Source organism: Mustela nivalis, assembly GCF_964662115.1.
Source record: "Mustela nivalis genome assembly, chromosome: 19".
In the NCBI taxonomy this organism is placed as follows: Eukaryota; Metazoa; Chordata; class Mammalia; order Carnivora; family Mustelidae; genus Mustela; species Mustela nivalis.
Window position 1 is genome coordinate 7,061,474 of NC_139038.1, and position 207,965 is coordinate 7,269,438.

The following is a 207,965-nucleotide window of genomic DNA, read 5'->3' on the forward strand; positions in this document are numbered from 1 at the left end:
GCATAGACTTCTAGGTGGGCTAGAATTTTCTCTGTGACCTGGAAGACCTAGAGACTTGTCTCTAGTATCACTGTTGAGAAGATTAGTGCCCTTCTGATTTCTGATTCCTTGTATGTGAACTGTATCTAGATCCCCTCACTCTCTCTGCAAGCATTTGAATTCTTCTTTTTGTCCCTGGTGTTCTGAAAGTTCATGGCAGTTTGCCTTCACAGATCTGCTTTCCTCCATCATTCTGAGCAGAGCCATCCAAGAGACCTTTCCACAGTGAAGCAAATGTTCTCTATCTGTTGTCCAGTGTGGTTGCCTCCAGCCACATGAGGCTATTGCACACTTGAAATGTGGCCAGTGTGGCTGAGGAACTGCATTTCTGATTTTACCTATTTTAATAAATTTACATTTAGCATAACTGGTCGCATGTGTCCAGGGGCTGTGTATTGGATGGTGCACTCTAAGGCCTTTCACTCTGAAGCCTGTTGGGGAAATTTTTATTATTTCTTCAGTGTTTCCAGTTATTTAGAAACCCCTATGGTCAGATGACTGAACTCTTGCAATTATTCTCTAGTTTTCTTATTTTTCCGTTTTCGGTTTTTTGTTTTAGGTTTTGTTTTTTTTTTTTTTTTTTTTGTAGTGAATGACTTACATTAAGTTAATCTAGGGAACATATCTTTATTTAAAAGTTTTATCTGTTATTTTATCTAAGTATTATTATTAGTTATTTTATCTAAGTATTTTATCTGTTCTTGCACCTTGTCTACCTTTCCATTCCTTTCTAGGTATTTGTCTAGTATTTCTTTCATTCTAGGACCTTCTCGTAGGCTTGGTCTTCCTGTTTTTCTCTCCTTAATTTTTCAAAATGTTGTTCGTTCCTACTTTGTAGACCTTTCAACTTTCATACTTATTTTACAATTGACAACAAATTGCTCTCACCTTTTCATTATTTTTTTCCACACCATCAATCTAGTTACCAATTCCATTGTCCTCGTAGTTTCTCATGCTTCTCAAATGCCTAATATTTCACATAAGCACGAGAATCACCTTCGATCCTTTTACCATCACACTTTGTCACTGATGGAATGTTTAACAGTTGGATCTCCAACTTGTGCCAGATATCATCTATGTTCACCACTAATGATGCGGTCTTCTTTGCCACCTGAAAGTAGAGAATGATCCCACCTTGAAATGGCTGTGTTCATTTTTTTTGTTTGTCTTTGTTTGGGGGTTTTGTTTGTTTTTCGATTACCCCCTAATGCCAAACATTACATATTCAGTTTCCTGGAAAGCAAACTCCCAAGACAGGGTTTATCATGCAGATGGTTACTTAAAGAAGTACATTAGAAGTGAAGAGGAAAAACCAAGGGTGGACTGAGGAGTAAGTTGAGCTGTGATGCACAACTAATGACAGTTTGGACCAACACCACAGGGAGCTCTAAAACTAGAATGTCCCTTCAGAATTGTCTTGAGTTGAGCTTATATGGCCAGGCTTTTATAGTCTTATTTCAATCTTTTCATGAACATGGTCCACCCCAGGAAAAGGTACAACCTTGAATAAGGAGGGCACATGATGCAATCAATGAGCACTGGGTATTATATAAGACTGAGGAATCAATGACTTCCACCTCTGAAACTAATAATACATTATATGTTAATGTATTGAATTTAAATTTAAAAAAGGAAGAATGTTACAGCTTAAAGTGTACCCCTGGAGAACTTACCAACAAGTCCTCTGACCTCTCTGTTCATTGGAATAGAAACTCCTGACCACACTTAGTAACAGATCATCAGAGTGTGGTTCTCCCACCCAAAACCCTCACTCTGGGTTTGGTTCTGACCTGCTAATTAGCTGTCCTCACTCATTAGGATGTGGCAGCTCCTCATTTTTAATTAGAAGTAGCAGAGTCAGGTTGGCTTTACGTGGCCCATTTTCTCCTAAGACTCTTCAGAAACATCCTGTCCTCCAGAAACTCCAGAGTGGAGATGTTCAAACCTAAGAATTTGACTTAAAAGTCTGGATTAAAGAAATTCCAATGGTGAAAAAATAATGAATACTGTTTTTCTGAAAATAAATAAATAGAAAAAAAAATTTTTTTAATTCCAATGGGATAAAAAATTAAATTAAAAAAAATAAAACTTGCTGATTTTCCCTGAAGTGCCCTGGTCACACAGTACTAGGACATATTTGCATATTTTAATAAGACTTTCCTCTGATTTCTTCAGACTTCTCACTCTGTGCGCAGCAAGCCCGAGCTGTTGCCATGGACCCAGGCAAGTTCCACAATGGGGAAAGGTTGCCTACTGCTTTGACTGAGAAGGAGATTGCCAATGACACAGGTACAGACCTGGAGGGATTTCCCTTCTTGTCCTTTCATTTATATCCCCACTTGTCCCCCAAAACTGGAAGGATCTAGAATAGGAGTGGAATCTCAGAGTTGTTCTTTTCATTTATTCAATAATTTCATTATTGAAGTTAGTAATCCTCCTGAGGAAAAGATACTTTTCTCTTTGGCCCAATTTATTACCACTCATCTTTTCGACCATTAGCATTACCTCCCCCAGGAGATATTTTTATGGACCATCCCAAAATGTTCTGTTTGTTTCTTCCATGGAACTTGATACATGGTATTGTGAGTATGCTGGTTTAATCATATGTGTTTCTTTCAACCAAACCCTGACCACAGTGAAGGTTTGCATAAGTTTGATTTCCCAAGTGCCTAGCACCATTCATGACACAGAGTACGTGTTCAGAGATAAATTTCATGATTAAAGTATCCTTTATCACTGCTATAAACCAGCCACTGTACATTGTGCATGTTTGCCATGTCTGTGCTCTACGGGTTCAGACGCAGGGACAGGAGATGAGCATGATGAATGAGCAGTAAGTACAAAGATGTGGGGAGTAGGGGGTAATCTAACCTTACTTTGGAATGTCAGGGAATTTTCCACAAAGGATGCAGTTTTGTTTTGTTTGAGTTCTGAAAGATGAATAGGATTATATCAGCTGAATAAGTGGAGAAAAAAATTCTTTGTCAGAAATAATTAAAATGGCACATTCCCGCCCCCACCCCCTAATATTCAAGGACCTGAAAAAAAAAAAATCTAGAAAAAATGGCTAGAAAACAGCAAGTCTAGGATGGGATGGTGAACAGTGACAATAGACTGGCTGGTAATGAAGACTTTTCACACCATTGCTAACATTTGGAATTGCCAACAGACGATGGAAAACTAGAAACACCCTCCAGCAATTAAGTTTGTAGACAAAACAAGATGTCCACTTTCATTCCTGTTATTTAACGTTGCTGTGAAGTCTTGAGCAGTACAGGATTTCACAAAGCAAAAAGGATCATCTTAATGGAAGAGGAAGACCCAAGAGATTAAAATATACCATTTTATACCAAAACTGCTCCAAAAAATCAACTGAAACAGTATAAATTACACAGTAAAACACAGGGGAAGGGAAGGAAAAAATAAGACAAAAACAGAAAGGGAGACAAACCATTAAAGACTGTTAATCATAGGAAACAAACTGAGGGTTGCTGGAGGGGCGGGGAGTGGAAAGGATAGGCTAACTGGGTGATGGGCATTAAGGAAGTCATCTAATGTAATGAGCCCTCAGTGTTATATGCAACTGATGAATCACTAAATTTTACCCCTGAAACAAATAATCTACTATATGTTAATTAAATTTAAATAAAATTTTTTAAAATAGAGTAAAATCTCCTAGATATGAGATATGTATATAAAAATCCAAATTTTCTTTTTATAATAATAACCAAGTAGATAAAATAATAAAATATTCCATTCAGATAGTAACAATTGTTATATAATTCTGGGTAACTTTTAGGACAAGTGCATGGTGATTACATAATCAAAATACAAACTTAAAAATAGATATAATATATACCAAGATTAGATGAAAGAACATATTGTTCTTGACTTCTTTACTCTGCTGAGCACTCACATTTGGACCCATGGTGAAAGGTTGGAGACTAATTAATTAAATCTTCTGAGACCAAATTTCAACAACACCATCAGCCACATTTTTATGTTTTTTTTCTTCCATAGTCAAATTTTAATTTTTTTTCCAGGGCTCAGTTGGTTTAGCATCCGACTCTTGGTCTCAGATCAGGTCATAATCTCACGTTCGTGAAGCTGGCCCCCATGTGGGGCTCCCACAGGGTGTGGAGTCTGCTTGGGGTTCTCTTTCTGCCCCTCCCTTCCTGCTCTCTCTCTCTCAAAAAGAAAAAATATATATATCTTAAGGAACAGGATTACTTAAGAGGTTAGTGGAAACAAAAAATGAAACACAGTGGATTTTCCTGAGGTTTGTCATGCTCAAAATGGATATAAACCTTCGTTAGCAGATTTCCACCTCTGGGAAGATGGAATGAACATACTTTTCCCTCTAAGTACGACTAAACAACAAGAAATATGTATACAACCAACCAAAGAGGACTCGGGAATGTGGGGAGAAGAAGGCAGACTTGCAGAACCACATAATGTGGTGGGTTCCCTGCATTTTCTTTTGCTTCGTATGTCCTAGACTTGAACCCAAAGGAACCAACAACCGGAGAGGCCAATGGGCATTTACAACATTAAAACGCCCCAACAAAAAGCCTGCTCTGTCTAGCCAAAGGAGCAGGAAAAGGACACCCTGGCCAGACAGAAATTTATAAGAGAGTAACTACTCTACTCTAGCCAAACACCATGAAAAAAAATTCTATGGCCCATTCCCACCAGGAAGAGCCAAGTGGGAAATCAACACTCGCACCTTCTTCAGGTTACAAGGCACCCCACTCTCCACCCCTCATCTCTAGCCAGGGTGGTATCAAAGAAGGTCAAGTGGAAAGGCAGGATATTCATCACCACTGAGCAGTAACCAGGCCCTTCCTACAAAGTGCAATGCCTAGATTTTCACCCCCACGTGACCATGATGAGGTGGCCCTCCTTCTCCCTACTGGTGTAGTCTTAAAGGAGGCCAGGTGGAGAATCAGGGCTTTCATCATGGCCAATAGGATGACACCCCTTCCCCCACAGCATGGTGGTGGCCACATGGGAAGAAGTAGGGAGACATCATACTCCTTCCAACAAAGAGGAATCAGTGAGGCCTTTGGGGGAATCAGAACACCTACCCCTACCCAGAAGTGAGGAGATCTCTCTTTATCATGTGTCAACAGAGGGTAAATGGAAAACTTGGACTTCTGCCCACCGTGGCGGTAACAAGACAGTCTCCCCCAGCCTTTCCCAGCCACAGCAATGTCAGAGGAAGCCAGATATAACAGAAAGTTGAAACAAAATCCAGAGCGTCATATCACAATACTCAGAATGTTCTAGTTTCCATCAAAAAGTATTCATCACAACAAGTGCCAGGAAGATCTCAAAATGAATGAAAAAAAGAGAGTTAACTTGTGAAATCACAGAGATCTCAGAATTATCGTAAAAATGCCCCAGTGGGGAAAAAAAAGTGCTCCAATGAGCAATTATGAACACATTTGAGACATACAAAAAAAAAAAAAAAAGAAAAGAAAAGAAAGCCTTAGCAAAGAAATAGAAAGCTTCAACAGTGGATGAATATCAGTACCAATATTCCAATTGTGATACTGTACTAGGGTTTTGCTCAATGTTACCATTGGAGGAAACTAGGCAAAGGGCCAAGTGACCAAAAGATCACACGGAATTATTTCTCACAGCTGCTTGTGACTCTACAGTTATCTCAAAAATTGAAAATTAATTAAAAACTACACAGCTCAGATTTAAGAAGGCAGACAGAAATAGTGTCAGTTAACACCTAAAATTTGTGCTTATTAAAGATGAATGTGTCACTATTTTGGCTCATCCCATTGTCGTCCATCCAGCAAATAATTGTATTTGTGCTCAACAATGTATGGCTCCAACAGATATATATTGAGTGCCTGTTAGGTATGATATACTTATATAATATACCTATGTAATATAAAATATACCTATATAAGAGGAAGTAGTGTTAACTACAAAAATCAGTTATTGAGAGACTGTTACAGGTACATACACACATACTTTTTTTTTTTTTTTTTTTTTTTTTTTTTTTTTTTTCATAAAAAACCTATGAGGTTGGGGCACCTGGGTGGCTCAGTGGATTAAAGCCTCTGCCTTCAGCTTGGGTCATGATCCCAGGGTCCTGGGATCCAGCCCCACATCTCTGCTTAGCAGAGAGCCTGCTTCCTCCTCTCTCTCTGCCTGCCTCTCTGCCTACTTGTGATCTCTGTCAAATGAATAAATAAAATCTTAAAAAAAAAAAAAACCTATGAGTTTTGGTGTTATCAGCATTGCCATTTTATCCTGAGTTGTTTACTGTGAGTATAGGTTTTTAAAAGTTAAGCCCATGACTTTCAAACATACCATGTATCAGAGATTTTATTCAGCTGTTAAGAAATATGGAGATCAATAAAAGAAAATTGCTTCCAAGGGGTTTTGTAAAACCAAGGTTTATAGAGTTCAGCAGTAAAGGCATTTTTGATAACACATCCACAAAGAACATGAGAATAAGATTTCTAGGTCAAATAGAAAAATGGATAATGTCCTACAGGGCAATAAAACCATAATCTTTGGGTTTGTGTTTCTCCCAGACAGAAATCAAGCTAACAAGTGACTGTATGATGGGGTCTAGTCAAATAATCAATCACAAAGTCAAATGGATACTTTCTGCTAGATAAATAAATAAATAAACCATAGGTTGACTTGTTAAACAAAGCTGCAGTATGACATTTAAAGGGTATTAAGCCATCCTATTAGGTTATTTCCAAGTTTTGAATATTTTTTTTTAAGTGAGAGAGATCACAGAGGGAGAGGGAGAGAGACACTCTGGGCCGAGCAGAGAGCCGGATGCGGGGCTCGATCCCAGGACCCCAGGACCATGACCTGAGCCGAAGGCAGATGCTTGACTGACTGAGCCACCCAGGCGCCCCTTGAATAATTTTTAACAAACGAAATCGATTAGTAAAATCAGACTCCTAGTAAACAGACAAGCCCAAGTTGGAGTACTGTTTTAACTCCAAATCTTGTTCTCTTCCACATAAGCCATACTGGCAGTGAACGTCTCCAGTTTAGTGATATAAGCAGGCAAGTAAAGAAAAAGTGCAACAGAATGTAAAAAGGAATTCTAGAAATATAAACAGGAAGGGTGCCTGACTGGCTCAGCTGGAGGAGCATGAGACCCTCGATCCCGTGAGTTCAAGCCCTGTGGTGGGTATAGATATTATCAAAATAAAAAAAATGGGCAGAAGATATGAACAGACACTTCTCCAACGAAGACATACAAATGGCTATCAGACACATGAAAAAATGTTCATCATCACTAGCCATCAGGGAGATTCAAATTAAAACCACACTGAGACACCACCTGACACCAGTTAGAATGGCCAAAATTAGCAAGACAGGAAACAACATGTGTTGGAGAGGATGTGGAGAAAGGGGAACCCTCTTACACTGTTGGTGGGAATGCAAGTTGGTGCAGCCACTTTGGAAAACAGTGTGGAAACTCCTTAAGAAATTAAAAATAGAGCTTCCCTATGACCCTGCAATTGCACTCCTGGGTATTTACCCCAAAGATACAGATGTAGTGAAAAGAAGGGCCATCTGTACCCCAATGTTTATAGCAGCAATGGCCACGGTCACCAAACTGTGGAAAGAACCAAGATGCCCTTCAACGGACGAATGGATAAGGAAGGTGTGGTCAATATACACTATGGAGTATGATGCCTCCATCAGAAAGGATGAATACCCAACCTTTGTAGCAACACGGACGGGACTGGAAGAGATTATGCTGAGTGAAATAAGTCAAGCAGAGAGAATCAATTATCATATGGTTTCACTTATTTGTGGAGCATAACAAATAACACAGAGGACATGGGGAGATGGAGAGGAGAAGGGAGCAGGAAATTGGAAGGGGAGGTGAACCATGAGAGACTATGGACTCTGAAAAACAACCTGAGGGTTTTGAAGGGGTTGGGGGTGGGAGGTTGGGGGAGCCAGGTGGTAGGTATTAAGGAGAGCACGGATTGCATGGAGCACTTGGGTATGGTGCAAAAACAATGAATACTGTTATGCTGAAAAGAAATAAAAATAAATAAATAAATAAATAAATAAACTTTTTTTTTTTTAAAGAAAAAGATATAAACAGGGGGTGTTAGAGAAATAAGGAGTCAATAACCCTTAACTGGGCAAGGCATGTTTCCCAGGTGAAATAATTCAAGCTCAGTTAGAGACAGGTGTTCATAGTTAGGTATGCAAGGGAAGAAATGGTGTCCCAGGAAGAAGAGAAAGCATGTGTTATATGCACAGGTATGAGGATATTGGAGCAATCTGACATTTAAAGACAGTTTTCTCTTAAGAATTTGATATAGCTTTGAAAGAAACAGACTCTTAACTATGGAGAACAAACTGATGGCTCTCAGAAGGGAGGAGATGAGGAGATGAGGGAAATGGGTGATGCGGGTTAAGGCGTGCACTCGCGATGAGCACTGGGTGATGAATGGAAGTGTTGAGTCACTACGTCGTACACTTTAATCTAACACTGAAGTTAACACTGCGTGTTAACTATACTGGAATCAAAATTAAAAACTCAAGAGAGATATTGAGGGGCTACCCACCCCAAAATGCATTAGGTCTGGACATGTTCACATGGGAATTCCATCAAACCTGCAGGAAACATAATTTTCACTCAATTTGAACGGTATTATAAAATTGAAAAGAAAGAAAGCTTTAAGAATTTTATTGTTTTTATGTATTATAATTCAATACAAAATTGATGCTGGGCTACCTGGCTGGCTCAGTTGATAGAGCATGTGACTCTTGATCTTGGGGTCATGAGTTCAAGCCCCAGTTGTGTGTAGAGATTAGTAAAAAAATTAATAAATAAACTTTTAAAACCCCTCTATTTTAAAAATAACAAATGAAATTGATGCCAATATTTGAACTACATTGAACTCTCTTCTTCCTGACTCTAAGTTAAACGTCCTTTCAAGTTCTCATATTTGAAAACATTAAAAAAAAAAAACAAAAAAAACCAGTTGGCTGTGGTGTGCTATTTCTTTAATATACTTTATGAGATTTTTCTAGTATTTTATTTAATAATTAATTTATAGCATTTTAGCGTTTTCCTTTTAAATGACAAATCTATGAAATTAAATCTTGAGAAACCTCTTGAGGACAAAAAAATACAGAAACTTCTCTAAGCCCTCTAAGAGGGCTTTTATTTTTTTATAAATTAATTTATTTATTTTCAGAAATACAGTATTCATTATAAGAGGGCTTTTTAAGAGAAAGTAAGCTTTCTCTTTCTAAAAGAGAAAAGGATTTTCTACAAAGCTTCCTAAACTTTTTAAGAGAAAGTACTGCTGTGAATATTAAAGTTAACAAAAGGTGTGCAATGGAAAAATGACAAACTTTGGAGTCAGATAGTCCTGAATAGGGCCAGGACTAGGGTAAGGTGAGCTTCTGGAGATGCAGAATTTAAGGAGGCACTCACTCTCTGGGTCCTGCAAGACCACAGGTGAAGGTGAGTCCTTCCTTATATTCCCCCCTTCCCCCGCGTCTCATTTGCTTCACCCAATCCTGCAGCCTCGCCTTGAGTCAGCCCAGATCTTAGCCCTGCCTTCCAGAACTCCAAGATCTTAGGTGAGTTACTTGACCTCTTCAAACCTCAATTATGTCCTTTTGCAAAATGGGTTTGTACTACCTGCCTCACAAGATTGTGTGAGAAGTGAGATATAAGCTGTATCAAGAAGAGTCAGCCTGGGGGCGCCTGGGTGGCTCCGTGGGTTAAAGCCCATGTCTGCGGCTTGGGTCATGATCTCAGGGTTCTGGGATCCAGCCCCACATCGGGTTCCTTGCTCAGCAGGGAGCCTGCTTCTCTCTATCCCTCTTCCCTCCCCCTACTCATGCTCTTTCTCATATAAATAAACACAATCTTTAATAAGAAAAAGAAATGTAAATTGCAAGTTTCTGAATCAGAAACTCTAGTGGTAAGTTCTAGCCAACTGCTTTAATGAGCCCTCCAGATGATTCCAATGCTCACTTAATGCCTGAGAGTCCCTGCTCTAGCCGAGGAGGAATGATTGTGGAATTTTAAGCAAAAAAGTATTATGAAAAAAACATTAATGGGTGTGATTGAATGGATGGGGGATGAGAAATATTCAAAACAGAAAACAGGGTGGCTCGTTAGGGAGTTATTTTGTTAAAATAGAAGTTACTCAAATCTTAACAAGTTAGTGGAAGTGATGATCAATAGGAGGTAGGTTTGCAATTACTTAGATAACAGAAGTAATGTAAATTTGAAACTTAAGTGAAAGTTTTTTTTTAAGATTTTATTTATTTATTTGACAGAGATCACAAGTAGGCAGAGAGGCAGGCAGAGAGAGAGGGAGAAGCAGGCTCCCTGCGGAGCAGAGAGACCGATGCAGGGCTCGATCCCAGGACCCCGAGATCATGACCCGAGCCAAAGGCAGAGGCTTTAACCACTGAACCACCCAGGCTCCCCCCACCATTTTTTTTAAAGATTTTTATTTATTTACTTGATAGAGATCACAAGTAGGCAGAGAAGCTGGCAGAGAGAGAGGGAGAAGCAGGCTCCCCGCTGAGCAGAGAGCCTGACACGGGGCTCGATCCCAGGACCCCGAGACCATGACCCGAGCCAAAGGCAGAGGCTTAAACCACTGAGCCACCCAAGCGCCCCCATTTTTTTTTTTTAAGAGAAACTTAAGAGAGTGTTTGTCTTGTCATCTCTATCTGCAGAACTTGGGATATTATCTGTGTCACTGCAGGTTATTGATAAATGCTTGCTTTTTTTTTTAAATTTTTTATTTTTTATAAACATATATTTTTATCCCCAGGGGTACAGGTCTGTGAATCACCATGTTTACACACTTCACAGCACTCACCAAAGCACATACCCTCCCCAATGTCCATAATCCTACCCCCTTCTCCCAAACCCCCTCCCCCCAGCAACCCTCAGTTTGTTTTGTGAGATTAAGAGTCACTTATGCTTTGTCTCCCTCCCAATCCCATCTTCTTTCATTTATTCTTCTCCTACCCACTTAAGCCTCCATGTTGCATCAACCCTTCTTCATATCAGGGAGATCATATGATAGTTGTCTTTCTCTGCTTGACTTATTTCGCTAAGCATGATACACTCTAGTTCCATCCATGTTGTCGCAAATGGCAAGATTTCATTTCTTTTGATGGCTGCATAGTATTCCATTGTGTATATATACCACATCTTCTTGATCCATTCATCTGTTGATGGACATCTAGGTTCTTTCCATAGTTTGGCTATTGTGGACATTGCTGCTATAAACATTCGGGTGCATGTGCCCCTTTGGATCACTACGTTTGTATCTTTAGGGTAAATACCCAATAGTGCAATTGCTGGGTCATAGGGCAGTTCTATTTTCAACATTTTGAGGAACCTCCATGCTGTTTTCCAGAGAGGTTGCACCAGCTTGCATTCCCACCAACAGTGTAGGAGGGTTCCCCTTTCTCCGCATCCTCGCCAGCATCTGTCATTTCCTGACTTGTTGATTTTAGCCATTCTGACTGGTGTGAGGTGATATCTCATTGTGGTTTTGATTTGTATTTCCCTGATGCCGAGTGATATGGAGCACTTTTTCATGTGTCTGTTGGCCATCTGGATGTCTTCTTTGCAGAAATGTCTGTTCATGTCCTCTGCCCATTTCTTGATTGGATTATTTGTTCTTTGGGTGTTGAGTTTGCTAAGTTCTTTATAGATTCTGGACACTAGTCCTTTATCTGATATGTCGTTTGCAAATATCTTCTCCCATTCTGTCAGTTGTCTTTTGATTTTGTTAACTGTTTCCTTTGCTGTGCAAAAGCTTTTGATCTTGATGAAATCCCCATAGTTCATTTTTTCCCTTGCTTCCCTTGCCTTTTGCGTTGTTCCTAGGAAGATGTTGCTGCGGCAGAGGTCGAAGAGGTTGCTACCCGTGTTCTCCTCAAGGATTTTGATGGATTCCTTTCGCACATAGAGGTCCTTCAACCATTTTGAGTCTATTTTTGTGTGTGGTGTAAGGAAATGGTCCAATTTCATTTTTCTGCATGTGGCTGACCAATTTTCCCAGCACCATTTATTGAAGAGGCTGTCTTTTTTCCATTGGACATTCTTCCCTGCTTTGTCAAAGATTAGTTGACCATAGAGTTGAGAGTCTATTTCTGGGCTCTCTATTCTGTTTCATTGATCTATGGGTCTGTTTTTGTGCCAGTACCATGCTGTCTTGATGATGACAGCTTTGTAATAGAGCTTGAAGTCCAGAATTGTGATGCCACCAACGTTGGCTTTCTTTTTCAATATCCCTTTGGCTATTCGGGGTCTTTTCTGGTTCCATATAAATTTTAGCATTATTTGTTCCATTTCTTTGAAAAAGATGGATGGTACTTTGATAGGAATTGCATTAAATGTGTAGATTGCTTTAGGTAGCATAGACATTTTCACAATATTTATTCTTCCAATCCAGGAGCATGGAACATTTTTCCATTTCTTTGTGTCTTCCTCAATTTCTTTCATGAGTACTTTATAGTTTTCTGAGTATAGATTCTGTGTCTCTTTGGTTAGGTTTATTCCTAGGTATCTTATGGTTTTGGATGCAATTGTAAATGGGATTGACTCCTTAATATCTCTTTCTTCTGTCTTGCTGTTGGTGTAGAGAAATGCAACTGATTTCTGTGCATTGATTTTATATCCTGACACTTTACTGAATTCCTGTATAAGTTCTAGCAGTTTTGGAGTGGAGTCTTTGGGGTTTTCCACATATAGTATCATATCATCTGCGAAGAGTGATAATTTGACTTCTTCTTTGCCGATTTGGATGCCTTTAATTTCCTTTTGTTGTCTGATTGCTGAGGCTAGGACCTCTAGTACTATGTTGAATAGCAGTGGTGATAATGGACATCCCTGCCGTGTTCCTGACCTTAGCGGAAAAGCTTTCAGTTTTTCTCCATTGAGAATGATATTTGCGGTGGGTTTTTCATAGATGGCTTTGATGATATTGAGGTATGTGCCCTCTATCCCTACACTTTGAAGAGTTTTGATCAGGAAGGGATGCTGTACTTTGTCAAATGCTTTTTCAGCATCTATTGAGAGTATCATATGGTTCTTGGTCTTTCTTTTATTGATGTGTTGTATCACATTGACTGATTTGTGGATGTTGAACCAACCTTGCAGCCCTGGAATAAATCCCACTTGGTCGTGGTGAATAATCTTTTTAATGTACTGTTGAATCCTATTGGCTAGTATTTTGTTGAGTATTTTCGCATCTGTGTTCATCAAGGATATCGGTCTATAGCTCTCTTTTTTGGTGGGATCCTTGTCTGGTTTTGGGATCAAGGTGATGCCGGCCTCATAAAATGAGTTTGGAAGTTTTCCTTCCATTTCTATTTTTGGAACAGTTTCAGGAGAATAGGAATTAGTTCTTCTTTAAATGTTTGGTAGAATTCCCCCGGGAAGCCGTCTGGCCCTGGGCTTTTGTTTGTTTGGAGATTTTTAATGACTGTTTCAATCTCCTTACTGGTTATGGGTCTGTTCAGGCTTTCTATTTCTTCCTGGTTCAGTTGTGGTAGTTTATATGTTTCTAGGAATGCATCCATTTCTTCCAGATTGTCAAATTTATTGCCGTAGAGTTGCTCATAGTATGTTCTTATAATTGTTTGTATTTCTTTGGTGTTAGTTGTGATCTCTCCTCTTTCATTCATGATTTTATTTATTTGGGTCCTTTCTCTTTTCTTTTTGATAAGTCGGGCCAGGGGTTTATCAATTTTATTAATTCTTTCAAAGAACCAGCTCCTAGTTTCGTTGATTTGTTCTATATCCAGCTAGGCTATCATTGAAAATAGAAGGAGAGATTAAAAGCTTCCAGGACAAACAAAAACTGAAAGAATTTGCAAATACCAAACCAGCTCTACAGGAAATATTGAAAGGGGTCCTCTAAGCAAAGAGAGAGCCTACAAGTGGTAGATCAGAAAGGAACAGAGACCATATACAGTAACAGTCACCTTACAGGCAATACAATGGCACTAAATTCATATCTCTCAATAGTTACCCTGAATGTTAATGGGCTAAATGCCCCTGTCAAAAGACACAGGGTATCAGAATGGATAAAAAAACAAAACCCATCTATATGTTGCCTCCAAGAAACTCATTTTAAGCCCGAAGACACTTCCAGATTTAAAGTGAGGGGGTGGAAAAGAATTTACCATGCTAATGGACATCAGAAGAAAGCAGGAGTGGCAATCCTTATATCAGATCAATTAGATTTTAAGCCAAAGACTATAATAAGAGATGAGGAAGGACACTATATCATACTCAAAGGATCTGTCCAACAAGAAGATTTAATAATTTTAAATATCTATGCCCCCAACGTGGGAGCAGCCAACTATATAAACCAATTAATAACAAAATCAAAGAAACACATCAACAATAATACAATAATAGTAGGGGACTTTAACACTCCCCTCACTGAAATGGACAGGTCATCCAAGCAAAAGATCAGCAAGGAAATAAAGGCCTTAAACGACACACTGGACCAGATGGACATCACAGATATATTCAGAATATTTCATCCCAAAGCAACAGAATACACATTCTTCTCTAGTGCACATGGAACATTCTCCAGAATAGATCACATCCTCGGTCCTAAATCAGGACTCAACCGGTATCAAAAGATTGGGATCATTCCCTGCATATTTTCAGACCACAATGCTCTAAAGCTAGAACTCAACCACAAAAGGAAGTTTGAAAAGAACCCAAATACATGGAGACTAAACAGTATCCTTCTAAAGAATGAATGGGTCAACAGGGAAATTAAAGAAGAATTGAAAAAAATCATGGAAACAAATGATAATAAAAATACAACGGTTCAAAATCTGTGGGACACAACAAAGGCAGTCCTGAGAGGAAAATATATAGTGGTACAAGCCTTTCTCAAGAAACAAGAAAGGTCTCAGGTACACAACCTAACCCTACACCTAAAGGAGCTGGAGAAAGAACAAGAAAGAAACCCTAAGCCCAGCAGGAGAAGAGAAATCATAAAGATCAGAGCAGAAATCAATGAAATAGAAACCAAAAAAACAATAGAACAAATCAACGAAACTAGGAGCTGGTTCTTTGATAAATGCTTGCTTTTAAGTGACTAAATCCAGGATATGTCCTCCTCCACCTATATTTTTTTTAATTTATTTTTTATTTTCAGCATAACAGTATTCATTATTTTTGCACCACACCCAGTGCTCCATGCAATCTGTGCCCTCTATAATACCCACCATCTGGTTCCCCCAACCTCCCACCCCCCCACCACTTCAAACCCCTCAGATTGTTTTTCAGAGTCCATAGTCTCTCATGGCTCACCTCCCCTTCCAATTTACCCCAACTCCCTTCTTCTATCTCCCCATGTCCTCCATGCTATTTGTTATGCTCCACAAATAAGTGAAACCATGTGATAATTGACTCTCTCTGCTTGACTTATTTCACTCAGCATAATCTCTTCCAGTCCCATCCATGTTGCTACAAAAGTTGGATATTTGTCCTTTCTGGTGGAGGCATAATACTCCATAGTATATATGGACCATATCTTCCTTATCCATTCGTCCATTGAAAGGCATTTTGGTTCTTTCCACAGTTTGGTGACTGTGGCCATTGCTGCTATAAACATTGGGGTACAGATGGCCCTTCTTTTCACTACATCTGTATCTTTGGGGTAAATACCCAGGAGTGCAATGGCAGGGTCATAGGGAAGATCTATTTTTGATTTCTTAAGGAATCTCCACACTGTTCTCCAAAGAGGCTGTACCAACTTGCATTCCCACCAACAGTGTAAGAAGGTTCCCCTTTCTCCAATCCCCTCCAACACATGTTGTTTCCTGTCTTGCTAATTTTGGCCATTCTAACTGGTGTAAAGTGGTATCTCAGTGTAATTTTAATTTGAATATCCCTGATGGCTAGTGATGATGAACATTTTTTCATGTGTCTGATAGCCATTTGTATGTCTTTATTGGAGAAGTGTCTGTCCATATCTTCTGCCCATTTTTTGATATGATTGTCTGTTTTGTGTGTGTTGAGTTTGAGAAGTTCTTTATAGATCTGAATATCAACCTTTTGTTTGTATGGTCATTTGCAAATACAAGCCTTCTCCCATTCCGTGGGTTGCCTCTTTGTTTTCTTGACTGTTTCCTTCCACCTATATTTAAGTGATAGGGTTGGGTATAATTTTTGTTTCTAGAAAAAAGAACTTGTTTCCTTGCATATGGAGGATCAACAAAAGAGGTGATCCTGGCTGCTTGGCCCTTGATATGCTAAGAAAAAAAATAGACATCATTAGCCTGAAATTTTACTCTCTATAACATTCCTTTATTTGGTATCTATAGTGATTTGGCCAAAGATGAGTATTTGGGGAGCTCATGAGATCAACTGAATTCAAGATAATGGCCCTTTGTTTTTATTGCCAGATATGAAGCAATGTATGAAGTATCCAAAATACACAAATAGTGGTGGAGATCATTGCCTCTCAAAGGTTGTGACTTTCTTGGGCGATGAGGATCTTGGGTGACAGTGCATGCCTGTGTAGCCCTTAATCTGTCTGTCCTTACAGCTGTGGTTCTTGAGATTTTTGTGAAATATAGGGAAACTCCCATGTCAAAGCTAATAACCAAGTTCTCAGCTACATCCTGTTCATCTCCCCCACCCCCGCCCTGTGCTTTCTTTGTTCCTGACTCTTCGTTGGCCATCCCAATACTTCCAGCTTCATCCTCCAACAAATGACATTAGGAATCCTATTCACTGTGGCTGTTTCCACCATTTTGGCCAAATACCATCACTGAAGCTCTGGCTTCCAAGATCACAACACCAGGGAGAAAGCTGAGACAGTGGTTATCAGGGGCACCTAATTCTGTCATCCCCATCTGCTCACTGATACAAGTGACTTTCTGTGTCATCTGGTTGGGAACCTCTCCAGCATTAGTGGACATAGATGCACTTTCGGAGCCTATCTTCCTTTACACTGTGTGCAGTGAGAGCTCACTCATTATGGTCTCCCTTTCCTTAGGATATTTGGGTTCCTTGGCCCTTGAAAGCTTCACCTTGGATTTCTTGGCTGGGTGCCTGCCTGACACTTTCACTGTAGCCAAGTTCCTGACTGTTTAGTGTACTCTAGTGCCTGGATCAATTCCTCCCTGTGTATAATAGCACCTAAGGGATGGTAATGGCAGCTGTCGAGATCTTTTCTATCTTGGCTTCCAGTGCTGGGTTACTAGAATCCATCTTTGCCTCAAAGTTCTGGAATATTCTCCCAAAGCCAGATAAGAATACCTTGCCAGGATTAAGCGGTAAAACCAACTCTAGAGGAGGTGCCCCTGGGTAGCTCAGTCAGTTAAGCAGCTGACCCTTGATTTTGGCTCACATCATGATCTTGGGGTAGTGAGATTGAGCCCCACATGGGGGCTCTGCACTCAGCATGAGGTCCACTTGAGATTCTCCCTCTCCTTCTGCCCCTCCCCCCAGCTGTACTCACACTTTCTCTAAAATAAGTGAATAAATAAAATCTTTAAAAAAAAACTCTAGGGGGAACATAAATATTCTAAGGCTCTACATAATAGACTTCATAAAATATTTATTTTTTTAATATAATTTTTTATTTTTTATAAACATATATTTTTATCCCCAGGGGTACAGGTCTGTGAATCACCAGGTTTACACACTTCACAGCACTCACCAAAACACATACCCTCCCCAATGTCCATAATCCCACCCCCTTCTCCCAAACCCCCTCCCCCCAGCAACCCTCAGTTTGTTTTGTGAGATTAAGAGTCACTTATGCTTTGTCTCCCTCCCAATCCCATCTTGTTTCATTTATTCTTCTCGTACCCACTTAAGCCCCCATGTTGCATCACCACTTCCTCATATCAGGGAGATCATATGATAGTTGTCTTTCTCTGCTTGACTTATTTCGCTAAGCATGATACGCTCTAGTTCCATCCATGTTGTCGCAAATGGCAAGATTTCATTTCTTTTGATGGCTGCATAGTATTCCATTGTGTATATATACCACATCTTCTTGATCCATTCATCTGTTGATGGACATCTAGGTTCTTTCCATAGTTTGGCTATTGTGGACATTGCTGCTATAAACATTCGGGTGCATGTGCCCCTTTGGATCACTACGTTTGTATCTTTAGGGTAAATACCCAATAGTGCAATTGCTGGGTCATAGGGCAGTTCTATTTTCAACATTTTGAGGAACCTCCATGCTGTTTTCCAGAGAGGTTGCACCAGCTTGCATTCCCACCAACAGTGTAGGAGGGTTCCCCTTTCTCCGCATCCTCGCCAGCATCTGTCATTTCCTGACTTGTTGATTTTAGCCATTCTGACTGGTGTGAGGTGATATCTCATTGTGGTTTTGATTTGTATTTCCCTGATGCCGAGTGATATGGAGCACTTTTTCATGTGTCTGTTGGCCATCTGGATGTCTTCTTTGCAGAAATGTCTGTTCATGTCCTCTGCCCATTTCTTGATTGGATTATTTGTTCTTTGGGTGTTGAGTTTGCTAAGTTCTTTATAGATTCTGGACACTAGTCCTTTATCTGATATGTCATTTGCAAATATCTTCTCCCATTCTGTCAGTTGTCTTTTGATTTTGTTAACTGTTTCCTTTGCTGTGCAAAAGCTTTTGATCTTGATGAAATCCCAATAGTTCATTTTTGCCCTTGCTTCCCTTGCCTTTTGCGTTGTTCCTAGGAAGATGTTGCTGCGGCTGAGGTCGAAGAGGTTGCTGCCTGTGTTCTCCTCAAGGATTTTGATGGATTCCTTTCGCACATTGAGGTCCTTCATCCATTTGGAGTCTATTTTCATGTGTGGTGTAAGGAAATGGTCCAATTTCATTTTTCTGCATGTGGCTGTCTAATTTTCCCAGCACCATTTATTGAAGAGGCTGTCTTTTTTCCATTGGACATTCTTCCCTGCTTTGTCAAAGATTAGTTGACCATAGAGTTGAGAGTCTATTTCTGGGCTCTCTATTCTGTTTCATTGATCTATGGATCTGTTTTTGTGCCAGTACCATGCTGTCTTGATGATGACAGCTTTGTAATAGAGCTTGAAGTCTGGGATTGTGATGCCACCAACGTTGGCGACTTCATAAAATATTTAGAAAGGCTGAAAATTAAACAGTACTTGAACATTCTCTCCCCATACCTTGCCATGGATACGTAAATGTTCTAACATCATTGTCCCCCTGATTTGAAATGTCATGGTTATTATAAACTAAATTCCTGTATATAAATCTGTGTTCTGGACTCATTGTTCATTCATTGATTCTTTCCTTGAATGAATACCACACTACGTTAATTTTCTGAATTTCATAGCATGTTCTGACAGCTGATACCACCTGCTTGTCATTGTTGTTCTTTTTCAGTTATTTTGTACTTATTCTTACAGATTTTCTCTTTGATTTGACTTTTTGAATTGTCTTGGCAAACTCCTTGATACATACTAAGATTTGGATTACAATCATTTTGAATTTAAAGATTAAGTTGTGGAAGAACTGACCCCTTTGCAATAAAGTTTCCCATGTGGGTATACACTTTATCTCCATTTTCATTTTCATCTTATTTATTAATGCTTCGTTATATTTTCTGACTGGGTTATTTGGATTGTTAAGTAATATATTGCTTCTATACATTTCTTGAGCTTACTTGTTCCAGTTAATTGTAAGTTGATTCTCTTGGATATGTAAGGTACAAAAATTAATATAATATATGCAAACAATGAATCATGGAACACTACATAAAAACTAATGATGCACCATATGTGACTAACATAATTTTAAAAATCAAAAAAATTTTCAATATAAGTAAAATGTTTCTGCTTAAGTTTTATCCTTCTAATTGTATTGACAAGATTATATAATGCTTAATAGTAGTAGTATAGTAGTAGTAATTGTGGGCTGTGTATTGTTCTTGGCTTTAGTGGGAATGTTTCTGGTATTTTTTCCATTAAAATTTATGTCATGGTAGGTTTGGGGATAATACCTTTTTAAAATCCAAATGAGTATTTCATTAATGATGAAAGTGTTCTCTATTCAATCCAACTTAATTTCTTTTTTTTTTCAGCATAACAGTATTCATTATTTTTTCACCACACCCAGTGCTCCATGCAATCCGTGCCCTCCTTAATACCCACCACCTGGTTCCCCCAACCTCCCACCCCCCGCCCCTTCAAAACCCTCAGATTGTTTTTCAGAGTCCATAGTCTCTCATGGTTCACCTCCCCTTCCAATTTACCCCAACTCCCTTCTCCTCTCCCTCACCCCTTGTCCTCCATGTTATTTGTTATGCTCCACAAATAAGTGAAACCATATGATAATTGACTCTCTCTGCTTGACTTATTTCACTCAGCATAATCTCTTCCAGTCCCATCAGTGTTGCTACAAAAGTTGGGTATTCATCCTTTCTGATGGAGGTATAATACTCCACAGTGTATATGGACCATATCTTCCTTATCCATTCGTCCGTTGAAGGGCATCTTGGTTCTTTCCACAGTTTGGCGACCATGGCCATTGCTGCTATAAACATTGGGGTACAGATGGCCCTTCTTTTCACTACATCTGTATCTTTGGGGTAAATACCCAGGAGTGCAATGGCAGGGTCATAGGGAAGCTCTATTGTAATTTCTTGAGGAATCTCCACACTGTTCTCCAAAGAGGCTGCACCAACATGCATTCCCACCAACAGTGTAAGAGGGTTCCCCTTTCTCCACATCCTCTCCAACACATGTTGTTTCCAACTTAATTTCTTACATAATTTTTCAAAAATTACAATGAAATACACATAACAAAATTTACTATCTTAATTATTTTTAAGTGTCATTTCAGTAGTGTTAAATATCTTCACACCAATCTCCATAATGAATAGACCTCCAGGTCCATCCGTGTTGCTGCAAATGGCAGGATTTCCTTCTTTTTATGGCTGAATAATATTCCATTGTGTGTGTGTGTATGGGTAGGTACATTTTCTTTATCCATTAATCAATCCATAGGTGAACATTTAGGTCATTTCCATGTCTTGGCAATTATAAATAATGCTGAAATGAACATGGGGGACATCTATCTCTTTGTGATAGTGATTTCACTTCCTTTGGATATATACCCACAACTGGAATTGCTTGGCCATATTGTAGTTCTATTTTTAATTTTTTTAGAAACCGCCATACTGTTTTCAGTAGCAGCCATACCACTTTACACTCCCACCAACAGCACATAGCTATTCCCTGTGCTCCTTTTCTCCACATCCTTGCAAGCACTTATCTCTTGTCTTTTTGGCAGTTGCCATTCAAACAGGTGTGATGGAGTATCCCATTGTAATTTTGATTTGCATTTCCCTGATGCTTAAGGATGGTGAGCACCTTTTCATTTACCCGTTGGCCATTTGCATGTCTTCTTTGGAAGCTGTTTGGTTCCTCTGCCCATTTTTAAATCAAAAAAAAATTTTTGTTTTTTTGGCTATTGAGTTGGAGGAGTTTCTTATACATTTTGGATACTAACCACTTATCAGATATATGATTTCCAAATATTTTCTCCCATTCCGTAGGTTACCTTTTCATTTAGTTAATAATTTTCTCTGTCAGAAGTTTTATGGTTCGATATAGTCTCATTTGTTGTTTGTCTTTGTTTTTATTGTCTTGGCTTTGGTATCAAATCCAAAAACTCATTGACAAGACTGGTGTCAAAGAGACCACCCCTACATTTTGTTCTAATAATTTTATGGTTTCAGGTCTTACTTTCAAGTCTTTAATCCAGTTTGAGTTGATTTTTTTCCTAATCATATCCCTAATGATTAGTGATGGTGAGCATCTTTTCATGTGCTTGTTGGTCACTTGTATAACTTGTTTGGAGAAATTTCTATTCAAATCCTTTGCTTATTTTTAAATATGCTTATTTTATTGTTGTTGTGTTGTTGTCATTCTCTATATGCCCTGGATATTAACCCCTTATCAGATATATGGCTTATAAATACCTTCTCTCTTTCCATAGGTTGTCTTTTCAGCATACAAATCTTTCACTTTCTTGTTTCATTCCTAGGCATTCTTAGGCATGCAACTGGTGGCTCATTTTATAGAATGCCCCCCCCCCAAAAAAGCTATTCCTCAAAAAAAAAAAAAAATACTTTCTTGGCTTTTAGACTTAAGCTCTTATTCTTCTGAAGATGGTCCTAGGGATTTATGACTTTTTTTTTAACTAATAGGGAAGCAAGATATAGAAATTTGTCCTCACTTTGGAATTTCTCAGAACATTAGATCCCAGAAAAGTTCACTGAGATGTCAGGCCTCTCTGTATTTATGTGAAATTAACATCTGGCTGTCTGGGGCCAAGGATGTCAGCCAAAGCCATCTACCATATCTCATTTTTATAATTTCTTCCTCTTTCTGAGTTAAATATCATTAATGTCACGGGATAGTTAACAGTCTAGGTTCCTTTTGTTTATGATCTGTGCAAGAAATAGCTACTGAATACCTATTTCTTATCAGGCTCTTGTCTTGGGTCTGGCAAGACAAAAGTAAGCAAAGTCAAGTCCTTGACCTTGGAAGCTCACATTCTAGTAAGACCATCAATATGGGGCACCTGGGTGGCTCAGTCATTAAGCATCTGCCTTTGGCTCAAGTCATGATCCCATGGTCCTGGAATCAAGAGTCCTGGGATGGAGCCTCTCGTTGGGCTCCTTGCTCAGCAGGGAGCCTGCTTTTCCCTCTCCCTCTGCTTTTCCCCCTGCTTCTGCTCTCTCTCTCTCTCTCTCTCTCTCTGTCTCAGATAAATAAATAAAATCTTAAAAAAATAAATTAATACACAACATCATGCAAAGTAGTAGTAAAAAATAGAAGCAGGGGACAGAAGATGCAGAGTGCTGTTTTATTTTTTTTTCCTTTTTCCCAATTTTTTAATTTAAATTCTAGTTAACATACAGTGCAATATTGGTTTCAGGAGTAGAATTCAGTGATACATTACTTACATACAGCATCCAGGGCTCATCACAAGTGGCCCCTTAATCCCCATCACCCATCTAGCCCATCCCCCACCCACCTCCATCAACCCTGAGTTTGTTCTCTATCGTTAAGAGTGGGTTATGATTTGTTTCCTTCTCTTTATTTCCCCCATCCCATATGTCCATCTGTTTTATTTCTTAAATTCCACATATGACAGAAATCATTTGGTATTAGTCTTTCTCTATCTTACTTATTTCCCTTAGGGAAACATGTTTTGGCAAGGTTACACTTTTAAAGAAATCAAAAGGAAATGAGAGAGTGTCTAGCAATTTTAAAAGTTGATCTTGGACTTCTCAGCCTCCAGAACTGTGAGAAAATAAAATGTTTTGTTGTTGAAGCCACCTAGTCTATAGTATTTTTGTGATAGTAGCCCAAATGGACAAAGACAATATTCTACAGTACTTAGATGCCTGAGAGCAAGTTAGAATACTGGAATTATGTGTTCACCATTTTATTTTTGCAGTAGTCATCAGGGATCTGAACTCTTGAAGAGCTTAGAGGTTTATGCAGATCAACTTAGGGAGCTTATCCCATTCCACTCTTACATTCAGGGCAACGTCAATTACTGTCTCTGAGTGAGAATATCTCTCCCCAGCACTCTTCTCAGAGCCTTAGCTACATCCTTATTCCGGAGAGTATAAATCAAAGGATTCAGCGTGGGAGTAATGATGCTATAGAACACAGAACCAACTTTGTCTTGCAATGGAGTGTGCTGGGACCTGGGCCTCATGTATGAGAAGATGCAGGCACCAAACCAGAAGGAAACCACAATGAAGTGAGAACTACAAGTAGCAAAGGCATTTCTCTTACTCCCAGATGAACGCATCTGAATGACACTGTGGAGGATAAAGGCATAGGATGTAGAAACCAGGAAAATGGGGAAGAGGAGAAGTATGATGCTGCTGATGTACACTGTGGTCTCATAAACAGTGATGTCTCCACACACCAACTTCACAACAGCTGGAAACTCACAGTAGAAGTGGTGGATTTTTCGAGACCCACAGAAAGGGAAGTGCATCAAGATCGTTGTGTGAATTAGAGAGTTTATAGACGCTCCCAACCACGACATGACAGCCATCATCACTTCCACCCTTCTGTTCATGAGAACGGTATAACGAAGTGGATGACAAATGGCCACATAGCGGTCATAGGACATGAGAGCCAAGAGAATACACTCGGCACCACCCAGAGACAAATAGAAGAAGTGCTGGGTAGCGCAGCCCACAAAGGAGATGGTCTTTTTGCCAGAGAGGTAGTTGGTAGCCATCTTCGGGATGGTTGTGGAGACATGCATCAGGTCCATGAGAGAGAGCTGGCTGAGCAGGAAGTACATGGGTGTATGAAGCTGGGCATCAGCACAGATGAGGAGAATGGTGAGCATATTGCCACTCACTGCAATAAGGAAGACCACTATGGTTAAGGAGAAAAGGAAACGGTGGGTAAGAGAGTCATCAAAGAGGCCTTCAAGGATGAAGTCTGCCAGAGAGGTCTGATTCCTCTGCCACATCTCCCCTCTCTCAGTCTCTGGGGAAAGAGGAAGCAGAGATGAAGTGTGATATCAGAAATACTGGGGTTTGGCAGACCTGACAGTAAGCACCTTTTGATCTACCAAAGCATTTGTGCAGAGAATTTTTTTCTATTTCTGATTCTTCAACAGCTCTAATTATTAAAATAACTTTTCAACATTCTGAAAAGTTATTTTAATAATTAGAGCTGTTGTAAAAAATAACTTTAAATAGGGGCGCCTGGGTGGCTCAGTGGGTTAAAGCCTCTGCCTTCGGCTCGGGTCATGATCTCAGGGTCCTGGGATCGAGCCCCGTAGGGGGCCCTCTACTCAGAATCTCTCCTATGGCCTGCTTTCTCCAGAAATGCACAAAAATGGGAATTCTGAGGAATGTAGATCCCCCTAGCCACACTGACACATTACAAAACCACCAGACCCCATCCCCTGTTGGTTTGACATTCATCCATATCTCCTTAAGCCAATGAACACAACAAAGTCATCCTTCTGCCTAACATAACTATCCTGCATACAAACAAAAATGTGCAAAATATCCATATACTATTCATATACAATATAATATTCATATAAGTATTTGTATAAAATATAATATTCATATAAAACAATACCCATTACACAAAAGTCATTTATCTAAGTGCCATCCCATTCTGTGGACATCAGTTAGCACTCTTTCAGTCACTCCTGTTCCTGCCAATGGACTCATAAGAAGAGCAGGGATGGAGGCTACACCTGAGCTCAGCAACATGGACTTCCGCTCACCGAGACCAGTCTAGCTACAGCCACTGCTGGGTGCCCAGTCGGCCACTAACAGACCAACATGGAGTCCCTGATATGGCAGCATTCGCCAGGGGAATCAGCCAACTCCTTGGTGGCAGACTGATTATGTTAGACTGCTTCAGTTGTGGGAGGGACAGTACTTTGTCTTACTGGAATAGACACTTCAGATATGGTTTTGCCTTCCTTGCCTACAGTGCTACTATCACAGCTACCATCTGCGGACAGAGAGGTCCTTTGTTCAGCATAATGGTATTCCAAGAAGCATTGCTTCTGACTAAGGAACTGATTTCATCACAAATGAAGTGTGGGATTGGGCCCATGCTCTGTCATCCTGAAACAACTGACTTGATTAAATAGTAGAGCAGTAGAACAGCCTTTTGAAGACTCAAAATTTATAGCAACAGCTAATTGGCAACACTTCTCATGGCTGGCATCTTCCAGGATGTGCTATATGCTTTAAATCTGCATCCAGCTTATGGTGCTGTTTCTCCCAACACAAGGGTTCGCAGGACCAGGAATCAAGCAGTGGGAATGGGAGTGAGTCTTCTCACTATAACGCCTATGACTATGACCCACCAGCAAAATTTTTGCTTCCTGGCCCTGCACTTTTAGCCTTTGCTGGTTTAGAGGTCTTATTTCCAAAGGGAGAGATTCTTCCACCAGGTAACACAAAAATGATTCCCCTTCCTGAGTGTTAAGATTGCCACCCTGTCACTTTGGGCTCCTCATATCCCTGAATCAACAAGCAAAGGGGGTTATTCTACTGGTTGGGTGTGAATGCTCCTGACTAGTAAGGAGAATCTGAGTTGTTCCTACACCATGGGGATAAGAAGGAGCATGTCAGGAATGTGGGATATTTTCTTTCTTTTTTTTTTTTTAAGATTTTATTTACTTATTTAACAGACAGAGATCACAAGCAGGCAGAGAGGCAGGCAGAGAGAGAGAGGGAAGCAGGCTCCCAGCTGAGCAGAGAGCCCAATGCGGGGCTTGATCCCAGGACCCTGGGATTGTGACCCGAGCCGAAGGTAGAGGCTTAACCCACTGAGCCACCCAGGCGCCCCAGGAATGTAGGATATTTTCTAGGGTGCCTCTCTGGCTCGAATGTCCTGTGATAAAAGTCAATGGAAAACTATAACAACCCAATTCTGCTAATGGCCCAAATCCTTCAGGAATGAAGATTTGGGTCACTCCACATACAAAGAAGCATGACCAACTGTGGACAAAGGGAATCTAGAGTGGGAAGTAAAAGAAGATAGTTATAAACACCTACCATGACCAGGAAAGCAGCTACAGAAACAAGACGTATCATAGGCATTTCTTCCTTATTTTGATATGAACATTTTGCATACGTATGTTACCCATATGTTTTGTTTTTCTTCCCCTTGGTTCTCCCTTTTCCTAACATCAGATATATTTATAGTTAACTTCATATCTCAGGTTTTTTATATTTTATAATTTTTTATTTTTATTAACATATAGTGTATTATTAGCCCCAGGGGTACAGGTCTGTGAATTGTCAGGCTTACACACTTCACAGCACTCACCATAGCACATACCCTCCCCAATGTCCATAACCCAGCCACCCTCTCCCAACCCTCCTCCCCCCAGCAACCCTCAGTTTCAGTATTTAAATTATAGGCTACAAGAGGGAGTATAAATGAGATAGTAGAGTGAATTTCATAAAAAGATAAAAAGGAGATTTTGTATCATCTTATGGGTAAATACTTGGTGTGTTTTATATCCTCTTCCTAGGAGAACTTTAACATGTTTTGGGTTGTACATGGGATAGATGTATCATGTTAGGTGGAAGAGTAACTTGGTATTGTCTTTATCTGGAGATCAAGTATGGTTTAAAGAGTTGTATATACAAGTGCCAATTAGACACATAGCAAAGCCACCATATGTATGCACCTGAATACAAATAAGAGATATGTCCTAGGTATACCTGAGAGCCTTCAAATCAGGCTGATAAAACTATGAAGTGAACTAAAAAGATAATAAAAAGAAGTTGAAGTTAAAAAAAAAAAAAAACTAGGATTCTAACATTAAATCCACCACATTTTCCAGTTAACCCTTTATCTAATTCTTACGTGAATACTGATCATAATGATAGCTTGGTCTCCATGATGAAGCCCAACTCAAATAAATAGTTGTCCAAATTGACCCCCAAAATATCCACACACATCTCTCTTTGTGTTTTTCCTCCTGAACATTTCCCTAGATTTTCATGTACTCCAGATTATCTACTTAAATTTTAAAGAAGATTAACTCAGAACTCAATGTATTCTTCAGAGTATAATTTGACCAGTAAGAAAGAGGTCCAATTTATTATTCTTTCTCTCCATATTAATGCAGCCTAGGATTATCTTTTTGGCCACCACCTCATATTGTTATTTCAGAGTTAGCCTCTTGGGGACTAAGAGCCCAACTTTCTCCATGCTTCCTCCAATCACTCCAACCCAGTCAAAAGATCACATATTTCACTTTTACTTCAGTATCCATACTCTCCCCTATCTCCTTCCTCCTCTGTTTCCATCTTTTTCTGTAAGGCTCCATAGTGTAAGCTTTTCTATCACCTGTTCCATGCTGTCTTAGACAAATTTCCTGATCATTTCCCATTCTGTTTTGCTGCCTTGCATGACTTTTTCTTCTGCCTTCTCTGACAACCTTCTTCATGGATTGACTGAATATCACCCAGTGACTAAAGAGATGAGGAAATAAGCTGACAATGCCAGAGGATGCCCTAGCATCTAATAAAAGCTTCCTAGACACCTCAAGGCCCAGAATTACCTTACCTGGAATCCCTCTGCAGAGACTTGTGGGCACAACAAGTTGCAGAAGTGGGATGGAGAGGGCTGAATAGGTCCACAGTGACTCACACACTGGCCACTGATCACTCAAACAGGTTTTTCCTGAGGGGCTCATCAGATTTCCTTGTCTACTTCTGAAAATCTCCATTTACTGGTGGAATGACATGGAAGACATTTTTCTACACAGTCACCATTGTTGTCACTAATTACCCTAGTGATGGAGTATCACCAGGAACAAGAGTAACTGTAATTCTGAAATGCTCTTGCAATCTGTGCTCAGATTTTGAACTCCAGTAGTACACATCAGGACAGATTGAGTAACTAAACTTCTTTAACCTCTACCACTTGGGGCTTTGAATCATGCATATGTTTCCTCTGCCTCTAAACATATATCTGAACCACTGGTCATCCCAAAATGACAATGCAAGCTTGGGCAATAAGAATTTGCATCAATGTGACCTGATTAAGAAGCTACCTTGAATACTAGTTTAAACATCAGGGAGTCCAGAGACAAAAGAAAATCTGTTTTGGGTTTTCTCCTATTTTTAATCACTCAAGGCTTTAATCACTCAAGGCACTCAATCATTTTTTAGCTTTATACCTTGTTTCTTGATTAATAAAATAAGAATGTTTCTAGCACAGGCATTTTTAGAATAAGCCCCTTCTTAACTGCATGAATGATTTCTCAGCAAGAATCATAGGGGTTAGAATAGGGATAAACTGGACCCAACATGAACCAGTCTTGAGGACAGAGGAGCACCCTCTGTGAGAAATAGAACATCCCCCTAACCCAGAGGACCTATGATGTAGGCTGAGGCAAACTGAGGACACTAAACATATGGCGTCAGGGATCCCAACCCACAGGACCCATCTTGAATCTCTTGTGGAAACCATTACTCGGGATGCCAATTAGACTTTCCCTATGCATCGAGATAAGCATTCCCAGAGGGCTTTGCTTGAAGTTTACTTGTAGGGGCCAGGGGAATGACCTTTGCTTTGCTTGAAGTTTACTTGTAGGGATCAGGGGAATAAGTTATTTTGAGGAGTGTAAGTGTGAAGATAACATGGGAATATCTTCTCCAAGGACCAATTAACCCTGGAGTCAAATAATCCTTAGAGTCCTGGCTTGTTTTTTATCTTAGAACTCAGATCCCTCTAGCCCCTTTCCATCCAACCCTTTTGAGAGCCCAGTCAGAATATAGAAGTTAAAAAAGAAAATGACACATCTGTATATCTTCTTTTTATTTACTACCATCTCATTCTCACACCGGGCTCTTCCTCTTCGTTAAGGGATATATTGAGCTATTCTTTGTTTCTCTATCTCAACTCAGACATTTTGTCTGAGCTTAGCTTGTTTTTTATTCTTTGAGTAGATTCAGTGTATAATTACTTTCTTCAAAACCTACCATTGGAGCGCCTGGCTGGCTCAGTCAGTAGAACACGCAACTCTTGATCTCAGGGTTCTAAGTTTGAGCCCCACATTGGGTGGAGAGATTACTTAAAAATAAAGTTTTTTAAAAAACCTATTGTCTAATACTTTTACCTGGTGCTTTCACTCACCAGAATGTAATCTTTCATTAATTAAGGCAGTCATGCTATTTATCTAATTCATCAATTTATTTGAAAAACATTTGATGAACATCTATTATGCCCCAAACACTGTATTGGGTAGATTAACATACAAGCATAGTCCGTTCCCCCATGGGACTTACAGATAAAGCAAATAAATAAACAAATATTTCATGTTGGACTAAGAGTTTGTGCTAAGTGATATCATTGTGACCATACTCAAGTGACATAAAACAAAACTTATACTATAGTAAAGAAAGGGCACGGTATCATAGCAATGAATGGGCTAGAACTGACTTCAGAATCAGTTAGATTCAGTAACATGAATAATGTGTCTACTTTTCCCATTGTTCATCTTGGCTTGAGTCTCTGTGTTGATACTCACTCAGGCATTTTTATTTAGAGGGTATACATAGAGCTGGAAGTATATATACATACTTTACGCTTCCCATCCAATGTTCTACCACCTCCAATTCAGAAAAATTCAAGGGAAAATCTGTTCAACAGTTCAGCCTGGTGGCCACTCCCTGAAGTAATCACTGTGTGCCAGAGCCCAGAGTAAAATAATGCACTTGCCTAGGACAGGTGCCCATCTCTTGCAGGGGCTAGAGAAGTAGGGTGGTAATGGAACCCAGAATCAAATGGATCTGGAGCAAAGTGATATCACAAAGAAACTATAGTTGTGAAGGTGTGACTTCAACAGAAGTAGGAAAAGAGTCTATAAAAGATAAAACAGTGCATGCCCCCTACTAAAGTGTGGTAGGGAAGAATTCACTATGCTAGAGTAAACCAGGGAGGCCATTATATTAGAATGGGTCATATGGGAAAGCATCTTTAAAGTGGCATCGGATCACCTAGGTAGCTCAGTTGGTTAAGTGTCTAACTTGTGATTTTGACTACAGGTCATGAGATCCAGCCCCATGTGGGGCTCACACTCAGCAGCGAGTCTGCTTGGGATTCCTTCTCTCCCTCTGCCCTTCCCTTCACACATGTGCACTCACTCTCTCTCTTTCTCAAATACATAAATCAAGAAAGAAAGAAAGAAAGAAAGAAAGAAAGAAAGAAAGAAAGAAAGAAAGAAAGAAAGAAAGAAAGAAAGAAAGAAAGAAAGAAAGAAAGAGAGAAAGAAAGGGAGAAAGAGAGAAAGAAAGAAAGAGAGAGAAAGAAAGAAGCGAGCCCCTAAGCTAAGATCTCTGAATCAGGGTAAGGCTTAACCAGGTAATCAAAAGCAAAAAGAGGTCCAGATAAAAGCCAAGACTTGTAAAAATCCCTGAGCTGAGACCATTCATGGCGTGCTTGAGGAGCCGAAAGGAAGCCAAAGTGATAGGAGCTACAGTGAGGAGACAGAGGTAAGAAATGACATCAGGGAAGTATGCATGAGTCCAAAAAGAGAAAAAGCAAGACCTTGAGGATTTTATTCAGAGTTTTTAAAAATCTTCTAAACAAAGGAGTAGCAAGATAAAACTTAACACGTTTTAAAGTTCACACTAGATGATGCGTAAGGGATACGGACAGAAGCAGGGAGGCCATATATGAGGCTGTTGTTCTATCTCAAGGAGAAACAATAGTGTTTCAGACTAAGTTTGTAGTGGGAAATAATTTCATGGTATTTTAGGAGGGTGCCATTAACATAACCTGATGATTTATTTAATGTGGGAGTTGAGCATAAGGAACTTTCACAATAGAAGACTGAAAAAACCATATCTTTTTTAAAAACCATATTTAGGGGCACCTGGGTGGCTCAGTGGGTTAAGGCCTCTGTCTTCGGCTCAGGTCATGATCCCAGGGTCCTGGGATCGAGCCCCGCATGGGGCTCTCTGCTCAGCAGGGAGCCTGCTTCCTCCTCTCTCTCTGTCTGCCTCTCTGCCTACTTGTGATCTCTGTCTGTCAAATAAATAAATAAAATCTTTAAAAATAAAAAGAAAATAACAGCAGTTACAGAATGTAAGCAACAACACTTAATAAAGAAAATTATAGGAAATACAAGGAGATATAGAGAGTTGCTGGAGGAGGAAAACTTTAATCCACCGCTCAGTCTAAGAAAGATTAGGGGGACAAAGACATAAATCAAGACTAAAGAAAAGAGAAATACTTAACCAACACAAGAAGATCTCCCTCATCAGTCTCCTGAGAGAACCTGTGTGGTGCAATGATTCAGCAGAGGATTATAGGGCCAGAGACCCTGAGTTCAAATCCCAGTTCTACTACTTACTGGCTATTTCTCAGGCAAGTTTCTTCAGCAGCTGTTCTTATTCCCTCTTGAAAAATGATGGTGAAAATAATCTATACTTCACAGAGTTTTATGAGAATTCAGTAAGTTAAATGTCTAAAACCCATCGAATAGTTTCATGGTGCCTGTTGCATGATGAGTGCTATGTAACTGTAAGCTCTTATTATCCATGAAAATATGTCCTCTATGAGGACAGCGATTTGTCTGTTTCCTTCACTGATGTATTCTCAGCACCTAAAATGGGATTTGAGTTTTATGACCACAAAGAATTTCATAGAACCACATTACCAAGAGTGGTTAGGGAAAAAGCCAGAAATTTAACTTATCTGTTTGAATTTCTCTGCTCCTACAGCTGCTTTACTTTGTGATAATGTATATTACACATTCAAGTTACACAATTTAATTAGAATGTGACAAGTATTAAGGTCCTCAAGAAATCCAGTTATGTAAAACCTGTTGTCTAGTGAAAACAGAATCAGAACAAGAGGAAATGAGATGGTTCAAGCATAAGAAAAATCCTTTTCTAGTTGAGTAAAATATCCTTGTAGGGACTTCTGCTTCTGAAGATGGATTGACATGCGTGAGATTTTCCCTTCTGCCTAAAATAACTAAAAAAAAAAAAAAAAACTGCTCAAAATGTATGAAACCACAATTTAAGACAATGGACATCAGGTGTTTTTTAAAAAAGGACAGTGAGGGCACCTGGGTGGCTCAGTCAGTTGAGCATCTGTCTTTGGCTCGAGTCATGATCCCAGGATTCTGGGATCAAGTCCCACATTGGGTTCGTTGCTCAATGGAGAATCTACTTCTCCCTCTGTCCCTCCCTCCCCCACTCGTGCTCACTCTCTCAAAAACAAATAAAATCTTTTTTAAAAAATTAAAAAGGACACAGATCCCTGCCTTGAGAGTTTCAGGCTTCAGTGCTGGAAGAAACCAGTGGAAACCAGCCAACCCCCTGAGTTGAGAAGATAAGAGTCGGTAATCTGAAAATTCCAAATTTATTGGAATTTTAGAGCAGAGTATGTGAAAGAGAAAAACTGCACAGAGAGTGAAACCCAGGGATGTGCAGGAGCTTTCCCTTGGATATTTAGCAGAATACTGATGAGCATTTGTGTTTGATGCAACTTCCTAAAGTTTGGAACAGTACTTGGACCTGGGCCAGGCCAGGAGTAGTGCCTGTTCTCACCACCAAACCGGAAAACCAGTTTCAAAGTATTGGTGTGATATGCTGAAGGCTCTTGAGGAATAATCAGGCATAGACTACACCCTGCTGTGGTTCTGCCTAGAAAATCCTAAAAAATAAGACCCCAAAGGATTCAATTCCCAATACCCTAACTGCGTTCCAGAATAAAGCTCAAAAGTATTTATAGTAATACAAAAATATCCAGGACACAACAAGGTAAAATTCACAAGGTCTAGCACCCAATGAAAAATTAGAAAGCATGCAAAGAAACAGGAAAATATTACCCATAATAAATAGAAAAATCTGTGGCTTGAAACCAACCCAGAACTGATATTCAATATACCAATTTGAAGTATCTTATTGACTATGTTGTTTAGATCAGACAGAACTAGCAAAGACCTTGCACTTACTACAACTGTATTCTGTTCAAAATGCTAAAGGAAAGATTAGGCATGTTAGTAGAGACAAGAAAGATAAAACACAAACACAAACACATACACACACACACTACATTTCTAGCAATGAAAGCTACAATGTCTATAATGAAAAATAATTCAGAATAACTAGCAGCAAATTGGACATTGCAAAAGAAAATATTGGTGTATGAAGACATAGCAATAAAAGCTATCCAAAATGAAATGAGACAGAAAAAAGTCTAAACTAAAAAATCAATGAGCAGAGCATCTCTGAGCTTAACAACCTTAAACAGCCTAATATACATATAACTGGAGTCCTGAAAGAGCAGAGAGAGAAGGGACAGAAAACAGAGTCAATTATCATATGGTTTCACTTATTTGTGGAGCATAACAAATAGCATGGAGGACAAGGGGAGATGGAGAGGAGAAGGGAGTTGAGGGAAACTGGAAGGGGAGGTGAACCATGAGAGACTATGGACTCTGAAAAACTATCTGAGGGCTTTGAAGGGGTGGGGGTGGGAGGTTGGGGGAACCAGGTGGTGGGTATTAGAGAGGGCATGGATTGCATGGAGCACTGGGTGTGGTGCAAAAACAATGAACACTGTTACGCTGAAAAGAAATAAAAATTTTTTTAAAAAAAGAACAAAGACTTATTTTGCTAAGCATGATATGCTCTAGTTCCATCCACGTTGTCGCAAATGGCAAGATTTCATTTCTTTTGATGGCTGCATAGTATTCCATTGTGTATATAGACCACATCTTTATCCATTCATCTGTTGATGGACATCTAGGTTCTTTCCATAGTTTAGCTATTATGGACATTGCTGCTATAAACATTCGGGTGCGCATGCCCCTTTGGATCACTACGTTTGTATCTTTAGGGTAAATACCCAGTAGTGCAATTGCTGGGTCATAGGGCAGTTCTATTTTCAACATTTTGAGGAACCTCCATTCTGTTTCCTATAATCTTTTGCTTTCTTGATAATAGCCATCCAAATAAATGTGAGGCAATATCTCATTGCAGTTTCAATTTGATTTTCCTGATGATTAGTCATTGGAGCACTTTTCCCATGTACCTGTTGGCCATTTGTATGTCTTCTTTGGGAAAATGTCTACACCCAGACCCTTTGCCCTTTTTTAATAGGGTTATTTGATTTTTGGTATTGAGTGGTACAAAAGCAAAAATAAACTTTTGGGACTTCATCAAAATAGAAATTCCTTATATATTTTTGTTACTAACCATTTATCAGATCATGGTTTGCAAGTGTTTTTTCCCATTCCATAGGTTGCCTTTTCATTTTTTGATTATTTGCTTTGCTGTGCAACATTTTAGTTCTACGTAATCCCATTTGTTGTTTGGGGGGGGGGGGTATTTTGTTTTTGTTTTTGTTTTTGTTTTGCTTTTGCTACCTGTACTTTTGGTGTCATAACTAAGAAATCATTGCGAAGGCCAAGATTTTTCCTCTATGTTTTCTTCTAGGTGTTTTACAGCTTCAGATCTTACATCTAATTCTTTAAACCATTTTAAGTTTTTTTGTGTAAGAGTCTAATTTCCCAAAAACCACTTATTGAAGAGCCTATAATTTTCTTATTCTGTATTCTTGCCACCCTTGTTGAAGAAAAATTGACCAAAACATCAAATTTAAAGACTTTTATTTTTTTAATAGAAGTATAGCTCTAAGGAGACCCAAAAGATAAAACAAAAATTCTAAATATTTTATCAGCTCAAAAGAAAGCACAAGAAGAGTAATAGAGAAAAACCAAAAGGGTTTTAAAACAAGCAAGCTGATAGATTTAAACTCAACTATATTAATAACTTCATTAAATGTGTGGCATGTATTGCATGGAGCACTGGGTGTGGTGCATAAACAATGAATCTTGGAACACTGAAAAAAATACAATTACCAAAAAAATAAAGAAACACCAATTTTATACAGTGCAAGTGCAGTTTGAAAGATGGCCAAGATCATCTGGAGAAAGTGTAGGATAGTCATTGCCAAATTGTCTTCTGGGAAGTCTCAGTTGCTGCTCCCTGGGCTAGTTTCCATGGTGAGTAAGCTTGAGAAATCCTGTGTAAGTCATAACGTATTAACATGGTAAAGACTCAAAGAAATCCTTAGGTAACGTTGAAAACTACTACGAGTTCATTCTCAATCCTGTTTGTACATCAGAAGCATCATAAGAGTTTAGTCCACTTTTAGTAAATATGATACCCGTCTCCCATCCCATACCTGAGAGGGGCAATATCAAGACACCTAAGAGGAGAAAAAAAAAATTATTAAATAGGTAGAGAAAGAGTATTTTTCTCAGGAAAAGATGCAAGTTCTTTAATAATAATGAAGGAAGCCAGAATGCGTCAGCCCAAAATAGGTCTCTCTGGCATAACAATCATTTTGAGCTAAAGGCAATTAAGAGCAGCAAACCCAGGAAAAGCTCCTCCTTTCCTGCCAAACGGCAGGATATCAATTCCTTTCCTGGAGACCAGGCCAACAAGGAATCTGCAAACATTTAGTCCATCTGTTTTCTCACCTGCATTTACTTTGCCGAACTCTGCCATCCTTTGCAGGCTAAGACTGTTTTTCCATTGTCCTGTCATTTCTCCACAAGTGTACTGTTCTTTGTTAAAAAGTATTACGTCAGCCAGAATTCTAAGCCTCCACTTTGAGTAACTCTTCATTTGGGGTTTTTTTCCTGCATGGTGTGTGCTGTGTGTGTTCATAAGCTGTTTTTCCCTTATTAATCTGACTTTTTGTTAGAGCCCCAGCTGCAAACCTAAGACTGGTAGAAGTCAAGTTTGCCTCCCCACCATAATATGAAGGTGGGCTCGTGAAGCCTTGAGAAAGGAGGAAATGGTTTGGAATCACTGCCACCAGAGATGTGAAAGGAAGTCCAGGGATGAAAAAATGAAGAAGTTGGTTCACCAAGCAGCTCAAAAGCCCACCTGAAGTCAGAGGGCAAGACTTTGTAATAGAACCAGTCAACCTGGCTCAACATCCCCAGAGGAGAAAGGTAGTGATGGGTTTCCCAAGGACTGGAAATGAGTCTGCTAGATACTGTAAGAAGTCCTGAAGGGCGAGGGTACTGGTTTCCTAAGGCTCTGTAACAAACCACAAACCAGGTGGCTTGACATGACACAAGGTTATTGTCTCACGGTTCTAGAGGCTAGAAGTCTAAAAATCAAGGTGTTGGTGGGGCCATGCTCCTTTGGAAGCTTCTAGGGAAGGGTTCTTCCTTGCTTTCTCCAACTTCAAGCAGCCTCAGGTGGCTTGTGGCAACCTCGCCCCGGTCTCTCCCTCTCCCTTGTGAGAAGCCCAGTTCAATCACTACCAGGAAAATTTACTGAAAATCTGGGAGGGAACCCATTACAGTGCTAGAAGTGGTGAGATCATCAATCATTTTCAGCTTCTTCACACTTTTTGTATGTTCCAAATTTTCTGTTATAAGTGCCTTTTACAACCAGAGAGAAACAATCTTTACTTTTATTTTTTTTTAAGACTTTATTTATTTCAGAGACAGAGATACAGCCAGAGGGAATACAAGCAGGGGGAGTGGGAGAGGGAGAAGCAGGCTTCCCGCCAAGCAGGGAGCCCGATGCAGGACTCAATGCCAGGACCCCGAGATCATGACCTGAGCCAAAGGCAGATCCTTAAAAACTGAGCCACCTAGACGCCCACCATTATTTTTAAAATAATTACCCAGCACCTGTTACAATCTGCTGAGGGCTTATAATCTAAAGAAGGTAAAATGGGGGAAAGTGCATAGATTAAAAATGTATAACAAAGACAATGCTGACCTATAATCAGTATTCAATAAATGCTTACAAATAAACACGGAAAAGAGCACACAGTTTTAGCTCAGATCTGGATTTAAGCCCAACACCCCCAACCGCCAGCTAACCTTGACAAAGTTACTCCAAAGTTCTGTTTTCCTACTTACAAGAGGATTTTAATTTCCCTGTCCCACCAAGCTTCTGCAGGAAAGCGTTACCGAAGAGGCCAGCGGCACAGTCTGAGTCTGAGCCCTTAGCAAGTGCCTCCCCCTATTTTAGGTGTGACATTAATTCGTTGCACAAACAATGTAAGAATCTGACAGACGGGTGACAAAATGAACATAGTGAGGGCACAGACACGGCCAGGTGAAGAGGAGTAACCGTGCAGGCAGAGTAAGGGAAGATGTCCTCAACTTTCTGATCCAGAAAAGTAAGCGGTATCAGTACTTCCAGGACAGAAGAAGAATTATATGACTGAACAGAAATGGAGTCTACAAAGTTGTCCAGTTTCAGGGAAAGTGAGACAATCCTATACCAAAAGACAACCTTAATTCCCTTATATGATAAGAGAGCAATCATCTCCCATAGTAAGTTTCCGATTAAGGAAATTCCAACAGCCCCAAAATGCCAACAGAGACCCTATTTCTTCCTCCTCTGCACTGTCACTGTGCTCTCCTCAGTTCCTAGACGGCTGCTAACATCAGAAGAGGGGCTGTGCCTCCTCAAACACCTTTTTTAAAGCTACAGAATCTTTCCCCAGAATCACCTGGAATGTCTCATTCCAGCTCACTGGCCAGCACTGCCGCACAGGGGCCGCCCAGGGACGGTGCTCAGCCAACAGTTCCCTCAGGAAGAACCAGAAGAGAAGGTGAGGAATGGAGCCAGTGGCTGTTGGGAAAGCAGCCGATGGGGTCGGCCATCCCGGTGTGTGCAGAGCTCACGCAAAGAGCGGAACAGAACATGAAACTGAAATCCGAGCGGACAGGACGGCTGTGCCCCTGGGCCAGTGTACAGGAAATGAGAGAAGAGGGCCAGGGGATGCCTGTCCCCAGGCTGGGGTACAGGGGGAGATTCCTGGGGCACGGGAAGAAGAGGCTCATTTCCCACCCGTCACTGCCGGGATGACTAAAGACGCTAATGGACTCAACCAAAAAAATGGCCGGAGGCGGGAGACCGGACAGGAGAAGGTGTGCAGATGTGCGCCATCTACAGCACTATAGAAAGAGATGTCCCTGGCCCCAAAGTCCAGGAAAACGCCCACCCGGTGAAGAGCGGGCTCCTGCTTGGTAGGGCTTCCAGGAGAGCCTGTCAGGGGCTGGCAGCCAGCAGAACCCCAGGAGAGAGCCCAGATGCCCCGATGGGGGCACATTTCTGAAGCATCGCCGAGCCCCATGGCGTCCTCCCGGCACACCCCCACAGCAATCTCCAGGCCATCTCGGCTCTCAACTTCCCAGTAATGTTTCCCCGAAGTGAAAATGTTTTTTCCCAAAACACAGGGTAAGTGCTGAAATCTGCCCACGAACGGTGCGTTCTTCTGAGAATTCCTCCATCCGCTAACGTAGCTCCAGGCTGAGGAAATCAAGGGCCAAGAACTGGCTGATGCTCCATTTTTCACGAATCGCCCGTCCTGGGAGAAGACGAGCTTGGGATGAGCCGTGCCTTCAGCGACACTTACAGCCACTGCAGAGAAAATGACAGTGGCCATTTAGAACGTGACAGCTTCCCAGCAGCCCTCCTCCAGAAGCATCCCTTTCCCAGCCTCAGTGGTGTGCATCTCCAGACAAGAACTGTTAGCGATGAGACACCCACCCCCCCCCCCACCCCGCAGCGCCTCTCAACTCATCCTTGGCCGGGCCTGGCAGGCCCCAGTGTGGCCTTAGCATGGTGAAATCTTCATTCCCTTCTTCTCCAAAGGACTAAGACCTAAAAACAGGGAGCTCGTTAGTTCGTGGCCCCGAGTCTTCACAATCAGCATCAAACTGGGAGAAACATGACCAGATCCTGACTTGCTCAATCAGGACCAGACCAAGATGGCGGACTGGCTGGTGCTTTGCACTAGGACACAGAGGTGACACTATTAACAAGTTTTCTCTTCATTCGTTCCAGTTGTTCACTGGGCATCTCCAAGGGGCCCCTGACCATTCAAAGTCCCCTTCCATCCTCTTGGGACTCCTACCCCTTCCCATGCAGACATCTTCTTGTCCTCTGTGTTCTCTGAGCAGCAAGGGCGCTACCTCTACCCGAACACTCACACCCTTGAAATCTTAAGGTTATCTGACTCCTATTTCTCTCTGACCCTGAACAGGTTATTCGTCACAAGTCCTATTAACGCCACCTCGGAAACAGCACTCAGATTCTCTGCCTCTTCTCCATCTCACTGCCACCATCTTCACTCAGACCTCTAGCACCCCCCGCTTTAACGGTCTCTCTGACCTCCCTCCGGGCCTCCCAAACCTCTTCCTCCCAGACTCTCCATGTCTCTCTAGTTTACCAAGCCGTATTTTTTTCATTATGTTCAGTTAGCCAACATATAGTACATCATTAGTTTCTGATGGAGTGTCCAACAATTCACTATTTGCGTATAACACTCAGAATTTTTTTTTTTTATAAAAATATAATGTATTATTAGCCCCGGGGTATAGGTCTGTGAATCGCCAGATTTACGCACTTCACAGCACTCACCATAGCAGATACCCTCCCCAATGTCCATAACCCCACCACCCTCTCCCAACCTCCTTTCCCTCAGCAACCCTGTTTGTTTTGTGAGATTAAGAGTCTCTTGTGGTTTGTCTCCCTCCCGATCCCATCTTGTTTCATTTATTCTTTTCCTACCCCCCAAACCTCCCACGTGGCATCTCCACTTCCTCATATCAGGGAGGTCATATGACAGTTGTCTTTCTCCGACTGACCTATTTCGCTAACATAATACCCTCTAGTTCCATCCACGTCGTCACAAATGGCAAGATTTCATTTCTTTTGATGGCTGCGTAGTATTCCATTGTGTATATAGGCCACATATTCTTTATCCATTCATCTGTTGATAGACATTTAGGTTCTTTCCATAGTTTGGCTATTGTGGACATTGCTGCTATAAACATTCGGGGGCACGTGCCCTTTCGGATCACTATGTTTGTATCTTTGGGGTAAATACCCAGTAGTAACACCCAGAATTTTTTAAATCAGGAATGGATATTAGGTTTTAACAAATGCTTTTTCGGCATCTACTGAAGTGATCATATAGGTTTCCTTTTTTTAGTTTGCTAATATAAATTACACTGGTTTTTCAAATGTTAAATCAACCTGCTTTTCTAAAGTAAAACCCATTCAGTTATGATGCTTTATCTATAAATATGTTGTTAGGTTCAATTTGCTAAAATTACCTTCAGAATTCTTCTGTGTCCATGAAGGACACTGATCTATAGCCCTTTTCTCTTGTAATGTCTGTCTGATTTGGGTATCATGATAATGCAGACCATGCAGACTGAATTAGGCATTGTTCCCTCTTTAGTGTTTTGTTAAGAGTTCATGTAGAATGGATATTTATTTCTTATACGATTGGTAAATTCAGAGAAAAGAGACATCATCTTTTTTTTTTCCATTTAACATGTTCCTTTCCTCTTCTTGCATCAAAAATGTTCTCTTTACCCTGGTTTTGGTGTAGTTCCCCTCATATTTCTTGTGCTGAGGGCTTATCAACCTTATTTAATCTGTGGACTTATGGTCTTCACCAAATTTGGAAAATTTGGAGACTTTTTTTTTTTTAAGATTTTATTTATTTGAGAGAAAGAGAGAAAAAAAAAAAGGAGTGGGACCAGGAGGAGCAGAGAGAAAAGCAGACTCCCCGCTGAGGAGGGAGCCCGACATAGGGCTTGATCCCAGGACCCTGAGATCATGACCTGAGCTGAAGGCGGCCATATAACTGAATGAGCCACCCTGGGGCCCTGGGGCCATTATTCCTTCAGATATTTTCCCCGTCTCATCCCCATCCTACCCATCTCCTCAAGGATCCCACTTACCACCCATAAGCCTGCATGAGACTGTCCTCCAGCTCACCCAGGCTCTTTTCACGTTTTAGGGGTTTTTCTCTGCATTCGTTTTGAACCTTCCACTGGTGCACCTTCAAATTCAATCATCTTTTTTTCTATTAATCCCAACCAATGGGTTCTTCTCCATCACTGTAGTTTTACCTCCAGAGGTTTGATCTGAGACTTTTTTTTAGATCTTCCACGTCTCCAAATACCTCTTATAGGATAGCTGATTAAAGTCCTTCTGTGCTTATTCTAACGTCTGGGTCAATCCTGGGTCAATTTCAATCTATTATTCTCATCATGTGTCATACTTTCCGACCTTTTTGCATGCCTGGTCATCTTTGACTGGATTTCAGACATTGTGACTGGATCTCAGACATCAGGTACTCATTTTTTAAAATCTTCTTGAGGGGCACCTGGGTGGCTTACTGGGTTAAGCCTTTGCCTTAGGCTCAGGTCATGATCTCAGGGTCCTGGGATCGAGCCCCGCATCAGGCTCTCTGCTCAGCAGGGAGCCTGCTTTCCCCTCTTTCTCTGCCTGCCTCTCTGCCTACTTGTGATCTCTCTCTCTCTGTCAAATAAATAAATAAAATCTTTAAAAAATAAAAAATAAAAATAATAAAATCTTCTTGAGCTTTGTCCTGGGATGCAGTTACCTGGAAATAATTTGATCCTTTCAGAGCTGGTGTTATGATTTATAAGGTGGGTCCACTAATGAGGCAATATTTTCCCAGGAATTAGGAGTTTTCTAGTCAGGCTGCTAGGACCGGGCATTGTTTGGGCTCTGTGGGAGCACTAGGAACTGTTCCTTCTAATCATTTTGGAAACGTCCTTCCTCAGCCTAAGGTGGTTTTTCACAAGCATCTGCTGGTCAGTATTCTGCTAAATACTCAGGGGCCACCTCTGTAGATCACCGCCCCCGGGATGGCTCTCTCCTCGCCAGGACTCTGGCCAGTGCTCTCCAAGCTCTCCCAGCTCTGTCCTCCCTGGGCTCAACCCACTCCTCCACCTGGCTGCGCCTCCACGACCCTGCCCGCCCCCTGCGATGGCCCGGAAGCCCGTCAGGCTGGAGGCTGGAGCCATCCCAGAGCTCACCTCATCTGTTTTGCCTTTCCTTGTCCTGTACTGCCTGCCTGACATCCAGGGTTGGGAAACAGTTACTTCAGGTGCTGTGTCTGTCTTGCTTTAGTTTGTGCAGCTAGCTAAGTTTCAGGCCGAAGCGGAAATCCGGGCCCCATTACTTCATCTTAGTAGACAGCTACCACCACAGGGTTCCTCATCAGTGATGTGCACGAGAGAACTGCCTGTGTCGTGTTTACAACACCGACAAGCCTCAGCATGTCCCCGGAGATCCAGTCACCTTATCTTCAGACTTTCCTACACTCACCGTCTCCACCTCAGCTCCTGCCTTTCCCCACAACGTACCTTACAGTTTAGTCACTTCAGATACCCTTCCTCCGTTCTCTCCACAGCTTAGCTCTTGCTGCTCCCTCTGCTTACACGAGTATACCTCCATTTTCCACTTGGCAAACTCCTATTCGTCCCTCAAATCCCAGAACGATGTCACCTTTGTGTGAAAACTTCCCTACTTCATCCCCAACAGAGCTCTTTCTCTGACCTCCCATGGTATCTTACTCGTACCATGAAAAACAGGAGATCCCACTATGTTACGGCAAATGATAGGAGTCTCTCTCTCCAGTTTACTTACATTCTTAGGTCTTTTTCTTTCTGTATCGCTAGCAGCTAATAATGCATGGTTTACCTTAAGTGAATGTTTCCTGAATGAAGCATATAGCCAGGTATTCTAGTTATCATCGTTTTTCCTGACCCTCCTGCTGGCCCTATGTTCTATTTCTTCTTTCTTTTCTAGACTCTTCTCAGTGCTTATTCTCTTAAAGATTTCTGGGAGATGCAACCTTGCTTACCTTGCAATCGCTTCAGCATTTCCTTCATCATTGGAATCTGGCACACATTCTTCACCATTAAAACTTCAGGGGAATAGTCCACATCCTGGTTCTCACTCCTAAGGAAAGCAGAGAAGGCTACGCTTTTTCGGAGACAACTCAGGCAGCCAAGGCCCCCAACTCCCACTGAGAGCTCCAAGCCCAAAGCTTAGACCACCACGTGCCCATTCCCCCTTGCGAAAGCGAGCGGTGGAAATTCCTCCTCCACCGACTCTCAGGTGTGCCCAGACTGCTCTCTGGAGCCCAGGCCTGTCTCCCCTCCACTCAGGGGCCCGTGAAAAAGCAGCAGCTCATACCTGGTCAACAGATCTTTTGGATTCTGTGAAGAGAAGAAAAACATAAGCAAGTTACGTCTACTCCTCCCAAGATCTGATACTCAACTTTGTGAGCAGGTGTTTTACATCAGTCGCGTTTGCTAATGTCACGGGTGATCTCATGCTGCCAAACCCAATGGACTGAACACACAGTGTCTTTCTCCTCGCAGGACCCCTCTGCGCTGTTCGACAATGGTAACCAATCCCTTTCTTGAAACCCTACTCTTCTTCCTTTGGCACTTCGACACGAATTCTCTCCTGGCTTTTTGCCTACTTCTCCATCCATTCTCTCTCACCCACAGACAGTAACAAGTGTTGGTGAGAATGTGGTGAGGATACAAAATGGTCAGCCTCTTTGGAAAATAGTTTGGTAGTTTCTAACAAATTAAATATACGATACAGCCCGGCAATTCCGCTCCTACCGTCCACCCAAGAGAAACGAAAGTGTATGTCCAGACAAAGAGGGGCGGGCGACTTCACATCAGCATCATCCATTATAGCCAAAAGGTGGAAAAACCCAAATGTGCATCAGTTCATGAGCCAATCCACAAAATGTGACATATTTTATAGTGAAATACTATTCGGGAATAAAAAGAGGAATATAAATACAATACTAACAAATGCTACAACATGAATGAGCCTCAGAAACAGTATAAATGAAAGATTCCATACACAAAAGATCACAGACTGTATGACTCTATCTACAGAAATACTTAGAAAAGGAAATCTAGAGTCAGAAACCAGACTGTCTGAGGCTGGAAGCTGCAACAGAGATCAGCTATAAACAAGCACCATGTGGTCTTATTGGGGAGATGGAAATGTTTTAGAACTGGACTTTGGTAAGCCCAGTTCCACAGCCAAGACTTCCACAACTTGGTAAAATCACTTACTTAGCTACAAAAAAGTACACCTCAAATGGGTGAATTATAAGATATGTACATGATACCTTAAGAAAGCCTTAGAAAGGAGGAGTCAAGATGGCGGAGAAGTAGCAAGCTGAGACTGCTTCAGCTAGCCGGAGATCAGCTAGATAGCTTATCTAAAGATTGCAAACACCTGAAAATCCATCGGCAGACCGAAGAGAAGAAGAACAGCAATTCTGGAAACAGAAAAACAACCACTTTCTGAAAGGTAGGACCGGCGGAGAAGTGAATCCAAAGCGACGGGAAGATAGACCCCGGGGGGAGGGGCCGGCTCCCGGCAAGCGGCGGAGCAACCGCGCACAAAATCAGGATTTTTAAAAGTCTGTTCCGCTGAGGGACATCAGTCCAGAGGCTAAACCGGGGCGAAGCCCACGCGGGGTCAGCGTGGCCTCAGGTCCCGCAGGGTCACAGAAGGATCGGGGGTGTCTGAGTGTCGCAGAGCTTGCGGGTATTGGAACGGGAAAGCCGGCTACAGAGACAGAGCCGACAGTAAGCTCACAGCTCGGTGTTACCTTGAACCGATCGCAGGCTCGGTGAGCTCAGAGCGCGGCCGGAGGTCAGGCAGACGGGAGTAACTGGGCGCTGTTCTCTGAGGGCGCCCTGAGGAGTGGGGCCCTGGGCTCTCGGCTCCTCCGGGCCGGAGACCAGGAGGCCGCCATTTGTGTTCCCGTCCTCCGGAACTCTACGGAAAGCGCTCAGGGAACAAAAGCTCCTGAAAGCAAACCCGAGCGGATTACTCACCCCGGCCCCGGGTAAGGGCGGTGTAATTCCGCCTGGGGCAAAGACACTTGAGAATCACTACAACAGGCCCCTCCCCCAGAAGATCAACAAGAAATCCAGCCGAGACCAAGTTCACCTACCAAGGAGTGTGGTTTCAATACCAAGGAGAGCAGCAGAATTCCAGAGGAGGAGAAAGCCAAGCACGGAACTCATGGCTTTTTTCCTGTGATTTTTTTTTAGTCTTGCAGTTAATTTAATTTTTTCTTTTTCATTTTTTTTTTTCTTCTTTTTTTTTCTTTTTTTCTTTTTCTTCTCGCCTTCGGGTAAAATTTTTTTTTTTTAACTGTTACCTTTTTCTTTTTTAACGATTTTTTACTAGTTTATCTAATATATATATTTTTTCTTTTTTACATTTTTCTCAGGTGTTTTCTTTTTTTAAAAAAAATTTTTTTTTCTTTACTTTTTTTTTCTTTCTTCCTTTTTGAACCTCTTTTTATCCCCTTTCTCCCCACTCACGATTTTGGATCTCTTCTAATTTAGTTAAAGCATATTTTCCTGGGGTTGTTGCCACCCTTTTAGTATTTTACTTGCCCCTTCATTTACTCTTATCTGGCCAAAATGACAAGACGTAAAAATTCAACGCAAAAAAAAGAACAAGAGGCAGTACCAAAGGCTAGGGACCTAATCAATACAGACATCGGTAATATGTCCGATCTAGAGTTCAGAATGACAATTCTCAAGGTTCTAGCCGGGCTCGAAAAAGGCATAGAAGATATTAGAGAAACCCTCTCGAGAGATATAAAAGCCCTTTCTGGAGAAATAAAAGAACTAAAATCTAACCAAGTTGAAATCAAAAAAGCTATTAATGAGGTGCAATCAAAAATGGAGGCTCTCACTGCTAGGATAAATGAGGCAGAAGAAAGAATTAGTGATATAGAAGACCAAATGACAGAGAATAAAGAAGCTGAGCAAAAGAGGGACAAACAACTACTGGACCACGAGGGGAGAATTCGAGAATTAAGTGACACCATAAGACGAAACAACATTAGAATAATTGGGATTCCAGAAGAAGAAGAAAGAGAGAGGGGAGCAGAAGGTATACTGGAGAGAATTATTGGGGAGAATTTCCCCAATATGGCAAAGGGAACGAGCATCAAAATTCAGGAGGTTCAGAGAACGCCCCTCAAAATCAATAAGAATAGGGCCACACCCCGTCACCTAATAGTAAAATTTACAAGTCTCAGTGACAAAGAGAAAATCCTGAAAGCAGCCCGGGAAAAGAAGTCTGTAACATACAATGGTAAAAATATTAGATTGGCAGCTGACTTATCCACAGAGACCTGGCAGGCCAGAAAGAGCTGGCATGATATTTTTAGAGCACTAAACGAGAAAAACATGCAGCCCAGAATACTATATCCAGCTAGGCTATCATTGAAAATAGAAGGAGAGATTAAAAGCTTCCAGGACAAACAACAACTGAAAGAATTTGCAAACACCAAACCAGCTCTACAGGAAATATTGAAAGGGGTCCTCTAAGCAAAGAGAGAGCCTACAAGTGGTAGATCAGAAAGGAACAGAGACCATATACAATAACAGTCACCTTACAGGCAATACAATGGCACTAAATTCATATCTCTCAATAGTTACCCTGAATGTGAATGGGCTAAATGCCCCTGTCAAAAGACACAGGGTATCAGAATGGATAAAAAAACAAAACCCATCTATATGTTGCCTCCAAGAAACTCATTTTAAGCCCGAAGACACCTCCAGATTTAAAGTGAGGGGGTGGAAAAGAATTTACCATGCTAATGGACATCAGAAGAAAGCAGGAGTGGCAATCCTTATATCAGATCAATTAGATTTTAAGCCAAAGACTATAATAAGAGATGAGGAAGGACACTATATCATACTCAAAGGGTCTGTCCAACAAGAAGATTTAACAATTTTAAATATCTATGCCCCCAACGTGGGAGCAGCCAACTATATAAACCAATTAATAACAAAATCAAAGAAACACATCAACAACAATACAATAATAGTAGGGGACTTTAACACTCCCCTCACTGAAATGGACAAGTCATCCAAGCAAAAGATCAGCAAGGAAATAAAGGCCTTAAACGACACACTGGACCAGATGGACATCACAGATATATTCAGAACATTTCATCCCAAAGCAACAGAATACACATTCTTCTCTAGTGCACATGGAACATTCTCCAGAATAGATCACATCCTTGGTCCTAAATCAGGACTCAACCGGTATCAAAAGATTGGGATCATTCCCTGCATATTTTCAGACCACAATGCTCTAAAGCTAGAACTCAACCACAAAAGGAAGTTTGGAAAGAACCCAAATACATGGAGACTAAACAGTATCCTTCTAAAGAATGAATGGGTCAACCGGGAAATTAAAGAAGAATTGAAAAAAATCATGGAAACAAATGATAATGAAAATACAACGGTTCAAAATCTGTGGGACACAATAAAGGCAGTCCTGAGAGGAAAATATATAGCGGTACAAGCCTTTCTCAAGAAACAAGAAAGGTCTCAGGTACACAACCTAACCCTACACCTAAAGGAGCTGGAGAAAGAACAAGAAAGAAACCCTAAGCCCAGCAGGAGAAGAGAAATCATAAAGATCAGAGCAGAAATCAATGAAATAGAAACCAAAAAAACAATAGGAAAAATCAACGAAAGTAGGAGCTGGTTCTTTGAAAGAATTAATAAAATTGATAAACCCCTGGCCCGACTTATCAAAAAGAAAAGAGAAAGGACCCAAATAAATAAAATCATGAATGAAAGAGGAGAGATCACAACTAACACCAAAGAAATACAAACTATTATAAGAACATACTATGAGCAACTCTACGGCAATAAATTTGACAATCTGGAAGAAATGGATGCATTCCTAGAAACATATAAACTACCACAACTGAACCAGGAAGAAATAGAAAGCCTGAACAGACCCATAACCAGTAAGGAGATTGAAACAGTCATTAAAAATCTCCAAACAAACAAAAGCCCAGGGCCAGATGGCTTCCCGGGGGAATTCTACCAAACATTTAAAGAAGAACTAATTCCTATTCTCCTGAAACTGTTCCAAAAAATAGAAATGGAAGGAAAACTTCCAAACTCATTTTATGAGGCCAGCATCACCTTGATCCCAAAACCAGACAAGGATCCCACCAAAAAAGAGAGCTATAGACCGATATCCTTGATGAACACAGATGCGAAAATACTCAACAAAATACTAGCCAATAGGATTCAACAGTACATTAAAAAGATTATTCACCACGACCAAGTGGGATTTATTCCAGGGCTGCAAGGTTGGTTCAACATCCGCAAATCAGTCAATGTGATACAACACATCAATAAAAGAAAGAACAAGAACCATATGATACTTTCAATAGATGCTGAAAAAGCATTTGACAAAGTACAGCATCCCTTCCTGATCAAAACTCTTCAAAGTGTAGGGATAGAGGGCACATACCTCAATATCATCAAAGCCATCTATGAAAAACCCACCGCAAATATCATTCTCAATGGAGAAAAACTGAAAGCTTTTCCACTAAGGTCAGGAACACGGCAGGGATGTCCATTATCACCACTGCTATTCAACATAGTACTAGAGGTCCTAGCCTCAGCAATCAGACAACAAAAGGAAATTAAAGGCATCCAAATCGGCAAAGAAGAAGTCAAATTATCACTCTTCGCAGATGATATGATACTATATGTGGAAAACCCAAAAGACTCCACTCCAAAACTGCTAGAACTTATACAGGAATTCAGTAAAGTGTCAGGATATAAAATCAATGCACAGAAATCAGTTGCATTTCTCTACACCAACAGCAAGACAGAAGAAAGAGATATTAAGGAGTCAATCCCATTTACAATTGCATCCAAAACCATAAGATACCTAGGAATAAACCTAACCAAAGAGACACAGAATCTATACTCAGAAAACTATAAAGTACTCATGAAAGAAATTGAGGAAGACACAAAGAAATGGAAAAATGTTCCATGCTCCTGGATTGGAAGAATAAATATTGTGAAAATGTCTATGCTACCTAAAGCAATCTACACATTTAATGCAATTCCTATCAAAGTACCATCCATCTTTTTCAAAGAAATGGAACAAATAATGCTAAAATTTATATGGAACCAGAAAAGACCTCGAATAGCCAAAGGGATATTGAAAAAGAAAGCCAACGTTGGTGGCATCACAATTCCGGACTTCAAGCTCTATTACAAAGCTGTCATCATCAAGACAGCATGGTACTGGCACAAAAACAGACACATAGATCAATGGAACAGAATAGAGAGCCCAGAAATAGACCCTCAAATCTATGGTCAACTCATCTTTGACAAAGCAGGAAAGAATGTCCAATGGAAAAAAGACAGCCTCTTCAATAAATGGTGCTGGGAAAATTGGACAGCCACATGCAGAAAAATGAAATTGGACCATTTCCTTACACCACACACAAAAATAGACTCAAAATGGATGAAGGACCTCAATGTGCGAAAGGAATCCATCAAAATCCTTGAGGAGAACACGGGCAGCAACCTCTTCGACCTCTGCCGCAGCAACATCTTCCTAGGAACAACGCAAAAGGCAAGGGAAGCAAGGGAAAAAATGAACTATTGGGATTTCATCAAGATCAAAAGCTTTTGCACAGCAAAGGAAACAGTTAACAAAATCAAAAGACAACTGACAGAATGGGAGAAGATATTTGCAAACGACATATCAGATAAAGGACTAGTGTCCAGAATCTATAAAGAACTTAGCAAACTCAACACCCAAAGAACAAATAATCCAATCAAGAAATGGGCAGAGGACATGAACAGACATTTCTGCAAAGAAGACATCCAGATGGCCAACAGACACATGAAAAAGTGCTCCATATCACTCGGCATCAGGGAAATACAAATCAAAACCACAATGAGATATCACCTCACACCAGTCAGAATGGCTAAAATCAACAAGTCAGGAAATGACAGATGCTGGCGAGGATGCGGAGAAAGGGGAACCCTCCTACACTGTTGGTGGGAATGCAAGCTGGTGCAGCCACTCTGGAAAACAGCATGGAGGTTCCTCAGAATGTTGAAAATAGAACTGCCCTATGACCCAGCAATTGCACTATTGGGTATTTACCCTAAAGATACAAATGTAGTGATCCAAAGGGGCACATGCACCCGAATGTTTATAGCAGCAATGTCCACAATAGCCAAACTATGGAAAGAACCTAGATGTCCATCCACAGATGAATGGATCAAGAAGATGTGGTATATATACACAATGGAATACTATGCAGCCATCAAAAGAAATGAAATCTTGCCATTTGCGACAACATGGATGGAACTAGAGCGTATCATGCTTAGCGAAATAAGTCAAGCAGAGAAAGACAACTATCATATGATCTCCCTGATATGAGGAAGTGGTGATGCAACATGGAGGCTTAAGTGGGTAGGAGAAGAATAAATGAAACAAGATGGGATTGGGAGGGAGACAAACCATAAGTGACTCTTAATCTCACAAAACAAACTGAGGGTTGCTGGGGGGAGGGGGTTTGGGAGAAGGGGGTGGGATTATGGACATTGGGGAGGGTATGTGCTTTGGTGAGTGCTGTGAAGTGTGTAAACCTGGTGATTCACAGACCTGTACCCCTGGGGATAAAAATATATGTTTATAAAAAAAAAAAAAAAAAAAAAAAAAAAAAAGAAAGCCTTAGAAAAAAAGAAGTATCAAAATGGTTAATCGCCACATGAAAAAGTACTCAAACTCATTGGTCAGTAGGGGAACGCAGCTACCGTTGGAGCGGGGCGCAGGGGTGCTGACCGAGGGCCTGAGCTAACATGCTGCTGCATCTGGGACGGCTGACATAGAAGACCTGACAATACGAAGTAGGGCCGAGCAGACAGGGCCGCGGGCTCTCTCTCTCTCTCACTGCCACGAACCATGGCAACTGGTGCAAGCACTTTGGGAAATGGTTTGGAACATGAACCAACATCCGCCCTATGACCAGGAACTGCTTTCACAGACACACAACAGACAGAAAGGTGGACCACGTTCCTAACTGCTTTTCTGTGACAGTAAAAGCCGCCCCCGAGCTGTGACAACCAAAAATGTCTCCAACGCTGCCCGTGGGGAGCACAAGATCTCTCCAGGCTGCAAAGTGCTCCGCAGTGATGGACAAACAACCAACTACAGTGACATGGGTTAGTCACACAACATGATGTCAGGAAAAAGCAGCACGTACTGAAGACTCTTGTTCAAAAACAGACAAGACAAAACTGCATGAGGAGTCCAGAGGAAGAGCAGCCTCACAGAAAAGGGAAGGGGTGTTGACGGGGCCATGCGGGGGGTGTCTAGCACCCCGGCCCAAGCTACTCGTCCTATCACTTCATTTGGCTGGTGTTTCCATAGATGGGTCCCTTGGTGATAATCTGTCAAGTTTATGATTTATTGTATTGCACTGTATTAAAAATGATGCCGTCTGAATCCGTGGACACAGTAATACTTACAGGGGAAAGTAGAGCTTAAAAACATTTACCAGCAAAAGAAAGGGTCAGTGTAGATGGGCTAAGCATACCAGTTCTGGAGGCTGAGAAAGAACCAGAGCTAAAGAGCAACCCCAAGAACTAATTAAGAAAATAACAATTATAGGGGCGCCTGGATGGTTCAGTGGGTTAAGCTTCTGTGTTCAGCTCAAGTCATGATCCCAGGGTCCTGGGATCGAGCCCTGCATCAGGCTCTCTGCTCAGCAGGGAGCCTGCTTCCCCCTCTCTCTCTGTCTGCCTCTCTGCCTACTTTTGATCTCTAATAAATAAATAAAATCTTTTTTAAAAAAAGAAAATAAGAATTATAAAAATTGGAAGAGCAGATGTTAATGATGTCATTGAAGCATTAATGGTAGTGGTAATGGTGTTAGAAGAACCTGGATTTCCATCATTGGAGGAAGGAATGGCAAAATGTGGTGGATGGACACATGGGTCCAAGGTACATACGGCAATGGAAATGGATCTTAAAGACACAGTGAGTGCCTAAGGAAAAAAGCAAGGGGAAGAATGCAGTAAGATTAAATCAATGAATAAATTAAAAACACATAAACCAAAGCAATACTGTAGTATTGTGCAAGAACACATTCAAGTAAGAGGTAAAATTTAGGAACAACGGTATTTTTTTGATGTTCCTATAGTTCTTTTTTTTTTTTAATGTGTCTATAGTTACAAGAATGGAAGTGACTTAAAGGCTAAAAATGAAGGAATAAAGGAAAAAATGGATGGGTGAACACATCAGTAAAATAAGTTCTCTTAGGCCCTGAGATACTTTGATCCAGCTCTATGTTCGTGAAACATTTCCCTACCCTTGCCCTTATTTTGGCTGATAGACGTTTTTTGTAAGCCTTCTGGTTCATGTGCACCTTTGAGGTTTCAGATTCTGAGCAGATATTAAATCTATATTGAAAAAAACTATTTAAATGTGTTATTTCAAAGATTCTGCTAAAGTACACATTTGGATATGTAACCAGAACTTCATGGTTCAAGCACGTTGAGAAAGTCCCAGACAATTCTTATAAATTATTACACTTAGATGGCATATAACATCCCGCTAGCAACCTCCTGCTGTGAAAGTAACTGGTGAGTGGGTTAATATGTCTCTCTTCCTTAAAGGTAGAAGAGAATGTTGTCTCTTGATAAGCAAAAAAGGTAGAAAGTGGAGTACCTGGGTGGCTCAATGGGTTAAGATTGAAGCAGTGATCATAAACCTCCCAAAAAACAAGAGCCCAGGACCTGACGGATTCCTTGGGGAATTCTACCAAACTTTCTAAAGAAGAAATAACACCTATTCTCCTGACGCTGTTTCAAAAAATGGAAGCAGAAGGAAAACTTCCAGACTCTTTTTATGAAGCCAGCCTTACCCTGATCCCCAAACCAGGCAAAGACCCCACCAAAAAGGAGGATTTCAGACCAATATCACTGATGAATATGGATGCCAAGATTCTCAACAAGATCCTAGCAAACAGGATCCAACAGCACATTAAAAAGATTATCCACCATGATCACGTGGGATTCATCCCTGGGCTACAAGGATGGTTCAACCTTCGCAAATCAATCAATGCGATAGAACAAATCGATAAGGGAAGAGAGAAGAACCACATACATGGTCCTCTCAATTGATGCAGAAAAAGCCTCTGCCTTCAGCTCGGGTCCTGATACCAGAGTCCTGAGATCGAGCCCCTTGGGCCCTTTCTCTCTCTCTCTCTGATAAATAAATAAAATCTTTTTTTTTTTTAAATGTAATCACAGATTGAAGGACCCCTTCAATAGTTCTTTCCTCTTCGGTCACATATGGAAGAAAGAGAGGTTCTGAGGGCTCTAAGACCAAAGGCGAATCAACCCAGCAGAAAAAAAGAGACCGTTACAAATGTTAGATCCTACCCGAAAACGGAAAGAGCTAGAAGGACATTTACCTGATGAGGATACAAAGGTAAAAGACTTACTGCTAATAAAGTGGCCTAGAAGTCCCAAATCTAAGGACTAATGAATTACTTTTTTTTTTAACTTTTTTTTCTTTAGGAGGCTCCATGCCCAATGTGGGGCTTGAACTCTCAACCCTAGGATCAAGACACATGCTCTGTTAACTGACCCGGCCAGACACTCCTAAGTTGCTAGATATTAGAAATTATTTAAATGAATGTTATCAATCAAAATCTGGGGCTAAGAGCAAAGTTCTTATCAAGTTATGATCATAATGATTAAAAATTAGTTAGAGGGTGCCTGGGTGGCACAGGCAGTTAAGCGTCTGCCTTCAGCTCAGGTCATGATCCCGGGGTCCTGAGATCCAGCCCCTTGCTGGGCTCCCTGCTCAGTGGGGAGCCTGCTTCTTCTCTCCCTCTGCCTGCCACTCTGCCTGCTTATACTCTCTAATAAATAAATAAAATCTTCAAAAAATAATAATAAATTAGTAAAAAAAGATAAATCTATCTTAAAAACTGTCCAGACAGTTATCTACTTAGTGATTTTTAGGTGTGCTTTGTTTTGCTACTCTAACCAAGAATTACAAATGGACAAATACAATGAATGGAAAAGTCTCAGATGCGCTTCAGATCCTAGACAAACCGTGGGCCCCAGTGAACCCTGGTGTCTCATAATACCTGAGCTCAGCACACCTGACTTTCACAGTCATTACCCTTGAAAGGTGAATCTTTGGTTCTTTGATGATAGTAGCAACATAATCACCAAAGGAGAGAAAACATTTCTTCTCCGACACCCACTCCCGAGGAAAGGCCCATAGCTCTGAAGACCACCCCCACCCCCCCAACCCCCGGCCAGCCTCACCTGGAGCAGCTCCAGGGTCGAGCTCTCGCTCTTCTCCCTGACCTCCGAGATGAGCTGCTTCAGGGACGTGATTTTCTGATGGAGCTTTAACGTGTTCTCATTCTGCTTCTTCGTCGTCTCTTCTTCTTCTTCGCTCAGTCTCTGAAGAAACAGCTGCTCTTCTTCCTCCAGAAAGAGGTGCAGCTTTGCGAAATCGGCGCTCAGTCTCACCCGCTGGTTCTTCATCTTCTCCTACAGCCACAGGAGATGCGCTCAGCCCTGGCCCGGACTGGCCGAGCGCACGACACAGCCCATGGGGCTCCCATCCTGATCTCCGCCCCCAGAGAGCCCCAGCCCGGCCCACACCCCCCAGACTTCTGTTCATCTAGTTCTAGGACGTGGCATCTCTGCACTAGCCTGTAGAGTATGAGTTCGTGTTTCCTAACAGGGGAGGCTCTCCCACTGATGGCAACGCCTCGTGCGTATGCCCTTTGAGCTAGAATACACTTTCACATTCAGTATTTAGTTCAGCCTCCAGGACACCGACAGTTTAGTGTTGTTAAACCTTTCAATGTGCAGCAGAGCGCATCGCGCCTCCCAACTAAATGAGTCTCTCTCAAAGCAAAGCGCGTTTACTTTCCATGATGCCGTGGGCCCAAACCAGCAACGACCTAGGCATATAGTTAGGAGAAAGTGGGAAGCAGAGGGGCACTGGCTTAGAGACGTGGGGATAAAGCATATGAAAGTCCCATCCCCTGAAACCACAGGTCAGTAGAGAGCCTGTCACCTGTTCTGTCACCTCATCGGCAAGGAGCCTGACAACTCTTCCCAACACCACCAAGGGGCCTCCGGGGCAAGCACTGCCCCCTCGGCTTCTGCTGTTACCTTCCACGCGGTGGCATTCTTCACCTCGATGTCCTGAAAGTACAAGGCTTTCTTCATCTTGTCCTTCAGACTGCACTGAGCCTTAAGCAGCTTTTCCTGTGGCAGAAACGCGTATCAGAGAATTCCCCCTCTCCGCCAGCACCCTGCCTGTTCAAAAGCTAAAAGCCACTACCTAATCCAAACAGGGAACAAGATGGAGAAAATGTTCAGGACAGCTACAGACCGAGGCATAAAAAGTATTCCGGGCTGAAACCTCCACAACACTATAAGAGTCACTATACAGAGTCTGCCTATTGGGTTGGCAAAAAATGAAAACTATTAAATAAAGGATTAATAAATACCTAATATCGGCAAGGGAAGCCTCTGATACTGCAGTGGTGACAGATTTTTGTAAAAAGGTGCCATCGTCCGTTCAGTTGGCCAACATCTAGTACACCATTAGTAATTTTTAAAAAATTAATTAATTAATCAATTCTCATGCAAGAAAAAGACCAAAAACAAACAAAAGAAAGGTGCCATCTTTGTGAAGGGTAACCGAAAGGACTGAGAATCATTTAAAATGCATAAGCCTACTTCCAATAACCTGCGCGATGAAGCACTGGCAAAAATAATACGTATTAATAGGTATAGTACTGTTCTCTGCAGCATGGTTCATTATCCATCAACGGGGAATTATTAAATAAATTATGGTGTTTTGCTACTCTAATGCCAATCTCAGGTAGCTCTCGATATACTGACATCGTTAAAAAAAACTAAGCTGTTAGACAACAGTATTGTATAATTTTGTTTTGAAAAGAAAAAATATGAATGTATTTATGTGTGTTTTATTTACTTTAGAGAGAGAGAGTGGTAATGCCTGAGCAGGGCAGGGAGCAGCGAGCGACCACAGCAGGCGGACGCCCCGCTGAGCGTGGAGCCCTCCACCAGGCCCAATCCCATCACCCCGAGGCCAGGACTTGAAATGAAATCAAGAGCCAATGCTCAATCAACTGAGCCACCCAGGTACCCCTGGGTGTATATGTTAGTATTTAAATAGGAGGAAAGGCTAGAAGAATACATACCTAAGTATTATTAACACTGGTTATTTCTGTGGAAGAGAAATGTCTTGGAAATTGGGGCAAGGGGACTAAAAATTTCATAAATTTCTGTTTTGCTTGATTTTCTACATGAGGCATGTACCATTTTGTAACTTAAAAACCTGAATGATGGGGTGCCTGGGTGGCTCAGTTGGTTAAGCCGCTACTTTTGGCTCAGGTCATGATCCCAGGTTCTAGGGATCAAGTCCCATAACAGGCTCCTTGCTCACTGGGGAGCCTGCTTCTCCCTCTGCCTGCTGCTCCCCCTGCTTGTGCTGTCTCTGTCAAATAAATAAATAAATAAAATCTTTATAAATACATACATTTATACCTGAATGACCTGTTAAAAAAATAAAAGGAGTCAATCGGCATTAACAGGGTGGTCTGTGGAGGGGAAGCACCTGGTAGCAGGTCAAACGTGACCTCAGACAGCAGCAGGCAAGTTAGAGGTGTACACACAAGAGGAAAACGGGCAGGTAGGGGGCCCGGGTGGCTCAGTGGGTTCGGCATCTGCCTTCAGTTCAGGTCATGATCCCGGAATCCTGAAACAGGGATCAAGCCCTGCCTTGGGCTCCCTGCTCAGCGGGCAGTCGGCTGGCTTCTCCCTCTGCTGCCCATCCTCCAACCCCATCATGCTCTCACTCTCTCTCTCAAATAAATAAGTAAAATCTTTTAAAAAGGGGGGCAGGGGGCACCTGGGTGGCTCAGTGGGTTAAGCCTCTGCCTTCAGCTCCGATCGTGGTCTCAGGGTCCTGGGATCCAGCCCCACATCGGGGCTCTCTGCTCAGCAGGGAAACTGCTTCTCCTCTCCTTCTGCCTGCCTCTCTGCCTACTTGTGATCTCTCTCTCTCTTTCTGTCAAATAAATAAATAAAATCTTAAAAAAAAAAAAGGAAAACCAACAGGAACTGGTAACCAGATGTCTACAGGAGGAAGGAGTCCAGATTTAGCCTGTGGTTTCTGGCTTGACAACTAGAAGGAAGGACTGTAAGCTATTTACCAAATTAGGAAATACAGGGAAGTGAGCGGTATGTAAATGAAATTAAAGGTGGGAAATCATATTTGACTTGAAAATTTGAGTTTGAGCTGTGTGGGGGATATGCCAATGGGTACAGTTAGTTAGCAGCTAAGGGTCAAGAAAGAGATCCACAGGGCACCGGGGTGGCTTAGCTGGTTAAGCGTCTGCCTTGGGCTCAGGTCATGATCCCAAGGTCCTAGAATTAAGCCCACGTCAGGCTCCCTGCTCAGAGGAGGAGTCTGCTTCTCCCTCTCCCTCTGCCTCTCCCCCTACCCTCATATGCTCTCTCTCTCAAATAAATAAAATCTTTTTTAAAAAGGGGGGGGTGCCTGGGTGGCTCAGTGGGTTAAAGCCTCTGCCTTCGGTTCAAGTCATGATCCCAAGGTCCTGGGATCGAGCCCCACATTGGGCTCTCTGCTTAGCAGGGAGCCTGCTTCCTTCTCTCTCTCTGCTGCCTCTCTGCCTACTTGTGATCTCTGTCTGTCAAATGAATAAATAAAATCTTAAGAGAGAGAGATCTGAGCTGCAGAAGCAGATTGTGGGGCTAGAGCACCGGCAGCAGCTGAAGCCAGGGTGTAAGTAAAATCCCCCAGTAAGAGTCTATCAAGAAGGGGGTCCAGGCTGGAACTGGGAACAACTGCATTTAAGGGAGGTGTAGAGGATGAAAATCCTGCCAAGAAGCTGAGTGGTGGCCAGTGAAAAACCAAAAAAGGATGGCTTCTTCGACACCAAAGCAATAGAAAATGTAAATAAAATCTGGCAAAGACTGCCAAAGGCCGCAGAGTGGCCTAGGGCAGCTTCCTAGAGTGAATGCGTGTCAAAATAAAAAGCTAAAAGAAAAAGAAATGAACAGAACTCAGAAATAAGCATGACAAGGTTTTTTTTAATTCTTCCCTAGGAAAAGCATGAAAACTAGTATGTATCACTTGTCTTCTGATCATTTTCAAATAACAATGGCTAAAACAAAGTGAGGTCACTGGAAAGAGCGACGGCTCCAAAGCTGACGAGGCTGTGGTGCACCCAGGGCTCTCACAGGACTCGGCTGGCCATGTCAAGGGCAACAGCAGCTCTAGGCATAGGTCTGGCATCAGACTAAAGACACATCAATCCCAGGCCCAGCAGTTCTACTACTAGGTGTGCGTCCACAAAAAGACCTGTATGAGATACATCAGTTCTATTCCTAAGAGCCAAAAACTAGACACAGCTTAGGTACGCAGGGAGAGAAAGATGCGTAAACTGCACTACGGTCACAGAAAAGAATACGATGCAGCAGTAAAAAGAAACGGGCTACTGATGCGCACAAAATGGGTGAATCCCAAGATACACTGAGCAAAAGGAGCCTGTAGAGAGAAGTACAGACTATAAGATTCCATTTATGTGAAGTTCCAGAACAGGCAAAAGTCATGTTCGGTAGAAAAAAAATTAGAACAGTGGTAGGGTTGAGGGAGGGGGGAGAGATTAACTGAGAAGTGGGTGGCAGAGCTTCTGGGGTGATGATACTGTTACCTTTTTTTTTTTTAAGATTTTACTTTTAAGTAATCTCCACACCCAGTCTGGGGCTTGAACTTGCAAATCCGAGATCAAGAAACACGGGCTCCACCGACTGAACCCATCAGGAGCCCTGGGAATGTTGCTTATCTTGAGAAGGATTTGGGGTGCCCAGGGATATGCATTTGTCCAAGCTCAGCAAATGTGCACTAAAGATGTGCGTATTTAATTGTATTAAATGTAACTTCAAAAAATACCACAAACACATGTTAAGTGTGATTAATGTATGCAAGTGAAAATGTAGGAGGAAGTCTGCAATTAACTTTAAATGCCTCTGGGGTGCCTGGGTGGCTCAGGTCATGATCCCAGCGTCCTAGGATCGAGCTCCACATCGGGCTCTCTGCTCAGCGGGGAGCCTGCTTCCTCCTCTCCCTCTCTCTGCCTGCCTCTCCACCTCCTTGTGATCTGTCAAATAAAAAATTAAATCTTAAAAAAAAAAAACAAACTTTAAATGTCTCAAAAGGAAGTAAGAATTGATGGACACAGAGAAAAGATGGATAGGTAGGCAATACCCAGTGTAAAATGCTAATGGCAGAATCTAGATGGGGGTCTACTGGTGTTATAAAATTTATGATTGCTTGGAAACTGCGTATTAAAATGAGGGGGGGAGGGATGAAATTAGGTTGTGCATCACCAAATCACCTGTGCAGATTTCTTTCTAATACAGTGTAGTCTAACATGTAATCCATTTATTACCCTTAATTGTTAACTTAAATAGGTATATAATCCTGCTACTTCAGAAGCTATTTCCAGTAATTTTATTCCTTTATCAATGATATAACTGTTACTTTGTGATCACTGTCAAATCTGATGTATTGATCAGAGAGCTGTTTTGAATGGCACCAAGATTTCTTTTCAAGTTTTCACTTTTACTTAATAATGAAAAAACAATCATCTTTTAAATAGAATTTCTCAATTTTTTAAAAGCCCTTAACAATTCCAGTATGCATGAAATATCCCATATCGTTGGTTCTAGTCCAAGACTCTACCTAAGTCTTTTGGAATCCTGCCACAGTTGGAATCTGACTAGGACCCATGAATAAAACCGGGCATTCTAGGGACATTAGAAAACTCGTTCCCTGCAATAACAGAAACTGCCACAAGGTGGCAGGAGGGCAACACCAAGCAGTTCTTCAACACTAATTCCCAGCGCTCTTCCTCCCCCTACATTCCAGAAGAACTGAGCAACTTCCAGTCTTCGCACAATTATCACATGCCATTTTAAGCCACCATACCGAGGAATATACTGTTCCCTTGGCCTGAATATCCCCTCCCTACCTACTGTACTCACCCTTCAAGAGTGAGTTCACATTCAGCTCCGTGAAACCATTTCTGACTCCCCACTGACTCCTCACTGAGGAAGCCATGTCCTTCATACAAACTTGGATAATCCACTCACATACTGAAATTCTTGGTCTGCGTGCTGTGTCCCCTTCAAGACAAGGGCCCTAACTTTCTTATCCGTTTATGTCCAGATCCTAGAACAATGCCTAGTACCTAGTACCTAGACAGTACAAAGGTACTGAGTGGACGTACACTTTGTACTGCCACTTTGCATATTGTGCCACTTTGCACAATTGATAAAACTGTGCAGCATGGGGCGCCTGGGTGGCTCAGCCTCGGGCTCTCTGCTCAGCAGGGGGCCTGCTTCCTCCTCTCTCTCTGCCTGCCTCTCCGCCTACTTGTGATCTATATCTGTCAAAAAAAATAAAATAAAATAAAATCTTTTTTAAAAATCCTTTAAAAAAAATAACTGTGCAGCATTTTATAGTTTATAAAACACTTTAACTTGTATCATTAAACCCGTGTATTCAGCCAGTACTTACTAGAAACCAATTCTGTTGGAGACCACTGGCGTTACACCATAGAAGGGGGTAGGACTACTCTGGAAAGGATGATCAAGGAAGGTCTTCAAGCTAAAAGCTAAAAAGATGTAAAGGATGGAAGGTCGGGATAGAGAAAGAACAGGCTTGAAACAAAAGCAAGAAGACAGTGGGGCTGGAGCAGAATACATAAACTGATTTATGCAACAGAAACTCCTTAACCCATAAAATAGGTAGCACAGATAATCTCCAAATTCAAACATTACGTGATTTTCCCCAACTGATGGAGGAAGCTGGGAACAAATCCCAGCTTCATCACTCCATGCCTGACATTTCCCAAATCATCAGCTGTCTGTTACACCTGTAGGTATACACCTGCACGGTGCAATACAGCCCCCCTTAGCCAGGTGAGCACCCCAAATGTGGATGGTCCCAACTGACACGTGCCATGCATGTAAACACAGATTTCAATGGCCTATTATGAAAAACCAAAGTAAAATATCTCACTGATAACTTTTCATAGCTATTAGCAACACCTGTTTCTTTGTACCACTAGGAAAGTTTTATTACATACGTGGCTTGCATCCTGTTTCTATCGGACAGCACGGGCATACACCCTGTCGGTGTGGCTGTCTTATTAAACTAGGAGCTGCCGGGAGCCCGTATCTTGAAAATTCTATGCAGACCCTCCCCATCCCAGTTTTAAGCCCCGCTCTGAGGATCTATGCGATGAGGATCTTAGCTTCTTTGCACCTGGTAGGCAGGGTGGGGGCTGTACTTTCAAGGGGAACAGCAGCCACCTCGCGGGTGCTTGGATGAGCATGAGGTCAACGGTAAGCCTCCCCGGGAAGAGCTGCAGCCCCGCTACCGCCCGCTCACCCGGTAGCTGCAGGAGGCCTCGTCGATGGGCGCCATGGTGTGCCCCTGGTGCTCCTGGGACTCCCTGCACACCAAGCACACGGGCCGCTGGTCGTCCTCGCAGAAGAGCCGCAGCGCTTCCCAGTGGCGGCTGCACTGGCCAGGGGGCACGGAGCCCTGGCGCCGGCGCCGCGTCCTCTCGATCAGCCGGGCCAGGGCCCAGTTGGGCCGCAGCGAGGAGAACGGCGACGGCTGGCGGCACTCGGGGCAGGGGAACGAGCCGCCGCCCGGCCCCCAGCTGCGGAGCAGGCAGCCGCGACAGAAGTTGTGGCCGCACTCGATGGACACCGGGTCCTCGAAATAGTCCAGGCAGATGGAGCAGGTCAGGTCTTCCTGCAGGTCCTCGGCTTCCATGCCGCTTCTCTGCGTCTGGGTCGTGGTCGGGGTCGGGGTCGGAGTCGCGGCGAAGCGCGGGCGCGGGCGCGGGCGCGGGCGCGGGCGCGGGCGATTCTCCGCGGGCGGCTGGTTGGGGAAAGCGCGGCGGCTCCCCTGGGGGCTCGAGACCCCGGTCGGGCGCGCGCCGGTGGGGCGGCGGCTCTGCCTCATGCGCGCGCTGCAGGTTCTGAGCGCGAGCACGGCCGCCGCAGGATTTCCGCGACGCGAGGGCGCGCCGAGGCGGTCCGGGCCTGGCCGCGGGGCACGACGGGACGCGCGCCGCGCCTCGGGCGGACGATAGAGCTGCGGAGCTCGCTCCCGAACGCCTAGAGAGGACGCGAGGAGCCCTCGCCAGCCGTCGCTGGAGGAGCCAAGCCGGGAGGCGCCCGTGAGGCTGCGCGGCCCTTCACGCCGGAGAGGTGAGGTCCGCGTTCGCTTGCGGCGCGGGGAGACTTGAGTTCTGACTTCCTCGGCGAGCTGCAGCCCGGCGGTCGGGCATTCTGGGCGTGCGGCAGCCCCAGGGCTCGGAGGGCCAGGAGGACCAGAGGGGTTTGTGCAGCTGGGCCTGGAGTGGGGGACGAGGAAGGCGCTGGGCCTGTTAAGCTTGCTCTCCCCCAAGTCCGTTCTTTTCATTCGTTCTTCGGTCTGCAAGACCTCCGGACTTCGTTCTCGGTCTGCAAGACCTCCGGACTTCGTTCGCGGTCTCCAACCGCAAGGGCTAGTTGAGTTCTTGGAAAGGCAGGATTCTCGACTTGCCCCCGTGAAGCCCACATATTCTGGTGTTGGAGGAGCTGGATACATTGAAGAGCCAGTGTTCGGAGAGGCGAGCCGGAGAGGGAGTGTTTAGCCCGCACGAGCTAGTGGGGAGGGGGGGCTGTTCACCCTGTCACCTTGATTTCTCTCTTTCTTTCCAAGCCCAGGAGACCAACACCACGTCAAAGCAGCTCATTCTAGAGCGTGGGACACACCCAGCGCAGATAAGGCTACTGACAGTTAAGTCAGGGTAAAGAATCTAGGGTTAGATGATCCTACCCGGACAGGAGACTTCCCACCAGTGTCTTAGGTTGTTCAGCTCTCGACAGGTCTGTGGGTATGGGATGCTTTAAGCCACCTCGGGGTGATCTGCGAGAGTGGCTCTTACCGAAGATGCTAGAAGGGAGCAGATCCTGTAGCTGCAGCCCTAGCTGCTGGAGCAATTCCCGACCCTCCTACCTGAGGAGGTTGCGCCCAGAACAAAGCCTGGGGAGTGGAGCTGTAAATGTCCTAAGGAGGACATCAAGAATAATCTGATGGGACCAGAACGTGGGTGGAAGGGAAATCCGTTTTTTCTTTAAGTGGGAGTGGTTAAGATTGGGAGGCGTGCATAGATCCGTTTTGGTACCCAACTTGAACAACCACCACTTTGCTATCTCAAGAAACATGCATTGAGACTTTCAGCAAACAGTATACTTGCCTATTTCAGGGAACTATACGTTTCCCGTCCTTGGATTTTTTAATTTTATTCTTGTCACTTTATTCCTTTTCTTATGAATGAAATTTTTAAATTCCTCCTCTGTCCCAATATCAGATACTGCCCTTCCCATAATATGCTCAATAAGTAGTTCTCAAATGTCTAATTAAGTGACTTGGAATGGGGTTCCTGTGATCTCTGCGTTGAGGGTTTTGACGAAAAACAGAATATCTACTTTTTTTAGATGTTCATACAACAAATAAATGCATTTTCTTTGAAAATTGAAAGCTGTATTGAGAAGGAATCTGAGTCTTATTATGGACCAAGCAGGAAGAAGTGCTCTCTTCAGTTGCTGATTTTTGCCGTGAATGTGATATTAGCATGAATGTGTCTGTATGTCTGCCTGTTACCGAGTGGCAAACATAAGGTCCTATGACACCTTAAGGTCCTTATGGCGTCCATCCCGCTATACTCCAGAGATGAACTTCTGTCTTTACTGAAAATATTGAGGACTGCTAAGTGACAATTTTATTCATATGGGGTCAAGACACCCCAAATAGCTGAACAATCTTGAGAAAGAAGGACGACGTAAGAGGATTCACCCTTCCCAGTTTCAGACCTTATTCCAAAGCTACAGCAATCACAACATGCGGTGCTGGGATAGGGATAAACATACAAATCAATGGAAGAGAATTGAGAGTCCAGAGACAACTGCTAAACATTGGCAAGCAATGGATTTGCAACAAGCATGCCGAAAATCATGGAAGAAAGATGGGCTTTTCAGCAAATGGTGTTGGGACAACTGGATATCCACATGCAAAAGAATGAAGTTGAAGCCTTATACCATATGTAAGAATTAACTGAAAATCAATCAGATCTAAATGTAAAGCTGAAACTGTAAAACTCTTAGAAGGAAACATAGGTGTCCATCCACACCGCCTAGGATTAGGCATCAGTTTCTTTAAAACAACACCAAAATCACAAACAGCAAAAGAAAAACTGGTAAGTTGAATTTCTTCAAAATTAAAAACTTGTGCCTCGAAGGACACAATCAGCGAAGTAAAAGACAGCCCACTGAATGTGTGAAGGGAAATCCTATATCCTATATAATCCTAAATACCCAGAATATATATCTGGAGCTAGTACCCAGAATATGTAAAGAACTCAACAACAGAGGTACAAACAACCCGATTAAAAAATGGCCAAAGGATCTGAGTAGACATTTCTCCAAAGAAAATATACCAATAGTCAATAAGCACATGAAAAGACCCTCAATATCATTAGGGAAATGCAAATCGTAGCACAATGGGACACCTCTTCACCCCCCTAGGATGGCTGTAATTTAAAAAGAGAAAGGAAAAATGAGAGAGAAAAAGAAAGAAAGACAAGACAAGAAAAGAGAAAAGAAAAGGAAAGTAGGAAGGATATAACCAAGTGTTGGCGAGGATGTGGATAAATTGGAACTGATTTATACATTGCTCCTGGGAATGAAAATCCTGCTCCTGCTGTGGAAAATAGCTAAAAAGAGTCACTGTATTCACCAGCAATTCTGCTCTTAGGTATTTACTCAAGAGAATGGAAAAACATACATCCACACAAGAACTAGTATATGAATGTTAGTAGCACCATTATTCCTAATAGCCAACAAGTAGAAACAGTTCAAATGTCCATGAACTAAAAAGTGGACCAAAATGTGTAGTAAGCCATACAACGAAATCATTAAACCATAAAAAGGAGTGAAGTAGTGATACGTACTACAACACAAATTTCCAAAATATTATGCTAAATGAAAGAAACCAGTCACAAAGACCAAGTATTGAATGACTGATTCCGTATATATGAAAGGTCCAGAATAGGAAAATTTATATAGAGAGAAATATACGGAGAGAAAGTTTATCAGTGGTTGCTTGAGTTTTGGGGAGCATGGAGGTTTGGGGGTAAAAAGGGTAGTAGCGTTTCTTTTTGAGTTGATGAAAATGTCCTAAAATTGTACTCATAAATGTACAACTCTGTGATTATACTAAAAGCCATTGAATTGTATGCTTCAAGTGGATGAATTATGTGTTATGTGAACTAGATTCCAATAAAGCCATTTAAAAAGGATTATCAAGAGTGAATTCCGAATGATGACATTTGCTACCTGCCCCCCATCCTTGGTCACTTGGCTGGACTCTGGTTAGAGTAGAGGAGGGATTCTTTATAAAAAACAGTTGAGTAGCAGAAAGAAAAATTATTAATTTCCTAGTTGCTGGTCCCTTGAGGGACCAAATATCTTTCTTTAGGAATGAGCCTTCCTGATTTACTCTGGGATAATTTGGTACTCAGAAGGAGAAAACAAAACAGGTAACTGCTCTTTGTTGAGAATTTGAGGGCAGGAAGAACTGAGGGGAAAGCTGCTTCTTCTGTAGAAAGGTGGGGGGCTACAATCCCCTCGGGCAGATGGGACAGAGAGACTCAAGAAAAGAGAAGCTTGGGACACCTGGGTGGTTCAGTGGGTTAAGCCTCTGCCTTCGGCTCAGGTCGTGATCTCAGGGTCCTGGGATCAAGCCCCGCATCGGGCTCTCTGCTCAATAGGGAGCTTGCTTCCCCACATGTCTCTCTCTGCCTGCCTTTCTGCCTGCTTGTGATCTCTCTCTCTGTGTCAAATAAATAAATAAAATCTTTTTAAAAAGAGTAAGAAAAGAGAAGCTTGATATTTAGCTTTAAATTGTCTGTCGAATCATACTGTGATGCAATCATACTCCCTTCCTGTTACCTCTGAACCAGCAGGAAAACTCTCCTGTCTTTTCTGGATGGAAATGAGGGGTCTGCATTTAAAAAGTAGGCATTTGGCCCTTCGTGTGAGTTGCTGCTGGGCTGGAGACAAAGCCAGCTGCTGTGCGCCAAGTGGAAGACAAGAATTGAGCAGAGGTCAAGCTGGCAGTGGCCCCAAGTCCTTTTAAGCCTCCGAATTCACAGTGATCCTGCCTACAGGATGCGGCTGGGTGTTCAAATAAATCAGATCTGAATGTTAAAGGATGCTAGATTAGAGATGCAAAGAAGGCTAGTCTGAATATGACAAACACTGTGGGGCTGGGGACATCCAGAGGTGACAGGACTTGGAAGCTGGGGGGGAGCTGAGAGCGTGGAACCAAGGGGAGGGGTAAGTAGAGTCACCTCGACAGGAAGGTGGTGTTTAGCAACAGGGATGCCAACAGCAACAGGTGTTTATTACAGGGGAGAAGCACAGTTTTATGGAGGCCTCTGCCAGCTGACTCTGGAACCAAGCCCGTGATAACTGCCTCCGACACCAGAAGATTCTGCAGGGAAGGCAGGAGCGGGAGTTCTCCCAGGAAGCGCTTCAGGCAGCATGGCCCGCCGTGGCCCTTGGAGATGCTTCAACAGCCTCTGCTTTGTCACAGAAGTAAATCCCCACTCACTGGATGTGCAGAAGAAGATCCAGTCGTAGGTTCCCTTCCGAGGTGAGGCAGGTGGCTTCATAACTCTGCAAAGTAGAGAAGCAAGCAGGAGCTGAGACTTTTTCTAAGTATAAAGAGGCTTAAGTGGAAAGGCGGGAGGTAGACTGACTGAGCGCCCTGGTCCTGGCTGGTTGGAAGGAATGGTCAAACCGATGGGGGTGGGGTGGGGGATGGGCTGGAAACGGGTCAGAAGACATCTGCCTAGAACCTGGTTTTCTGTTTTGTAACACGCGGGAGGGGTGCCTCCCAGGGGGGTAGAGGGACCTGCCGTGGGAGATCTTGAGGACAGAAGCAGGAAGAAGGGGGGACATCAGTGCTTTCTCACCTGCTTCTCGGAACGGTTCTTTGGCTTCCACTGGCTGGAAGCCATCAGTCGGTTCCTTGTGCTTTTTGGTGCTCTCTGCAGTTGGGCAGTAGTTAGAAGGAGGAGACCGGTGCTTCCAGGTCCTCCAGCATCTCCCCAGACCCAGGATCACAAGCTCCAGAAGAGTAAACAAGAGACAGAGCCCGCTGACCCCAAACATGGTCCTGAGGAAGATGGTCTTCTCAAAGGGGCGGGACAGGTAACAGGTTGTACTACCCAGGCAAGGCTCCTGACGGCAGACAAAGGAGCTGGGCACCTTGAGCCCATACAGATGGTACTGCACCCCCAAGGCTGCCCCCTCCAGGACCAGCCGCACCCCCAGCTGTGCCACATAGGCCCAGAGCAGCCTGGGGCTTCCCGCCCTGGAGGCATCTCTGCTCTTCTCCCCTTGGTGAATCAACATCTCCTCCTTCACCTTCCCTGATTCTTCCCAATGCCAGATCAGATGATACAGAGTAAAACCCACGTAGAGGGCGCTGGGCACAGCCACCAAGATGACCTGGAAGGCCCAGAAGCGCAGCGGGGAGAAGGGGCGGGAGGCATCGTAGCAGACGACCTTGCAGCCCGCCTGCTGAGTGTGGCACAGGAATTCGCTCTGCTCGTCGCCGTAGATCCCGGGCCCGCCGGCAGCCAGCAGCACGAGGCGGGATCCCAGGAGCACAGGAAGCAGGAGGCGCCCCACAGCGGTGGCATGCCGGCTCTCTTCAGCCAGCAGCTGCCTCAGGAACCTGCCGCACATCCTGTTAGAGAGACAGGATGATAACAAGGGCGGGCGTGTTGCTCCCGGTCCTTGGGAGCAGGGCAAGGCCACCTCTTCACTGTGAATCCAAGGAGAGGTAAAGCAAGCCCTCCTGCTCCTTCCAAGGACCTGGCTGATTTATTACCGAGACTGACCGCTCCTCGTTCCAGGTAACGGAGTCATCTCTGTAAATGAGTGGATGTGGGGACGGCTCTCTCTTCTGCCCCTTCCGTACCGTGTGGGAGACCAGGCTCGGTGTGCATCACCCTCTTTGCCTCCATCCCTCGGTCCCTTAACCAAAGGCTAGTCAGAGTCCAGAGAATTGCTTCCCCAGTTGACGGCCACCAGGCCTGGGCCAACTGCGGTCAGTGGCACCTGACAGTCAGGGCTGACCCCAGGGGACCAAGCATTGTCGTGCCCCCTGCTTTTCTCTGGCACCAAGCCCCAGCTGCTCGCAGGGGTGGGGGTCTGGCCTCTGCTCCCAGATGGAGATATAATCAGGGCAGGGGGCTCGCTGTGGATCTACTGAACAGAATGTCAAGGCCCTCCTGAGTCTGGTGTTCTTGAGACCCAACCCGCTTTGGAAAAGGAGAACGTTTTTAAGGAAAACCCAGCAGAATCCACTCAGTGAATGTAATTAGGTGTGAGGCCAGAGCCAGAGCTGGCTGGATAAAAACTTGAAATTCCACCTGCTTTGTGCATTGTTCCTTGGGCTCATCGCTCCCACGTGGCGAAAGGGGGCCCTGGTCAGGAACAGACTTCAGGAATCCCTCAGTCCTCGGGACAGAAGAGCATCCGGGCTGCAAGCCCGCGCTTGTCACCCCACGGAGCCCTCCTCCATGTCTAGCCGCTGTTTCCCTCCGTCCCTGTTCCGCCCAAACTCTTACACACTGATCCCCTCAGTCGCAGAAGACCCTGTGAACCTTTTACTCCCCACGGAAAATAGAGATTGACGGGGAACCAAGGAGCCCCCGCTCTTGGGCCTCTGCCTTCCGTAGCATCATCGTTGAGAGAGAAGCTGCCCTGCACTTGCCCAAGGCCATGCTCCCTCCCAGACCTGCGTCCTTAGGCCCTTCTGGCTGCAACAAGGACTTACCCACCCTTGTTTCCGCTCTGCACTTGCTTAGGCACCTGTCTCCCCTTTGATGGAATTTCTAACTTTTGGACACAGGAGCAAATGAGACACACCTAATTTTGCGTCGTATCAGCTTCCCGATTAAAACACCTGGAAAGACGTGCAAGGCCATTGAAATGGGCTTCGTGTTATAAATGGCAGTTGACCCTTGAACAGCGTGGGGGTTGGGACACTGACCCCTCTACAGTCAAAAATCCGCCTATAACCTTTGGCTCCTCCCCCAAACTTAGCTACTTAAGCCTTCTGATGAGCAAAAGCCTTACCAACAACATAAATAGTCAATTCACGCACATTTTGTATGTTATGGGTACCATATGCTGCATTCTTACGGGAGAAGTTGGCTACAGAGAAGAAAATGTTACTGAGAAAATCCTAAGGAAGAGAAAATACATTCACAGTAGAGTATGTATATTGGGAAAAAACCATGAGGAGATGTGAGGTAGGGACAGGGGCAGCTGCAGCGACCGGCCTCGCCCCAGGACAATGATGTGCCACAGCATGGGGGCCTCCGCCCAACAGTGGCAGCTGCCAGGTGACTCCTCAGGCAGGGATGGCCACCTCCAGGAGCTGCCTTGAGGAGGGGTCCGTGCCCGGCGGGTAGGAACCCAGGGCCCACGCCTGCCCGGGCAAGTCTGAGCCCCACATTGGGCTGGAGATTACTTTTTTAAAAATCCACATACAAGTGGCCCAGCAGGGTTCACATCCGTGTTGTTCAAGGGTCGCCTATATAGATAAGGACAAGCTGTTATGCTGATGCTTAGGCAGAATGGTCACCTCTGTGCTGTAGAAAGGGTTGGATTGAGATGCTTCCAAGGGGACCATTAAAAAGGGCTTAATTGGCCAGAGAACCATGCCACCATCCACTAACCATGAGAAACCATATTTGGAGCCACTACCAGTCGGAGTTCAAGCCTCTTCTACCTGCTTCTCAGTCCTAGGTTTCTACCTCCATCATAGACTATGAAAAATCAGAAGTATATCAAACCACTGAAGATTCTTCCCCATAAAATTGGGTTAAAATCTTTTAGAAGAAATCTATTTTCAGTTCTTACAAAGAGGCAAAATTGGCCTCTCATGATTAAAGATGGCAGGTTGAAGATAGAGATTTATCCCCTCTCATCCCTGAGACCCCTTGAAAACAAGAATGGGTGGATCTTTAAGTGTTTAAACTCACTACATACAAGAGATATCACCAGTAGCACAACGACAATCCACTTTGAAAGCAAATCAGACTGTGGTTTTGGCCAGCACAGCAGGTTATTCTTCTGGAATTCAGAGAAAGAAAAGGAATCATTGAAAATAAGAAAAGACAAATAGATACGGGAAATCTGTGTCCTAATTTGGAAATCAAGACCACAATAAAGCACAGTCCGTAGCTTGTTTATTGGATGAGAAAACACTTGGTGACGTGCCTGGGAAAGAGAGCAGTTGCTCCATAAATGTTTGTGTTTGGAGAGAATCAGACACAACAAAAGGTTGTGTTTGGAGAGATCCTGAGTTCCACGGAGGACCAGAAGGAAGACCGGCTTCCAATGCTGGCCATGGGTCTCAGCCTCAGCACCAGTGATATTTGGGGCCTAAGCATTTTGTTTGGATGCATAGTGAGACATTTGGCAGCATTCCTGGCCTGGGTCCACTAGATGCCAGCAGCACGCCTCTCCCCTCCAACCTCCAGATGTCTCCGGACACTGCTGAATGTCCCCTGGGGGCCGATTCACCCCTGGCTGAGAACCACAGCCTCAGGAGGACACTGGCCCATCACTGCTGCAGTTCTGAAAGGCAAGACCTCCATACTGGCACATCTCAGAGGGCTGGCATTTTGATGGGACATGATGATCAGCCTGTTTCCGGGCTGCTTGCACATCCTCCCTCCACAAGCCCTGTCTGTGAGGAAGCCTGCAGCCCCTCCCTGCCTCATTCTTCCACAAGGTCCTTGCACTTAGGGGAGGCAGCCCCGGCTGCTGGGGGGTCCTGCCCTGGTTCTCCTGAAGCATTGCCAGACTAAAGACTAGTATGGCAAATTCTCAAATCTGGCTCTCAGCCTCACTTCATTTCAAAGGGCAGACCTAGCACGCTCTAAATGCATTTCCAGTATTCCCAGGAAACCTGGGATCTAACACAGAGCAGGCTTGGCATAGTCCGATGCTGGGAGATAGAGTAATTCTTTTTTTTTTTTTTTTTAAGATTCTGTTTATTTGAGAGAGAGAGAGAGAGCACAAGCAGGGGGAGGCAGAGGGACAGAGGGAGAGGGAAAAGCAGATGAGCAGGGAGCCCATGTGGAGCTTGATCCCAGGACCCCGGGATCATGACCTGAGCCAAATGCAGACACTCGACTGACTGAGCCACCCAGGCGACCCGGATTTTGAGGCATTCTTAGAGGCCCTATCTCTGGCTCTTCTCTCTCTCCTGTGCCCACCACAGATCCATAACCAGACACCTAACATCTTCTGAGAGGCTCTGGGACCTGAACTGGGGTCTCCAGAGCTCACCAGAGAACTTGGAGATTTGGGAGGGAGAGAGGAAAAAGCAGGACTAAAGGACTTGATTTGAAGCTGCCATTTCTAATTCTGAGCCCCCTTCTGATCCTCTTCCCTGTGACACCACAAATTCTGGGACCTCGTGGAAGGTTCACACAAAATCGTGCTCCATCTCCTAAAGTCTTCAGACCGAAGGGTTTTTCCTTAAAAATCCAGGACCTAAACACAGGCCTGTGTCCTCCCTCATCCCCTGCTTTCTTGGGAGCCCATGGTCCCCCCGTCTGTTAGCCCTCTGGCTTCATTCTCTGAGACCCACACTGGCCTCCCACAAACACATCTGCAGCTTTGCCCAGGGATCCTGAGCCCCTGAGCTAGAGCTGGACCAGGCAAGCTGAGGGCTCATTCTTCTTTTCAAGACTCACTCAAGGACACCACTCTGTTTCCAGGAGTGGACAAATAGTTTGAAAATAAATCTTTACGGAAGGAGTTGGAAGGATCTGAACACTGTCCAGATTTTAGTTGATAAAGCAATACCCATGAGCTCAAGATTTGGAGGAGGGTGGAAAGCCCAGAGTATGACGGGATTTTCAAACGTGTAAATAGTTTGGTTTTTTTTTTTAATTCCGTCATGATTTTGCTAAGAATTTTTCTAAGCATCTCTATTCTTTGGGAGAAGAATTTCAGGATTCCGGTGGTATCAGAAGCTCTCTCAGCCAAGTAAGGCATGAGGAAGAGATGTGCCCCTGAGGACAGCGCTGGACCCGGCTCATTGCTCCCATAGTTCCCCATCTGGCCTGGAAAACATTCCAGACTTTTTACCCAAAATGTGATCCCCTGATGCACTGGCATTTCCAGGAATGCAAGTTGTCAGGCTGCATTCCAGGCTTAGCAAATCAAATCTGAATTGTAGTAATACCCCACCACCACCACCCTGCCGGTCCCTGGCAGTTGCATTTGAGTTAGAGACACCCAGTGTAGCACCCAGGCAACCCCCACTCCTGCTCCCCCCAGAGCCCTGGGCCAGCCCAGCTGCCCTCTGCCCAGCACTCACCTGGCAGCACCAGCAAGAGCACCAACAGCAGGGGAACAGGCAGGCAGAGTCCTCAGGCTGGAGCCGGCAGGGTCCCGACTCTCCCCCAGGCCCTGCCTCCGGCCACCACCCACGTCTTCCCCCTCCCCTCTTCATTCCTGGCAGCCTGAGCGGAGGGTATGAGAGTGGCAGCTGGAGGAGCAGGCAGCCCTGCTGTTGAAAAAGGGGCTCTGGAAAATAACCCTCTTGTTGGGGGTGAGGCTACCTCTTCCAGGTACACTGAAGTAGGGGTTTTGGAAATCATCTGGAAGGAGAGCAATGGCCTCAGCAGGGGGGGGGGGCAGGGCTCACAGGCAACAACAGATAGAATTTCTAGAAGTTTAAATCTCTACAAAGCCCCCCACTCTCCTGGGCAAAGTATCCAAAGCATACGTTTACCCACAAAAGAATGTGCGTGTGCGTGTGTGTGTGTGTGTGTGTGTGTGTGTGACTTGGCTGGAAGAAATAGCCCAGGCTTCCCCTCAGCGTGGTGGGCGTCTGCTCCACGTCCCTCAGCAGTTCAGGGAGCCCGGCCCTCTCCCCCAGTCCCAGAGAGAACTGCGACACCTGCCTGCACCCATTCCTGTCCCCATTGCTGGAGCCAGGAGCCCCTTCAGAGGAAGGAAGGGGCAAGGCTGGGTCCGCAGGCAGTGGGTAAGAGAACAACCCTTGACCAGAGCCAACCCTGCTCTCTTCAAGGAGAGCTGGAGGGCCCCTCGGTTCCAGATGCTGCCCCTGTGGGCCTTTGGGGCATCGTTCCCTATCTCCTTGACAGTTTGCCGAATGACTTTTTTTTTTTTTAACCCTTGGAGCCTTTTCACTCCTCCAGGGGATTCCATTAAGCAAGATATAAGTTGGCATCTTTATGTTCACATCTGGTCCACAGGGATATTTGCATGCATCCTTAGAGCCAAAAAACTCTAAGCATACAGTTCCAATGCAGCCCCATCTTCTCCCCTTCATCTGCCGGAGAGCCTCTCTCTTGCCTTTTTCACTTTTCAGACAGGAGTCGATGAACATGTCCTAGTCCCCCTCACTAGGCTTAGGATGAAGGAAGTGACAGAGCTTGAGAATGACATAATCATTATGTATTCATTTATTTAGGGCTTTTTTTTCCCCTTGAAATATTTCATCTCAGGGGCACCTGGGTGGCTCAGTTGGTTGGGCGTCTGCCTTCGGTTCAGGTCATGATCCCAGAGTCCTGGGATCGAGCCCCACATCGGGCTCCCTACTCAGCGGGGAGCCTGCTTCTCCCTCTCCCTCCGCCTGCTGCTCTGCCTACTTGTGCTCTCTCTGTGTCAAATAAATAATAAAAATCTTTAAAAAAAAAAAAAAAAGAAATATTTCATCTCAGATTAGCAAATCACATCAGAATATCATACATGTTGTATTTTTTAAAACATTATATCTCGAAACCCAAAGTTTCCAAATTAAGCCCTGTTACACTAACATTTATTCAGTACTTAGTAAGTAAATGGCGAATTTTCTAAGTGCTAGATGGCTACTAATTCACTTATCCCCCATGACAACCTCATGATGTAAGTCTGTTATCCTCTTTTACAGAGGAGAGAGGTGATGTATCTTATTCAAGGTTGACCAGCTAGTGAGTTGGAGAAGTTGGAATTTGAATAGACAGTGTGGTTACAGATGGCAAACCCTTAAACACTACAGTATGACTAGCTTCCCCATTATTCAAATCAGCACCTTTGAAAGGGCTTCTGACTGTAAACCCATTGTAATTTCGTACTCTCAAGAAAATTAAAATCTTCTCCTTATATGTTCTACACTTCACTGACTAACTTGACCATTCGTCCTGGATCCCAACCAAAAACTTGGGCATCATCACCGACAACCTCTCCTTCATAGACCAGCATCTTCTCAACTAATATTCATTGGGTGTATGTGTGTATATATCAAATTCTGTTCATTCATTCATCCACCAATGGAATCTGGATTGCTTTCAAACCTTCTTGGTGATTGTGAATAGGGCTGCTGTGAACACAGGTGTGCCAAATTTCCTTCTTCTAGAAACACAACCTTCTGTAGTTATTCTACCGGGGAACTGTCGGGGGTAAACTCTTTTCATCCTCTTTGGTCTTAAAGTGCTTTCATTTTATCCTCAATCTTGAATTATTATTTAGTTGGCTAGAGAATTCTTGACTGATGGTTATTTTCTTTCAGAACTTTAAAGGTATTATTTAATTGCCTTCTCCTATCTAGAGGGTTTTTGTCTTTTCCGTAAAATGCCTATAATAGACCACATGATGCCCCCCAAGATACCCACATCATAATCCCCAGAGCCTGTGAATGTTGCCTTATATCGGAAATGGGATATGTGATTAAGTTAAGGATCCTCAGATGTGGGCACTCATGGATTGTCTGAGTGGGCCTGATGACACCACAGGATTCCTTATAAAAAGGAGGCAAAAGGGGGCGCCTGGGTGGCTCAGAGGGTTAAAGCCTCTGCCTTCGGCTCAGGTCTTGATCCCAGGGTCCTGGGTTAGAGCCCCACATCAGGCTCTCTGCTCAGCTGAGTCTGCTTCCCCCACTCTCTCTCTGCCTACCTCTCTGCCTACTTGTGATCTCTGTCTGTCAAATAAATAAATCAAATCTTTAAAAAAAAAAAAAGCTGTCTGTTCTAATAGAAATTACGGTAATAGAGTTGATTATATTAAGAGACACTTTCAGCCAATAGTGAATTTGGTAAGAAATTTTCTCATGCTCACATCTTCCTAGGAACAACGCAAAAGGCAAGGGAAGCAAGGGAAAAAATGAACTATTGGGATTTCATCAAGATCAAAAGCTTTTGCACAGCAAAGGAAACAGTTAACAAAATCAAAAGACAACTGACAGAATGGGAGAAGATATTTGCAAACGACATATCAGATAAAGGACTAGTGTCCAGAATCTATAAAGAACTTAGCAAACTCAACACCCAAAGAACAAATAATCCAATCAAGAAATGGGCAGAGGACATGAACAGACATTTCTGCAAAGAAGACATCCAGATGGCCAACAGACACATGAAAAAGTGCTCCATATCACTCGGCATCAGGGAAATACAAATCAAAACCACAATGAGATATCACCTCACACCAGTCAGAATGGCTAAAATCAACAAGTCAGGAAATGACAGATGCTGGCGAGGATGTGGAGAAAGGGGAACCCTCCTACACTGTTGGTGGGAATGCAAGCTGGTGCAGCCACTCTGGAAAACAGCATGGAGGTTCCTCAGAATGTTGAAAATAGAACTGCCCTATGACCCAGCAATTGCACTATTGGGTATTTACCCTAAAGATACAAATGTAGTGATCCAAAGGGGCACATGCACCCGAATGTTTATAGCAGCAATGTCCACAATAGCCAAACTATGGAAAGAACCTAGATGTCCATCCACAGATGAATGGATCAAGAAGATGTGGTATATATACACAATGGAATACTATGCAGCCATCAAAAGAAATGAAATCTTGCCATTTGCGACAACATGGATGGAACTAGAGCGTATCATGCTTAGCGAAATAAGTCAAGCAGAGAAAGACAACTATCATATGATCTCCCTGATATGAGGAAGTGGTGATGCAACATGGAGGCTTAAGTGGGTAGGAGAAGAATAAATGAAACAAGATGGGATTGGGAGGGAGACAAACCATAAGTGACTCTTAATCTCACAAAACAAACTGAGGGTTGCTGGGGGGAGGGGGTTTGGGAGAAGGGGGTGGGATTATGGACATTGCGGAGGGTATGTGCTTTGGTGAGTGCTGTGAAGTGTGTAAACCTGGTGATTCACAGACCTGTACCCCTGGGGATAAAAATATATGTTTATAAAAAAAAAAAAAAAAAAAAAAAAGGACCAATACCCAACTTTTGTAGCAACATGGACGGGACTGGAAGAGATTATTATGCTGAGTGAAATAAGTCAAGCAGAGAGAGTCAATTATCATATGGTTTCACTTATTTGTGGAGCATAACAAATAGCATGGAGGACATGGGGAGTTAGAGAGGAGAAGGGAGTTGGGGGAAATTGGAAGGGGAGGTGAACCATGAGAGACTATGGACTCTGAAAAACAATCTGAGGGTTTTGAAGGGGTGGGGGGTGGGAGGTTGGGGTACTAGGTGGTGGGTATTATAAAGGGCACGAATTGCATGGAGCACTGGGTGTGGTGAAAAATAATGAATACTGTTATGCTGAAAATAAAAAATAAATTAAAAAAAAAAAAAAAAAAAAAAAAAGAAATTTTCTCATGCTCTTCCTCTCAGTAGCCTGGGGTGACCTCTGAAAATCATTCACTATCCGCTTGACCCGGAAAACCCTACGAAATCATGCAAGTCAAGAGGTTCAAATCTCCGTGTTCACTTTAAGAACACACATGAAACTGCTCAGGCCATCAAGGGTATGCATATCCGAAAAGCCACCAAGTATCTGAAAGACGTCACTTTGCAGAAGCAGCGTGTGCCATTCTGTCACTACAGTGGTGGAGTTAGTAGGTGTGCCCAGGCCAAACAGTGGGGCTGGACACGAGGTCGGTGGCCCAAGAAGAGTGCTGAATTTTTACTGCACATGCTTAAAAATGCAGAGAGTAATGCTGAACTTGAGGGTTTAGATGTCGATTCCCTAGTCATTGAGCACATTCAGGTGAACAAAGCCCCCAAGATGTGGCGTAGGACTTACAGGGCTCATGGTCGCATTAACCCATACATGAGCTCTCCCTGCCACACTGAGATGATCCTTACTGAAAAAGAGCAGATTGTTCCTAAACCAGAAGAGGAGGTTGCACAGAAGAAAAAGATATCCCAGAGGAAACAGAAGAAACAAAAACTTATGGCCCAAGAGTAAATTTGCACAGAATAAATGCAAATAAAAATTTAAAAAATAATAAAATTTCTTCATGAGGAGCCTGAGTGGCACAGTCGGCTAAGCATCTGACTCTTGGTTTCAGCTGTGGTCATCATCTCAGGGTTGTGAGATCAAACCCCATGCTGGGTGTGAAGCCCACCTTAAAAAAAAAAAATAAAAGTAAAATAGCCAGAGATGAATTTATGTTGAAATTTTGACTTTTTGGGAGTGGCTAGGTGGCTCAGTTGGTTAAACATCTGTCTTCAGCTCAGGTTGTGATCCCAGGGTCCTGGGATTGGTATTGAGCCCCGTGTCTGGGCTCCTTGCTCAATGGGAAGCCTGCTTCTCCCTCTCCCTCTGTCTATTGCTCACCCTGCTTGTGCGCTCTCTCTCTCTGTCAAATGAATAAATAAAATCATAAAAAAAGAAAAAGAAATTAGAACATTTTGAAATACAAGTCAAAAATAATTATTTTAATCATTATATATTTATATATGCTAGATACATATATAGAGAGATAGATTTATAGATGTAAAATTTTAATTCCAGGAGAGTTAACATACAGTGTTAATATTAGTTTCAAATGTATGATATAGTGATTTGACAATTCTATACATTATTCACTGCTAGTTATGATAAGGATTTTACACATATTTCTAACGTTGAATCAGTTTGTATACTAATCAGATCAATAGCTTCTTACCACATAACAAAATCTATGTTATTTTGCTCTGCTAACTATACTACATCTGATGCAATGGTTAAAAATTGGGGCTCCTATGGGCACCTGGGTGGCTCAGGTCGTGATTTCAGAGTCCTGGGATCGAGCCCCACATCGGGCTCTCTGCTCCGCGGGGAACCTGCTTCCTCCTCTTTTTCTGTCTGCCTCTCTGCCTACTTGTGATCTCCATCTATCAAATAAATAAAATAAAATCTTTTTTAAAAAATTGGGGCTCCTACTGGGTTAATTTTTCAGTGGTCCACCGCCGTCTGTTATTATCCATTCTATTATCCATTATTGAGGGCCCAGACTAATGAATTCAGTGGGAATACAATGGAGACCACTCCCATGCATTTCGTAATTATTTGTAGATGCCCCTGATTTCTGCTATTTCTCCTACGATGTAATATTGTTTTCCATTTACTATCTTGGCCGAGTGTGAGTTTGTGGGGAGAAGGGTTCATTTAGCCTTTGCGACCCACATTTGACCCTTGAACGGTGCATGGGTTAGGGACACTGACCCCTGTGCCTTTGAAAATCCATGTATAACTTTTGACTCTCCAAAAACTCAACCAGTAATAGAACTGCAAGAGATCATTTTTTTTAATTTTTTATTTTTTATAAACATATATTTTTATCCCCAGGGGTACAGGTCTGTGAATCACCAGGTTTACACACTTCACAGCACTCACCAAATTACATACCCTCCCCAATGTCCATAATCCCACCCCCTTCCCCCAAACCCCCTCCCCCCAGCAATCCTCAGTTTGTTTTGTGAGATTAAGAGTCACTTATGGTTTGTCTCCCTCCCAATCCCATCTTGTTTCATTTATTCTTCTTCAACCCACTTAAGCCTCCATGTTGCATCACCACTTCCTCATATCAGGGAGATCATATGATAGTTGTCTTTCTCTGCTTGACTTATTTCGCTAAGCATGATACGCTCTAGTTCCATCCATGTTGTTGCAAATGGCAAGATTTCATTTCTTTTGATGGCTGCATAGTATTCCATTGTGTATATATACCACATCTTCTTGATCCATTCATCTGTTGATGGACATCTAGGTTCTTTCCATAGTTTGGCTATTGTGGACATTGCTGCTATAAACATTCGGGTGCACGTGCCCCTTTGGATCACTACATTTGTATCTTTAGGGTAAATACCCAATAGTGCAATTGCTGGGTCATAGGGCAGTTCTATTTTCAACATTTTGAGGAACCTCCATGCTGTTTTCCAGAGTGGCTGCACCAGCTTGCATTCCCACCAACAGTGTAGGAGGGTTCCCCTTTCTCCACATCCTCGCCAGCATCTGTCATTTCCTGACTAGTTGATTTTAGCCATTCTGACTGGTGTGAGGTGATATCTCATTGTGGTTTTGATTTGTATTTCCCTGATGCCGAGTGATATGGAGCACTTTTTCATGTGTCTGTTGGCCATCTGGATGTCTTCTTTGCAGAAATGTCTGTTCATGTCCTCTGCCCATTTCTTGATTGGATTATTTGTTCTTTGGGTGTTGAGTTTGCTAAGTTCTTTATAGATTCTGGACACTAGTCCTTTATCTGATATGTCGTTTGCAAATATCTTCTCCCATTCTGTCAGTTGTCTTTTGATTTTGTTAACTGTTTCCTTTGCTGTGCAAAAGCTTTTGATCTTGATGAAATCCCAATAGTTCATTTTTGCCCTTGCTTCCCTTGCCTTTTGCGTTGTTCCTAGGAAGTGCAAGAGATCATTTTTATTGCAATACGCCATTTCCTGGAGGGAGGAACTGCTCTCTGGGAGATGATTAGCATCTGATGTTTTATTTTTTTTAAGATTTTATTTATTTATTTGACAGAGAGAAAGATCACAGGTAGGCAGAGAGGCAGGCAGAGAGAGGAAGAAGCAGGCTCCCTGCTGAGCAGAGCCCAACGTGGGGCTCCATCCCAGGACCCTGGAATCATGACCCGAGCCAAAGGCAGAGGCTTTAACCCACTGAGCCACCCAGGCGCCCCAGCATCTGATGTTTTAAATGGGTACTCACACTTGAGTTCACCTCAGTAGCAACAGGAAGTGGTTATGAAATCATGACGGTAAAATATGTACTGCAGCTAATTTTGTGCAGTTAGGATTTAAGACCACATCTTTACATGTGTTTACATTTCTCTTGATTGCAAATAGCACCGTGTATAGTCTGCAAGTGTGTGTGTAAGTTTTGATAAATTTTAGCTTTTTAAAATAAGATTTGTGGGGGCACCTAACTGGCTCACTCAGTGGAGCATATGACTCTTAATCTTCGGGTTGTGAGTTCAAGCCCCATATTGGGTGTAGAGATTACTTTTTTAAAAATCTTAAAAAATAAAATAAAATAGACCCATGATTTTTCATGGTAGTAAATGATAAAACAGATTGTATCTACATATATGATATACCTTTTACTTAATATTTTCAATATTTCTAGGCTATATGGTTCATCTGTGACTCAAAAGTTTTCAAATTGTTTCAAATCTCCCCCCAAATGTTTCCAATATGTTTATTGAAATTATCTTCAAATAAGGCTAAAGACATCCTACTGAAGAGTGAATGGGTCCATCAGGAAATTAAATAATAATTTTAAAAATTCATGGAAACAAATGAAAATGAAAACTCAACTGTTCAGAGCACTTGGGATTCAACAAAGGCAGACCTAAGAGGGAAGTATATAGCAATACAAGCCTTTCTCAAGAAATAGGAAAAGTCTGGGGCACCTGGATGGCTCAGTGGGTTAAAGCCTCTGCCTTCAGCTCAGGTCATGATCCCAGGGTCCTGGGATCAAGCCCCGCATCGGGCTCTCTGCTCAGCAGGGAGCCTGCTTCCTCCTCTCTCTCTCTGCCTGCTTCTCTGTGATCTCCCATTTGTCAAATAAATAAATAAAATTTAAAAAAAAAGAAATAGGAAAGGTCTCAAATATACAACCTAACCCTACACCTAAAGGAGCTGGAGAGAGAAAAGCAAATAAAGCCTAAACTCAGCAGGGGAAGAGAAAAAATAAAGATTAGAGCAGAAGTCAATGAAATAGAAACTGAAACAACAGTAGAATGGAACAACGAAACTAGGAACTGGTTTGTTAAAAGAATTAGTAAGATTGCTAACCTTACCCTAGCCAGACTTATCAAAAAGAAAAGAGAAAGGACCCAATTTAATAAAATCATCAGTGAAAGAGGAGAGATCACAACCAATACTGAAGAAATACAATTATAAGAACATATTATGAGCAACTATATGCCAACAAATCAGGCAATCTGGAAGAAATGGATGCATTCCTAGAAAAGTATAAACTACCAAAACTGAAACAGGAAGAAATGGAAAACCTGAACAGACCCATAACCAGTAAGGAAATTGAAGCAGTCATCAAACACTCCCAACAAACCAGAGTCCAGGACTGGATGGCTTCCCAGGGAAATTCTACCAAACATTTACAGAAGAATTAATATTTATTCTTCTGAAGCTTTTTGAGAAAGTAGAAATGGAAGGGAAACTTCTAAGCTCTTTCTATGAGGCCAGCATTACTTTGATCCCAAAACCAGACAAACACCTCACCAGAAAGGAGAACTACAGACCAATATCCCCAATGAATACAGATGCAAAAATCCTCACCAAAATGCTAACCAGTAGGATCCAACAGTACATTAACAGGATTATTCACCACAACCAAGTGAGATTTATTTCTGGGCTGGAAGGGTGGTTCAACATCTGCAAATCAATCAAGGTAGTATACTACATTAATGAAAGGGACAAGAACCATATGATCCTCTCAATAGTTGCAGAAAAAGCATTTGATAAAGTATAGCGTCCTTTTTTGATTAAAACTCTCCACAGTGTAGGGATAGAAGGCACGTACCTCAATATCATAAAAGCCATCTATGAAAAAACCATAGCAAATATCATTCTCACTGGAAAAAAGACTGAGAGCTTTCCCCCTAAGGTCAGGAACACAGCAGGGATGCCCACTCTCACCACTGTTGTTCAACATAGTACTAGAAGTCCTAGCCCTAGCAATCAGACAACAAAAAGAAAAAAAAAGGCATCCGAATTGGCAAAGAAGATGTCAAACTCCCACTCTTCACAGATGACATGATACTCTATGTGGAAAACCCAAAAGACTCCACCCTCAAATTGGTAGAACTCATACAGGAGTTCAGGAACGTGGCAGGATATAAAAATCAATGTACAGAAATCAGTTGCATTTCTATACACTAACAATGAAACAGAAGAAAGGGAAATTAAGGACTTGATCCCATTTACGATTGCACCAAAACCCATAAGATACTTAGTAATAAACCCAACCAAAGAGGCAAAGGATCTGTACTCAGAAAACTATGGTACACTCATGAAATAAATTGAGGAAGACCCAAAGAAATGAAAAAACGTTCCATGGTAATGGATTGGAAGAACAAATATTGTAAAAATGTCTATGCTACCTAGAACAGTCTACACATTTAATGCAATCCCTATCAAAATACCATCAACTTCTTTCAAAGAAATGGAACAAGTACTCCTAAAATTTGTATGGAACCAGAAAAGATGGCAAAAAGCCAAAAGGATGTTGGAAAAGAAAACCAAAGCTGGTGGCATCACAATGCCAGACTTCAAACTCTATTACAAAGCTGTAATCATCAATACAGTATGCTGCTGGTACAAAAACAGACACATAGATCCATAGAACAGAATAGACAGACCCTCAACTCTGTGGTCAGCTAATTGTCGACAAAGCAGGAAAGAATATCCAATGGAAAAATGACAGTCTCTTCAACAATTGGTGTTGGGAAAATTGAACAGCCACAAGCAGAAGAATGAAACTGGACCATTTTCTTACACCATGCACAAAGATAAATGGATGAAAGACCTAAATGTGAGACAAGAATCCATCAAAATTGTAGAGGAGAACACAGGGAGAAACTGCTTTGACCTCGGCCAGAGCATCTACTTGTTAGACACATCTCCAAAGGCAAGGGAAACAAAGGCCAAAATAAACTATTGGGACTTCATCAAGAAAAAAAGCTTTGGCACAGCAAAGGAAACAGTCGACAAGACCAAAAGAAAAACAACCGAATGGAAGTAGATATTTGCAAATGTCTTATCAGATAAAGGGCTAATACCCAAAATCTATAAAGAACTTATCAAACTCAACACCCAAAGAACAAATAATCCAATCAAAAAATGGGCAGAAGACATGAGCAGACATTTCTCCAAAGAAGACATCCCAATAGCCAACAGACACATGATAAAATGCTCAACATCCCTCAACATCAGGGAAATACAAATCAAAACCACAATGAGATACCACCTCACACCAGCCTGATGGCTAAAATTAGTAAGTCAGGCAATGGCAGATGTTGGCAAGGATGCAGATAAAGGGGAACACCCTTACACTATTGGTGGGAATGCAAGCTGGTGCTGTCACTCTGGAAAACAGTATGGAGGTTCCTCAAAAAGTTGAAAAGTGCTACCTTATGACCCAGCAACACACTACTGGGTATTTATCCTAAACATACAAATGTAGTGGTCCAAAGAGGTACCTGTACCCCAATGTTTATAGCAGCAGTGTCCACAATAGCCAGACTGTGGAAAGAGCCCAATGTCCATTGACAGATGAATGAATAAAGAATATGTGGTATATATACACAATGGAATACTACTCAGCCACCAAAAAAATGAAATCTTGCCATTTGCAGCAACATGGATGGTACTAGAGAATATTACGCTAAGCAAAATAAGTCCATCAGAGAAAGACAATTATCATATGCTTTCACTCATGTGGAATTTAAGCAACAAAACAGAGGTTAATGAGGAGAACAGAGAAAAAAAATAAAACAAGATGAAATCAGAGAGGGAGACAAACCATAAAATTTATGCCTAATCATAGAGGAAAAAAAAAAAAAAAGGAAAATGTTCCAGTTCTGTGGGAGGATAGGGTAACTGGGTGATGACACTAAGGAGGGCATGTGAAGTAATGAGCCCTGTGTATTATATAAGACTGATGAATCACCGACTTCTACCTCTGAAACTAATAATACATTTTTGTTAATTAATTGAATTTAAATTTAAAAAAAATAAAAAATATATTGCAATTTAAAAAAAAAAAAGAAAAGAAAAAAATCTTCATATAAGTGGACCCACACAGTTCAAACCCAAACAACGTAGGTTTGAAGGGTCAATTGTAATAGTATTACTCCATTGGTCAAGGAACCTATGTTGGATTTAGCCACACACTAAGCTTATCCATCCTAATTTTACATTCTGGAGCATGGAAAGTGGCTACCATATGGGACTACCATATGGGTAGAGCCAGTGACTATAAGATGTACTGGGAGAGAGAACTGGACCAGGTCTCCATTTATTGCCAGACCTCCATATGCATTATGGTGGAGTGTCCTCAGGCTTGTCAGTGTCAAGTCGAATCATGTATCCAACTGTCCTCAGAAGATTTCAGGATTCCCCTTCCCTGTTGCATGGCTTCTTTGAATAAATGGCCGTAGGTTACCATGGGGAAACACTCAGGGAATCACTACTACATACACCTGACATGACTCTGTCCACATGGAGCTCCAACTGCATCTTCAATCAATAGGCTCTCCGTCTAACTTACTTAAAATTAACAGTGCTCAGAACTAACTTGGCTCGGAAACCTGTCAAGAGCTTAGGATTTGCATGAAGGTGGCTTTTCTTGATCTCTCTTTTTTTTTAAGATTTTATTTATTTATTTGACAGAGAGAGATCACAAGAAGGCAGAGGAGCAGGCAGAGAGGGGAGGGAAACAGGCTCCCCGCCGAGCAGAGAGCCCAATGCGGGGCTCGATCCCAGGACCCTGGGATCATGACCTGAGGCAGAGGCAGAGGCTTTATCCCACTGAGCCACCCAGGTGCCCCTCTTGATCTCTTCTTATTGTCTTTATTACTCCATACCCAAATTTGGCTGTCCGTCTACCTTTTTAATAAGAGCTTTATTGAGATATATTCCTATGCCATAAAATCCACTTTTTAACTCTACAATTCAGTGGGGTGTATTCAAAATGTTGTGCATCACCACTCTGTAATCTTAGAAAATTTCATCACACCAAAAGGAAACCCTGTAGTCATGGATAGTAACTCCCCATCTCCACTCCCTTATCCCCATCCCAGGGCAACCATTAACATACTTACCATCCCTATAGATTTTTCCTATTCTAGGCTTCACAGCATAAATGGAATTCTGTGTGGCCTTTTGTGACTAGCCCTTTTCATTTAGCATAATGTCTTCAAGGTTCAGCCAGGGAACAGTGTGTATCAGGACTTCACTCCTTTTTTTTTTTTTAAGATTTTACTTATTTATTTGACAGAGAGAGATCACAAGTAGGCCGAGAGACAGGCAGAGAGAGAGAGAGAGGAAAGTAGGCTCCCCGCTGAGCAGAGAACCTGATGCAGGACTCGATCCCAGGACTCTGAGATCATGACCTGAGTGGCATGACCTGAAGGCAGTGGCTTAACCCACTGAGCCACCCAGGCGCCCAAGACTTCACTCCTTTTTATTGCTAAATAATATTCTATTGCATGGATATACCATTTTTATTTATTCATTCATCAGTTAATGGGCATTTTGGTTGTGCCCCTTTTCAGATAATGCCACTGTGAATATTTGTGTACAAGCTTTTGTGTGGACCTGGGTTTTCATTTATAGAAAATTGATATTTAACTTTTTGAAGAACTGACAGATTGTTTTCCAAAGTGGCAGCAACATTTTACATTCCCAGTGGCAATGTAGATTTTTCTTTTTCTCCATATACTTTCCAGCACTTTTTTCCCAACTATTAGGCTATAATTGACATATAATAGCATGCGATGTAAAGTATACTACGCGATGATTTAATATACATATACATTACAGAATGTTTACCCCAATAAGGTTAGTTAACTCATCCTTTACCTCACAATTGATAATTACCATTTTTTGTTATTGTTGTTGATGTTATGGCAGGAACGTTATAGTTCTCCTCACAGCAACTTCCAAGTAGACAATACAGTATTTAACTATAGTCACTTACTCCTGTTATAACGGACAGTACCCTTTGACCAACATCTCCCCATGTCCCTCACCCCTCAGGCCCTGGCAGCCGCCATTCTACTCTCTGTTTCTATGAGTTCAGTGTTTTTAAATTCTGCATATATGTGAGAGCATGCAGTAGTTCTCTTTTCTTATCTGGTTCCTTTCACTTAGCATAATGCCCTCCAAGCCCATCCATGTCATCACAAACAGCAGGCTGTCCTTCATTTTCATGGCTGAATAATATTTCAGTGTGTCCACATGCGTGCACACACACGGAGTGTGTGTGTGTGTGTGTGCCATTTCGCTTATTCATTCATCCATAGATGGACATTTAAGTTGTCTCCACACTGTGGCTATTGTAAATAATGCTGCAGTGAACATGGGAGTTCAGAGATCTCTTTGAGGTCCTGATTTCATTTTCTTTGGATATATTCCCAGATGTGGAATTGCTAAAGAACAATGCACTTTGTTTTTCTTTGTCTTGTTTTGTTGTTTAGTTTTGAGAAACCATCATACTCTTTTCCATAGTGTTTAAATTCCCACCAGTGGTGCCCCAGGGTTCTCTTTCTCCACATCCAAACCAAGATTTATTGCCTCTTGTCTTTTTCATAACAGCCATTCCAACAGGTGTGAGATGATACCCCACTGTGGTTTTTACCAGCATTTCCCTGATGATTGGTAATGTTGAGCACCTTTTGATATATTTGTTGGCCATTTGTGTATCTTCTCTGTGGGGGAAAAAAAAAAAAAGGCTATTCAAGTCCTCACACATTGTAGTTTATTTATTTATTTATTTTAGTAATCTCTACACTCAGCATGGGACTTGAACTCATAACTCTGAGATCAAGAGTCACACGCTCTTCTGATGGAGCCATCCAGGCGCCTCCCTCTGCACATTTTTAATTTGGATTGTTTGGGAGGTGTTTTTGCTAGCAAGTTATACGAGTTGCTTATATATATTGGATATTAACCCACTATTAGAGTTTGCAAGTATTTTCTCCCATTCCAAAGGTTATGTTTCCATTTTCCTAATTGTTTCTTTTGCTCTACAGAAACATTTTACTTTGATGTTGAATGATGCTTGTCCTTTTAGTGTCATATCCAAAAAATCATTGCCAAGATAAATCTCAAGGAGATTTTTCCCTATATTTTCTCCTGGGAGTTCTACAGTTTCAGGTCTTATGTTTAGGTCATCAATTCATTTTCAGCTAATTTTTGTGAGCAGTGTAGTAAGACAGAGGTCCAGTTTTGTTCTTTTACAAGTGAATATTCAATTTTTGCAACACCATTTATTAAAGAGACTATCCTTCCCTCATTGAGTATGCTTGGTTTTCTTGTCAAATATTAGTTGGCTATATATGCATGGGTTTATTTCTGGGCTCTTGATTCTGTTCCATTGGTCGCTGTGTCTGTTTTTAATGCCAGTTCTATACCCTCTGATTACTATAAGCTTTATAATGCGGCTTGAAATCAGGAAGTGTGAGGCCGCAAGCTTTGTTCTTCTCAAGATTGCTTTGGCTGTTTGGGGTCTTTTGTGGTTCCATACAAATCAAAGCTTTGCTTTTTCTATTTCTATGAAAAATGCTGTTAGAATTTTGATAGAGATTGCATTGAATCTATAGACGGATTTGGGTAGTATGGGCATTTTAACAAAATTAACTTTCCCAATCCATGAACATGGAGTATATTTCCAATTATTCATCTCTTCAGTTTCATTTATCAAGACTTATTATAGTATTTTGTATAAAGATCCTTCAGGGGCACCTGGGTGGCTCAGTCGTTAAGCGTCTGCCTTCAGCTCGGGTCATGATCCCAGGGTCCTGGGATCGAGCCCCACATCGGGCTCCCTGCTTGGAGGGAAGCTTGCTTCTCCCTCTCCCTCTCCCACTCTCCCAGCTTGTGTTCCCTCTCTCACTGCATCTCCCTGTCAAATAAATAAAATCTTTAAAAATAATAATAAGTTAAAAAATAAAGAACCTTCAGTCCCTTGGTTAAATTTATTTACAAGTATCTTATTGTTTCTTATGCTATTATAAGTGGAACTGTTTATTTCTTTTTCATCCAGTTCATTGTTGGTATATAGAAACACAGCTCATTTTTGTATGTTGATTTTGTATTCTGCAACTTTACTGAACTGGTTGATCAGTTCTAACATGTTTTGGGTAGGGTCTCTAGGCTTTTCTATACACTAGATCATGTCATCAGCAAATAGAAACAGTTTGACTTCTACCTTTCCACTTGGATACATTTTATTTCTTTTTCTTGCCTAATTGCTCTGGCTCCCACTACTATTTCCACTACTATGCTGAATAGGAGTGGTGATAAGAGCATTTTTTCTTGTTTCCAATCTTAGAGGGAAAGCATTCAACCCTATCACTGTTGAGTATGATGTTAGCCAAGGGTTTATCATACATCGCTTTTATTATGTTGAGATGTGTACCTTCTGTACCCAACGTTTTGAGAGTTTTTGTCATGAAAGGGCACTGAATTTTGTCAAACGCTTTTTCTGTATCAATTAGGTGATCATATGATGTTTGTCTTTCATTCTATTAATATAATTTCATCACACTTATTGCTTTGTATATATTGCAGCAACCTTGCATCCGAGGGATAAATTCCACTTTGTCATGGTGTCTGATGCTTTTAATTTGCTGTTGAATTTAGTTTGCTAGTATTTTGTTGAGAATTTTTGCATTTATATGCATTAGGGTTATTGGTCTATAGTTTCTTTTCTTGTAATATCCTTGTCTGGTTTTGCTATCAAAGTAATGCTAACCTTGTAAAATTATTTTGGAGGTATTTCCTCCTTTTCTATATTTTGGAAGAGTTTGAGAAGGACTGGCATTAATTTTTTTCATTTTTGGTAAAATTCACCTGCAAAGCCATCTGGTCTTAGACTTTAATATTGGGGGATTTTTTGGTCATGCATTCAATTTCCTTACTTACCATTGATCTGCTGTTCAGATTTTCTATTCATGATTCAGATTTGGTAGCTCATATGTTTCTAGGAATTTATCCATTTCTCCTAGGTTGTCCAATTTGTTGTTACATAATTGTTCATAATAGTGTCCTATGCTCCTTTGTATTTTTGTGGTATCCATTGTAATATGTCCTTTCTTGTTTGTAATTTTGTGGAGTCCTCTCTTTTTTTCTTGGAAGCCTAGCTAAAGTTTTGTTCTTTTGATTTATCTTTTCAAAAAAAGCAGCTCTTAGTTTCACTGCCCTTTTCTCTTGTGTTTCTGATCTCTATTTCATTTCCTTCTGCTCTGGAAGAGGCAGGATGGGAGCTAAAGGTGACTCTAGGGTCAGACTCTTCCCTCTCTGCCAAATAGCTTCTCAAGGAAGAGCACTGACTTAGGTGGCTTTAGCACCTAACTTAGCACTGAGCTAGGTGCCTTTAGCACATCTTTGCTTACAGCATGTGATTGTCTCCTTGGAAACCAAGAGCTATGACCCTGCATTCAGGGCTATGCAGATGGTCCAGCCAGAGTGACCAAAGTCCTTGTCTAAATGTCTGAAGTGGGGGTGGGAAGTGGGGAGGTGCACAGAGCCCAAGGAATAGGGGCACTTTTCAAAGTTGGATGAATTTCTCCAGATTCCTCAAAGGCTCCATTTATAAATGTCCTCAGTGCCCGGGTCAGTGTGGGTATCAGGGGAGGAGGCTAAGTTTGGTGCCAGGGGGGTTGGGGAGAGAGGGTTTTTGCCTAGTTGTTTCTAAGCCTCTGATAAGACGCTAAAGCACCCAGACAAACTTCTCTTTCACAATAAGTTTCTGAGGATTGGTGCCAGGAAAGAAGCCCCTGAGGGTAAAGAGAACTCGCATCCCACTCCTTTATTCCGCCAAACAGTGCGCTCTTTGAGACCAGCCTCCTCCCCCAGCCATATGTTGATGGCCTGTGCCCTGACCTGGAGCAGCAGCGTGCAGGGATCGCTCAAGGGTGAGGGGTAGAAAGAAGTGTGGAGGCCTGGTGTCTCTTTATCCACTAGGACCGGCAAAATCTTTCCTCCCTCCTTCCTTCCTTTTCCACAGCTGGATGTCTCTATCTGGTTTTGAGTGAGAAATAACTACGGTCAAGGGCTGAGGAGGGGTCAGCAGATGGAAAGCGGCAGAACAAGAAGGAAAACACCTGCTCAGAGAACTGAATACAGCAGCACTGCACCTGGGATACTACCCGACCTGGAGAGCTCAGCCAGTCCTACACCCATCATCACATGAACATCTGGAAGAAACAAAAATATAAACTAATAATTTCTTAAGATTAAAAATCTGTAATATTATCAAATAGTCAACAAATGCATTTCTCACCAGTATGGCAAGAATTCAACTTAGCAGCAAGTTTACTCAAAGAACTGGTGATACAGAGGCAGCACCCTGGTCTTTTTTTTCCATGCTGAATCCCATTTGGCTCATTACCAGCATTTCTAGAAAATTCTCCTTCCTGAATTTTGTACCATATAAAGCTTTGCAAGCTCTTGCCCCATTCAAACATGCAATGCTAGGAGGCTCACAGGAAGAAAAGCCTGGAGACCAGAGGCCATGAATAGCTGTTGATCCCAAAGACCAAGATTTTCCTCCTTGACCTTCTGCTGCCCCACAGTGGGACTCACACTTGACCCATACCTCGAAGTGTTCTCCACTTCGGCAGGTCCTTAACCTGTGACTTCCTTTATACAAGATTTTCCAGATCTAGTGAAGTCTTCCCCAGGTCTTAGGTCCTGCCGGACTCCCAACAATCAGACCTTCTTTCTCCATGATTATAACGGCAGGAAGCACTGGGGTCCTAGCACCAAGTGGTGGGGATGGAGGACAAGAAGAAAGCCAAGTTCATAAGACCAGGTTCATAAGACCATGATGTCTTTAGATATCATGGACTATTCCAAGGAGAGACGATGGCAGCAGACTGAGTGCTATGCTATTTCCACAAGCTCAAGGAGCAATCCCTAGTACGCATAAAAACAGGAGTTAGCAGGAAAGAAATATCAGAACCCCAATGATCAACAAAAAACACAGGTAAAAATATGCAGAGACTCTGCACCCCACCCCACCCCACAATGCATCTCCGCCTTCCCTGTCATATTCCCTTCCTCACTTCCAGACTCTCAGCTCTCACATGGGAAGCGGTGTCAGAATCAGCACTCATCCAGGTAGATCTGACCACACCCCCGACCCATCGGAGGCTGACCCCACTTTAGAAAGCATCAGACTCACCCCTGCGCAGGGTTGGTGGGTAGAAAATGAGCGACTTTGGGGTCATTCTGACCCCATTCTGGGGTCATTCATGTGGTGGCTCTGCTAGTCACTAGATACTTCACAGTGGCTTAATCAAGCGACTTAATCATCTGGACTACTTTGCATTAACAACTCCTCTTAACAGTTATTGTGAGAATTCCAATTTTTAAAAACTGGCCTGTGTAAGGTCCATGTGAACAAGGGATGGCATTTCTCTCGACCCATCCTGTTTCCCCCATTGCCAAGGACATTGCTCAGCATTTACAGTCTTCTCATTAAACACGGTCCAGAGTTCACAGTCCATTCAGAGTTTTCCCTGAATGAATTCCTTTCCATCGACTGTTACCGCCACATGGAACCCGAAGGATCCTCCAGGCTATTTTACATAAGAGGAAGTGGACTCAGAATGCATCATGTCTGTGGGTCATACAAACTGTAAGATGCCAAGCAAGACAAGGGGCCAGTTCCTCAGACCCCATAAGTTGTTGATACCAAGGCACAAAATTAGGAGCAAAGAGTGGGATTCAAGAACAAAACATCCCCATAGCTGCAAAGAATCTCCAGGAGGGTCAATCAGGGAAAGAGCCTGGACTATGTCTCCTACGCAGGCATGATTAAGGCACAAAGGACTTTGCCTGGGACAGAAAAGTTGAGTTCAGAAGTCATTAGTGACAGAGGTGACAGATAAAGAGAGAAAGAGGAAAACACTAGGTGATTATAATAGATGGCATTTATCAAGGAAGGACTATGTCCCAGGGTACCTGTGATCATATTTAATTCACACCCCGAAACACCTCTGTGACAAAGCTATTACTATAATTAGCAATGAGGAAACTGAAACACAGAGGAATTACCTAATTTGCTGAAGGTCGCAAATTTAGTAGGTGGTGGTGAGCTGGGATCAAACGCAGACAGGCTGTCCATGAAACCAGGATCACTAAGCAAAACTTCCACCGTGTTAAACGTTACTGTTTTGAATAATCAGAAAGAGTGAAGAGGGGCGCCTGGGTGGCTCAGTGGGTTAAGCCGCTGCCTTCGGCTCAGGTCATGATCTCGGAGTCCTGGGATCGAGTCCCGCATCGGGCTCTCTGCTCAGCAGAGAGCCTGCTTCCCTCTCTCTCTCTCTTCCTGCCTCTCCATCTACTTGTGATTTCTCTCTGTCAAATAAATAAATAAAATCTTTAAAAAAAAAAAAAAAAAGAAAGAGTGAAGAGGCAGCCCTAGGTAGGGATCATATTGATCCCAGAGAGCGTCTGTTCAGAGAGGATAAAATAACGGAGTGTTATTGAAAATGGGTGGGGTTGATGAGGAGGTCTGGAAATTGGGAATGGGGGAGAATAGTAAAAGAATAAAGGAGCTCACATAATCACTCTACCACCCCACAACTGGACAGTTGAACTCCTCAGTCGAATGCAAAGAAAAATTGCAAGTAATATAAAGATTAAGAATAGGTTTTTATTTGGTTTTGGAACACCTACGAATATTGTTGTGTCGGGTTCCATCAATATTCACAAGATATCCAAGGAAATAAATTCTGTTCAACTGACAGAGGAGCGTCCGCAGGTCTGATGTCTCTCTCCCAGCCACGCGTAAGCGCCCTCTTGTGGCAAATGGGATATCACCTCTAAGGCTCAAGAAACACCCATCTGAGTGGCAATGTCTGGCTTGGACCAGAAGTAAGGACACTAGGTGTGCAGGTCGGCCACAGCTCCAGGGGGCCAGCAGTGAGGGCTTGATCACCCTGTTCGCCCTGCGGTGGTAGACCAGCTTTCCCAAAATTGCACCAGCATATCAGTGCTGCTCACTTCCTTCCCTGCTCAACCCCCCTCTACCAAGACTGGAGCACACAGGCGGGTTGGTCACCTCGGCACACAGAAGCCCCCCTGCCAGCAGGGATCCAAATGCAGATGGGAGGGACATGGGACCATCCCCTCTGGCAAGGGCTTGTCAGAGCTTGGGATTTAACCCTACTGGAGCCCATATATTAACCTGTTATTGTTTCATGGATGCTGGCAGAAGACAGGAGAACTCTGGGACATAGACAAAGGACTGTGGGTCATGGCAAGGCAAGCAGTATGAGCATCATGTTGACCAGGGTTGCCCTGCACCCCTAAATCCCAGACAGTAACTCTAAAGGAATGCAAGCGGGTGCTCCACAGGAAGTAGGCTTGGGGTACAGTCAAGGAACACTGACCTTGAGGAATGCATGCTTTTCCAGTGAGTTATCATGAATCCCATCTTTCTCCAAAAGTCATCTCTTAAGGTCGCTCACTGCAAACACTGCCCTGAGATATGGCCCAGATAAAGATCACACAAGGCTTGGCGTTGTAAGAGCATGCAGGAAACTCAAGGCCCATGGCAGATTGCCCTGCCCCAATGCACCCTTGACCGTGCCACCCCCACCTCTGTGCTGGGTTAACCAGTTGTCGGTGCGAGCTCTGCCGCTCACAAAATGATTGCTCCTACTGGTGAGGCAGGGTCACATCCAAAAGGCGCTCCCACATTTCTCTTTGGTGACTCTCTGCATGTGTTGAGACAAGATTAATATGATTGGTGAGGAGGTTGCTGTTGAATAGAACATAGAAAGGTGGGGCGCCTGAGCCTGGGTGACTCAGTGGGTTAAGCCTCAGCCTTTGGCTCAGGTCATTATCCCAGGGTCTTGGGATCAAGTCCTGCATCAGGCTCTCTGCTCAGCAGGGAGCCTGCTTCCTCCATTCTCTCTGCCTCTCTGTGATCTCCATCTGTCAAATAAATAAATAAAATCTTAAAAAAAAATTAGAGCCCTGAGATCAAGAGTCACGTGCTCCACTGACTGAGCCACCCAGGCACCCACTGAACATTTATTTTATTATTTTCTAAAAGATTTTATTTGTTTATTTATTTATTTAAGAGAGAGAGAGAGAGTTAGGAAGAGGGAGAGAGAATCTGAAGCAGACTCCACACTGAGCGCAGAGCCTGACTTGGGACTAAATCTCACAACCCTGAGATCATGACCCTCCACGAGTTGGATGTTCAACTGACTAAAGCATCCAGGCACCCCCGGAAATTTATTTTAAACAAAAAACTAACTCAACCGTCAACTGCTTTTATAGCTTTATAAGCTAAAATCACTAATAAAAAAATGTTAAGAAACACAACAGAGATGGAAATGAGGCCAGACTAGCTGGCGGCGGAGCAGGGGCTACATTCAGGGTCTTGCTCCTTCTGCAGAATTTGAACTGAGAGCTCTAGAGTAAAAAATTTAAAAAGCAGGGTAGTGTTCTGGAGATACACCTACCCCAATGAATGGATTCATCAAATTCAACAAAGAAATCCTAGCCTGCATGACCTTGGACCCTGTAGACCTGGACGCCAATCAGAAGTGGGAATCTGAGAACATCCCAGTCAAGTGGCTAAGGCCTGCCTGGAGGAGGAAAACCCTGATATGCTCGGAGAGATCACCTGCTCCCGCGACTAAGTGTTCAGTGCTCCCTGTGTTCTACTCACCAGCAATGAGCAAGAGGAGGGTCAAGAAACCTTGACAAGAGGGGACATAGCATGTCAAAGACCCAGTGGAAGAGAAAGAGGGCTTCAAAGTATAGAATGATGTTCCTCAGAATCCTACTTAACCCACTAAAAATAATTCCTTTTTTTTTTTTAAGATTTTATTTATTTATTTGACAGAGAGAGAGAGAGATCACAAGTAGGCAGAGGGTGGGGCGGGGGGGAAGCAGGCTCCCTGACGAGCAGAGAGCCCTATGTGGGGCTCGATCCCAAGACCCTGAAATCATGACCTGAGCCAAAGGCAGAGGCTTAATCCACTGAGCCACCCAGGCGCCCCTAACCCACTAAAACTAATTCTTAAAAGCTCTGCATTCAGGACAAGAATGAGAACAGGGAAGGACATTGCCGGCTCACTCCTGACCCTCAAGGAAGGTACCTAAGTTCAGATTCTGTCCTTATCTTGAGCTCCCCAGGGAGAAACTTGCCTGGTTAAGCCCCATGGAACTTTTGCTTCTCTCTCTCATTCGTAGTTTTTCTCATGCCTAATTGGGTGCACAACATGTGAAAATACTGTCTTTGATACTTGGTCATGGAAGAGAAACCAAATAACTCAGAAGGAAACAATTCAGCCAGTGGTATTTCAAAGCAACTTCTGGCCCCTTGAACAAATTTGAAAAAACCACATGACAGGAGAAAAATTTCAGATCAATAACGAAACCCAAAGTCCAAAGAAACAGGCCAAGCTAAGGCAGACTGGAATGCGAGATCCCACCCCCCCCCACAGCAGGAGAGATGGGTTGGGGTGGGCAGGGGGAGGGAACCTCTGGAGACCCCAGTCCTGGCCAGCTCTGGGGGAAGGGGAGAGGGACCCAGAGCCACTCAGACACCCAGAGAAGTTTCCTGGAGGGATTCAGATTTCAGAGAAGGAAGTGAAGGCTAAGACAGCTGCCAAGAAGAGAGAAAAGATTGTTCTTCACCAGTGGGGCGTGAGTGGCAGAGGGGAGGGCCACAGGGGCCTGACAAGGGACATGAGTGATGGTGGGGATGGGCGGTGGGCATCACCAACCACACCAGGGAGGATGAGGGGCCAAGAGGAGCAAATGCGGATCCTTCCACGAGCACCTCCTACCCGCCCAACAGAGAACCAGCGACAGATTCTCCTGCCAAGTTCAAGTGGGCTCTGAGAACACCCCACCCCAAGAGGACCTCATTGCCACAAACTGTCTTCTTCTTGGCAATTCCTCAGCCACTTTGGAATTGCAAATCGCTCTATATTGGCGGACCACTCTGCAAACAGCCCGTCAGCCCCAAGTGTACGTGGGAAGACCTGTGTTTCCATGTAATTGACTCCCTTCATATCCTCCGTATTTTATTTTATGCATTTAAAATTATCTTGGGGGTCGCCTGGATGGCTTGGTCAGTTAAGCATCTGACTCTTGATTTCCGCTCAGGTCTTAATCCCAGGGTCTTGAGTTCAAGCCCTGCGCTGGGCTCCATGCTGGGTGTAATGGAGACTACTTTAAAAAAGAGAAAACTGGGGCGCCTGGGTGGCTCAGTGGGTTAAGCCGCTGCCTTCGGCTCAGGTCATGATCTCAGGGTCCTGGGATTGAGCCCCGCATCGGGTTCTCTGCTCAGCAGGGAGCCTGCTTCCCCCTCTCTCTCTGCCTGCCTCTCTGCCTACTTGTGATCTGTCTATCGAATAAATAAAATCTTTAAAAAAAAAAAAAGAGAAAACTATCTTGAAAGAAAATAAAGTTTTGAATTAAAAAAAATTTTTTTTAATTATCTTGAGGTTAACTGGCAAGGGAGGAGATGACAGAAAAGGCCAAGAACCACTGAGTAGAGGGTGGGGTACGCAGAGCCCACAGGATGTTAGGGGCAAGACGCAGGAGTGGGATATGGCTCATTCATTGGATGGTATTGGATATTCGTTGGATTGGGGCCCTCCAGAACCTGATTCCAACCTCCCTTTTGAATTTGTCACCCCACCTGTCCAACCCCTCAATCTTCATGAGCCCAGTTTGCACCAAATTGGCCTTAGTGACCCTCACATAGGTCTGGCACCATCTCTTTTTGCCTTTGCTCATGTATCCATTGGTCTATTTTTGTAAGTGTTATTTGATTGTCTTTCTCTCTGTCAAGCAATGGGCCAAGCACTAGGGACAGAAAAACGAACACGACAGACACCATCCCTGTCCTTACACAATTTGTCCTTTATCTGCCAACAGAATTTGGCATTTCTGAGGCACCTCGCTGACTCAGTCGATGGAGCATGCAACTCGGGATTCTGGGGCTGTGAGTTCGAGCCCTGGACTGGGTGTAGAGGCTACTTTAAAATAAGATTTTTTAAGTAGTCTCCATGCCTAGCGTGGAGCCCAACCTGGACCTTGAACTCAAAACCCTGAGATCAAGACCTGAGCTGAGACCGAGAATTGGACATTTAATTGAACACAACTGACTGAGCCACCCAGGTGCCCCTAAAAATGAAATTTAAATAATATTTAAAATATTTAAATAAATAATTTAAATAAAAATTTAAAAATATATGTGTGTGTGTGTGTGTGTATATATATATATATATATCCTGTTCCATGCCCTGTTCAACCACAACATCTCCCATGCTGCCTTTTTCCTGACTTCCAGATTTGAGTTCCTTCTCTAATAATGTCTTATTGGCATGATCATAGGAGAGTGGCAGGAAAGTCCTGACCCCTCTTGGTTATTAGATTTATTAGGTTTTCGGGGTGCCTCCGTGGCTCAGTCAGTTAAGCGTCTACCTTCAGCTCAGGTCATGATCCCAGGGTCTGGGGATCGAGTCCCCCATCTGACTCCCTGCTCAGCGGGGGGCCCGCTTCTCCCTCTCTCTCTGCCTGCTGCTCTGCCTACTTGTGCGCTCTCTCTTTCTCTCTCTCTCTCTCTGATAAATAAATAAATAAATCTTTTTAAAAAGATTTATTAGGTTTTTGTAATTAGGTTATGCAACCTGATTTTCTGTTGTTCAGTTCTAATCATTAATCAGTGTTGGGTTTTCGTGTTTCATCGTTGCAATGGCAAAAGACAAAAGATTCTTTCCACGCTGTCATAGAAAACTGCCTGATTTTCAGGCTGTGCTTGAAGTCAGTAATTCTTGCTTCTGAATCTCCACTCTTTTTCTTCAGGCTCTCCAACGCTTCTGGACTCTACCTTCCCAGGCTTTGGTCCCTGATTTCCTTAAGCCCTTCACACTGTCCTATGGTAGCAGCTGCTTAGGACCTAAAATCTTGCCTTCACTGAGCACTTCCCTCTGGCTGACCACAAGAGATAACTCAGGTTTTACTCCGCAGAGTAAAACCACAGCCTGCAAGAAAGTTCCCGAAACATCTGGATCGTGTCTTCATTCAGCCACAATCCGGCCCCATGGTCAAGTCCAGTTACCCTTCCTCCATCTCCCCGTCCCAGTTTCATTATCAGTCAGGATCCTCAGTTGCTGAAACGGAATCTATTTCTGACTTGTAGCAGAAAATAAACAGATTTCTCGGTTAGCCCTCAGAATCAACGGAGAGACGGGAAACCCCCAGCTCAGAGTTAGGCGGGAGAAGCACAGGGGAAAATCACGCCACAGAGCAAGTCCTGTGAACACACACACACCGCTGCCAGCTGTATAGACAAATGACACCCCCTCACCGGACGTGGGAACCCCTACAGCTTGTGGCCCCGCGGCTTCCAGGACACGGCAGTGACAGCCGCTGCTGAGCTCCCCAGAAAGGGGAGCTTTGCCTTCTTCTTTGCTTCATTAATACCAGCCTCAGCATCCGGGGCCCCAGCGTCTGCTGGACCGAGCCCAAAGGGGAATCAGGCTTCTTCTGCCTCCATGATGGAAAGCCCTGGATTCCCCAAGCATAGAAAAGGGTTGGGGGGGGGGGGGGCGGGCAGGGGTGCCTGGCTGGCTCTGTCGGTTGAGGATCCCACTCTTGCTTTCGTGATCTCAGGGTTGTACGATCAAGCCCCATGTCCGGCTCTTGGTGCTCAGCTAGGGGTCTGCTAGGGGTTCTCTTCCTCTTCCTCTCCCTGCGCCCCTCCCCCGCACGTGGAAATATACACACTCTCTCTCTCAAATAAATAAATAAATCTTTTTTTTTTTTTTTTAAAGAAAACAGAAGGAAAAGGAAGGAAGAGAGGGAGCCAGAGATGTGGATGTGGTCTGTGCAGAACGCCAGTGTGCAGGGTGGGACCCCCTCTCTGGCCATGTGCAGAGCTTTTCCAGAGAGCATCTGACAACACCCCAGTCCCCCCCACGGAAAGGAACACACACCCCAGGCATCTGCCACTTAACAGCCCCCCTCCCCTCCTCCCTCACCCACTTGCATTCTGTCACCCGGGGGACGCACAAAGTCCCAGCCTGCAGCCAGCTGTTGTGGCTCTCAGTCTACACACTGTCCATGAACTGGCTGAGGGCCACCTCTGCCCCGGGTGGCTTGTGCACCCTTCTCTGTCACTGTCAGAGGAGGAGCCTGTCCTGCAGGCTCATTGGCTGTGAAGTCACCTTTCCCAGGCTGGGCTCACAGCCCAACCATTCCCATAACTACACCTGGCTTTATTTCCAAGGAGTCTGCTCCGAGCTCTACCACCACGGCAGTCCAGAACCTTCCGGTCAGGCAGCATGGACACAATAATGTCCGTCCTGCTGTCCCTGCTACTCCTTCTGGGGCCTGCAGTCCCTCAGGAAACCCAAGCTGGTGAGTAAGGAAGCCAGGGTGGCTCTGAGGGACAGATGGGCTGGAGAAGGACCTCTAGTGCAGCGGAGATTCCCAAGGATACTGTGGGAAGAGGTGTCCCAGGCTGTCACCTAACTCAGCTCCCAAACTTCAAAAAGAATTGAGGGAGCCTCTGGAGTCATGCTAAATGAGGCTTTAGAGAATCAAAAGCTAAAACCCTTAGCTTACAAAGGAGCAAAACCAAGACCAGAGAGGTGAAGTAACCTGGCCAGGGTCACACAGCCAGGACAGTGCAGGAGCCACACGAGTAGAACATCCTGTTCCTTCCTTTCTTCCAGTGGCTGGATGAGTCTGTCTGGCTCACAGAGAAAAAGGGAACAACCCTAAACAGCAGATGTGAAGGCAGGTTAACTGCAGGGTTGTAGAAGGAAGTCTGTCCCCTCCCCCTTGCCATCAGACCACAGTGCTGCCCATTAGCCCTGAAGGCAAGTTAAGGGGAAAGAAGCCAGCTGGAATCTGGGAAGCACCAGAGTCCACACTAGAATAGGAAAACGGGCTGTTTCATGGCCACCAATTTCAGGATGAAGAAATGGAAAGTAAACTGTACATGTTTGAAATTTGTGACGCTTAAAAACTATGAGAATATATGTTTTATTTTAAAATGCTAATCAGTGGGGCGCCTGGGTAGCTCAGTGGGTTAAAGCCTCTGCCTTTGGCTCAGGTCACGATCCCAGGTCCTGGAATTGAATCCCGTATCGGGCTCTCTGCTCAGCAGGGAGCCTGCTTCCCCCACTCTCTCTCTGCCTGCCGCTCTGCCTACTTGTGATCTCTCTGTGAGTCTAATAAATAAATAAAATCTTTTTTAAAAATTAAAAATAAAATAAAATGTTAATCGCATCCTACACCAAAATCTGTATTAGTCAGGGTTCTCCAGAGAAACAGAACAAAGATATATAGATATATAGAGAGAGAAAGAGATTGATTTTAAGGAACTGGCTAGCACAATTGAAATCTGCAGGCTGGAGATGTGGGGAAGAGTCAGTGTTGTTGCCTTGAGTCCAAAGGCAATCTGAAGGCAGAAAGGCAGAATTCTTCTTTGGGGAACTGGGCTTCTTTCTTGTGGCCTTCAACTGATTAGATGAGGTCCACCCACTGCTAAGGGTAATTTGCTTTACACAAGGTCTAAAGTTAATCACATTTAGAAACTAGTCACCAAGAATAATTTCAGCACTTGATCTAGGAATCTGCCATATGACCTCCAATGTTATTAACATCAATATGAATTGTATCATAAATTAATTATTGGAAATGCTCCCTGCTCTCCAAGCCCCTGCCAAAATGCAAGGTGCAACCCTGGGAATTCTGAGATCCAGATCCTGCTCTTACCTGTGCCAATCCATTCTAAGTCATCTCCTGAGTTTTCTGGTAAATTCTTCCTATGCATTCGAATTCTATGTCTTAGACTAGGTTATGCTTCAGTAACAAAGTTTTTAGTGGCTTACCCTAACAAATGTTTAATTCTTGCTCGTGTAAAGTGAAAACAGACAAGGCAACTTTCCTGTCTTCCCTGAGGTGACTCAGGAATCTGGCCTATTTGCATCTTGGGACTCCTGTTTTCATCCTGAAGTCTCCACAGTCATCACATTAAAAAAAAAAGAAAGAGGTACCTGGGTGGTTCAGTCAGTTAAGCATCTGCCTTCAGTTCAGATCATAATCTCAGGGTCCTGGGATCGAGCCCCATGCCAGGCTCTCTGCTCAGTGGGGAGTCTGCTTCTCCTTCTCCACCTGCCTGCCTCTCTGCCTACTTGTGCGCTCTATAAATAAAATCCTTAAAAATAAATAAATGAATGAGCAAATGAGTTCATAGGGCCTCAGACCAGAAAAAAGACATCATTCCCTCTCACATCCCCAGAACTCAATGGCATGATCCCAACATACGTACAAGGAGGCTGAGAAATATGATCTTGTGTGTCAAGAAGAAACAGTGCAGTGAAAACACAGAATGGTGTCTAAAGTACCATTCCCAGGATAGACATAGGGCCCTTTTCACTTGAATGAGCTTCCAGAGGGGCCCAGAGGCCACGGCCCCCTCCCTGGCCTTCCGCTGCCCCACGTTGGGCCTCCCCTGCAGGGACCCCACACCTCCAAGTGCTCTCCTCTTTTTCAGGGCCTTACTCTCTGAGCTTCTTCTACACCGGGCTCTCCAGGCCCAGGGACGGCTTCCCCAGCTTCCAGGCCACAGCCTACCTCAATGACCAGCATTTCTTTCACTATGACAGTGAAGACAGGAAGGCCATCCCTCAGTACCCCTGGAGCCAGATGGAAGGACTAGAGGACTGGGAGAAGGAGAGTGAACTCCAGAAGGCCAGGGAGAAGATCTTCATGGCGACCCTGACGGACATCATGGACTACTACAAGGACAAAGAAGGTCAGTGAACAGTGGACTGTGGGGGGGGGGGGGCGGGCGGGGGTGTCTTAGCTCAACGGGCAGCCCTGCAGGGGTAAGTGGAAAGGGGTCAGCAGGATGGAAATAACAGAGATGAGAGTAGAAATTCGCAGGCACTCTGCATCCCCCCCACCCCACAGCGCACCTGCATCCCCCCCACCCCACAGCGCACCTGCATCACCCCCACGCCACAGCGCACCTGCATCCCCCCCACCCCACAGCGCACCTGCATCCCCCCCACCCCACAGCGCACCTGCATCCCCCCCACCCCACAGCGCACCTGCATCCCCCCACCCCCACAGCGCACCTGCATCCCCCCCACCCCCACAGCGCACCTGCATCCCCCCCACCCCCACAGCGCACCTGCATCACCCCCACGCCACAGCGCACCTGCATCCCCCCACCCCCACAGCGCACCTGCATCCCCCCACCCCACAGCGCACCTGCATCCCCCCCACCCCCACAGCGCACCTGCATCCCCCCCACCCCCACAGCGCACCTGCATCCCCCCCACCCCCACAGCGCACCTGCATCCCCCCCACCCCACAGCGCACCTGCATCCCCCCCACCCCCACAGCGCACCTGCATCCCCCCCACCCCACAGCGCACCTGCATCCCCCCCACCCCACAGCGCACCTGCATCCCCCCCACCCCCACAGCGCACCTGCATCACCCCCACGCCACAGCGCACCTGCATCCCCCCACCCCCACAGCGCACCTGCATCCCCCCACCCCCACAGCGCACCTGCATCCCCCCCACCCCCACAGCGCACCTGCATCACCCCCACGCCACAGCGCACCTGCATCCCCCCCACCCCCACAGCGCACCTGCATCCCCCCCCACCCCACAGCGCACCTGCATCCCCCCCACCCCACAGCGCACCTGCATCCCCCCCACCCCCACAGCGCACCTGCTCTCCTCCTGCCTCATCTTATCCCCATCCTCACTCCCAGGCCTCGGGTCTCCCAGGAAGTGACGTCAGAGTCAGCGCCCATCCAGGCACCCATCACCTCCCCACCCCACACTCCGACCTGCCTGAGGCTGATCCTACTGTAGAAGGCATCAGGCTCCCCTGCCGAGGGATGTCAGGGAGGGAGGGAGCTAACCCCAGAGTCAATCAGATCTGGTTCGCATCGTGTCGCGGCCAGTCATTAGCTGTTTGACAGTGAGCATGTTCTTAATAACCTGGGCTGAACCCACGAACCAGAACCTCCAAGAGATTCCATAAAACTTACCTCTGCCAATTGCATGAAGGCTAGAACCTCGTCGGTCTTGGTCTCCCTGATCGTCCCATCACCTGGGACAGCCACGAATAACCTGCTCCGGTGAAATATATTGAATGATTGAGAGAAAATGCCTCACACAAACCGTGGCCCATACTGGGAGCTCAGCAGGGACTGACTTCAAAGCCACACACTGATAGAGTTACATGAAGTCCTGAAGACCTTCCTGACTGTAAGGAACAGACTCGGGAGGCCTCATGGACTTATGGTAGGAGGAAGATGGGGAGCCGGGACACCCCCACCCCCATCAGCACCTACTGTGTGCCGGGCACGGGTGCTGACGCCGACTGGTAGCGCTCCCAGCAGCCCTCTGAACCCGTACATGGCCGCTGCTGTTGGCAAGCGGAGAAGACCAAAGCAGGGGGAGGTTAAATGCTCACGTTCAAGCCAGGTCGGCGCTCAGAGAGATCTGCAGTTTGAGCCCAGGGAGCTGGAGATCAGAGCCTGGGCCCACAGCGCTAATCGGTATCAGGTCCCCACCGGTCGTGTCCCCCCTCCCAGAGGAGGCCAGGTTCCAAGACTTGTGGCTCCCTGGGCAGAGAGGGGGCTCGGAGATTCCTGATGAGAATAGCAAACCCCAGGAAAGAGTTTACCCAATTGGTGACATCCGCTCCACTTAGAACAGAGGAAAAAAAGGAGAGATTAGGGAATCTGTGTTAAACTCCAAATAATTTGTTTAACTTGGAGATGGCACTTCAGTGTGGTTCTGTGGGGTTCCTAAGAACCCCCAGGGTATTCGCAGTTCACTAACCGCGGGAACAGGGGAGCTGGGAACAGGGTATGGGGTCTGGTCTCCCTGACCCTCCCCGCCAGGAAGGATGCATTTTAGCCCAGAGGGGCCTGAAACACCAAACCAAAGCACCTTTCCATCTTCTACTCTAAGACTGGCTCATAACCCATTCGCCAAAACATAGGGACCACGTGCTTAGATCTCCAAAACCTTGCTTCCTGTTGTTTCTGCAAACTGGGTAGCAGTGAAAGTTATTAAAACACAGTGCAGTGCGTGCCAAGCTGACTAACTTCCCCGGGGGTGGCCGGGGAGGGTGCAGGGTCTCACACCTTTCAGGGAATGTTTGGCTGTGAGCTGCGGAATGACAAAAACAGCGGAGCATTCTGGAGGTACGCCTATGACGGAAGGAACTTCATCGAGTTCAACAAAGAAATCCCCGCCTGGGTCCCCCAGGACCCCGCCGCTCTGATCACCAAGCAGAAGTGGGAGGCGGAAGAAGTGTACGTGCTGCGGGCCAAGGCCTACCTGGAAGAGGAGTGCCCCGCGATGCTGCGGAGGTTCCTGCAACACGGCAAGACCTACCTGGACCGACAAGGTACCCCGCTTCCTCTGTCCTGCTCCCCCGAGCTGAGCTGAGAAAGACCAAGGTGATCTCAGGCTGGGAGTGGGGTTGGGGGGTTTGGGGGGGTCATCTCCGCCCAATCCCACGGTGGCGTCTCTAGGACGATGCCTCCAGGCAGAGCCGAGCATGAAGGCAGGTGTGGGAAATGCCTGCCTGTCACAGCCTGGTTGTCGCAAGCCTTGGGTTTGGGAAGCAGTGAGAACGAGGGCCCTGCAGAGCAGGAAGGGGTCTGATGGATAGAGCCACGGGAGGAGGCAGCCCCAAAACTCACCCAGAAGTCTGGGAACGGGACGGGGAGCCCAAGGCCAGCGGCGGTCATTCCACGATCCAACAATCCAACGAGAGGCTCCTGGGAACCCTCGGCCTTCCCTGATCTTCACCAAGTTTCCCTGGGGAGACAGACACAGAGCTTGGAGTTCTGCTCATCACTGACGCCCAGAAAGGGGAGGGAGCAGGGAGCCATGGAGAGCAGGCTCTCGCTATCCACGCTCTGTCCCTCCACAGATCCCCCCTCCGTGTCCATCACCAGCCACGGGACCCCAGGAGAAACTCAGACACTCACGTGCCGGGCTGATGGCTTCTACCCACGAGAAATTGAGCTGCACTGGATTCATGGGGGCGATACACAGGAGACTGAGTTGGGGGGAGACGTGCTTCCCAGCGGAAACAGCACTTACCAGTCCTGGGTGGTGATGTCAGCTTCCCCGCAGGACGGAGCCCTGGACTCCTACTCCTGCCGCGTGAAGCACAGCAGCCTGGCCCAGCCCCTCACTGTGCTGTGGCCTGGAGCGAGGGCTGATGGCTCCGAGGGCCCCCAGGGACAGGAGCCACCCCACCTCCTGGCAGGAAAGACGAGCTAGGGGTCCGAGCTAGGGGTCCGGTGGTGAGTTCAGACACTCAGAGGAGGGAAGACTCAAGTACTGGCCCCTGAGCTGACTCTGGGCTGAACTGACTTGCAAAGCCCCATGATCTGATCTGTCTGATCTAATCGGATCAAATCAACAGTAATCCCCTTGCCTAGCACCCAGTGTAGAAAAGCATTTTTAAAAGGACATGATATAAAAATGGGAGTAGATATGACCCTTCATCCTGTTTTCCTAAGCCTTCATTCATCTGAAATTCTTGCTATCAACTCAAAGCATCCTGCCTTGAGGGACGAGGGGGGGGTGTCCCTCTGTGCGTGGCGTGGACCCTCGGACCTTGTTCAAGAGCCCACTGGGGACATCTCCTCTGTTGTGAAGTTATAGACCCTCTTTAACACAAACCCATGTCTCTTCTGTGCCTCAGTGGTCCAGACATACCTCCTCCCTGAGACGGAGCCCTCCTCCATTCCAGGGGCTTGACCTTCCGCACACCTTTGGGTCTTGGAAACTCCCCAGACCATAGCTAATTGGTTTCCTTCCAAATTCACTTGAATGTGTTTTTGTTTTGTTTTGTTTTTTAACCCAGTTACCCACCACCCTCCACGGGTTTAAAAACCCCAAAAGACACAGCAGGGCTCCCACACCTGACCTTTCTATGGAGCCCATTTGTGGGCTTTCCCTCCCCAGCCTGGCCTCCAAGCTGAGCTCCTTAAGGAAATCACCCCGAACATCCAGAACTCTGAGCCAACCCTTAATCTTTCTTGAGAGCCTGAATGTGAAGGTTCGACTTGTTATTTTTGATACGTTGACCCGGTACAGAAATCAAAGCCGAGGAAATACGTCCTCAGTCTGTGCGAAATCCACATTCCTCTCCTCTGGAACCGGATGAGAAGAAACAAAAAAACAGAAAACAAAACTCCTGTTTGAACAGTCGAGGCTGCAGAGGGGAAACAATCCACATGGTCAAGAAGGGAAAATATAGCCATGAACAGATCAAGAAAACCACATGACGGGAGAAGAATTTCAGATCAATAACGAAACCCAAAGTCCACAGGAACAGGCCAAGCTAAGGCAGACTGGAATGCGAGATCCCACCCCCCCACAGCAGGAGAGATGGGTTGGGGTGGGCAGGGGGAGGGAACCTCTGGAGACCCCAGTCCTGGCCAGCTCTGGGGGAAGGGGAGAGGGACCCAGAGCCACTCAGACACCCAGAGAAGCTTCCTGGAGGGATTCAGATTTCAGAGAAGGAAGTGAAGGCCAAGACAGCTGCCAAGAAGAGAGAAAAGATTGTTCCTGATCAGTGGGGCGTGAGTGGCGGAGGGGAGGGCCACAGGGGCCTGACAAGGGACATGAGTGATGGTGGGGATGGGCGGTGGGCATCACTGGGCACACCAGGGAGGACGAGGGGCCTAGAGGAGCAAATGCAGATCCTTCCACGAGCATCTCCTGCTCACCCAACAGAGAACCACCAGTGAGGGCATCTGGGTGGCTCAGTGGGTTAAGCCTCTGCCTTCGGCTCAGGTCATGATCTCAGGGTCTTGAGATCAAGCCCTACGTGGGGCTCTCTGCTCAGTGGGGAGCCTGCTTCACCCTCCCCCTCTGCCTTCCTCTCTGCCTACTTGTGATCTCTCTCGGTCTGTCAAATAAATAAATAAAATCTTAAAAAAAAAAAAAAAAGAGAGAGAGAGAGAGAGAACCAGCAACAGATTCTCCTGCAGGCAGGACCAAGTTCAAGTGCTCTTTGAGGATGTCCCACCCCAGGAGGACCTCATTGCCACAAACTCTCTCCTTGGCCATTCCTCAGTCACTTAGTACTACCTTGTCTCTCTCGAAGATTCCTCTGGAGACAATTCACCAGCTAGACATTAAGGATGGAGGGCTTGGGTTTACGCAGGAGATGTCACCAGGATACAGGACTTAACTGTAGGCGCTGTTGGGGTCCTCTCCAATTTGGCTGAACGCTGCCTTTCAACCCGGCTTGTCACTAGAACTTGACAAACAGATACATTTAGAGTTCTCCATTTCCTTTGCTCATGTATTGGTGCATTCACTCAAGAATTCTATGTTGAGTATTTATTTTCTGCTTTGGTACTCTAATAAAGACCAAGCAGAACAAGTGGGTGCCTCCCCTCCCTGCATGGAGTTTACCCCACTTCTGCTTATTAAAACAATACCCTCCGTCAAGGCTCAACCCACATCTTACCTCCTCCTGGGACCACCACCATGATCACTAGTTCCAACATAGACTCGTCCATGCTGTGATGTCTCTCAGAAATCTCAGGGAAGATTTCCAGAAAGACAGTGAGTAAAGCCAATGACCACACCATCTCAGCATCCCAGACCATTCTCCTTTTTGTTCCTTTTCCAAGCGAAAGGAAAAGAATCAAAGATGGGTGTATCTGGGGAAAGAGCATTTGGGGCAGAGGGCACAGCAAATGCCCAGTCCCTAGGGCAGGAACAATCATGGTGTTTGAAAGGCAGAATAAGGACCAGTGGGTGGGACCATCATGAACACGAGGAGAGTCAGAAGATGTTGAAAAGGCTGGTAATGGTCAGATCCTGCAAGGAAGGCATGGTTAGCCTTGGGAAGGAGTTTCTACTGCCAATGGCCTCACCGGGTAGGTTCTAACCAAGATGGCAATAGGATTTACTTTAGTTTTTTGGTTTTTTGTTTTGTTTTCTTTTTTTAAGATCTTATTTATTTGAGAGCGAGAGAGAGGAGGAGCAGGGAGAGGGCCAGAGGGACAGGGAGAAGTATCCTCCCCGCTGAGCAGGGACTCAATTCTTGGATGCTGAGATCATGACCTGAGCCGAGGTTAGAGGCTTAACCCACTGAGCCACCCAGGCGCCCCTGCTTTAGGGTGTTAAAACATCGCTTTGGCTGCTGTGTGAGGAAGAGACAATGGTGACACAGGATGGAAACAGGGAGACCAGAAACAAATCCGGGGGAAGGACTAGCACTGGAATGGACTGGGATGGGCGCAGCTGTGCCGGTAGCAAGCAGCCAGAGTTCAGGATACATTCTGGACATCAAGCCTGAAGGATTCGCAGATGGACCCAACGAGCCCTGAGTTTGCCGAGGGGTTAGCCATGAGCTGCGCGGAGAAGACCGGAGCGGTGACTCAAATTCGAGTCCCAGGTCTTGGATCTGAGTCATTTCCGGAGGTCCCCTGCTGGCAGGCTGTGTCTCACGCAGCCTCCAGCCTGAGCCCCCACCCCCACCCCCACCCCGGGAAGGCTCTCACGCCACCTGATCCCTACTGCCCCTGGAAGCTTCCTGCTTCTCACCTGAGGACACATTTTCAAGATGACCCACCCGGAATAGAATACTCCCAGTCCCTGCCCGGGGTTCCCAGTGTAACTTCCCCCCAGAGCCAGCCTCCAAACCAGCCGTGCTAGTCCTTTCTGCTGCGTCCTTCCTCGCTCTTACAGCTGAGATCTCTGTCTTCTCTCCCACCAGCCCTAGCTGCAAGCTAAGGTCCCAGTTTCGCCCCCACGTTGGCATCCTCCCCCTACCGGACCCCACCCTCCCTGCACACTCTCGGACGAGCAGCTCGTTCCAGACGCTTCTCCTCCCCGGCCCTCCGGACGCGGCTTCGGCGTGGTCCACGCGCCCCCTCGTGGTGGAAAGACAAAGGTGCAGGCTGGTCGCGCTCCCCTGGGCGGGGTCTCCCCCACGCCTGAGGGCGAGGAAACGTACACGCACGCCTGGAACCCAGGAAGCCAAGGTGGCTGGGTTTATATTCCTGACAACAGCAGAGCTCCGAGAAGCAGAAATGCTTTCAACATGGTTGGTGAATTACTGCTTCCGATCAGAGAGAGGAAAAGATCTACTGAACGCTTCCGTGAAGCCCCCTTGGCCCTGCTCCTGCCGGTAGCTGCCCCAGAGTTTGTTTCTTTCTGCAGACCTGATCCGTTGCTCTCTGGCCTGCTCTGGTTCAAGGGCTTGCGTTTGGCTTTGAACTTCAAATCCCAGTGCCAACTTCAGGGAGTTACCTTACTTAATGAAACATTAGCACATTCCCATTAATGTCAAGAATAATACAGAATCCCTATTTCCACAACTATTCAGGATTTTTCTGGAACTTCTAAGTTAATTCCTTAACACAAAAGGAAATGAGACACCATGAAATGAACTGACGCTTATTAGCAGACGCTCTGCCTTCCTACCCACAACACTCAAGAAAATCAATGGCAGGGGCGCCTGGGTGGCTCAGTGGGTTAAGCCTCTGCCTTCGGCTCAGGTCATGATCTCAGGGTCCTGGGATGGAGCCCTGCATCAGGCTCTATGCTCAGCAGGGAGCCTGCTTCCCTCTCTCTCTGCCTGCCTCTCTGCCTACATGTAATCTGTCTGTCAAATAAATAAACGAAATCTTTTTTAAAAAGTAAAAAAAAATAAAGAAAATCAATGGCCAATTCCCTGAAGTAAGTCAAAGACTTCAAAAATGTGGGTGACAAGCAAATACACAAGATCAATAGATTGCATATATACCAACAACACATCGTTGGGAAATATTAAAGAAAAAAGGGAACCCAACCACAATCTCTTGAAAAGGAGTACAAATAAAGTGCCCAGGAATGACTAGATGTTTTCCTCCAGGTTGATGGGTCAGTGGAGCATGGCAGCTCTTGATGTCAGGGTTTTGAGTTCGAGCCATGCGATGGGTGTGGAGCCTACTTTAATGAAATAAATAGGGTTTTTTTTTTTTAAAGATTTTATTTATTTATTTGACAGACAGAGATGAGAAGCAGGCAGAGAGAGGGTGGGGGAAGCAGGCTTCCTGCTGAGCAGAGAGCCCGATGAGATGCGGGGCTGGATCCCAGGACCCTGAGATCATGACCTGAGCTGAAGGCAGAGGCTTTAACCCACTGAGCCACCCAGGTGCCCCTAAATAGGTTTTTGGTTTTTGGTTTTTTTTTTGTTTTTTTTTTTTTAAGAAGAAGAAAGAAGCCCAAAGCAAAAGCAAAATGTTTCCCAGGTAGTAATGTTGCTTAGGGACCATCCAGGTAGACAATTTCCTTAAACTAAAGCTGCCTGGCTGGAAAATTAAATATTAATAGTTGTACGTTAATAGTTGAAAGGAAATGTGGGAGCCTGAGGGTGACCCAAAAATAGTTTCCGTATACATGGTGTTCTCACTTCTGTATGGACCATTGATTGCCTTGCCTTATCTCAGTCATGCTGTCCCACAGGTGCCTCCTAGGCTCACAACACCTGCCGAGGGAGCAGTCCGCTTCCCTGGACCCTTGAGCACCCAGGCCTCACTTGGGCGAGTCAGTTTCAGTGTCAGATTTCCTTCTCAGGCTAAGCGGCAGAACTGTCCCCTATCAAGATTCAGAAAGATATTTTCTATCTAGGCGGCAGGCTCCGCTGCAGCTGCACCGTATTGCCACGAGAGGGCACTATGTGCCATGCTAACGGATTGGGAGAGGTTCTCCCAGGAGCTTTAAGGACGCGTAGGGCTCATGAGAAGCCTGGTTGGCGCGGCTCCTCAACTATGTTTCCAGATCCCTTTTATAATTAGGAGGTCATCTCACTTCGTTTTCACAGCTTCCCCCCAAACATTTCCACCTGAATATCCTGAAGACCCCTCAGAATCGCGAATTCAAATACCAGCGTGATCTTCCCCCTCCAACCCATCCCTAGAGGAAACCAGAACAATTTCCCCTCTTCCCCTACCCCCTCCCTACCCCCTCCCTCCTTCCGTCTCCCCGCTTCTCCTCTTCCCTCTTCTCCCGCTCCTCCCTTTCCCCCTCCTCTTGATTTCTCCACCTCCATTGAGGGCATCCTTACCCTCCTAACCATCCAAACTAAGACCTTTCGTTCCTGTCCCCTCCCTTTCGTCCCAGACAGCCTAGATGTCACCAAAACCAAAATACGCTCTCACTCTCGTCCTTTTCTCCACCCAGATTGCTCCTGTCTGACTGTGCCTCCCTGGGGTAGTGTGCAGTCCTCCCCACTCTCTGGCCTTTCCTATCATCCTTGCTGCCCTGACAAAACAGGTGAGATCATGTCATTTCCTTCTTTAAAGGTCAAGAAAGGTGGAAAAACCCAACTGTCCATAGAAGAGTGACTAGGTAAACAAAATGTGGTCTAGCTGTACAGTGGAGTATTACTCAACCTTTAAGAAGTAGGAAATTTCAGAGGCACCTGGGTGGCTCAGTCAGTTAAGTGGCTGCCTTCTGTGGAAGTTGTGATCTCAGGGTCCTGGGATGGAGCCCCACATCGGGCTCCCTGCTCAGAAGGGCATCTAATTTACCCTTTCCCTCTGCCTCCGCTGCTGTTTCTGCTCTCTCGAATTCTCTCTCTCTCTCTAATAAAATCTTTTTTTTAGATTTTATTTATTTATTTATTTGACAGAGAGACAGAGATCACAAGTAGGCAGAGAGGCAGAGAGAGAGGAGGAGGCAGGCTCCCCGCTGAGCAGAGAGCCCGATGCGGGGCTCGATTCCAAGACCCTGAGATCATGACCTGAGCTGAAGGCAGAGGCTTAACCCACTGAGCCACCTAGGTGCCCCAAATAAATAAAATCTTAAATTTAAAAAAAAAAAGGTAGGAAATTCTAACACATGCTACAACGTGGATGAACCTTGAGGACATCATGCTAAGGGACAGCAGGATTGTCCCTTGGATTCTTCCAGAATGAACTGTTGGACCCAGATAGTTTTATCTATAGGCCAGGCTTTTGAGACAACTGTCCCAGCACGTGGCCAAGGATGTGACAGAGGGATCTACTTCTAACATATGCTGGTTTGAACTAAACCTTTAAGTCACACTTCCTTGGTCTCTCATGTCCACTTTTTTTTTTTTATTTTATTTATTTATTTGACAGACAGAGATCACAAGTAGGCAGAGAGGCAGTCAGAGAGAGGGGGTAGCAGACTCCCCGCTGAGCAGAGAGCTGGATGCGGGGCTCAATCCCAGGACTCTGTGATCATGATCCAAGCTGAAGGCAGAGGCTTTAACCCACTGAGCCACCCAGGCGCCCCTCTAATGTCCATTTTTAATGAAGGGAAATTTCTGGGTTGAGTTTACTTTTCTGAGTAGATCTTTCTCCTGAAAGCAAGGAAAGTTTTCCATCTTCGTTCTCTACTTGGGAATAGCTTTGCCTAAAAAGTAAAAGGCTGGCATTCAGGTTTCGAAACAAGGCTTTTTGGCTTGGGTTACTGCAAATTTGTGGAAGTTGCTTCGTGCCGCTAAGGGGACACACCAGCGGGGAGTTAGTCAGCTCCGGCGCCGCTGCTGGATCTTACAGATCCTATGTGAGCACTCTAGGCAAATTATTTATGCTCTTGGGTTTTGTTTTTGTTTTTTAAAGACTTTATTTATTTATTTATTTGAGAGAGCACGAGCAGGGTTTTGATCAGCTCAAGGCATGATCTCAGGATCCTAGGAATCAAGCCCTTCTGGGCGGGGGGTTTGGGGAGCGTTGCTTGCGATTCTCTCTGTCTCTCTCTCTCTCTGCCCCTCTCCTGCTTGCATGCATTCAAGCTCTCTCTCTCAAATAGATAAATCTTTAAAATAAAATAAAATGTCAGCCATCAACAAGCTTGCGGTTCTGCTGCTGCTGTCGTCAGTCTGATTAGCCCATCAGGTCCCAAAGAACTAAAATAGTGCTTCCTGATGTAAATATAATGCAAGCACGTACGAAACATTAAAGTTTCTGGTAGCCACATTTTGACAAGCAGGAAGACACAGATGGAATGAACCTTAATGCTATATTTTATTTAACGTGGTATGTCCAAAATATCACTTCCACATACACATTTTTAAATTATTTTAAAGCTATTCAGTGATATACTTTGCACTTTAAAATTTAAATTTTTCATTTTAAGTGTTATTGATGTATCTTAGGTTTACCTTTCTTTTTTACATATGAAGTCTTTGAAATCCAGTGTGTGTTTTACGTCAGAGGACACCTTGATTGCAATTAGACTCATGTCATGCATTCAGTAGTCACATGTGGGGACCAATGCCTATGCTGTTGGTAAAAGTCGGATTAGAATCTTAAGCCAAAGAAGATATTAATGAAGAACATTGCCAAATCCAAACCCCCACTGATCAAACAGAATGCAATGACTTTTCACAAAGCTGCATTTCTAGAGATCACAAGTAGGCAGAGAGGCAGGCAGAGAGAGAGGAGGAAGCAGGCTCCCCGCTGAGCAGACAGTCCCACTCGGGGCTCGATCCCAGGGCTCTATCCCAGGACCCTGGGATCATGACCTGAGCTGAAGGCAGAGGCTTTAACCCACTGAGCCACCCAGGCGCCCCAGTCCTTTTTTTTTTTTTTAAGGTTTATTTATTTGGGGGGTGGGGGAGAGAGAGAAAGCACACGTGGATGAGCCTGAGTGGGAGAGGCAGATGGAGAAGGAGAGAGAATCCCAAGACCGCTCCACACTGAGTACAGAGCCCAACAAGGGGCTCCATCCCAGCACCCTGAGACAGCTGAAACCAACAGTCCGACGCTTAGCCAACTGAGCCACCCAGGTGCTTCCCATTGCTCCAATGAAGTCTTGAACCTTCTTTAAATATATTTTTCCCCAGGGTAGCTTTGGTAATGTTTCTTTAGGCTTGAGTTACAACTGGAAGCATCCCCCCCCCCCCATGCTAGGATTTCTGACCAATGTAAAATTTTCAGATGTGTAAGAGGTCCTGATAACTGCCTGTGTGCCTTTAGCCACATTTACTCTTTTCAGGTGGGTCCTGAAAATAGTAAATGAATTTTACTATGTAAAATGGCTCATTGGGTTTTCCTCCAATGTAATTTTTTTTTCTAAGTAGGCTCTACACGGGACATGGGGCTTGAACTCACAACTCTGAGATCAAGAGCTGCTTGCTCTACTGAGTGAGCCAGTCAGACACCCCATTTGTTTAATTTTTTCTTTTAAGAGAATACATAGAACCCCTACCTCCGTTGAAGTATAATTGACATATAACATCGTGTAAGTTCAGGATGTACAGTGTGATGGTTTGATACACTTATATATCGCAAAATGATGACCACCATAGGATCAGTGTCAGACTTTCCTTCCTTTTTAGGGCCAAGTAATACTCCATTGTATTCATAGGCCACATTTTGTTTATATCCATTGGTCAGTAGACACTGGGTTGCTTCTGCTTTGCGGCTGCTGTAAATCATGTTGCTATGAACATGGATATACAATATCTCTTCACGCCCTTGGTTTAAATTCTCTGGGGCATACACCCAGCAGCAGAATTGCAGGATCCCATGTTTTGGATCTTTTGAGGAGCTGTCCACTGTTTTCCACAGCGGCTGTGCAGTTCTTTACCTCCCCACCAGCCGTGCACAAGGGTTCCAATTTCTCCACTTGCTATTTGGAGTTTTTTGGTTTTTGGTTTTTGGCTAGTAGCCATCCTCATGGGTAGGAGATGGACTTCTCTGAATTCTTACACACTCCATTTGGTCGATCTTGGTGTTTTGTTTTGTTTTAATATTTATTTATTTGACAGACAGAGATTACAAGTAGGCAGAGAAGCAGTCAGAGAGGAGGAAGCAGGCTCCCTGCAGAGCAGAGGGCCCGATGCGGGGCTCGATCCCAGGACCCTGGGATCATGACCTGAGCTGAAGGCAGAGGCTTTAACCCACTGAGCCACCCAGGAGCCCCTGTTTTGTTTTGTTTTTAATCTTTTTTAAATTTTTGTGGGTTTTTTCCCCCCCATTTGGTCGATTTTTGAAACTGTTCGATATTTCCTGCCATTTTGAACACGTCGGTTTTACATTTCCAGGGCGTTCATTTCGGATGAGAGGCAGCCCCAGGCAGGGGCAAGGGCCCCAGGCCGCGGTGGCACAGGTCCTGGGTTCTGACTCAGCTGTCGCCGGGAGACCCTGCGCAGCGGAGAAGTTTCTCCAGGGCTCGTTTGCTCCTCCTCTGCGGGAAGCCGGCAAGATCAGTAACTACATCGCGCTCCAGCCCCGCAGCGGAAACGCAGGCCCGGATACAGGTGAAGTGGACACTCTCCCCCACAGGTGAGTTCCTGGATTCCTGCTCCATTTTTTTTTTCCTTTTGACTCATTTTGCTGCCCCAGGCTGGGGTACACGCCCCCACCCCGGGAGTACTGTCCGGGGTCTGGCGTGGTCCGGTCCCGGACGCCCAGCGAGCCTGGGGAACCACCGAGAGACGAGACCTCCCGGGTCCTAGAGAGGGCGCCGCTACAGGCCGACGGGGCCGCACTTCCGGCCTTTGTGTGTTTGCGGGTGACGGCGGCCCGGAGGGGTCAGTTCTCTGAGCTTCGGCCGCCGGGTCCTGCTGTCACGTGGCTCGGCGCTCCCCACCCCCCCGCCCCCCCGGGGCCGAGGCAGACGCGCAGCGCGGGGCTCGGCGTCACCTGGGGGACCCCTGAGGAGGCCCGACTGTCCTCCGCGGGGGCCGCGTCTCTACCTGTCCCCGCGTACCGGCCTCGCCATTCAGTTGTGCCCTCGGCGGGCGAGGAACCTTCCAAGACTAGGGGTGCGGTGGGGGCGGGGCCCGCGGTTTGACCCCTCGTTCCGCCGCAGAATGCGGGCCAAACCCGCTCTCTGCCTGATCCGCGTTGCTGCGCAGGGCGGGTCGTTTTTTTTTAAAAGAAACGGTTGTTGAACTGCGGGACGGGCTCTGGATCCCTGGACTCTGCGTTTTCATGGTTCCAGGCACACTTAGCACCCCGCGCTCTGGGCGAGGACGGGGAGGAGGAGTGAGGACTCACTAGGCTCTCGTCTGTGCCAGCCGGGGGGACCCTAGCAAGGGAACGGACGGGTATATACGGACGGGTGTGTTCCGGGTATCTACGGACACGGCGTGAGATGCACCCGAGAGCGGGCGCGGAGCTCTCCGGGCATCCGGGCGGGGCGACTCGGTGAGGCGGCTGCTAGCGCGAAGGGGGGCTGGGGGCGCAGCTGTGGAACCGCCTACCGGCCTGGAACATTCCAGGTGGGGCTGGAGCAAAAGCCCAAAGGTGGAAAAGTGGGGGCGGGGGGGGGGCGCTGCCGGGAGAGGGGTGAGTATTTCTACACCATCCGGATCAATGTTAATTCTGTGCTGGGTTGTGGAGATTGCAGAATGTGTACGACCACAAGGCTCCACCCCGGAGATTGTTAAAACGCGTCTGCTGGCAATAGCCGAGACTCTTAAAAAATAAATAAATAAAAGTAAATTAAAACACCTGGTTTTGTTTTCTAGAGGTAGTGTGGATTCCGCTTAACAGGCTGTGGGACCTCGGGCAATTTTCTTAATCTTTCTGATCCTCAGGTCCTTGTTTCTAAAGGGGGATAATAATAGTATTTAATAGGGACCAGTGAATGCGGTAATAACTATAAGCACCTGCCTGAAATGTGTGGCAGGTACTCAAGGTTCTCCTAGGATAGGATGAAATAGGATAGCATAGGATCGTCCTATATCTTTCCGCATTTGAGTTGAAGTGATGGCCCTCTTTATTTTTTTCTTGTATAGCCCAGACATCTGGCACTTTTCTTGGTGTCTTTCTTTTTTTATTATTATCACTAATGTATAATGTATTATTTGTTTCAAGGGTACAGGTCTGTGTCTTGGTGTCTTTGTTTCTGTTCTGCTTTTTCAAGACTTTTGTTTCTTTGACTAGACTTTCTCCTTTCATTTCTTTTTCGGGTTTGAACTCAAGTGTATTCTTCTTCTTTTTTGGGCTTATATACAGACCTTTCTGCTGAATTGTGATCTATGCGTTCCTAAGAACTTGATATTCTGCAAATCTTCATCTCCCCCTCCAAATCACTCAAAATAGGTCCAAGGCTCATAGAGTTGGGGAGACTCCTCAAAACTATATATTTTGGGGAGTGCCTTAGGTTACACAGTTATCTGACTCTTTGCTTTGGCTCAGGTGGTGATCTCAGGGTCCTGAGATTGAGTCCCATGTTGGACTCTACGCTCAGCAAGGATTCTGCTTGAGATTCTCCCTCTCCTTCTGCCCCCTCCCACTCACATTCTCTCCATCTATCTATCTATCTATAGATAAGTTTTTGTTTTTGTTTTTTGTAACCAGAACTTAAGGGAAAACAGTAACAAGCCTAATTTAGAGTGTTGGCACAGAGGCACTTGGCTGGCTCAGTCAGTAGAGTATGGGACTCTTGATCTCAGGGTGGTGAGTTCAAGCCCCATGTTGGGTGTGGAGCCTACTTCAAAATAAAATAAAATGTTGGCACACTTTAAAAAGTCATTGAATTCCTCATAAGTAAAGGGATACTGTAAGGTACAGGAATATATGTTTTAAAGATTTTTATTTATGTATTTGATAGAGATCACAAGTAGGGAGAGAGGCAGGCAGAGAGAGGGGGAAGCAGGCCCCTGGCTGAGCAGAGAGCCCAACACGCGGCTTGATCCCAGGACTCTGGGATCACAACCTGAGCCGAAGGCAGAGGCTTAACCCACTGAGCCACCCAGGTGCCCCAGGAATATATATTTTAAAAATAAAGGGAGAGGTACCTGGATTGCTCATTTGCTTAACTGTCCAAGTCCTGGTTTGGGCTAAGTCATGATCTCATGAGTTGTGGGATCAACCCACACATCCAGCTCCTCACTGTGGGGCCGGGGCAGGGGAATCCACTTGAAAGTTTCTCTCACTCTGTCCTTCCCTGGGGCTCGAGCTCACTCCCTCTCTCAAAATCTTTTTTTTTTCCCAAGATTTTATTTACTTGACAGAGACACAGTGAGAGATGGAACACAAGCAGGGGGAGTGGAAGAGGGAGAAGCAGGCTTCCTGCCAAGCAGGGAGCCCAACGCGGTCCGATCCCAGGACCCTGGGATCATGACCTGAGCCAAAGGAAGACGCTTAATGACTGAGCCATCCAGGCACCCTCAAAATCTTTTAAAAAAATTATAAATAGGGGGCACCTGGGTGGCTCCATGGGTTAAGCCTCTGCCTTCAGCTCAGGTCATGATCTCAGGGTCTTGGGATCAAGCCCGACATCAGGCTCAGCAGGGGAGCCTGCTTCTTCCTTTTTCTCTCTCTGCCTGCCTCTCTGCCTCTCTCTCTCTCTCTGTCAGATAAATAAACAAAATCTTTTCTTAAAAAATGATAAATAAATAAAGGACAGGCCTGGCTGGCTCCATCGGTAGAGCATGTGACTGTTGATCTGAGGGTCAAGTGTTCAAACCCCATATGGGGTGTAAAGATTACTTTTAAAAAATACATAAGTAAATAAAAGAGTAAACCCCCTACAAATGACCAACAGGCACATGAAAAGATGCTCAACAGCCCTAATCATTAGGAAATGCAAATCAAAACCACAATGAGGCATCACACCACACCTGTTAGAATGGCTGTCCACAAGAAGATAAGACCTAACAAGCTGGTGAGGATGTGGAGAAGAGAAGCCTCATGCACTGTTGGTGGAGCATAAATCGGTGCAGTCACTATGAAGAATAGAGAAGTATGGCAGTTTCTCAAAAAATTTAAAATAGCTACCTATTTTTTAATTTTTTTCATTTAAATACAATTAGCCAATATATAGAACATCATTAGTTTCAGATGTAGAGTTCAATAATTCATAAGTAACATGTAACACCCACTGCTCATGGTCTCTTTAATGCCCATCACCCAGTTACCCCATTCCCGCCAACAACCTCATGTCTAGCAACCCTGTTTCTTTCCTGTAGTTAAGAGTCTCTCACGGTGTGTCTCCCTCTGGTTTCCTCCCATTCCGTTTTTCCCTCCCTTCCCCATGATGCTCTGCACTGTTTCTTATATTCCTCATATGAGTGAAACCATATGATAATTGTCTTCCTCTGATTGACTTATTTTTTTTAAGATTTTTTATTTATTTATTTGACAGACAGAGATCACAAGTAGGCAGAGAGGCAGGCAGAGAGAGAGAGAGAGAAGCAGACTCTCCAACAAGAAGAGAGCCCAATGCGGGGCTTGATCCCAGGACCCTGAGATCACAACCTGAGCTGAAGGCAGAGGCTTTAACCCACTGAGACACTCAGGCGCCCCTGACTTATTTCTTTTAAATATTTTTATTTATTTATTTGACAGAGAGATAAAGAGCACAAGTAGGCAGAAGAGCAAACAGAGAGAGAGGGGGAGGCAGGGTCCCCACTGAGCAGAGAGCCTGATGTGGGGCTGGATCCCAGGACCCTGGGATCATGACCTGAGCTGAAGGCAATCACCTAACCCACTGAGCCACCCAGTCACTCCTGAATGATTTATTTTGCCCAGGTTCATACCCTCCAGTTCCATCCATCTTGATGTAAATGATGAGTGTCCATCCTTCTGATGTCTGAATAATATTCCCTTGTGTGTGTGTGTGTGTGTGTGTGTGTGTACATACATATATGTATGTGTGTTGTACATACACACACACACACACACACACACACACACCACAACTTCCTTCTCCATTCATTCATCAGTGGACATCTCGGATCTTTCTGTAGTTTGGCTATTGTGGAAATTGCTGAACAGCTACCTATTTTTACTATATGATCTAGCAATTCCATTTCTGGGTGTTTATCTAAAGGAAATGAAATCACTGTCTCCAAAAGCTATCTATACCCATGTGTTGTTCATCATGGCATTATTTACAATAACCAACACATGGAAGCAAACTAGTGTCCTTCTGTAGATAAATGGATGAAGAAAATGTCAGATACACACACACACACACACACACACACACACACACGTATATATGATGGAGTATTATTCAGCCATAGAAAAGAAGTAAATCCTGTTTGCAACAATACAACTGGACATTGAGTCATTATGTTAAGTGAAACAAGTCACACGCAGAAAGACATATTTATGATCTTACTTACATGTAAAATCTAAAAAAAAAGAACAGAAACAAATCTAGAAACAAATCTAAAAGAGATCTAGAAACAGAACAGATTGGTGATCGCCAGAGGCTTAGAGATTGAGGAAAATGAGTAAAGGTGGTCAAAAGGTGCAAACTTCCAATTATAAGGCAATTTCTGACAGTGTAATGTTCAGTATGGTGCCTCTAGTTAGCAATACTGTATTGTATATTTGAAAGTTGGTGAGAGAGTCAATCTTAAAAGTTCTTATCATAAGAAAAAAATTTTTGTAACTATGTATGGTGGTGAATGTTAACTTATTGCAGTGACTATTTTGCAATGTATACATATATCAAATCATTACATCCTACACCTTAAACTAATACAATGTGTCAGTTATATACCAGTAGAACTGGGAAGATCGTTTAAAATATAAGGAGCTGGGGGGCCTGGGTGGTTCAGTCGGTGAAGCATCCGACTCTTGATTTCGGCTCAGGTCGTGATCTCAGTAGCAGGGTAGAGCCTCGAGCTGGGCTTCATGTGCTCAGTGAGGAGTTGGCTTCGGATTCTTTCTCCCTCTCCCTCTGCCCCTCCCCCAACTAAAATAAATAAATAAAATCTTAAAAAAAAATAAAAAGGCAGGTGTGGAGTGCCTGCTTGGCTTAGTCAGTGGCAACTCTCGATCTTGGGGTGATGAGATCAAGCCTCACGTTGGGCACGGAGCCTACCTAAAATTAACAAGAAAAAAGGGGTATAATTGAAAAGGAGCAGATAGCTTGACTCATAGGCTGAGAGGTGAGCTTGAGGCCTTTGAGTTAGGGAGACACGAGCACATACATGGAGATCGGAGCCAACCGTGCAATAAGTCTTTCCAAAATAAAGCAGGTAGCTACCTGAGCTGCCAGGAGGGAAGAAGGGTGTGTGCTGTCCTCAAGTGGCCCACCTCGTGCCGAATTCAGCTTTCCTCCTGTGCTTTGCTTCCGGGTCCTGTTGCCTAGCAGCACAAGACGTTCACACGCTGAGAAAACTTGCCCAGAAACAACAGGACTTGCCCTTTCGCTCACACCTTTCTCCCCGTTTACCAAGCGTCTGTGTGTTAATCACACCCCCCAGGAACATATTCTAGCGAAGCAGACTATCCCGCTTTCTTCTGCTCCTTTCGTAACCTCTCAAACTACTTTTTTTCTTAAGTGCTTTTTTTTTTTTCTTAAATGCTCAGGAGGGGGTATGATGGATAATCAATTTTGCTTCTAGAGCGGAGATGCGCAGTGATCAGAAACTGGGAAAACGCGTGGGAGACAAGGGTGGGCGGATGAGATTGAAGTATACACTGTACGAGTTACCAGCGCCTCAATGACATGTTCAGAGGACAGCAGCCCGACCCACCTGCCTCCTCCTCTCTCACCCTCCCCCTCCCGAGCCCCACCCCCACCTCCCCATCCCCTACCCCTGAAGGCTTTGGCCCAAAAGCAGGAGCTAAGCAGGATACAGCTAATCTGGCACCTCTTTGTCACCACCTCAGGGAAACACCCCCACACCCCCGACAGCTACCCCTCCCCCCACCCCTGTCCTCAGCGCCACCCTTTCCTGCCCGTCGCTGCTCACCGTTCCCTTGTGTCACATCAGGCAGCCACAAGCACAGGCACACAAGTCCCTTCCTTATGTCCCTGCCACAGGGACATTTTCCATCACCCGCCTTTACCTTAGGAAAGGTGCTGCCCTCTACCATCTCACGTTCTTTCCCTGTTTGTGAATTTCAATATAACACTAATCATGCACGACTTGACCAAGAATTATCCAGAGATACAAAGGTATTGGGAAGAGAGAAGGCCACAAACAGCCACGTGAAATGACAGGGCGGGGGGGGGGGGCGGCTACGAACACCTTAATCATTTATTTTATTTTTTTTTAAGATTTTATTTATTTATTTGACAGGCAGAGATCACAAGTAGACAGAGAGGCAGGCAGAGAGAGAGAGAGGGAAGCAGGCTCCCTGCTGAGCAGAGAGCCCGATGCGGGGCTGGATCCCAGGACCCTGAGATCATGACCTGAGCTGAAGGCAGCGGCTTAACCCACTGAGCCACCCAGGTGCCCTCAATCATTTATTTTAAATAACCATTTATATGTTAGTATTTTACTCTTGTGATACTTTGTTGTGGATGTAATTTTTTTCTGCACGCAACCCACATTTATTGGCTTCTTGCTAATGTTTTGAGAAATAACACTTTTAATCACTCTGCATGGAAATCTGGCTAAAATTTATGACGCTTTCCTGTGGGGACGTGATTTAACTCATTTTTCCTGCCTCAGTCAACATGACACACAACCTTTACACAGTGACGTCCTCAGGGACATTGTGGGTTCTTTGCCCAACATGAAGTGATCCTACCTACATAACTTTCTTAGATTCTCTGTACATTTCTTTTCAAAGAAAATGTCAGCTGAAACCTCATATACTCAGAAAATTTGCTCAATTAAACATGAATCCTGCTTTCATGTCACTTACTACAATAGTCTCTCAGGTTTTTTTAAAAGTTATTTCTAGTGACTCAAGAAGTCTGAATTTGTTTAAAATTCAACCCTTGGCACAACCCTTTCCATACGCCCACCATTTTAAAAACATGGTTCGACACAAATATTTACCTTGTAATGTTCAAAGAGGAACCCCGAGCCTCTCTAAAAATAAAACAAATAAACTCTGTCCTTTGCTTGGAACTTAGTGCTTATTTCTCAAACCTTATTGCAAACTTCCTTGGTATTTCTGACTCTATTTATGTAGTCAGTGTATTTACAAGACTGAAGTGACACATGCACACTTGTTTTCCAATTTCCTTTTGGGCAGTGGTTTATAAAAACATTATTCGGTGAATCCACTCTGTCCCCTGTCATGGCTTATCCCACTGGTCCCACCTGGAACATTAAAACGCCCTCTTTGTGGGAGCAGGTCTGTAATCGCAGTCTGATCTCCACCACGGGGTTCTGCTGCTGTAAAGGGACTGGAGGTAAAAAAAAAAAAAAAACCACTGGCGGATGACTGCTCTTTGAAGGAAGTTCCTTTCCCAAGGGCTCTGTCTGTGTTATAACATTGCCCAGTCATACTATGCCCCAAAGGAGCAGTCCTATACTACTAGCCTATTGCGGAGCCTGGGTTTGTCTGTTTTTAATTAGGACATAATACTTGAGGGATCAGGGGCACCTGGGTGGCTCAGTGGGTTAAAGCCTCTGCCTTCGGCTCAGGTCATGATTCTAGGGTCCTGGGATTGAGCCCCACGTCGGGCTCTCTGCTCGGCTGGGAGCCTGCTTCCCCCTCTCTCTCTCTGCCTGCCTCTCTGCCTACTTGTGATCTCTCTCCCTCTGTCAAATGAATAAATAAAATCTTTAAAAACAATACTTGAGGGATCAGTGAGATAGGACAGAGGAAACCCCTGTGGACACTGTGTAGCAGTAACACACATTAACAAACACAAAGTGTTAAGCACCTGCTGAGAACGAGGAAAGCTACTCCATACTTTGTATCCATGACACGATCACTTTTAAAACCCAGAACAACCCTGGGAGGTTGGCATCATCATGCCCAGAACCTTAATGAGGAAACAGAGGGGCAAACAGCTCGGCCAGTGAGTCAAGCCAGCTCAGGTTCAAGGCTCGGGCTCTTTTTGCTAAAAGCCTTCTCCAGATAGAGGCTCTTCTTTTCCTCTCTACCCAGAATGAAGACAAGAGCTGTCTTTCAGATGCTTAACCACCAGCGGAGGGCACGGCAGGAATTCATCAGGGCTCCGGAGGCTGGCTGAGAGGCAGGGCATGTCTCCCAGACCTGCGCGTGCATTTTAGAACAAGCTCCAGCCTGTCCGGAAAGCCCCTGAGCTGTGTGCATTTGGGGAAGTTTTGCTACGTAATGTACTAGAGGAAAATTAAGGTGTTGGAGATAAAGGGTAGTATGACCTCGCATTCGGAAACAGCCAGAGATGACAGAATATTCCTTCCAAGAAGCTCTGTCTTCTTCCTCTTCCAAATGATAGATGACGTGGAAAACCTGAAGGACTTAATTGCTTTTTGAAAATTGCCGAATGATGTCGCCTCCTAAAATGAGTTTAACTAAACTGACCTGTCGTCGGGACTAAGACTGGCTCAGTGAGACCAGCTATCTACCTGCTCAACTTGTAACATGTGGGACTTCCAGGGCAGTAGGGGTGCAGGGGGAGATGCCCAAAATGTGCCACTTGGGCATAAAGATTATTTCAAGTTAAGGGGCACCTGGGTGGCTCAGTCAGTTAAGCGTCTGCTTCGGCTTGGGTCATGATCCCAGGGTCTTGGGATTGAGCCCCACATCAGGCTCCCTGCTCAGCAAGGAGCCTGCTTCTCCCTCTCCCTCTGCCTACCACTCCCCCTGCTTGTGCTCCCGCTCTCTCTCTGTCAAATAAATAAATAAAATATTTTTTTTAAGGTTTTATTTATTTATTTGACACAGAGAGAGAGATCACAAGTAGGCAGAGAGGCAGGCAGAGAGAGAGGGGAATCAGGCTCCCTACTGAGCAGAGAGCCCGATGCGGGCCTCGATCCTAGGACCCTGAGATCATGACCTGAGCTGAAGACAGACGTTTAACCTACTGAGCCACCCAGGTGCCCCAAATAAAATCTTTTTTATTTTTTAATTGCCAAACAACAGCGACAAAACAAAAAAATGGGGGAGGGAGGCTTAAAAAAATGGGGAGAAAAAAAGTCATTTTCCATAGGGGTACAATGTCTTTTTTAGTTTTGTTTTTAAGATTTTTTTTTTTAATGTATTTGACAGAGAGAGAGGCAATACAAGGCAGGGAGAGTGGGAGAGGGAGAAGCTCAATCCCAGGACCCTGGGATCATGACCTGAGCCAAAGGCAGACACTTAACAGCTGAGCCACCCAGGCGCCCCTCTTTTTTAGGTTTTGAGAACAATTTGATCTATATCCCGAGCACAGCTATGTATTTTACTCTTTAGAAAAATCCTGGCATTCTTTTGGAGTGCCCGGCTGGCTTGGTGGGTAGAGCATGTGACTTTTGATCTCAGGGTTGTAAGTTCGAGCTTCATGTTAGGTGTAGAGATTACTCGAAAATAAAATCTTTTCAGGGCACCTGGGTGGCTCAGTCAGTTGAGTGTCCAACTCTTGATGTTGGCTCAGGTCGTGATCTCAGAGTCACGAGATCAAGTCCTATGTTGGGCTCATGCTGGCCTTGGAGTCTGCTTAAGATTCTCTCTCTTCCTCTCCCCCTGCCCCCTCCCTGCCTCAAATAAATAAATAAATCGTTTAAGAAATGAAATCTTTAAAGAAAAAAAAAAGGGGGGGGAATGAAGAGGGGGTGGCAGGGAGGAGAAGGAGGAGGGAGAAAGGGAAAAAGAAAAATCCTAGAGCTCTTTCTTCCTGCTCCAAAATGTCCAGGCTGCTATCCCAGCTCCGTCACACCTGTCACCTCAGGACATCTGTCTCCCATCAGCAGCACTCAGGGAGCCCTAGACCCAACGTCAGCCCCAGCTCCACCCCATGTCCTGTCTCCTGCTGCTGGAGCCCATCTCTCTCCCAAGTACACTTTCTTTGGGTGTCCCATATCCTTCCATAAGCCTCCCAAGACAGAGTGCCCACCGAGTAAAGAAATATTTTGAGATCTTGCATATCTGAAAATGTCCTTCTGCTCTCATCACCCTTTTTCCGGTGTGGGTATAAAATTCGAGTTTGGACACTATTTTTCCTTGGGATTTTGTCTTCTAACTTTCAGTGTTGCCATTAAGAAATCCGGGAGCATTCTGATTCTTAGTTCTCCAAAGGAGACTGCTTTTTTTTTTTTTTTTAAGATTTTATTTATTTATTTGACAGAGAGAGATCACAAGCAGACGGAGAGGCAGGCAGAGAGGGAGATAGAGGGAAGCAGGCTCCACGCTGAGCAGAGAGCCCGATGCAGGGCTCCATCCCAGGACTCTGGGATCATGACCTGAGCTGAAGGCAGTGGCTTTAACCCACTGAGCCACCCAGGAGCCCCAAGTCCTTTTCATTCTAATTGCTGGCATATTTCCTTCACCTCTCCTAAGCGTTCATCTTTGCCTCATATTATTTCCCAAGATACTCCTTCTGTTTCCTGAATGTTCCTTTTATAGAGCATCCTGCAATTTCTTCTCCTATCTCTGCAGACAGAAGTGCAGAGGTTTGGTTAAATGTTCCCTTCTGCTCCCGCGTCTGTCACAGTTTCCTGGTCTTTCTCTTCTGTGGCCTGCTGATACAGAAACGGGCTAAAGATGGCCCCTGGGTTGTTTACCTCGAGGCAGGCTCAAAGCCCACCAGCGCTAAACTCAAATTCTTACACATCCTGCTGGTTTGAACACAGACACCCAAACGTATTTTTAGTCATGGAGAGCCTGCCTGCTTTGCAAAATTGCACCCAACATCCATTAGCTCTAGATAAGACCAACCCCAGGGCAATAAAAGCCCCCAAGCCAATCCTGCTTTTAGGATTTCCTGACCCAGAAGACCCCCCCACTGTGCTGGTGGGTGACCTCTCCTAGACAGGAAAGTCCTCTGTCCTAGTCCTCTCTCTCCTGAGTGCTCTTTTGCCCTACTCCCCACTCCCCACCCCGTGCTGCCGCAGAGTCTGCAAGGTCCCTTTCATGCAATCCTGTGCACGGTCCACCCAGTAAAACACGTTGGAAGGCACTGTCACGTGGTGTCCTGTCTTCTGGATCAGCCCCAATCGGGGGCTCTCACCGCACCCAGCCTTAAAATAAGGGCTTTCCTCAAACGTCTTGGCTGTCCATTCACACATGTTGGCGTGGGACTCGGGGAAGCTCCCTTGCAAAGCTCTGCGTGTGGGCAGGCTTTGTCCCCTGTGAGCTTCCCTTAGATGATCTGGTGGGACCTTGACTCCCAACTGTCAGTGTCTTCATCCTGTCTCTTGGTCTGTCTGGGGGGGTGGGGGGGGGAGCGGGTACCATCCAGTCTCCCTCCCCAGGAGCCCAAGGCTGGCTGGATGCCTTCACTCTAGATTGGGGGATGGGGGCTTGACCTTTGAAGGGTGGGACCAGGGAAAGCAGGACCAATGGAGGGATGGTGGGTCTGAGAGGCCACGCCCATCAGGCTACCCACCAGACCCTGCTGGCCCTGGGGACACCAGGCCCAGAAGAGGGGTGGGTGCTACATCAAACACTAGGGAGTCAATGAATATCTACCTCCAGGACGGTGGCACCCTCCCCCTAAGCACATGCCTCTTCCTAGAACAGGAGACGGCAAACTTTTTTTTTTGGAAAGGGCCAGATGGTGAATATTTTAGGCTTTTCAGTCCACATGGTTGATGTCACAACTACCCAACTCAGCCACCGCAGGACGGAAGCAACCGCAGCCGCTCTGTGAATGACCGATCGTGGCTGCATTCCAGAATCACTTTATTTATGGACACTGAAATTTGAATTTAATCTAATTTTCACATGTCGCAAGAGTGCCTGACGACACAGGGCTCCCAGGACCCCCGAATCATGACCTGTGCCGATGGCAGACCCTTCCTCGACTGAGCCCCCAGGTGCCCCTTTTTTCAACAATTAAAACATGGAATTCTTAGCTCTCTGACTACAGAAACAAGTGGTGAGCTGATTTTGGCCCAGGGGCAGAAGTTTAAGGACCCCTCCCCCTTCCTAGAATATCATCATTAAGAGATTATCGTCAAAATCCTCTGACCCCAGGGGCGCCAGGGGGATTCAGTCAGTTAGGCATCTGACTCTTGGTTTTGGCTCAGGTCATCATCCCCTGGTCATGAGATCGAGACCCCATCGGACTCCGTATTAGGCACGAGTATGCTTGATAATTCTCTCTCCCTCCCACTCATTCTCTCTCTCTCTCTCAAATACATGAATCAGTCTTTTTTTAAAAAAGATTTTACTTATTTATTTATTTATATGACAGACAGAGATCACACGTAGACAGAGAGGCAGGCAAAGCTGGGGGAGGAAGCAGACTCCCCGCTGAGCAGAGAGCTGGATGCAATCCTAGGACCCTGAGATCGTAACCGGAGGGGAAGGCCGAGGCTTTAACCCACTGAGCCACCCATGGGCCCTCAAATACATAAATAAGTCTTTTAAAAAATCCTCTTTCCCTGTCTTACTCTTCCCCTTAGCGAAGCCTCCCAGTGCTCATTTTTGTCTGTAGGTATAAGGGTTACAGGTTTCCTCCCTCCCCCACGCATGGAAATTTAGACATTTATGAAATGCCTCGGAGTGGAAGCCGTGGTAACAGGAACTCCAAGACCCGCTGCCAAGTTCTCCCCGGGGTGGAACAAGTTGTTGATTGTTCTCTTTCCCTGGCTTTTAACCAAGGTGATAAATGAGGATCCGGGGGAGGAGAGCTCTGGGAAAGGTGGGAGGCTCGGAGCGAGAGCCCTGACTCCCAGGCCACGGGCTCATCTGAGTCAGAGCCTCTGTTTCCAGCAATAAAGCCTGTTCTAGGTAAGCCAGTACCTGTCTAGTCTCGACTTCCACATCAAGGAAAGATGTTCTACCTTTCTGAGTCGCAGGGGCAGGATGGAGTTCGGCACAGAGAAGAGGTCCTTCTGCCACTTGATGTGTTTTTCTGTGCAAGTCCCTTCTGCTTGCCGAGTCTCACTTTCTTTATCTGGAAAGTGGGAGTAACCACTCCGACCTTGCTGGGTCGCAGTGTGCATTAATAGACTAACATACCTGAAGTCCCTGTCCCATGGAGGGAGCTCAACGAATGGCAGAGAGTATGATGCTCATTTATCCAGACAAGGAATCTCAGAGAGGTTAAGGCACCATCCAAAGGGCACACAGCTCATTGCAGGGTGGAGGCAGGAATATAATCTGTTTTCTCAACCTCCCAAGTAATATTCTTTCTTCTATCCTGAGCTGGAGGGTTTAGTCCCACCCAGGGACCCCAGGCTTAGTCCTTTTTTTGAAAAAAGTGTCGGAACTGCAGGATATCAGCCTTCATTCCCTCCCTGGTTTCTGCTGCAGGGGACAGACCCTTTCCTCTGGTGGTTAGACACAGCAACGCTGATGCCCCGGCATCATACAGTATGGGGAGTTGCTGGGTACCGTCCCTCGGCCACCTCCGCTTGCCACCCTCCAGCACGTCTCTCTCCCCTCACCCCCTCCCGGATGCAGGCTCCCTGCCTCTGGGCTGGGCCACCCTGCTGGACAGTTACAAAGATTCTTTGTAATGTGTTTGCGTGGGGAGGAGGGAGAGCAGGGCCTGGCCGTCCTCAAACCACTTGGGCTGCCAGCCCTGTTTACACAGAGAAGGAGCCAAAACAGATGACCCTGTTGCTTGGGGGCCCAGATTGAAGACAGAGCCCCCGTGCAGAGCCCCTGGCTGAGGCTCCTTGTTTCTGGGCTACACCACACAGAAGCAGCATGGGGGCTCCTCTTACCCAGGGAGGCCTGTTTACTCTGCTGGGTGACAGATGTTTGCACAGGGAGGGAGGTGGCCTTGGCCATCTGGCTCCTCTCTAGCAGAGCCTTTTGGCAGGGGGAGCATTTGCAGGTCAGGCACTGGCTGTGTTCTAGGGCCTCTAGGGAGGCAACCCCCCTGACAACAGGCTTTCTGAAGAGATGGGTGTCTCTTCTTTGAGCCTGAACGTGGACAATTTGGGGGAAAAATGTAAAAAACAGTACTGGGTTTGGTTTTTTTGTTTTTTGGGGTTTTTTTTTTTTTTCCTTTTAATTGAGACGTACACCAGACAAATTCTTCAGGATCTTTCCCTCAGTTGCATTTTGCAAGTTTGGGAGAAAGGCAGTTTTCAGCACGTAAAGAATGGTGATGTTTGCCACCTGTAAGGTGACTTGTGGTTTAAAAAGCATGGTCACGGGTGCCTGGCTGAGCTCAGTCAGTAGAGTCTTAATCACGAGTTTGAGCCCCACGTTGGGTGTAGAGATTACTTTAAAAAATGGATTTAAAAAACAATTTATAAAGCATTGTCATATCCACCATGATCCTCAGGACAGCAGAGTGGGTAGCTGTGGGCAAAATCACCCTGATTCTACAGAGAAGGAATGCACACTTTGAGAGGTCAAGTTGCTTGGACAAAACCACACACCGAGCAAGAGGTGGAGGCCAAGTGACTACAGTTTGCATGCTCTTTTTTCATGGAGCGCACCCCCCCTACCTCCCCACTTGGCTCTAAATCGAGATGTACAGAGATCTTGTTCCAACCTGTAACCACGTCATGGCAAGTGACTCCCGGGAGAGAGCATTGCATTTTGGGGACACGGTGGAAGTCTTAGCAATGAGCCTCAAGGGCACTGTGCAAGGACCATGGGTCTGTCCCGGGGTGTCCTGATGGGGCGTTCCGTGGGTGTCAGATGGATGGAGAGCCTGGGGACCAACCGCGTGAAACTGTGTGTAACATACACACCGTACTCGTCCACCAGCAGAGTCATGGAGGCGAGCATGCGAAGTACAGTATCCCTGAAATTTGCCTCCACGTTCCCCCCCAACCCCCCCACCCCCGTCTCCTCTTGGGCTGTGGTTCCCTCTGTTCAAACCCCAGTGTGTCTCCCTGAAGCCACTAGCTGGGCTCCACCTACCATCCTGGCTACTTCTTCCCGGCCCTTTATCCTCCCTTTGACAAGCCCAGACACCAAACTAGGGTTAGGTTAGCCCAGCCTCCTCCCTTTCTCTCTTCATCTCTGTCCCTTACGTCCAGCTCAAGCCAAATTGCTGTGACGTGGGTGACTGATTGATACTCCTCAGCTCTGTCCCCGCCACCCTCAGCCCAGCCCCTGCACCTGACTCAGCCACCAGCCCCGCCTCCTGGGCTCCCCTTTCCCACTGTCCCACCCTGGCCCTCCTCTCTTCTTGCCAGTTTATCCTTCAGTGACCACTTTTCTAGAACGACTAGTGCGTTCCTGAGTTTTGCAGCTTGTAGAGCACATCTGCATGCGTACCCGCGGACATCCACTCGCACGGAGGAGTCCTGTTCGGAAGTTAGCTCCTCCTCCCCACCAGATCTCCACTCATCTCTGCCCAAGCCACCGAACCTGTGGGTTTTCTTTTTGTCTTTGCGTTCAGTGCCTCTCCCTCGGCCTGCCATCCTCCCGCCAACCAACCTGCCTGTCATTACTTTCCCGATAAAATGCTATTTATAAGCGTTCAAGTATTCTTCCTAATGCAAATTCCTAATGCTTCGCTTCCTCCAAAAATTCCAACCCGCCCTCTCCTGGGTGCTTCCTTATTCTTTGCTGACATTCAGTGCCTGTCGTCGGTTGTTAAAATCGGGCTGTGACTCCCTGGAACCGGAAGCTTTAGGGATCACCTGGCTGGGAATGGCAGGTCCCCGAAGTCTGTTCCTCCAGTGGGCCTCCTCACCCTGCAAGGTCCCTGCAAGGGTGAGGATCCCCTCCCTTGACAGACTGCTCTGAAGTTTAGAGGAAGCTCTGGGCTCTGGGGTTGGTTCAGCGGCTCTCCAGGCTCTGGCCTGACTCCGAGATGCCTGACTCTGTGTGTGTATCTTTCTCCTCTGCCATTTGCCCTATACCAAAGGCAATTTGGGGGAGACCCTGTAAAGATTTTTTATTTCTTTTTTTTCTTTTTCGAGAAAGAGAGCAGAGAGAGATACAGGAGTGGGGGTGGGCAGAGGGAGAGGGAGAAGCAGACTCCCCACATTGCTTGGAGGCCAATGCGGGGCTTGATCCCAGAACCCTGGGATCATGACCTGAGCCAAAGGCAGATGCTTAACCCACTGAGCCACCCAGAGGCCCCCTGGGAGGAGGCACTGTTATAAATGACTCTCAGTCTCCCTGTGATTGATGCTCCGATGATGATCGGAGAAGCCTTAGTATTATGAGGACATAATTTCAGAGAGGGTCGTGCAAAATTTGCATACGCCTTGGGGAAATGAAAGGCCAGATCTGGGAACACGGCCCAGTGGTATCAGTGTCTTCTTTACTTTGGCTCTTAAAGGGTGAGGAAGGCCACCCTGTTGCGGCTGGCTGCTGGCCAGAGCCACTGGAGTTGTAGTGAGCTCTCCTACAACCCTGCCCCCTCTGTGTGCGGTAGACAGGGGCTGCCTGTCGCTGACATACAGGCAGGAAGGGCTGGCGGTTGGGCCTACACGTGCAGCCTAAACCCATGGGTCATTCAACAGTTCAGAGCCCTCAACCCATCTTGTGTTCCGTGTGAGTCCGAAAATATAATCATGATAGCAGAGGCGCTGCTAGCCACCTGGTTCACAGTGTGGCACGGACTCTGCCTATGGTTTGACGTGGATCAGTTCAGCTAGAGCCTCACTGCAGCCTGATGCTGGTATAATCCCAGTTCTGCAGAAAAACTGAGGCTCCAAGAGGTCACATAACTAGCCTGAGAGAACACAGTACAGATAAGATTAGAACCAGCGCCATCTGAACCCTACAGTGACCTTCTAGAGTGACCTTCTGCTGGGACCCACTGGTCAGCTGGGTTCCCTTACATCCTTCCCTGATATGAATGGGCCTTTCAAGACGGGGAGCTCCCCTGCAGGAGAATCACCAGTGGTCCCAATTGAGCAAAACCGAGCTGGCTTGGACTTCCTCCTCCCTCTGGGTCACCTTGTTGCAGTCCAACCACTGTTCTAAGCATAAGGATCAGAATCCCTACATTTAAAATGGAAACACAGACTTGTACCCCCTGGGGCTAATAATACATTATATGTTAATAAAAAATTAATTAATTAATTAATTAATTAAAAATTTTTACACTAACTCCAAAACATATCTGCTCTCCCATGCTCATTGCAGCATTATTTACAATAACCAAGACATGGAAATAACCCAATTTATTGATGTATACATATCATGTGCATTTATGTGTATATATTACATTTATATATGTATAATGTATATGTATATGTATTATTTATGTATACATAAATGTAACATATATAGTGTACATATATGTATATATATTTATATACACAGATAGATAAATATGCTCCTACAATGGAATACTATTCAGCCATAAAAAATGAAATCTTTCCATTTGGTACAACAAGGGTGAACCTCAAGGACATTATGCTCAGTGAAATAAGTCTGACAGAGAAAGACAAATGACATATGTATGAGCCCACTTGCGTGTGGAATCGAGGGGTAAAAAAAGTTCATAAATACAGAGAACAGATTGGTGGTTGCCAGAGGGGGCTAAGGTAGGGGATTAAGCAAAATGGGTAAAAGAGGTCAAAGGTACAAACTTCAAGTTATAAAATAAATAAGGGGCACCTGGATGGTTCAGTTGGTTGAGTGACTGACCAACTCTTGATGTTAGCTCAGGTCATGATCTCAGAGTCGTGGGAATGAGCCCATGTCAGGATCTACACTCAGCATAGATCTTTCTCTGCCCCTCCCCCCCAATTGTACATGCACACTCTCTCTCTCTCAAATAGATAAATTAATAAAAAAATAAATAAGTTATGAGGACATGATGTGCAGCATGGCAACTAATGTTAATTGCATGTATTACATATCTGAAATTTGCCAAGAGAGTAGATCCTAAAAGATCTCATAAAAAAAAAAAAAAACATGTAACTATGGTGGGGTGCCTGGATGGCTCAGTGGGTTAAAGCCTCTGCCTTCAGCTCAGGTCATGATCCCAGAGTCCTAGGATCAAGCCCCACATCGGGCTCTCTGCTCAACAGGGAGCCTGCTTCCTTCTCTCTCTCTGCCTGCCTCTCTGCCTACTTGTGATCTCTGTCTGTCAAATGAATAAATAAAATCTTAAAATAAAAAAAAAAAAAAAAAGGATACAGACACACAGCAGGAAGGCCACGTGAAGGTACATGGACGGGACAGAGAAGACAGCCATCTACAAACCAAGGAAAGAGGCCTCAGAACGAACCAGGCCTGCTGATACCCTCTCTCCCGGGCTCCTACTTCAATCTAAGCCAACCTCGCTCTTGCAGAACCTAGAGGACAAGCTTCCAAGGTTCCTTCCCTGTGTTGTTAATCTCCTCCTCCCTGCACTCTGGCTTGTCCAGGTGCCTGGAAGGCAAAGCCCTGTGCCCAGGTGTCCTAGTCTTTGCAGAGGAAGCCATGCCTCTTGCTTCATGTTTGGACTGTGTGCTGCTGTCCATGGCCAAGACTTGCTCAACTGCTATTGAACTACACTCTTGGATCACTCGGAGTTCACAGCCCATGAGGAGCCCTGGGCCTTGCTCACCACTATTGCTGTCAAAAGCTCCATCTTCCACATCCAGTCCTTTCCTACTTATTTTTTCCAGATGTTCCATCATGGATGGTGGCTACAGAATGTGTTGTAGACTTTTCCATCTGCATGCAGAACATTTGGCCCTATTACATTTTAACTCACCCATTCCTTGTTTGGAGCATGGGTGTTGGGACAAGGGTTGCTTTTCCTCCTTCAACGTCCAAGTTAACGCTGTTGGCTTAGGGTCATGTACAAATCCAACTTTCTGTTCCCAACATTCCCATATATAACGTTGATAAAACAGGAAACAGTTTGCATAAAGTACCTATAAAAGGATCCTGTTGAACAGGAAATGGGAGAGAACTCAGTAACAGCTGGCTCTGGAGAGTACATTCAAAGTTGCTGGGAGTTTGTTAATATGATTTGGGTCTGTTAATTTAACCAACTAAAAATTCCGTCCAACTCTGCCCTTCCCTGGCTTCCATCCAATCAGCAAGCACTCATGGAGGGCTTGTCCCACCAGAATAAGATCCATAAACACATTATCTTCTCTATAAAGTAGTATCTCTAGGTATTTGTCCTTTGTTTTTTGTTTTGTTTTGTTTTTAATTTAAGTCAGTGAATTAATATATAATGTATTACTGGTTTCAGAGGTAGAGGTCAGTGATTCATCAATCTTATAAAACACCCAGTGATCATGGCCTCACGTGCTCTTCTTAATGTCCATCACCCACTTACCCCGTCCCTCCACCCTTCTCCCCTCCAGCAACTCTCAGTTTGTTTCCCGTGTTTAAGAGTCTATTATGGTTGGTCTCCTGGTATTTGTCCTTTGTACTCTGCTTGAGCTTTTTCATTCTAGTGTTCTAAGATAATGATCAAGCCTCTTTTAATCCAGCCACGCCATCTGTAATTTTTCAGACTCGCAAGTCTTAAATATATATCCTCCTAGACTTCCACTTCTGGCCATATGGCAGCCAAGATGAGCAGAGAAACCCTCCCCATATAGCACACTGAGAAATTATGGGTTTCATGCAAAAACCATCTTCTACTTACTCATGAATGAGCTGATGGGAAAGTAAGGGAATTCCTTGGAGACCAGAAATGACAAGAAAGCCGTCATCCAGTGGGATAAGCACATCCTCAGAGAGACTTTTCCCTGGACTGTCTGCTCTTCTCTGGCACCCAGAATATGGGTTTTAATAGGCCACATGTAAGGGGGAATGGGAGACAAAGCCAGGGATTGAGTCTTCTGCCTAAAGCTAGGAATCTCCAAGGACACCACCACAAAAGGTGAATAAAAGTAAAACCCACACCAGAGAAGACCATGGGAATATGTTGCTATTTTGGGTCTTGGAAAATTCCTAAGCACACCCTGACAAAGGTTTGGTACCTGAAATCACACTGAGTGGCCAAAAGGATCTCCAAGTACATTTTTAAAAAGATTTTATTTTTAAGGGCATCTAAAATCTGTTAAGCATCTGACTTCAGCTCTGGTCATGATCTCAGGGTTCTGGGATCGAGCCCCATGTTGGGCTTCACGCTCATCGGGAAATCAAGTCATACCTCTCCCTCTGCCTCTCTCCAGCTTGTACTCTCTCTCAAATAAATAAAATACATTTTTAAAAGATTTTATTTATTCATTTTGACAGAGACACAGTGAGAGAGGAAAGAGAAGCAGGAGGAGTGGGAGAGGGAGAAGCAGACTGCCTGCCGAGCAGGGAGCCCAATGTGGGGCTTGATCCCAGGACCCTGAGATCATGACCTGAGCCGAAGGCAGAGACTTTAACCCACTGAACCACTCAGGCACCCCCCAATAAAATATTTTTTTTAAAGAGTTTCTTTTTAAGTAATCTACACACCCAGCATGGGACCCGAACTCACAACCCTGAGATCAAGAGCTTCGTGCTCCACCAGTGAGCCAGCCCTCTAGCTACATTTAGCTAATAGTGACCCCAATGTATTCATGTTTCTGGGTACAAGAGTGAATCAAACAGATTCTCACTCTAGACCCAGCACCCACCTGGCTCCCACAGGGAGAACCCTGAGTAGCTCACAACAGGAAATCACTAGATACTTGAGAAAACACCCCAAGAGCCCTAGTGCCTGATGTCAGCAGCGCACTTGGAGATGTGTCCCCTTCAGAATTAACCCCACCAGTTTTCCCAAGCAAGAGCCCACAGTTTCTGGAGTGCCCTTCCGAAACTTTTACTTGTTCTGGGCAACCTGCCAGGCCTAAAGTACATTGTTTCTTTGTAATAGTAAATCATTACATTTAATGGTACTTCGAGTTCTTTCGAAACTCTTATGCGGATGTCACCTGATCTCACTACCAGGGCTATTCCCCAGTAGGTGTAGAACCTTGGGGTCACCAGCACGATTTCATGTAGACCCTCTGACTACGTGTGGGACCAACAATCTTATTTCTTGGATTCTGTCCTTAGGAAATAATCCGAGATGTCTTTAATGATCATGGGCACAGATGTTTTCCTTTTCCCGTAATGCCACCACCACAGTGTCTTCTTTGGTTCTTGTCTCTTTCCCCCCATCCTGATGTCATTGCTGTGATTTCCTCTTCTGGTCTAGATTATGATATAAATAACAATAATCGTGGTAAGTAACATTGAGTGTTCACCATGTGCCAAGTGCTTTGCTGTGAACTTTATACACATTCAGCCATTTAACTCACACAGAGACATTGTGAGGTTGGCGTCACCATGATCAGCTACCAGCTATTATCAATAATTATCAAATATTGTAATTATTAGTAATTAACTATCATCATTTTACAGATTAAAAAACTGAAAGCTTAGAGAGAGGTTATTAAAAAGCCCCAAACATGGGGCAGCTGCGTGGCTCAATCAGTTATGTGTCTGCCTTCAGCTCCGGTCCTGATCCGAGGGTTCTAGGATCCAAGCTGGCATTAGGCACCTCGGTTGGCAGGAAGCCTGCCTGTCTCTCTCCCTCTGCTTTCCCCCCTGCTTGTTCTCTCTCTCATGTCAAATAAATAAATAAAATCTTTAAAAAATAATAATATAAATAAAAAAGATATGACATATATCTGAAAGTGAAGGGAAAAGGGGTAAGTGGTGATAGGGAAGGGATAAGGAGTGAGTTCGTTTCTCCACTTTGCGATTTTCATTTAATGATACTGTAATTGCTTTTTTTTAAAATAAAGATTTTATTTATTTATTTGACAGACAGATCGCAAGTAGGCAGAGAGGCGGGGGGCGGGGGGGGGGGTAGCGGGAAGCAGGCTTCCTGCTGAGCAGAGAGCCTGATGTGGGCTCCATCCTAGGACCCTGAGACCACGACCAACCCGACAGGAGCTGAAGGCAGAGGCTTTAACCCACTGAGCCACCCAGGCGCCCCCTGTAATTGCTTTTTAATTTTCAAGTTTTTTGGGTTTTTTTCCCCCCAAGTGATCCCTCCCAAGGGATAGGAGTCATGGATCCACTGCTAAGTTCAGTCCTTCTCCTGAACTTGACTTGGAACACAGAGCAAATCTGCAGCCGTTAAAGCCCAGCCAGCCTTGCAGCACAGAAAGTGGAGCAAGGTTGAATTTCTCAGGTAAAAGTGAAAGCCAGGGTTGTTGTAGGTTGTGAAAGCACCCGGAGGGCGAAAGTTTTCAGAGTAAGCTCCTTTCAAACTGCTGTAGTAGCATATGCCACATGGACAAAACACGTGCTATATATATAGATATAATCAATCAATCTATCTATCTATCTATCATCTATCTATCTATATCTACGTTGATTGTGGAAATACATCCTATGTCCACAGGCCAAAATATTTGAAAACACCACACACTCCATTGGACGACGTCTCCGGGGCCAGAGAGAAGCTGGCAGCGCAGGTTTGTGAAACCAGACACCCCGGCTTCATTTTGCTCGCCTTCTGTTGACACACCCTTGCTTCAGCGGCTCTGCCACAGGCATGCAATTACCAAGAATTATTATTGCTTGATAATAGCTATAATTACTGGATGGAAAGCACAGGAGAAATCGAATTATCATATGGACTGCTGTGGGAGCCGGGCAGCCTGGTTGTCTGTGGGACTTCGGAACCCCGCCTCGCGTCGGTCCCCCGCGTTAACTCCCGGCGCACAAGCCGGGCGGGGGGAGCCTCGCGGCTGGGAGCTTGAGCCGAGCACCGAGGCCGGGAGCCGGGTCCAGCGATTCGGCAACCGAGATGCAAAATCCTCCCGGGCTCCTAGAGAGAACCCGGAAGTGCAGCGCAGTCCCGGAAGGCGAGGTGCTGACACACTTCCGGCCTTTGTGACTCATTGTGTCTGTGTCGAGGCGTCGGGAGGGCCTAGGTCCGTGTGCAGCGCCCTTCGGCCGGCCTGAGCCCCAGAGTCAGCTCCCCTTTCTCGCCCAGCGCCCCCAGGCCGCTCCCGGGGCTCACGGTGAGACTTGGGGCCGGCCTCTGGGGAGGGCGGGCGGCGCCGCAGGGTGTGTGCGTGAGGGTGGGCTCTGCAGCTGCGGCCCCGGGGTCCCCTCCAGGAGGTTCGGACGGAATGTGGAGAGAGCCCAAGCCCCTGTCCGTCCCCAGACCCGGCGGTTGGAAGCGCCGTCCCCCGGGAGACGTCCCAATGCGCCCCAACCCGCTCCCCGGGCCCAGGCGGGGAGGGGGCGAGGGTCTAGTGGCCGGGGGTGCACGGAGACCTGGGGAGAAGCGGTCTGCGGACCCCTTCCGGGCCCCTCGCCCGCAGTGTCATCATTGTCACTTGACGTCTCTGAGAACCGGGTTCGCGATCGAGCCGACCCCTGTCTGATATTACTGCCATCCCTTCGTCGCCATTTGCTTTGATTCCAGTGAAAGGGTTTGGGGAGTTTTTTGTTGTTGTTTCTTTTTTCGGGGTCCTTCAGGACCTCAAGGTGAAAAATGCGGAAGGCTGAGCAATGGACACGTTCCGAGGTGCCGCTTACGTGTTTCCAAATCACCTGCTTCTCACCCCACCCCCACCCCCAAGCGGTTATTAAAAGAGTATTTGAAGCTTAGAGTGGATAAAGACGTGATTTGGATTTTATACATCCCACGCGCTTTATGTCCTGCGGAATATTTTGAAGACCTTTAAAAATGATCTGTCCGGAAGATTAGGTGGATTTTTCTTTTCCCCGGTTCTGGATTACTCACTGCTTATCTTGGAACGGGTGAAGAGTGAAGGGAGTTTGTGGAAATTGCACCAGGCCACTAGGAGACTGATGGCCGGAGTGACCTTGGATAGTACTCTTCTCCAGCTCTCAGTTTTGTCATCTTTGAATAAAATGAACTTGATTTTCTCAAAGGCCCTTCCAACTTTGAAAGTATTTGGTCCGTGTAACTGAAAAATTCAGCCACAGTTTAGCCTGACACGGCGCCCCTCCCCTCCCTTTCCTGCAGTGCCTCTGGCACACAATAAGATACTTTCATTATAGAGAGTGGCTGTTACATGGCCTGGGACCAAAGAAAGCATTTATTGTACAGGCCAGTGCAGGGCGGATTGGAGGTGGTCAGTAAATACTTGTTGAATGGAATTGTGGAGCATTCATTGTAACCAGATCAACGAAGTACTGTTGGTATATATGCTGGCCAAATGTGGAGAAATGGCTTACATTACATAGGGAACCAGAATGATAATTTGTCCCAGAATATATCTCCGAGTTTGTGTTGTCTCTGAATTATCGTGCAAGATGCCCGTTAGTTATTTCAGGCCGTTTTCACCAGTGTTAATGTATAAACAAGGAAACTAGCTACTTAATATACATAGTCTTTTACTGATTCTCTGCTTGATCTAAACATTTAATTTTTTTCTGACTTTATATTGCACCTAAATACAATTAGGTGAGTGGTTATGTTAAATTTTACCTTGTCATTCTGAGGTACTCGGTATTCTTTGGGTAGGTGGCTGTCTTTTAAAGGGAGCCTTTTCATATTAAAAAAAAAAAATTGGGGGACACCTAGGTGGCTCAGTCCGTTAAGTGTCTGCCTTCGGCCCTTCAGCTCAGGTCATGATCCCAGGGTCCTGGCATCGAGACCCGGGTTGGGCTCCCTCCCTGCTCTGTGGGGAGCCTGCTGCTCCCTCTGCTGCTCCCCCTGCTTGTGTTCTCTTGCATTCTCTCTCTCTCAAATACATAAAATCTTAGATTTTTTTTTTTTTAAAAAGCTCTGTTCAGAAATCGGGATGGGGTGCGATGCAGTTTGTTTAAACTTTCAAGACTGTGCCCTAGAAAAGACTGGCCTGTTTAGAAGTCAGCCTTTGAAATAAACTGAGCTTGTAACTCCAAGCCCTTTTTGTAAGAAAATTGTTGATATTCATCCCGGTGAAAACCAGTTGCTGGGGGTAATCTTATCTAAATCGGATAGGGTGTCAGAATGTTTTTCAGCTCGGAGGGATCCCAGAGGTAGTTTTCTGCTCCCCTCCCCCATGTGACAGATAAGGATACTAAGTGCCAGAGAGGTTAAATAACTCACTTGGGGTGTGTAACTTATTTTGGGAGACTAGAATGTAGGTAGGACAACCTTCGCTGCTTTCAGTATTATAGGACTTCTCCTGTTGCTTAGTCTTTTAAGCGGGCTGATAATTGTAAAGCACAGTTATCTCTCTTACTATTTATTGAAAAAATTAAAGCACCTCTCTCTTGCCTACCAAATGCTGGACCCTGTTTTAAGTGCTTTATATCAGAGCGCATGGAAGCCTCTGCCTTCAGCTCAGATCATGATCTCAGAGTCCTGGAATCGAGCCCCGCATAGGGCTCTCTGCTCGGCAAGGTGTCTGCTTCCCCCTCTCTCTCTGCCTGCCTCTCTGCCTACTTAGGATCTCTCTGTCAAATAAATAAAATCTTTAAAAAAAAAAAAAGTGCTTTATATCTGTTAACTCATGTAATCCGCACAACCCTGTGAGGAGAGGAACGTTTTATCCGCATTGCACAAATGCAGAGAGAGGTTAACCTGCCTAAAATTATCGGCTGGTAAGTGGTGGTTCAGCTTATTGAAACTCTTCCAGGTAGCCCCTGGGGCTAGAATTTGAGGGAAGTATCGAGTGCTGCAGGTGTGGGCACAAAAATAGTAACACCACAAATTCAGTCAATTAATTCTTAAAAACTAATGTTCGCAGGGAATGGTACTAAGTGGTCCAAGAGGTACAAAGAAGCCTGGCCTAGGGAGTCTGGCTGGCTCAGTTGGTGGAGCGGGTGACTCTTCTCAGGTTGGTGGGTTCGAGCCCCACTTTGGGCGTAGAGTAGAGCTTACTTTAGTAAGGAAACAAAGAAGCATACCCCTAGCACTAGTCCAGTTGAGGAAGGAGCATGAAATTTTTAAATTACAGAGAAAGATAAGAACTTTCCATGGCAGATGCTTGGCAGAGAGCATTTGGGCCAGAAGTTTAGAGAGAGGAGAAAAGATTGTTTGCTGAGATTGTCTGAGAAACCTAAAGTAAAACCCAGCCCTTCAACTGCCATTGGGACTTTTTCTTCCCCAGCGCAGGAGCAGAAATGTCCAGAGTTAGGGAAGAGGACCTGCCAACAGGGGGAAGAGGGAATGTGCCCGCGCCCTCATCTCTGTCCCTTTGGGTCTCTCTTCCTCTTCAGTCTCTTCCTTTTGAGTCCCACTGACTCCAGAAGTATCCCACTCTTTTTTTTTTATACCCCCCCAACAAGCAAGCTCTTGGGGGTTGAACTCACAACCCCGATATCAAGAGTTGCACGCTCCACCGACTGAACCAGCCAACTGCCCCCCAAAATATCGCACTCTTTAAAACTCTGGTCTACGTGCAACACAGATCAAGATTCCTTTCCTTTTTCCTCCTTAGTATAGCTGAGACGGGTAAAATTTTCATAAAAAGAGAGTTTTGTGATGCTAGGCTAGTTTCCGCATCTGTCCTGCTCAATTTTCCTGTTGGATGGTCCCCCCCACCCCCCGACCCCATTAGATTTGACATGATTCCTACTCGCATCTCCTGCTGTGTCTCCTTAGCCACACTGCTCTCTGGTAAAAACAGCGGGTGACAGATGAGGCCCATTCTGGGTCATCATCCTTCCTCGGTCCCCCTCTTGAAAAGAATGGGTGTGTACCCAGTAGCTCTTGCTTACCGCACGTGTTGGGACAGAATGAGCTCTGTATGGTGGTTAGAGCTTGAACTGAGGGGTCCCACAGACGGAACTTCAAATCCTGGCTCTACCCTTTAATTGCTGTATGACCTTGGGTGTGTTCTTTAACGTCAGTAAACTTGAGTTTTGGCAGTGTAAAGGGAGGTGATAATAGTAGCTGCTCTCTGCTGAGACTGTTCGGTGCAAAACTTCATATCTGGTCCACAGACAGCACTCAGTGAACACCCGCCCCTACTGTTAGGCCTCTGAGTGAATGTTCTTGAATGGAACAACGATGAGGGCGGAGTGGCATTTCAGCTAAGCTCTGAAGAATGAGGAGGATTTCAAAAGGCAGAGGAGACTGGGAGAGGAAATACCAGACACTGCTGCGCCGGGAGACATGGATGGCGATCAGAATCCAAGGCCTCATTAGAAGATGCTCGTTTTGTGGTTAGAAAAGGCTCACACGGGAGAGGGGAAGAAATCAGTGATGGGCCGTGAACTGTGAGGGGAAGCTAGGACCAGGTACTGGGGGGGTGGTGCCTGGAAGGCATCGAGTTTTGGTAAAAATAATCTGAGAGTAAGGTAGGGCATGTAGTAGAGGGAAGGGGCACCTGATGGATCTCGATCATTCTCCCCGGTGCTTGGAGACCAAGCAAGGAATTCAGTTCTCCTTGAATCCATGTAAGGAGAGGAATCCAGGCAGGTGAGATCCTGGGTTTTAGTGACTAAGGTATTAGTAGAATATCTGATCACTAATTGCCACTAATGGGAAATAAGTGGCAGGGGGAGAGGTGCTATTTTGAGTACTTCTTGTTTTTGGAATTAAACTGCCAGGTCCTCTAACGGGTAAGTACAAAGACGACTTTTCCGTCTTCGAGGGGCTTAGAATTTAGTTGGGAAGTGATAGAAACTGCAGCCCAGATAATATGAGGAGAATATACGTGACATAAATAAGAAGAAAGATCGAGGGTGTTCAGAAGAGGAAGGTATCTTATTTAATTTGGAATATCAAGAGAGATTCTGTATTTTGAAGAGTAAGTACAAATTGGACCAACAAAGTTGTTATGGTGGGAAATTGTGCACAGCAGAGGCTTGAAGAGGGAACATCACACCTTGTGCGAACGGAACATAAATGGCCAGATGGGCTGAAATGTGTGTGTCTGTGTCTGTGTCTGTGTGTGTCTGTGTGTGTCTGTGTGTGCGTGCATGTGCATGCAGAGTGGGGGAGTCACTACTAACAAAAGTAGTGGGAGATCAGACTGAAAAAGTAGACTAAGGTGTATTCTTTGAACATGAACTTGGTAGATTCACTGACTCTAATTGAGGGGAAGGAGGGAATGACCAGAAGCATTCTTTGACAATACTGCACCAACCTCGGTTAACAAATCGTGTTGGACTGGGGAGAAATTGCAGCTGGGAAACCAGGGGACCCTGTCACCAGTCTAGACGGGAGATGGGGAGCCTGAATTAGGGTGGTAGAAAGTAATCGTGGGAGGCATAGCAGGAAAAGGTAGTCTTTCTTTTGACTTTGCAGAATGAAATTAGAGAAACTAAGGCTCATAGGAATTATTTAGCCTCTAGTTGAGAAGAAGCTAGGAGTGATCTCTCGGTCTGCCCACTCACTGCCTCTTCCGGTGGAGGAAGCGTTCCCAGGGAGGTCTTGGCCATTCTGATGCCCCAGCTCCAGGGTGCCTCTTGCTAGAAGCTGCCTTGTTGACACATGAGTTATTTCGCTAGCTCCTCTAGCGCTGGTGTTGAAACCTCCTTAGAACGGTTGGCACGTTCTGCTTTGTACTATAATTATTTATGTAAAAATGGGAGTCATCTCTGTGTTCCCTGCAGTCTAGGAGGACACTGCCTACTGTAGATCTGGAGATGTTTAGGAATTTGAATGATTGTAGCTGGAAGGACTTTACAAAAGCCGCTCTGAAGTTGAGAAACATCTGTTTTACTGCAGCAAGGACGGTGGGTGCAGAACTGGTCTGAAGGAAATCAGTGGGCAGGGCTGGAGGATGGTTTGCCCTGGGCTTCACCAGCTTAAAAATCATGGGGAAAAAAAGGACTGAATCCTCACATTCTCTCAGTTTATATAGAAAGCCTTTTTGGAGGTAGTTTTTTTTTTTTTTTTTTTTTTTTAATCATCCTCATAGTCTGCTACTTTAATAAGGACTTTAATTTTTTTTCTTTTTATTATTTATTTATTTATTTAAAAGATTTTATTTATTTATTTGATAGAGATCACAAGTAGATGGAGAGGCAGGCAGAGAGAGAGAAAGAGAGATGGAAGCAGGCTCCCTGTTGAGCAGAGAGCCCGATGCGGGACTCGATCCCAGGACCCTGAGATCATGACCTGAGCCGAAGGCAGCGGCCTAACCCACTGAGCCACCCACGCGCCTGAGGACTTTAATTTTTTTTTAAGGGCAAAAAAGTTAAGATAGAAAAACTAATCTGTGTGGTAAATCTCAGATTAAATCATAGTTTTTGCCACTGAAACAGTCCTCACTTTGGCGTCAAGTATGCTCGAGCTAGAATGATACGGAGAAGATGAACGTGGCCTCCGCACAGGGATGCCCTGCAAATTCATGAAGCGTACTGCTAAAGACAAAACGAAACAAAAAACAGCCCTCTCCCAACCTGTTTTTGGACACACACTCCTATCTGTAAAAATTACTTTAAAAATTGTATACATGCACTCTTATCCCAGCATTTTGTATAATAAAACCAAAAAAATACATTAAATTGTGCTATTGAAAAATAATTTTTGTGCTTTAAATGCACGAGATTCCTTTTCCATCAAAATTATTTATAATCTTTTTCATGAGAGCCATGTAATTAAAATTTCCTTGCTAGTTTAAAATTCCTGACTTGAGGGGCGCCTGGGTGGCTCCCTTGGTTAAGTGTCTGCCTTTGGCTCAGGTCATGATCTCAGGGTCCTGGGATGGAGCCCTGTGTCTGGCTCCCTGCTCAGCGGGGAGTCTGCTTCTCCCTCTGCCCCTCCTCACCACTTATGTTGTCTCTCTCGAATAAATAAAATCTCAAAAATATAAATAAATAAAATTTCTGGCTTTGGATGGTACAGCAGTTGGATGCTCTGTTTCTAAACCTTGAATTCGGTGCTGTTGAATTGAAAAAGAAAACCTCACAAAGATTTGTCAATTCAAGTGGAAGAAAACACATTGTCAGCTCCGCTTAGTAACTCATGACTGGTCCTGTCCACCGTGCTAAATTTTGGTGGTTGAAATTCAGCTAGTGCATCTCCATTTCCCATACCTTTAAATCACCTGTTCTTAAAAACTCATCAAAAGGTGGGATGCCTGGCTGGCTCAGTCAGTAGGGCATGATCAATGGTTCAAGCCCCACATTGGGCATAGAGCCTACTTTAAAAAAAAAAAAAATCAAAAGGTGTTTCATGTTTTAAAAACCAGATTTTTAAGATTCATAAAATTCTTCATTTGGAGGATTTTAAACAGTAGAAATTATTTACTTGTTTTTCAAATGTATAGATGATGAAGTTTTTCTGGGATACTGAGTATCATTTTTGGCAATAAAAATTACATAACAGTGGAACTGTTTCCCAGCATAGGACTGTTACCATAATAGTCTTTTTATTTATTTATTTATTTATTTATTTATTTATTTATTTGACAGAGAGAACACAAGCAGGCAGAGTAGTAGGTAGAGAGAGAGAGGAAGAAGCAGGGTTCCCACTGAGCAAGGAGCCGGATGTGGGACTCGATTCCAGGACCCTTGGGATCATGACCTGACCCAAAGGCAGTTGCTTAACCAACTGAGCCACTCAAGTGCCCCATAATAGTCTTTTGTAACATTTTTTCCAGCTACTTTGTTACTTATTGGTTGACATCTTGTTTGATTTTAGATTGACATTGGTTTTTACTTCCTAATCTGGGTGAGTAAGACCTTTCTGTAGATAGAAGCTTCATCTGTACTATTTGTTTCTTCACAGGTATCTGCACCATTAGCATCTCCTCAAATTGTAGTTTCTCTGCCAAAGTCTTTAGGCTGCTTGTCTTTTTTCTTTTCTTTTGAGCTGTAATCGACATATAACGATATGGGAGTTGCAGGTATACAAAGTAATGATTTGATATTTGGGCAGAATGATCATAGTTAATCTAGTTAACATCTAGAAAAAAATATCAGATTTTTTTTTTTGCTTTTTTTTAACATAAAGATTTTTTTTTTTTTTTAAGATTTTCCTTATTTAATTGAGAGAGAGAGCACAAGCAGAGGGTCAGCAGAGGGAGAGGGAAAAGCAGACTCCCTGCAGAGCAGGCAGCTCGATGTGGGACTCGATCCTGGAACTCTACGATCATGACCTGAGCCAAAGGCAAACACTAAACCAGCTGAGCCACCCAGGCACCCAGAATGTTTTTTCTTGTGATGAGAATTTTTAAGATCACTTGGCAACTTTCAGATAACACGACACAGTATTACTAACTCCGGTCACCACTGTGTGTATTATATCCTGTGGCTCATTTATTTGAGACCCGGAAGTCTCTCATTTGACCCCCTTCGCCCAGCCCCCATTCTTCTCTCTTATGAAAGCAGGATTCATTCAATGTAGATAAAATAATCTGTTATTCCACATAACTGGTCTCAGATAAACTGGGAAATGCCACAGTACCTAAGAGTGAGCATGCGAAACAAGAGCACTTTGGCAGCTCTCTGTGGGGGAGGGAGGCTCCCACTTTTTCCTTGGGATGCACTCAGTGACATGGGACCGGTCAGCATTGAACCAAGGGAGGGTGTTGGTGGCAGTCGCAACGTGCCATCTGTAAAATGGCACTAGTGGTTGTGGCTCCTTGCTGGGGCTGCTGGGGGAGGAAAGAAGATGATGCGAGGACTGCTTGAAGCCTGATGCCTGGCTCCCGCTAAGGCTCTTCTCTCACCAGGCTGAGTGCTTAAGTGTCTGGTGTCCTAACCTGCCGTCCCCCGGAAGCTTAGGTGTTCAGACTCACGCAGAGTCCCGAGGCTCGAATTGGCCTAGTGGAGGTTTCTCTCTGCAAACCATTTTTTTTTTCTTTTTTTAAGAATTTCTTTACCCGAGGGGCACCTGGGTGGCTCATTGGGGTAAGCCTCTGCCTTCAGCTTTGGGTCATAATCTCAGGGTCCTGGGATCAAGCCCCACATTGGGCTCTCTGCTTAGCAGGAAGCCTGCTTCCCCCTGTCTCTCTGCCTGCTGCTCTGCCTATTTGCGATCTCTCTCTCTGTGTATCAAATAAATAAATTCAATCTTTTAAAACCATTTTCTTTACCTGAGAGAGATGGAGACAGCACAGGCAGGGGGAGGGGTAGAGGGAGAGGGCCTAGCAGACTCCCTGCTGAGCTGGGAGCCCAACACGGGGCTCAATCCCAAGACCCTGAGATCATGACCTAAGCCTAATCAGGCGCTTAACTGACTGAGCCTCCCGGGCACCCCTTTTAAGATTTTATTTTTAAGTAATCCCTACACCCAGTGTGGAGCTCAAACTCAGCACCCCAAGATCAAGAGAGTCACTTGCTCTCCCGACCGAGACAGCTCTGGAAACCTTAAGATATAAAGTGACCGTGAAAACAGTGCACCTCTGGAGGCTTTTTCTTTTGCCTTTCAGAGGTGTTTTCAGTGCCTCGATGTCCAGCTCTGTGTGAAGTGCTAATAACACAGGTCACTTCTCATAAAAGTACTAATAATTTTGTTTCCTGTGTCAGGAACGGCACTGAAACATACCAGCGAACATCTCCTAGGCCAGGAAGGAGAGCACAGACCCTGTTTGGATCAAGTCCACCCCCTGAGCCTGAATGATGACTGCAGAGTCCAGGGAAGCCACAGGTCTGTCCCCCCAGGCTGCCCAGGAGAAGGATGGGATCGTGATAGTGAAGGTAGAAGAGGAAGATGAAGAAGACCACATGTGGGGGCAGGATTCCGGCCTGCAGGAGACGCCGCCTCCCGACCCGGAGATTTTCCGCCAGCGGTTCAGGCACTTCTGTTACCAGAACACTTTTGGGCCTCGGGAGGCTCTGAGTCGACTGAAGGAACTTTGTCATCAGTGGCTCCGGCCGGAGATCAACACCAAGGAGCAGATCCTGGAGCTGCTGGTGCTGGAGCAGTTCCTTTCCATCCTGCCCAAGGAGCTCCAAGTCTGGCTGCAGGAATACCGTCCCGATAGTGGGGAGGAGGCCGTGACCCTCCTGGAAGATTTGGAGCTTGATTTATCAGGACAGCAGGTAAGACGAGGTGAAACCGATTCTCTGTAAGTAGCGCCTGGGCTTTAAGCTTGGGGCAAAGAGCAGGTTACAGTGGAAAGCTGGCACTCGTCGTCCTTGTGGTGGTGACTTTCTGCTCTGCTTGGATGCTGAAAGGTGTGCCGGCCTCCTGCTCCTGCGTCCAGGGGTCCGCTTACCAGCTTTTGGTTTGTTTAAATTCCTGTTTTAAAAGTGATTTACCCACAAGCCCACCCTGTTTATCCTCAGGTGCCAGGTCAAGTTCATGGACCTGAGATGCTCGCAAGGGGGATGGTGCCTCTGGATCCAGTGCAGGAGTCCTCGAGCTTTGACCTTCATCATGAGGCCACCCAGTCCCATTTCAAGCATTCACCTCGGAAACCTCGCCTCTTACAGTCACGCGGTAAGAAGCAAGGTTTCATGTGGGGAAAAAACCCAGCTGGGTGGGGGTGCCCTTACTGTGTTGCTGAGGGCCTGTAGTTTAAAAAAAAAAAAATGATGGGTTTTTTTTTTAAATCATTATACAGTATAGTCAGTATTACTAAATATGGGGAGAATCTAATTTACAGACCAACCTCAGAAGATAATGTTACTGAGAAGGTAAATGAAATGTATGTCATGAACTTTGGTGGACATTACATGATTCTTGAAGTTGTTAGCATTTTGAATGTCCAGCAGTTTTGTTTTTTTTTTTTTAACACAAAATTGCTGGGAAGAGGTAATATATTTCCAGCCTGGGTTTTGAAACACTGGCTAATATCATAAGTTACCTTGAAAAGGATCATTTTTAATTTTATTTTATTTTATTTTTAATTTTATTTATTTGTTAGACAGAGATCACAAGTAGGCAGAGAGGCAGGCAGAGAGAGAGAGATGAGGAAACAGGCTCCCTGCCAAGCAGAGAGATTGATGGAGGACTTGGTCCCAGGACCCCGGGATCATGACCTGAGCTGAAAGCAGAGGCTTAACCCACTGAGCCACCCAGGCGCCCTGAAAAGGATCGTTTTTAAAAATACATTTTATTAATGTATAAAAATGTAGTATAGCCTCTTTTTCTCTCTTTCAGAAATTTTAAACAGAAAAGGATGGAAAAAACATTTTGTTTTTGTTTGAGGAACATGAAAAAAATCATTTCAAGGTCATACGTAAAAATCAGTTTAAATTTTTTTTTCCTTTCAGGGAAATACTAACAATATCCTTAACTAATTTAGAAATCAAAGTAGGTATGTAGACTATCAGTAAAAATAAGAACATATTAAAAATCCCGTTGTTCAAGAAGCGTGGATAGAGGCACATTTCTCAACCAGGGTTCATTTGTGATGACATTTAAGGCTGGAATATTAGAACTTCAGAAAATATTCTCCTCTTGTGCATTCTGGAGAAATCTGTAAATCACTGCGTTGTGATGATTGATCCACCACTGTCCATCCAGTCCCGCTCGTGTCCTGTACAGGGTTTGGGAGGTTTTTCCATGCTCTGCACGGAGGGAATCAGAAAATTGAAGAGGATATTGGTAGCTTTCAGTGCCAGATTAGAGCTTCCTGTCCCCAGCGTAGCAGTTTTAGAAACCTGGGCACGGACCGTTAATGCTTAGTAAATAGTTTTGCAGGGAATTCAGCCATACGACTTTACCCCCAAATCCCTCTCAGGGCTGTTCTTCCAGAGTCTTTTTCCTAATTCTCAGAAGGTAAAAATGCTAACTACTTGGTCTTTCTGCACATTTTGCTTTAGCTTGCTTTATAACTGTATGCTTGAAATAGTTACAAGGTTTAGTAATCAGTTTCAAATTCATTTCTCTTACGTCTTTGCAGCTCAGTAACATCATCTGTTTATCCAGTAACATTTCCAAATCTAATACAGCTTGGCAAGGGAAGATTTTAATTTTTGCAGTTTAAAAATCTGTATAGTTGTTCTTACACATGGCCTAGTGGATCGTGTGTGACCATCAGCAGTGATCGTCTGCTAGACATCTTGTCTTAGGTCAGTGTCAACCCACATTTCTGCGAACTAGCAAATGTCTCATCGACATTTGAACCTTATAGAACGTTTAGTCAGAAAACTGTGGCTAAGTGAGGGAGAAAAGTAGGAGGACCAAAAATGGCCAGAAAGGACCCACTCTTTGTGCCCTGTGTTTCAAGATATTACCACTAAAGATTGTTAACGCTCGTGTTATATTTTCCACAATTCAAGGAGATTGTGATGCTCTGGTGCTGTTCCTTGGACTGGAGAAAATTAAATGGTGAGCCAGACTTGAATCATGGACCGGAAGTTACCCACTTCCATAGATAAGGAAGACTAGGAAGCCGGGTTGTAATTCTGGCTCTGCTACTCTTAGCTGTGTGATATTAGGCAAGTCATTGACTTTCTAGGTGTTTGGTTTCCCCCTCTTTAAATGAAAGGGATTGGACCAGGTGATTTTAAGGACCCTTTTATGACTCCTTGTGACTTGGAATAGCAGAGGTCATACTTTCTCTTCGTTAGCTTCTCTGCAGTTACCTACTCTGTAGTTGAACACTGAACATCACACGTGCTGGGGCAGGAAAGAGAGGCCCCGGGCCCTTCTTGGAGGGGAGGCCCAGAGCAGAGCTGGTTTTACTCACAGCTCCTTTCTCCTCCCTCAGCTCTCCCTGCCACCCACGTTCCTGCCCCTCATCACGAGGGGAGTCCCAGAGACCAGGCGATGGCATCTGCACTATTCACAGCAGATTCCCAGGTGAGCGGTGGGCCCCTCTGCCTTCCTGAGACCCTCGTGTCTGCCTCTCTTCCTGGAGCTCTTTTAGCTCCCTCCACCCCGGACACCATCTTGATGCCCCTTCCCACAGAGTGGCCCCAGTCCCGCCCTCCCCATCCACCAGAACCTGGCATGATCACCTTTTCTTTCCCAGCATCCTGTAGGTCTGCAGTCAGCTCTGTCCCTGACTCCCAAGTTTGGGTGACGGGATTGTCCCTGAGCTTTGGGAGAACTGAGTGTGGGGATCTCGTATTATTTCAGGCAATGGTGAAGATCGAGGACATGGCCGTGTCCCTCATCCTGGAGGAATGGGGATGTCAGAACCTGGCCCGGAGGAATCTCAATAGGGACAACAGGCAGGAGAATTATGGGAACGTGTTTTCCCAGGGTAAGACTGATGCAGGATTATTGTCTAAGATTGTTTTGCATCTTCTTTTTTTCGTTAGTTGTGGGATTTCTGATGTGTTCACTTCAGAGTTGACAAGGATTGAGAGGCTACTGAGCCCCTTTTCTTCAGGCTAGATAGAGCGGGAGCACATTTGTGTTCGCTTAACCCTCAGAGCCTGAAACCGTGAGTCCCTGATTCCAAGTGGATTTTTTTACTTTTAGGTAGTTTTTGCTGTTCGAAATCAGAAATACTCTTTTAAGTTCTGAGTTCTCACCTCTTCAGCCATTCTTCTCCAGTCCCCATCAGTTGTAGCGTAGGCGCCTCTGTCAAGGGGATGGATTCTGTATTTCCTATTCTAGAGGTCCGAGTGAGACCTAATCATCATCAGTCTAATCCTAACCTAGGACCGCATTCTTGGACTTAACAGTCATCCTTCCGTGGGCTTTCTGTCTTCTTCCATCCCATGAGCACTGCTCCCAGGCAGCTTTGTGTTAACTCATGACTTGTCCCTTACAATTAGGATTCCCCATTTCCAAACCTAATGGTGATCTTCTGCGGAGAAGTCTGCTCCCGGACGTGTAGTAAGAACAAAAACAAGCTCTCAGAGGCATCAACCATATAAGACAAGGTGACACAACTGACACACATTCCCATTTGTCCCCTTCCCTCTATCCCCGGAAGATCATACTGCAAAGCAGCTCTCAAATGAGTTGTGTCATGGGATAGCCACAGTGAGACTTCTGCCTCGGGAGGACAGAGGGAGGGTGAGTGAAGGGAGCTGAAGAAAGTAAGTTTCTAAAGAAGCCTCAGGTTTTATTTTGAACCATAGACCTAATCGAGTGGTGGTTTCTTGGTACTTGCTCTTTGAACCAGATTCTGAAAATTAAGCCAAAGAACTGATCTGTGTTTCTGAGCTGGGTATTACCTACCCCATGATAACTTCAAAAAGCAAACACTAGTTGCAGACGGTCTGGGAATTATCCCAGTAACCAAGGACTTTGGCTTGGAATTCAAAAGAAGTGGACAGATTTCCTTCTCTTATGACTGGTTCGGTATTTCTAGTGATTTCATCACTAAAGTCAGGGCGTAGGTACTACTCAGCTTTCCGTGGTTGCATTCAGGGGCCTCTGTGGGGTAGTGCAGGCCCACCTAGAAAGGGCTCTTAAAGCCTGCTAAACAAAGAATAGAATTGTAGTAACTTGGGTTTTTTCCTAGATAAATGTGAACGGCTATAAAGTAGTGCATGTGCATTGGACAATTTTCATTCTCAATTTAAAAATAACAACAGACAGAATTTTACTGCAATAAAGATGTACTTCAGTGTTTTAATGTGCTGGCTTAATGACGGGAGCAGCTTTGCATTTGTAAAATTTGGGTTTTTACATCATCTCCTTTGTGGGCCATATCCAGAATTGTTTCCAGTTTCTTTTCTGTTCTCGGGTGTTCTCCCTGGTCTGTCAGTAAAGGTTTTAGTTATGTTTACTAATGCCCCAATCAGCTGCTTCCTCACCCTCATCTGTGACAATGGAGCGCTGGCAGCTCTGTGCTACTCTCGCTGGAAGAGAGAAATTCCTGTGTCTGAAGACCGCTGTAACTTGCCAAGGCCAGAGCTCCTGTGCTGTCCACTCACTGTGGACTTGTTAAAAATCTCACAGAACCAGAGTATTCACTTTTCCTTTATTAACTATGTATATGTCTTCCTTTGTGGGCTAGTACCACTTACCGTTTCTACGAGGGACCTCTCTATTCCCTTTGTTCAAACTCATACTTAATATTAGAAACAGAACATGATGTTTTGTTTTGTTTTTTAAGATTTTATTTATTTGACAGACAGAGATCACAAATAGGCAGAGAGGCAGATAGAGAGAGAGGGAAGCAGGCTCCCCACTGAGCAGAGAGCCCGATGCAGGGCTCGATCCCAGGACCCTGGGACCATGACCTGAGCCGAAAGCAGAGGCTTTAACCCACTGAGCCACCCAGGTGCCCCACATGATGTTTTTTTTTTTTAATGTATATTCCTTATATTAATTACTGGATGATCAAATCCTACAACTGTGAATTGTGACCCCTTATGTTACTTTGTTCCTTCCTTCCCTAACTTGTTCTGCTCCCTCTGGTCTCCCCCCGCCCCCCTCCCATGTGTGCATTCCCACCCTCTCCCAGTGCTCCCTCTGTTGTCCTCCCATTCAGCCCGCCCTCTCCTTCCCTAACTCTGCTCCCTTTTGTCCCGATTCATTCCCCTGTTTTTCTCCGATTTCATCTCCGATTAATACTGCAAGGTCATTTTGCAGGCAAGTAGAAGCTTCCGGGAAAACAGTGTCAGTTGATTAACCCACATATTCAAAAGAAAATGGTGCCATTTGTATTTTCTATTGTGTCAGGTTGTGAAAACAGGAGTGAGAATGAGGAATCAACCTCAAAGGCTGAAGTCGCAGAAGACTCAGCGCCACGTGGGGAGACAACAGGAAGATTCCAGAAAGATTTTGGAGAAAAACGTGAACAGCAGGGCAGAACAGTAGAAAGGCAACAGAGAAACCCTGAGGAAAAAACTGGAAGAGAAAAAAAAGATTCGGGCCCAGCTACGGTCAAGGAAAAAAAACCCACCGCGGGCGAGAGAGGTCCAAGGGAGAAGGGTAAAGGTTTGGGAAGAAGTTTCAGCCTGAGTTCAAACTTTAACACCCCTGAAGAAGCTCCAACAGGAGCGAAGTCCCACAGATGTGATGAATGTGGTAAATGCTTCACGAGGAGTTCAAGCCTTATTCGCCATAAAATAATCCATACCGGGGAAAAGCCCTATGAATGTAGTGAGTGTGGGAAAGCCTTCAGCCTCAACTCCAACCTGGTCCTGCATCAGAGAATCCACACCGGAGAGAAACCTCATGAATGTAACGAGTGCGGCAAAGCCTTCAGTCACAGTTCGAATCTCATTCTCCATCAGCGGATCCACTCTGGGGAGAAGCCCTATGAATGTAACGAGTGTGGGAAGGCCTTCAGCCAGAGCTCAGACCTGACTAAGCATCAGAGGATCCACACGGGGGAGAAACCCTATGAATGTAGTGAATGTGGGAAAGCTTTCAACCGAAACTCGTACCTTATTTTGCATCGGAGAATTCACACCCGAGAAAAGCCCTATAAGTGCACTAAGTGCGGCAAGGCCTTCACGCGGAGCTCGACCCTCACTCTGCATCACAGGATCCACACCAGAGAGCGGGCCTCCGAGTACAGCCCCGCCTCCCTCGATGCATTTGGCGCCTTCCTGAAAAGCTGTGTGTAGAGCGAGAGTTCCAGAATTTGTCAACAAGCCATTTCCCCCTTTTGTTTCCAAAAACTGCTTCAGAGATGTGTGCCCACGGAGGGGAAAAAAAAGAAGGCCTCAACAGATTAAAAGGAAAAAACTCACACTTCAGGATCCTTGTAGTTCCATCAGCAGTGTTCCGCCTTTGCATCGTCTGGTGGGCGTGTAATCCTCTCACACGATCCCTGCAGGGAAAAGCTAGTCCTATGGAGAATCCACACACACTTTCCACACAAGATAAAAGCACACATACAGTCAGACGTCCAGCTTTTCAGTAATGAGGATACCTTTAAGGCGCTCTCGGACTCAGCAATCACAACATAGAATCGAAAGATTAAGATTGGCTCCAGGAAAGCCATACTGGGGTTTTTTAAGCTGCTTTCCGCAAACAAGCCCTACTTGGCCAACATCTTGGTATACCTTATTTCTCAAAAAAAAAAAAAAAAAAAGAGGAATCGCTAAAATAAACTGCATTGGGACGTGCTGCTCAACCTAGTTATATATACACGTTAAGTTATATATATGATCACTGGTAGCCTGCCAAAGCTATAGAAATCTAGGACTGTGCTGATCGGTGTCAAACCAAAGATTTCTAGCTCTTCCTGAAAGAGGGTATGTGCACCAGTCTACAGTTCCAAAGGACCGCAACAAATGTAGATGGTTCTATCCTCATCGCTGAGATAAATCCTCCTGAAACGGCAACAATGATTCGAAACCCTTCTCCCCCTGCTTGAAATCCCGAAAGCACTGTCGCACTCCAAAATGCATTTCTCCACAAGTTAGCGCTTGATTGATCATAGACTGTCTTATACTTCTCTGTTGTCTCGTGTATGCGGGTTTTCATCACGCCCCCTCCCCAGAGAGATGCTTCGATTGTCAGGGGATCCGTCTGTATCCTGACAGCACTGGACACGGTGCTGAACACGTAAGAGGCACTCGTTCCACCTGACTTCCAGCAGGACTTCTACGCTTCCGGTGAAGTCCTTTGTCAATCGTGAGTACCTGAAGTAGGGTAGCCTGGCCCAGCTTGTGAAGCCGACCTTCGGAGTGCAAGCATGCTACAGCTCTAAGGTCTGACTCTCCTTTTGTCCTGACTAGAAGAAAGCCGCTGGCTAGCTGCCTGCATAGACTCTTCTACACACAGATCTGTGAGTAAATACCATGGAATATCAGAAACGACTCTCTTGTCATCATCTTCAGAAAAATAGCAACTGTTCCTAAGGCCGTGTCCTGATACCTTTCTGGGGCAAAAATATCTTAGCCAGAATTCTCTTCAGTCAGCTGATGGACAACGTGATCATTTAGGCACTTTCTGAATCCTTTGTAACTAAATAATACAGTGCAAACGATGTGATTTTTTTTTTTTTTTTATTGCTTTTCAGAACAAGGAAAGGTGTGGAGTGCGTTTTTCCACCCCCATACTTTCCAGAAGCTTTGCAAAGGTATTTGATGCCGTTAGCTGGCAATGACTGTGTTCATTGCTCCGAGTTCACCGACAAGCGACAAGCTGAGATGTGGTTGGTCGTCTCACACCTGGACTGCACAGGGTCTTCTCTGTTTCTCATCCCTGAAGGCAGAAGGTGGGGGGAAAGCAGGAAGAAGCAACACGCCCCCTAGAAACTAATGACAGACGGTTTTCGGGTACACACCCGGGGGAGCCAGGAATCATGGGCGACGTAGGCAGCCCTCAGGGCCTTGGGTGGAGAGGTCTCTGCTCTTGAGAGCGTGTAGATGGTGGTGGACAGCCCCGCGGGAACTTAGAAGCAGACCAAGAGCAGACCTGAAGACTCTGCGCCTAACCGGAGAGCACCAGGTAGAGTTTGAGTTTATCCCTCAAGAAACAACGAAAACCCACCCTCCACCAGCTGTTCGCTGACCGACCACTCGAGCCCAGCGGCCGGCTGGGCTTTAGGGGGAGCCAGCGAGTGGGGGCAGCTGGGGCCTCAGCTCCAGACCAGACTTCCATTCTGCGCAGCAGCGAGTCTCTGGCCTCTCTCTGTGACTGGGACCATCCACGACCTCCCTGGAGCTCCGGAGCGGGTCCGCGCGCGTTGCCTGCGGAGGCGTCCAGGAGGTCCGGCGGCGGCGGCGGCGGCGGAGGAAGAGCTCTGAAGGTGTGCTGCGGCCAGTGAGCCGCCGCGGAGGGTTCGCTCGCCCCCGCCGGTTCTGCCGCCGACGCTCGCCCCCGGGAAGCCCTGAGAGCTCTGAGGCGCCTCGGCCCGGGGGACCGCGCACAGCGCCGACTGTTCTGGAGAGGCAGCGAGCCCGCCTGTGGCTGCTTCCACGTGGGCCTCTCCAGAGCCGCAGCCGCGCGCTGGCCTCACGCAGCCCTCGGCTGTGTTTTAGAAAGTCCAGCGCCACCTGCGCCTCGCGTTTCTGTCCCGCGCGCCAGCCACGAGGTGGTCCCCAGGGTTGCCCGGGGTCTGTGGCCGGCGCCCTCCCTTCAAGCAGCCACCCGAAAACGCGCTCTTTGAAGAAGCCAGGCTCCGGCTGCTCGTGAAAACCCGTTCACGTCGCGTCCATTCCTCGGCTGCCCAGTGCGAAGCGTAACTGGGTCATGGTCAGACGGGCTCGCCTCGGCTCCTCAGCGCCGGGACGTTCAGAAGCGCGTGACCGGCTGCAGTGTGTTCACAGCTGAAGAACTCCGTAGTTAACCATTAGCATGCTCGTTGACCTAATGGAAGTTTTTGAAGGTTCTTCAGAATATGCCTTATGAAAGAAGCCTTGCCAGGACAAGAAGTGCAGTTCTTCAGATTGCGGGGAATTTGTTTCTGCTCCGCCCTGGCAGGCAAAGCGACAGCCTGAGACTACAGACCTCTGAGGCATCCTGATTAGTAAGAACCTTAGTATTCAATCAAAGGCATAAAAGTGAGACTGTGCAAAATTTGTACAGAGAGTTCGCCGTGTTTGACATGTGTGACAGTTGACATCTCACATACATCAGAGAATTCATTCCAGAAAGGAACCTCATGAATGCGATTCGTGTGGCAAAGCCTTCCATGCGGTCTCAGCCCTTAGCATCAGAAAGCTTACGCTGTAAATAAACTTTATTAATATTGTATGTGAGGGAAACTTTCACGTATACCACTCATTGCTTCGGACAGAAAATGAATTCCGTCAGTCTGTTCCAATCATGTGATGACTTTCAGAAACACTGCAGAGGAAGCTCGATCTTAACCCCAGAGGATCCACAGAAGAAGAAAAAGAAGAAGAAAAAAAAGTGGGGAAATGCTAAAAAGAAGGCAAAAATTGTTCATGCTGAGTACTTCTGTATATTTTGTATGACCACAATGTCTGTGTCTGTGTTTTGTACCTCTGGCCCCGGTTGTTACTCTGTATATTCCCTGTAGACAGATAATGTATTTTATTTTAATTGACAGAACACATCACTCCAAAAGAGCAAAGTTTTGGAGTGAGTAGTGAAGGGGGTGGTGGTGGGCATAGACAGAAAGTCCATTTATAGACCTGAAGTGGGGGGAATATGAGAGAAAACCTTCATAGTTTGGTGCTTACCAAATCTGGAGAGGAAATTAGGAAGTTTCCTTAGGAGAGACAGGTTAATAGGGCCCTGAAGTAGAATGGTTCCTAGAAACATACAGCTTCTTGGGTGTTTTCTCTTCAAAGCCAGAAAGCAGACCCCTTAGCTGCCAGCTCACCATTCCAGGCAAAGAAAATGGGTTCTCTGAGCTTCCGGGGGGGAGAGGGGCTTCTCCATGAATTGAGAATGGAGAGTGCCCTGGAAAGGCCAGTGGGACCACTTAACCTGACCAGTCAGTGGAAACCATAGTCCTGCTTCCCCTACTAACTCATCTTCATGCTTAGGAAATTTGGGATAGCAAAGCAGCAAGATGGGCCCTTTCCTGGAAAATGGGCATGGATACATCCACTTCCTGGCATGGCAGGAAGTTCTTCTGACAAGGCTGGAGAAGCATTTTTATATTCCCTTTGGCTGCGCTCCTGTGTACCTTCCCTGCCCCCAACTTTCTTCCCTGGGTTGTTCCTTCCCCACGACTGTTGAAAGGCTTTTGAAGATTTGTAGCTGTGAAGGAATTTTTTCCTCCTTTTTATCCTAGAGTTGATCGCCTTTTCTTCCAGGGTCTGGTCACCCTGAAGTCCTCATCAGAAGCTAGCTAGCCAGGTTCATCCTACCATACTCATGAAACATTCGTTACGCGAATTGGAGTAACAGTATTAAAACGTAGTCAGACAGTGACAGCAATACTTTACCAGAGGGGCCATGGTTTTGTGTGTCCCACTCTGAGCAACTTCTCAGAAATATTTATGAGGGGGCTGGGTTCCCCATCTGGGAAACCAAATGAAGGTCTGCAGATTGCAAAGTGAAATGTAGAATCAGAGAAGAGGAAATTAAGTGGTATAAATAGATCTTTTTATAGAAGTTAGAGTAGATTTTTATTTCAACTACTACTGGAGAATTCAATAAACATTATTTGAAAAGCTTTCCTAACATAGGTTTAGGTTTTGTTTTTAGAATGGACACACTACTGTACATTTAAAAGCAGTTACTTATTTTGCTACTCAAATTAATTTTTTATTCTATCTGAAGATGAAATTATCTGTTTTACTTTTCAAAGCTTTGTAAAACAAACTTGAAGTTCTAGGGAGGCTAAGCCATCTCCAATTCTGCAGGTCACATAAAAGTTGGAGAAACACTTCGAACGTCTCATCCGACAGAATGTCTTAACGTGAGAACATAGTTTTCATATTGTCTGGTCCTGTTTTCACAGCGGATACCACAAACCTCATGTTTTTATCCTGAAACAGTGGAAGGTAAGGAGAGTCATTAGGTTGACTTCTAAGCAATGTTATTTCAACAGCTTTAAAAGAAATTCTTTAAGATTTCTCCCCTCCATTAAAGAATCATGCCTCATCTAAGAGTTACACAGTGGTCAGCAGAGCTAATTGGTCCTAAAGTGAAACTTTCTCCCTTCCACAAGCACTCATTAAACAGTGAGGCTGAGTGTTTTAAGGTACTGGGGGGGGAAAAAATGAGACCTTGTGAGTGAAAGGTGGCATTAAAACTCGGATTTCATTCCGGTTTCAGATTTGGGTTTTAAGTTCCTTGGGTCCAGGGAAGGGATTAGACAGTTGCAGGCGCCCCCACTCAGGTGGGTCTGTGCTCGCTTGCCTTCCCCCTCACCTTAACCTCAACAGTTTAGGTAAGGTTTCTTTCTGCCCTAGCAAGGACAAAGCATGTTAGGCTTAGAGCTGCTTCTGCTAGTAGCCGGGGTTCTTCCGTGAGATCAAATAGATGGGGGGAGGGGGGACAGTGGACGGTGATTGTGCAGGAAAATCTTGGTCTAAAAATAATATGAGTTTAAGGGGGGGGTATGTTGCAAGGAAAATCAGCGATTATTTTAAAATGAACATATGTATTTTTATTAACTTGTAGTTAAATATAGATTATTACAACCAGGTCGACATGATAAGCCTAAATCTATATAGAGAGCTAACTCAGGCATTGTCTTGTTTATCTGTAGACTGGGTAAGACAAACCTTTCCTGTGTTGTCAGTCCCTAGTTTCTTAGTTTAGAATAAATTAGACCAAAAGAAGAAACTCGTCTTTGTATACCTGCGAATTAAGTTATTACTGTTGAAACCTGGCCTTTCATTTCACTAGTTGTAGAAGAGTCCAGATGCTTGGTAGATGTTCAGTAGGTGATTTTTAAATTGAATCTGTTCATTTAAAATCCTCATTAACCTTTCTAGGAAGGCTGCTTTGAGTAAATAATGGAATCTTAGAGGAAAAGTGGTTTGTTTTTTAAAAAGCTAGGGGACTCCTCTATTGGAAATAATTTGAAAACTTGATGGAGGACTAAAGTTTCCATCACGAGAAATGGCAGCAAATTACCATTTACATGCATTTATAGTCAATGGTCCATTTTAGGAGGCTGGTGGTGTCTGACAAATGTTAGAGCAGATGGGGAAGGAAATTGTGGGGAATTGTAATATCTCTTTATGTCGTTTCTCTTCTGGGTCATGGTAAAACAATAAATTATCACCTCTAGGTGGCAATGTTGGTGGCTTTTGTTTTTTCTCACTCTTGGTTGCATAAATGCTCACATTTTGGATGAGGCAAAAAAAAAAAAAACCCACATAATTTCAAAGGTAAAAACTGGAACTGTGACCCACAGGCCCTCCTCACGCAATGAACATGTTCTCCTTCATGTGAGCTTCCAAGTTCTAGGTAGCTTCTTGGAAGGGGGCAGCCAGATCAAAAAACCGTGGAGTAAAGTAGCTTTCAGTGATTCCCCCCCAAATACAATCTTCTCAGAAGATGGAACCGTTGAAGTAAAACCTTTGACCGATTTATGAAACTCAGAAAAAAACAGAACACCCTAGTAGTCAGCCTTTGATCTGATAGTTCAAACTTGGACACTGACCTCTCACCCAATAACCTGGTTTTGTTATTGCATAATTTAGTGAAACAAACTCCGATTGTTTTTGTTACTTTGTCTCATTTAAATAAATGATTTATTCGCCCTATTTAGAGACCAGAATCAAGGCACAAAGTGTTCTATCTGCTTTGGTTTCAGGGTCCTGAAGGAATACTAACTCTTCCCTGCTTGCTTTCCAGGGCATTAGTGGAATAAACAATTATTTTTAACTTGAAGTAAGTAAAAGATGGCACGTTGGGGGAGGTTATTTTTCTGCGTTGATCTTCACAGTTCAGGGGAAGTTCACCTTTTCCTGGGCCACTGGCCTGGCCTGGGCCCCCCAGAAAGCAGAAACTAAAGTGAGGGCTTGTGTGCCTTAGGAAGTGATTCCAGAGAACCAAATTGAGGGACAGGGCAGGCAGAAATGGGGAGAAATCTAACACGTTCTTGAACTTGGTCACTGCTGTGGAGGATGGGGTCGGTGGCAGATTCTGGCCCTGAGCTGATAAAATCAGTTTGGGGTCCCAGCTTTCCCGCATGCCGAGGCAGGGCAGAGCGGCTGGACTCCTCCAGGAACCAGTTTAAAAAAAAAAAAAAAAAAATCAGCCTTGGGCACAGAAAGGACAGTGCCTTAACTGCAGCCCTCAGGACACACAAAAGTCAAGGACTAGGGTTCCTTCCAGGAGCTTCAACTTTCCACTCTGTGCAGACCCACAGTCTCTGTGCAGTCAAACCTGGTGGCTGCCACCCCTGCCTCTATGCCTGGACCTTCCTCACAGCTGCCCAAGGGAAACATGCAGACGCGGGTTCCCGGTGCGGGGTGTCTCCCGATCGCCAAAGCCCCATCTCGATCATGGTCACTCTCCGCAGATGCCTCTCTGTGTTCCTTCCCAAGGGCCCAAGGGCCCTGGGACACGCTTTACCCGCTGGTCCTTCCTGCTCCCTGGAGCCCCTGGCCTTGCTCTCTGGTGCCTCCATGCCCCTCCTCACCCTGAAACACCTGTAACCTTAAGGAGCAAGACAGTCTTTTGTTTGACTGTCCTTTCCTCTTGATGACCAAATTCCTTTCCCGAATGGACCATGACCACATCTCTCCACTGCCTAGCTCCCTTTTTTTTTTTTTTAAGACTTCATTTATTTATTTGACAGAGATCACAAGTAGGCAGAGAGGCAGGCAGAGAGAGGGGGAAGCAGGCTCCCTGCTGAGCAGAGAGCCTGACTCAGGACTTGATCCCAGAACCCTGAGATCATGACCTGAGCTGAAGGCAGAAGCTTAACCCACTGAGCCACCCAGGCGCCCCTGCCTAGCTCCCTCTTAAAGCTCCGGGAATTCAGCTCTTCCCCAACCACTTAAACCACGTCACAATAGATCACGGGTGTTCTTCTGAGATTAGACGAGATCGGGCGCGTTCAGGGTGGTATGGCCGGAGACGATCACGGGTGTTCTTGACAGCATTTTCTCTCATCTCCATTCTCCCTTTTCTAGAACGTTTGGCCATTTCCTTGAAACTCTTGTCAGTGGCTTTGTCCTTCAGCCCCTCTCTCTCCTTCACTCACAAATGATAACCATGAATTTTCTCTAACCCACACAGTTTTGCAAAGATGGTTGCCTCGTTTTACAAGTGCAGAAACGAGCCCAGGACATGAAGCAGCTTACCAGATAAATGGCAGAGCTGGATTTTATTGTATTTTCTGTAAGTTTACTTACTTATTTTTAAGTAATCTCTACACCCAACGCGGGGCTTGAATTGACAACCTAAGGTCAAGAGTCGCAGGCTCCACTGAGGCGGGCAGGCACGCCCAGAGCCGGATCTTCGAGCGTGTGACTCTAGCAACAACCGGATTCTTTCCACTGCTTCATTGTCCCCTGTTCTCCTTTATGAGCTCAATTCTCCCTCCTTCATAAGTCACTTGCGTGATCCCACAGCTACGTTTATGGAGCAGCCTAGCAGAGTGGTTAACTGTTCACAGGCATCAAGTGGACGATCGAATCCTTTACCCACCACGTACTCACTGTATCTTAGTTACCTCACTGCAAAATGGGCGCAGCGTTACTATAAGCATTAAATGAGCCATTATGTAAAGCATGGACAACCGTGCCTGACCTAAGTGTGCCAAAAATATTACCTGTTCGTACTTCCTCTGGGGCCTCTCAATCTTCTCGATGTTTATTTACCCCTCACTAAAGTCTCATTTTTTAAAAATGAAACATGCTGGCATGTCCTCCATCCCACGAGTCCCTGAAACACATGTAACCTTGAAATCAGGTCTTTGTGAAGTTGGGGACCCTAGCTCTGGGCCCATTTCAGTCCCAAATGTTAGGTACAAAATTTCACATGGCCTCTGGGCTTCTCTCAAGTTCCCCCCCACCCCCTCAGCTGATGTGTGTCCCTTTGCAATCCCAGATCCTCCAAGGAGCCGGATTTCCCCCAGAATAATGGAAATTGCTGCCCAGGCTTAAGCAGCCTTACTTGTCCTAAGCCACCCGAGTCCCTCTGCTAGTAGTCACCGCAGCCCCCAAGTCTAAAGCATGGCCTCCACTCCAGATTCTTGAGTCTCCCCTACCTGCATTATCTTAATATTGTGTGCCCGAAACTTGCTTCTGGATTCCACATTTTATTTTATTTTTTTATTTTTTTTTTTTTAAAGATTTTATTTATTTATTTGACAGAGAGAGAAATCACAAGTAGGCAGAGAGTCAGGCAGAGAGAGAGAGAGAAGCAGGCTCCCGCTGAGCAAAGAGCCCGATGCGGGGCTCGATCCCAGGACACCGAGATCATGACCTGAGCCGAAGGCAGCGGCTTAATCCACTGAGCCACCCAGGCGCCCCTGGATTCCACATTTTAAAAGAGAAACTATCCAAGTGCAGGATGAAAGCAAACCACCTCGTCTGTCCAACAAAGGATTTCCCTAATGAGGAGAAAGCTCACTGGGAACTTGGTCTCTGCCCTCAAATATCTGAAGAGGGATGCGAGAGGGACTCGGTTTGCTCTGCATGAGTCCAAGACATAGGAACAAAAGTCCTTTTCAACAAACATTATTGTCAGGCCATGCACAAGGAATAAGAAAAGGAAAGAGGTACGTCAACAAGCAGGGCAGATAATGGAGGCAGCTCTCGTGACTCCCAGGACTCGGACAAATTAGAAAAAGGGACCCCTTGCTCAGGACACTTACTTGACTGCCTTGTGTTGGCAAGTTGTGATAACCATAAAGTTCACTGATCACTCCCTGATAAGGTGAATGGTGGCCCCGGGATGGTGCAGGGAGTTGCACAAGTGGGAGCAGCCTTTGTGGAAGCCACAGGCAGAAGAAAGAACCTGGTGCAGAACCAGCCAGAGCTGCATCAATCCAGGCTTTGGGCTGGGGGACATCAGGGGACCCGCACAGGAAGGGATTTTGCATGAAGGAGGGCTGGGCCAGATGTCCTTCGTGATCTCCTTCTATTCTAAGAGAATGCAAATTTTTCCGGGTTCTTCCAAAAATGAGGGGAACAGCTTGCAACCTACTCTTGTAAAAGTCTTGGCAGGAAGCTTTACCCTCTCTTATTTTTTTTTTTTAATCTTTTTATTTTTAAGATTTTTTTTTTTTTTTTTTTTTTTTGGAGAGAGCGAGCACAGGGACAAGTGGAGAGAGGGGCGGAGGGAGTGGGAGAGAGACTGTCAAGCAGACTCCCCTCTGAGCACGACCAGGTCTAGGGGCTCAGAGGTGGGACTCCATCTCATGACCCTGAGATCAGGATGTGAGCGGAAGTCGAGTTAGAAAGGCTTGGGGCACCTGGGTGGCTCAGTTGTTAAGGGTCTGCCTTCAGATCGGGTCATGATCCCAAGGTCCTGGGATTGAACCCCACATTCGGGCTCCCTCCTCACCAGAAGCCTGCTTCTCCCCCTCCCACTCCCCCTGCCTGTGTTCCCTCTTTCGCTCTTTCTGTCAAATAAATAAATAAAATCTTTAAAAAGAGAGAGAGAGGCTTAACCAACCAAGCCACCCAGGCATCCCTAACCTCTCTTAATAAGGAAAAGGCAGGGGCTCTCACCAGAGAGGGCAGAACTAAAAACAAGGGTCTGTGACAGGTGGAGCCACATCTCTATCCCTGGGGAAGGGGGGGAGGGGGTAACATTAAACTAGAGAGAAGATCAGAAACAATATAAGAATGTTGAAGATTACAAATCTCTTACTGTCGGGGTAGTCAGTTACACAGCTGGTTCACTTTCATGTGATCCAAATGCTTTAAAGTTGTCAGAGAATGTGCAGCACCTGGCTGGCTCAGTTGGTAGAGCTTACAACTCTTGACCTCAAGGTTGTGACTTTGAACCCCACACTGCTGGTAGGGATTTCTTAAAGTTGTCAGAGGAGGTAGTGTTTTTTCTGTCTTCCAGGTAATCAAGTTGCAGATCTAAATTTCCCAAGGCTCACTAGCCACAGGGCTCTAGCTATAAGCTACGGGTTGTCTAACTACATCACTCTGCTTGTATTCTCTTTTCCTTTAATTTTCTTTTTTTTTTCTTTCTTAATATTTAAATTTTTTAAAGTAATCTCTGCACCCAACATGGAGCTCAAACTCACAACCCTGAGATCGAGCATTGCATGCTCTTCCAACCGAGACAGCCAGGCATCCCTCCTTTCATTTCTTTAGCTGAATGAATGTCTTTGCAGCTCCCCAACATGTAGTACATGCGGACTCCTTCTGGGAAATAAAAAAGCAAGTTTTCACAGCTGTCCTTGGTGAGAAGTTTGCCCGGCCCTGTTCTAGGAGAGGTCAAGGTATGATTACCCTCTACTGACCAAGCATAGTGACAGCAGCAAAAATAAGCAGGGCCAGAATGTGCAAGCAAGATCTAGAAAGCCACCATATGAGGGAGAAACATGACACCACGCTGCTGGAAGGGGAAGGAGGAAGCTAGAGCCTACAGTAACCACTGGTAGATTTTTCCTTTCCAGACTTCAGCCACAAGAGATGCTTTTCTCTTTCTTTTTTCTTTTTTTTAAAAATATTTTATTTATTTGTTTGACAGAGAGAGAGAGAGAGAGTAGGCAGAGAGGCAGGCAGAGAGAGAGGGGGAAGCAGGCTCCCTACTGAGCAGAGAGGTTGATGTGGGGCTCGATCCCAGAACCCTGAGACCATGATCTGAGCTGAAGGCAGAGGCTTAGCCCACTGAGCCACCCACATGCCCCTCTTTTTCTCTTTCAAGACAAAAGACAGTTTGGTAGCGTAGAGAAAGATGGGAATGTGGAGGTCATTTAGAAACTGTGGACCCCCCAAGGGCCTTAGGTCAGTTCGAATATTTTACAGTCCAAGATGAGTGTATGTGCCACCAAAGCAAGCGTGTATGGTCCAAGATTCAGAAGCAACCTTCAGATAAGATCATGGAACCGTGTAGGAGATCGCTGGGACATCATACTGTTCAAATATTTTGAAGGACTGACAAGAAGAATGACTGCATTTTGTGAGAGAACAAGGCCGATCAAGACCAGGTTCAAAACTGCTCTGAAGAGGAAATGCAGTTAAGACACCACAGTGAGCCACTAGGTGAGGTAGCTAACGACTCATTTGCTTTCTTATGGTTGTACCATATGGTCATCGTTATATATATATATATTTTAAAGATTTTATTTATTTATTTGACAGAGAGAAATCACAAGTAGATGGAGAGGCAGGCAGAGAGAGAGAGAGGGAAGCAGGCTCCCTGCCAAGCAGAGAGCCCGATGCGGGACTCAATCCCAGGACCCTGAGATCATGACCTGAGCCGAAGGCAGCGGCTTAACCCACTGAGCCACCCAGGCGCCCTGGTCATCGTTATATTAATGGAAGAAAAGAATAACTCATCCTGAGTTAACTTGCTATGATATAGGATGATTTGGATAGCATATTGATCTTCCTGATGCTATTTTTAAAAATCTATTGAGATATAGTAAGGACATAAGATTGAATCAGAAAATCTTGACCTACTCTCAGGTCCACTACTAACTAGCTCACTCATGTGCCTTGGATCTGACCTCCCCAGGCACTGGTTTCTTCACCTGAAAACCAGAGCTTAACCAGATCATCCTTAAGGTCTATTTTGGCATTAATATTTTCCAACTCTGGGCCTCTTTTCTTTTTTTTTTTTAAGATTTTCTAAAATTAACTTTTTTATTTGAGAGAGAGAGAGTGAGCGAGCGCACAAGCAGGGGGAGGGGCAGAGGGAAAAGGAGAGAATCTCAAGCTGACCCCCAGCTGAATGCAGAGCCCAATGCGGGGCTCGATCTCATGACCCTGAGATCATGACCTGGGTCAAAATCAAGAGTCGGACACTCAACAGTGTGAGCCACCCAGGCACCCCTCCTTTGCTTTAGAAAGAGCAACAAGGCTAGAAATGGAAAGATTTCTTTCAAGCCTCAACATCACAGCTCACTAGTTTCATGGCTAGGCAGAGACCTTTTTGACTAAGAGGCTGGATAGAGCACTATCAAGGCATCAACACACATGCAACTCACTCAAGTGATTGTTCCCTTCAACCATCTCTTCCTCCAGTCTAATTCTGAGACAGCAGAGTGCCTAAAAGCATAGGCTTTGGAGAAAGAGCCAGGTTTGAATCTTGCTTTCCCACAGATCACTTTGTATGACCCTGGTCAAGGTACTTACTTTTCTGTGCTGGTGCTTATAGTTTCCTGGCATGTATTTTACAGGGGAAGTATTCTCAGGACTGTAATATTTCATAGGATTGATATCATGAGGATACATGTGTATAGATTGTTTCCAAAGTTGGTCACTACATTATCTCCCATCCCCCATCCCCTTTCGCAATGTGATCAAGAAATAGAGTCTGTCTTTTCTTCCCCTTGAATCTGGCCCAGTGGCCCAACAATCTAACATGGTGGAAATGATGTTGTGTGATTTCCAAGACCGAGCCCTAATCATCGGCAAGTTCTACCCTGACCTCCTCAGGAAACCAGTCACATCATGAGGAAGCCCAGGGAGCCATGGGGAGATACTCACACAGGAACGCTGAACCCCCAAGCCGACATCCCCGGCTGAGCTTCCAATCTGTGGGTCACCATCAACTTCCAGCCCTCCCAGCTGCTTAGTTGACACCCCAGGAAGCAGGAGAACCCAGCCAATCCACAGATTTGTCAGCTTGTATGAGAAATGATGATTGTTGTGTTAAGTAACTAAGTTTTGAGTTTTTTTTTTTAAGATTTTATTTATTTATTTGACCGAGAGAGATCACAAGTAGGCAGAGAGGCAGGCAGAGAGAGAGAGAGAGAGAGGGAAGCAGGCTCCCCGCTGAGCAGAGAGCCCGATGCGGGACTCGATCCCAGGACCTTGAGATCATGACCTGAGCTGGAGGCAGTGGCTCAACCCACTGAGCCACCCAGGCGCCCAGTTTTGAGTTTTTTAATGTAGCAATAAGGAAGCGAAACCAAGTCTTAGCAGTACCTTGCCCATAATAAGTGTTCTAAGGACATATATGGAGGGAACACGACCAGCGAAGGAGTGCTGTGAAAGGACTGAAAGTCAAGGAGAAACCAATAGGAGTATGGGGCAAGCTGTAGAAAGATGTTAAAGGTCATCTAGCGCAAAAATGCCCTCTGCAGTATTCCTGTCCTCCTATCCTCCGGGCTCTCCCACCTCTCCAAGACAGGGCCAGATGATACAGGAGGTGGCCACTTTGAGTAACTCCATTAGGAGCTTCTTCCTTATACTGAACTTTTCTAGTATTTCCATTCACTGGTCTTAGTTCTGAATTCCGGGGTCCTATAAAACACATTTCTTTTGGAAATGACAACTCTTTACATATTTGGAAACTATGACTACTTTGTTCCTCATTTTCCCCTCCTCTTCTACCTAAAGAAAGGAAAAATTCTCCAGATTCTCTCCAGTGGAATGGTATGGTGTTCAGACCTCACACCCTCCAATTTGCCCATTTCTGGGCCACCATTAGTTTTTGGGTGCCTCTTAACAGGTGGCAGCCAGAATCCACCCATCTTAGATGTCTGACCATGCATGGGGCAATGAATGAATGAAACAAGACTGACCATGTGATGACGGTTGAAACTGGCCAGTTGGTACATGCAGGCTAGCTGTCATCCTCTCTACGTCTTTGAAAAAAAAAAAGGGGGGGGGGCGCCGGGGTGGCTCAGTGGGTTAAAGCCTCTGCCTTTGGCTCAGGTCATGATCTCAGGGTCCCGGGATCCAGCCCCGCACTGGGCTCTCTGCTCCGGCGGGGAGCCGGCTTCCTCCTCTATCTCTGCCTGCCTCTCTGCCTACTTGTGATCTGTCTGATAAATAAATAAAATCTTAAAAAGAAAAAAGAAGTAACGACCCCCCCAAAAAGAGGGGGAAATAATACCATGTTTCTATAAAGTTAGGGTGCATTTAGGAAGGGAATTTCACGTGTAGGCATGTATGCTGTCCTTCCGCATGTGCGCCTTTTGAGTGGATCAGGTCAAACTCAAACTCAGTGGGGGCTGGCGGGGGTGGTGCAGAAATAAACAGGGAATCTACTCTGGACCCTGCGACCGAGCGGAAGCAGCGGGAGAAAGCGGTAGGCAGAGACTTCTTTCACAACACCCCCCCACACCCCCCACCCCACCCCACCCCTCCCCCGGCATCAGGAGCACCTTAGAAGGCAGCAGCCTCTGAGATTTCTGCCCAGAATTCTGTTCCGATTGATGCCACCGGGACTCAAGTCTGACAGTGATCACTCAGTCTCTGGCTTCGTGAGCCAAACGTGGGGCTCCGTGTCCATAAACGTGGATCAAGTGACGGGCCCGGGTCACGGGTGAACCCGGCTCTTAAGTCCAGGAGGGAACGCTCTCCCTGGACTGGGACGTCGGGGATCGCGTGGGAGAACTGCCAAAGCCTTGACCTGGTTGGCATTTCCTTGGTTAAAAGGGGGTAGGTGGGTGGAACTAGGTCCTTGTTTCCGTAGTGGAGCGACTCCTCCAGTCCCCAAGGCGCCTCGACCCCCGACGAACCCGAGACACCGAGACGAAAAGAGGACTTTCCCATTTCCTAGAGGGACCGCTATGGCCCCGTTAGGCTCCCGCGGGGGCGGGGCTCTGACGCACTTCCGGCTGCGCCGGCCGCGGGGTGCGTCGAGGTGTCCGAGCGCTTCGAGCGGTTTCAAATCCGGTGAGTCTGTCGGTTCCTGGTTCGCGTGGCGGGCGAGAGAGGGAGCCTTGGCCGAAAGGGTTCGGGGAGGGAGGAGTAGGTTGAGCAGCTGTGGCCTCTGGAGAACCCCCGCGGACCGGTCCCGGGAGGTCTTCAGGGAGGAGCCCCGTGCTCCTGCCCAGCCCCAGGAAGTGGAGGCGCCAGCTCCCGGGAAAGCCTTTTTCTCCCCGCCCCGAGGGTTTCACAAAGAAACTGCCTCATTCTCGTTCCAGAGCTGTTTTTCTGTGCTCTGCCTGAGCCGAACCGTCTGTCAGTCGGACCCGAGTTGCCTTCTCTTTTTTTTTCCCCTGGCTCTCCGTAGGAAATCCGAGCTCAGGACTAATCGATGAGAACATGCCTGAGGGGCTTGGGGACCTGCTGTGGGAAACCGAGCCTCATTAGAAGTCCCGGGTCGTGACTCCTCCAAGACGGGGAATAGTACCGTTGGGCTTTGTTCAGATTAGAAAGCACACACACAACAGGCATCTGCTCGAATTTGGAAATGCATGTTTACTTTACCGTTTATAAATAGTTGGGCGAGACCAAGGTGATCTGGTGGGTGAGGTTCTTGGAAACTTATGTTATGTAAGGAGCAGTTGAAAGAACTGTGAAGAAGGGAGTTGAGAGCCAAAAAGCAGTTATTTTCAGGGGTTGGAAGGCTGCTGTGAAGAAAGTAGGTGCTGCCACAGTAGAATTCTGTGCCTCAGTTACCAAATGTGCCTGCCTACAGGTTTTCAGGTACACAAAGGATGTGTTAAAGGCATTCTAGAATTAGTTGGTAAGTACCACTCAGTTGTTAGAATCTGTGATAATTTGTTTTATTTGTGCCTCATCTTGTTTCATAATGGATTTGGGACACTATTTTATTAGAGTATACATTTTGGGAAATTGTCATAAACCGAGGGGAAGAAACCCACAAGACCGTGGAAACGGAAACGATTCTCTTCTGGTTATGGTAGACTGTGAACTTACGAGTTCCTTGTGCTAAACGTTCTCGGTAGCCTAAAGAAAGTAGTTCGCTGTGGGACACCTGGTTAAGCATCTGCCTTCGGCTTGGGTCATGATCCTGGGGTCTTGGGATCCAGCCCCACATTGGACTTCCTGCTCACTGGGAGCCTGCTTCTCCCTCTCCTACCCGCTTGTGCTCTCTCACAATTTCTATCACTCTCCATCTCTCTCTCTCAAATAAATGAATGAAATCTTAAAAAAAAAAAAAGTTCACTGTGGTTGAAGACAGTGTGATTTAGTAATGAAGCTTTTTTTTTTTAAGATTTTATTTATTTATTTCACAGAGAGAGAAAGATCACAAGTAGGCAGAGAGGCAGGCAGAGAGAGGAGGAAGCAGGCTCCCTGCTGAGCAGAAAGCCTGATGCGGGGCTCGATCCCACGACCCTGAGATCATGACCTGAGCCGAAGGCAGAGGCTTAACCCACTGAGCCACCCAGGCACCCCAGTAATGAAGCTTCTTGTTTTCTATCCACATGCTTTTGATTTTATAAGTCTTGTTAAGAAGACTTCAGAAGCCCGGGAGCCTGGCTGACTGTTGGTAGAACATGTGACTCTTGATCTCAAGGTCGTGAGTTCAAGCCCCACACTGGGCTTGGAGCTTACAGCCAATCAATCAATAAATCTCAAAAAAAAAAAAAGGGAAAAATTCAGAAGCCACGGCCTGGAGGGCATCCCTGAGTGAACCTTTAGGCACACCCAACATGACCAAATGTGAAATAACTGGCTTGCTGCGGGGCGGGGGGAGGGAATCAAGACTGAGCGTTATTGCATTTTTTTAAAAAATTCATTGCCAGTCTGATAAATAGATGGAAGCATTTTGTTGAAGCTTTAATTTTCATGTCTTTTATTATAACTAAGGTTAAATAATCTTTTTGTGTATTTAATATTAAGCTGAGATTTGAAAAACAAATAGAAATCTGCCCTGAAAATTGAGCACTGATGAGACGGTGTGAGGAGGCAGAGGCCGGGCTGTGACTTTAGTGGGCCAAACAGAGAAATTAATAAAATGGTTGTAAACAGCTGGCTGTTCTATGCAGATTTGTATGCTGAACCTCTGCTGGTACTAGACTTAACAAGTGTGAAACTTCGATTTTTCCGAGGAGGGAACTTAGTTGCTAAGGGCAGGCTGCTGCATAATGGGGCACTTTAGCATGAATGGTATTTTGAGTTAAAAGCAATTGAAACCCAGCAGATTCAGGGAAGGCTCTTCACCTTTCTCCTCAAGAGCCCGGCTATACCAGAAAGAGAGCTATTAAAAGAGATTGTTCTTTATATAAAAACCTGTATAATAGGGCACCCTTTGTTTTCCAAACATCTCTCACCTTCCCGCTGATGATTTTCCTCATCTTAGTATCCTCAGACCCCCTCCTTAGCTCAGGTTGTTATTTAAGCCTCCATGTTGCCTGACTGCCTTCGGAGTTTCATGTCTATGTGGGTCCCTGTACATACAAAGCTGAATTTGATTTTCTCCTGTTGAATTTTTTTTTTTTTTTAAGGTAAGCGCTATGCCGAATGTGGGGCTCAAACAACCCCGAGATCAAGAGTCACATGCTTTTCTGACTGAGCCAGCCAGGTGTCCCCACCTCCCCAATCTTTTTTTCTTAATTTTTAATAAAAAATAAATCAGTAAACCTCTGCTGGTAGCCTTTGAGCTTTGGAGTTGGAGTTGCCAAACTGGAAAATGACTTGTGTGATTTCAAAGGAGGATAAGATTGTCATAACGTTGTCAACTAGTTAAAAGTGTTTGATAAAAGTAAAAGTAAACATTGTGTAATGTTAGAAACTTGATTTTCAAGGGTGTCTGGGTGGCTCAGTGGGTTAAGCCTTTGTCTTCGGCTCAGGTCGTGATCTCAGGGTCCTGGGATTGAGTCCCGCATCAGGCTCTCTGCTGGGTGGGGCCCTGGTTCCCCCCTATCTCTGCCTGCCTCTCTGCCTACTTGTGATCTCTGTCAAATAAATAAATAAAGTCATTTAAAAAATCACAAGTAGGCAGAGGGGGTGGAAGCAGGCTCCCTTCTGAGCAGAGAGCCCAAGGTGGGGCTTGATCCCAGGACCCTGAGATCATGACCTGAGCCAAAGGCAGAGGCTCAACCCACTGAGACACCCAGGTACCCTAAGCAGGCACCTTTTTAAAAAAATAATTGTAAAAGAAAAACGCTTCATAACTTTTTAAAAACTATCTCATGAACTCTAACAATGGTCTGCTTCAACATCATAAGTATTGAAGTTAACAGCTAACATATTTTTCTTTACTATCACTCCGTAATAGAATAGCATTTATGAAAGCTGCTTTACCCCCACTTCCCCATATTTTAAAAATTTAAGTATTTTATTCTATTGTTTTTTAAGATTTTATTTTATTTTTAAAGATTGACTTACTTATTTGAGAGAGAGAGCGCACGCGCACACACAGGGAGAGGTGTGGAGTGAGAAGGAAGGATCTCAAGCAGACGCACCGCTGAGTGCAGAGCCCAATGTGGGGCTCGATGACACAACCCTGAGATCGTGACCTGAGCCAAGATCAAGAATTGGCCGCTTAACTGACCGAGTCACCCAGGTGCCCCCAAAGATTTTTTTTTAAGTGATACCTGTACCCAGTGTAGGGCTCAAACTCACAACCCTGAAATCAAGAGTCACATGCACTGCTGACTAAGCCAGTCAGGCACCCTGTAAATGTTTTATCTTAGAATAGTAGATATTTCTAGGAAAGCTCAAAGATCGTACAGAACTCGCATTCATCTCTTCTCCAGTTACTGTTAACTGCTTACATCACTGTCTACATTTGTCACAACCAGGGAACCAACGCTGGTACATTACATGAACTAAGCTGCACAATTTCTTGGAATTTCACTAGTTTTTCCCTAATACCCTTTTTCCGTTCCAGGATCCCATCTAGGGCACCACATTATATTTGTCTTCAAGTCCGCTTAGTGCCCCCTGATCAGTGACAGTTTCTCAGGCTTTCCTTGTTTTTGATGACCTTGATAGTTTGGAGACGTACAGGTCAGATAACCTATAGCATGGCCCTCAGGGCGGGTGTGGAGGAGGAAGGCCATAGAGGTAATGTGCCTTTGTGGCTGTTCTCATCAACAAAGCCACCGGTGATGTTGACCTTGGTGAGCCGGTTCCCCTTCCCGGTGAGTGCTTGCCTTCAGCCCCTTCCATACTCTCCTTGTGGAAGCAAGTTCCTAAGTGCAGTCCACCTTCTTGACAAAGGAGTATTCACGTAAATAAGTTCTGGATATGGTATTTGTCTCTTTTCCTGTTTTCATTCCCACCCCCCGCCCCTTACGGAGCGTGGACAGAAAATGACTTCCGCTTCCAGATTATAACCCAGTACTGTATTTTGTTGCTCAGATTGTTTCAGCTGGGATCATGGAACTTTTTTTCACCACAGGACACTCCAGGCTCATTTTATATGCTCCCCAGCCTAGAATTACCCATTTCTTCATTTTCTAGTAGTTTTTTATTGGAGAATGATACTTAGAAACCAAGACCAGGGCTCTGGGGGTGCTGATTGTGGGATGTCATTGCTTCTAAACCTTCACAGCAGACAGAGCTAGGAAATAAATGTCTGTATACTAACTCCTGTGCACACCCTTACCCAATCCTGTATCCACCTACATCGGTAGTAAACTAAGCATGACTTTATGCTGCTTCTGTATTTTTTTAGCTTAAATTTGTACTGAAATTTTTTTTTTTAAGATTTTTATTATTTGAGAGAGAGGGAGCATGAGTTGGGGACAGGGGGAGACTCCCCGCTGAGCAAGGAGCCCGATGCGGGGCTCAGTCCCAGGACCCTGGGATCATGACCTGAGCTGAAGGCAGAGGCTTAACCAATTGAGCCGTCCAGGTGCCCTGTCCTTATATCTTTTTAAAGCCCAATTTTATAGTTTTTACCCCGTGAGTAGCCCCAAAGATCCATATATGACATTCATTCTTTCCACAGATAACTCAGTACCTGCAAATACTGGGCATATTGTAGGTATTTGGAAATAGCAGAAAAAGAAAACAGTTGAAAGTCCCCGCCCTCAGGAGTTGATATTCAAGAGGGAAACATGGTTTCCGTTTTTCGTTTTTGTTTTTTTAAAGGGTTGGAGCACCAAGCTCGCTCAGTCGGAAGAGCACAGGACTCCCGATCTTGGGGTTGTGGGTTTAAGCTCTGTGTTAGGTCTAGAGATAAGTGATATAGAGGGAAAGTGTCAATTAGGAGAATAAGGAGTTCTGGGGTGAGGGAGGGTTGTGTGTGTTTCGAAAGAGGGTGTCCAGGGCTGGCTCAGCGAGAACATAGGAATATAGACCAGCCATTTGTAATCTGGAGGAAGCATTAGGCAGAGGAACAATAAATGCCTTGAGGTGCCTCACACGTTCGGGTAACAGTGTGGTTGGGGTGGAATGAACGAGAGAGAGGTAGATGAAATTAGAGACAACAGTGCTGAGACCTTTGATGCCTTGTCGGCCTCTGTGATGACCTTGCCTTTTCCTCTTGAGACACCGCCTTGGAAGGCGTGAGCAGAGGAATGCTGTGATCTGACTTGAGTTTTAACAGATCCCTCTGGCTGCTCGTTGGCAATACACTGAGGGCCCGGGAAGAGCTTCAGAGGCTCTTACAGGGCACGGGCCACAGCTGATGGAATGGGATGGCAGTGCTGGAGGCAGTGAGAATTGGTTGAACCTTGGGTCTTTTGGATATAAAGCTCACAGGATTTGCTTACAAATTACATGTAGAATGTGAAGGAGGAGTCTGTGGAATTAACCAGGTTTTTTGGTCCACGAAAACAGAATGGTAGAGTTGCCATTAACTGAGATGAACAGTTTTGGGGGCGATGGTGGGGACTGCAGTTTGGGACACGTTAAACTTGAGGTACCATTGCACATGCTGGTGGCGACAGCAAGTAGTGGTTGGTCTTAAGAGTCTAGAGTTCAGAGGAGAGGTCCAGGCTGGAGATGCCCTGGCCGTGGGGATGGCAGTTTCTAGCCTTGTGACCGGATGAAATCTCCAAGCAGGATGAATGCAGTGAGGACAGAGACACCTGGCCCTTCGCTCATTTGTGGTCTTGCAAAGACATGAATTTAAATTGTGGGCAGCATCTATGGGAAACTTTCTTAAGATTTTTTTGTTTTCGAGTAATCTCTGTACCCAATGTGGGGCTCAGACTTACAACTCCGAGATCAAGAGTCACACACTCGACCAACTGAGCTGGACAAGCGCCCCAACTTTTTCTTTATTTGTCTCTGTGTACATGTTTTTCAGAGGTCATTATGTGATCTGTGGGTTTGGATATGCCCCTCTGGGAACAGAGGCCCAGGAATGATAGGTCACTCCCTCTTTAATGCCACCTGTGTTCTGGAACTCCTCGTGTCTTGCTGAGTTTCCCAGGCGTGATCCCAGAAGCTGAGCAGCCCGAATGGATTCCAGGGTCTGTTGGAACAGTGTCCTGTTGTAGGTTTGCCCTGCTCTGGGTGGAGTGTGAAATTTTGTAACCGGTTACGAAAAAGCGTTTCAGCACTTCTGAGCATTTCAGATGAATGCTTCTGGCACTGTACCTCTGTTATTTTGAGGATATTTTAGCCTTGAGTGCTAGTGCCTTTATTTTAGGAAACGAGCTGGTGTGCTCCTATCCCGGCTGTTGTCAAGTTATCCTGAACTTGGGCACCCCAGCAGTGTGTTGGGTGTGTGGGGCAGCAGGAGGGAGTGGGCGGTGCTGATTCTGGTTCACCCTATCAGGATCTCGATTGACATATCATAGGATGCTTCAGAATGGGTTATGGTGGAGGGGAGTCCCAAGTACTGGCATCCCTAGAATTCTGAACTAATTATAATTAGCAGCCGATAATTACTGCATTTCTCCTAAGAGGTTACATACTGAGGTTCTAGTGCTAGGATCCCATTTCTTTTTTAATTACCAGAATTGGCAATTCGTATAAAATATATGTTTTTCATGTGTGTTTTCTAAAGGTTTGAAACTAAATAACTTAATACAAAACTCAATACAAAAGCTATAACGTACATTTGTGGTGGGGGTTTAATGTGGTGTGGCATTGCTTTTTTGTATTCTAGGGGTCGTTTTATTTTTGGAGGGCATGAAGTTTGGGCTTTGGTAGGAAAACCTGTTTTGTTTGTCTTTAATGATACTCTGATTTTCTGATAAGGAAGTAATAATACCCATTATAGAAAATTTGGGAAATAAAAAAAGAATCTGAAAAACTGAGGTCAGGGACTCCTGGGTGCCTCAGTCAGTTAAGCATCTGCCTTCCCCTCAGGTCATAATCCCAGGATTCGAGGGATCGAGCCCCACATCAGGCTCCTTGCTCAGTGGGGAGTCTGCTTCTTCCTCTCCTTCTGCTCTCACCCCCTTCCCGCACATTCTCTCTCTGTGTGTCTCAAATAAAATCTTAAAAATAAGTACATATAAAAAATAAAACCTGAAGTCAGCTATAACCCAGCAATATCACTATTCGCATATTACCCTTTATCCTTTGCTGTGATTATGGGGCCATATGTGAGACTTGATATCCGAGTGATACAAGCCAGATCTGTAGAAAACGATGTGCATATGAGCCATGAGCATACTCGGGTTTTTATTTGCATTTTTATTTTTTTCATACTCAAGTTTTTAAATGCTTTAGATTTAGATTATCTGTGATTCCTGTTTCCTCATCTTATTTCCTCATCTGTGAGCCATTTATGCCTCCTTGTTATTAGGGGCATTACCCTTGTTATCAACTTGGTTTGCATAACAAAAACCCACATAGGTTTTGTTTTTTTTTTAAGATTTTATTTATTTGACAGAGATCACAAGGAGGCAGAGAGAGAGAGGAGGAAGCAGGTTCCCCGCTGAGCAGAGAGCCCAATGTGGGACTCAATCCCAGGACCCTGAGACCATGACCTGAGCTGAAGGCAGAGGCTTAACCCACTGAGCCACCCAGGCTCCCAAACCCACATAGGTTTTTATGTTTGGTTCTTTGTTGAGACTTCGGCTGGAGTTTTCCTGCTGTCGGTTATCCATACCCAGAATGGGACATCTATGAGACATGACGAGTGCTGCTTACGGTTTGGAAACGTGCTCAGGAAAGCCAATCACAGCATGGAGGGCTAATTTATGCACGTTTCTTTCAGACTATGTGTAACGAATACTGATGTTTATAGTCTGATTCTGATATCTCTTTACTCATGTATTTTCCGTCTCCCGCACAAACTTGCAAGCTCCGTGGGGGTGGGAGCGCGTCTAGTTTTCCCATCACCGCACCCCCAGCACCAAGCCCACGGCAGGCCTTCGAGTAGATGTTGAATGAATGGACTTCACTTGTTTGCCAAATGAGGAAAATTGAAGTAATTGTATTTACTGCACATATTTTTGATGTTCCAATGTATCAACTGACTGACATTTAAAATATTTAAAATTTTTTAAATATTATTTATTTATTTGACAGACAGAGATCACAAGTAGGCAGAGAGGCAGGCGGAGAGAGAGGAGGAAGCAGGCTCCCTGCTGAGCAGAGAGCCCGATGTGGGGCTCGATCCCAGGACCCTGAGATCATGATCTAAGCCGAAGGCAGATGCTTTAGCCCACTGAGCCACCCAGGCGCCCCTAAAATATTTAATATTTAAAAAAAAAATACTTTTAAGCATTTTGTATTTGTATAATTTGCTGAGTTTAATTTTTTTTTCCAGTTTCTTCTCAGCAATATATATCTCATTAAAATGAATACCTCTGTAAGAGTATAGGTTACTGTTAGTCTAATCTCTGTCATTCCAATTGTCCTTCTGTGAAACCTAAAGGTAAAGGACATTTAAAAACTTGCATGTGCCCTACTTAAAAGTGGGTCAGGTGAGGCTCAAAATTACATCATTGGGGCACCTGGGTGGCTCAGTCAGTCACTTAAGCACCGGACTCTTGGTTTCAGCTCAGTTTATGATCTCAGGGTCGTGGGGTCAGCCTTTGTAGGGCTCCAAGCTTAGTGCAGAGTCTGCTTGTCTCCCCCTGCCTCCTACATGCTCGCAGTCTCTCTCTCAAATAAATAAATGGGATCTTTGAAACAGACAGATTTTTAAAAATTACATCATTAGTTATAATCAATTATTATTTTTTAAAAGGTTTTATTTATTTATTTGACAGAGATCACAAGTAGGCAGACAGGCAGGCAGAGAGAGAGGGGGAAGCAGGCTCCCTGCTGAGCAGAGAGCCTGATGTGGGCTTGATCCCAGGACCCTGGGATTATGACCTGAGCTGAAGGCAGAGGGTTTAACCCACTGAGCCACCCAGGCGCCCTTATTCAATTATTTTAAAATACTCTAGTTAATTCCAGCCTTCTAGCACAATTCCTGGTTATGCTGACTCACCCCATCATTTGACTAGCTTTTTTTTTGTTTTTTGGGGTTTTTTTTTTGGTAAAGTAGGGGGTTTGATGTGGGGCTTGAACTCACAACCCTGAGATCAAGAGTCTCATGCTCTACTGACTGAGCCAGCCATGAACCCTTGGCTAGCAAATTAAATTTTTAGTATTGAAGCTCAAAGTTTTGGATTTAGAAAGGCTGCATTTGGCCTCTCGATGTTCTTTTGAAATCTCAGGAATTATAAGATTTTTTTTTTTTTAAGATTTTATTTATTTATTTGACAGACACAGCGAGAGTGGGAACACAAGCAGGGGGAGTGGGAGAGGAGGAAGCAGGCTTCCTACTGAGCAGGGAGCTTGATGTGGGGCTTGATCCCAGGAGCCTGAGATCATGACCTGAGCAGAAGGCAGAGGCTTAACCCACTGAGCCACCCAGGTGCCCCGGGGTTGTAAGATTCTGAAAGTTTTTGGAGCAAAGTTAATTTAAAATCATTTTAAAATTATAACATTGTGCACTTTTTATTAGAGTAGAGACAAAGTAAGATTAAGTAGGATATCCCGAGCTGCCTCCTGAATGAGTTTGAACCGTAATTTTTTTTTTTTTAAGATTTCATTTATTTATTTGACAGAGAGAGACGCAGAGGGGGGAACACAAGCAGGGGGAGTGGGAGAGGGAGAAGGAGGCTTCCCGCTGAGCAGGGAGCCTGATGCAGGGCTTGATTCCAGGGCCCCGGAATCATGACCCGAGCTGAAGGCAGCTGCTTAAGAGCTGAGCCACCTGGGCGCCCTTGAAAAATAATTTTTGTGATAGTTTTATAGTGGCCATAATTTCCACAATTTTGTCTGCTAAAGGTGTGGCTGTCAAGACCTAAAAAGCATCTTTTTTTTTTTTTCTTTTTTCTGTTATTTATGGTAAATATTTTTTCAGGTTTAACGTGTAGCCCTGAAGACCCAGAAACCCGAAGGAACCGATACTGCTGCTCCACAGAGTCCCACCTGTAGTGAGGCTGTTTCTGGAATCGGTGCGATGACCAAGGTTTTGGGCACGGCTGCAGTTCGGGGCCCTCGGCCTCCACGGGAGAGGGGGCCTCTGGTGGTTAAAGATGAGGACGAAGAGGAAAGGCAGAGCCTTCCTAGTCTGGAGGTGTTCCGCCAGCGCTTCCGGCAGTTTGGCTACCATGACACACCTGGCCCCCGGGAGGCCCTGAGCCAGCTCCGGGTGCTGTGCTGCGAGTGGCTGAGGCCCGAGATCCACACCAAGGAGCAGATCCTGGAGCTGCTGGTGCTGGAGCAGTTCCTGACCATCCTGCCCCAGGAGCTCCAGGCCTGGGTGCAGGAGCACTGCCCGGAGAGCGCCGAAGAGGCCGTCACTCTCCTAGAGGATCTGGAGCAGGAACTGGACGAGCCAGCACAGCAGGTAGACGGGGGAGACCTCACGTGCTGTGAGGCTGGGAATGGAGCACGCTGGGCAGGACTGGGCTTATGTGTCCAGTGGGAGGAGCTGAGTAGAAGTTTCTGCTGACTTAGATCACGTTGCCTCCTGTTTCCCTTCTCCTGTCCGCTCTTGATCCTTAGCTGTGGACGTGTTTGCTTTCTTTTTCCAAGCGGTTGTGCTTTAGCTCTCCTGGGGCTTGCTTTCCTTCTGCAGTGGACCCTTGAACAACACAGGGGTTAGGGTTGTTAACCTCCCCCCACCTTCCAGCACACGTTCGTTTGAAAATCCCAATGTAACTTTTTTGATTCCCCCAAAGCTTAACTTCTAAATGGCCTCCTGTTGACTGGAAGCTTTACCGATAACATACATAGCCAATTAACACTTATTTTGTACGTTATGTGTGTTATATGCCTTGTTCTTATAATAAAGTAAGCTAGAGAAAGGAAAACATTTAAGAAAACCGTAAGAAGAGTAAGTACATTTACTGTACTGTTTGTATCCAAAAAAAAAAAAAAAATACACGTATAAGTGGGCCTGTGTAGTTCAGCCTCGTGTTCAGGGATCACCTGTAGTTCTGAGATGAGCTGTGCACAAACCCCACCGTTCCTGGTTGTCTCGAGGTCTCACCTCCTCCAAAGGAACAGCAACAGGTGTGGGAGAAGAGGTCCTCAGGAACAGCAACGCTTCCAAGCAGCGCACAGCCCCAGTCTGCGGAGACCAGTCACAAAAGCGAGGGTTGGGAGCCCTTGTACATCCAGGAGACTGGGGAAGAGGAGGATCTCACTCCAGAGCTGAGAAAGAGTCAAGGTAGGGACTGTCTGTCATGCTGTGTGCTTGGTGCCCCCACGCCTTTGTGGTGGAAGAAACAGAATAATTCTAATTACTGGTTGTGAGGCACTGCCCCTAGACTGACTTGCCTGGTCTGGGTGCCTAGGCAGGACGAGTGCCTCCCCTTCCTCCCAAGTGCGTCTCACGCAGAGAGTCAGCGTAGGGACAGGACGTAAAAGGGTTGGTCAGAGTGAGTTTAAAAGCAGGACTGTTTGGGGCACCTGGATGGCTCAGTCAGTTGAAGCGTCTGCCTTCCCATCGGGTCATGATCCCAGGGTCCTGGGATCAGGTCCCACATCAGGCTCCTTGCTCCGTGGGGAATCTGCTTCTCCCTCTGTCTGCCGCTCCCCTTGCTTGTGCTCTGTATGTGCCAAAGAAAAGCTGTAAAAAAAAGTTGGGGGGCACTGTTCACAGAGGTGTAACAGGTTGAAGGAACAGTGATAGGTGATGCTTGTTCATTTGTCAATGACTGAACGAAGGAGCTGTTAAAATCAGCATGGGATTGTGCAGAAATGGTCCCAGGTAAATTCTTTTCAGCTTCTGCCTCATAAGGTTATTTAAAATATTTTGCTTATTTATTGAGCTACTTATTTCCCACACGTAGTACACAGCAACTTGAAGGAAAGTCTGTGCATGTAGCCAGGCGACTGCTCATCACCCAGAGTGAAAGGGACACGGATCTGTCGCTGCCGGTGTTCAGGACAAAGAGATGGTAGAGTGGAGAGGGAGCTCCAGGGACCAGGGAAGGGGCTAAGAGGAAAGAACTGTGTTGACAGAGACTTCTGTGCTCCTGGGGGGGCCAGCAGGTCTCAGGGGGGCCCCTGGTTCAGTGTGGATTTCTCTTACTCCCCTTTTTCGTGTGTGTGCGCCTGAAAGTGTGGCGGCCTCGTGTAGTGCTCTGAAAAAGATGGTTGGCTTCAGTCTGGTTTTAGCAGTATTAACTTGAGAACCGAAAGAGGCATGAGACACAGCCGCTGTCGGGTACATGCTGGGGATCAGACGCTTCTGGGAGGTGAGCACTTTGATGTAAAGACGATCTGGGACTAGCCTGGTCTACACGGACTGAAGGTCCTCTTTTGTTGCTTTTATAGTCCACTTCCGTGAGCACGTGGATCTCATGAGTCTGCCACTGGCCTCATCTCCCTTAATTACCCTGTTATTTTTCCTTAATCAACTTGGACCGTTCGGCACCGTTTCTTACCTGTTGTTTGTGCCTGACCATCACCCCGCTCCTTTGCTCCTGTCCCAGGAGGCTTGGTGTGGCCCTCCTGCCCTCTTTATGTGAAGCTTTTCTCCCGGCAGAGAAAGCTGTGTGCTCGTCATACTGTCGTAGCTGCTGCTGGCCTCGGACTGCAAGCTAGGTCTGGTGGTGACTTGTGTCCGTGTCGTGTTGTGATGTGCCACCGAGCAGTACTTGCTCCCAACGTCAGCTGACGTTTCTGTTTCTCCTTCAGGTTCCTTCTCAGAAAATAAAACAACTGACCTGCCCTTACTCTGCTTCTTGTTTCAGATCGTAACTCGAACACCCAGAATGAGGACTCCATAGATGAACAGAAAAGTTCTGAAGAGTCTCAGGAACTCAAAAGGGAGGTTACTCCCATGGTCGTTGCCAGTAAATGTGAGGCCAGGTTAGAAAGGCAGTGGGCAAACCTTGAAAAGGAAAGAGGAACAAAAACTCCTCTTCTAGACAAAGGTTCCAAGAAAGGCAGAGAATTGATTCCCACTAAACCTGCCCCAGGAGAGAGGCGTTATATCTGTGCCGAGTGCGGAAAAGCCTTTAGTAATAGCTCAAATCTTACCAAGCACCGGAGAACGCACACTGGGGAGAAGCCCTATGTGTGCACCAAATGTGGGAAAGCTTTCAGCCACAGCTCAAACCTGACCCTCCATTACAGAACACACTTGGTGGACCGGCCCTATGACTGTAAGTGTGGGAAAGCCTTTGGTCAGAGCTCAGACCTCCTTAAACATCAGCGAATGCACACGGAAGAGGCGCCCTATCAGTGTAAAGATTGCGGAAAAGCTTTCAGTGGGAAAGGCAGCCTCATCCGACACTATCGGATCCACACTGGGGAGAAACCTTACCAGTGTAACGAGTGTGGAAAGAGCTTTAGCCAGCACGCAGGTCTCAGTTCTCACCAGAGGCTCCACACCGGAGAGAAGCCGTACAAATGTAAGGAGTGTGGGAAAGCCTTCAACCACAGCTCAAATTTTAATAAACACCATAGAATCCATACCGGGGAGAAGCCCTACTGGTGTAATCACTGTGGAAAAACCTTCTGTAGTAAGTCCAATCTTTCCAAACATCAGCGAGTCCACACCGGAGAGGGAGAAGGGCTTTAACTGTCAAGTAATGCTCTCTCGGTGGCGTTTGTTTTTATTAAACTTTAGCCCTTGGATGCTAGGGAGAAGCCCAGTAATTGCGATATAAACTCTAGTCGTAGATTTTGTTTCACTCGACATCAAGGGGTGCCGGAGGAGAGGGTGTTCAGTGGTGGCACCATGGGAAGGAGGCGCTGGTGGGCCGCTGAGCGCGGTCTCCTCACAACGCTTTGGGTCCCATCAGCCAGGCCGGCACTGCTTCTTGTATAGTTAAAACTGAGTATATCCCATATAATTAAGGAAGAAGCACTGAAACTGTTTAACCATTTTAACATATATTAAAGAAATAGGATTTGTAAAGAATCGAACCACATGGAACGCAATTTAATCTGATTCGGAATAAACTTATAACATCTTGTAAACTTGCCTCCGGACTGTTTCATGGTGTGTTGGTTACTGAACACTGTTCTCAAGAGAGGAAACTATTCCTACTGGTTTTAGCTTCGGGGAGATTTGGATTTGGGGTAATTAGAACTTTTCATGCTCCTGAAAGTACGGATCAGGAAATTGGGGTAGAGCAGCTGCATCTTGGTCTACATTGTGCTTTATTTTATTTTATTTTATTTTATCTTATTTTATTTTTTTCTGTATGCCAAACACATTGTTTTCATCGGGGAGGACATTTGTCAGCCTTGTGTGCGTTTTTTTTTTTTTTAAAGATTTTATTTATTTATTTGACAGAGAGATCACAAGTCGGCAGAGAGTCAGGCAGAGAGAGAGAGAGAGAAGCAGGCTCCCGCTGAGCAAAGAGCCCGATGCGGGGCTCGATCCCAGGACCCTGAGATCATGACCTGAGCCGAAGGCAGCGGCCCAATCCACTGAGCCACCCAGGCGCTCCCTTGTGTGCGTTTTGATTGTATATGCCTCGGCCACAGTCTGAAAATCCGACTCTGAAGTTTCCTTCTATAAACCTCACACCTCATTAAGATCCAGCATGAGCCTGCTTCCTCCCCCTTTCTCTTCCTGCCTCTCTGCCTGCTTGTGATCTCTGTCTGTCAAATAAATAAATAAAATCTTTAAAAAAAAAAAGATCCAGCATGATTCCTTTAAGTCCATCCTGTCTGTCCCCTGCCTGGAGTCAGGTGAGATCTTTGCTTGGTCTCCAAGAAGAGCCTAATCTCCTACAGCAAGGAGGGGAGGGAGATGTGTTTGTTGGGCTGGAGGCTTCTTGAGAATTGGGGGCTTGAGGTACTCGAGCACACCTCCCCAGATGTCCCATGCATCAGCATCTGAGTCTACCTCCCAGTTGGGGCCCAGAGTTTGGGGATAGATGACTTGACAAGACTTGGCATTTAGCTGTCTCTGCAGTTCTGCCACCCTCGCAGTCGGCCGTGAGCTGGTGTTCAGGCCCGTCTGCTCTTGCTACAGAAGATGGGCATCTCTCTTAATCCCTCCTGTGGGCGACTAGGGCTTTCACAACATGCCCTGAAATGATAATTGGCCGAACTAAGCCTGTAATTTTCTTCTTCAAAGCTTGAGAGAGAAACTGGAGTCCTCGTAATTGCCGCTATGCCAATAATGTTTCAAGTTCTAGGACTACTACAGAAGCTAATGCTTCCTTTTCTACCTGAATCTCATCCCCTGCCGTAACTGGTGGGAACCTTCCTGACAGGCTCCTCTTACTAACCTTCTGACCAGTGAGTGACCTGTTCCCGGGGTCCCATCCTGAGGGCGCCCGTTTCTAGGGCCACTTCCAGTACCGACTGTTAACAGGTTGGATTTCCCCTAAAACAGCCCGTGACAAGGGCTTAAGGGCAGATAGTTTATTTAGGGAGATGATTCCAGGAAGCCAGGTATGAAGGAGCAGGAAAGGAGGGAAGGATGAAACCCAAGAGCGGGTGCACTGTTGAGCTGGTGGCTTCTGTAGGCACCTAGTACTCGAATCTGGGGACCTTTACAGAACAACACAACAAACGGGAGCAACTGGTATACCCGAGTTCTGCTCCCATCTCAGTGCCCAGCTGTGGTTAGGATGCAGTGCCTTCTTGGCTCCGGCAGAGTGGCTGAGAACCCCTGGTAGACAGGGAAGAAACTGTCCCCAGGGGCTTTGAGGCTGTTGGTCTGAAGATGCTGTGAGTCACGCCCCCCCCATATCACCCAAATATGCATCTTCACACACATGCAGGCAAATGCACAAGACTTACATTTGGAGTCTACATAATACTGGGGGCATACTTACACAAAAAATGATTCAGTGTTTATCTGAAATTCAGATTTTTCGCTGGGCATCGTGAATCTTACAGTCCCGCCCCTGGCATCTGAAGGCAGCAGTGCTTCCAACGGTTTGTCTCCCCAAATGTGGTAAAATCTGATGAACTGAGGGGACTCACTTACACCTGTAAAATGTATATTTGTGGATGAGATGGCAGCTTTGTGCATCCCAGGAAATACACTGTGACTATAAAATCTAGAATAGCCCCTCAGTACTAGCCTGGAAATCAGAGCAGTGGCCCTTTCCTTGCAGACCGCCTCCAGAATTCTCTCTGGTGGAGATTGCCTGCTGCTAGGAGACAGAAGTGTCCGATCTAGCTTGAGATGGGAAATAACACATAGCTGTTTGCACATTTCTGTGTAATGGCTTAATTTCACCCCGTCCAGTCTGTCTACCATGACTTACATATAGTCCAAGTATACGATTCAAAAATACGATTCTAGATGAATAAACCAATTTTCACTCTTACTTCTACATTTGTAATAATATCAGAGCTAATATATGTTCACATTTCACTTTTTTTCAACCTTTTAAATTGTAAAATACACAACAAAATGTACCATGGTATACCCCTTAAAAATATATAACTTATTAAAGACATGTAAGCTTTAAATTCATCCCAAGCTAATAGAAAAGATCTCATTTTAGGGGGTACCTGGGTGGTTCAGTTGGTTGGGTGTCTGCCTTCGGGACAAGTCATGATCCCAGGGCCCTGGGATTGACCCCCCCATTGGGGTTCCTGCTCAGCATGGAGTCTGCTTCTCCCTCTCCCTCTGCTCCTCACCCCCCTCCCACCCAGCTCATACTCTCTCACTCTCTCAAATAAATGAAATCTTTAAAAAAAGAAAACATCTCTGGGCACCTGGATGGCTCAGTGGATTAAGCCTCTGCCTTCAGCTCAGGTCATGATCTCAGGGTCCTGGGATCAAGACCCACATCGGGCTCTCTGCTCAGCGGAGGGCCTGCTTCCCCCTCTCTCTCTACCTGCCTCTCTGAGTACTTGTGATCTCTCTGTCAAATGAAATCTTTAAAAAAAAAAAATCTCCTTTTAATTTTTTTAAAGATTTTATTTATTTATTGAAGAGAAGGAGAGCTGGGGTAGCAGGGAGAAAGACAAGCTCTACCCTCGGCACAGAACTCAACGCAGGGCTCAGTCCCACGACTCTGAGAGCAAATCAGGAGTTTGGATGCTCGACCCGCTGAGCCACCCAGGCGCCCCTGGAAATAAAATTTTTAAAAAGGGGGCAGCATTAAAGACAGTGATGGGGGAAAAAAGGCTAAAAATTTTACACTTTATTCAGTAACTGTATCATTTCTATGAATACTGTATTGTTATTCTGAGAACTATTTACTTGAAATGCCAGAAAAAATAAACCATTATATTTATTTAGTTTGAAATGAAGGGGGCATCTGGCTAGCTCAGTCAGTAGAGCATGTGACTCGATCTCAGGGTCTTGATTCTGAGCCCCATGTTGGGGGTAGAGATTACTTTAAAAAAGTTTTTTGGGGGGAACACCTGACTCGATTAAGTGTTTGATTTCAGCTCGGGTCCTGGAGTCCCAGGATCAAGCCCCATGTCGGGCTCCCTGTAAAGCAGGGTATCTGCTTACCCTCTCTCCCTGCTCCTTCTCTCACTCTCTCTCTCTCAAATAAATAAATAAAATCTTTTAAAAGTTTTTAAGCTTTTTTTTTTTTAAATGAAGGTTTACCCATAGAAAATAAAGGAGTATAGTTCTACAAAAGAATTCAAAAATGGACTGGCAGTATCAATGTAACTCATTCCTTTACAATAAGATACCTTTTTTTATTTCTGTCCAAGAGCAGTTGCCCAGAAATAATGTGAACCCCAATATGTATGTATTTCCCCCTCCCACCCCAACTATGTGGCACCAGTGTTCCTCAGAGAAATAGCTAATTTTATATTTAGAAAAAAGTGAACCTGAGGATTTTGTGCCAAAAGGCTTTCAGATTCAATGAGGTTCTATTGGAATGACACTGGGACCAATCTGAAATGAGCTCACACTGGGACACCTGGGTGGCTCAGTCAGCTAAACATTTGACTTTGGTTCTGGTCATGACCCCAGGTCCTGGGATCGAGTCCTGCCTCAGGCTCCTCGCTCAACCAGGAGTCCCCTTCTCCCTCTGCCTGCCGCTCCTCCTGCTTGTGCTCTCGGTCTGAGCTGTCAGTTGACTGTCATACATGTAGTCTAAGAAGCCAGATCTGGGGTGGGAAACCGGACTATCTTCATCAGGACGGAAGATGCCGTGAAGGGCACCCTCGCCAAGGGAGCAATTTTAAAGGTATATAGATAGAAAATATAAGGCTCTGGCAATCGATTCTCTCAAAACGAGCTGTCTACACAGACACTCTGAGAATATTTGTGTTCTCCATTCCCCCATCCCTACCTGGTATTTTGGTCATATCCTTGTCTGAAAACAGCTGTATTTTGACACAAGACCCCAGTGAGGACACCAGTGCCCTCCCTTCTATTGACTTTTTGTAGGCTTACTTTTTTACTCTTATTTTTTCCTTTTTTTTTAGATAAATGCTTTACAGAAGTTCAAACACTCCCTTTCCCACCTTGGGGGATTGCCTCACGCCTCCCCTAGGTGACTTATGATACTCCGAAGAATAAGGCCATTCAGAGCATGGCCTTCGAGAACTTGCTGGGAATTACCCAGCTGGCTGGGTTCTGGGGCAAACAGCAACCATGAGCTACAAATTGACTTCTCAGCCCCAGAGTGAGAGATTAGTTGATAGCACGAACGTGCTGGGTCGTCAGAGCTGTTCCTTTTGGATTGTCATTAGGGGACCTTTTGCAGAACAAACCATCCTGTTTTGAGGAGACCATTTCCGCCCTGTTCTTGCCTCTCCACTGCCTCCTTCCTCGTCTCTGTTCTTCTTGTCCTGGAGGTAGAAGTGGAAGAAAAAGGAATTGAGGAGAGTTTAAAAACAAATAAAATATCAGGGTGGGGAGAGACAGAGAGAGAGAGAGAGAGTGTGTGTGTGTGTTGTGTGTGTGTGTGTGTGTGTGTGTGTGTGTGTGTGTGTTGTGTTTTGGTGGAGAGGGGTTGGGTATGGAGTTTACTGAGTGGCTTGGCTATCCCAAGCATTTGCTCAAATTCTCACTGTGGTCTGCAAGGACTGCACACCGGTCCCGCCCTCACCCATCTCAGGCCACCCCTCAAGTGGTATTAGAGATTGTGCATTGCTCTGTCCTGCCCCCAGGCCTTTGTCCTGGCTGTTACCTCTGCCCGGAGGTCCCTTTCCCCACCGCGGCCCTGCAGTACCTCTGGAAAGTCTCCTTTCCTAGCAGTTTCCATATTTTGCCGGAATTGGTCACTTAAATTACTGTGCTTAGACTGCCGTCCCGGGAGAGTGAGAGCTGCTGCATTCGCACAGGGGACTGCCGGCGCCATCAAGACGGGATACAGTGCAAGCGGAATAAATGGGAGGCAGAGCCGGAAGGGGCACCAGGAGCGCCCAGAATATCACAAGATTTCATTTCGTACGTGCCCTGGAAGGATTTGATTCCGACACTTATGGGACTACTCCTGTGAGGGCATAAAAGTGAGCAAACCTGGGTGGCTCAGTGCGTTAAAGCCTCTGCCTTTGGCTCAGGTCATGATCCCAGGATTCTGGGATCGAGACCCGCAGCACCGCAGCATCAGGCTCTCTGCTTGGCAGGGAGCCTGCTTCCCCCTCTGTCTGCCTGCGTCTCTGCCTATCTGTGATCTCTGCCAAATAAAATAAATTTCTTTAAAAATCTTTAAAAAAAAAAAAAAAAAGTGAGCAAACCACGAACCACGAAGCCTTTCCCTCCCGCCCCCAAGCGGGGGAGGCCTCTTGCCAGTTTCCCCGAGTTTGTTTTCTCTCATCGCTTGTATAGGTTTTGCCCTCACAGGAACTCTCTGATGGGCTGGAACATTCTCTTCGGATTTTAAAGGGGGGTATTTTTTACATGAAACAAACACAAAACTCAGTTTATTTGGACATTTCAAATAAAGGTGAATTTTTTCTAGTGATGAAAACTTCGAAGTGTTCCTGCTGGCTGCGGGTGGGCTCGGTACCCCGGCCGCTCTGGCAAGGTGCGTTTTCCTCTGCCCTCGCCCACACGCGGGATACCCCCGCCGCCCCCGCCGCCTCGGGTCTGCGGCGCCCGAACTTGCGCCCTGAGGCCGAGGGGCTCGGCGCTTCGCCCCGCCCGGCCATCAGGGGGCGCGCGGCGGCGGGCGTTGGCGTCAGCGCGGGAGCCGCGCGGCCTAGGCCGGGAGTTAGCGAATCACCGAGAGGCGAACTCCTCCAGAGTTCCTAGAGAGAACAAGTGGGCGTGGGGGCTGCGGGGATGGGATGGGTAGTGAAAAGGTCCGACCCGGAAGCGAAATAGAGAGAACTTCCGTTCTTTGTTCTGTCCCGGTGTGTGGGTCTGTGACAGGGTCCAACGGGGCCTGGTCTGTGTCCGGCCCCCCAAATCTCCCGTCCCTGCCCCCAGGGTGAGTCCGGCGGCCCCCGGGGCTCGCGGTGAGACGGAGGCTGTGCCCGCCAGGGAAAGGGGTGGTGTCCGCGCCGCTGCGGCCCGCGGGGTCCCCAGGCCAGCCCGGAGCAGGATGCCGGGAGGCGCTGCTCCCTTCCCCGCTGCCGCTCCCGGACTCCGCTTCCCCGGGGACCTCCCTCTGCCAAACGGGGCCCTGCCAGGAGGGGAGGAAAGGGGCTCGGGTTCTGGGCTTGTGACTGCTCAGCTCGAGCCCATAAAAGTTCCAGTGTGGCTGCAAACGGGCCCCTGTCTTTAGAACAGCTGATGACAGCTCCCCTAACTTGGTAATTCTCCCAGACGCTTTTATTTGGTGTTAACACAGTGATTCGCGCCAGTGGCAGGAGAAGTCTGTACTTCGCCGGCTCTGAGATCTGAGTAGGAGTTCACGAAGTGTTCGCAGTTAGAACTAGGTCTGGGATGCGGGGCGGGAGCGGGGGAGTTTGCGGTGCAAACTTAGATCCCGGGAATAATCCCGCTGGCGCTCAATCGAGTTCCTTACGGGGAATGATAAAAGTCGCGTCTGGCTCCCGCTTTCAATTGTGTTAGATCCCTGACGTGGGATTGAACGCAGATGGATGTTTCCGCTCCGAATGGCATTCATCAGCTCCAGGCGAGGCTAGGCAGGGTGATGAACCCGAAATATATGGAATAATGAGAGGAGCTAAAGGTTCTTATCCACAAGAAGAGACGAGTATGGACAGTGGGCATCATGTGGTTTGCAGGCGTTTGAGGAACGGTTGTGTGGGAGGAGAAAATTCTACTCTTGAAGCTTCATACGGTAGGGTGCAGGGCCTCTGTAAGGTGGAGGGGATAGATTTTCACTTTACCAACCCAAAACCTTTTCTGGTGGTGAAGCTTTACATCAACAGACCAGACTCTGTCCTGAAGTCGAGAGTTTCTCGCAAGTTAGGGGTCGAAACATTGAGAACTTGAGAAGGCATTTCTTTCACTTGGGTGAGAGGTTAACCTGGAGAAGCTTCAGTGGCCTTTGAGCTCTCCAGGGTTGCAACACAGATAACCGGTTGTGTCTTAATTGTGTTGATTAATGGATGTTCTCTTCTTTTCCTTGTATTTGAGTAGAAATGAAGTTTACATGAATATTTTTAATTCTTTCCCCCCCCTTAATCATACAGCACTGCCATCAACTTAAATTAGAATTCCCAGCAACTTGCACAGAGGCTTCCAAATCCCCGATAATTGCTACTCTGGTCTTCTAGGACCTAACTCCAAAGAAGGAAGGAAAGATTCCAGCAGGTAAAGCTTTTCATGACTTGTTCTTACTGCCAGGTCATCTTTGTGAGTCCCTAGGAGTAGCTTTAGGGAGAGGCGTTGGCAGAGCAGGGCAGGGTAGGGCCCTGCCTGGACCTGAAGCTGTGGGGGCACAATGGAGATTTTTCTATGAGAAACATTGTGTGCTGATGCAGACACTGGGGACTTGTTCTTAACAATATGCCTTTGAGTTCCAGCTTTGGGTAACCCAGCTGTGAGGAGGGAGGCTTGCTTTTTCCCTCTGGAGTCAGAGCCTCTGAGTTTCCTTTCTAAAGAGAGTTTGGATTGAGAGCTGATTTGTTGGACGCGTCTGCTTATAAACAGTCCTGGAAATTGTAAAGTTGGTTGATAGGGACAAAAGATGGCTAGCTCTGAGACAGAGTGGAAGGGACCCCGGGAGGAGGGCGCTCGTGGCACCTTGATTGTCCCTGGGCCTGGCTCACGGCTCATTCAGTGCCTTTCTCTGTATAAAGGCATCGGTGGGCATTCTGTACCCCCTTGTTGCCCAAACACTAGAGGTCTGTGAACTCTTGACTCTCAGGGCCCCTCCCCTTTTTATGCTTTTATGTGAATGCAACTGTCTGTAATGATAAAGCAGATATGGTTCACGTTCCTTTCAATAGTGCTTTGCGATGTAGTGACACTCAACAGTGGTTTGTTACGTGAGCAAATAAAGAGGGAGGTAGACAAAATCCAGGGCTTTCTTTTCTTTTCTCTTGCCTGGTGGCTGCTTTGTCTGTTCTTGGCCTGTTGATTCTTGTCACAGCATTTGAGTATGGAGTAGAATCTTCTACCTGAGATCCAAACCTTTGTCTAGATACTCACACGTTCTGTTTTATTCAGTAGAGCCACAGAGAACAGACCTCTCTTGATTGTCATAGCATCTGGGGAATGGGACATCAGCAGGGATAAAAATGGAGTAATAAGTAATTTTTTTTTTTAAGATTTTATTGATTTGACAGAGAAAGAAATCACAAGTAGGTAGGAGGCAGGCAGAGAGAGAGGGGGAAGCAGGCTCCCCGCTGAGCAAAGAGCCCAATGTGGGGCTTGATCCCAGAACCCTGGGATCATGACCTGAGCCGAAGGCAGAGGCTTTAACCACTGAGCCACCCAGGCACCCCAATAAGTAATCTTTTTTTTTTTTTTCCCAAAGATTTCATCCATTTATCCGACAGAGAGAAATCACAAGTAGTCGGAGAGGCAGGCAGAGAGAGAGAGAGAGAGGGAAGCAGGCTCCCTGCTGAGCAGAGAGCCCGATGCGGGACTCGATCCCAGGACCCTGAGATCATGACCTGAGCCGAAGGCAGCGGCTTAACCCACTGAGCCACCCAGGCGCCCCCCCAATAAGTAATCTTATGTGCTTTTGTTTTTTTTTAAAGTGTTGGTTCCTGTGTCAGGGACTTCTATTCCAACCCAAGGACATGTATTAGAGAAAAGGGAGATAGAAAGAAGGCCCGCTGCTCCCTGCGGTGACACTGCACTGAGGCCCACAGAGGGGCCCCATCCCCCAGCAACATCCTGCCTTCGGCTGAGACTGGAAGCAGACAGCTGTCTCAGAAAGGGCAGGAAGCATTTCTCTAATATAATTAATAGATTGGAGCTATTTGCCCTAGTTCTGGGTGTCAACTCTTATATCCCCAGGGTCATTTATTTATTTAAAGATTTTATTGATTGATTTGCCAGAGATCACAAGTAGGCAGAGAGGCGGGCAGAGAAGGGTGGGGGTGGAGGGCCGGGGAAGTGTGAAGCAGGCGCCTGCTGAGCAGGGAGCCTGGTGCAGGGCTGGATCCCAGGACCCTGATATCATGACCTGAGCCGAAGGCAGAGGCCCAGTCCACTGAGCCCCCCAGGCGCCCTCCCCAGGGTTTTTTAAAGAGAGACGGAGAACTCATGAAAAGTTTCACTGATCTCTTTTTTTTATTTGGGTGCTGTTTTGTGACCCCTTTTCTTCAAAGTGTAGTACACCCTCAGTGTACTACAGTGTAATACAACAGCTAATAACCTAATAAAGTAAATTTTTTTTTTTCTGTTGGCTCTACTGTTTATGAGGTTTTTTAAAAAAAATCTGTAAACAGAAGCACCTGGGTATCTCAGTCGGTTAAGCCTGAGATAAAGATTTTATTTATTTTATTTATTTATTTGACAGAGAGAGATCACAAGTAGATGGAGAGGCAGGTAGAGAGAGAGAGGGGGAAGCAGGCTCCCCGCTGAGCAGAGAGCCCGATGCGGGACTCGATCCCAGGACCCTGAGATCATGACCTGAGCCGAAGGCAGCGGCTTAACCCACTGAGCCACCCAGGCGCCCCTACCGCAAACATTCTTAACAGTTTATACTATACAGGGCACCTGGGTGACTCTGCCTTTGGCTCAGGTCATGATCCTGGAGTCCTGAGATCAAGTCCCACGTCGGGCTTCCTTGCTCAGGAGGGAGTCTGCTTCTCCCACTGACCACTCCTCTCACTCTCTCTCTCTCTCTCTCCCTCTCAAATAAATAAATAAGTAAATAAAATCTTAAAGAAAAAAAAGTTTATACAGTACATACACATTTTGCAACATCTATGTGTACATACTTTTACACTTGATCCTTTTTTTTTTTTAACTCCAGATTTCAGTTGCTGGTTAGTATTTCATTCTGTTAGTGTCCTTGTCGCCAGGGTTCCATGTTTTCTTGTTGTTACAAATATCACTGGGTGTGTTGTGGGAGCCAAAGATGGAATATTGTTCAGGAACAGGGGCCCTTTCCGTGGTGCTCATGGAATCTCACCAAAGGGAGCAAGGGCAGTCCTCACCAGGATCTGGAAGGCTGTCCTGGTTGCTGCGATTCCTCTTGATAATCTTGGGTACTAACTGAAATGCTAGCTCCGGGGAGGTGGGTTTTTTGTTGTTGTTGTTGTTGTTGTTTTTTAATTTTATTTTTTTATCATTGAACCTTGGACTCTACTTCTCCAGTGCTTCCTGCTGAGTCTGCAGACAGTAGACCGGAGGCCCAGAACTTCTAGCCCTACTCATGGAAACTCAGGCCGATTGTGTATCTCAGGAACCGCAGGCCCTGCTTGAGAGTGGTAAGAAACAGATTCATTTATTCTTGCATTCAGCCATTCAGCAGTCGCGCTGCCCGTCTTGCTCACGGGGAACCATGCTAACCCCTAGAATCCAGGTGCGGCTAAGACACAGTTCTTCCCAGCTTACAGCCTAGTGGGAAAGCTGACTGAGGCCAACAACGGATGTTGGTGGACTTGACAGCCGAGGCATTTGTGAAGGGCCGTTGGGACCTCGTGCAGGATTAAGAAAACCGTGACGCAGTCACAGAATTCCAGGCGCGTGGCAGCAACTGACCTGTAGTCCTACTTTGTGTTCTCTAGGAGCAGACTCTTACGGGAGGCTCTTGGGAAATCACTTTGTAGGTCACAGGCTTGAGGATGAAATGAGCATTCGTATTCTGCTGTCGTGGCCTATGCCATTGACTTTGGAGCCAATTGCCATCGAAGGGGTATACTAATCAGGAGAAAGCATTTAAGGATCTCTTTGTCCCGTTGATTATACACAGTCTTGTGTCTCTAGGGGTTTAGAGTCTCTCAGGGACAAATACGTTAATTTAAGAATTACAGAAGAAAAGATGTGATCAAGCCCAGAAACAGGAAACATTTGTAGTGTTTAGGGGCTCCTGGGTGGCTCAGTGGGTTAAAGCCTCTGCCTTTGGCTCAGGTCATGATCCCAGGGTTCTGGGTTCGAGCCCCGCATCGGGCTCTCTGCTCGGCGGGGAGCCTGCTTCCCCCTCTCTCTCTGCCTGCCTCCCTGACTGTTTGTGACCTCTGTCAAATAAATAAATAAAATCTTTAAAAAAAAAAAGGAAATATTTGTAGTGTTTAGATTTGACCTGGGGGTAAAGAGAAAGAATGGGCACTGTGGTGTTCAGTCGGGGTTGGGTGAGGCTGCTGGTTTCCTCTGGTCTAAGAGACCTTTGTGCACAAGTTCGAGTTCAGAGATGCGGGGAGGGGTGGAAGGGACGGGAGCGGGATTGTCTGCGTTGCTGGCCAGGCTTGGGAGAAAGAACAAGAAGGTGCTTCTCACCAGCGGGTGGACTGGGCCAGTTTCTGGGAGGGCGCAGTGACCGGACAGAAAGGAAGGGCGCTGGAGCTTGAGAGCAGGATGCACAGAGCTTTGGACACCTCACCTCCCGAGGGAGTGAGTCCTAGGTTGTCCTAGGACCCTGTGACGTCTCTGGGTTGGGAGGCCACAGAGCAGATGGGTTCACTCGTGGACCCTTTTCTCGCCCTTTAGCTCTTCCTTCCTCGAAAGTTCCTGCATTTTCCAACAAGGACAGCCTGGGGGATGAGATGTTGGCAGCTGCACTCCTGAAGGCCAAGTCCCAGGTGAGCTGTGGTTCCCTTTATCCTTCTTTTCCTTCTGTCTTCGTGGAAACATTTGTGCCCCAAACCGTGATTCCCTCCATCGGGAACATGGTCCTTTCTGCTGAATAACGGACCCCTCTTCCTCTGCTATAACCTGCTTTCCCCGCCCTCTTAGATACTCCTGATTCCTCCCCATCCCCAATCATTTTTGGTGCTGCTGGTCCCGTCCCTTACCCTGAAATTGCATGCGAGACCGTGTTGTTTCAGGAGTTGGTGACGTTTGAGGACGTAGCTGTGTACTTCATCCGGAAGGAGTGGAAACGTTTGGAGCCTGCTCAGAGGGACCTCTATAGGGATGTGATGCTGGAGAATTACGGGAATGTGTTCTCGCTGGGTAAGGAGTTAACGCTTTCTCAGTCAAACTCCCTTGGCATTTCTTTGTTTCCTTGTGGGCTAGGGACACTTGAGTCACAAAATGATCAGCCGAGGATTGATGTAGTCTCAGGAGATTCTGACGACAATACCAATAGTAACTCCTGCTTGTAGAGTAATTGGCAGTTTATAAAGAGCTTTCCTCTACGTTGTCTCGTGGAAACCTCCCAATAACGCAGTAACGGAGGTCGCTAGTGTTCTGCTTGTGAGGAAAGAGAAGTCAGAGGTCCTCAGTGCTGCACGGGTGGTGCTAGCAAGTAGCAGGCCTCGAGCCCTGGTCTTCCAGCTCCAAATCTGCTGCTTTTTTGCCTTGTAATTTCTTCATGTATAATAATTCAGAGCCTTTTCCAAAAGATGAACATCTCAGGATCCCTAAACACGTGTGGTGCTGCTCTGTGCCCACGTGCACATTCTGGAACTCCTCCTTCCCTTCTCCGTGTACCACCTCGAGGAATCTGTGGCTTTGTTCAGAACCAGTGCGGCTGCAGCTCCCGGAGAAGTTTCTCTGCTTGTTTCAGGGAGCAGCTGGCGTCTTTAACCTTTAGTCTGTGGACTTAACTCCTTGTCCGTCACGCACCGCAGCGCAAACATTGTCTGGGCGGTCCGGGGCGTCTCCCTCACTCCCACTGGAGACTGCCTGCCCGTTTCCGTGCTGGCCCCTGACATCCAAGGTGCAGAACCCAGCTCTGGGACCACTTGGTATGAGCCGGACTTGTCCCATGGGGAGGATTTCCGTTTCTGAATTTTGACACAATCTTTGGGCTGCCCTGAGAGGAAGAGCTAGGGGTGCTGGGTTCCAAGGGAGCTGAGAACAGCAGGGTCCGGAGGGACGCCTGTTCAGGTGAGAGAGAAACAGCTGTTTCTGTTCTCTGACGCCCACTGCCCTGTCTTTACTTCTTCAAATATTGACAGACTAAAAATGCTCACTGTCTAGACCCTTTTCATCCTTCTCTCTGCTCAGAGCGCCCTTTGAAAACCCTAAAGCTGTGAAAATAAGGAAGTCAGACAAGAAGACGGTTTATGGATCCTCACATCTTAGCCCAGCCTTTGAGGCCTCGGGCCCAGAGGCGGACTGAGCTCCGTCTTTTGCCTGTTTCCGTGGATTTGGAGTGTGTGGCTTGCTGGATGTTCTTTTCAAGTGGGGCTGTGGCAGTCTCTGTGGCCTTCCCTTTGTCGCTTCTTCCTGCTCCGCGACTATTTCCCATCACCCTTCTGCGCTCGCTTGCTTATGTTTCTTCTCCCCTGTCTTCTGGAAGCCACCATCTCCACACTTGCATTTCCAGCATCTGACCTCCGTGAGGTGTTTGCCACTTCGTTAAACAAGCACGTCCGTTCTCTTCTGTTTCCGGTTCCCGCCCCTGCCGGGTCTGTCTTCCTCTTCTCCCATCTCCAGCCTTCCCCATGCTTCCAGCTCTTTCCACTTTGATTTTGCTTCTTGCCTTTCTCCTTCCTGATTTCCTCGACGCTGATCTCTCTGTGTGCTCCAGCTGGCCCCAGCCCGGGCAGGTCTGCACGCAGATGAGAGGCACGTGCTTTTAGCCCTGTCAACACCCTTGTCGTCATTATCCTACCCGCCGGTCTCGATCCTTTACTTCCGCAAGGACCAAGTGATGTTTGTATTTTGTATTGTGCCAGATGGTGAGACCAGAACTGAGCACGATCAAGAAATTTCTGAAGATACGGGATCACATGGGGTGCTGTTGGGAAGATTCCAAAAGGGTATTTCTCAGGGTCTTAAATTCAAAGACGCCTATGACCAAGAAGTCCGTCTTAAGAGGCAACTGGGGAGCTCCTCTGGAGAAAGACTGACCAGGAAGATACAAGATTTCGGTCAAGTGACGGATGAGGAAAAGCTAACCCCTGTGGGAGAGAGAAGTGAGAAATACAGTGATTTTGGGAACAGCCTCGCTGTGAGTTCTAACCTTATTTCGCATCAGAGACTTCCTGTGGGAGACAGACCCCACAAGTGCGATGAATGTAGCAAGAGCTTTAATCGAACTTCAGACCTCATTCAGCATCAGAGAATCCACACTGGGGAGAAGCCCTATGAATGTAGTGAGTGCGGGAAGGCCTTCAGCCAGAGCTCGCACCTCATTCAGCATCAGAGAATCCACACCGGAGAGAAGCCGTACGAATGTAGCGATTGTGGGAAGACCTTCAGCTGCAGCTCCGCGCTCATCCTCCATCGAAGGATCCACACCGGGGAGAAGCCCTACGAATGTAGCGAATGCGGGAAGACCTTTAGCTGGAGCTCTACCCTTACTCATCACCAGAGAATCCACACCGGAGAGAAACCGTACGCCTGTAACGAGTGCGGGAAGGCCTTCAGTCGGAGCTCTACCCTCATCCATCACCAGAGAATCCACACTGGAGAGAAGCCCTATGAATGTCACGAGTGCGGGAAGGCCTTCAGCCAGAGCTCGCACCTCTATCAGCACCAGAGAATCCACACTGGAGAGAAGCCCTATGAATGTATGGAATGCGGAGGAAAGTTTACCTACAGTTCAGGCCTTATTCAGCATCAAAGAATCCACACGGGGGAGAATCCCTACGAATGTAGTGAGTGTGGGAAAGCCTTTCGATACAGCTCAGCTCTGGTCCGCCATCAGAGAATTCACACTGGAGAGAAGCCTTTGAATGTAATGGGAATGAGCAAAAGTTCTCTCAGAGTCGCTGCCGAGCTCAGCATCAGAGAGTCTACCTGAGAGAGAGCCGCGCACCTGTTTTCCTCACTTCCTCTGAGTCTAACAAGCTCCTGCCTTACTACATAAGGATGAACATCTTAGAACGTGTCCCTTCCGGCTCAAACCTTTCGCTTTAGAGAACGGGGCAGATGGGGGGGAAGATCATCCCGGCACACCCTCGTGACGAGCTACCTGGTCACTTTCCCCCAGGAGTGACACCCGGAAGCGAGCGGCAGGTTGAGTGCTAGGAACGCCAGGGAAGCTCTGGGACCAGTCACCTTCCATTTTGGAAGGGAGTTTGCACTAGCCCGTTTCTCTCACACCACAGGAGCCTTTCCTTCCGAGGTGGGGAGTGGAAGCACAGTAGGAAGAAAATTCCAAAGACTCCTCTGGTTGGAGTCCGTGTAGTCGGCACCGAAGGCACTGGAAAGAATGTTCCGGGTCCTGCTGTTTGCTAACAAGGGGACACAGAGGCTGTCTTTCAAAGCCACTGTCCCTAATCCAGCTTTAGGTTCTGGTAAGGAACCTTTGCTATTTGTTGTTACTTTTTTTGTTCCATGATTTTGTCAATTAATGGAAATTTGGTGCTGAGGGATTTGTTATTTTATTGGGGGGGGGGTGTTCCATGAGGTTTTCTGGGATAACTGTATTTTGGGGGGCTCTTGGAGCAGCAAGCCCGTTTCCAAGAGCAGCGAGGCGGTTTTGTTGGGAGAGCTCCTTGTCCTTCTCCGCTGTGATGGGTCTGATGAAGAAAGTCTCACAGGGGAAGGATTGAAAGCATTAAGCGTTGGCCTGCTTCTGTCCTCTCTCGCTGTTCCTCTCCCCGCTCCTGTGCTGAAAAGTGATTTAATCCAAACCCCCAGTTGCTAAGACTAGAATGCTTTCAAGGAGCTCACTCAGCCAGCTTGCCCTGCCCTCTGTCACCTATGACCTGTGACATCGGGCCCCAGCAGCCGGACCTCCCGTGACCCCATCTCTGACTTCGGCAGCAAAGGAAGCGCAAAGCCCAGAGAAGGGGCGTCTCTGGCCTGACCTGGCCACCAGGCTCCTTGCTGGGTTAGGCTGGAGCTTCCGAGGGTGCCCAGCTGAAGGGATGATCTTTCGTTCTGTTTTCCCAATCCTGCTCATCCTATAGCATAAACGAAGTGCACTATTAAACAATAGTTTTCTAGAAGAAGAGATTGAGTGTGTTTCTATGCAGGAGCCAAATTTATTTGAATTAAAATAGGAAATCGTGAGTATAACTGGAATCTTTAAAATTTACTTGTAAGTTTTTTTTTTTTTTTAAACTGTTTTTCTTTCACACACATACGACCTCTGGGTGTCAAGACTTCTGTCCTATTTTAGGTACCGCCACAGACTCAGTCACGCACACATTTGCTCCCAGCTCTTACCCACATGTTGGATTTCGTGTGTGGCTTGTCATTCTGTGTGGTACGATACTTAGGACCAGCAACCCAAACTAGAAAGGAGTTACTGGGTGGGCGGGGGGGGGGGGCCTTACCAGCGTGTACTTGGGTTTTGGGTCGCAGGGGGCATATGTAGATTTCTTGTTCCAGCTGTGGGCGAGAGGAAGTCATTCATGGAGAAGGAGGAGAGGAAGGTGTTACGGAGAAGTTGGGGAACTGTCTGGAACTGCCGTCTGAAGACCTTGGAGCATATGTTGTGATCGACCTCCCAATATGTTTTTGATTTCTTAAAACTGTAATGAAACTCCCCACTCTTTTGGCTCTTCTTTGAGATTCGGCCGTGGACTATCCCTGTTTACAATCACTAGGCTGCTTGTCAGTCATGCAGGTTTCTGAACCCCCAAACCAGACCTGTCAGCTAATTTCTGAGGTTAGAGCCTAAAAACTTCCACTGAAAAGGAAGAACCAGTAATGGAACAGAAACTATTTCTGGAAGGAGAGGAGCAGGGTCTTGTAAAATAGTGTATGTTTTAGAGAAGAGGCTCCGGGCAGGACCGTTTTTTGGAGTTGGGGGGAGGCGCTGAGCATGGCCACTGCCGTGGAGATTGAGACTGTGGAGGTCTAGGAAAGACCCCCGCACAGGTCAAACTGCTAGGCCATGAACAGTTAGCGTGGACAAGAACCAGCCACTTCTCTGCCCGCACGCTGGTCCCTCGTGCTCCTTCAGAGCATCTCCGTGAGACCTGGGAATGATCTCAACCGCTGTATGAAAGTAGTATTTATTTTTTACATCTCTTTGAAGCTGCCAGAGCATTTTATTCATCTGGTTTTCCTGATTATTCCTGTCTCCCATTATGATTCTTCCTCTCAGCCCCTGAGTATTTTTTTTTTCTTTTTTTTTAGTCCCCGAGTATTTCTTAATGCTGGGTTATGATACCCGTTTGTCTCTTCCTTTACTGTTACCCGTAGAACCACTTACTCCTGTGGTCTCAACTCTTATCTGTACAAATAAGTTTTAAATCTGTTCCTGTGCTCCTAACCTCTCCCAGGTTCCAGCCTTGGGTCTCCGGCAGACGGCTGGGCATTCGTACTTGGACCTCTGAAAGTTTCAAGTTCAGGTGTTTTCACAAACCAGATACATCTTTACCATAAACTGCCCCCTCTCAGAATTGCTGTAAACTCTGGGTCAGACGGCCCGAGTTTTCCTTGGTTACCGTCATCCTGCAGCTGACCGGGGTCAAGTCCTGGGCAGGCGCGGTGGGCCGTGAGTGGAGAGAGATTATTGTCGCAGGGAGGGTTTCATCAGAGTTGAGGTCCTGGGGGAGGTGGGATTTCCAAGTGGTGGTAGCAATAGTAGCCGACACATGGCATGTTCCCTGCCTGGCCCTCTTCCAAGTGGTTTTCTGATGTTAAATCCTATAATCCTCACAACCCTGTGTGGGGTACCCCATCTTACAGACGAAGAAACCATTGAACTTGCCAGATGAGACATGACCGTGAGCTCAGAGACTGGAAGACCCTGCGTTGCTCTAGTTGGCGGGAGGCTGCACCCCCGGCCCGGACGGCTCCCGTGTGAGGTGGGGAGGCGTGTGTGGAGAGAACCTCACCCAGGCGACCTCCTTGCCTTGTCCCTTACGATTCTACAATCTCTGGTGGTCTAGCTTCCATCGCCGCTAAGCCTAGAGTACAGGCCCTTCTTTCTTCTCCCCTGGGTTATATAAATAGTTTCCTCATGGATTGTTCTGTTTATTTTCTCTCCGTCTTCCTAGAGCTCTGCACCTGTCTTGTCACTCCTTCAGTGGCTTGTCCCTTAAAAGAAGAAAATTCGAGCTCCTGAGTCCTATAGTGAGGGCCCACCCCTCCTCGCCCACCTAACAAACCCCTTTGCACCCCCGTGCTCCTTTGCAGACCTCGAGAGCTTCACCTTCTCTGTGGAGCCTTTCCAGGGATTGTGCCCGTCCCTCCCCACGCCCTCCACCCCTCAAGCTCATTGCCCACGAGCCACCTCTGCGTCTTGTGTGTACTCCTGTGCTTACTCGTTGTTGGGTCATGTATCTGACTCCCTCCCTGTGGTGGTGAACTCGACATTTTCACACGTTTCTACCACAAATAAGCATTGCTTTCTTAATCAGAAAACAGTAAATATTGGGGTGCCTGGGTGCCTCAGTGGGTTAATCCTCTGCCTTTGTCTCAGGTCATGATCCCAGAATCCTGGGGTTGAGCCCCACATCGGGCTCTCTGCTCAGTGGGGAGCCTGCTTCCCCCTTTCTCTCTGCCTCCTTGTGATCTCTGTCAAAACAATAAAAATAAAATCTTTTTTAAAAAATTAAAAAGAAAATAGTAAATATTAAGAAAGTGAAAATAGGGGCACCTAGGTGGCTCAGTTGATTGAGCGACTGATTCTTGATTTCGGCTCAGTTCATGATCTCAGGGGCGTGAGATCGAGCCCCCTGAAGGGCTCAGTGCTCAGTGGGATGTCGGCTGGAGATCCTCTCTTCCTGTCCCTTGGCCCCTCCCGTCTCTAAAATAAATAAATCTTTGGGCGCCTGGGTGGCTCAGTGGATTAAGCTGCTGCCTTCGGCTCAGGTCATGATCTCAGGGTCCTGGGATCGAGTCCCGCATTGGGCTCTCTGCTCAGCAGGGAGCCGGCTTCCTCCTCTCTCTCTCTGCCTGCCTCTCTGCCTACTTGTGATCTCTCTCTGTCAAATAAATAAGTAAAATCTTTAAAAAAAAAAATAAATAAATAAAATAAAGTAAATAAATCTTTAAAAAAAAAAAGTAGCAAGAGACAACATCCACTGAACACTTAGTATGTGTCAGGCATTGTTCTAAGTACTTTATGTCACTTAATTCAATCATCACAATTCTGTGACAGTAACTCCTTTTCTTGTCCCCGTCTCTATTCCCTTTCCTCAGGAAAGGAGGAAGGAAGGAGGGACAGCGAGGAGCCCCCCAGGCGCACAGTACGTGGTGCCGTGAGGCCCAAAGGCGTTTGGAGCCCCCAGCCCAGGCTTCATCTTCTCCCTCTCCCCAGCAGTGTGAGGAGGAAGGTGCTGGCCGCCTTCCAGGACGAGCGGGGGCACTGCGATCTAGGAAGGAATCTGTGTTCTGGAAATCAGATCATCAGATGTGAGGGGCTCTTCTACAAAATCCTGGATCCTTAATACACTTGAAATCCTGATAGAAAATCTGGCTGCATTAAAAAAAAATAAAAGGAAAATTTGGCTGCCTTTAATACACAAGGGTACCTGATGGCATGAATCTTTTCATGTCAAGCCCCATCTGACCCTCATAAGCAGCCTCTCCTGAGCAGCAGCACGAGGGGCGCCCCGGGCACTCTCGGCTTAAGCCACCAGCTTTTGATTTCGGCTCAGCCCATCATCTCAGCATCGCGCACTGGGCGCTACCCTGGGCATGGAGTCTGCGTGAGATTATCTCCCTCTGCTCCTCTCCCTGCTCAGGCTCGCTCTCTCAAATAAATAAAATCTGAAAAAAGAAAAAAGAAAAGAAAAGCAGCCTGTGTAGACCTTCAGGGGCCAGGGTTCACTTCAGTGTGGATCCGCGCTGCTCTACCGAGGCTCACCCCTTGGCAAAGGCTCTGTGTGCCTTACGCTCCCTTAATTGCTTGATGGCTTGGGTTTATTTGTGTGTGTGTTTATTTACTTTTATTTTTTTTATTATTATTTTTTAAAGATTTTATTTATTTATTCGACAGAGATCACAAGAAGGCAGAGAGGCAGGCAGAGAGAGAGAGAAGAGGAAGCAGGCTCCCTGCAGAGCAGACAGCCCGATACGGGGCTCAATCCCAGGACCCTGGAATCATGACCTGAGCCGAAGGCAGAGGCTTTTAACCCCCTGAGCCACCCAGGCGCCCCTATTTTTATTATTTTTTTAAAGATTTATTTACTTGACGTCAAGCACAAGCAGGGGGAGCAGCAGGCAGAGGGAGAAACGGGGATCCACCCCAGGACCCCCAATCCTGACCCGAGCTGAAGGCAGACGCTTAACCCCCTGAGCCGCCCAGACGCCCCGTGTTTGTGTTTTTAAATACCCACTGTATTATCATCCATTCACTGCACAGTTTACCCATTGGAAGTGTACAGTTCAGTGGTTTTTAGTATTCAGAGCTCTCCAGGATCACCAGAATCAATTTGAGAACATTTTCATCACCCCAAAGAGACTCCATACCCTTTGGCTGTCACTCCCCCTTCCCCACCAAAATCCCTCAGCCCCTGGCAACTATCCATCCACTGTCCATCTCTCTGGATTTGTCTATTCTAGGCATTTCTCGTGAATGGGATCGCCATGGCACAATAGGAGGCCTGTTGTGTCTGGCTTCTTTGGCTTCTCATGACGATGTCAAGCTTCATTCATGTGCGTTGCCATGTGAATCTACACTCCATCCTTGTTAACGGCTGAACAACCCTCCATTGTATCCATTTGCCAGCCTGTTCATTCTCTCCTCCGCTGGGGGCCATTTGGGGCTGTTGCCACGTTTGGGCCATTAAGAATGATGTGCGATGAACGTCGTGTACCGGTTTTTGTCCAGTTGTGTGTTTTTATTTCTCTTGGGTATAGACTCAGGATAGGAATTTCTGGGTCAAATGCTTTATTTAACCTTTTGAGAGAATGCCAGACACTCTTCCCAAGTGGTTGTCCCACGTTACATGCCCACCAGCAGTTAGTTATGGGCTCCTGATTTTTCTGTATCCTCCACGGGTCTACGGCCATACCACCCTGAACGCGCCCGATCTCGTCTGTATCCTCCACGGCCCTTGCCACTATCCTTGGCGCGAAGTGGTTCTACTTGGGCGCGAAGTGCTCTCATTCTGGTTTGATTTGCAGTTCTCTGACGGCTAGCATCTTTCCCCTTGCTTGTAGTATCTTTTTTTTCCCGTGGATTTCATTTATATGAAAGAGAGCCCCACGTGTGTGCGGGCAAGCGGCAGATGGCGAGGAAGAAGCAGACTCCCTTCTGAGTGGGGAGCCCGACGCAGGGCTAGATCCCAGAACCCTGCAATCCTGAACTGAGCCAAGGGCAGCTGCTTAACCAACCTAGCCACCCAGGTGACCCCCGTTTGTGTTCTTTTTTGGGAGAAATGTCTATTCAGACCCTTTGCCTATCTTTTAATTGGTTGGGTTTTTATTATTGAGTTGTAGGATACGGTTTAGGTGTAAGCCTTATCAGATATGCCTGATTTACAAAAATTTTCTACCATTCTATAGGTTCTCCTTTGACTTTTTTTTTAAAAGATTGTATTTATTTATTTGACTGAGAGAGATCACAAGTCGGTAGGGTTGGGGGGAAGCAGGCTCTCTGCTAAGCAGAGAGCTTGATGCGGGACTGGATCCCAGGACCCTGAGCTGAAGGCAGAGGCTTAACTCACTGAGCCACCCAGGTGCCCGTCCTTTGACTTTCTTAATGGTGTCCTTTGAAGCCAGAAATTTTTAATTTTGGTGGTGTCCAGTTTGTCCATTTATCTTTTGGTTCCTTATGCTTTGGGTGTCAGTAGGTAGGGTTCTCCAGAAAAGCAGAAACGATAGGATATAGAGTGATACAGAAGAGGGGGGACTTGTCGTGGGAATTAGCTCCTGCGCCATGATATCCCACTTACAGTCTGAGTCCGAAGGGCCGGTGTAACTCCCAGAGTCTGAAGGTCTGAGAAGCCAGGACAACCCCGGTGCCAGAGGGCAGAGGAGGGCTGAGATGGAGGGAGGAGAGAGGCACCTGTTCTCTGCTGCTTTGTTCTGTTGAGGCCCTCAGCCCTGAAGCTGATGCCTGTTCACACTGGCAAGGGCAGGTCTTCTTGACTCAGTCTGTTTGAATGCGAGTCCCTCGGCAGCCACCCTCACAGATGCACCCAGGAACAACTTACCAGCTCGCTGGGCATCCCTTAGCCATGTAAAATTATCCCTCCCCCTGTACCAAGAAGCCGTCGCTGGTGGGAATAGAAAATGGTGCAGCAGTCCCGGAAAAGTTGGGCCGTTCTGCAGGGGTTCCGTGAATCTGTACACATGCTAAAATTTGTAGAACTGGAAAACGGAAGAAAAACTCAC

General features: G+C 45.6%; 7 protein-coding genes, 2 long non-coding RNA genes and 2 pseudogenes across 28 annotated transcripts in view; 7 read left to right on the forward strand and 4 right to left on the reverse strand.

The window, feature by feature from the left end:
- LOC309854239 (vomeronasal type-2 receptor 116-like) overlaps positions 1–17,393 on the forward strand; it is a 19,892-nt pseudogene extending 2,499 nt beyond the window's left edge. Inside the window, exons 2-3 of the transcript in view lie at positions 2,215–2,328; positions 16,602–17,393. The product of the transcript in view is annotated as a vomeronasal type-2 receptor 116-like (transcript). The remainder of the gene's footprint in view (positions 1–2,214; positions 2,329–16,601) is intronic.
- A 6,231-nt stretch (positions 17,394–23,624) lies between these two features.
- Positions 23,625–24,569, reverse strand: OR2AE1 (olfactory receptor family 2 subfamily AE member 1; the record flags this gene model as incomplete). The annotated part of the gene is made up of 1 exon (XM_082713849.1): positions 23,625–24,569. The coding sequence occupies one exon, from the start codon at positions 24,567–24,569 to the stop codon at positions 23,625–23,627; it is 945 nt and encodes a 314-aa protein (XP_082569975.1).
- A 12,477-nt stretch (positions 24,570–37,046) lies between these two features.
- On the reverse strand, positions 37,047–62,501 carry TRIM4 (tripartite motif containing 4). 2 transcript variants are annotated; one of them, XM_082712718.1, is made up of 7 exons: positions 61,834–62,498; positions 60,969–61,064; positions 55,491–55,586; positions 54,627–54,857; positions 43,627–43,649; positions 43,292–43,389; positions 37,047–39,018 (listed from the first exon to the last, which is right to left on the reverse strand). In XM_082712718.1, exons 1-7 carry the CDS (start codon positions 62,416–62,418, stop codon positions 38,435–38,437), a joined length of 1,713 nt encoding a protein of 570 aa, XP_082568844.1. In that variant the 5' UTR covers positions 62,419–62,498; the 3' UTR covers positions 37,047–38,434. The 2 variants fall into 2 exon arrangements, with proteins under 2 accessions (XP_082568844.1, XP_082568843.1); XM_082712717.1 differs by lacking the exon at positions 60,969–61,064 and having other exon boundaries at positions 61,834–62,501.
- A 77-nt stretch (positions 62,502–62,578) lies between these two features.
- LOC309854082 lies at positions 62,579–65,797 on the forward strand. Its single transcript, XR_014306085.1, has 2 exons — positions 62,579–65,438; positions 65,491–65,797. It is a non-coding gene; the product is annotated as an uncharacterized lncRNA (long non-coding RNA).
- A 1,069-nt stretch (positions 65,798–66,866) lies between these two features.
- Positions 66,867–104,715, reverse strand: GJC3 (gap junction protein gamma 3). 6 transcript variants are annotated; one of them, XM_082712784.1, is made up of 4 exons: positions 104,053–104,715; positions 103,300–103,706; positions 67,481–68,259; positions 66,867–67,181 (listed from the first exon to the last, which is right to left on the reverse strand). In XM_082712784.1, exons 2-4 carry the CDS (start codon positions 103,317–103,319, stop codon positions 67,174–67,176), a joined length of 807 nt encoding a protein of 268 aa, XP_082568910.1. In that variant the 5' UTR covers positions 103,320–103,706; positions 104,053–104,715; the 3' UTR covers positions 66,867–67,173. The 6 variants fall into 6 exon arrangements, with proteins under 6 accessions (XP_082568910.1, XP_082568909.1, XP_082568911.1 ...); XM_082712783.1 differs by having other exon boundaries at positions 103,300–103,544; positions 103,625–104,715; XM_082712785.1 differs by having other exon boundaries at positions 103,625–104,715.
- Positions 77,205–77,921, forward strand: LOC309854076 (large ribosomal subunit protein uL22 pseudogene; annotated as a pseudogene). The gene has a single exon. The product of its transcript is annotated as a large ribosomal subunit protein uL22 pseudogene (transcript).
- Positions 99,768–106,111, forward strand: AZGP1 (alpha-2-glycoprotein 1, zinc-binding). Its single transcript, XM_082712777.1, has 4 exons — positions 99,768–99,963; positions 102,110–102,370; positions 104,722–104,997; positions 105,529–106,111. Exons 1-4 carry the CDS (start codon positions 99,888–99,890, stop codon positions 105,882–105,884), a joined length of 969 nt encoding a protein of 322 aa, XP_082568903.1. The 5' UTR covers positions 99,768–99,887; the 3' UTR covers positions 105,885–106,111.
- A 5,762-nt stretch (positions 106,112–111,873) lies between these two features.
- Positions 111,874–161,530, forward strand: ZKSCAN1 (zinc finger with KRAB and SCAN domains 1). 6 transcript variants are annotated; one of them, XM_082712885.1, is made up of 8 exons: positions 111,874–111,890; positions 115,636–115,876; positions 138,576–138,648; positions 148,571–149,086; positions 149,333–149,486; positions 151,705–151,796; positions 152,076–152,202; positions 154,584–161,530. In XM_082712885.1, exons 4-8 carry the CDS (start codon positions 148,661–148,663, stop codon positions 155,474–155,476), a joined length of 1,692 nt encoding a protein of 563 aa, XP_082569011.1. In that variant the 5' UTR covers positions 111,874–111,890; positions 115,636–115,876; positions 138,576–138,648; positions 148,571–148,660; the 3' UTR covers positions 155,477–161,530. The 6 variants fall into 6 exon arrangements, with proteins under 6 accessions (XP_082569011.1, XP_082569010.1, XP_082569012.1 ...); XM_082712884.1 differs by lacking the exon at positions 111,874–111,890 and having other exon boundaries at positions 114,724–115,876; XM_082712887.1 differs by lacking the exons at positions 111,874–111,890; positions 115,636–115,876 and adding an exon at positions 128,113–128,190.
- Positions 120,649–129,780, reverse strand: LOC309854166. The gene is made up of 3 exons (XR_014306112.1): positions 129,163–129,780; positions 121,548–121,648; positions 120,649–121,382 (listed from the first exon to the last, which is right to left on the reverse strand). It is a non-coding gene; the product is annotated as an uncharacterized lncRNA (long non-coding RNA).
- A 9,016-nt stretch (positions 161,531–170,546) lies between the features above and the next one.
- ZSCAN21 (zinc finger and SCAN domain containing 21) lies at positions 170,547–185,377 on the forward strand. The gene is made up of 4 exons (XM_082712901.1): positions 170,547–171,007; positions 181,299–181,787; positions 182,426–182,612; positions 184,144–185,377. Exons 2-4 carry the CDS (start codon positions 181,398–181,400, stop codon positions 184,974–184,976), a joined length of 1,410 nt encoding a protein of 469 aa, XP_082569027.1. The 5' UTR covers positions 170,547–171,007; positions 181,299–181,397; the 3' UTR covers positions 184,977–185,377.
- A 6,081-nt stretch (positions 185,378–191,458) lies between these two features.
- ZNF3 (zinc finger protein 3) lies at positions 191,459–202,219 on the forward strand. 7 transcript variants are annotated; one of them, XM_082712904.1, is made up of 6 exons: positions 191,459–191,721; positions 192,896–193,016; positions 195,981–196,093; positions 197,313–197,404; positions 197,651–197,777; positions 199,451–202,219. In XM_082712904.1, exons 3-6 carry the CDS (start codon positions 196,039–196,041, stop codon positions 200,518–200,520), a joined length of 1,344 nt encoding a protein of 447 aa, XP_082569030.1. In that variant the 5' UTR covers positions 191,459–191,721; positions 192,896–193,016; positions 195,981–196,038; the 3' UTR covers positions 200,521–202,219. The 7 variants fall into 7 exon arrangements, with proteins under 7 accessions (XP_082569030.1, XP_082569034.1, XP_082569036.1 ...); XM_082712908.1 differs by having other exon boundaries at positions 191,589–191,721; positions 197,651–198,155; positions 198,750–202,219; XM_082712910.1 differs by having other exon boundaries at positions 191,589–192,046; positions 197,651–198,155; positions 198,750–201,743.
- The last annotated feature ends 5,746 nt before the right edge of the window (positions 202,220–207,965 follow it).

Excerpts from the sequence above, each read along its gene's own strand:
- ZSCAN21 (XM_082712901.1), top strand. The coding sequence starts at position 181,398 with ATGACCAAGGTTTTGGGCACGGCTGCAGTTCGGGGCCCTCGGCCTCCA. Across the intron at positions 181,788-182,425 it reads TGGACGAGCCAGCACAGCAG|GTCTCACCTCCTCCAAAGGA; the intron begins GTAGACGGGGGA and ends GGTTGTCTCGAG. Across the intron at positions 182,613-184,143 it reads AGAGCTGAGAAAGAGTCAAG|ATCGTAACTCGAACACCCAG; the intron begins GTAGGGACTGTC and ends TTCTTGTTTCAG.
- TRIM4 (XM_082712718.1), bottom strand. The coding sequence starts at position 62,418 with ATGAGGCAGAGCCGCCGCCCCACCGGCGCGCGCCCGACCGGGGTCTCG. Across the intron at positions 43,650-54,626 it reads CGACCCTGGAGCTGCTCCAG|AATCCAAAAGATCTGTTGAC; the intron begins GTGAGGCTGGCC and ends TTCTCTTCACAG. Across the intron at positions 39,019-43,291 it reads AATGCTGAAGCGATTGCAAG|TGGCTGTAAGTGTCGCTGAA; the intron begins GTAAGCAAGGTT and ends TTTTCTCTGCAG.
- ZKSCAN1 (XM_082712885.1), top strand. The coding sequence starts at position 148,661 with ATGATGACTGCAGAGTCCAGGGAAGCCACAGGTCTGTCCCCCCAGGCT. Across the intron at positions 149,487-151,704 it reads TCGCCTCTTACAGTCACGCG|CTCTCCCTGCCACCCACGTT; the intron begins GTAAGAAGCAAG and ends CTCCTCCCTCAG. Across the intron at positions 151,797-152,075 it reads TATTCACAGCAGATTCCCAG|GCAATGGTGAAGATCGAGGA; the intron begins GTGAGCGGTGGG and ends GTATTATTTCAG.
- GJC3 (XM_082712784.1), bottom strand. The coding sequence starts at position 103,319 with ATGAGGCAGGAGGAGAGCAG. Across the intron at positions 68,260-103,299 it reads ATGAGGCAGGAGGAGAGCAG|GATGTGCGGCAGGTTCCTGA; the intron begins GTGCGCTGTGGG and ends TCTCTCTAACAG.
- ZNF3 (XM_082712904.1), top strand. The coding sequence starts at position 196,039 with ATGGAAACTCAGGCCGATTGTGTATCTCAGGAACCGCAGGCCCTGCTT. Across the intron at positions 196,094-197,312 it reads GCAGGCCCTGCTTGAGAGTG|CTCTTCCTTCCTCGAAAGTT; the intron begins GTAAGAAACAGA and ends CTCGCCCTTTAG. Across the intron at positions 197,405-197,650 it reads TCCTGAAGGCCAAGTCCCAG|GAGTTGGTGACGTTTGAGGA; the intron begins GTGAGCTGTGGT and ends GTGTTGTTTCAG.
- AZGP1 (XM_082712777.1), top strand. The coding sequence starts at position 99,888 with ATGGACACAATAATGTCCGTCCTGCTGTCCCTGCTACTCCTTCTGGGG. Across the intron at positions 99,964-102,109 it reads CCCTCAGGAAACCCAAGCTG|GGCCTTACTCTCTGAGCTTC; the intron begins GTGAGTAAGGAA and ends CCTCTTTTTCAG. Across the intron at positions 102,371-104,721 it reads CTACTACAAGGACAAAGAAG|GGTCTCACACCTTTCAGGGA; the intron begins GTCAGTGAACAG and ends GGGAGGGTGCAG.